This window comes from Staurois parvus, unplaced genomic scaffold, assembly GCF_062004578.1.
Source record: "Staurois parvus isolate SC_StPar_1 unplaced genomic scaffold, SC_StPar_1.0 ptg000420l, whole genome shotgun sequence".
In the NCBI taxonomy this organism is placed as follows: Eukaryota; Metazoa; Chordata; class Amphibia; order Anura; family Ranidae; genus Staurois; species Staurois parvus.
Window position 1 is genome coordinate 3,209,649 of NW_028318216.1, and position 253,895 is coordinate 3,463,543.

Below are 253,895 nucleotides of genomic sequence, written 5' to 3' on the forward strand. Positions count from 1 at the left end.
CTAGGAGTTTAGAGGTAAATGGCAGTAGGGAGATGGGTCTTAAGTTATTCAGGTCAGTGGGGTCCAGGGAGGGTTTCTTAAGTATGGGAGTGATGTGCGCGTGCTTTAGAGGGGAAGGTACCAGTGGAGAGGGAAAGATTGAAGATGTGAGTGAGGGAGCATAGGATGGAAGAGGAGGGTGACCGTAGGAGTTGTGAGGGGACAGGGTCCAGGGGGCAGGTGGTGAGGCGGGCTTCTGAGAAAACCTTAGTGACCTCTTCGGTAGTAGCGAGGTCAAGAGAGCGAAGTGTTGAGGGGGTTATTGTGTGAGGAATGCTAAGTGGGGTGGATGTCTGAGCAGTGGCGATGTCCCTACGAATTGCGTCGATCTTGTTTTTGAAGTGGTTAGCAATCTCGTGGGCGGTAAGTGAGGTACTGGGTGGAGGTGGAGAAAGTAGGGAGTTAAAAGTGGAGAAGAGCCAATGAGGACTGGAGGAGAAGGTATTAATGAGGGTAACAAAGTAGGCTTGTTTGGCAGCGTGAAAGGAGGAAGTATATGTTAAGAAGGCAGATTTATAGCAGGTGAACGCTTGTTGGGATTTGGTTTTACGCCATAGTCACTCCAGCGCACGACTATGTCGTTTGAGGTATCTAGTGTGGTCGGTCTGCCAGGGTTGTAGTGGTTGGGGCCTGATGCTTTGTGTTGTTGGGGGTGCGAGCGAGTCTAGAGCGGCTGAAAGCGAGTTGTTGTAGACAGTCGTCGCCCGGTCAGGGCAGGACAGGGGATTGATACTGTCGTAAAGTTGGTCAGTTGCAGAGTGGAAGGGAGCAGGGTTCAAGTTCCGGAGGTTTCTGCAGGTAATTGTTTGCCGTTTGGAGGGATAGGTGTTTGAGGACGCAGAAAGTGATGAGGTTGTGATCGGAGAGAGGAAAGGGGGTGTTTGTGAGGTTGCAGGGAGTGCAAAGATGAGAGAAGACAAGTTCTAGAGTGTTCCTGTCAGAGTGAGTGGAGGACTGTATGCACAGTGCTAGTGCAAAAGAAGAGGTTATGTGGAAGAGTTGGGATGTAGCCGGGTTATTGATGTTGATAGGGATGTTGAAGTCTCCAAGAATGATAGTGGGTAGCTCAGAGGAGAGAAAGAAGGGTAGCCAGGTGGCAAAGTCGTAAAGAAAGCGGGACACGGGTCCAGGAGGCCGATAGATCACTGCAATCCTCAGAGAGATTGGAGAGAATAGACGGATGCAGTGGGTCTCGAAAGAAGAGAAGGATAGAGAGGGAGGGTTAGGGAGGACTTGGAAGGTCCTCAGTGGTGACAGGAGCAAACCAACCCCACCTCCTTTCCGACCACTGGGTCTGGGTGAGTGGATCCAGATGAGACCTCCATAGGGGAGTGCTGCGGGGGAGGCAGAATCTGCTGCTTGGATCCAGGTTTCGGTGATCGCTAGGAGGTTATGGGAGTGGGAGACAAAGAGGTCATGGATGGAGGTGAGCTTGTTGCAGACCGAGCGGGCGTTCCAGAGTGCGCATGAAAATGGGAGGGTGGTTTTGGGGAACATGGGGACAGATATTAGATTGAGGGGGTTGCGGCAGTACACAGAAGAGAGAGGATGTCTTGTGTGTGGGCGAGGTAGTGGAGGATCAGGGTTCGGAGAGATATTCCCAGAGGTTAGGAGAAGAAGAAGGGTGAGAAAGGTGGCATGGGAGCGGGACGTACATGAGCGTGTATGTCTTCCGGTTCTGGTGTTCGGGTCAACAGGAGAGTGGAGTATCAGCAGGAGGTGATGAGAGCAGTAGTAGGGAGATGGAAGCAGTGAAGGTGAGATGTACAGTTGTTTGGGTGGAGCAGAGGGACAGAGAAAATAGATTTTGGGGACGCAGGAGAGGAATATGAAAAGGAGGAGTAGAGGAGGCACTTTCAAAGGTATACGGAGTGGGAGTCAGGTGTGGAGAAAAGTTTCCCAGGGTGCTTGATTTCAGATACTCCACTGCATACTGGACTATCACGGTGTTGTGTCTTCCTGCGGCTAGAGTTCTTGTGCTTAAGGGGAACTATGCCATCAGGTGTTGATTACTCCACACGGGAGATGTTTACTCCACAATCTGGTGTTATCTAGTACTTTGGGGGTAGCTACAGTTATAGTCACTTGCCTTGTGTTCCAGAGTTGGGAAGCAGCTTCTTGGCAGAGATACCGAGTCGGGGTATCAGGAGTCCATCACAGCATGTTTTGTGTGGCCTCTTCATGACATCAGGGACTGCACTTGATGCCCCTTGCATCAAGAAGGTTGACCATCACTGAGCTAAGAGACAATTTGACTTCACCCTGTAAAGGCAAAGGAAAGAATGACTTTATCATATTTTATGTATTGACAACTGATTTAGGGCTCTTTTAGAGGAGCGCTGAGACTCATTGTCTGTTCTGAGCCACTTCTTGCTGTATTAACCTCGGAGCTGTATGTGGGCAGCCCATAGAAGTGGTTGCAGATGTAGTGGGTGCATGGACACAGTCACATGTAAAAATTTGACATTCTGGCAGCAGTGGGTGCAGGAATTCCAACGCACAGTGCCTGTGACATGCAACTGTGTTCTTGCAGCAGCTACATCTGCAGGATGGGGAGGGGCTTGACGACGTCACAACGCTCTTGATACACCATTACAGTGTCATTGCAGATGAGTGGGACCAATCTTTGCTTGCTTGTATTCAGATATTATTGGATCTTTCTGCGCAATATATCTGGTGCAATATAGCACCTTTATTATGTGAGTGGCCACTTTTTATGTTTTAATAACATAGAGTTTTTAAAGGATAAAGAACTATTGTGTTTTATATTTTTTCACCATGTATGTTGAGTGCACATGTTATGAGTATGTGGAAGTGTGGGTCGATTTGAGGATTGTAGCTCACAGTTTTTGATATACACTGCTTGTGAGAGATTTTTCATTATAGTTGTGCTACATCTGCATCCACTTCTATGAGCTGCCTGCATGCAGCTCCATGGTGGATGCACACACAGCAAAAAGTGGCTCAGCAAGGAGGATGGGTCTCAGCACCCATCTGAATAACCACTAAGGGTGAGTTCACATAACTTCATACAATTAATGAAATAGGGGCTTTTGTTTAACGTTTCTTTTTCATTTTTATTCCCTCTGAGTTTAGTATGCAGCTCCAATAGCCATCCAAACTGTATTTTTTAATACATCAGTGCTATGAACCATAAAACTGACATGTTTTATGTAAACTGATGTAGTAATGTGGCATTTGACATATTTACAGTGAAGACATCAGAAAGTGGATTCCTTGGCCTATGAGGCCTCTTCTATTTCACACAGAGCAGCTCTTCAAACACTTTCACTGACAAGTGTTTCATTAAAAAAGGTTTGAAAGGTCAGGTCTGTGAAGGCATCCAGTAGAGAACCACAGCATCTTATCACATCAGCCTCGCTAGCAGCAGAATGATCTGTTGAATAAAAATGATCTGGACAAGCAACATAACATAATCATGCTTTTACAAAATGAAAAAGAATGGAAATGAGGAAGTTAGTCCATTTATTCTATTTGACAGAGTATTTCAAACATATAATAATAAACGTATGCTGAATTTACAAGGGCAGATGCATGAAGCCACAAAAAGGTTAAAGTAGTGTAGCACCCTCTGGTGTACATAGTTGTTTAGAGTAGTTAGGGACTTGCTAGAAGCCTGGGTTTAGTCAGAGGGTTACTTCAGGTCAGGGCTGGAGGGCTCTACAGGTCAGCCCTCTGGTACCTCCCCCTGCTCTAGAAACTTGGAGAAGTTTCTAGAAGTCAGTAGGCGAAGGTGAGGAGGGGCTAATCTGCATATTTATGGGAGTAGGCCTGGCAGCTCAGCCCATAAATACGGCAGAGCCTGGCCAGCAGGGGAGTCGGGTGAAAGATGGATCGCTGAGGCGTGCTGCTGTGTAGCCTAGGAGGGGGCCCTGGCGAAGGGGGGTTCTGCTTCCAGGATAGAGGATGGAAGCTGAAGGAAGGAAGAGGAGAAATGAAAGAAGGAGCTCCACTGCCCTGCAGTCCACTAGGGAAAGACAACCTGCAAAGCTTGGAAAGGAACCAGCCCAGCTACAAAGGCCTGAAAACAGTTCTATCCACAGCTGCAGGACAAGGGCAGTGTGAGTACCTCAACACCCCCAGAGCCTAGAAGGGAGAAGTATGCTGGATGCAAGTTCTTGGCAAGTCTTCAGGGGACAGTGCATCGCTCACCCAAACCCATGTCCTGGGATCAGATACTGTAGCCAGGTGGGCTGGTATTTTGTTCACTTAGGGGAGCTTCTGCAAATTGCTTACTTTCTAAAGACTGTCAGGGTTCCAGCTGGACCACTGTCATTCATCAGTAATTTTTGTAGCATTTTCTAGAGAAGGAAATTGTCCCCAATTATTATTCTGCAATCCAGTTGGGCATCCCATAACTCCCTAGCCCTATCCAATTTAAATTCCCTAATAAAACTAAAAAAAACAAGCCCATGGACTGTTTCTTGTGTCTGGATACAAGTGGAAAATTTGTGTTGCCTGGCTGTGCAGGAAGTAAAGGGGAACCTAAAGTCAGCAGCTCTCAAGAGGGTAGCGCTAGAGTAGTATTAAACCCTCAGTGTATTTAACTTATTGCATTGACCACAATAAAATCAGTACTGCTTCCCTGAACTTCTGGTCTTCACGGAAAAGAGATAAAGTGGTTGTATACCCTTACATCTACCCAGTAAAGTAACTGGCCTCAGGTGATATACAGAGATGAAACAAATCCTCCTACATAGGTTATACCTGTTTATTACAGCTGTATTTTTCCCTACATCAAACTGCAGAATTTACACAAGATCTCTCAGCTCTGAAAAGCAGGGGGCGGGGAGCTGAGGAAGAGGCAGCACACAGAAATGACACATAGTGCTCTGGATTAAGACGAGTACATTCTATAAAGGGATATGCTTTGTTTTTATTTCACGTCTAAGGTTTACAACCACTTTAACAGTGGATGGTGGAGTCTCCAGTCAGTCTGTTAGGTTGGAGAAGAATGGAGGAAGGAGGAGAAGCTGACTGGGTTTGGAGACACAACTCTTGTCCCTACATGCAAGGGTGGCTCCATAGGATGCTGCCACAGAAAGGAGTCACTTTGGAACAGGAAACCTGGGGCAGTGGTCATGACACCAGCTTAAACAGGAATTTAGGCAAGGATTAAAAAAAAAAGCCGCATGCTCAGTAAGTGAATTAGGATACATTCACACTGGCGATTTAGTGCCAGTGCAAATTGTCTTGGCAGGCATCTTCTGAATCTTGCTGTGACTGACTGGCTAGGTGCGCCACTGGCCCCTTTCACTATAATGACAGGTCGCCGGTGGCTGCAGCTATTCACTGCCAGTGAATCCAATCGCCAGTGTGAATGTAGCTTTAATCAGCTGCCAAAAATACCTAAAAAACAGAGAGTTTAATATCATGTTAAAGCTGCATAGGTCTGGAAATCCAAGTAATGATTTACAGTATATTTAATAACCACAGGTAGGAATATGCACACCAGAGACTGTTTTTTCTATCCTATCTCTTATTAAAAAAAAATAACACGTTTTTTCATTTATCAGGTAATAAATAATATGAGACAACAAATGAGAAAACACGGAATGTGTTGGGCACAAATAACACAGAAATCAGCAAAAGTAATTACTAAATGTGTACAGCCTGGCAAAAATCAATATAACATTTATATTTGACCGCTATGTGCAGCACTTACATCAAAGCCAAAACAGTACAGTCATTATCAATATAATCAACTACCAGAGTTTAACACATTTGTCCTAAACCAGAAACCAGGCCAAAGAGCTAAGACATACATCAACTCTGCATAATGCATAACACCAATATTACCAAAGCTGATATGATAGGTGTAGTCTAACAGATAGCATACTCTTTGGCTCTGGTTATACCAGCATTTCTCAACCTTTTTTCAGTTGCAGCACCCTTTCAAAGTATGCAGAATCCTGGGGCACCCCAGTCTAAAATATAAAACAGAGAAACCTGAGCCTGGGACGATGCATGCAACTACCTTGATGAAATGGACTTCACAGTAGTAGCCCCCTTCACATCAGAGTTCACCCTGCCACATCAGAGGTCCCCCATCACATCAAAGACCCCCATAACCTCAGAGACCCTCCATTCATATCAAAGACCCCCATCTTATTAAAGTTTTCCCTATCACATCAGAGTCCCCCAATTAGCCCCCCCAAGAGTCCAAACTTGGTCTTGTGCTTGCAGAACCGCAGGGGAAGTCAAATGCACCCTAGGGTGCTCTGGCACCCTACTTGAGAAACACTGGGTTATAATGCGTTGCTGCCTCCTTGAATTATGCAGAGATTACGGCAGTGGTCACTCCCTAGTTTTATTGATGGCAGCCATTTCTTGGGATTAGCTGTGTTAAAGTGGAACTCTAGTCAGCAAATTAAGTCCTGCTAGGTCACTTCGGGATGGCCCCTTTGCAGGTATAGCTATGTAAAACATTAAAAATAACATATTTTGGTAGCATAATTATTAATGTGGAATGTATGTTCCTTGCTAAAGAGCATTTTTTAAATCAAGTTGTTATGGGTTAAGTTCTGCTTTAATTAAGTTGCCCTAGGAGGAAATGTGAATGCCAAGCAGGTGAAGCACCAAAATCAAGTCAGTGTCAGATCTGTTGTCGAGAGTAGCACTGTTAAAGGTGACTGCTGAGCCTGTCCCTTTAGTGCAGATTCTGCCTATCTGGCTTAAACAGTTAAATTGATTTTAAACCCTACCCTCCTTTTTTTCCCTTTCTACTGTAGGTGTAATTATGTATATTGTATGCTGTTTGTCCAACTAGTATACATTTCATCTTCTTAAAATCCTTCCTTGGTCTCTGCCCTCATCTTCCTATTTGCGTGTGGCTCCCTTCTCTTGTGGGGCTCTATGGATTCACTCATTCATGTGCACTTATGACAAAGGCAAACAGAGCTGGCTTAACAGAGCACAGTTATGGCTTCATGCACATGCAGCCTGAGAGGGCTGGATGTGGCAATTGGTATAATGGAACACGTAATCCCAAGGAAGGGGAGGTTAAGGGGATATTAAAAAAAGTAAAGTTTCTGGACTTATATTTTTAACAGGTCTTACAGGATTATTGGCGTTCTGAGTGTGAGGTATGACAAAGAGGAGAACAGAAAACACATGTTGCTCACTTGCTTATTCCACGTTTAATGTAACAAACAGAAATGGATCACATTTTATAGATAACTACTTTTTATAGTGGCAGTGCAGGCCACATGGAAAAGCACATCAATTTGTGTTAGAGAGTTACCATTACTAACATATAGGATACTATAGCAAATGTCACAACAAACACAAAACTAAACAAAGATAGCATAAACCAAGTGTGACTACCCTGTATCAAGACAGGAACAAAAAACACATGTTGCCCACTTGCTCATTCCGAGTTTAGGTGTCTTTTTATCATGCAGCGGTAAATGACCGCTGCTCAGTTCTCTGGCATTCTTAGAGGAGACAGTTCTCCTCTGAATGCCTGTTCATGAAGCGGTGTAGATCGCTTCCCCTAATGAGGAAAGAAGCAATCTACAATTGCTTTAAATGCTAGAAAACTGTTGCTGTTACTGTAATCTCACGAGATTGCAGTAAGAGATCAGTCAAACACACAGTTTACTAAACAGCAGTAAATTACCTTCATACATTGGCCATTTCTGACAGATTCTCTGTGTGCTGAGATGATCAGCGGAGAACATGTTCTCCGCTGATCATCTCTGTTTCCTAAACCACTAATAATCTGAGATCAGCAACGATCCTTAGGATTGCCGCTGATCTCAGTTTCATAAAAGGACACCTTAATGTGAACTTGTTGGTTGTTAGTCTCCTGAAGTCACACTGCAAATTATTAGAGCTCCCTCTAGCTGCACCCTAGTAATAGGCTGGGAGATTTATTCATTTACTTGCTACACAAGCATTTAGTGTCAGCTGCTCTGCACCTGTATATGTATTACAAAATAAGGCTTTAATACTACTTTAAAGTGGTTGTAAACCCTTATAGATACTCACTAAAGTGATTGGCCTCAGGTAAAACAGAGAAAAACAAACCCCCCTATAAAACTTGTACTTGTCTATCTGTAGTCTTCTCTTCTCTACATCTGTTCAAAGTTCAGAATTTATAATGCTTGTCTGAGTTTAGAAAAAGGGGGGGGAGTTTAGAAAAAGGGGGGGTGAAATTACATACCACAGAGCTCAGTGAGGAGAGCTCTGAGAACTGATTGGAAGGAAGGAACACCCCCCCCCCTCCACAGCTGAGGCTGTCAATCTGCTGGAGGTCCCTCCCCATCACAATTTTTCTCTTGGTGTCAGGATAACTTGTTAGAAGTGATTTATGCTGATAGGAGAGGAATGAAGCAGCAGACAGAAATGACACTTAGTGCTCTGGATAGAGACAAGTACACACTATAGAGGGATATGCTTAGTTCATATTTCATGTCTGAGGTTTACAACCACTTAACAGTGACACTGTTTATAGTCAGGACTGCAAGTGTTTCCAACTGACAGAAATATTCCTAGGGGTTTATTCAGCCCTTTATATTACAGCAATGTGTGATGATGGCACCCCAAAATCCTAAGGAAATATGTTGCAGTGCAGTGTTTTGCATTGCAGTGCACCATGTAACACACTAACACATTATAGCGTGTTGGGTTTCCAAAAATGGTGCATGGTGAGCATTTACAAATACATTAATCCTACCAGTAGACTGTAATATTAATTTTTAATATCTAAACTTTAATTCGGTCTTTAGTAAGTTCTGATATATGCCTGGCAGAGAATACCCTCTTAATTGGATGTGAATGCGAGGTTTTGAAATTGAGTAGTCACAGATGTGAATTATTTGTGTCTGAGCTAAGGTAATCAGTAGAGGTTTAAATTCATGTTTTCTTTAAGCCTAGTCTATGTAACGTACACCTTATTTTGAGTTCTTATAATGAGTCTGAAAGTTTAAACTGTATTCATAAATCATGTATTCAGATAGTTGTATGTAACATAAGAACTTCAGAGACCTCTTTCATAGTCTGCATGTCAATCATGATAATGACTTGGTGGTTTGAATAAGTAACACATGTTTCAGTTAGGCTGGGAGTGACTAGGGGAGTGTTTAAGGAGCCCGCGAATTTGAAACAAAGGTTAATGGGAGGACTTAATTTCTCATGCATTTTAAGTATGTAGCTTTTCAAGGAATGAGGGTCAGTTAGCTCCTATCTACTCTACACTTCACTTCATTCAGACATACCTACACTTCAGACATTTACACAAAGGAGCACATGGCATGGTTGAACAAAGAACAGCAAGCTAGGCCAAAAACTTCTATCTAAGCTATTCAAAGGAACTACATTTTCTTCTAATATTCAAGGAACAAGCAACTTATATTCTTTTTTTTTATTTCATTTTAAGCTACATATATCTGAATTTACTGTTTTTTATTGACTTTGTATTTTTTGGTGTGTGATCAAATAAAGTCACACTGTTTATTCTGAACTGGCTTCCATAAGGATTTCTTCCCACAACCATCTACAAGAACCTAGAAATACTATTAGAGTTTTTTCATAACTCTGGAAATCTAACATAGACCCATTATTTTCTGCTTCCTTTAACGGGCCAAGCTGTCCAACAAAAGTGGCAGCTGATGCATTTGAAATGTTGGGATAACATACAGTTTAATTTACTAAACAATCTTAAAGCGAAGTGAAGCGAACTGAGATCAGCGGCGATCCTAAGGATCGTTGCTGATCTCAGATCATTAGTGGTTTAGGAAACAGAGATGATCAGTGGAGAACATGTTCTCCTCTGATTATCTCAGCATGCAGAGAATCTGTCAGAAACAGCCAGTGTATGAAGGAGCGATGTCAGCCTTTCACTGGCAATCTGTGTGGAAATTCTCCCTCCAGATTCTCCAGCCCAGAGGTGCTGAATCGGGGGAGCCACGAAACGAAGCAGTGGTGGTGTGAAGATGCAGAAATTGTGATCAGAGTTCTGGGGGTTCAAGAATTAGGGTTGATCTGAGGCCTGAAGGCACAGGAATTGTTGATGGAAAATGGGGTGTGAAGTTGCAGGAATTGGAGTAAGCTGAGGTGTGAAGGTGCAGAAATTGGTACTGATCTGAGGACTGGAGGTGCAGGAATTGGGGCTGATCTGAGGTGTGAAGGTGCAAGAGTTGGAGTGAGCTGAAGTGCGAAGGTTCAAGAATTGGGGTAATATGAACTGTAAGAGTGCAGGAATTGGAGCTGATCAGAGATGTAAAAATGCTGGTATTTGCATGATCTGAGGTGTGAAAATGCTGGTATTGGGACTAATATGAGGCCTGAAGGAACAGGAACTGGGACTCATCTTGGTTGTAAAAATGCAGGAATTGGGGTGAACTGAGGTCTGGGGATGCACAAATTTGGGTAACTTGAGGTGTGAAGGTGCAGATATTGGGACTGACCTGAGGTGTGAAGGTGCAGAAACTGACCTGAGGTGTGAAGGCACAGGAATTGGGGTAATCTAAGGTGTAAAGGTGCAAGGATTGGGGTGATCTGAGGTGTAAAGGTATAAGGCTTGGGGTGATCTGAGGTGTGAAGGTGCACAAACTGGAGCGATTTGAGGTGCAGGAATTGGGGTGATCTAAGGTATGAAGGTGTAGAAATTCTAATTAGAGTTCTGGGGGTTCAGGAATTGGGGCTGATTTGAGGCCTGGAGATGCAGGAATTGGAGCTGATCTGAGGTCTAGAGATGCAGGAATTGGAGCTGCTCTCAGGTCTGGAGATGCAGGAATTGGAGCTGGTCTGAGACCTGGAGATGTAGGAATTGGTGCTGATCTAAGGTGTAAAGGTGCAGGAATTGGGGTGACCTGAGGTGTGAAAGTGCAGGAATTGGAGCTAAAGTGTAAAGGTGAAGGTTGATCCGTGACCTGAAGAAACGGGTGATCTGAGGGGTGAAGGTGCAGGAATGAGGGCTGATTTAGGGCCTGAAAGTGCAGAGATTGGGTCTGATCTGAGAGAACTTTATTAGGGTGACCACTAACACCTCACACTTCATTTCCAACTGTATATTTTGAAGAAGTCCTCGGTTGACATATTAATTTCAACCTAAACATACCTGCCTCACAGCACCTGTTTTCTGGAAAAGGGGTAAGTTACCGTTTACCATCCTTGAAACGCAATGTTTTATTACTATTAATCAAATAGTTTACAGGTGGAGGCAAGCCTAGGACTTTGTAGACAATCTGAATGGTCTTGACAGTCCATGAAGACATGACCTTGGGTAGTACCATAAAGCCCTTCCTTGGACCTTGATGAAAAAAAAATCTCGTCATCTGTGCATTTCAGATATACTGAGAATGAATGAACCAGATCCAACTTCTTCCACTCATCCTCTGACCCATCTTCCAGGAAACGTGAAAGTATGGACTCCCAACTTATATGGGATGAAGTTGAAATTTTTTGGAAGAAATTTGGGTCCTGTCTCAGAATGACCCCGTCTTGGAGGATCCAGCAGTATGGCTCTCTAGCTAAAAAGGCATACATGTCAGATACTCTCCTTGTGGTAGCATCAAAAAATTTGTCCTCAGAGCCACATGGAATAAGGAACACAAAGTTATCAGGTAAAATGGCAGTGCCAGCACTCAAAGTGAAAAATTCCCACTAGTGATCTAATCTTCACTGCTGCCTTCAGAAAATGAGTGACCAAAGGGTTGAAGGCCCATCTTTTACTTGCCATGGCTGAGAGGACTGAAACTTGAATCTGAAACTAATTATAAACCAGGCCGCTTTTAAACTGTTATGCAGGAATTTAAGAACATTAAATACTGAGGGAGTTGAATTATAATTTTTGCCAGACAGAGCCCCAAAAGAAAGGTTTTCCATACCCGATGGAAGGTCAAAATAGTTGACTTTTTCCTAGCTTGCAACAAGGTGTCAACTACGCCCTTTGACAGCTCCAGATGTCTTAGAGTCCACCTCTGAACTTCCTAGCCATTAATTTCCAACTCGTGTGGTTCAAATGGAACACCCCATTCTGAACCAGGAGATCCAAACAAACTGGGAGTGGAATTGGTTGTTCTAGCCTTATCCTCTATACAAGAGGAAACCAAGGCCAGCTCGGCCAAAAGAACAGGGCTATTATTGCCCCCACTTCGCGTTGTATCTTCAGAAGAAACCTTAGAATTAGAGGGATTTGACCCTGACTCTGGCCACCTTAATGTTTCCCGTTCCTGGGAGGTATGAAGAATGGGTAAATTCCCTTCTGCTCAAAGGAAGATTTGACATCCTACTCTCAGGAGAGGCAAGCTTCTGATGCCCGCTTGACAGGACAAGTAAGCCACTGTAGTCCGATTTTCTGAAACCACTTTTCCGCGTAACAGATACTGGAACACTAGCAGAGTGAATCAGGAAGCTAACTCTAAGCAGATAAGAACTCTGTGTCTTCTAATGACCTTGAACCTGGTGACAAAAGCTGTGGGCTCCCCCAACTCACCAGCCTGGTTCTGGAAGTCTAGAGGGACACTGCCCTTCCAATTGAGCAAAACTGTCCACCAGGTTAATAAATGGGCTATCAGACCTGGTATGAGGATCTTCTGGTTCAAAACATGATGATCCCATTAGTGAAAGACACTGAAATGAATTTTCCTTTTTCAGCATCTGACCCAAGGAACAACTGGGATGGTGGATAACAGAAGGCCCAGGTACTGTATGCATTCTCTTCTCGATAAGCAAGGCTTGCTCATTACTTCCCTCGTCTGAGTCTGGATCTTTTGAACTTTCTTTTGGGGGAGAAAGATATAGCAGGAACTGTGTTGATTTCCGTTGACTCTTTTGATGGTTGATTATCGACCCAAAGCATTTGAGCGTGTTACAGGTTAGAGACATGTAATCCATATGAAGACTCCTTGACAGGGCCAGGAGAAGGATGTCATCGAGGTAATGAAATATCTGAAGACCCCTGAGTCTCAGAACAGCTATGATGGCCGACAGCAGCCTTGTGAAGGTTCTGGGAGCGGTGCAAAGGCTGAATGGCAAGAACAAACTGGAAAAGTGCCCCTTGTACACAAACCTGAGAAAGCAATAATGAGCCAGAACTATGAGGGCATGGAGATAGATGCCTGCCAAATCCACTGAGGAACACTTGTCTTCACCCCATTATTGTCTTGGTACAGGAAAATAGCTTAAGCTGTTAACAATTCCTTTATATATGCGTGCAACAATTCAGTTTATCTGGACACATTGATACCTGAATTCCCCTGCAGTAATACTGAGGGGCCTTTTTGCAAATTCTAGCAGATATCCACTTCGGATTATATCCAGAATTCAAGCATCCTCCACTTCTTCCACCCAGACCTCCCTGAATAGAGCCGATTTTGCTCCCACTTGAGAATGCTGGGTGGAGACTCCTTCCAAAGGCCTTGTCGGAAGACCTAATTGGCTGGCTTGATTTGGACTTGACTCCTTTGGAAATGCTGTATTGACATTCTTCCAATGTCTGAAAAAGGGCCCACCAGGCCTGTGCGCACTGGCTTCTTTGAAACGATTCTTAATTCTTAACTCATCTGAAAGAGCGAAAGGATTGATGTTGCCATCTCTTCTACTGCAGGATAAGACCTGACTTCCCACCGGATACCTGCTGAATGGCAGTTTTAAAGGTCTTGACAAAATGGGGCTTCCCATCAAACAGAATCGAGCCAAGGCTGTGTTTAGAGGCACTGTCAGCAGACCAATGGTTTAGCAATAAGGCTCTTTTGGTGTTACTGTGTGAGCCATTAACTTTGCTGTCATTCAGACTAGATCCACTGCCGCTTCAGCAATGAAGTCCACAGCTATCCTGAAGAATTGCACAGAACTCCATTTCTGCCACCCAAAGTTTGAGGGCCATAGGGGATGGTCCTGCCACACTGTACATCCTATTCAGATCTGTATCAATACTGCAGTCCATTAAATCCCTAAAAGACATCGAACCTTCAAGTGTAAGCGTTATGTGCCTGGCCAATTTCTGTAAAGAGGTAGCTACTTTGGGAACTATATTCCATAATTTGCCATTCCTTTGACATTTGTGTTCATGCTTTTGGGTGGATAACTCTTTTTGCTGCGTCTCTAATGTGCAATTTTACTTGCTGCGCGTCTGCAGCTTTGTTACATGCCCCCTAACTAAGATAGGTGGTGCACACCACTTTGCCCACCAATTTGCCTGGCAATGCCTCAGCTGAACAGCCCCAACAAGCCACCACTTCAGGGTGGGTTGGAGAAAAGACTCTGGAAGAGGTAGAAGACCTTTTACTGTGCTGGCCAGTGGATTTACTCTTCATGGAAGCGTTTCGGTGACTAGATTTTCCTCGTCCCATCTCTGTACAACTGCAATGGGCCACTGGCGATGGCATCCTAGAAAGACCACTTGGTGGATGTTTAATCCACCCTGGACTGTTCTGGTGAAGCAACTTGTCCTGGACAACAGGAGACAGGATTGCTTAGGACCGAGCTCTTGGGGGACGCTTTATTACGTGCTGGAGTCTTCTTTCTGCCAAAAAGGTATGCAGATAGCACTCTTAAAAAGTAGCAAAAAATAAATTAAATAAATAAATAAGAAATAAAGAAAAAAGAAAACAATACCTCTCCATTAGATCTGCAATGTATGAAGCTGCAGCTTTTAGCAACAGCCTAAGGGGGAATATAAACTACCTCACATCTCAGCGTCATAATACATGTGCATTCCTCCAAGGTAAACAGGAAAACAGCTGAGGCGACCTAGAGGGAGCAGAGCCAACAGAAAGACCCAGGCTGGAGCAATAGAGTGATTAGGTAAACAGGTGGAGCTGGTAGAAACACAGCAGCCTCTGCAGTAGCCACAGAGCTGCAACATGAGAGAGAGAGAGAGAGAGAGAGAGAGAGAGAGAGAGAGAGAGAGAGAGAGAGACAGCCTCTAGATAATGCAGTCGCTTCCTGTGCCACAGAGCATCCCAGCAGCTCCATGGCAACTCGGGAAGTTCAGCATCCACTATCTTAGCACGTGCACCACCTAGCCTGCTCTGTAGCCAGAACAAACACAGCCACCATGAATGTAGGGATTACCAGCCCCAGATGCCAGGCAGCCCACAAACCTGCTGAGATATGGACTACAAGTGTCAGCTAGCCCACAGACCTGATGAGATATTGACAAGTGTCAGCCAGCCCACAGACCTGCTGAGACCTTTAAATGGTCTCTCAGTCTGGTTCAGTAGAAATCACAATCATGGGAAAGACTGCTGACCTGACAGTTGTGCAGAAAACCAACATTGACACCCTCCATAAGGAGGGAAAGCCTCAAAAGGTAATTGCAAAAGAAGTTGGATGTTCCCAAAGTGCTGTATCAAAGCACATTAATAGAAAGTTATGTGGAAGGGAAAAGTGTGGAAGAAAAAGGTGCACAAGCAGCAGGGGTGACCGCAGCCTGGAGAGGATTGTCAGGAAAAGGCCATTCAAAAGTGTTGGGGACTTTCACAAGTCAGTGCTGGAGTGCTCCAGTGCTGGAGTCAGTGCATCAAGAGCCACCACACAGACGGATCCTGGACATGGGCTTCAAATGTCGTATTCCTCTTGTCAAGCCGTTCCTGAACAACAAACAACGACAGAAGCGTCTTACCGGGGCTACAGAAAAACAGACCTAGTCTGTTGCTCAGTGGTCCAAAGTCCTCTTTTCTGACGAGAGCAACTTTTGCATCTCATTTGGAAACCATGCCACTCCGCATTTAAAGTCGGGATCTTTCCCCAGCCTAGACTGGCTGAGTTTCATCAGTCGACAAATTAACTGCACTCCTGTAATCCACAGGAGAAGTACAGCCAAAAGTGCTTTGGCTGTACTTCTCCTTTAACGCTAAAGAGATTTGCAGTTATTACTATTGTACTTGATTATGAAGCAAAATAACAATACTTATAAAGCTTCTGGAAAAGTGAGTTCTAAGAAGAGTTCTCAGTTCCAACAACCTGATCTGGCCATCTAAAAATCCTCTTGCTGGCTGCAACAAGAGGAGTGAGATTACTTTCAGGAAATGGGAGGCTGGGAGGCTTTTATCACAGTGGTCCCCAAAAGACAGAAGATGTCAGTGGAACTGAGCTAAAAAACAGTACCCTGAAAGATGTACCGCCTGTCTGGAATTCCTTCTGCCAAATAGCAGTGCCTAGACACCCCTCTACCTACAGGATCAAAGCTTAGGGTGACCAGATGTCCTCTGGTTTTCAGGGACAGTCACTGATTTTAGGGGGCTGTAGATGGTAAAAAATGTCCCCAATTTTGTCCACAGTTATGGTTTCTTTCCAGGTTTAATAATGGCATCCCCATCCCTGGTGGCTGCAGTGTTAATCCATCTTGGCAACATTTATGTAACTAGCCTGGAGCAGGAGGAGGGAGGGGAAGGGTGTCTTCTGTCGGCTGTATCTGGGGTTATTGATGATATCACATGCCTATATTATGTGCTCTTCCAAGTCCCTCCTCTCTCGTCTTCTGCAGATTTCGTTGTAGTAGGTAAGGATATGAATCATTTGCTACCTTGCCCTTACTTGTGATGGTGATCTGCAGTGCACACCTTGACTCAGAGCAAAGTAGGCTCAGGTGTTATTAAACCATGCCCCTTTAGGCCTCTCCCATTGTTAGCACAATTTGGCCTTGCATGCCACTATTATACCCAACCCTTGCTCCGTCCCCCTCCCACCTCAAATAAAAGTGGACATGGTCACCTTTTCAAAGCTAAATATCTGCAGTGTGAGATCTAAGGCACTGCTAGTCTCAGGAGATTTGGAATACGATTTGGTGATGTCACTACTGTGCTGAGCACTGTTCTCCTTGCTGGAGGTTCTGACATGAGAAAACAAAGCCCTGTCTCTACCAAGATGGCTGCCTCTACACAGAAACAGTGCAGAACAAGGCATAATAAATCAGTAATGGAGACAGATCAGTTGGACGATGACCACAGGCAATATCAGTGACTAGTCATTTGCCATTTCTGTCTATGTTTGCACAGCTTCCAAAGTTCAGTTCCTCTTTTAGGCTCCTAGTGTAGTGTTTACTGCCCCCTCCCAAAAACGTGATCTGCAGTGGATTTTTTCCTCTCCCTGTACCCGCTGTCAGATTTTGAAAATGGCACAGCTGTCACAGGAATCTGAAAGAAACAACTACAAGTCTTGTCCACCACCGCGGCAGATAGACTTGTAGTTTGGATGAACTGCGAGCTCATTCACACTGCCTACAGCTCTGAAAAAGACAGGCCATACAGAGGTACAGACACAGAGCTGTGGCCAGTGTGTGCAGGAGCCTGACATTGCACCCCTAGTCTACTGATCATGGGTGCAATACTTTCCAGGCTCCTATGTTTAAAAAAAATATAAATGCACATTATTGTACCTGCAAAAATATATGTATTTATTATTTTTAATGAAAGGTAAAAAAAAATAGACTTTAGAAGCACAAGTAGTGTCAGAGCCACAAATTCAGAGACCAGAAAAGTTAGAGAATAGTCAGAAATCCGCCTACTTGTTCCGGGTCAGTGCCTCAAAATATTGAAGAAGGAGGATAATCATGACAAGTATACAGTATTTTCAGAAGAGGACAACATGAATTTGGGGGTTATTTACTAAAACTGCATAGTGCAAAATCTGGTGCAGCTCTGCAAACCAATCAGCATCCATCCAGGTTTTATTGTCAAAGCTTAATTGAACAAACTGAAGTTAGATGCCGATTGGATACCATGTACAGCTGCACCAGATTTTGAGTGTTCCAGTTTTAGTAGATCTCCCCCATTGTGTTTCTCCCATTACAAGTGTAATGTTTGAATCTCCCAGACTAAAAACAATTCTGTGTTGCATGCTGACATCTAGTGGACACCAGCAGGTACACCACCTGTAAACAAATAGGGATAGTATGATCATGTTATTTTTAAGACATTTGCTTGTATGATACCGACTATTATAGCAAGAACAAGGAGACAATAGCAAGATCACAAATGTAATCAATATTTTGGCAGGTGTTTATGCAAATTACTAATCCTTCCCAGATTACAGCTCCAGACTCCTCTGAGCCTCTGTTTGTCAACAGCAAACCCTTTTCAAGTATCCAATTGTGTTTGTATATCCATTTCTATAATATACCTGTAATGTGTGTACATCCATTGTCATCACCAATACTATGGTTTTCAACACAAATCACTCATGTTTGAAAATTAATAAATTATTGCATTAATATGTTCACATAAAAGTTATTATTTGTAAAACCTCTTAGACTGTTGAATTAACGTGGTATTAAACCTAAAAGCAAACATTTATTATGTTGTAGCTTAATAATTCTTAGATGTGATGGCTGCATTCATTTTCTTTTTTTAGGATTTATTTCTTCTATTTTCATTTGGTGATCTAGACAGCAAATCTGTTGTTTTTGCAAAAGAACAAGCTCTCCAGCAGACAGTATCAGTTACAGAGATGAGACAAACCATTTAACACTAAGGGTGCTTACAATGGTCAGCTTTCATATATTTTTGTAAAACCTTGATCCCAAAAGTCAAAAAAACCTCTTTGCTGTAACTAATTATAAAATGTGAACTGGATTTCAGCTTTAATTTGTTAGTGCATATAAATTTGTTAGTACATCTATCACTCTGCTACCCCCAGATTAACAATGCTGCTGTCTGCTGTGCCCCCTGTGCTCCTTCATCCAAAGTGGAAACACTAATACAGGAGGTGTGTTACTGACCTGATCCCCAGGTGAAAACCAAGGGGAAAAAAGCCTGAGAAAAGAAAACTAATGCAGCAGTCAACTGTCATTGTTCTTGTAATTCAGCTCCAGATCAGCGAGGGAGAGGCTGTAAACACACTGATTTCATTTTTAGGCCCTATTCACATCTAGTGTAGTGGGAGGTTTTGCCCATAGCGGTACCCCCATAGGAGCCTGCAGTTACAAAAGTCCCGTAGGTCTTCTTGTGGAATTACCCCACATCCAGGCATACAGTCACTTCTTTGGCTCAAAGAATAGTCTGGGGGAATACTTTTCTGAAGCTTTATTGTAGAACATGAACTTGGTTAGGAGTAGGATAACTGTGGGATACTCAAGTAACCTTTAATAGTAATTCGAGGACTCTAAACTTTCTTCTTTAGAGCTCTAAGCCAAGTCCTTGCACAAGTAAATGATGGACTGAGCTTTTTAGCAAATTGAGAATATTAATCTTCCTCTTCCTCTTAGAGATCTGAAGAAAGTGCTTTCATTAGAAATTAAATAGACTGAGCTCTTCAGGACACCAGACACAATGTCCCCTTGGAATACAGCTGACTCTATAGCACCAGAAGGGTGGCAACAGCACACAGTCTCTAGGATCTCTCACACCAGCGTGTACTCACTAATGTCCTTGGATGATTGGTTGCCTCCTTCTAATATCTTCCCGACATTTTCTCCTAGTGATACCAGACTAGATAGTCAGACAAAAGGCCCTTCAGTCAGCTTCAGCAACTTTCAGCAAAGTTGGCCTTCCCACCTTGCCCAGCTGGGATCTCAACAAACAGCAGACACGTGACATGCTTGCTAGGCTGTGATCTTCTCAGGGACAAGACACCTCTGTCCAAGGTCTCAGACTAATTATACACCTTCCCAGCAACCATCTGTGCAGTCTCCCACAGGGATTGGCTGAAAAAGTATAAATATTGCCAATTTTCCTTGTGGGCATATCAAAATTTGGCATGCAACTGTGCCTGTGCAGCCACTGCATCTGCATACAGGTCCAACACAGAAGATGGGTCTCAATGCCCCGTAGAATGAGCTCTAATTCTGCTAATCAATGCATATGAGCTATAATTTTCTATAGCAGAAAGCATAGGCTGACCTGCTTCAGAACATAGACAGCTTTTTCTTTTTTGCAACAGAGGTACATTAATGGTATATTGGTACATAGGGAAGCTGTACTTTCGAATAAAAGACATGAGATCTGCCTTTAACTGAAAAATGTAACTTTGTTTCTTTCAGCCTTTTCCAAATCCCCTTTTTTCTGGTTACTGTGATCTGCCTTCCTATTAGAAAGCTACAATCGTTCCCCATGGTCCCACTGAATGTAGAATTGTAGCCACCTTCTTTTGCTAACTCCAAAGATGGACTATGGGACTTCTAGTGAGCATAAAGCAGTGCACATGACCACAACTAACATGCACAGCTCTTTCCAAACAAGTGAGAGTGAAAAGGATAAATTCAGGAGCTCACAGAGGATGTTACAAGGAGGCAGAAAAAGATAGTAAGAAACAATTTAATGAAAAATAGATTACAGGGCTACTAAGTAGTGGATGAGTATGGATTATTCTTGGAGAATAAGGATATCGTTTAGTGTCACTTTAAGGGTGTATGTTTGAAAAGCCTAGTGACCATACATCATATTATAGCTAAGCATACAGAATTTGATGAAACATGATTGCATATTCTTTTGCTGGATTGATTTGAACTGGAACACTTGAGAGACAGCACATTTTGTTCAGACGGGCAGTGTACATGTATCAGCAGTATTACTAACAGTATTAATAGAAGATGAAAGAGGTCTAATATATTCTGCTCTGCCAGGCTTCTTGCTAATCTTCCTCCTGACTTCCACCCGCTGATAAAAGCATTTCCCAGTAACAGGGCTTATCAGAGGAAATGGGCCAAAGCAGCAGGACTTGTTTTAATGCAAATCTATAAATGAAAAATATTTGCAACTAGGTCATAAGTTGTCTTCTATGGAGCTGCCTTACCATCTACCGCTAGGTGGCTCACAATTACAATTGTTATCTTTCTTCATTTGCATGCCATGGAAAGTTTACTCGCTATCATTTCTTCAGAGCAGAGCTGCAAAGGAGACACTCGGCTGCTATTTATGACAACAGCCACATGGCATGACAATCTAAACAGGAACTCCGGTAGAAAAGAAAAACCTGTTTTCAAAACATGCGTAGCATTCAGTATGACTTTTTACCCTGAAGGGATAGGCTCTCTTTCTGAAGCTGCATTAATTTTGTTGAAAGTCTCAAGTTTGCCTCCTGACATACACTATATTGCCAAAAGTATTGGGACACCCCTCCAAATCATTGGATTCAGGTGTTCCAATCATCTCCATGGCCACAGGTGTATAAAATCAAGAACCCAGGCATGCAGACTAGTTCTACAAACATTTGTGAAAGGATGGGTCACTCTCAGGAGCTCAGTGAATTCAAGCATGGTACCTTGATAGGTTGCCACCTGTGCAGTAAGTCCATCTGTCAAATTTCCTTGCTGCTAAAAATTCCACAGTCAACTGTTGGTGGCATTATAACAAAGTGGAAGTAACTGGGAACAACAGCAAATCAGCCACGAAGTGGTAGGCCACATAAAATGACAGAGAGGAGTCAGTGCATGCTGAAGCGCAGAGTGATCAGAAGTCACCAACTGTCTGCAGACTCAATAGCTAAAGACCTCCAAACTTCGTGTGGCCTTCAGATTAGCACAACAACAATGTGTAGAGAGTTTTATGGAATGGGTTTCCATGGCCGAGCAGCTGCATCCAAGCCTTACATCACCAAGTGCAATGCAAAGGGTTGGATGTAGTGGTGTAAAGCACGCCACCACTGTACTCTAGAGCAGTGGAGATGTGTTCTTTGGAGTGATGAATCATGCTTCTCTGTCTGGAAATCCGATTGATGTGTCTAGGTTTGGCGACTGCCAGGAGAACTTGTACTTGCCTGACTGCATTGTGCCATGTGTAAACTCTGGTGGAAGGGAGATTATGGTGTGAGGTTGTTTTTCATGGGTTGGGCTTGGCCCCTTAGTTCCAGTGAAGGAAACTCTTAAGGCGTCAGCATACAAATACATTTTGGACAATTTCATGCTCCCAATTTTGTAGGAACAATTTGGGGATGGCCCCTTCCTGTGCCAGTATGACTGCGCACCAGTACACAAAGCAAGGTCCATAAAGACATGGATGAGCAGGTTTGGGATGGAGGAACTTGACTGGTCTGCACAGAGTCCTGACCTCAACCTGATAGAACACCTTTGGGATGAGTTAGAGTGGAGACTGAGAGTCAGACCTTCTTGTCTGCCATCAGTGCCTGACCTCACAAATGCACTTCTGGAAGAATGGTCAAACATTCCTATAGACACACTCCTAAACATTGTGGACAGCCTTCCCAGAAGAGTTAAAGCTGTCCTAGCTGCAAAGGGTGGGCCACCTTAATATTGAACCCTACGGGCTAAGACTGGGATGCCATTAAAATTCATGTGCGTGTAAAGGCAGGCATCCCAATATTTTTGGCAATATAGTGTATGTCTGATCTGTATATGGGCTTCAGGGCTGAAACACACCCTTGCAATGCATTGCGTTGGAATCTGTGAATTACTGAAATGTAGTGAACGCACATTACATGCTTTAGCAAGGTCTGTTGCCTCATAGTTTGAATGACACCCAACATATTGGGGCAATGCAACTCTGATGCATATGCTTTGCAGTGCACCACAAGGAACACTAACACACCACTATGCATTGTGGAATGCTACGTCAGAAAAGTATGTTCTTTTTTTGGCTTGTTTCTGAGTGTTGGAAGCACTTTCAAAATTAATTGGTTGAATAAACACAACAACGTCAACAGGTCACATGGCACATCTTGACTCCAAATGGAGAAGTGTGAATGGGCCCTTAAGGTTGCATAAATAGAGCCCCTTCTCTGCTGCATATGGTACAGATGGTATGTTTAGTCTTCAATATAAAGTAGAAAAAAAGTCCCACATCCAGTGCAGTCCTTTAAACACTTGTCTAGAAGCACCATTTATAAATGACAACTGGTAGATAGGGATTATAAACACAGTGGGAGTTATTTACTAAAACTGGAGAGTGCAAAATCTGGTGCAGCTCTGCAAAGAAACCAATCAGCTTCTAAGTTCAGCTTGCTCAATTACGCTTTGGCAATAAAACCTAGAACCTAGTAAATCACCTCACTGTGTTTAAAGGGTTAGTTCTTCTTTACCAAAAAACTGAAAAACTGCCTATGCAGATAAGGGGTGTCTGTAGATAAAAATAAACTGTGCAGCTCTGACTAAAGTTGAATAATGCTGTCAGCATGAAGAGAGGACTGCCGATAACCAGCATTTCCCATTTACATGCGATCAGCTGTGATTGGACACAGCTGATCACATGATAGAGCCTACGTCATCAGCTCTTTACTGCGATCGGTGATCTGCTGTGTCCCAGGGACACAGCACACCACTGATCACTGTGTGCCCCCAGGAGCGCGCATGCGCAGCTAGAGTGGGAGGACGTCATATAACGTCCTCCCAGAATGAGAGAACCGCCGCCCTCCTGTCATTTCCTTATATGGTGGGCAGGAGGCGGTTAAATAGAAGCAAAGCGAAGCATGCTAAAAGATTTCAAAAAGTGACACATCATGCCGTGATTTAAAGAGATTCAAGAACAGATGAGAAACAAAGTAATAGATACGTATCAGTCTAGAAAGGGTTAAAAACACATTTTTAAGGCTTTGGTACTCCAGCAAACCACGGTAAGAGCCATTATTCACAAATAGATAAAACTTGGAACAGTGGGGAGTCTTCATAGGAGTGGCCAGCCTACCAAAATTCCTCCAAGAGGACAATAACAACTCATCCAAATGCAACAATTTTACAGATGTAATGTTTATTTAATTCAGTAGTCACTAGCAAAACTAAAGCAACAAGTGGCCAAACTGGTAAAAGTGGTAGTTGTCACAGGGCAACTTTTCTTTAGGTTACAAGGCTGTCGGCACAATAGGGAAAAGGCCTCCTTAGCAGAGTGAATTGATAATGATGTGACCAGGGGCGGACTGACAACTCATGGGGCCCCTGGGCAATAGGGGATCGTGGGGCCCCTGTGTCCTTGCCCAAACTCAAAAAAGCCTATGAAAAAGGTACCAGGGGCATCTCATGGGGCCCCCTACTGACCCCGGGCCCTCGGGCGGTGCCCGAGATTCCAAATGGTCAGTCCGCCCCTGGATGTGACACAGTGGTGGTTCAGCCTGTGGACCAACTATCCTGCTATCAGTTCTGATGATAAGACTGTGCTAAGTGTAGTCAAACAATGGTGGCTAAAGGAACTAGGCAGTAACTTCTATTAACTATGTGCAATGTCCGCAACTGTGTGCAGGAAAATAGCAAATGTAGAGCAGGTGCCAGTGTTCCCTGTCCTTGATAATGCTTGGGACTCTCTCACCCGAAGGATGGCATTTGGAGAACTCTGGCGGTCTCTCTCTTTTGATAAGGCCTGCACACACTCTCACACGCAGCGTTCCATTTGGTCACCAACTAGCAGAATAACTTTCTCCACGATACGGGAAGGTCAGTGATCAGCGGACTCTCCTTGCCTTCCCTCTTTCTCCCTTTCCATGGCCTGGTCCAGTCCTTCCACAGTCAGTACACTCCTCTCTGCAGATCTCTCCCCTCTCACTTTCTGTCTCATCTCCCACTCTCTCAACCGCCCACATGCCAGTTCCTCTGGGGAATGTAGTTCTTTACTGCACTGTTCCTTAACAAAGTCCTGCGATTCAGCATATAAATTCTATGAGTCTGCTATACAAAGTGTGAATGCCACTGTCTTACAGGACACTGCCAGCTTGTGTTTGTTTTAACATTCTGCCTCTTGTTAGTAGGGTGTTACAGACTGTATACTGTTGATCATGCTTGTAGAAACCATCAGAAGACAACAGAATAATCATGTCAGGGTCCTTTGTATCTATCATAACATTTAGATTAGCAAAGCACACTTCTGATAAGCAATTATTCATACCCTTCCTTCATAAACACAAGTAGACATCAGGATCTGTCACAGTCTGCTGATATGAAATAATTTAGAAGTCAAATATTAAAGTAATAGCTCTATAATGAGGAAATGGTTCACAGGTCATTATGGACAAGTCAGAAAAATCGGCATGTCATAAAAAAATCAATTCTAAACATTGCAGATTCATATAGTCTGCTCAGAACTGTTGATATTCAGTAGCTGGCACCTGTGTAATCACTAATGCCCTGGTACTTAGCCTGCGGACTATGGGCTACATGGCACTTTTGTTGTTTGAAGCACAATTCTTGAGTCCCAGCAGTCAGTAGTGGGAGGAATTTGCAAAACAGTAATGTTTAGCAGTTTTCTTTAACATGTCCCAAGTCACTGATTGTCCCTACAGCATGATTTCACTCTCTAACCAATCCTATAGAGGAGTCTTTGACCATTTCCTCTAAAAAAGTCTTCTGTAGTTATTATATGCAGAAGAGACATTAGGAGCCACACTTGAGACCCCTATATTTTGTAAGGTGAAAGCTACTGCACTAATCTATCTCTTTCTCCCCAATCAAACAAAGCAGATCTAAGGTAAGGCTACATTGACACTGGCCATTAAAGCAGTTACAGAGGAAAAAATCTGATTCCTGCTGTGGCTCTGAGCAGGTAGATGCTGCCGCCGGCCCCGTTCACGATAATGACATGTAACAATCACCCCTGAAGGAGCTGCTGGTGATGGGTTCTCTGCTCTGCCACAACTCTTTAAACTGCTCGGTCATGTACTAAAGACCGTTTGCACATATGTATTTAATGGTTGGCAGGCTACCACTCTATGAATGCACATGAATATGGCCACAAACAGCTTGGCAGTAAATTATTTGAGTGTATTAAGGTAGTTTAATTCAATACAGTGCAAATCAACAAACAGGTAAATGCATAGACAAAATAGCATTAGATAATAGACAAACAGGCACAGCGAATCACTAACTTGCAGTTAAAGAAACTGTAGCACTGTTAACTTGAATTTTTACCAGGTTATTAGAGTCTCTAAGCAACATCAACCAGTTTAGAGGAATCAAAAAGAGTCCTGGTGTACATCGTGCGCATACCACCCCAGCAGTGAGCAGGTGTATGCGTTCCTAGAGTGGGGGTACCCCTGGAGGTGATGAAAGTACCTGTCATCTAGTAATTGATACTGCAAAGTGAAACAAAAAACAAGAAGCGCACCAACCTTGCGCATTACCTCAGTAACAGAATTTATTAATAGAAGATAGGTACTCACAAACAGCGAATAAAATCAGGCATGTAGTCCTCAAAGGGACTTCAAAGATAAGAAGCCAGCACAAATCCCATCATGGAGGTAGACACTCAGTATAACTGACGCGTTTCGAAGGCTATGCCTTCTTCCTCAGAGCGCAGGAGAAATCGCAGCTGATCTAGTAATTGATGTTGGCAGGCTAATTTTGGGGCCCTTCCTTAGGTGGTGTATTGTCTCTTTAGGATTGTTAATCAATTAATAAAGACTAAGCTGCTAAGTGAGAGCAGTCACTGTTTTGGCTAATGGTATGTGACAGGTGGTTAGGGCGTGTAGCTCAGCTAATCACTTCCTGGCAGGTGACTACTCTGGTCCCAACTATCATTTCCCAGATCCCCTTACAGGCTGCAGTCTCTCAGCTTGAACCCTTAAGATACAGCAATCCTCTCTTTTAACCCAATCTCTGAAGGCAGCTCCAGCAGGTCCGTCCCCTCTACCTGATGTGGGGGAACAGGCACAGGGACAGGTCTCTTTAGCTCCTCTTTAAAGGCTCTAGACCAGGGGTGTCAAACTGGCGGCCCTCCAACTGTTGCAAAACTACAAGTCCCATCATGCCTCTGCCTTTGGGAGTCATGCTTGTAACTGTCAATCTTACAATGCCTCATGGGACTTGTAGTTTGGCAACAGCTGGAGGGCCACCAGTTTGACACCTGTGCTCTAGACTATCAACTGTGGGACACAGACCTTGGCTGCAAATCTGTCTCTGTTGCTCTCTTCCCAGGACTGCCCTGATTGCTCCCTCTTTGCCTGGGAAAACAGTGAAACTCTCTTCCTCCAACAGCAAGGATTTGTGGGAAATGAAGTCCAGTAGTCACAAGTCTCCATTGACAAATATGGTGCAGCTCTCCTTTAGGAACAACTATTCCCAGTGTCCTTGGTGCCTGCATAGTAAGTGCTCTCTCATTCTCCCATTGGCTGTCTCTCTCCTACCCTTTAATTGGATCCGATCCACTCTTCAAGAAGTGAGGGGGAGAGAAAAGTGAGCTGGAAATCAGAGCCCCCTCCCACAAATACTGATGCTCCTCTCTGTCAGCATCACTTCCAGACAGGGAGAGCTAGCACACACTCGCAATGTTCAAAGTGGGATGCAGGCAGATGAGGAAAAATGTATTAAATATACCTACCTTACCCCTGGCATCCATTCCAAAGGTACCTTGGTGAGGGTGATGTCATCCTCCTTCCAGTGTGATCCCAAGGAATGCTGAGTATCCCAAATCTAATGAGAAGATGCTTCTACTCTGTACTTTCCTACACAGTCGATATAGGATACTCAACATTAGGTCTCTTGTAAACATATATAAGATTTCACTGATGCTCAGAATCTTGTTGACACAAAGATCCTGAGTAAAACGTTCAAGACCTTGTGTAAATGCATGTAAAGTCACATAAATGCACACATACATAAAATTCTTCTGCATCCACTTCTAGTTGCAAATGTTGCAATATATTTGTGTATATGTACATGTACATGTGTATAAATGCATATACATGCATTTGCGTATAAATTACTGTACTCAGATGTAAAATGTACTATTTTCATTTTACCTCTCTGTACTCATTGCTTTATTACTGATCATTATGCAGCTGTGTGCATCATTCCATGGGCAACAATGTACCTGTGTTCAGAGCAGTAAAAAAAAGTGGCATTTTTAATTCTGTATGCAAGGGGCCTTACCTGAGATCTCACCTTGGAAGGATGGTAACTTCAAGGTAAGTTTGTGTATTTACTCTTTTTCTCTTCAGCTTTTTTTTTTTTTTTTAATTTAGAGCTTACATTGCTGTTATCCATGAAAATATTCCTCTTTGGTAGTTTAAAACAGTGTTTCCAAAACAGAATGTCGGAATTTTTTTGATTGTGCGGGTGGGCCGCCAGCACCATAACAACCAATGATGCTCTATGGCCAGGATGCATGGCATAATTTTGTTGCTATGGTAATGGTGGCTGGCTTGCCCACACCATGGCAATGCATAATAATCCAAGGCAAGCGGAATGCAGGAGTACCCCCCAGCGGTCAAGAGAAGACAGGAATCTGCCTCCTCCAGACCTACTCCACCTCCCGCCCTCTGCCGCACTGTTGGAGCCAGCCAAAAGGTGGAGCTCTGATGTGAAGAGGATACTGTGTAATTGGGGGGCTGTGTAATGGGGGCTGTGTGACTGGGGGCTCTGTGATGGTGGACTGTGTGATTTGGGGGGGGCTCTGTGATGGGGAGTCTGTGTGCCTAGGAGGTTCTGTGATGGGGGAGCCCATAGAACCTGAGGGCTGTGTAATTGAGGGGCTCTGTGATGGGAGGATCTGTGTAATGGGGGTATGGTGTAACTGGGGTCTGTGATGGGGCAACTGTGTGATTATTAGGATCTGTGAAGAGAGAGCCTCTGACATAATGGGGGCCTATGATGTGATGGGGGGCCTCTGAGATATAGGGAGGAACCCCCCGATGGGTATTAATTTAATCTAGACAGTTGTATGCGTTGTCCCAAGCTCAGGTTATCCATTTCTAGGTAACATTTACATTTTAGACTGGGGTGCCTCAAGATTTTGCATACTATAAAAATGGCAACTGAAAAAAGGTTGAGAAATGCTGGTTTAAAAATGTACTACTCTATGTAGCTTGTTGCCCGACTGAATTTGCAGTTTAAGGGTCAGAGCCAACGGGCTTTGTTTGCTTCAAACCGGCTTTATATTCTTCTACAAGTCTATTGGAGAGGTCAACTTCACCAGTCAATGAATTCTAAATGATCTAGGAAGCATTTCAAACTGATGATATTGACACAAGACTAAAGTCCATTGACACAGTCCTTAAACCAGCTAAATCCATTTCTTACAAAAGAAATGCTGTGAAGAATTACTGTATATAGTTCATTTCCTTTAGAAAGCAACAACAACTCTCCCTGCCAGAAAAAAGGCCTTTCCCTGAAATGGACTCTTGCTCTGTGAAATCATTGTTATCTCTTCAGAAGTCCGAAACCTGCTGAATCAGAGCCATTATGAGGAGGCATGAGCTTTACAGAGACATCAGTCTGCCCCAGCAAGGGGCTTGTCAGACTTCTGCTGAGAGACTACTGCTTCCACACATATAGCACGATGTTGAACATCAAATGTTCAAATGGACTTTAAATTTAGCAAAGTAGATTGTCCTGATGCCATGATCTCAGCGCTGTATGATTCTGGTGTGGGAACTGCATGTTTTAAGCAGGGGCGGACTGACCATTTGGAAACTCAGGCACTGCCCGAGAGCCCGGGGTCAGTAGGTGGTCCCATGAGATGCCCCTGGTACCTTTTTCATAGGCTTTTTTGAGTTTGGGCAAGGACACAGGGGCCCCATGATCCCCTATTGCCTGGGGGCCCCATGAGTTGTCAGTCTGCCCCTGGTTATAAGTATAGTGTTACTTTTGCAATGTTTCCCTTAAAGTGACTATTCATTTTTGTTATTGTAATAAATATAGAGCTTTTTAAATGCGCCACTTGAGGAAACTCTGTATTTGACTCCATCTCATTTAACCTCCCTGCTTAACAATTGTTGAGGTAGGATATATTCCATGCACGTTGTGTATTGATTTCAATGATTCAGCTGACTCATAGACTGACATTGTGAACAGAAATAGTAAAGCACAAAGAAACAGTGTACCTAAAAGTAGAGCCCAATAATGTAATAAGCAAGCATAGCTGTACATAGGAACATTTTATTTTATTGAAAAGATTTTACATTAAAGTGATTGTAAGCCCTTTTTTTAATAACCAACATGTTATACTTACCTGTTCTGTGCAATGGGTTTGTACAGAGCAGCCCCAATCCTCCACTTCAGGGGTCCCATGCTGGTGCTTCTGGTACCTCCTCCCTACCGTGTGCCCACTATAGCAAATTGCTTGCTGTGGGGATACTCGTGCAAGCTCACTCCTGAGCCCCTCGCTGTGTGTCCAATAACACACAGAGTATGGCTCGGACCAACCCCACCCCCTCCAGGCTGTGAACCTATGAGAAGAGAGAATGCAGAGAGAGACACTGCTCTCAGGCACAGCGCTGGATTGAGACTGGATTTAGGTAAGTATAGAGGGGGGCTGGGGGGAGGAGCTGCACTCAGAAGGTCTTTTATCTTAAAGTGTTAATAAACCCACAACAGTAAAATCAGTCTTTATATGCAGTAAAGCATGCTTGTTATACTCACTGTATATCACTTCCAAATTTCTTCTCCCTCTCCCACTGTGACATCTCCCAGTTTCTTCTTTGGCTAACCTTCCTGCACTAAAGCCGGCCATAGACGGAGTGTTTTTCTTTCCTGCAACCTGTGTTGAAGGGGGAATTCCTCCTGTGGAGCCATTGTGTTCTCCCAGCGGGAGAACACAATGGCTAGCCATAATTGCATGTACAATCCTGCAGGCTGGTTGTACCCAAGTTAATCAATTGATCAAATTGGATACATTCAATACATGGTTCGAATCTTGGCTGGTCACTGCTGAACTGGCCAAGATTTGAACAGTCACTGGCCAGCTTTACATATCTCCCCTTTTGAAACCTTTAATTGAACATTACAATGCAATCCATTCACTGGAGACCACCAACACTAATGAGAATGCAGCCTATCTATTCAGTAGAGACCAATGACACCACTGAAAATAGAGCCTAACTATTCAGTAGAGACCAATAACACAACTGGGAATACAACCTATCCATGGACTTCGAGACCAGCAGCAACACAAAAAATGAAGTTTGTCCATTCATTATAGACAAGTGACACCAATGAGAATAACGTCCATGCAATAAGAATATAATTATCCATTAACTGGAGACCATAAACACCAATGAGAGTGAAGTCTGTAAATTCACCAGATACCAGCTATATTATCAACAAGTTAACTTGCTCGGTCACTACAGACTACCATCCAGCTTATCTATTCTGTATATTATTTTTGTTGTATTATGTTCAGTTTATTATTTGGAATTTTTTAAATTGTTGATTGAATAGTAAAACTGTGTACTATAATGTACACATAATTTTAACATCAACCCAAGGAAATAAAATGAGTATCCTCCCTGCCGTAAAATATGGGCCAACAAACAGCTAACACTTTAGTACCAGCATCTTACTTAAGGGTCCCTATAGTCTAGGACAGCAACCGAATATACTGACACAGTCCAACTGCCCTCAGCAACCACTGTTCACCAGCAGTAAACATATATGCTTTGCTCTTACACATTTATGTACATTTGTTTTGATTAGTCACTTGCTTATGGGTATTACTGCATTTTTTACTTTCAAATGTGGACGTTGTATATTTAATTACCTCCTGCTATAAATTTTCATTTGCAGTCTGCTGTTTATGTCTCAAGGGAGAAAGCCACTCCAGACAACTGATGAGATAAAATCTAAGCCACAAATTGGAGCCTTATAAGCAGAACTTGGGCTCTGGTACCAGTTGATCTAGGCAGTATTCCAGACATGCTGAAGTGATGAAGCCAGAAACAACTCAGTGATTAACATCGTCCATTGTGGTGTTGTACTTATCTTGATGGACATTAAATTAGTGTATTCATCACAGGGCATGCCCTTGGAGCTAGGACTATGAACACTACTGGTGGGAATAAAGGTACATTTAATAAGATTTTGAAGGCATACTCTTGGAGAATCACTAAAGTAACAAATCCTTTTATGGTAAACAAAGGCTTATCCTTCTGTCATTATCGGTTTCTATGCAGACATAAGACTTACATGAGGTGAAGCATGGTTACTTTTGTTCTTCAGTTTCTGGAGAGGAACGGTTAACATGGATATATATCTAGAGCGGGCCATAGATCATCGAATCTTGGCTGGTTCAGCAGGGACTGGCTGAGCTTCGATCCATGTATGGGTAGACAGGTTGTACCCAAGTCAATCCATTGATTGATTTGGGTACAGCCAGCCTGTCCAATTTTGTACATGTGATTATAGCTGGCAGCTATATCCACTAGCAGTAATCATTGTGTTCTGCTGGATGGGAAGGCTCCCCATCGTCAGAACACAGTAGCGCTGTGGGAAGGATTCCCCCACCAACACTCGCTGTGTTGATGGGGAAATCGAGCAATAGTTTTTTCCTTCCATGGTGGAAGGAAAAAAAATTGCATAATCTATGGCCTGCTTTAGGCTACGTTCACACTAGTCCATAAGCTGTGGGCTGGTTGCAGGTGTGGGAATTGATGCAATTTTCATGGGTGCAGGAACTGCACCGAAACCGCATGGTCAAAAAAATGCTGGGCCTGAGGCTTGGTTCACACCTATGTAGTTTGCTTTTGATCCATTTCTGCAGTGCTTTTAGCGGTGCATTTTGCAATTTTTTCAATTTTTTTATGCATTTTGCATTTTTTTGGCCAATTTGTTGCTGGGCAGAGTAAAAAATGCAAAACATGACAAAAGTGCACTACATGCTTTTCTGCAGTGTCTCCATTGAAGTCTAATGAACCAAAAAGCACCATTTTGCATTTTTTAAAAAAGTCCATGACCCTTTCACAAAACGCGACAACTGAAAAAAGCATCGATGTGAACATGTTCTGTAGGGAACCATGTTAAATGGCCTGTAGTGGCACCAAACAATTGCATAGGTGTGAACCAGGCCTTAGACTCCAGCGAACAATCACTTTTTTTCTTCCTTCTTTACATTGTTTCCTTTCTCGTGCCCCCTTGCATTTCTTCATTTTTTTCCTTCTTTCCCCCTCCCTTATACGCCTTTCTTCCCCTCATTGCTTTCATCCTTCATTTTTTTCAGCCATACTTCCTTTCTTCTTTCCCTTTTTTCTTTCATTCCTTTCTTCTTTCCTTCCTTTCTTCTGTAGCGCTACCCTCGTGAGAGCCGCTTGTATGATTGCCCACATTTCCCCTTACTCTGCCCTGCAGCCAGGCACATTTCTTCAGCCAAATACACACACACACTTCTGCTTACAATCAGGCTTACCTGTAGGCAGGGGCGGACTGACCATTTGGGCATTCGGGCACTACCCGAGGGCCCGGGGTCAGTAAAGGGCCCTATGAGATCCCCCTGGTACCTTTCATAGGCTTTTCTGGGTGTGCTTTGAGTGTAGGCAAGGACACAGGGGCCCCATGATCAACTATTGCCCGGGGGCCCCATGAGTTGTCAGTCCGCCCCTGCCTGTAGGTACAATGAGTATATCCTAAACATGAACCCTTTAGGAGATATTCACATAAGCAGTGTCAGAGAATGTTACCTGCACATATGCAGTGACACTCTGCATTCAGAATACACACTGTATTCACACTTAGCCTGCTCTCCTCTAATGATAAGACTTTTCCTGAACCCCCCCCCCCCCCATCTCCTCCGCACAGTCATTAGCTTGGAAGATCAGTGTGCTGCTCCTTCTCCTCCCTGAGCTCCTTATGCTGATGAGAACAGAGGGAATGTGATCACTTATAAAAAAAGGGGGGAAAAGGTATTTATAATTTTGTTTCTATGAATGAACATGTTTTACCTTTCATTTCTATTTTAAACAGAATGAGTTGTTTTTACTTTAACTTTCAACATCTCAGGTAATATAGTAATCGTGTTACTATAAAAAAAAAGCAGAGTGTAAGCTGGTACAGTATGCTTTGAAACACTAGAGGGCAGTAGGCTAACACAATTCAACAGGTTTGAGGCCATATGTACAAAACAGAGGCATATAATGGTTTTTGACTTGAGCAGATACATAAAACACCAAAATTAAATGTAAAATTTAACTTGCAGGTTGATGCTGTATGCAACACTTTCCTTTGCTCCATTTTTTTTATAAATGAAACCTTCTATCTATATGTGTGACTGAAGATTGGATCTTTGACACGAACTGTACTAATGTGCCATATTCCCAACAGGAGGCTAGATTACTACGCTTTAAAGCATAATGAGCTTTACATGTTCCATCTAGAAGATATATTACTCATAGTAATCAAAGAGAATGCAGACAACAATTTTTTACTGCAGAACAAAGAATCATGTATTTTACTGATCTCATCATTTTCCTTCAGTCCGCTTACAACACTGACATTATTTTATAAAGCAAACAAGCTGCTTCATTGAAAGCCATACAGGAGATCGCTGCTTGTCACCACAACCACCGCCGCCCCTCCCACACACCCCTAGTCCTGGCGCTGCTCGCCGCCTCCACCACTGCACAGAGCGGTTTTCTTTCTGCCCCCCTTCCCTCCCACCCACCTCCACTGTGTTCCCGGACTTCCCACCGCTGTGTTCTCCTCACTGCCCAGCCCACATTTCAAGGGCTGCAGCCAAGGATGGATGACAACTCTCCTCTGGGGGGTAGGGGTAGGTTCAGACCCCCTGATTCCCCTTATCTACGCCCCTGACTTTTATCACGGGTTCCCTAAAAAAAGAACATTTCAAGGGTTCCTCTGTATTAAAAAGGTTTAGATATGCAGCCTAAATGAATGGCAAAGGCAGAATACATTTTCATAAACCAACACATTGTACATTTTTACTGTATTTCCTGGAGAACAATCCCCAGTAGCAGACAGAAGCAATGTCCTGGGGTTTAAGAGAAACCCAATGAACCTAGATAAAATAAACAAAGCTCAGGCAGGCTACAGCCCAGCTGCAAATAATAAATTTAGACTAGGGACAATCTAGCTTAAAGCTGTATTAAACTCAAAACCAAAAATGTAATATATTTCAGCTTAAAGTGAAAAAGTATTCATGTACCTTGAAATTTTCCACATTTTGTCATCTTACAACCAAAAACGTAAATGTATTTAATTGGGATTTTATGTGATAGACCAACACAAAGTGGCACATAATTGTGAAGTGGAAGGAAAATGATAAATGGTTTTCAAAATGTTTTTAAAATAAATATCTGAAAAGTGTGGCGTGCATTTGTATTCAGCCCCCTTTACTCTGATACCCCTAACTAAAGTCTACCTGTGTGTAATTTAATCTCACTATAAATATGGCTGTTCTGTGAAGCCCTCAGAGGATTGTTAGAGAACATTAGTGAACGAACAGAATCATGGAGGTCAAGGTACGCACCCGAAAGGTCAGGGATAAAGTTGTGGAGAAGTTTAAAGCAGGGTTGGGTTATAAAAAATATCCTAAGCTTTGAACATCTTACAGAGCACTATTCAATCCATCATCCGAAAATGGAAAGAGTATAGCACAACTGCAAACCTACCAAGACATGGTCATCCACCTAAACTGACAGGCCAGGCAAGGACAGCATTAATCAGAGAAGCAGCCAGGAGGCCCATGGTAACTCTGGAGGAGCTGCAGAGATCCACAGCTCAGGTGGGAGAATCTGTCTACAGGACAACTATTAGTCGTGAACAGGGGCAGGCTGACCATTTGGAAACTCGGGCACTGCCTGAGGGCCCGGGGTCAGTAGGGGCCCCATGAGATGTCAGTCCGCCCCTGACTCGTGCACCCCACAAATCTGGCCTTTATAGTAGAGTGGCAAGAAGAAAGCAACTGTTGAAAGAAAGCCATACGAAGTCCCATTTTCCATTTGTGAGAATCCACGTGGGGGACACAGAAAACAGCAAGAGAAAAATAAAAGATTAAAACAGCTCAAATGCCTGTAGGAACAGGTTTTCTGAGCTCCAGTGTGCATGAGGCCAAGCTTGTGTACAAAAAAGTTCTATGTGAACATTTTTTTCTGCCAAGGGAACTGGAGCTTTTTAAGTCCAGTGTGCATGGTCCCCTAGAATGCCTACAGCCTGCATGAAGGAGCAGCAGAAACATCTTTAGACAGAAGCATTGTCGGTCTGGAGGTAAGTTAGTGTTAGACCCCTTTCACACTGATGGTTCGATTGGGTCTATCTGTCAGTTTGTCAGGCAGACGCGATCAGACCATCCATATCTCTCTACGGAGCAGTGGGTGTCAGCGGACATGTGTCCGCTGACACCCGCCGGCATCCGATCTGATCCTGTAAGCTAAAAATAGACGGATGGGATCCATTCACTCTGGTGGATCGGATGACTGTCGGATGGAAACAGACTTGCAGTCTGTTTCCATCCAAGCACCCCCCTATAAAACAGCGGGCTGTGTCTGTGTCCACTCTGCATCTGTGTAGCGGATGCAGACTTGTCATATGCTTGCTCAGCGGGGATCAGCAGAGAGATCCCCGCTACGTAAGTGTATCCGCTGATGGGTCTCCCCCATCTGAAAGGGGCCTTAGATGTATTAGCAGATTTGGATACACTAGCAAATTGAAGCCAAACTCAAATAACACTTTTTAATCAGTCACAGCAACAGGTTTGCTCTTTTTGGGATAAATATTTTACATAAATAAAAGCTGATCATTGTAAGCACCACGGTCAGTGGTAAATGGTTTGTCTTAGGCCTCTAATTGCTACATCTGCAGGACAGGTTGTCCTGATGAAAAACAACAGATTTACTGGCTGGATCACCAGGTGAAAATAAAAGAAAGCCTAAAAAGAAAACGAATGCAGCCACCACATTAAATGTTTGCTTTTGGGTTTAATACTGCTTTAAGACAGAGTACCTACACACAAACCAAACTTTAGTAAACTTTAAAAGAGAGAAAGTAGACTCTATTTTCGTTGCACACATATTTTAGTTATCATTGTAGTAGTTTTTAAGTGTTTGAGTTTCAAATATTTACTTACTTGCTCTTTCATATTATTTGTTTCTTGATTAGCAGCTAAAGAATGCAAATGTTCAATTTACACTCACATTGCCTTCTTTCTGAAGAACTGTTGAGATATTTTCCATCAGGCACATGGGAAGGACATTGTTTTCAATGAATTGGCCAACTCATAGACTTACATTGTTTGGGGGAGCAGGAAAGCAGTACCACCGTGTAGCACTGCAAAGTAGGCAACAGAACCTGAGTAGGAAATAAGTGAGTATGGATGTCACATGTACATTCATACAGTCATACATATTTACAAATGTTACAAAGAAACAAGGTTTTAAAAAAGTTACTGCACTGAAATCTTTATTACACCTATCTGATCCGTTTTCAAAGTCTTTCTAATGAATAAAACTTATGTGCGTCCCCGTTGGTAAGCACGAGAAATTGAGTTGGAGTTGTACAGGAAAAAGAGAGACAGTAGCGAGTGACATGCTAACCATTTTTCAGCATAGAAGAAGTTACAATATACAGAATTTTTTAATTTATGAACTACTAAGAAGATCCAAAATGAAACGTGACATACATTCAAGAGTATAACAGAGGCTAAGATGGCAGTTTCCTTGGGTGTAAAGGACAGGAGAGTTTAGTTCCACTTAAAGAATTGTACATTAAATTGGTTTACAGTTAAGTTTTCCTGTGTCAAGTATTAAAGTTTTCATTTCCATCAGGCAACGTCAAAAGTGAAACTGAGCAGAAATTATAAGTGGCTTAAAGGTTGACATGATATGTAAGATAGGAAAATAATGCAGATGGTGACAGGAGCCCAATCAAATTGTATTGTTCTGTTAGAAACAGAAATAAGAGCTCAGAGTGAGTTGCATGGGAAGGGCCAATAGTATACAGAGTATAGGGATTACTATCGGACAGCAGAAAATTAAGTGCAGACTAGGGGCGGACTGACCATTTGGAAACTCGGGCACTGCCTGAGGGCCCGAGGTCAGTAGAGGGCCCCATGAGATGCCCTTGGTACCTTTTTCATAGGCTTTTTTGAGTTTGGGCAAGGACACAGGGGCCCCATGATTCCCTATTGCCCAGGGCCTCATGAGTTGTCAGTCTGCCCCTGGTGCAGACACTTGTCTTATGAAGCTGAGGATGGAGTAAATAATGAAGAAAAGTGATAGTGAAGGTATTGGACAGCGCTGTGAGGGTTACAGATCAGTGCAGGAGAGAAAAATAGTAATGAGAATAAACTTTTATTAATTTGGAAACACATATAAGTAAAGACAGAGGGGGAGGGTAGAGGTATGTTAAAAATAATGGACAAGGTTGACACCTTTTCGTGCATGGAAAACCCTACAGGGTGGGAGGGGCCTATTTAAAGCAGTCACTAGTCAATAGGTGTTTAATGTTGTGCTACACTATTTGATTATTATTATTTCTCTGTGACCATCACTTGTTTATTATTGCTCTGTGTCTTTGACCAATTGCCCTCCAAAGGAATGACCAGGCCTCTTTTTGCTACTCGGCGCTGCAATAATTCAACTGATAATTGCGCGGTCATGCAATACTGTACCCAAATGAAATTTACGTCCATTTTTCACACAAAGAGAGCTTTCTTTCGGTGGTATTTGATCACCTGTGCGTTTTTTATTTTTTGCACTAAACAAAAAAAGACCAAAAATTTTGAAGATAAATGATATTTTTTACTTTCGGCTATAAAAGATATATAGTAAACTCAAAGTTAGTTATAAATTTAGACCAAAATGTATTCTGCTGCATGTTTTTGGTAAAAAAAATCCAAATAACTGTATATTGATTGCTTTGTGTGAAAGTTATAGCGTCTACAAACTATGGTATAGATACTGCAATTTACGGCATTTTTTTGCTATACAGCGCTGCACTAGTTTAACTGACAATTGCACAGTCATGCAATATGATACATAAATGAAATTTATGTCTTTTTTCACACAAATGGAGACTTCTTTTGGTGATATTTGATATTTTTATTTTTGGCGCTATAAACAAAAAAAGTTTTGTAAAAAAAAAAAAATTTTTATAAAAAAGCTATATTTTCTCATTTCTGCCATAAAAAATATCCCAAAAAAATAAAATTTCGTAATACATTTAGGCCAAAATGTTTTCTGCTTCATGTTTTTGGTGAATCTCAATAAGTGTATATTGATTGCTTTGTGTGAAAGTTATAGCATCTACAAACTATGGTATAGATAATGGAATTTACACAACTTTTACTTTCTGACTGCCCATCACATTTCTTGAGGTGCTAAAATACCAGGACAGTACAAACACCCCCAAATGACCCCTTTTCAGAAAGTAGACAACCTAAGCTATCTGCTGAGAGGCATATTGAGTCCATGAAAGATTTATTTTTTTTCCCATTTTCTGGAAAATGACAAAAACATTTTTTTTTTGTACACAAAGTTGTTGTTTAAATTATATATTTCTCACACAAGCCATGGGTATATGTGGAATTACACCCCAAAATACATTCTGCTACTTCTACAGAATATGGAGACACCACATGTGTGAGACTTTGTGGGAGCCTAGCCACATACAGGAGCCTGAAATCCAATGAATACTTTGAAAGCCTGAAGGTGCATAACTTCCTAATTTCACTTCCTCACTAGCTATCACAGTTTTGAAGGCCCTGAAATGCCAGGATAGTGCCAAACACCCCCCCCCCCCCCAAATGAGCCCTTTTTGGAAAATAGACACTCCAGGGAATTTAAAAAGAGGCATGGAGAGTATTTTTCAGATCTTATTTTTTCTCACAAGGTTTTGAAATATAAAAAAAGAAAAGGAAAAAATTTTTTTTTTCTTCATTTTCCAAAAACTTGTGGCAACAAAGGAGATCTGCAAAATACTCACCATGCTTGTTATCAAATTCCTTGGGGTGTCTACTTTCCAAAAAGGGGTCAATTGGGGAGTTTGGTGCTATCCTGGCTTTTCAATGCCTCCAAAACTGTGATAGGTAGTCAGGAAGTGTAATGAGGAAATAAAGCCCTTTAAAAGCCTAAAGGTGCTTATTGGATTTTGGGGTCCTGTACTTGGCTAGACTGCCAAAAGGTCTCTCACATGTGGTACCCGCATACTCGGGAGAAGTAGCAGAATGTATTTTTGGGGAGTAATTCCACATATAACCATGGCATGTGTGAGCAATAAATCCTCTAAGTGACAATTTTGTGTAAAAAAAAATGTTTTTCTTTGTTGTTATTTTCCAAAAACTTGCGGTAAAAAAATAAATTATTTTATTGATTCAACATGCCTCTCAGCAAATAGTTTGGGGTGTCTACTTTCCAAAAAGAGGTCATTTTGGGGGGCGGGGGCATTTTATCTCCAGCATTAGAAGTTTATGCCACACATCACTCACTCTTCTAACCACCTGAAGATCAAGCCTTTTCTGCTGACACTTTTTGTTCACATGAAAAAAATCTGTATTTTTTGCTAGGAAATTAATTTAAACCCCCCCCTCCCCCCCCCCCGCAAATGTAAAAAATAAAAAAAAATTCATATTGTCATATATTCTTTTTTGAAAAATCTGGGGATATCTCTTATGCCCTTACATTATCCCAATTTACAAATGGAGCTGATTATATCCTGCGAAACTGAAGTGATGAAATACTCGTAGCTTCCGGTTTCTTAGACTATAGAGATGATTGGTACCATTTCGGTCTCCAATCAGCTCTATGGTAAGCTGGCAGAAACACCAGCTGCATTCTCAGATTCCTCTGATGGTACGGGACTGCCCGAGAAGGCCGTGGAAGGCAGCGGGGGAGGGGGGGCATCATCTCCCGCTGCTTGTAAAAGCAATCCTGCAGCTAAGTAGCCACTAGGATTGCTTTTACATGAAAGCCAATCACCAGCCAAAAAAAACTATACCAGGATGATGCTTGCAGTTGTAGGCATCATCCTGGTATAACCATTCAAAGTCTAGTGATGTACTAGTTTGTTGCTGGTCTTTGTTGGGTATATATGCTATGTTCTTTTTTTTTTTTGTATGCAGCCTGTAGGCTGAATGAAAAAAAGGGAAGAAATCTCTGCCAGAAAAAGTGTATGGTATACCCACCATTAGAAAATACCACCCTGCATCCACCCACTTTTACTGGTGGGCACACATTAGGTCACATGGTGCTACATGTGGCAATTTCAAGATTGTACAAATGTCTAAATAGTGGCAAGCTTGAATAAAAATTGCCCACATATAAGTGGTACCCTATATGGAAAAAGGATAACACCAAGTCCCAAACTATGTTGCCACTGCTCCCCATGTAGTCTGGGCATCCAGGGGGCTCCACATGACTATCTTTTCCCTCATAAATCTGAAACTTATATGTATAGCCTGTTGCCCTCTCACAGGTGTTCTACATCTTGAACCCATATCTGGCACACTTGCTGGGGAGAAATTGTTTGAATGCAAGGCGGCCAGAAAAATTAATGAGGGACTCATCAACGCAGATGTTTTGCTGGGGAGTATAGACATCTGCAAATTTTTGGTTAAGGTGATTTACGAGGGGCCGAATACAACCGCTATTCATTTTTTTTAGTAATGCCCATGTTGAGGATTAGGCCCAAAGAAAATTTAAATTCGGAAACCCTATTGGGTTTCCATGTGAATGGTCTGGCAAGGTTTGAATTTGGGTTGACGGCGATAAATTGTTGTGCATGTAAATTGCTTTGATCCTCAATCAATGCATACAGATATTCTCTGAAAAACAGCTCCAAAAAAACAAGGGAAGTACTGTATTTGCCGGCGTATAAGACGACCCCCTACTTTTCCTGCTAAAATGTAGTGTTTGGGCTATACTCGCCGTATAAGACTACCCCTCTTCCAATGCAAAACAGTGGGAGGAATAGTGCCCCATCATCGGTGTCAGTGGGAAGAATAGTGCCCCATCATCGGTGTCAGTGGGAGGAATAGTGCCCCATCATCGGTGTCAATAGGAGGAATAGTGCCCCATCATCGGTGTCAGTGGGAGGAATAGTGCCCCATCATTGGTATTAGTGGCAGGAATAGTGCCCCATCATTGGCATTAGTGGCAGGAATAGTGCCCCATCATTAGTATCAGTGGGGGGAATAGGTGCCCCATCATTGGTATCAGTGGCAGGAATAGTGTCCCATCATTAGTATCAGTGGGGGGAATAGGTGCCCCATCATTGGTATCAGTGGCAGGAATAGTGCCCCATCATTGGTATCAGTGGGAGGAATAGTGCCCCATCATTGGTATCAGTGGCAGGAATAGTGCCCCATCATTAGTATCAGTGGGGGGAATAGTGCCCCATCATTGGTATCAGTGGGGGGAATAGTGCCCCATCATTGGTATCAGTGGGGGGAATAGTGCCCCATCATTAGTATCAGTGGGGGGAATAGTGCCCCATCATTAGTATCAGTGGCAGGAATAGTGCCCCATCATTGGTATCAGTGGGAGGAATAGTGCCCCATCATTAGTATCAGTGGCAGGAATAGTGCCCCATCATTAGTATCAGTGGGGGGAATAGTGCCCCATCATTGGTATCAGTGGGGGGAATAGTGCCCCATCATTGGTATCAGTGGCGGGAATAGTGCCCCATCATTAGTATCAGTGGGGGGAATAGTGCCCCATCATTAGTATTAGTGGCAGGAATAGTACCCCATCATTGGTGTCAGTGGCAGGAATGGTGCCTCATCATTGGTGTCAGTGGGAGGAATGGTGTCCCATCATTGGTGTCAGTGGGGGGTGGAATAGTGCCCCATCATTGGTGTCAGTGGGGGGTGGAATAGTGCCCCATCATTGGTGTCAGTGGGGGGTGGAATTGTGCCCCATCGTTGGTGTCAGTGGGGGGGAGGAATAGTGCCCCATCGTTGGTGTCAGTGGGGGGGAGGAATAGTGCCCCATCGTTGGTGTCAGTGGGAGGAATAGTGCCCCATCATTGGTGTCAGTGGGAGAAATAGTGCTCCATCATTGGTATCAGTGACATCAATGATGGGGCACTATTCCTCCCACTGACACCAATTACACTTGCTGACCCTGTTCTCATATGGTGCTGCTGCAGCCAGCATATGTGGTTGCAGTAGCACCTCTACACTGGACACTTACCTGCTGCTCCTGCACTCGATTTTCGCGGGGCCGCTCGGCTCCGCCCCCTCGCCGGTGATTGGCCGCCTGTGTGCCTTTCCTGAGCTACAGTTCTGGCGGCCAATCACCGGTGAGGAGGCGGAGCCGAGCAGCCGCCCGAACATCCAGTGGCCGAACTGAAGGAGCAGCCGCGCTTCCTGGACCGGATCGTCGTGGGATCGGAGCCAGGTAAGAAACAGCCCCTGCCCACCCCTGTACTTAGGGGGGGGGGGGGCGGCGGCACTGCGCCGCCCCCCTAAAAAGTGTCAGTATGCCGTATACCGGCGTATAAGATGACCCCCGACTTCAGAGAAGATTTTCAAGGGGTAAAAAGTCGTCTTATACGCCGGCAAATACGGTAGTTAAATTTGCTGTTTCCACCTGAATTCCGGGTTGGGCAGTGAATGGGGGAAGTATGGGTGCTGCAGAATTTGTGGGCTGCCAATTTGCAAGCACATCCGTAAGGGGCTCTATGGGTCTGCATGTGAATTCTTGGTGGTTGCAGGACAATACTTGTGCTCACCACCGCACCAGCTTGTACTGCACTTATGGGACTTGCCACGTCATCAAGTGATACTTGGTGAAATAACCAAGGATGTGAAAGACTAGGATGTACTATGCTGCTAGTGCTTGCCAGTTCACCAAAAAGTATATCGGCACTAGTACTGGCACTCTGCTGCATATGAGAGTCATCAAAATTTACCAGCAAGTACTAACAGAGATCAGGCCTGATTCTGTGAACACTGCGGTTTTGTGTGTAATATATCAAGTGACAGTAACCTACTGACACTGCACTTGCCTGGGGGAGAAGGGGGGGGAGGTAAGCATAGGGGCTAAACCCAGGTGCTGGCAGGTGCCAGGGCTGATCCTGCTAATGCTGCATTTTTGGGGACACTATACTGAATGCTGGTATAGTGCTGATCTGATCAAAGATATTGATCTGTTCAGACACTATACTAGCAATGGAGGTTTATTGTGTATAAGCGTGTTCCTGGAAATCAAGGGGTTAAATTTGATTACTGGTGTACTGACAGGCAATCTGATGCTATCTGGGAGGGGGGTGAAAACCATGGGAGCCCAAATCACGTATATACATATGATTTTGCGCACCCATGCCACCCTGTAGCAGTATTTCTGCTATAGGGCGGTAAGGAAGCGGTTACAGAAGCAGTTTGTGTTATGGCACTGCGTTACTTTAACTGACAATTGCGCGGTCATGCAACGCTGCACCAAAATGAAATTTACATCCTTTTTTCCTCACAAATTGAGCTTTCTTTTGGTGGTATTTGATCGTCTGTGCATTTTTTATTTTTTGCAGTATAAAAAAGAGGTTGGATCATTTTGAGAAAAAACTATATTTTGGACTTTTTGCTATACATGTCCAGTAAAAAAAATTTAAAATCAAATTTCGTCATAAATTTAGGCCAAAATGTATTCTGTGACATGTCTTTGCTAAAAAAAAAATTCCAGTACATGTAAATTAATTGGTTTACGTGAAAGTTATAGCGTTTACAAATGGAGGTATAGATAATGGATTTTTTTTTATACTAATAATCGGTAATCAGCAACTTATGGCGGCAATCAGCGACTTATAGCGGGACTGCGGCAGACATTCTGACACTGGGGGTGCAAGGATTCAACCTATGTCTGTAGCCCCCTTGTCCTCGTTATTTTCCCCACCAGGCCTGGGAGAAATAAAGCTCAGACACCGAAGTCCTACGGACACAGCGATCACGGAGATCGCCGGGTGTGCACCCCCGGGGGCACGCAGGAGGGCGTGTTCTGGGAGGATGTCATATGATGCCCTCCCAGAATATGCAGCTAAATCTCTGAAAGCTTAATGCATGACAAGAACAGTTATACAGAACTCAGCAGGTGTTGCTTAATCTCAGGATGACCAATGAAACATTCCATTCTTATCAGTATAGTTACATGAAGAACAGAAACTGCAAATAGTTGAGGGATACCATATAAGGTAGTTCCTTTTAGAGAAATGAAACTAGTCTAAGGAAATGAGAGAGAAGTTACAAAAACAAAACTAACTGTTCACACATCTAGAAATGGAGGCATTATACAAAATGGATGCCAGTTAATAAGACATATTTCCTTACAGGGGGGGAACTGACTTGGGGTCACTGACATCCCTAGTGACACCAATACAGTGATCAGTGCTAAAAAAAAAAGCACTGACACTGTATTAATGGCACTGGGGAGGAAGGGGTTAACGATGAGAGACAATCAAGGGGTTAACTGTGTGAGGGGAGTGTTTTACTAGGGATATGGGGGCGTGCTTCACTGTAAGCACACTGATCAGGACGGCTCTGTTCACCGAGAGTGTCCTATTCACAAGAAGCCACACCCCCTTGGCTTTAGGAAAAGGCCTCTTGAAGAGCGTAAGGAGCTTTTAAAGACATTCGGGGTATGTTTCAAGTGTTGTGCTTTTACCAAACATTTTGCTAAGGACTGTAATATGTCCATCAAGTGCATAGAGTGTGTCTCAGAAGAACATGTGCAATCCCTCCATCCACTTGAGTCCAGCTCTACACAACCTGTTAACTCTCCTCCCAGGTTAAGCCAAGGCGGGGAGAGTATAGATCAAGTGCCTGATTCCACCATAATTTCTTCATCCTGTACTGAAGTTTGTGGGGAAGACTGCTGTGATAAGTCATGTGCTAAGATATGCCTGGTGAACATATACCATGAAGATCAACCAGAAAAGACTCTAAAGGTGTATGCAATCTTAGATGATCAGAGCAATAGATCACTTGCTAGATCTGAACTGTTCAATCTATTTAAAATAAAGGGTGAAGTACCTTGGGTACTTGTAGTGGAACTACAAAGGTTTTTGGAAGAAGGGCTTGTGGACTCATGGTATCTCCTCTCAAAGGTAACCTGCAATTACTCCTACCTACACTTGTTGAGTGCAATCAGATACCTGCTAACAGGAAAGAGATCCCTACACCAGCTGCTGCCTTCCATCACCCTCACCTGAAGGTAATAGCAAGTGAGATACCAACGCTTGACAAAGATGCTCAGATCCTTCGTCTGTTAGGAAGAGACATTCTAAGGGTTCACAAGGTACACAGACAAGTCAGTGGAGCCCCAGATGCCCCATTTGCCCAGCACACAGATCTAGGTTGGGTCATCATAGGCAATGTCTGTATAGGCAAAATGAAGAGATCTACCAACATTTCATCATTAAAGACAAATATTCTGCCAAATGGGCGAAACACTTGCTTTGAGCCATGCCCACATCACTACTGGGTGAAAGAGAAGATAGCTAGCTGCAAATGGCAACATAGTGTCTCAGGTAACACAAGCCCTTTCTCTCCCCATGACGACGACCTCGGCTGTACAGTGTTTAATAAAACCAGTGAAGATGATATAATGGCTCCTTCAATGAAGACAAAGAATTTATCAGAGTAATGGACAATGATTTCTTTCAAGACAACTCCAATAACTGGGTAGCACCCCTACCTCTTCGTCTCCCAAGAGAGAGATTGCCCAACAACTTGCAGCAGGCCAGCAGTAGATTCTCCTCATTAAAGTGCAACTTAACCACTTGCCTACTGGGCACTTGAACCCTCTTCGTGCCCAGGCCAATTTTCAGCTTTCATCACTGTTCCACTTTGAATGACTATTGCACGGTCATGCAACACTGTACCCATATGAAATTTTTATAATTTTTTTTCACACAAACAGATCTTTCTTTTGGTGGTATTTAATCACCGCTGGGTATTTTATTTGCTATAAACAAAAAAGAGCAAAAAAAAGTTTTTCTTTGTTTCTATTATAAAATTTAGCAAACAGGTCATTTTTCTCCTTCACTGATGTGCGTTGATGAGACTGCACTGATAGGCAGTACTGATGGGCACTGATAGGCGGGCACTGATGAGATGGCATGGATAGGCAACACTGATAGGCAGCACTGATGATGCTGCACTGTTATGCAACAATGATGGGCACTGATAGGCAACACTGACTGACAGCACTGACTGGTGGCACTGCTGGGCACTGATGGGTGCCACTGCTGGGTAGCACTGATGGGGGGCACTGATGGGTGGCACTACTGGGCACAGGTAGGTGGCACTACTAGGCACTGATGGGCACAGGGGAGTGGCACTGCTGGGCACTGATGAGCACAGATGGGTGGCACTGCTGGGCACTTGTGGGCAGCACTGGTGGGTGGCACTGCTGGGTACTGATCATCTGATGATTGGTGCCGAATCGTCCTCTGACAATTGCCGGTTATCGGCAGTACTTTCCTCACATGGTAAAAGGCCGCTGTGATTGGCCTTTTACCACATCACGTGATCAGCTGTGTCCGTAGGACACAGCGATCACGGAGATCACCGGGTGTGCACCCCCGGGGGCACGCAGGAGGGCGTGTTCTGGGAGGATGTCATATGATGCCCTCCCAGAACTGGACAACCGTGCTGTAGTTGTCATTCGGCTATAACGTGGTTGGCAAGTGGTTAAGCAGGAAACCAGAGATGCAAAGGCACTTTTTGGACTTTATGCAAAATATATTTGATAGAGATCATGCAGAGCCTGCACCCCCCCCTAAAGGAAGGAGAAAAGTGCTGGTACCTTCCATCCTTTGGCCCACGCAAACCAGACCAAATCAGAGTTGTCTTTGATTCCAGCGCTCAGCATGAAGGTATTTCTCTTAACAACATGCTCCTTACTGGACCCAACTTGAACAAGTCTAATAGGAGTCCTGATCCGCTTCAGACAAGAGCCCATAGCAGTAATGGTCGACATTCAACAAATGTTTCACTGCTTCATTGTCAAAGAAGACAACAGAGACTACCTCAAGTTTCTATGGCACAAAGACAATGACATCAACAAAGAAATTATAGACTATCGAATGATGGTACATGTCTTCACTAACAGTCCTTCCCCTGCAGTGGCAAGTTACCTGCTAAGGAGAACGACTCAGGCTGGAGAAAAGGATTATAGATCTGATGTCTGCCAATTTGTTGAAAGAAACTTCTATGTTGATGATGCACTCAAATTCTTTCCATTTGCTAAAGAAGCAATCAATCTTCTCACCAGAACAAAGGAAATGCTGTCTGTAGCAAACCTTAGACTTCACAAAATTATATCTAACAGCCGAGAACTTATGAATGCCTTTCCCTCTGAGGACTATGCCACTAGTCTAAAAAAACCTTGATTTAGGTACAGATGTGCCTCCCATACAACAAAGTTTGGGTTTGCTGTGGAACATCAAACAAGACACATTCACCTTCCAAGTGTCAGCTTGTGACAAACCCTTCACTAAGAGAGGAGTCTTGTCAGTGGTGAACAGCATCTATGATCCACTGGGTTTCATTGCTCCAGTTACTATTCAAGATAAGATCCTGCTAAGACAGTTATCTACTGAGAACATAGACTGGGATACCCCTTTACCTAGTGAGAAACAACACAAGTGGGAAAGTTGGAGGTATTCTTTGAGGTCATTAGAAAAACTTCAGATTTCATGTTGCTATGTTCCAATTTCCATTTTAACTGCTGACCATAGAGAGATTCATATTTTCTCCGATACATCAGTTGAAGCTATTGCTGCAGTAGCCTATTTAAAGACCTCTGGAATTAATGGTGAATCACAGTGTAGTTTTGTTCTAGGCAAGGCAAAACTCACTCTCAAACCTGCACATACCATACCAAGACTTGAACTCTTTGCGGCTGTGCTAGTGGTAGAAATTGCCGAAGTCATACGAAGTGATATGGACACTAGAATTGATTATTTCACCTTTTATACAGACAGTAAGGTAGTACTTGATTATATATACAACCAAACAAAACAGGTTTACATGTATGTCAGCAACAGGTTAGAACGTGTAAAGAGGTTCTCTCTACCAAGTCAATGGCATTACGTTCCAACTGAACTCAACCCAGCTGACTGTGGGACCAGAGCCGTGTCATCAGCAGCTCTTCAGAACAGCTTATGGCTTTCGCCTCCCAGGTTTTTGTGTGAGAACTCCTACTCACTCCTTACTGACAACACCTATGGATTAGTAAGTCCTGAAGATGATAAGGAAATAAGAACTGTGAACATCTCACTCCACCCTTCTGTGAGTACAAAACAGAAACTGCAGTCACACCGTTTTGAGCGTTTTTCTACCTGGTCATCTGCTGTAAGAGCTATTACTCACCTAATTTACATTGCTCATTGCTTTGCAAAGAACTCTACATCAGAGTGTCATGGCTGGCACATTTGTTCTGGATGCCCCACAGCAGCAGATATTGCATGCGCAGAAGAGGTAATTATTATGTGCAACAAGAGGTGTATCAGGAGGAATTTGTGAGAATCAGAAATGGAACTGAATTGTCCTAAAACAGTTCACTCTTCAATCTAAACTCTGTAGTTGATGCCAATCTGCTACTGAGAGTTGGTGGTCGTATACAGAAATCTGACCTATGCAGCAAAGAACAAAATCCTATAATCATACCATGTCAACATCATGTTACTAGTCTTCTGGTTCGTCACCACCATGAACAGGTGCAACACCATCAGTTTACAGAATGTGCTATCAGATCAGCCGGCTTGTGGGTTGTTGGTATGAAAAGTTGCATCTCCTCCCTGCTCTTCAGGTGTGTCAAATGTCACAAGTTAAGAGGAAGACATCAACAGCAACAAATGGCAAGTCTCCCAGCTGATCTCCTAAGTACAGATCCACCCTTCACCTAAGTTGGAGTAGACATTTTTGGTCCATGGTCTGTCATCACTCAGAGAACTCATGGTGGAGCTGCCATTAGTAAAAGGTGGGCTGTATTGTTTACCTGTCTTAGCATCCGAGCGATACATATAGAAGTGATTGAGTCTATGGATTCTTCTTCCTTCATCTGTGCCCTACGAAGATTCTTCTCTGTTAGAGGACCAGTCAAGCAACTGAGATCCGACTGTGGTACCAACTTTGTTGGAGCATGTAAAGAGTTGCAATTAGACAATTTCCTGGCTAACAATGGATGTACTTGGTTGTTTAACCCTCCACGTTCTTCACACAGGGAGGATCCTGGGAATTAATGATTGGAGTAGCACAAAGAATTCTTGATTCCATGTTACAGAATCATAAGTTACCACTCACCCATGAGACTTTGTCTACCTTTCTTGCTGAAGTGTCTGCTATAGTGAGCGCAAGATCTTTAGTGCCAGTATCTTCAGATCCTGATGTGATCCTTACTCCAGCTTTGCTTCTTACTCAAAAGATTGGAACTGCTGCAGTATCTTCAAGTGAAATTGACTCCAAGAATATCTACAGGTGTCAATGGAAACAGGTGCAACATCTAGCCAATGTGTTTTGGCATTGTTGGAGGAAGGAGTATCTTCATCATCTTCAAGGTCGTCACAAGTGGCAAACATCTAAGCCTCATCCCAAGTTGGAGATCTCATTCTCCTAAAGGACATGGAAGTTTGTCGGAATGAATGGCCTATGGGTCTTATTACTAAAGGTATGCCCAGTGATGATGACAAGGTCCAGAAGGTAGAGGTCAAGGTAACCAAGGGAAGATCAACACGAACATTTGCTTGACCAATTACAGAGTTAGTACTCCTTTTGCCAGGTGACTGACTTATGCAACCACTCTGTCATGATATTGGCACAGCGGGGAGTACATTGCTGCTAACCATTGGTTTTTTACTTGGAACTTTGGTACTCTCTGAAGATGTCCCATGTTGGATAACTACATGTTCTGCCATGCAGTTGAACTTATGTTTATGTTTGCTTATTGCATGTTTCTTGTTACAGGTTCCAAGACATTCATCAGAATTGGACTTATTGAATATATATATTTTGAAGTTATGAAATGTAAAGATTTCAGATGGGGAGTGTTGCGTTACACTATTTGATTGTTATTATTTCTCTGTGACTATCACTTGTTTATTATTGCTCTGTGTCTTTAAGCTGTCTCCTCCAGTCTAAGCTGAGCTCTTTCTCTTACTGAACTTGTGTATACCCCTCCCCCCTGCCTCTCTCTGTAGTCATTCCATTGTATCCTGTTTACCTATATGCATCTTTCCATGAGGCTTACAACATTAACCTTTTTCTACCTATGATTATTCTCCATTAAATTGAACATTTGAATGGTTTTCCTCATCTGACTTCTTCAACATGTGAGTTTATTCATTGAGTTAAACTGTCTGACCCAATGCAAGAGATAGATTCAACTCCACATCATATAGCTGTATACATCCCTGGAGCTAAAGTTTGTGGTCTTTTAGTTGAGTCAGAACATTTAAACTTCCGTGATTTTGTTATAATGAGCATGGTAAAACAAGGCTAAATTTTCACTAATATTATGATAAGAAAAAGAATTTATCTGGAATGGAAACTAAAGCCTAGTACACACAATCAGAAGATCATACAAAAAATACCTCTTTTGAATTGATCGTACAATAATCTGATTGTTAGTACACAGCTTTCGTCAGAAATTATTTGAAGGAACAAGCACAAAAAATGTTCTCGTACGATACCAGATAGTAAGATTTTCGTTTAATTAGTACAGTTTTCATCCAAAAATACAATACAAATACATTACTTCCGAATTTGCTTTCTGTCGTACAAGAATTTTCATAACTTTAGTATCCTCTTCACTTTTGATATGAGACTAGCATGCAAAAAAAAAACCAGATGATCATTTGTCCAATATTCTCATTGTGTGTACGGGTTTAATTAACTCCCTGGTCTCATGTAAGAGTTCAAATGTTATTGTGCATTTTTTAAATCTTATTGCATCAAAATTATGTATTATGTATTTTGTTATTTTTTTGCACCTTTTTGTTGTGGTAGCACAAAAACAAATAAAGAAAAATAATTTTAAAAAAAGTGCAAGTTAAAGTGGTAGTAAACTCAGCCATTCAGTTCCTGAAATTCAATACAGCTAGTATACGAATGCTTTTTACACCTAAAATGCCACAGAGAGTGGATGAAGCAGGTATGGCATCCTCTGGAACAGACCGACGGCACACAGAGCATGCCGTGAATTCCTTCAAATGTGTGCATGAACAGGTAATGTCATGAAATTGCACCTGGCTCAATTCCTACAGAACGGCAAAGGTTAGAAAGAATGCAAACACAACACCATGTATATGGCTTATAAGTTATTTTAATGGAAGAAAATCATAGAGTTGAGTTTACTATCACTTTAAAGCAAAACTTTACTCCCTCAATCAATATTAACTATTTTTTTTATCCTTATGCTGCTAGCATTAGTAAATAGATAGGAAGTTATATTATATTAATTTAACACCCTCCAGGTTATCTAGATAGGCTGTTGGTTTTTTTCTTTTTTTAAGGCAAAGGCTGAGTAGCAGCCTGGGAAGTGTCAGCCTTTGAGTGAGGCAGGAGTTCACCTCAGGACAGGCTAGGAGACTCTATCAGGTCAGGGCTTCTGGAGCCCTCCCACTTCTCCAGAAACCTGAGAGCATGGAGCCTGGGAGGGGGCTTACCTACAGGCAGCTTGCTGGAAAAGATGACCTCCACTGTGCCACTGTCTCCTGGGGAGGACATCCTGAGCAGCAGGGAAAGGGCCAGCCCAGCGAAGGCCTGAAGGTAGCCACCAACCCACTAAGCTGTCAAGAAAGGATAGTGTGGGTTCTTACACCCTCTAAGGGGAGAGGGAAGTCAGGTGAAAAACCCAACTCACTTCTCACCTGGAACTGCTTGTGCTAAATTGGCACAGCCATGCAAAACAGTGTGCTTACAGTGAAGCACTGGGACACCGCACACAGTTTACCCTTTGATCACCCCTCATGTTAACCCCTTCCTGCCCAGTGCCATTAGTACAGTGTCAGTGCTTTTTTTTTTTAGCACTGATCACTGTATTGGTGTCACTGGGGATGTGAGTGACACCAAGTCAGTACCCCCCAATGTCAGAATGTCCGCTGCAGTCCCGCTATAAGTTGCTGATTGCCGCCGATACTAGTAATTACAAGTAAAAATTAAAAAATCTCAGTATATATACCGCCGTTTGTAAACGCTATAACTTTCATGTAAACCAATTAATTTACACATATTGGGATTTTTTTTAGCAAAGATATGTAGCAGCATACATTTTGGCCTAAATTTATGACGAAATTTGATTTTTTTTTTATTTTTTACTGGACAAAAAGTCAAAAATATTGTTTTTTTCTCAAAATGTTGGTCTTTTTTTATAGCGCAAAAAATAAAAAAACACACAGGCAATCAAATACCACCAAAAGAAAGCTCAATTCGTCGGAAAAAAAGGACGTAAATTTCATTTGCGTGCAGCATTGCATGACCGTGCAATTGTCAGTTAAAGTAACGCAGCTCTGTAACACAAAAAATGGCCTGGTCAGGAAGGGGGGTAAATCCTCTAGAGGGCAAGTGGTTAAAGAACACCAGCAGGATTCAGGGAAATTTCTTTCTACAGCCACATAATGTTATCTCATGTCTCATTTATCTTCGGTTTTTATTGGCCACTGAACATTTTACATAACCTATATATATACAAATGTTACAATTTGTTCTTTAAAAATTAGTAAATAGGTCATTTATCTTTTTGTCGCTTTAAGAGATATCTACATATACTGTTCTTCATCAATGTTCAGCAGCGTGAATGAAGAGGCACCAGACTTCCTGCAGGCAATGCAGCCTGTCATCAGTACAGACTACACAGATGGAAGAGGAAGGCGCAGGAAGACCCCATCAGAGGGTTTGTTGTCTGGAGCATGGGAGGATCATTCTCCATGCAGATGACACTCCGGGAAACCAAATTCTATAGAATTCTTACACTTCCTTAGTGTGAGGCCACTGTTGACTCTACATCCGGATCTTCACATATTCATATATCTACGGAATAAAACTATTAGCACACTGTTTTTGGTAGTAAAACCCAATGACTGGATAAAGTATAATCCAATTGGGTAATAAACAAAACAAAACATACGAACTAGTTAACAACAATAAAGCACACACAAGGATATATTATGACATTCAACTTGTGATTACACATCTACAAAAACATATTTCCATAACAGCAGTATTACAGGTTTATGAATCACTATGTGGCTGCAGACTCTTAACCAGTTTATTACAGCATTACAGCTACTGGGGTTTATATACTAAAGCTGGTTCACTCAGAATCTGGTGCAGGTGTGCATGGCAGCCTATCAGCTTCTAATCTCAGCTTGTTCATTTAAGGTGTTACTAAACCCATGACCCTGCAATCACTATATCTGGTCTCCCACAGTACACAGAACATGGAAATGCAATTATTTCATTAAATATAAACTGCTAAATACCTTTTCTCATCAGCAGTTAGAAAAGTCTTGTGACTTCTATCAGTGTCCAGCAGAGCACTGATTAAAGCTTGTAGGAGGAGTTTTCATTTTCCCCAGATTGTCCTATGAGGCTGCATAACCCCTGACCCTTTGTTTGGACAGTGCCGATTAGCCCGGTGCTGATCACAGGCACCTTCCCCCCCAAAAAAAACTCTCTAGCAATACACACCAAACTGAACATGTGCAGTTTGCCCCCAAGGCTCTGTTTTATCAGCAGATGGATTGGGGACAGTAGAAGGAGAGGATCAGAGAAGACAGGATCAAACATCCTTTTTACACAATGCAGAGGATTAACCTCTTAGGTTCTGCAGTGAGTATAAAAAGCATGCTTTACTGCATATACAGACTGATTTTACTGTTGTGGGTTTAGTAACACTTTAACACCTTCCCACCCGGCCTATAGCAGATTGACGGCCGGGTGGGACTCTCCTCTTTGAGACTGGGTATCATATGGTGTCCTGTCAGAAGGAGCCGCGGGGCCATGCAGAGGCGTGATCTGTCAGCGGTTGTGTCCATGGGACAAAGCCGATGACATATCATTACACCGGCCCGTTGCCAATGTCATGTGACCGCTGTGACCAATCATAGCAGATCACGTCAATTGTATACAATGGATGGCTTTCTGTCATGCCATCCATTGTATACAATTGTGTTGTTAGCTGTGATTGGTCAAATCAGTCACATGATACAGACAGGGCCAATCACAGCCCATCTGTATCATGTGATGAGCTTTGCCCAATCACAGCTAATCACAACAAAAGACTAAATCAAATCAGTTTCATTCAGTAACAATAATTGCAAATATCAATACATTGGTATTATCAATTAAAATGTGTAAAGAAAAAAATCCTGATCACTTTCCCAGAGTAGTTCTATGTTACTATGGTAACATTGTATTGCTTTGGTCACAGTGTGTTGAAAAAAAAAGTAAAAAAAGAAGAAAATAATGTAATAAAAAATAAAAAAATAAAAGAAAACTTTGAAAAAATAAAAATTACATTATTATTTTAATTTTTTTTACATACTGTCACTAGTCAGTTTACCTGACACTAAAAGATAAAAAAAAATGATCATCAGGATTGATCAGTTGTTATATATATATATATATATATATATATATATATATATATACCTTGGTTTGTGGACTCTAACTTTTCTACAGACTAAATAATATACACTAATTTGGGGTATTTTCACCAAAAAAATGTAGAAGAATACATTTTGACCTAAATTTATGAAGAAATTGTATTTATTTGCAAAATTTTATAACAGAAACAAAGAAAAATGCATTATTTTTTCAAAAGTTTGGGTTTTTTTATGTTTGTTTAGCAAAAATTTAAAAACTCAGTGGTGATTAAATACCACCAAAAGAAATCTCTATTTGTGTGAAAAAAATAATACTTTTTTTTATGGGCACAGTGTTGCATGACCGCATAATTCTCATTCAAAGTGCAACAACACTGAAAGCTAAAAATTGGCCTGGGCAGGAAGGGGATAAAAGTGCCTGGTATTGAAGTGGTTAAGCTTTAGCAATAAAACCTGTAAGCTGATTGTTTTTTTTGCAGAAGTGCACGAGATTCTGAGTGAACCAGCTTTAGTAAATAAATCCCACTTTCATTTGCTTATAGCCAAGCTTTATCTGGAAACCTATGCTAGTCATCCCATGACAATGATTTCTGTAGTGCAACATATATCTTTCCTGACTGCTGTTTAGTGATTGACTGTAATGCTTGCCTGTCATAAGCCTCTGATGTCTGTGAACTTACATATCCAATTAGAACTCCTCAGAGGAGGTCCATCATGAACACCACAATCTGTCAAGAACTGACTATACCTTGAAACAGATGTTAGTCATCCCATGGCAATGTTTTTTTTTTTGGGACGGGGGTGATACAGCATCACAGACATTTGTCATGTGTAATGGTGCGTATCTCTCCTGTTATGCCACCTTCATAGCGGTTGGATATTGCCCCAAACAGCTAGTGCTTCATACTACTCTTCTCCCGCAATATATCTCATTCTGTGACTGGAGTTGTGGATGAATGACAGGATCTCCACGGCCCATTCACAGCATGCCTGCCCACCTCCTTTTGCCCTCTCCACCATTCAAAGACTACTATTCTGCAACAATGCAATCACTATTTTCCTGGCATAAAAGACTGCTATATTTATATTTTGTTCTATTCAAAATTTTAATTTTGAAATTCGAATTTTGTAAAATGGCTATATTCTTTTTATTTTTTTCTAGTCTAATATAAATTTGAATTTCGATATTTGAATTTCAGAAGACAGCTATATTCTATTTTATTCTATTTGAATTTCAGAAGATGGGTATATTTATTCTCTTCTTTTATTTTCTATTCTGTTCACTATTCTTTTCTATTATCTTGCTATCTATTCTATTAGTTTCTATTCTTTTATATTCCATTCTATTTTGTTCCTTTCTGTTTTAATGTTTTTTATTTTTTTCTGTTCTTTTCTATTCTGTGCTGTTCTATTCTATTTTGTTTTATTCTATTCAATAAAGCATCCTAAGTAGGAATCTTTTTTTATTCCACTTTTATACTTTCTTGTGTTTATTGCAATATATTTCCATTTCAATTCACATTTATGTTTGAATTAGAATTAATTTTCAAATTCAGATAATTAGTTTAATTATATCTTATTATAGATTCATTGAAATTGATTACTATTGTGATTAAGAAATGTGGATACATCTGAATTTTCAAATAAAAATTTTGTCTAAATTTCTATTCATAACAAAACAAATTGCACATGTCTACCAGATAATCATAGTGACCATCCTTGGTGTTAAAGGCCATCTTCCATTCGTCTCCTTGGATGTACACCAGATTGTAGACTACTTTTAAGCAGTGTTATTTTAGAGACAAAAATATTTTCATCAATAGTTTTCATCATCTGTGTGTATTCAGTGATGAAGACTAAACAAAAATAAAATTCAGTTTCAATTCAGATGACTAAAATACAACTAAAACTAAAATGACATTTTAGTCAAAAGACTATAACTAAAATTAAATCAAAATTTGATGTCAAAATTGACAGTGGTCATAAAGCAATATTCTTGTTTGTTTACGAAACTTGGTTTTATTTACAAAGATGTTACTTGATACTTGTTTTCATTATTAACAGAGAACTGTTAAAGTTTTTATATTCAGGTAGTATGTGCAGTGGATAGAGTTTACAGTTTTTTGTTTTTTATTTCATATTTTAAAGTTTCACTTCTGTTTGTCAAAAAAAATATTTTTATATGTGTATGATACTGGAGAATCTAGTCAACTAAAATGTACTGGAGATTTTAGTTAACTAAAATAGGACTAAAACAATTCAGATGACTAAAATACGACTAAAACTAAAATGGCATCTTAGTCAAAAGACTATAACTAAAACTTGATGTCAAAATTAACACTGCTTTTAAGCCCAGTTTATATTTGAAAGTTTCACTTCTGTTTGTCTCAAAAACTATATTTTTGTATGTTTATGATACTGGAGAATCTAGTCGGTTAAAATGTACTGGAGATTTTAGTTAACTAAAATAGGACTAAAACTAAAACAATTCAGATGACTAAAATACGACTAAAACTAAAATGGCATTTTAGTAAAAAAAACTATGACTAAAACTTGATGTCAATATTACCACTGCCTTTAAGAATTTGGATCCCTCTATTTGACAGAATAACTTAGTGATGAGAGGAAGATGGTACTGATTGGGAACCATAATTTTATTTAGACCTCTGTAGCCCTTAGTTCCCCATCCTTATTCAAAACAAAGAAACATCCTGCGCCTGCGGGAAAAGTAGAGGGACGGATGAGCCCTTTGGTTAGACTCTTCTGGATATATTCTTGCACAGCATGGTTCTCTGACTCAGACAATGGAAATACTCTTGCTCGAGAAGGTGTAGTGTAGGTAAGAGTTTAAAAGGACAGTCATAACTGCAATGAGAATACAAAGTGGTAGCTGACCCTTAAGAAAATAAATCCAGAAAGTCCTTATAACAAGGCGGAATCTGTTCCACTTGACAGGCAGCAATATGAATAGGGTGCTGAATGCAGGTTTGTACACACTGACTGGACCAAGCTGAAATATCTCCTGTGCTTCAATCAATTACTGGATTGTAAACCTGAAGCTAGGGAAGGCCTAGAATCAAACATGTGGATGAAGAATTAATAACAAGTCAAGAAATCTTCTCCCAATACACAGCTCCCAATTGTAGTTGGCAAGGGTTAGTGGCTTGTAACACTTGGTCTTGTGAGAAAGGTTGATTATTAGAGATGAGCGAATCGAACATGACGAAGTGGAATTCGTTCCGAAGATTTGGAAAAATTCTATTCGCGACGAATCCGAAGATTAGCAAACTTCGGATGCACGAATCGAATTTTCCCAAAAATGGCGGCGACATGTGTGGCGACGGAGAAAATGGACAGAGAAGATGGGGCGGGGATCTCTGGGAAGGCGCGCAGACAAGACGCGCTGACCCATAATGCATTCATGACATGTGATCGCATTAGCCAATCAGCAGCCAGCCAGCACTGTGTAATGGTGGAGCTATAAATCGCGGCCATCTTAGAATTCTCCATTAGCCTCCGGTCATTCAAGAGAGACAGACCTGTGTGTATTAAGGGACAGAGTTAGGGCCACAGAGACTTTAGGGCCACAGAATCGTTACTCAGGGACACAGAATCGTTACTCAGGGACACAGAATCGTTACTTAGGGCCACAGCTATCAAAGAATCGAAAATTTAAAGTGACATACACCCTTTTTTTTTTGGTGGCTGTCGTGCACAGTTGGTGCTGCAGTTTGCCGATTGTGCTAAATAAACTGACTTTCTGCTTCACAACCACTATTGTACGTTCAAAGAGTTAGATCCATTTACACGCCGGGTGGCGGTAATATTTTTTGGGTGATTAGTGCATTCCAGTGACATAAACGTACAGTTTCCAGCCAACGGCAAGCTGCAATTGACCGATTGTGCTAAATAAACTGACTTTCTGCTTCACAACCACTATTGTACGTTCAAAGAGTTAAATCCATATACACGCCGGCTGGCGGTAATATTTTTTGGGTGATTAGTGCATTCCAGTGACATAAACGTACAGTTTCCAGCCAACGGCAAGCTGCAATTGACCGATTGTGCTAAATAAACTGACTTTCTGCTTCACAACCACTATTGTACGTTCAAAGAGTTAGATCCATTTACACGCCGGGTGGCGGTAATATTTTTTGGGTGATTAGTGCATTCCAGTGACATAAACGTACAGTTTCCAGCCAACGGCAAGCTGCAATTGACCGATTGTGCTAAATAAACTGACTTTCTGCTTCACAACCACTATTGTACGTTCAAAGAGTTAAATCCATTTACACGCCGGCTGGCGGTAATATTTTTTGGGTGATTAGTGCATTCCAGTGACATAAACGTACAGTTTCCAGCCAACGGCAAGCTGCAATTGACCGATTGTGCTAAATAAACTGACTTTCTGCTTCACAACCACTATTGTACGTTCAAAGAGTTAAATCCATTTACACGCCGGCTGGCGGTAATATTTTTTGGGTGATTAGTGCATTCCAGTGACAGAAACATACAGTTTCCAGCCAACGGCAAGCTGCAATTGACCGATTGTGTACAATAAACTGACTTTCTGCTTCACAACCACTATTGTACGTTCAAAGAGTTAAATCCATTTACACGCCGGGTGGCCGTAATATTTTTTGGGTGATTAGTGCATTCCAGTGACATAAACGTACAGTTTCCAGCCAACGGCAAGCTGCAATTGACCGATTGTGCTAATTAAACTGACTTTCTGCTTCACAACCACTATTGTACGTTCAAAGAGTTAAATCCATTTACACGCCGGCTGGCGGTAATATTTTTTGGGTGATTAGTGCATTCCAGTGACAGAAACGTACAGTTTCCAGCCAACGGCAAGCTGCAATTGACCGATTGTGTACAATAAACTGACTTTCTGCTTCACAACCACTATTGTACGTTCAAAGAGTTAGATCCATTTACACGCCGGGTGGCGGTAATATTTTTTGGGTGATTAGTGCATTCCAGTGACATAAACGTACAGTTTCCAGCCAACGGCAAGCTGCAATTGACCGATTGTGCTAATTAAACTGACTTTCTGCTTCACAACCACTATTGTACGTTCAAAGAGTTAAATCCATTTACACGCCGGCTGGCGGTAATATTTTTTGGGTGATTAGTGCATTCCAGTGACAGAAACGTACAGTTTCCAGCCAACGGCAAGCTGCAATTGACCGATTGTGCTAAATAAACTGACTTTCTGCTTCACAACCACTATTGTACGTTCAAAGAGTTAAATCCATTTACACGCCGGCTGGCGGTAATATTTTTTGGGTGATTAGTGCATTCCAGTGACAGAAACGTACAGTTTCCAGCCAACGGCAAGCTGCAATTGACCGATTGTGTACAATAAACTGACTTTCTGCTTCACAACCACTATTGTACGTTCAAAGAGTTAGATCCATTTACACGCCGGCTGGCGGTAATATTTTTTGGGTGATTAGTGCATTCCAGTGACATAAACGTACAGTTTCCAGCCAACGGCAAGCTGCAATTGACCGATTGTGCTAAATAAACTGACTTTCTGCTTCACAACCACTATTGTACGTTCAAAGAGTTAAATCCATTTACACGCCGGCTGGCGGTAATATTTTTTGGGTGATTAGTGCATTCCAGTGACAGAAACGTACAGTTTCCAGCCAACGGCAAGCTGCAATTGACCGATTGTGTACAATAAACTGACTTTCTGCTTCACAACCACTATTGTACGTTCAAAGAGTTAAATCCATTTACACGCCGGCTGGCGGTAATATTTTTTGGGTGATTAGTGCATTCCAGTGACATAAACGTACAGTTTACAGCCAACGGCAAGCTGCACCTCGGGAATTGCTTTGTATATCTGTCGCCTTAGAGGCCGCTGTCTGAACAGCTCATGAATTGCTTTCTATATGTGTCGCCTTTGAGGCCGCTGGCTGGACAGCTGATGAATTGATTTGTATATATGTACTTATTGTCCGCTGTCCGGACAGCTCATGAATTACTTTTTGTATATAGCCTTCCAAACCACTCTCAGAATAAGTCATGATATTCATGCTGTGTATAGCCTTATAGGCCAATGGTCAATCAAGTCATGATTGTTATAGTGTGTATAGCCTTATAGGCCGCTGTCTTTACAACTTTATAATTCCATGCAGTATATAGCCCTATCGGCCACTTTCTGGCATCCAGTTGCTGTAGCCCCCATCACCACACTGTGCCACGGGCCCCTGTACCGCCTTCTCATACTGCTGCCAGATCCATCCTCTGCCATGTGCGTATTTGTCGTCTGCTCACGCTGCTGGGTTCCAGTTTTAAACCTAGGCCTGTGTATGGCTTCCGAATACTGCTGCCTCCACCGCCACCCTGCGCCATGTGCCTCTGTCGTCTGCTCACGCTGCTGACGGCTTCCGCTTTTTAACCTAGGACTGTGTATGGCTTCCGAATACTGCTGCCTCCACCGCCACCCTGCGCCATGTGCCTCTGTCGTCTGCTCACGCTGCTGACGGCTTCCGCTTTTTAAACTAGTCCTGTGTATGTCTTCCGAATACTGCTGCCTCCACCGCCACCCTGCGCCATGTGCCACTTTCGGGTCTCCTCACACTGCTGCCAGGTCCATACTGATTCATGGCCCCCTGTACCGGCTCCTCATGAACGTGGTTCAGCGGGTTTGCATCACTTAACGGCAAATCGTTGACAAATGCTGGGACGTTCAGTGTTGTGCGCATTAAACCAGACACCAAAGGGCAGCACAGACCTGTTATTACTCGCTCAAGCATGGCTGAACAAAACCAGTCTCTACCACAAATTGGACCCAGACCTGCCCAGGGTCTCGTAACTAGATTGCACGGAGGAGTAGAGTCCGTTATCGGAATTAAATAGACAAAACGCCACACCAAAAAGAGTGGCCATTTCCAACACTTATTCCAGAAAGAGGAACAACCCGTTTCATATACGGCCCGTAGACGTTTCACGTCTGCCACATTCAGTCGATTTAAGACGCAAGCTCCACTTCCTGTGGTCTCTGACCGTCGATATACCTTTAAGTGTCAGCTTTGAAGCTATATTCCCTCCGGAGCACTGACACTGGTGCCCTTCCGTCAACATGCCTTTAAGTTTCAGTTTTCAACCATATTCCCCACAGAAGCCAAACTCTTGGGTATCCCAGAAGCTGCTCAGCGGGTCAGGGCAATAAAGCTCCCGGTTCGCAGGTTGTTCCGTCTTATGGATGGAAGTACGACGGTATATGATCTTCTTCGCACCCACGGCATCACCTCATAGAATCTCTGCATTGCATCTGCAATCACAACGCTGACTTCCCGGATCGCCACTCAGCCATTGGACTCTTGATAGTCGTCTCCCCACACTGCTGCTGGGGGGACTTTTTAACCTAGGCCTGTGTATGGCCTTCAATTGAAGCTGCTTCCGCTCCGCCACTCTGCCATTGGACTCTTGATAGTCGTCTCCCCACGCTGCTGCTGGGGGGACTTTTTAACATAGGCCTCTGTATGGCCTTTAATTGAAGCTGCTTACGCTCCGCCACTCTGCCATGGGCCTCTTGGGTATCCCAGAAGCTGCTCAGCGGGTCAGGGCAATAAAGCTCCTGGTTCGCAGGTTGTTCCGTCTTATGGATGGAAGTACGACGGTATATGATCTTCTTCGCACCCACGGCATTACTTCGTAGAATTTCTGCATTGCATCTGCAATCACAACGCTGACTTCCCGGATCGCCACTCAGCCATTGGACTCTTGATAGTCGTCTCCCCACACTGCTGCTGGGGGGACTTTTTAACCTAGGCCTGTGTATGGCCTTCAATTGAAGCTGCTTCCGCTCCGCCACTCTGCCATTGGACTCTTGATAGTCGTCTCCCCACGCTGCTGCTGGGGGGACTTTTTAACCTAGGCCTGTGTATGGCCTTCAATTGAAGCTGCTTCTACTCCGCCACTCTGCCATTGGACTCTTGATAGTCGTCTCCCCACACTGCTGCTGGGGGGACTTTTTAACATAGGCCTCTGTATGGCCTTCAATTTAAGCTGCTTACACTTCGCCACTCTGCCATGGGCCCCTGTACCGCCTCCTCTTGCTGCTGCCAGGTCCAGAGTGTGTCATGGGTCCCTGTACGGCCTCCCATTGCTGCTGACTTCATCGCCAGACTCTGCCATGTGCCACTTTCAGGTCTCCTTACACTGTTGGTGGGTTCCATTTTGTGATAGGGTGCTGTATGGCCTTCCATTGCTGCTGCCTCCACCGCCACCCTGCGCCATGTGCCTCTGTCGTCTGCTCACGCTGCTGACGGCTTCCGCTTTTTAACCGAGGCCTGTGTTTGGCTTCCGAATACTGCTGCATCCACCGCCACCCTGCGCCATGTGTCTCTGTCGTCTGCTCACGCTGCTGACGGCTTCCGCTTTTTAACCTAGACCTGTGTATGGCTTCAGAATAATGCTGCTTACACTGCTACCCTGCGCCATGTGCCTCTGTCGTCTGCTCACGCTGCTGCCAGGTCCATACTGATTCATGGCCCCCTGTACCGGCTCCTCATGAACGTGGTTCAGCGGGTTTGCATCACTTAACGGCAAATCGTTGACAAACGCTGGGACGTTCAGTGTTGTGCGCATTAAGCCAGACACCAAAGGGCAGCACAGACCTGTTATTACTCGCTCAAGCATGGCTGAACAAAACCAGTCTCTACCACATATTGGACCCAGACCTGCCCAGGGTCTCGTAAGTAGATTGCACGGAGGAGTAGAGTTTGTTATTGGAATTAACTGTGAGGGACTTTTAAAACTAGGCCTGTGTATGGCCTTCAATTGAAGCTGCTTCTGCTCCGCCACTCTGCCATTGGACTCTTGATAGTCGTCTCCCCACGCTGCTGCTGGGGGGACTTTTTAACATAGGCCTCTGTATGGCCTTCAATTTTAGCTGCTTACGCTCCGCCACTCTGCCATGGGCCCCTGTACCGCCTCCTCATGCTGCTGCCAGGCCCGTAATCTGCCATGGGCCCCCGTACCGACTCCTCATGCTGCTGCCAGGCCCGTAATCTGTCTTGGGCCCCTGTACCGCCTCCTCATGCTGTTGCCAGGTCAAGAGTGTGTCATGGGTCCCTGTACGGCCTCCCATTGCTGCTGTCTCCATCGCCACACTCTGCCATGTGCCACTTTCAGGTCTCCTCACACTGCTGGTGGGTTCCATTTTGTCATAGGGTGCTGTATGGCCTCCCATTGCTGCTGCCTCCACCGCCGTGGCTCCACACTCTGGTTTTGGCCCCGTGACTGCCCAAATGAGTGAAGTGTGCGGTGATTCTAAGATCGACGGCACTCATCTGCATGTCATACTGACTGACAATATTATTTCTCTTCCCCAGCAGACTCCAAGGGCATTTAAATTAAAGGTACAGTGTTCTGCACTAATATAAAGGCTCTCTGAAGCCTAGAAACACCCTTTTTATAAGTTAAATTCGCAGCGAATATATTCGGCTCGAAGCGAATTTATTCGGCGAATTCGGCGAATCAGCCGAACCGAATTTTTGAATAATTCGCTCATCTCTATTGATTATCCATGAAAATCAGGTGGATGGGGCAGTCTAGGGCATGAGCCTCCAGAAACAAGAGGGTAAGGAGTGCCTTATAAAGAAAATTTCCAGTAAAAGGGCTAGAAGCTCATGAGACCCAATCCCATAGTGGATTACAGCATGGATCATTAACCAAATGCCCTCCAGAAAATTTTACCCCTTTCATGACCAGGCCATTTTTTGCTATGCAGCACTGCGCTACTTTATTTATTTCAGGTACTTATATAGCACTGTCAATTTTACGCAGTGCTTTTTTTACATATATATTGTACATTCACATCAGTCCCTAACCCTCAAGGGGCATACAATCTAAGGTCCTTAACTCACATTCATACATACACATACTAGGGCCAATTCACCTACCAGCATGTCTTTGGTGTGTGGGAGGAAACCCACGCAGGCACAGAGAGAACATGCAAATTCCAGACCGCTTCTCTACGTACAGTGCCCAGTATTGTTTAGCAACACTGGGCACTGTTTTGTGATTTGCTGAGCTGATCAGAACATCCCAACTATCAACTATTTGCATTCCCAAGCCAATGGCCAATGCGCTCCCCCTCCCCTCATGTGTTAAGGCGTGTTGAAATCCAAACCCCCAAAATAATGTGGTGATTGAATTAGTTTTCACCATTTTTCAGGCTTTTTTTTACTTTTACCCCACCGGTAACCCGGGGAATAACACGCTCCTGTCCTTTGTGTCTACTTTTGCTGCTACATTGTATCTATGGAGGCAGCCAAAGTTTTCATACAGGCTAAACTTCAAGCAAGTCGACCTCTGTTTATCTCCATTCTTTTCAGCTCACGTAAAATGACAAGGACACAGCCACATCACGGCACCCTGATATTCTGTGGTCCTAACTCTACAATTTCAGTCCCCATAGTAGAGGCACATGCATTTAAAGGATAGACTCTGTGGCTCTGTGGTTTATGTATGTATTTGCAAATGTGTTCTAACTAAACCCCTGTTTTTAACGCATACTGTCAGACAGGTTAATTTGGTTGTTGGCAATCTGGCTGGCGAGTTGATTTTTGAACCTCCCTTTTTTTTATTTTTCCTTTATTACTGACATGTGTTGCCCGGTTCATGTAGTCCTTGCTTCATAAGCCAGTTATAGACCGGGGCAGGTGCCATGTCTTACTTTACTGTTGTTTTTAAGGTGAGTGAGTGCATTGATCGCCCTGGCTGCCATTGTGCTACATGCTGGGTGTTCTTTGCACTCCTGTACCTTTAAGAGGGGTGGGCTCCCTTTATGTGCACCTGTCCTTGGTCTATCCTTTAAATGCATGTGCCTCTACTATGGGGGCTCAAATTTGTAGAGTTAGGACCACAGAATATCAGGGTGCCGTGATGTGGCTCTGTGGCTTACGTATGTATTTGCAAATGTGTGCCAACTAAACCATTGTTTTTAACGCATACTGTTAGACAGGTTAATTTGGTTGTTGGCAAGCTGGCTGGCAAGTTGAATTTTGAACCCCCCTTATTTTATTTTTCCTTTATTACTGACAAGTAGTAGATTCAACATGACTGCAAGACACCTCAAACTGAAAGTGTCGGCCTGCCAAATCGCAAACAACATGGGATGGGACAGCTTACTCCCTAGCGAACGGCAAAAACTCACATCATTGCATGATCTACTGCTGCCTTTTGTGGAACATTCTAAAACCCTCCAGAGTGACACCATGTCCATGTCCCTGCCCTCTTTGATCTAATCAGCGTTTTGCTTCATTCATTCTTAGATCCAACTGATGAAATGTTCTTGTCACTTGCAGCAGCTGCTTGTTTTGTCAACCCTACTGTCTGTGAAACCCTTGTTAACGTGGCTTATAATAATATTCAGGAATTGCTTAAGAAGGCAGAGTATGCCAGTGCCATAAGAAAATCCACATTGCCCCACAAACAAGATGAGGATTTGTCTGACTGAAGATGCTCTGGAATTGGAAGAGGAGAATATTGAAAAATTGTAGGAAGTAGAAGAAGCATCATCTATATCAAAGCAGCCAGTCTTTGGGTTTCTTTCAAAATGCCACAGAAGATCCATGCAGAGGATCTCCCCAAACGTCATAGAACAGCATATCAGTCTGACTAGTAATCTGGGTGTGCACAATTCATTTTGCTATGGCCTCCTCCATGGGCTCATGGCTTGTTGTTCCTTAGAGTCCATTTTGTATTTTGAAGCACTTAAAAGAGCAGTGCAAACAGTTTCCTGTGGTGCACTGGCTTGACTTGGCCCATCACTGGAGATTTTCTGTATCTGTGGGTTGAATTAGAGGGGAAAAAAAATCAAGCTATTCTGATTTTCGTTTCTCTCTAACCTATCCACACAGTCAGCTCCAAGTTGTCTCTATAACAGGCATCACTAAATGGCGGGGTCCGGTTGCGGACGGAGTCACTGTCCCATGCAGTCCTGCCATTTAAGAGACTTTTCTTCCCCCAGCTGTCTCACGGCCATCCTCACAGAGCTGACAGCGGGAGGCAAGACAGTTCTGGATGGAGGGTGGGAGCTGCCCGAGGTTAACAAGCAGGTAATTGGTTGCTAGGATGAAGGGCAGTCCTAGCAATCAATCACTGTTTCTCAATCACTGTGTGTAAAGTAGGACAGTGGGGGGGGGGGTGAAGTTAAAGGGGCTAAGGACATTATTGTGAAGGGGGCCGAGGACAGTAATGTAGAGGCTAAGGACTGTGCTGTGTGGGGGCTGAGGACAGTAAAGTGGGGGGGCGCTGAGGACAGTAACATGGGGGGGCGCTGAAGACTGTAACATGCAGGGGCGCTGAGGACAGTAACATGTGGGGGCTGAGGACAGTAATGTGGGGGCTGAGGACAGTAACATGGGGGGGGGTCTGGAGACAGTAATGTGGGGGGATGATGTAAACAGGGGCAGAGTACTCTTCAGTGAAGGGGCAGAGGACAGTACTGTTGGGGGGTGTTTGATGTCAAGAAAGTGTGAGAACACTACTGTGAAAGGGGTGGGGGGGGTGATGTAAAGGTGGAGCTGAGGACACTCATCAAGAGGGATCTTGCTGTGAATGAGGAGGGGACTGTGATGTCCAGTGAAGATTGAGGACACTGATGTGAGAACAGGATCAGATCTGTACATGTGCATTTGGTGTACGCGTTGTGGGTAGGTCAGCACTACCTGCTAGAAACCTGAAGAAGTCCCTGACTCGTTTTTTCAAAATCGCACCACAGCAATACGTGGTTTGTCGCACACGAAAGTGCACCACAGGGGACCTCTGATGTATGCAAATTTTATTGCCCGGACCTTGGTAAATTTTCATTCCATACCCCTGCTCTATAATATGCTACATGTATACCCCTTCCCAGGGCCGGCCTTAGGCCTTTAGGCGCCCTGTGCGAAAATTATTGACAGTGCCGCTCACTGACCACATCCCTCTATATATATTTTGGAGAGGTACTTCTATTCCAGGAAAGTATAGCTAAAGGGATGTATCATGCAGACCCTGCAATTTTCCTCACTATATAGAGCCAGTCAGCCATGCAGATGCTGCTGCAGCAGCTGATAGATAATTATGAAATCACTCCCATAAAGATTCAGTGACTGCACAACATGGACAAACAGCTATTACTTCAGAGTAACAAAACAAATGAAACGCGACTGCAACAACGTTTGCTAAAAAAGTGCCTGCAATGTACATAGATAGGACTTTTCTCAACAAAAGTGGAGTTAAGTGTGCTTATTTTGTATGAATTTTGGGATGACTCATCCGCAAAAGTATTTTTACCAGCGATTGTTGCGCCACATGATTTGTCGCGCCACATGGTTTGCAAAGGATCTTGTTCTCCTTAGCATCAAATGTAAAATACTCCCATAGATCTTCTCTTTCTACCAGTCACAGACACTGACATTTCTGTACAGTTTGTGCAGCAGTGAGGATGGAAAGTAACCAGCAGTGACTCTGACTTACCTCAGTGAGGTCTGGACAGTGAGTAGGAGGCCTGCAATGCACAGTGGTCTGGCTGGTCTGAGGACGGAGGCCTGAGATGCACACGGTCTCTGGACGGTCTGAGGAGGCCTGTAATGCTGCACAGTCAGTGCTCTGGACTAGACAGTGGTCTGAGGAGGCCTGTAAATGCTACATAATGCTCTGGATGGTCTGAGGAGGCCTGTAATGCACAGTGAGTGCTCTGGACAGTCTGGGGAGGCCTATAAAGCTGCACAGTCAGTGCTCTGGAATGGACAGTGGTCTGAGGAGGCCTGAAATGCTGCATAATGCTCTGGATGGTCTGAGGAGGCCTGTAATGCTGCACAGTGCTCTGGATGGTGGTCTGAGGAGGCCTATAATACACAGTGCTCTGAGACTGGGGAGGCCTGTAATGCACAGTGCTCTGGACAGTGGTCTGAGGAGGCCTGCAATGCTGCACAGTGCTCTGGACATTGGTCTGAGGAGGCCTGTAATGCTGCACAGTGCTCTGGACGGTGGTCTGATGGGAGGCTTGTAATGCACAGTGCTCTGGATGGTGGTCTGAGGGGAGGCCTGTAATGCACAGTGCTCTGGACGGTGGTCTGAGGGGAGGCCTGTAATGCACAGTGCTCTGGACGGTGGTCTGAGGGGAGGCCTGTAATGCACAGTGCTCTGGACGGTGGTCTGATGGGAGGCCTGTAATGCACAGTGCTCTGGACAGTGGTCTCAGGAGGCCTGTAATGCTGCAGAGTGCTCTAGATGGCAGTCTGAGGAGGCCTGTAATGCTGCACAGTGCTCTGGACGGTGGTCTGAAGTGGCCTATAATGCAGTGCTCTGGGACTGAGGAGGCCTGTAATGCACAGTGCTCTGGGACTGAGGAGGCCTGTAATGCACAGTGCTCTGGGACTGAGGAGGCCTGTAATGCACAGTGCTCTGGACGGTCTTTGGTCTGAGGAGGCCTGTAATGCACAGTGCTCTGAACGGTCTTTGGTCTGAGGAGGCCTGTAATGCACAGTGCTCTGGACAGTCGTTGATCTGAGAAGGCCTATAATGCACAGTGCTCTGGGACTTAGGAGGCCTGTAATGCACAGTGCTCTGGGACTGAGGAGGCCTGTAATGCACAGTGCTCTGGGACTGAGGAGGCCTGTAATGCACAGTGCTCTGGGACTGAGGAGGCCTGTAATGCACAGTGCTCTGGGACTGAGGAAGCCTGTAATGCACAGTGCTCTGGACAGTGGTCTGAGGAGGCCTATAATGCTGCACAGTGCTCTGGACGGTGGACTGAGGAGGCCTGTAATGCTGCACAGTGCTGTGGAAAGTTGTCTGAGGGGAGACCTGTAATGCTGCACAGTGCTGTGGACAGTTGTCTGAGGGGAGGCCTGTAATGCTGCACAGTGCTGTGGACAGTTGTCTGAGGGGAGGCCTGTAATGCTGCACAGTGCTGTGGACAGTTGTCTGAGGGGAGGCCTGTAATGCTGCACAGTGCTGTGGACAGTTGTCTGAGGGGAGGCCTGTAATGTAAACACTTTACAGTGCTTTGGACGGTCATTGGTCTGAGGAGGCCAGTAATGCACAGTGCTCTTGACAGTCATTGGTCTCAGAAGGCCTGTAATGCACAGTGCTCTGGACAGTCGTTGGTCTGAGGAGGCCTGTAATGCAGGGTGCTGTGGATGGTTGTTGGTCTCAGGAGGCCTGTAATGCATGGTGCTCTGGATGGTCATTGGTCTGAGGAGGCCTATAATGCACGGTACTCTGAACGGTCATTGGTCTGAGGAGGCCTGTAATGCACGGTACTCTGAACGGTCGTTGGTCTGAGGAGGCCTGTAATTCATGGTGCTGTGGATGGTCATTGATCTGAGGAGGCCTGTTATGCACGGTCCTCTGAACGGTCGTTGGTCTGAGGAGGCCTGTAATGCACGGTGCTGTGGATGGTCATTGGTCTCAGGAGACCTGTAATGCACGGTGCTCTGGACGGTCATTGGTCTGAGGAGGCCTGTAATGCACGGTCCTCTGGACGGCCAGTCTTAGGAGGCCTGTAATGAACGGTGCTGTGGATGGTCGTTGGTCTCAGGATGCCTGTAATGCACAGTGCTCTGGATGGTCGTTGGTCTGAGGAGGCCTGTAATGCATGGTCCTCTGGACGGCTGGTCTTAGGTGGCCTGTAATGCATGTTGCTCTGGACGGTCATTGGTCTGAGGAGGCCTGTAATGCACGGTCCCCTAACGGCCGGTTTGAGGAGGCCTGTAATGCATGGTGCTCTGGACGATCATTGGTCTGAGGAGGCCTGTAATGCACGGTCCCCTAACGGCCGGTTTGAGGAGGCCTGTAATGCATGGTGCTCTGGACGATCATTGGTCTGAGGAGGCCTGTAATGCACAGTGGTCTGGATGGTCGTTGGTCTGAGGAGGCCTGTAATGCACAGTGCTCTGGACGGTCGTTGGTCTGAGGAGGCCTGTAATGCACGGTCCTCTGGACGGCCGGTCTCAGGAGGCCTGTAATGCATGGTGCTCTGGACGGTCATTGGTCTGAGGAGACCTGTAATGCACGGTCCTCTGGACGGTCGTTGGTCTGAGTAGGCCTGTAACGAACAGTGCTCTCGATGATAGTTGGTCCAAGGAGGCCTGTAATGCTGCACAGTTCTACACACGCTATGGTCGCTATTCGCTGCCTCACTTGCTGGGAGCAGAAGCACTCATGGGCACTACAGGCGGAGCTCCAAGGAAACCAGATGTTCACATGGGTCAGTGCCCCTCCCTCACATTTCCGTTCCATTTTCATTCATTGACAAAAATGGAATTGGATTTCATCACCATTTTCGTCAATTGATGATAAGGAGGGGTACTTTTCGTTTCTAGAAATGTCACTGATGAAAATTTTGATAAAAATGTTTTTGTCAACGAAATTAACACTGCTATGGATGTGACATGGTACAATGCTAGCAGAGATGGGTCTGGTCGGCCAGATGTGGTGATGACAGATGGGGAGGTCGGTGCTCTCACACACACTATGTAGGTCATGTCCAGGACTCAGGTGATCGCACACAGCGCTCCAGAATGACAGGCAGATGGCTCATCCAGGAGCGGGGCCCCCTGGGAGTTGTAGTCCGAGTCCCCGCCCGGCTCACAGAGCGGCGCTGTGTACGGACTACAACCCCCAGCATGCAGTGCGGCCCGGCCAGCCTGGGATGAATGGCAGTAGTGTGATCAGTGCGCCCTCCTCCCGGCCGTACACAGCGCTCAGTCCTGACAACACCGGAGCTCCGCACAGGACCGCACATCACCGGGACCTCCCATCTAGGGTGACACATCGTCATATCGGCCGATCTGCAGCCAGAGGCACCGGGAGGAGGAGGAGGGGGCCGGATTGGTGGAAATCGAAGTCATTTCCTGTGAAGGTTCATTTCCTGGTTAGGAGCCGGAGATCAGCTGCTGTGCTGTCCCTGTCCACGGCTCCCTCCCCGGGAACATCATCATCATCCTCCTCTATGGGGATCCCCGCCACCCCGGGAATGTCACCCCCACAACACCCCTCTAACTAGGATCCATGGACGGAACCCACTACACCCCGATCATGGCCGCCCGATCCCGGGCTGTGTAGGGCTGTCACCCAGACATCGCCTTCTCTTCACCGCCGGCGGCTCCCATCCCGGGATCGCGGATTGTTTGTTTATAGAGGGAGGGGGAGGAGGAGAGGGTGTATGATATAACCGGCCGGGACGGAGGAGAGGAGAGCTCGGCATCGGACTGACAGACATGAAGAAGTTCTTCGACTCCCGGCGGGAGCTCGGCGGATCGGGCTCCGGGGTCGGCGGAGGCTCGGTCAGTGGGCTGGGAACCGGATACATCGGACGGGTCTTCACCATCGGGAGGCACCAGGTCACCGTGGACGAGGTTCTGGCCGAAGGTACTCTCCTATCTATATACTGCTCCTCTACACCCTGTATACAGTACACCCCATATATATGTTATATCTATAGATCTGTACGCCACATAGATTCCTACCCACATAGATATACACACAGATGTATTTACCACAAGGCATTTGCCTAGGGCGGCATTTTTCAGGGGGGGCAGCACTGCCCCTCAGAAGACGGGACACATGCGGGACGGGGACCTGGTGGGTTCCGAGAGAGGCTGTGGGTTTCATGTTCATAGGGATGTCCAGAGCTGTGAAGGTATCTTTCTCTGTCTTGCTGTGGTGGATGGAGTATGGGGGGCAGTGGAGGGCTCTCTCTGGGGGCAGGGGTTTTGTTGGTCAATGTCAGGCTCTCTTTGCAGGGGAAAGGGGGCACTGATTTTTGTGTTGCCTAGGCTAGCACAAAACCTAAATACACTACTGGATATACATACCAGTTATATATATATACATACACACTCTATACACCATATATATATATATCCCTATAGATCGATACACTCCATATATACCTATAACTCTGTAGGTCAGTCCTATATAGAGTACCCCCAATATATACCTATAAATCTTTCTATATCTGTCCTATATAATTGTTCACCCCATATATACCTGTTGAGTTCTACATACCAGGTGTGCATGTATGTATATACAGTATCTCCCAGAAGTGAGTACACCCCTCGCATTTTTGTAAATATTTATCTTTTCATGTGGCAACACTGAAGAAATGACACTTTGCTACAATGTGACGTAGTGAGTGTACAGCTTGTATAACAGTGTAAATTTGCTGTCCCCTCAATATAACTCAACACACAGCCATTAATGTCTAAACCATTGGCAACAAAAAAAGTGAGTACACCCCTAAGTTAAAATGTCCAAATTGGCCCCAAAGTGTCAATATTATGTGTGGCCACCATTATTTTTCCAGCACTGCCTTAACCCTTGGGCATGGAGTTCACCGGAGCTTCACAGGTTGCCACTGGAGTCCTCTTCCACTCCTCCATGACAACATCACAGAGCTGGTGGATGTTAGAGACCTTGCGCTCCTACACCTTCCCTTTGAGGATGCCCCACAGATGCTCAATAGGGTTTAGGTCTGGAGACATGCTTGGCCAGTCCATCACCTTTACCCTCAGCTTCTTTAGCAAGGCAGTGGTTGTCTTGGAGGTGTGTTTGGGGTCGTTATGTTGTAATACTGCCCTGTGGCCCAGCCTCGAAGGGAGGGGATCATTCTCTGCTTCAGTATGTCACAGTACATGTTGGCATTCATGGTTCCCTCAATGAACTGTAGCACTCCAGTGCCGACAGCACTCATGCAGCCCCAGACCATGACACTCCCACCACCATGCTTGACTGTAGGCAAGACACACTTGTCTTTGTACTCCTCACCTGGTTGCTGCCACACATGCTGGACACCATCTGAACCAAATACGTTTCTCTTGGTGTCATCAGACCACAGGACATGGTTCCAGTAATCCATGTCCTTAGTCTGCTTGTTTTCAGCAAACTGTTTGCAGGCTTTCTTGTGCATCATCTTTAGAAGAGGCTTCCTTCTGGGAAGACAGCCATGTAGACCAATATGATGCAGTGTGCGGTGTATGATCTGAGCACTGACAGGCTGACTCCCCCCGGATATGACGCTGAGCACGTGCACTCAACTCCTTTAGTCGACCATGGTGAGGCCTGTTCTGAGTTGAACCTGTCCTGTTAAACCGCTGTATGGTCTTGGCCACCATGCTGCAGCCCAGTTTCAGAGTCTTGGCATTCTTCTTATAGTCTAGGCCATCTTTATGTAGAGCAACAATTCTTTTTTTTTTCAGATCCTCAGAGAGTTCTTTGCCATGAGGTGCCATGTTGAACATCCAGTGACTAGTATGAGAGCGATAACACCAAATTTAACACACCTGCTCCCCATTCACACCTGAGACTTTGTAACACAAATGAGTCACATGACACCAGGGAGGGAAAATGGCTAATTGGGTCCAATTTGGACATTTTCACTTTAGGGGTGTACTCACTTTTGTTGCCAGCAGTTTAGACATTAATGGCTGTGTGTTGAGTTATTTTGAGGGGACAGCAAATTTACACTGTTATACAAGCTGTACACTCATTACTTTACATTGTAGCAAAGTGTAATTTCTTCCGTGTTGCCACATGAAAAGATAGAATAAAATATTTACAAAAATGTGAGCGGTGTACTCACTTCTGGGAGATACAGTATGTGTATCTATCTATATATATATATATATATATATATATATATATATATTATAGAGAGAGAGAGAAAACACCCCAGGACCTATAGCTTTGTACACTGCATATATATCTATATATAACAGTCCTGTATACTGTACACCCCATATATAGCTACAAAGCTGTATATGCTCTACATCCCATGTATACTGGCCCTATGCATTTGTACACCCCATATATACCTATAGATTTGTATATACCTGTCCTATACATCTGTACACCCCATATACATCTATAGATTTGTATATACCAGGCCTATACATTTATAGATTTGTATATACCAGTTCTATACATCTGTATACCCCATATACATCTATAGCAGGGGTGGGCAACTGTGGCCCTCCAACTTTTGCGGAACTACAAGTCACACCATTCTTATGCCTCTGGGAGTCATGATTTAAACTGTCAGTCTTGCAGTGCTTCATGGGACATGTAATTTAACAGCAGATGGAGGGCCGCAGTTGCCCACCCCTGATCTATAGATTTGTATTTACCAGGCCTATACATCTATAGATTTGTATATACCAGTTCTATACACCCCATATCTACCTATAGATGAAAGTAAGTTGGTTATATTAGGCAGCAAGTAAACTTGTTGTCCCTGAAGTTGTGTTGAAAGCGGAGATAAATGGGAATCGCAGTTTGTTGTGTATGGGGCTGCGTAGCTGCAGACTGGTCAGGGTGCCCATGCTGAGCTGTATCCACAGCTAAAGGCACCTTTAATGGACATGGAAGCATCAGAAATGGAACACAGATCAGTGGGGGAGAAGGTGACCTGGTCTGGTGAATCACATTTTCTTTTATATCATGTGGATGGTCAGGTGTGTGCGCGTTTCTTGCCTGGAAATAAATGGCACCAAGAAGCACTGTGAGAAGAAGGCAAGTCAGCAGAAGCAGTGTGATGCTTTGGAAAATGTTCTGTTGGGAAACTTTGGGTCCTGCCATTCATGTGGATGTTACTTTGCTATGTACTACCTACCTAAACATTGTTGCTGACCTAGTATACCCCTTCATGAAAATGTTATTCCCTGATGGCAGTGGCCTATTTCAGAAGAATAATATCCCCCGCCACAGTGCAAAAATGGTTCAAGAAATGTTTCGAGGAACAAAATGGGTTTGATGTGTTGATTTGGCCTCCAAATTTTCCAGATACTATCCAACTGAGCATCTGTGGGATGTGCTGGAAAAACAAGTCCACCCCATGGAGGCCCTACCTCGCAACTTACAGGACTTAAGTTGAAGTCCAGTCAAAATCTAAGCTTAAACCTGTCTGTCTCCCCCCCCCCCCCATTCTAAGCCCTGTTTTAATTATTTAGTAGAGGGAAAGATGTTTTACCTATGCTATAGGAGCCCTAGTCCGGTCACATGATTGGCTCCAGCACCGGCTTTGGGGGAGAGGAGGCAATCTTTCCTCTTCCCTGAAACCAGCCAGTGGGGAGATCATGTGACTGGAATGGAGTGCCCTTAGCGATTAGTGTAAGCATCTTCCCTTTACAGGATAGTTAGAATAGGGTGAGAGCAGATTTAACCTTAGTGTTTGACTAGACTTCTGCTTTAAATGATCCGCTACTGAAGGCTTGGTGCCAGCTACCACAGCATACCTTCAGAGGTCTAGTGGACCTATTGAAATGTACGCATGATATATGTCGGTCCTATAGATCTGTACGTGGCTTAGTGGTTAGCACTTCTGTCTTGCAGTAATTGGGTCATGGGTTCGATTCCCAACCATGGCACCTCCTGCATGGAGTTTGCATGTTCTCCCTGTGTTCGCACAGGTTTCCTCCGGATACTCCGGTTTCCTCCCACACTCCAAAGACATGCTGGTAGGTTAATTGGCTCCTGTCGAAATTGTCCTAGTTTCATCTCTGGCCACGCGGGATCTCTTGCATGGTAGGGGTTGGGGAAAGACCTGGCAACCTACCCTGTAAAATAATTGCTAAGAGAATTGGAAAAAGCCACTTGCGAGTGATGGTCCATGCAATCGCCAAGGATCGGATACGTCTGAATGGATAGATGGATATATATGTACACTCATTATAGAGCAGTCCTGTGGATCTGTGCACTCCATACATGCTGGCCCTATGAAGGTCTGCTTTAAGGGCGAGACGGGGACATCTTACTCCACTGTCCTATCATAAAGCATGGACAGAATGTGGAAAACCTGCATGCATACAGTTTTCATTATTTTGTGTGTTTTTTTCTCCACCTTTCATTTTTTTCTCTTTTGTTCTCTTACCCTCTCTGGCTCCCACTTCTGTGCTCTTTCCTTCCTTTCTCTCTATTCCCTTTTTTTTTGTGCACTCTCCTTCTACACTTTTGTGCTTTTGGTCTTTCTATACTTTTTCACGGACTCGCTTTCTTTCCTACTCTTTTGTGCTCTGATTCTCTGTGTTCTCTTGTGCTCTCTCTCTGTGCTGTCTGCCTCTACTCTTCTTTCCTGCATGCTAGCTTGCTCTTCTTTTTGATGCACTCACTCTTCTGTGCACTCTGTTATTTTTTGTGCTCTCACTATTTTGTGGGCTCTCTATCTCTTCTCTTCTGTATATTTTACACTTATTTTTGTTTTCTCTACCCCTACTCCTCTTTTTTGCATACCCTTTCCCCCCTTTTCTATCTGCATTCTCATGCTCTCTCTCTACTATACTCATTTTGGTGCTCACATGGCGCTCCTCTTGGGCCCTTTGCTGGGCGCTCCTCTCGACCCTTACTCTCCTTCCTCTTACCTTGTCTCTTCCTCTCTCTTTCCTGTCATCTCAGTACCTTCTGAAATAGCCTGAAGAGCTAACTCTCAGATCTCCTGCTTTAGCTTCTTTGTCCGACCTGGTTACATATCATAGTCATTCTTACATGTTGTCATGTCGTTGTCCCCTGAGAAGTAGTCTTTCCTTTCCTTTCCCTTCCCTTCTCTAAATTTAAATCTGTGATAAATAATTAAAATGAGCTTACGCTATGGTTTTCTAAATAATGTATAATTTATGCTTAGTAATATCAATATATCAGTGAACTAGTCAACAAGTCATGTAGGACAGACTGATGGATTCCTAAGTTGTGAGTTATGGGATGCCTTGCTGTTAGGCAACTAGCTCTCAACATTTTGGTAGGTTGAACCTCCGGTGTGACATTATTGTTATATATATAATATATTGTTGTAAAGATGTGCAAAGAACAGTAATGCATATTAACCAATCGGACTTCATTTTACCGTGGTTTGAATATCAAAAAGATGTGTTACAAATTGCTTGCCAATTTCCCAGTCTTAATGTCATCACTGCACTTTGCATTGCTTATAGGAACAAAGGACTTAGTTGGATTTCAGCTATTTTATTTATTTATATATATATATATATATATATATATATATATATATATATATATATATATATATATATATATATATAAATATAAAATAGAGAAAGTCAGAGTATTAGTGCAAGTGCCTGATTGACTGACTGATTGGCTATTAGAAACCTCTCCGCTTTTCTTACTGTATATCTAAGACTAACACTTTTTTTGTATTGGATAGAGTGTAGAAAGAATTAGATCGTCCAACAGTTTTTATTGCATGTCCCCCAGTGAAGAGATCCACTCTGTATGTTCTGGTGACTTTTATTACTAAGACTGAAACTGTGGAGGGAAAGCCAAAAATTCGGGTTGTCACTCTAACAGGAATTGAGGGGAAATATTCCAAAGGGGACACTGTATAAGGTAGGAATTCTTGTGATCTCCTTTGTGTCTGTAAGAAAGGAAGTGAGAGTGAATCTTCGCAGTGGGACACAGACCGCAAAATAAAAAATGTCGGGGCTTTTATTCCTCCCTGTACATCCAGAACTAAGAGGAAAACTGTTTTGACGTTATATATACTTTTTAATTGTGTTTTTGTCCGATGTCTAACGTAGCTATTTTACTGGGCCTTATAGGTATTCTGTAAGATATTAGTTTGAAGCCAGTGAAGTGTTCATAGCAAGTTTTTGTAAGAGTCTTAAGACAATACCCGTCACTCTTCTGAGACAGAAGTTTAATTACTTCTACGTGGATTGTGCCAGCAAAACTCTACCACAAAGTGGTCAGAACAGAGTATTTATATCACACCGCATAGTATCAAACCGTTTCTAAAATAGTTTTAATGTTAAAGTCGATGAGGCATTTCATGCTGCCATATAAAAAGAATGGAGTTCTTTGAGGAAGAATTTTTATGGGCCAGCTCTAGGATTAGGGCTGGTTCACACTTTTCGTGTTTCAGAATGCACGCTTTTTATCTGGCGCCTCTTTTATACATTTTTGCGTGCTCTATTTTCTTTGAGGCGGTGCCCTCTCCCCTTCAGAATAAAGTACTAGTTTTATGTATTTTTCATGTAATTCCATTTCTCTCAGTTTTTTGTCAACATCTAAAAGATATGTTGCTTGCATGACTGGATGAAAATTCTTATGTGAATGGGGACGTTTAATTTATTGGGGGGAGGTCTCATGATGTAACCCTTTAAAGAGGATCTGAATTATGGAAGCTATTCTCATGAAAGGCAAGCTGAAGACAAAAAACCAGTCCAGCCTTTTTTCCCCTTTCTCATGCAAAGGAACCCCTTATTCATTTTTTTTTTTTCTAGCATGGGTTCCCCTAGACCTGAAAATTAATCAAGCCTTAGTGGGGAAAAAAAAATGCACCTTACTTTGGTGGTCAGTGGGAAGAAAGCCCCCCCATGCACACACTTTTACAGTGGTGATTATAATACCACCCTTATAGACCGCTAAAAAGAATTGGTGATATGATGCTGGCTCTGCCAAGTGGCTTTGTCCTCTGATCTTTGACATCACCATCAAATGTGGGGAGGTCAGTCAGCCAAAACTTTAAGTGGAGTGCCACCCAAAAGGGGAAGCTCTGCTTGTTTGCACGCTCCCCCCTCCACAACCACATTTGGCACTTCTTGAGGGTGTGGGGATACCTGGTTTTGACAGGTACCTGCTCCCAACTCCCTCCACCCACAACCCCCAAACCTCCCCCCCCCCTTCACAGGTCACAGAAGACTACGGGTGCAGCGCGACTCACACATGCGCATTAGAAAACTGGCTGTGACGTCACAATACTTCTCTTCTGGTTTTCCTTACTTGCAATGCCAGCATTGGGAACCCGGGAGGCTAGTGGAGAACTAGCCCAGGTGATGTCTGTGCTGGGCCCCCAGACAGGTTAATGTCCTTATATTTAAAAGTCAAAAGCTAGAGTATTTGTAGCTACTGACTTTTAATTTTTTGGGGGAAGCCTGAAACTCCTCTCTAACCGCCTCCCACCCGCTGTATTGGGAAATGGACAGCAGGAGCTCTCTTGTTCTGGGAGGACATCATACGATGTCCTTCCACTCTAGGCACACATGTGTGCCCCCATGATTGGTGGTGCTTTGTGTCCCTCGGACACAGTGGATCACCGATCATGGTAAAGAGCGTAGGCTCTGTACCATGTAATCAGCTGTGTCCAATCACAGCTGATCACATGTAAACAGGAAATACCGGTTATCGGCAGTCCTCACTCTGACAGGAGAGCCAATAAGTGGCAACCCTCAGAGGGCACATCTACACTGAAAATCAGGGCACTGATCATCGGTGCCCTGATCATCAGTGCTGCCTTTCAGTGCCCATCAGTGATGTCTGTCATTGCCCATCAGTACCTCCTCATCAGTGCAGTCTATTAATACCCATCATTGCTGCCCATCAGTCCCACATATCCGTGCCCATCAGTGATGCCTGTCAGTGCAGTCTCATCAATAAAGGAGAAAAAGTACTTATTTACAAAATTTTATAACAAAAACTAAGAAACTGCTTAGCAAATAGAAAACCCAGTGGTGATTAAATAACCTCAAAAGAAAGCTCTGTATGTCTCAAAAAGATGATACAAATTTTGTTTGGGTACAGTGTTGCATAATTGCGCAATTGTCATTCAAAGTGCGACAGCACTGAAAGCTGAAAATTGCCCTGGGCAGGAAGGGGATCAAAGTGTCCATTAGGCAAGTAATTAAGGAAACTCTGGCAACTTCTGGAGGAATCTTAGTTGAGAATGACTGCACTAGTCACTGGTATTGCCTTCACGCTCCCTGCAATTGATCTTGACCCCATGTTTTGCTTTGGATCTCTGTGTGGAGCCCTCATGGTAGGAGCAAAGCTTTGCTTTCTTAGGTCAGAGTTGTGTCTCCAATGACTAGTTGGAGAATACTTGAGAAGTAGTGGGAGAACTGGAGAAAGTTCAGATGAATGAAAATGCGGGGAAATGTTTGCAGTGTGTATTCCTCTCCAGCAAGCAGCACAGTAATGATATTGCCAATTTCATTTCAAACCTCATAAGACCAGACATGGGTGCTTTAGTTCTTACATTGCAGATATTAGGAGTGGCTAGGCACCGTCACATACCTGGAAGTGCACTGCTATTTTATGGAAGAATTTCCAGACATAAAGTGATCCTTTCTGCTTAGCCACTGTTGATTTTTTTACATGTTCCTCTTTTCTTTTGAGTTAAGGTCCATGATTTATTTCTGGACAGGAGAACAGTAGGTAAGTATAATATCTTGAATGTGTACCTGTGAGCTGTATTTCCAAAATATAAGTCTCTGATAAGAGTAATACAGGAACACATCAGTACCGCTGGCTCAACATTTTAATTCCATGCGCTCTCCATTTCCTGTTCCTGGGTTTTTTTTTTTTTTACTGGAATTAGTCTTGGCCATAGAAGTCTATGAGCCTGCAGCAACTTATTAATTCAGAAAATTGCAGGGACAAGAAGTACAAAGTGCCTGGACCAGAACATTGAGCAAAAATAGGCACTGCTGCTTTCTGACAGTTTAAGGCAAGCTGGGTTTGGGAAAGAACAGCACAGAGGTAAAAGTAATATTATATTAAACTTTACTTCTGCTGTTCTTTCTGTAGATAATTCCTGGAGTTCTTCATTAGGTTCGGTTCACATCAGGCCACACATTAAACGCTGTATAGCTTGCACTGTGGTATGCTTAGTATAGGGGTAATAAAATGCATTTTTACAATGCGTCATGCTGTTTACTTTTTTTTAATTCAAAATTATAAAAATACACTTCATTAAACATTAACTCTCTGTACTGCAGAGCAGTGGTCTCCAAAATGAGGCCTGGGGTCCGGATGCAGTCCTTTGCTTGCTTTTATCTGGCCCTTGGAGCAATATTTCATCCTCTGACAACAGCGACGAGGCATAATTCCCCCCAGTGACACCAGCACTGGTATAATTTCATCCCCCCACTCCCTCGGGACACCAATGATGGGGCATAATCACCCCCCACGTCACCCACGACAGGGCACAGTTTTCCCCACCCAGCTACACCAACGTCGACAGAAGGGCATTAAACTGGCCCTTTGTTTAGAAAGTTTGGGAACCTTTGCTGCAGAGCATTGTGCCGAAGTATGATGCATTTAGTAAAAATGCAAAATGTATGGCCTACTGTAAACATTGGTCCTAAATATCAGTTATGACACCTGTTTACCTGACTCTGTGGAAAGCACCCAAAATGTGTCCTTGAGCTATGGTTCTTATCAAGTGCCTATGTACCTTACCATTCAGTTAGGACTTTGTGGATCAGACCGGTGACCTTTGTTATTGAATTGATAGGCAACATTCTCAATATCCATTCAGCCTGCTAAATGGGTCCATTTTCCCTGTGTAGTTACATGTTCTAATATAAATCACGTTGCATGAACATTTTGGAGAGTATTGGATTAGAACAGCCATCTCAAACAGTGTTTCTCCAGAGGATGCAAAGCGTGGCTAGTTGACGTCCTATCTGATGGTGCCTTCACCAACTATCTTTTTAACTGTATATAAGAGGTAGCATTCTTTCCACTGATCACCAGTGTGAGGGGCATTCTTTCTATTGGCCACTGAAGAATTAATTTTTACCAAGGGTTTCCCAGAACCTTAAAATTATATGAAAGGGTTCCACTGGTGTAAAAAATTTGAGAGGCTGGATGGGAACATGGTCAGGCAGTAGTGGTTGGATTTCTTAGTGATAGATTTTAGTAGACTGTTGCAGCATTTTAGGCACTGGTCAACCCAGAAAAACAGGACTTTTATTAGTGAAGTAGGTTACAATTGTAATATATCCAGACAGCTCAGGCCTGTTCATGAGGTAAACTATCACCATTCCTTGTTTACAGGCCTGAACTGTCTAAAGTCTGCAACTGTATTCTGCTCAGTTAGGAAGTAAGGAGTGGTAGAGGAGTTAAAATTCTGTGGAGATGTACGTATCCTGCACTGTAAGGTCCACACTCATCCCCAAACAGCATCCAGCATGCAGGCGTCCTCTATTTCCAAAATCCACATTATAAAAAAAACCTGTGGGATCGTTGGTAATTCTGAGAAAAAAGCTCATGCACATGGGCTTTTGTTTGCCTCAGTCGCTTTGCTTCCCCATACATGTCACCTTGAATACAGAAGCAGCTCAAAGCAACCCAGTGGTAAATTGAACAACTCAGAAGTGATTCAAAACAAGTCAGAAGGACCTGAATGGATACTGTGTTTATTATCTTGTAAGGGTGACTGAAATGGGGGCCGATGACTGAATAGACAACTGACAGAACTGCCTGTCCTGGCTTCAGTCACGTTCCACTGAACCCCCTACTGCAGGCTTCCCTCCCAGTCAGCTGGATGGTGTGGCACATGCATGATGAGGGGCTTGTTTCCTTTTCTGTGGAAAGCAGAGGAATGATCCTTGATGGGTCATGCAGAGTTTACAGCACTTCTGAAGAGCTTTGCTTGTCATAATGGCTTTTTCCATAGCTTGAAAGTGCTTTCATCTATGTAATACAAATGCAGATAGATATAACTAAAGTACCATTTCATCCAATTTATGTCTTGGGTACAAAATCGGTGTAAATTTTGTCAAGCTAAATCTTGTTTATTATATTTTGGATGGCGGCAAAAGTGATTAAAACTCCTATGAAGATTTTGCTCTCAGTGTCTGGTTGGGGGGACTTCCCTTCACTTCCTGTTCTGGAGACACGGGAGTCAAAGTGAGAGGAAATCCTCTTTTTAGGTAGTTGTTTTTTGTCAGTAAGAAAGATGTACCCATTGAAAAATCTCCACTTACTTCTTACAGTCATAACTGTAGAAATGTTTGATTTCTTCTCACTTTCCTTCTCTGTGACAACAGTCACCAGGACAAATGGAGAGAGCAAGGGCTTGTTTACACCATGCATTGCATCTCATCACAGTGGCTGGTTTGCGGTACCTTGGGGCCGAGACCAGTTGACCCCCGGTTCACATATATGCGGTCTGCGTTTTGCGTGGGCACGAGAGCCCATTCATTTGAATGGACTCCCGTACCCGTGACACGCAGGGAAGAAGTCCCTGTACTTCTTTGGAGAACGCAGCCGGCTTTGGAACTTCGGTTCCCAGTACGGTTGCGTTTTCCAGTGCGGGCGGCGTGCTATTAGAACTAATGGCACCTGCTCGCGGGTCCGCATTCCTCTGTGCAGGTGGTGCGGCTGCACGGATTTTCGTGCGGATCCACAGCGGCACCACCCGCACAGATGTGAACCTAGGGTCATTGATGATGTACCTAGCTAGGCGCATCACACTGTTTACTTTTTATTTAAGTAACTTTTATTGAATTGTTACACAGATATCTCATTAACTTCAATTGCTGGCTGCACAGTGTGAGGCAGTAGATTGTCTGTCTTCCACTGCACTGAAAAAAAGTACTGCATGCAACGCTGTGGTGTGAATGGGGCACATAGGAGGCAGGACGTTTTGCCTTGTCCATGCGGTGGAATTGTGCTGAAATAGCCGGCTAACGCAGTCCCACCACATGTGAAGCTAGCCTGAATCATTGCAATAGTTATACAGACAGGACTTTTGCTGTCCCTTGTCTTAGCCAAAAAAAGAGGTTCAGCTTTAGATACTCTAAATTGTGGTGCTCAACCTACGACTTGTGGGCCACACGCAGCCCTTGAGCATGCAGCATTTATGACTAGGAATGACATTTTGTAAAAGATCCTTAACGTCAGTGATCTCTCGCAGTCTGATGTAACATGTCCCTGGCCTCTGACCATCTCTTGTAGTATATGAAAGAGAAGCAAAACCAGCGCTCCGGTCCATACACATCCTAAGAACACGGTACCAGTCACTCGCTGAGGTGCAGCCCTCTAAAGATCAGGGAATATTGATAATACTGGAAAAAAGCAAAAAAGGACACACTCTCCTCGTGCATTACCGTGAAACCAAAAGTCATAAATAAAAACAAGGAACCAATATGACAGTCCCAGCAAATGGTGGTTTTGCGACAGTGTGCTAACGCGTTTCGGGAGACCTGCTCCCTTCCTCAGATCTGAAACTAGACATGTTTGAAGCCTATATAGGAGAGCAAGACCACCATTTGCTGGGACTGTCACATTGGTTCCTTGCTTTTATTTATGACTCTTGGTTTGTAAGTATACACTTTTGTCATTTTCATTAAACTTTTTTTTTTATCACGGTAATGCACGAGGAGCGTTCGCCCTTTTTTGCAGTATCTCTTGTAGTATGTCTGCTGTCTCTGACAGTCTTCTGTAGCATTACAGGTGCTGAATAATATGTGTAACCCCTTGGTTATGTCTGGGGCCTTGCTTGAGGCCCCCTAAAGCTCCTGAGATAACCACAGCAACACTTGCATGGAGAGGGTGGGACAGCACTATGTGGTAGTTGGGATCTTCTGCTTTGTACTGTACAGTGACCTGGCTTAAAGTAGAATTCCAGCCTAAATCTAACTAGTCTTCAACATGTCCCCTCCGGTCTGGAATTATACTTTAAGAAAAGGAAGAGCAGAGCCCACATGCTACTCATCATTGTCCAACCGCTGACATGGGTGGTATGTAGACCAGATTGTATTGTCCAATTGCAGTGTAGTCTGCAGAGATGTCCAGTGTCTGTCTGAATCACACTACTGGGTAAAAAGCATTCTAAATCTATTGGTTGATAAAACAGTCCACATATTTTTATTTCAATAATGGATTTAGCAGTTTGGCGTTTACGTAGGCATATTAAATAAGACTTAATACTTGCATTTGTCAAGCTGCATATGTGCTTCAAAAAGCACAGGAAGGGGGACTTGGTTGTCAGAAGTCAACTAAAATTAGCTAATCCTTTAGCCACTTTAAAGGGGGCAGATGGCTGCCTGTGGGAATGCTTGGCTTCCTCAATGCCATAGCTTGATGGAAAGGCTTAGATTCTTACGTTACCCAGTGTTTAGTCTTTCTTATTCTGTATAGCCGCTGTAATAATAATAACACTTATGACTCCTATTAATTAGAATCATAATAACGTTTAATTTAGACTTTTATACTTCATTTATGCATTGCATTCTGCCTTGCTAAAGAGCTAGGCGTAAGTATTTTGGTGATTGAATGTGTTACCTGTCTTGTTCCTTATTCTTGCGTACTCTTATGTTCTGGAGGTAAACTCTTTTCCAAAGCTTTTGATTGTTGCCATGGAAGGCCCAAGTATTAAGCTCGTAATCGGCACAGAACACAATGCTCGCATGTTTAAAAAAAAAAAACAAAAAGAAAATTTTAATGTGGCTTAGTTTGCCTACTTTTCAGAAGTCTGAACTTCACCAGTTGCAGAATACTAGATTATATCCTGGTAGTCCTTTTACAGTGCCCTTGTCAGGTACATATTGGAAGCAGTGTTAGTAACAGTTACCCCCGGTTCACATCTATGCGAGTGGTGCCGCTGTGGATCCGCACGAAAATCCGTGCAGCCGCACCACTCACACAGAGAATTGCGGACCCACACACCCCCCGCACTGGGAAGCGCAACCGTACTGGAAACCAAGGTTCCCGTGCGGGCTGCTTTTCCAAAGTAGTGCAGGGACTTCTCTCCTGGTGTGTCACAGGCACGAGAGTCCATTCAAATGAATGGGCTCTTGTGCCCATGCAAAACTCGGCCCGCACGGCCGCATAGTTGTGAACCTAGGGTTAAAGAGATGTACTCATAGGCCCCATTCACACAGAGCGTTTGCCCAGCTCTCCTGAACGGCTTTCTTCCTGACAGCAGCGTTTTGGCAGAAAAAATGCTTGACGCATGCAGGAGCATCAAGAGCTTGGGCCGTAAAGTATAACTAAAGGCAAAACATTTCCTTTCCTTTTTGTTTGCAGTGGAGATGGATTATATACACCTATTAGGTTTTTATTGTTGTTTGAGTAACTGGTAGTGAGATTCACCCTCTCAAATTGTCCTGTCTGCCATTATTGAAAGCGAAAGAAAATCCCAAATTTTGGGCTGTCCCCAGAAAAGTAATAGAGGGAAAATCTTCCAATGGGGGCACTTGTTTTTATTGACCTAGGGGTCCCCAAGGAATTCCCATAATTTGCAGGGATTTCCTCTCACTTCTTCCTTTTTGGTTATGGGACAGGAATTGAAGATAAATCTCCCCAATGAGACACAGATGGCAGCTGCACACAGAAGGTTTATTTAACCTTCATGCATATAATGCATGAAGCTATAAAACCGTGAGCTTTTAGGACCACTTAGTATATCTAGACCCTTACAGTGAATTTCTCTTATTTGGTCTGTTAAATGTACAATTGAAAGTGTTTTGGTAAATCTGTTCAATAAGTGCAAAAATACCCGTTGATGTTACCAGAAATTCGATAATTTCCTGTGGTATTTCAATGTGTCCTCACAATTCTTGTCATTTTACTTCAGATCAATTCTCCCCTATGTTGTGGAGGTGTAGAGAAGGGGAGTAGTTCAACAAAATAACGATGGGCAGGGCTGACACCATATCTTGCAATTTCAGTCCTGATGTCCGCAGTCTATGTTGTTGGTCTTAAACAGGAAATTAGGAGCTGAGGGCACTACTGTCAAGTCATCAGGTAGTTTGCTGTACTTTTTTCTTTGAGGATAAAACATGGTAAACTGTGCATGTATTGCAAAGATACACTGCATGCTTTTTGAACATGTCTATATTCCCATCCAGAAGAGTGAGTACAAGGATGCATTATTACCTATTCCCAGAAAGAGCTGAAAGCAAAAACACAAACCTCAAATTAAAAATTCTTTTTAAAAAATTCATTGTTAATACCTACATATCAGCTTTTAAAATAAAGTTTTAGTGTACCCAGAAGTAAATCCAGCATCAGTCATGGAGTACAATGGCGTATGCATCAATCAAGTCATCCAGTGTGGTAATCTATGCCAGTCACAATGGCCTTTCACTCGCCAAACTGTATATGCTGCTCTTCTGGTAAAAGGCAGATTCCTGACTATAGTAAATTAAAGGTACTGCTGGGAATCCTGGGCAATGCCAGGTTGGTCAGTGACGTTGCCCTGCATTTCTGGAGGTATTACTGCAGCCTGGAATCTAACATTTAGTGGCAGAAGTGCAGAGTGCGCAGCCCAGCCAAATTCCATCATCATTGACTTCAGTTGTGTTCAGATTTTGGGTTTTTGGCCTATTCTGTTGAACTGTTGATAAATTGACAAAGACCTGTTCGAGCAATCCTATTTACAGGCCATGATCCGAAAATGACTTGTGTATTAGGCCTTTGAAAAACAAGTGACTTCATCTAGGTATGTTGGCAAAAGAAGAGTAGGAAAAGCAATCAGCAGTAAACATACTGTATCAGAGGTGTGGATGGAATATTTAAAGAGCTTTCGTGTCTTGCAGAAGTTTAAAAAAAAAAAAAGAGGAAAAACACACATAGAATGACGTTTTTATTTAGTAACATAGTGACAAACAGCTGTGTGTGTCATTTCTTTGAAGCATGTAGTCTTTAAAATGCCAGTAACCTGTAGGGCCCATTCACAGCTATGCATTGCAGTAACGTATGGTAAAACGTTTGTTACTGCAAAGCACATTCCGTGGTGTGGTACGGTGCTTATCATTTTGAAGAACTGAACACTCTGGCGTTGTAGATGAGAACGAACATTAAAAGTAAAAAGGGTGCCGCGCCCTTATATTATACCCATGAATAAATAAGTAAAATCAATTTTTAGAATATTACCGGTAATTCAGTAATTAAATAATTGCCCTTAATTTATCAAAATATAAAATGTGCAACTCATATATATATATATATATATATATATATATATATATATATATATATATATATATATATATATATATATATATATATATATATTTATATATATATTTATATTTTACATCAATTGTAGGGAAAAAAAAATCCACATTATATGAATTATATAATTATATGAATAATTATATGAAAAATTGATCGTTCATAAATGTCCAATATAGTTGAAGATCCAATCACAAGTTAGATCCCATCAGAGTGGGACTATTCACTGCAAATTAACTGTTCACATAATTCCAGATAAAAATGCTCAAACTAAAATTAGTTACTTGGTATGTTCTTCTATAAGTAGCAAACTGAATGGTTCTCCTCTTTGCTCCTACTATTCTGCTGTAAATGGATCCTGGGTAAGATCTTCCCTCCAACAGTTGTTATATGCTTTCTCCCTGTTACTCAGCGTATTGCCAGAGGAAAAAGAGAAAGGAATAGTGCCTTATCCTTGGTGAGCATAAGAATTTATTGGTGCCAATTTTGCATTTACAGATTTAAAAACATCAAACTGCTTTTAGTGTATAATGTGTCCAGCCTGAACGGCGTGTGGACACACACTTCCTGTACTCGCCATGCATAGGAGTCCGGGTACGTGGTGACGTCATTGCTCCTCCCCAACGCGTTGCGCCACAGGGTCACGTGGCTTCGTCCGGGGGATGTGATTCAACGCACATGCCACTGCAGGTCATAACAATACATATGTGCAGTGGTGGATCATGAAAACATCATGTCCATTTCTGTCCCCAAATACGTGTCTGTGGCTTCCCTGGTTTGGTGGTTGTGGCTGGCTGTGCCACTGAATGGACCTGCTGATAACCTGTTAAGGATTTCTTGTTTTGTAATCATATAGTGCTCCTATGGGTTCCCTGTGGTTTCTGGGCTCTCATTTTCCACTGGGTCACTCCATGCTGATACCACGTGGTTTTAGCTTCTTTCACACAGGCTATTTGTGATCATATGATTTTGGTGTAACATCCAAGAAGTAACCCCTGAGGAGGAGCAAGTCTCAAAACGTGTCCGGCTTTGGGCTCACGTGATTCTAGGTTAACGGCTTCAAAATTACCACCTGGGTTGGAGGCAAACACAACCCATGATGAGGGTTATGCACACCACCGTTCTAAATAGGTTTTTAGAGATGTAGAATGGATAAAATCAGACATGTTTTTAGCACTTTATGAATAAAGAATATTTTATGTATATTTGTGTAGTTCAGTTGGTACTTTAACCTCCCTGGAGGTATTCCCGAGTGTAGCTCGGGGTAAAGTTTCAGCACCACAAGCGGTAACCCCGAGCTACACTCGGGAATACCCTGCAGCGTTGCTCCGGGATCTATTCTTCACTTTCCTTGTCCTGCGCTCCCGCAATGTCCCTCCTGCAGTGTCGCTGGCATCTGTTATCTGGGTTCCGTTCCCTGCGACGTCAGGACGTACGGGGACGGAACTGACGGGAAATGTGAAAATTGTAGAAGTGACATTCACTAAAATCACATAGTAAAACGTTACTGTATCAAAGCATTTTACATACATTTTGTCCCTAGTACTTTGTCCTCTGCCCTGCCTGCATTTTTACTGTTCTTTCTGCCTGGAAACTGAGAAAAGTCCATGGCGTCCAAAAAGTGTCCCTTTTAGGTCAAAAGCAGTTTTAGACCAGCTAGAGAACAGCGATAGTAAATTAGAACCACTTGCAGAATTGAGTGATAATGATTTGTGGGGAAATTCCTCATCAGACACTGAAAACGATTTTGCGACTTTGCTCAGTGATGTGCGAACTTGGCACTATACTTCAAATTTCAGTGTTTTTGGCCCTAAGAAGTAGCTTGAATAATTACTTTTTGTCTTGAACCTTCTGAAAAAGATAGCAGCATTCTTCTGGCACGATGGTACATAGGCACTCCGGTTTTGTATGCTAACAGTTGTATATCTGTATTGTGAGCTTATCTACAGCCTCTGAACAATAGTTGCTTGAGAATTGCTTTTTTTTTTTTTTTTTTTAAGTTCAAAAAACACTGATAATGGTGTTTTTTTTTTTTATGGTAGCGTTTAGGAGTATTAGAATTTTATTAGTGTTTTTACAGTACATCTAGAAAAAAAAAAGAAAAACATAGAAAAAAGCTGTTCGTAGCATTTTAGGAGCGTTATGCATTTTTTTGGTTTTTTTTCTACTGGAAAAACGCTCCAAAAAACTCAACAAAAACAAATTTTTTTTCTGCTCCTAGAAGCTGAAGCTCAAAAAACGGTAATAGCCTAAAGTAGTGGGCATGGACACGTAGGATAACACTACTTAGCTTCTAGGAGCTTAAAAAACGCTAGTGTGCATGGAACCTTGGGCTAAAGCCTTGCTGGAGAGGAACTTGTAGAACCCGTGGATCTCCTAGCTCATTCATTCTGTGGATGTGAACTTTCTCCACCTCTCTTGCTACATTATTGAGCATTACCCCACCAGTCATCAGATCACCAATCGTCAGAGGCCAGCTTGATGCAGAAACCTCATATATTACAAGACATTGTAAGTCAGTAATATGGAAAATATTAACAGAGAGCCTATAGGCAATACTAGTTGTGATGTATTACACACTTAGCCTCATGCTGCACAGAGGTTTTCCAGCTTGCAGGACAACAGTCTGAGCACTAGCAGACTGAGCGTGGATGGCACTGGGGCAGGTTACCTCTGCAGTTAACTCTAAACACAAACAGATGCCACTCCCACATGTTTTAATTGAAACAGCCATCATTCACAGCATTTGCTGCTGCAATTCTGACTTTTAAGAAATGTCTGTGACACTTGCTGTCACGCCCACACAGGAATGTTACAGAGTTTTAAAATATGATTGCTCACTCAATGGCAAGGATTCTTTAATTTCTTATTTAGAGCACTCAGATTCCATTTATGATATAAAATATTGTTTTAAAGAAAAGGCAAATGGTGCAAAAAAAAAAAACAGATTTCCATACAAACAATTGGCAACAGTAAAATAAATGGGATCAAAAGTAAGATTGCTTTAAGCAAAGTTCATCTGGTCTCTAGTTGTATGCCGAGTAAATCCAATCTGAAATTTCCAAGTAACTGGCTCTCACTTTTTACGGTTCCTCCTTGATTTGATAGAGATGAGAACTGCAAATTGCAGAGATCTTTTCATGTCCCTAAAGCAGGCTGTTCAGAATTACCATAACCAATCATAGGGCCTGAGGGGTGTGCTGAAGGGGTGCTTAATAAGCTTCAGCAGACACTCCCTCAATCCCAATAATTGTCAGATTATACAATTTTAAACAGAATGAAGTTATGATTTGTTAGAGACCAAATATTATGTATATTGGATGTCTATCGGTTTAGCAGATGTAAAGTGGTGGTGGGGACGTGGGGTTTGGACCCACAGTAAGGATGTGTTTTTTAGGAGCCTTTCCAGACTCTCTAAGCACTCTTTCTGCTTTGTGTTAGTGTGTCCGAAGCTGGCCATGTACTGTAAGATCCCATTCACACGGCTGATTTGTTGTGATAGCCGAATTCCTGCAGCAGCAATCCACTCAGCCCATTTAAACCAATGACAGGCTGACGGAGGCTGATCCTGTTCGCATGCAGTCTCGCTACTGTTTGGGACAGATGTCTGAGCCTGGAGCCTCTGGGTTTTTTTTTTTTTTTTTTTTTTGGCACTTTGAAAAAAATGTTACTGAGCAAGAGCCTAGGCAGTTGTGATATAAGAACTGTATATTACTTTGTGTTTCACCTAATTTGTGAACCAGTTTGTTCCTTAATCACCAACCAGATGACACAGATTGTGCTTATTGGTGCAGATTACTGTAAGAGGACAGGACTCTACAGGACACAGTGACCTGTCCACTCGTGATTGTGGAAGACTACATGTGATGGGGTGAGACATCACTTAGGTATGAGAAACTGGTGTTGCTTCTAGTTCCTAGTAATTTGATTCTGCATTCTCGCCAGAATTTATTTTAGAAAACAAAATTGGCTGCAGTCATATTAGATGACCAAAAATAATCTTTGTCCCAAATGCTCAGACTCCCCCCTACCGTCCATGGCTTTAGTGATGTCTTGCTTTTAAAATACTATTTTGAAGAATGTTTAACAAAATAAGTTTGATTTTGTTATAGGTATGTTTCAGGAGTTCATACTAACGCCAGTATGTGGCTAAATTAGCTGTCCTGGCGCATGATGTTACACCCAGCGGAAATTTAATGCTCTGTAATGACCTCAACTGTTCAGTGCTCCTACTTTCTGAAAGCTGGAATTTACATAGGCAGTGCAGGAGGGGGACTCAGCATTACGTTGTGAACTTAATTTGTAACTGAACATTTCATTTGGCAAAATCCATGTCCTGAAGCTTTTAAAAGCTCTATATACACAATGTATAATGAGAACCAGATCCACATGTTAGAGACTTGGATGCCCTATGTCCTTACATGCATGATTCTTACATCTCCAGCACCAGTTATCCAAGTTCCCTCATCTATTTAATGGAAATGTTTACTCATAATCTTCTAGACATAGAACTAATTTTTTCCCAATATTTAAAGTATAACTAAAGGCAAAACTTTTTTTTTTTTTTTTTCTGATAGTGATTAGAACCCCTGTCGGTTTTTATTGCTGTCTGTGCCCCTGTTAAGGAGATTCACACTCTCTATTTGTCCTGTATACCGTTATCATTGAAAGTAATGTAATTGCATTCTGTCAGCTGGAAAACTTTTCAGTTATAGTCTGCAGCACTGATCGAGTGGGAAAAATCTCACAGGGCTGTTGTACAGAAGTTGATCGGTAGATTATCTTCTGTACAACCTCCATGCGCATACATGGATCAAAATTCGACCGGTCCCTGCTTAACCGGCTGGATTTCAATCCATGTATGGCCAGTTTAAGGTTCCCAAGGCCTACTCCATAGAAGCCATTGGTTTTGATGGCCAATAAGCCTGAAACAGCTGTAAGCAGTTTGGAATAATGGGTCTATAGTATTAGACCCCATGCACTATCCTAAATCGGGGAATATACCTTTAATTTTTGGATGTGTGATAGAATGACACATGAATACCTTTTTTCCTTTTTTTTGTTTTAAGAAGGCTCTACTGTGCTTCACAATATCTAAAGCTGAACTCTGGTGAAAGTAAATGTTCTCCCTTGCAGTGGGGCTACCCCTCACTGCAAGGGTTAAATGCTCATTTAGGTCTAGTGGCTGGGAAAAGCATTTGTTTTGTTTTGTTTTTTTTTGTTACTTTCCTGATCCTCTGCTCCCACAGGCTCCTCCATGATGCTACACTGGTTCCCTTAGCCCAGGGGTGTCAAACTGGTGGCCCTCCAGCTGTTGCAAACTACAAGTCCCATGAGGCATTGCCATGCTGAGTTACAAGCATGACTCCCAAAGGCAGAGGCATGATGGAACTTGTAGTTTCGCAACAGCTAGTGGGCCAACAGTTTGACACCCCCGCGTGCGACTTAGATAAACCTTAACATGTATCCCATTAAATCCACTGCATCAATACTGTATCTACTAGGTATTGAATTCATTTGGTCAGCATGAAAGCCACATGACCCTCATTTTCAGAAGGAAGGGCCATCACTAACCAGCCCCTCTTTTTCTCTCAGCATAGATTTCCTTACTGTATAATGTATGCTCTCAACGCAGATTTATTTTAAGATGGGTGCCAGGTTTTATTGGAGACATTGTCACAGTTGACATTTGCCGACATTTCAGATGAGCAGGCTAAAAGATTCTGTGGGAGCTTTTTGTTTTTTTGTTTTTTTTCACTGTATAGTAGCTAAGAATGGCAAGGACTCTCATTGTTTAAAGGAAATCCTATACTGGGAGGCTGCCATGCTGACCACCTACTGAGCATACTAGTGGCCACTGACCTCTGTACCCAAGAGTCACTAACCTGGAACCAGAATGTAACTAGCACAGTTAGAGGAATATCAGAACTCCTGATCTGTGTGTTTGTTCAGAGTCCGTTAGAAAATAATGATGCCCTTGGATTATTCAAGTACCTAGCATTTTCAAAAGTCGCATTCAGCAGGCATCCTTCATGTCTTTATTACAGGTTTCATTTACAGACTTGGTTAAATTCTCTGAGCTATAAGGATAAGCGTTAGCAATCACCACTGTTTTAGCAGTGATTGCCAATAAAGTCCAAAAATAGCAAAGTTTATGGTGAATAGCACATGTATTATAGCCTAGTAAATTGAGCCTGTGGGTCTTTATTTAAGGAGATAAATAGCAGAGTGCATAATGCTCTATCGACCAGTTAGAAATCTTTTCTTAGTTTGCCAATGCTAACTGCAAAAAGATGAGCCCTGATTAATTTCTATTGATTACTGCTTACCATTGCCATCTTCACTGTTTTTTAGTGAGAACTCTGGTCTTGTTGAACTCAGTCTAAACATTGCATCTGTTCTCCTTTACAGTGGGAGAATAAGACATATATAAATTTTGTCCCCTAAATCTTGGCAAAATACATGTGTGTTTTTTCCCATCTGATACTGCATACTGGAAGCATCACCAGTGTAATTTTAGGCTTTCTGCATGTGATCGATTCCCCATTACCTACTTGTTATGCCTCATTCCACGTTGCTTTACTTGGTTGAGGTGGCCATCTTGAATAAGGTGTTGCTTAGCTTCATTGTGTCAGAGCTGCCTCCTGGATGACTGGTGGAGGAAATATTAGGCAGCAGCAGGAGAGGTTTAGAAAGCATAGACTCCCAGAATGAATAAAGCTGAAGCAGGGAGGTGCTTGCACTGCAGGTCCTCATATCCAGCTTTCTCTCATGTAAGAACAGTGATGAGTACTGGTGACCTCTTCAAATCGCAATAGCAGTTGGGGGCAAAAATTCCTTAGATGATCTCACACTGCAGGTCTACAGCTATGATGCTCAATGCACAAAAAGTGCACTGCTTTTTCCAGGAGGAACTCTGGATGAAAGGTAGATTTTTCCGGGTACCGCTTCTCATTTTTAAATGTCTATAAAATATGAAACATTCACCATTTGCATTCTTGTCTTCCCTAATATAAACAGTGATTTTAAAGCCTTCCAATGGAGTTACATGCGGCCATTTTGGAGACCATGTATAGTATTCCCTTCAGACACGTTCTTGGAATAGAAAGAAGTAAGCCGGTGCTGCAGAAACTGTCAGCTGGAAACTGGAATCATAAGCTGAAGCACCGAGTACACTGAGGATCATTGAAATAAGGTCAAAGCGTTTATTCAGTGTTCACATCACGGTGGAAAGTGCAACATTCTGGGGCCACACAGGACCCCTTCATTAGGCATGTGATGTATTTGACATGTGATGCATGCTAGTTTCAGTCTCCAGCATGTATCGCATGGCTGATGAAGGGGTCCTATATGGCTCTATAATGTTGTACTTGACACCGTGATGTGATCACCAAATAAACAACTTTATTTCTGAATTTAATTCTATTCTTTATTTCAGGGATCCTTAGTGTGGTGGTGACATATATTTTGGCATTTTAGAGACAAAGAACCTTTGATGGAATGCTACTGATTTCTGTGCAGTGGAGATTAAGTTCTTCATTTGATTCTGTAGACACACACACTTTTCTTATTTTATTTTGATAGGCCCAGTTTTCCAGTTCTCTCATGTCTTTCTCCCTCATATGTGTGGTTTACCTTACTCATGCTTCTCCATTTCTCCTCTCACTCCCTCTCGTCTCAACATGCTGGCTCAGCGTGTTTGTGTGGCTGGCGCTGGTCTACAAAGCTTCATTATAAAATGCCCATGGGATATCCAGGCCTTTTCCACTTCTCTTTCAGCTATTGCTGTATTCTAGAATACAGCAGAGTCATAGTCCTGAAAGCCATGATTAACCTCTTCCTAACCACAGGGGCCTGAGAAGTCAACTAATAAATTGGATAAGAAATTTAGGAACAGTAATGGACACCAGTGCTTAGATAACTGTAGTAATGAAGTAACACACCGCAATTATTCTGATGCTATCATATTTCATGGACGGCTTAGGACAGAACAGGATCTGGTGGTTACTATGGGTTACACTGTACAGTGTTCAAGTAGGTGAGAGACTGGAAAATTCTGCCAATGTTAGGTGCAAAGGAGCTTCATTATCATGCATTAAAAACTAATACATGAAAAGGTGTTTTAGTCTAAGAGCTGTGCTTAACCCTATCAGTACAATTTATCAGTTGTAACAGATCATCTGCCTCTCTCGTTGGACCAGGTGGAACAGGAACCCCCAGTAAAAGCTTCAGTTAAAATGTAATAATTGATTTTATTATAAAATTATGAAATCTGTTTTTGAGTTTGTCCGATTTTTATGGCATATAGTGCCGTATATGTTTGCCCTATTTTTATGGCATATAGTTACATATATGTTGGAAGTCAAAAGAAGTGGCCAGTGTAGGTTGATCCAGGTTTCCTTTCACAGACCAAAGGCTCCTTTTCACGTGGGACTCAGGGGCGGACTGACAACTCATGGGGCCCCCGGGCAATAGGGGATCATGGGGCCTCTGTGTCCTTGCCCACACTCAAAGCACACCCAAAAAAGCCTATAAAAAAGGTACCAGGGGCATTTCATGGGGCCCCCTACTGACCCCGGGCAGTGCTCGAGTGGTCAGTCCGCCCCTGGTGGGACTCCAAGGTGTTCCAGTGTCAGTAATATTATTTGAGCATGCCATCAGTTGTTGGGGCCTGCTCTTATATGGGTGTACCATGCACCTCTTGGTGTGCAGTCTGGCTACCAAAAGACTCCTTTTCATGTGGGATTCCAAAGTGTGCCCATGTTGGTAATGTTATTTGAGCATGCCAGCAGTTGTTGGGACTTTTTCTCGTATGGGTGTATCATGCACCTCCTAGTGTACAATCTGGCTACCAAAGCTGTCTTCCTAATGAAAGATGGTTGTTCAAACTTGCACATTTTCTCTTGGGTGAAGTGCATGCTTTGTACCTAAGGAAAGGGGATTGGAAGCCATTAACAGCCAACCCAGGTTTCCAATCCAAATCCAACCACTTTCTTGATAGGCTTCTTTTAACCTGATCAGGCTGGATTAAAGTCTTCTCATGTTTGCATGCATCTTTGGAAGGTTGATCAATTTGTGTATGTGCACTGAAAAGTCTTTGTAGACTTTCTTCCCCCATATTGCAACCTGTGTATATTTATGCACACAAAGCTGCTGTGCAGGTGGTCTACATTGTTACCTTTTTATGATCAGACAAGGCTTCTGCTCAGTTGGACTACCTAAGTGACATATAGTCATGGCTTGATTGGACTATTACTGAGTAGAGCAATGGTCTCCAAACTGCGGCCTATGTGTCAAATGCTGTCCTTTTGAATGCCTTTATCTGGCCCTTAGGGCACTGTTCCTACCACTAATAAGAGGCTCAGTTACTCCCACTGATATAAGACACTGTTTCTTGCAGTTTCTTCCTCCAAGTAATACCAGTGATGGAGCACTGTTGCTCTTCCTACTGACCACCAAGCCTGAGATATTGTCTACTCCCACTGGCCGCAGCCCGGCCCACCTAAAGTCTCAAGAACAGTAATCTTGTCCTTTGTTTATATAGTTTAGAGATTCCTGAGCTAGAATGTGCAAGCAGCAGGCGGACTTTAATTGATTACTGCTCATCAGTGTATACTTATCTTTCCTTTGCTCCCCTGCCTCTCTTTTCAGCCCTGGTAGCTGAAGCATATGTCCTGTACTCTCCTGTCCCCACGTATGGAGTAACATGGCTAATCCGTTCTGCCCCACAGAAAGTCCATAGCTCTGTACAAGCTGTGTTGCCATGAACCATTAAGCAGAACTTGCCTTTGCTCCCTTCAGCTGAATGGAACAATAGGAGAGCAAATGGAAGGTAAATTTGTGAAACAAGGGAAGGCTAAACTTCATGGGCAAAGCACAGGTTTGTTTTAAGATGTCATAGCTGGCTTATCACATGTTTTAGATCCGTAAGAACTGTAAATAAACTGTTTTTTGATCATATGTTTTTTAAGCATGAGAAGTAAACTATAGCAGTCACAATGTAAACATGAAATTGATTATCTTTATTTGGACATGTGATTTATCTACATTGCGCCATGTTTTCCTACAGTTTAATGACAGACTTCATCCTTCAGGTATTAGCACAGACAAACATTTATGAATATTACATTTTAAATCCCTCTAGAACATTTTACCTTATATGCCACAATTAATAAGGTCTCAACTAATTTTAAGTGGAACTGCAGACAAAGCACTTGTTTATAGTGACTGGCCTGAAAACGTTATGTGCAATCCTTTGCCAAAAATATTCGGAGGGTGGCTGGTGATGCTCATAGTGTTGTTTTTTATTATGCTGGAAACTGACTGACAACCCCATCCCAATACAGCATTCTGCAGCTCAGACTGATACACTCCCCTTCCTCTTTCTTCAGTCTTTCATTAAAAGCCTTGTGCTCTTTTTACTGAATACAAAGCATTTTGTGAATGCGAGAGAGGAAAAGAGGGGCAAGTAAACCATATGATCTCCTCTCATCCATTTTTTGGACCATTCACAAAAAGAAGGTACAGGGCAGAACAGCTTGTCTGAAAAAAATATATATGCGTATTATCTGACCTCCTTCGGGCTGGGTGTTAGACGTGCACCCCCAGTGGCCCCTCTAGCTGCTGATGCTAAAGGGAGAGTGCACTGTTTGAATGAGCCAGAGAGGCCGCTGGGGGCACACTTCTAATGTCTGACCCATTCTGCCATGGAGGGGTACAGCTACTAAGAAATTCTTTTGAACAGGATGTGCATAGCCTATATGAATGAAGGAGGACTAAAGCACCTGTTTTTCCCAAAAATCCTCTGCTATTTAAACGCTTTAGTTATTTCAGGGTACTTATGTAGCACCGTCAATTTACGCAGCGCTTAACATATACAGTGAGGAACAGAAGTATTTGAACACCCTGCGATTTTGCAAGTTCTCCCACTTAGAAATCATGGAGGGGTCTGAAATTCACATTGTAGGTGCATTCCCACTCTGAGAGACAGAATTTAAAAAAAAATTCAGGAAATCACATTGTATGATTTTTAAAGAATTTATTTGTCTTGCACTGCTGAACATAATTATTTGAACACCTGAGAAAATCATTGTTAATATTTGGTACAGAAGCCTTTGTTTGCAATTACAGAGGTCAAACGTTTCCTGTAGTTCTTGACCAGGTTTGCACACACTGCAACAGAGATTTTGGCCCATTCCTCCACACAGATCTCCTCTAGATCTGTCAGGTTTTGGGGCTGTCGCTGAGCAACACGGAGTTTCAGCTCCCTCCAAAGATGTTCTATTGGATTTAGGTCTGGAGACTGGCTAGGCCACTCCAGAACCTTGATATGCTTCTTACGGAGCCACTCCTTGGTTATCCTGGCTGTGTGCTTCGGGTGGTCATGTTGGAAGACCCAGCCACGACCCATCTTCAATGCTCTGACTGAGGGAAGGAGGTTGTTGCTCAAAATCTCACAATAAATGGCCCCATTCATCCTCTCCTCAATACAGTGCAGTCGTCCTGTCCCCTTCGCAGAAAAGCACCCTCAAAGCATGATGTTACCACCCCCATGCTTCACAGTAGGGATGGTGTTCTGTGGATGCAACTCATCCTTCTTTTTCCTCCAAACACAACGAGTGAAGTTTAGACCAAAAAGTTCTACTTTGGTCTCATCTGACCACATGACTTTCTCCCATGCCTCCTCTGGATCATCCAGATGTTCATTGGCAAACTTCAGACGGGCCTGGACATGTGATGACTTGAGCAGTGCAATGCATGATTTGAAACCATGATGGCGTAGTGTTCTACCAACAGTGACCTTTGAAACTGTGGTCCCAGCTCTCTTCATGTCATTGACCAGCTCCTCCCTTGTAGTTCTGGGCTGATTCCTCAGTGATACCCCACGAGGTGAGATCTTGCATGGAGCCCCAGTCCGAGAGAGACTGACAGTTGTCTTTAGCCTCTTCCATTTTCTAACAATTGCTCCAACAGTTGATCTATTTTCACCAAGCTGCTTGGCAATTGTCCCGTAGCCCTTTCCAGCCTTGTGGAGGTCCACAATTTTGTCTCTGGTGTCTTTTGACAGTTCTTTGGTCTTGCCCATGGTAGTAGTTGGCGTCTGACTGACTGTGGGGTAGACAGGTGTCTTTAAAGAGCTCAGACAGGTGCTACTAAGTTAGATTAATGAGTGGAGTAGAGGTGGACTTTTTAAAGGCACAGTAACAGGTCTTTGAGAGCCAGAATTCTTGCTGTTTCTTAGGTGTTCAAATACTTATGTTCAGCAGTGCAAGACAAATAAATTCTTTAAAAATCATACAATGTGATTTCCTGAATTTTTTTTTTTAATTCTGTCTCTCAGAGTGGGAATGCACCTACAATGTGAATTTCAGACCCCTCCATGATTTCTAAGTGGGAGAACTTGCAAAATGGCAGGGTGTTCATATACTTCTGTTCCTCACTGTATATATTGTACATTCACATCAGTCCCTAACCCTCAAGAGGTGTACAATCTAAGGTCCCTAACTTACATTCATACATGCACATACTAGGGCCAATTCAGACAGGAGCCAATTAACCTACCAGCATGTCTTTGGAGTGTGGGAGGAAACTGGAGTACCCAGAGGAAACCCGCACAGGGAGAATATGCAAACTCTAGGAAAGTGGTGCCATGGCTGGGATTCGAACCAACGACCCTAGCGCTGCCAGGCGGAAGTGCTAACCATGTAGCCACTGTGCTGCCCCAAGCTTAAATGCAAGTAGTTTATGTAGCTGAATTTCACGTGGTATCTGCTGTGCTGTGCCGAAGAGCTCAGAGAGTGGGAGTAAAAAGCAGCACTAGGAGCCAGTCAGGTGTGCTGCAGTGAAAGAAGCACACTTATAGGAGGAGAGAGCAGAATGACAACAAATTTTCTTATCAGTGTACTGCTTCTCCTTTCACTGTCTAGCCATGGGATAGTGGTGGGGAGAAGATCTGTGTGTGACAGGGCAGCTGCAAAAGATCGGTCTTCTCCTCTACCAGGCAGGACTGTGCTGCATGAACCTCAGAACTGTATGGACTTTGGCAGATAAAACCGCTGTCATTTATAGGTATTTCATGTGTATTTTTAGCTTTTTGCTTGGAGTTCAGGTTTACACTTAGATTTTTGTTAACACAAAACCTTATGCTGGCTTATGAAGGGAGTTCGGTTTAAATAAGGGCTTGTCCTGTATGGTAAAGGAGCAGAAACAACCCATCAGTATGCTGGCATTGACATTCTGCAGAATTTGGACCCAACTGAAAGAAATTCTAATTGCCTGCTCTATTGCACTGCAGTTTGCACACTACACTTTGCCTTTTAAATTGTTGAAATTACATTAAGGCAAGTGCTTGACATTAATATGTTTTATTATAGTTTTTAATAGGAATAAGTAGAAAAATGAATTGCTTTATTCATACTGAAAGGGATAGTGTCACGGCTCTGTCTTTAAAAGCATAGGTTTTTAATACAAAGCAGTTTCTCCCATAAAGGCCTCTGGCGCATTATCGTGCCGCGTAGGTCAAGGCTGTAGTAAAATTGCTAATAAATGTCATTCAGTATAGTAGTTTCAAGCTGATCGGTTATGTCTGGGTTACTATTTCACTGTGTATGTATACTGTACAGATCTTCTACTTCTTGACTTTAAAGCAAGGTCACCCACACAAGGGCATAAAAGTCATCCCATTCAGCCTTACTGGTGCCAAAAGAACTACAGACGTTGTCCAAGGAATAAAGGATGATGGCACACGAGTGTGTGTTTCTTGCACCATTTTTTTAAAGTGAGCTTCCAAATGCAAAACCGGATGACAAAATAAACTCTCCAGCGCTCCAGGGATCAATTGCCAAAGGAAAGCCAAGGGAACCAGGACCAAAATCACCTATGGATAGCTTTCAGAGATGCTGCCCTCCTCAGATAGGAAATCGACAACTGAAAAAAGAGCAAACAGGAGGCGCACACCCCTAGTGCATTATCCAAGGTTTATTAAAGGTAAAGAGGGATGAAAACATACAAACATGGCATAAATATAAAGCTTGGTAGAACGGTAGAGATGGCCATAACAATGGCGGCTTGTCCGACTGTCAGTGTGGTCGGCTAGCTGATGCGTTTCGGGGACGAGTCCCTTTCCTCAGAGCTGGCCAACCACACTGACAGTCGGACATGCCGCCATTGTTATGGACATCTCTACCGTTTTACAAAGCTTTACATTTATGCCATGTTTGTGAGTATGTTTTCATCCCTTTTTACACTAGGGGTGCGTGCCTCCTGTTTGCTCTTTTTTCCAAATACAAACCTAAAGCTCTATTAACCCCTTGGCGCCGACGCCTCCCGGCCCTTTAAGGGTTTCAGAAGTCAGGAGGCAGGGCAGGGTTTAGGGTCATGTGACACGCCGTAATGGCGGTCACATGATCGGGAAAGGTCCCGATTGAAAGAGGAGCTCGGGACTTTTTCGTGAGTACCGGACATATGTGCTGGGTGCGCGCAGGGCGCTCGCTCTCAGCACATATATATATATTTTTTAATAGAACGCAAATGTGCAGCCGCTCTGTGTTTAGGCCCAGACGCCGGGAGGCCGCACATTTGCGTTTGGCCGGCGCCAAGAGGTTAATCAACCTTGACTATTCTTAATCCTTATGCTGCTAAGCATTAGTAAATGGACAGGAAAGTAAATCATATTGTTTTAAACTTTTTATTTTAAATTTCTTCTGTTACTTCCCGGTTTTCAGGCTGAGACAAATGTCATACATCCCAACAGTCTTCAGAAGGGGAGAAGACAAGTACACCCACCTGCCTGCATGCCTGAGCTAAGGGCAGATTGATTCCAGGAAGTAAATGCTACATGAATCCTCTGCTCTTTCTCAAGATGGCTGCAGATAGAATTAGGGGTGTCTTTCAAAATGATAGCTCAACAAAATTAAGCATGGAGACATAGACTGATGGGCGAGTTTGCTTTGAATATTAAAAATGAATTAAAGTGCTTTTAAAGGCTCAAGGTTTTTTACCTTCATGCATTCTATGCATAAAGGTAAAAAAAGTGTGTGTAGCAGCCCCCTCTAACACCTGAGCCCCCTATTGATCCAGCTATGTCCACTAGAGCCTCGGTGCTCCAGGGACTCTCACTCCTGATTGGCTCCCTCTGCTGTCAATCATAGCCAGTGAGCCAATCAGGTGGGGCGCAAGCTGCAGCTCTGCGTGTGAATGGACATGCATAGCGGTGACTCGGGCAAACTGCTTGTTGTGGGGGGCACCCGACGGGAGGGAGGAGCCAGGAGTGCCGGCGGGGGACCCAAGGAGAAGCAGATCTGGGCTGCTCTGTGCAAAACCATTGTACAGAGCCTGTAAGTATGACATGTTTGTTATTAAAGAAAAAATAGAAGACTTTAGTATCATTTTAAATGGTGATTTTGTTGTGTGTTGCTCACATGCATTCTAGCTCCACTATCAGAATTAAAATATATAAGCTGCCATTTATTATGTGTTTTGGAAGGTGCATGCTTTAGACTGTCATACATGTCCTCCTTTCCCTTTGGTGGGTGACTGACCTGGAATGAGCATGTACAGATCGGGTCAGGTCTATGAGACTCTAAACAACAGATAAGGTGACTGCCCTAAATATGCACCTGAAAATAATATAAAAAAAGATGCTTCCATATTTTTGTTCTGCTAGGTTCCCCTAAAGAGACATTCTGACTTTCAGGGTTCCTTAAAACCCCCAAAATTCTTCTTGCTGTTGCTCCCATCACTTCTTCTGTCTGCGGCACGAAGCTGGTGCTGATTTACATACACTATACAATCCAAAAGGATCTGCCTGATTGAAACAAACTGAATGGAATGTTTTGATCTGTCCTTGTATTTCAGCATTTTGGTTTATTTAAAGGATATTGTAAAGACAATCTGATTGTATAGTGTATGGTCTGCTTTAGTGTTGGCTGCTGTTGGACACAAAAGGAAGCAGGGGTTGAGATACGGTGTGATCGCCCACCTACACTTAGAAATGTCCTGCTTAGGGCTGTAGCCATGCTGTGAGCTCGATGCCGTACAACAAAAATTAAACATCCTATTGCATTTGGCAGGTGGTACTGTCACTGGGTGCCAGCCTCTCAAATGTATGCAGTGGGTTGGCTTTTTGCGGGTTAAAGAATGTGGTGAGAAGGCAATACGGCTACGTTCTGCCTGTCCAACATCCTCTGAAAAGTGATCTTCTGTGAAAGTATAGCTGCATATATAAACAAGCCCATAAGCACTGGATATTGTCTCTGGCTGCGACAGAGGCAGAACGGTGAGGGATTTCTGGCAAGGTGACCTTCTGGGGTTTGGGGAATGGAAAGGGGTGTTCTAAAGACAATGTTACTTTCCATTGTATAGGAAGGTGGCAGTCTTTCTGGTGCATGCTGAAGGGAGTGTGATATTCTACTACTAGGCCTTGATCACATGGGGCGTACATAACAGTATGATCGCAGAGGAATGCACAAAACACCTGTGCATCAGGCAGTCCTATAGCTGTCAACTGGGACACAGCAGCTGCATGGACACAGCTATTGCTCCCAATACCACATCCACATTGGGAGCAGCCGCTGTGTCCATGCAGCTTCTGCATCCCAATTGATATCAATGGGACTGCCTGCATAGAGATACATGGAACGCCCGTGCATCCTCATGCAGGTAAACATGGCCCTTCACAGCCGTATGGCCATGTACACCCTGGGTGAACAAGGCCTTAACTGCCATTTTCTGCTAAAGATGACTCAATTACAGCAGAACTGTATACAAGGTATCCGCTGTTCATAGGATAGGTTTGCTATCCTCTGAATTCTCTTTAAACATCCTCTGATAATCTCCTCAAACTGTTTCACCTTCCTCCGTGAATGTTAATTAAAGCTGCCGCTGGATAAATCAGGTTGTAACTGCTGTTTAATGACTGTACGTATATTATAAATATGGGTATTTGATATATGCTGTATATATAAAATAATATACGACATTAATAGCTCTCCCATACATACTGTGTGAAAAGATTCCCTTCCTGTCCTCCCTGTAGTGCTAGGGATGCTTCTTCACTTGTTTCCATGGTAATAAGATAATGGATGGATTTGGGCCTATGTATTGGAACACCGATAGATGTGAAAAGAATAATCTTTTCCAAATAAGGCCTAAGCATTGATTGTTATTACAGTCTCCCTGCTTTTTAAAAAATATTTTATTTTAATTGGTGTTTTACTTAAAGCATACATAAATGACATAAAGGTATATATTTACCTTTTTTCAGGCCGGTTGCGTGATCCCCCATCTCTGGCTCCCTTGTGTCAATGAGCGGCGGCTGCAGGGGAGAAGAGGGATCATCGACAATGGCAGGGCTATTGAAGCCTGTGGATGATGTCACCACTCCCGAAATTCCTAGCCATCGTTGAGCACCTTCTGACACAGAGGAGCTGGAGCTGTGGGATAACATAACCGGAGTAAGTGAACTGAAAAAAAAAAATCTAAGTGTACAGTGTCACGATCACGGCGTCCGACCCCAGACCTTCTCACCAAACTCGTGACCGAAGGACTAGCCAATCTAAAACCGCGATGTGACGTGCGTAACAATGCCACCCCCAGCTGCACCCTGCACAATGATTTTCCAGCTAACGGACCACAATCGATGTACCGGCAGCCTGGGCGATTGTTACTGGGTCAGGTTAATTACGCAATTAACCCTTCACACTGCCACCACCTCCTTTTTGTACAGAGAAAGAGGAAACTCGACGTTATCAGCTATAACACTGTAATGATTGAAATAATCGACTGCATAACACGGTCATAACACAGGCCTGTTATACAGAGGGTTAAACAAACAGTAGCATTCTCTTTAGAGGCAGGGATTCATAAATTGCAATACAGAGCTATAGAAACAGTTCAACACTTTCAGAAGGAAAGATTTGTTACTAAAAGGTCAAACGGGTGCAATAAAAATATTTACAGAAAAAAGATGTAACTGATATATATATATATATATATATGTACATACACAAAGAACCATAGCACAGCAAAGAGATATTAGAGAGAGGTGAAAGGGTTAAAGTACTTGCCAAAGTCCTGGGTTAGCAGATCCAAGTTTCAGAGCAGAAGAGTGCTTTGATCTCCCTATGTTACGATGGTCAATGGGAGAATTCTTCAACTTCCACTCTTAGGCCTGACAGCCTATTTTGTAGTCCCCAGCAGGGGGTGGCTCTGCAGTCAAGGACCAATCTCCGCTTAGGGCGTGGAGAGATGGGTGGATGCCTCAACTAGAGCAACAATCTCCCATAACTCATATTTGGCCTATAATTTTTCATCTCCACAAGTGACACTCCACCCGCGGGTATTATGCAGAGAAGTCTGAGGATTGATTAGATATGAATTATGAAAGTGTACACTGAATGGTTCGCGAGATCTATTTTTCTGCTTTCCTGTGTGTCCGAGACAAGGCGAGTGACCCACCAAAATGTTCGGCTCCTCTTAGCCCATCTGCTGATATGCTCGGTTTTTATGTAAGTCTCTCATATTCCAAGATATGAGACATAGGGGAAAAATGGTTTTAACAGAGGTTATCTGATTATGTCACCCACGCTGAGTTAGGTTTTATTAGGTTGGAATCTCTCTCAACTCAGGAGAAAGCTTGCCTTATCTCTACCGAGGTGTGAAATGGGACAGCTCGCCCAGACAGCTAGGCACCTAGCTCAGAGATGCCTTGGCCTGCCAGTGACACACACACACCAAATGTCTCCTCTCAGAGGGGGAGGGAGTGAGGGGAGAAAATTGGATACTCTTAACAAAATGGCGGACTGCGTCAGTCTCTGTTGCGCACAATTGCGACATAAAGATCTTTTTGACATGTGGTAGGCAGCATGGGTAGAGGGAGAGGGGAAGGAAAGCTTATAAAGTGCTACTAAACCCACAACCGTAAAATCTGTCTGTATATGCACTGTGGAACCTAAGGGGTTAATCCTCCACATCGGCTGTGTTGATTCTGTCTTCTCTGATCCTCCCATTCTTCCATTCTTCCCAATCCATCTGCTGATAGAGCATGTGCAGAGTGACTCCTAGGGATTTGTTCTTTTTGGTGTGTATGGCTAGAGTTTTTTTTTTTTTTTTTTTTGGCACTGTGCTGATCACATGCACCCTCCCAATCAGCACTGTCCATACAGAGGGTCAGGTGTTATGTAGCTGCATAAGAGAGTCAGAGCAGAATGAAAACTCCTACAAGCTTTACCCAGTGCGCAGCGGGACACTGATAGAAGTGACAAGACTGCTCTAACTGCTGATGAGAAAAGATATTTAGCAGTTTTATATTTAGTAAAATAATTGCATTTCCATGTTTTGTGTACTGTGGGAGACCAGATATAGTGAATGCAGGGTCCTGGGTGTAGTAACACTTTAAGAATAGTTTTTGTTGTTAGGCAGGAATTCCAGAAGAGATGGGGTTATATACTTGCCACAATGCTTTACATGGCAAAAATCATACACCCTATCAAGTATGGTAGCAGCATCGCTAAGTAAATGGGCCTGTGCCACAATCACCTGCGTTGTACACCGTATTGGTATGGGTGTTTAGGGGTTAGACAATGCAGTGAGGAACATATCACTTCACCACCTGTCAAACACCCCCTGCAAAGCGATCCAATGCAGTTTGCCCTTCAAATGGCAGAGCCCATTTTTTTACAACAAAGTTTTCCAACATTCCCGTTCAACAGAAGTCAATGTAACAATCAGCTTTTGTTGGATGGGTATGGCCATACATGGATCAAAATTAAGCCTGCTGAACTAACTGAATCTCAATTCATCTATGGGTCATCTTAAGGTCCTGCCTGATGTAGGGTTGATAGCTCATTATTGGATGTGAGGATGCTGAAGGACAGCCCACTCCCTGAGATTAAGGGGAGCACCATTTGCCAGGGGAGCGCAGGATCAGTAAGTAAAATTGCTTTTAGTAAAGCAGAACTAAAGTCCCCTTTCACAAATTGGGAGCAGACAGGATCTTTATTGCAGAAGAGACATGCAATGCCTCTTCTGCAATAAAAGGAAACCTGCTTACCTGTCTGCCCACAGTCAACTTTGGAATGAACATTTCGGCACAGTGCCTGTGTAGTGGGATGACTGCAATCACATGTGTGAAGTCAATGAAGACTGCCACAGCCTGGTACTCAGAAGAAGCCACGTAGGAGATGCCAGCAAGGAATTCCGAAGCATTGAAGGATAAGTAAATATCGTGGAGTTTAGCTATGCTTTAAAGCAAAATAGGCTGTTCACTTTGCAAGGGAATCCTTTTTTTTTTTTTCTTTTTTTTGTCTTTTTTTTTTTTTGTCTGTCTCCTTCTTTTTGTCTCCTTTTTTCCGTCTTTTTTTTTCATCTTTGTGCGCGATTGGCTATTTTTTTTGCAAATCACATTTACTAAGTTAGGAGAAAATTCCCTTGAAAAGTACAAAGCCTGAATGCCTTTAGTAAATTAACCCTGTTGACTTTACTACTTCCAAAATCCGTGACCAAACATAAGTTGCATTGCTGGCTTCACAGGTCATTGTTTCAAACTATTGAAGCCAGCAGCCTACGTTTTTATAGCCGCACAGGTTTCCTTTTAACTGTCCAGCTCCTCTACCTAGAAGTTCTCCAGGAGAGGGTGTGGTTTTTCTGATCTCTGGATTGGTTTCTTCGCTGAAATGCAGTTAAAACTAGGCCTGGACTGTTTGCTCAGCCATTTCCTGACAGAATTATGAAACGTATTAAAGAAAAAAAAATTCTGCATCCATTGGCGCTCCATATGTAAAGGCTTCAGGCAACTTAAATCAAACGAGCCATATTAATTTTTTGCTAGCTTCTATTTTTAAGCAGTAATTATCCACATGGATAGTTTTAATATAATTAACCCATGTAAATTACAGCATGCTTTAATAACCGATTGTTCTAACCTGATGTGCTGTCTAGTAAAGTTTTAGTACATACGGTGTTACTGCTCATCAGCAAAATACTTTGACTGCTGTATTGAACAGTTTTATGGACTCTGAAAGTCCATACTGGCAGTTTGCATAAAAATTGAAGTTCTTATGTTGCTGTCTAGTATACAGATGTGCTAAACCTCACCCACCTGCCCAAATTATAGTCCCTTGTCTGGGTAAGCTGAAGTAAGGTTCACAATTTATATAATGATATTTCACATTGCAAAGTGACCAGGACATCAGCAGCCTAGTTTTGTTGCTGGTGGCTCTGAATCAAGAGGTTGGAGACTCTTTCTTTGCCAAGGGTCACTTTTAGGCTTCCGGTGTGTTCCGTAACTATGCAAACAAAGGGCAACCACCCCAACCTATAACTGGTCTTTGCAGCAAGAAGCACACGGAAGGGCAGCACACATCAAAAACAAACAAACAATTCCCAGCTCACTTATCAGCCAGCTTGCAACAAAACTGAATTGACCTTGTCTAAGTTCATATTAAAAACAAGTTAGACTGGGTCATTTCGCTTTTGTTGCAGGCTAGATGGGGATTTTTGTTTGTTTTTTTGATGGGCGGTGTGTTCTGAGCCTGAAGCTGTTGAGCTAACCTTGAAAGATCACCATTTCTATTTGCTTTCCTAGTTACAAGTCTTAGTTGCCCATCATCTAAGCCCTAATGATTGCTGCTGTTAGGGAACTTAACTGCCTAGTGTGCTGCCACCTGGGAGATCCTGTTAGCCTTCAGGCCCTTTGTTGAGTTGCCAGTATGGAGGTCTTGGGGTAGATGCATCTCTCCATTGGAGACAACTTATTTCAGATCCACAAGTCATATTGAATAAAGGATAAGATCACCTTTGGTAACAAATTAGGGTGTAACATGTAGCAAGTTACCAAGGAGCACCTGTCTGCACCCCTCCAATCACCCCATCTTCAGCTTTCTACCATACTGTCAAGCCATCATATGATGGCATCGTAACCAATCAAATGTGCATCATCATTGCAACTGAAGATCAAATAGAAGCTAAGATTGCAGCTTCTTTGGCTGTAAAGTATAAGTGGGTTTAAGAATTCAGCTAATTTTGTAAAAGGTTTTGAATTAGGCCTTGAATTATATTTTTAATTTACAGTTTACAATTTTTTTTCACAGTGCCAGGAGCATAACCTTTGTCACAGAATGCTTTGTATTAAATGAATTCATTCACCAGATACAAGGCCTTCTGTAAATGAACAGTAGAAGGGGTGGGATGGGCAGGGCTGCTTTGTTCGATAACACAGCATCTCCTCGTCGTCCTGTTGGAGTCCTGGGACTGTAGTGATAGCTGCACTCCCAGAGCTCTGTAAAGCTGGCCATAGATGGATATAGATGAATATAGATATATAACATTTTTTCCAGCTGACTGATCAAAAAAAAAAAATGGATTCCTTCATTCACACATTTGGTGGTGGATGAAAGAATCCTCCCTGCTGCACTGGTGTATTCTGACTGAGGGGTAGGTATAGACATATTTTCTTTTACAGGGTAGATCGAATAGTCTGAGCTAGTATACCTACGGCACAAATAACATTGCAGGGCCATAGATCGGAACCATTTCCTATCCATTCTGGCACTTGAAAGGGGTGCCCCTTTTCGCCCCTCTTATTTGTAATTGCTATAGAGTCCTTGGCAGTCGCCAACCACCAGGAACCTGATATCCTTGGGTTAGAGAGAAGGGGCCGAAGCCACAAATGTGCATTATTTGTCGATTACCTCTTGTTGTTTATCACCTCCCCACACACATCACTGCCGAATTTGCTTACCCTTCTAGATCGTTTTGGGAACATTTCAGGCCCAGGGGTTAATCAAGATAAGTCTGAGACTAACTCAAACTTAGCTGACTCAATTTTACATAGCATTCAGACACAGTATCCACTTCAATGGCAGCCATCATTGCTTTTGTATTTAGGTATACAATTGACTCCTATTATCTCCTTAGTCTACAAGGCAAGCTACCCAGCCCTGTTTAGGAAATTACTGGAGGACGTGGAAACATGGTCAGATGAGAGCTTGTCATGATAGAACAGTCTAGGTAAAACCATCATCTTGACGGAAGCAATCCTCTCTATTACTTTAGAACACTAGCCATCCTGGTCCCAATGGCAACAATCCAGCAGTCTCAAACAAAAAGTTTCCCTTACATCTGGAGCCCTAAGGGCAACAGGCTGGCCCGAGCAACGATGTACTCCCCAAAGGAGGTGGGCAGACTGGGCTTTCCAGATTTTTGAAAATATTATGTTACAGTACAACTCTCGCAGTTATTTCAACTTCACCTTCGGGGATACCAGCCTGAATGGGTGTCCATCGAAGCCCAATCCTGCTCCCCGCTGCCCATGGATCTGGTGTTATGGTTTTTGTTGCACCATCGTAAAGCTTTTTTTATGCCCTACCCTCTCCCACTCCCTCAGTCTGTGGGACCTGAACTGCAAACAATGGCCCTTGCATTCTCCACACATGCCAGCAGCCCCCCTTAACCCCTTGATGCCGAGCACACGCAAATATGCGGCCTCTCGACGTCTGGGCCTTGCCGCCGAGCGGCCGCATATTTGTGTACAATTAGAAGATACATATGTGCTGAGAGCGCGCGCCCTGCGCGCTCCCAGTACATATATCCGTGACTCACAGGTCCCGATCTCCCCTTTCGACCTTTTCCGATTATGTGAATCACGGAGGTCACATGACCCTAAAACCCTGCCCACCTCCTGGCTTCTAAAACTCTTAAAGGGCCGATAGGCTCCAGCACAAAGTGGTTAATAATCCTCTCTTCCCGCCTGAACTGAATTCCACTAACTTTAGTTGGTGGGTCAATAAAGGTCTTGATAGAATAGGAGATTTAATTTGCCACAAGGGGATCCGCCTGCTCTCGTATTTCCTGGAGATGCATCCTTCGGAGAATTTCCATTTGCAGCAAATCTACCATTTCTTGCTTTCTTTACAGAAGAACAGTCCTGATCTAACTGTACGCATGTTTGAAAATAGAGATGCAGTCCTCATTTGAGTTCCCTTCATACATCTATTTCACCACCCCATCAGACAAGTCGCCTGGGAAAGAGACCTGGATGTGTCTATTGATGAGGAGGATTGGCGGTCTTGAAACTCTCGTGTTCACAGAGGTATATTAAATGTTGTTCAAAAAAAGGGGGTTTGTGAAAAGAGATTCACAGAAAAGCGGCTACATTATGAACAGACCGTGACACTCAGAAAATTTTCCAAAAATTATGCTTTATTACACAGATATAAATATGACATATGGGCGTTCGCCCTGGTTTACCATCACCTCAGTATGAGACAATAACACACAGACCTAAAACCATATAAAATGACATCAAGACCGGTCTAAATGTATGTGCAACAGAAAAAGTGACTGCAAGAGTCTAATATCTCTGTAGTACAAACACATAGGTAAACACTTCCCTAAAGAGGTGTATCCAAAAATTATACCATAGGTATACCATAATATTAAATAATGAATTTACACCAATATCATAATGGTGAATCCCGAACAGGGAATCCAAAAATTATACTATGGATATACGTATATCACATGTATGAAATGCGGTAAGCACAATAAGCGCAAAGAGGGGAACAGTAAGCCTCAGGCCTGTTTGGAAAAAGACATAAATGTCACATATATGATGCAATACATTCCTGTGCCGGCACACGTGGTTGGGGCCCGTTCATCTGTTATGTGAACAGCTGTATCATAAAACTCTTGAATGGAAATAAGCCCCATTTATTCCCATGATGGGAGAAAAGGTGCAGACTGCAGCACTCTGCTTGAAATGGTGTCTTCACCACTGTATGTGGACTACACACCACCCTTTGTAGGAAAAACAAAACATATCCCAAGGAATCTTCTGCCTGTTGAGCTATATGCGGTATGTCCTGTATCCTATACAAAGCACCATAATGTCCCCATCCTGTAGTGAAACAAATAATGTGGGAAGTCACTGACAGAGCTTGCACTCAATAAGATATGTAGGTCATATTGATCACAGAGGACCGTATATCTAATGTCCTGTAACAATCCACTCACCACCTGTGCCGTGGATTGTCTTCGTCTGACGAAGCTGAGTGAGATACGCCCATCGGCGAAACGCGTTGACGTCATACGTCAGATACGTCACTTCCGGTCATGCGCACTAGGTGGAACGCACGCTGACCCATAAGGAGGAAGCCATCTTCACATGCCATGAGGCAAGCGTGAGCAGTACAGGCGCTGAGAGGGGGCTGGAACCCGCGGTATATCGGCGGATGTCAGCGGTGGTTCCTGGGCCTCTGTGGCCGTGTTTGGCAATATCCATGAAGGACTTTCCTTTCATTCCCTTTATCCACGGCACAGGTGGTGAGTGGATTGTTACAGGACATTAGATATACGGTCCTCTGTGATCAATATGACCTACATATCTTATTGAGTGCAAGCTCTGTCAGTGACTTCCCACATTATTTGTTTCACTACAGGATGGGGACATTATGGTGCTTTGTATAGGATACAGGACATACCGCATATAGCTCAACAGGCAGAAGATTCCTTGGGATATGTTTTGTTTTTCCTACAAAGGGTGGTGTGTAGTCCACATACAGTGGTGAAGACACCATTTCAAGCAGAGTGCTGCAGTCTGCACCTTTTCTCCCATCATGGGAATAAATGGGGCTTATTTCCATTCAAGAGTTTTATGATACAGCTGTTCACATAACAGATGAACGGGCCCCAACCACGTGTGCCGGCACAGGAATGTATTGCATCATATATGTGACATTTATGTCTTTTTCCAAACAGGCCTGAGGCTTACTGTTCCCCTCTTTGCGCTTATTGTGCTTACCGCATTTCATACATGTGATATACGTATATCCATAGTATAATTTTTGGATTCCCTGTTCGGGATTCACCATTATGATATTGGTGTAAATTCATTATTTAATATTATGGTATACCTATGGTATAATTTTTGGATACACCTCTTTAGGGAAGTGTTTACCTATGTGTTTGTACTACAGAGATATTAGACTCTTGCAGTCACTTTTTCTGTTGCACATACATTTAGACCGGTCTTGATGTCATTTTATATGGTTTTAGGTCTGTGTGTTATTGTCTCATACTGAGGTGATGGTAAACCAGGGCGAACGCCCATATGTCATATTTATATCTGTGTAATAAAGCATAATTTTTGGAAAATTTTCTGAGTGTCACGGTCTGTTCATAATGTAGCCGCTTTTCTGTGAATCTCTTTTCACAAACCCCCTTTTTTTGAATGCCTTTTTTGGCTACTGAATGGAAACCAAATATTGGGTGACACGATAACTTAATTAACAACCTCTTAATAACTATCTATAATGTATATTAAATGTTGCCCTGTTAGAAATGGCATATAAAGTGTATGCGAGATTGTATCGGGTTCCAGACTGCCTCTCCCGTATGTTCCCAGGAGTGTCGACCTTATGTTTTAGGGGCTGTGGCCAGAGAGGCACAGTCTTACTTATATGGTGGACCTGCCCCAAAGTCCGCCGCTATTGGATGAGGATACATTCCCTCATATTCTTGGTCACTATGGCCAACATAACCAAAGATGCTTGTATCGCTTTGTTAAAAAAGCCCCTTGACAATGTCCCCAGACGCACTCAAACCCTTATTTACTTTATGTTCTCGGCGGCAAAAATCACCATCGCCACTGCTTGGAAAAGCCCAGTCATTGATATCGCATTGATGAAGCGTAAGCTCATTTGGATTATGCTTAACGAAAATCTGGCTATCCATATGTGCCTTTCCTTCTATGTATGAATCTCAATATTTTTGTGGATGATACAATCAAAGCATCTATACACTTCTATCTTGTTCCTAATTTTTATTTTTTTTTGTAAAGAAAAAATTTGCAGTAAAAATGATTGAAACAGAATAGGGATGGGAGCAGGTTTAGACTTGGTTAGAATTTGACTGGAATTCTGCTTTAACGCATTTCCCACCCCCAACACTTACCTAAGTCCTGTATCAGTCCTGCTCTGTGCCCATCTGCAGTTCTTCTCCCCTCTTCCTTTTCTCACAGCAGAAGGAACCTGGTGCTGTCAAATGCAGAGAGCATGGGTGGTGCTGAGCCGTGCTGTGTGTCTCTATGGACGCTCGCAGCCCTGCTAGGGAGTGAGTCTGAACATATGTCCCTATAGCAAGCAGCTTGCTATGGTGGCAGACACAGAAGAGGAGCCAAGATCACTAGCAGGGGTCTGAGAAGAGTAGGTTCAGAGTAATACCATTGCACAGAGCAGGTGAGTATAACATGTTTATTTTGATTTAAAAAAAAAAAAAAAAAAAGTGCCTTTAGAAACACTTTAAACTCCAGAGTTGGAGCATCCATTAAAGTGATTGCAAACATTCAAATTTGGTGTAAGAAAAAATAACAAACATGTTATACTCTGCTGTTCTGCAATGATTTTGCCAAGAGCAGTCGTGATCCTTCTCTTTTCAGGCCCCCTGCTGACTCGACTGACTACCCTGCTGAGTGTCCCTATAACAAGCCGCTTGCTACGGGGGCACTTGTGCCTGTTTACTCCTGAGCCAGTTTTGTGTGTACATAGACATACCTTCTGACTTTAGAACCACTTTCAGGAAGCCTGTAGAGTTGCAACCTGATCATTTTGGAACACCCTCAGCAAACATCACCGGACCGATTTTCTGAACACTCAGGATTAGATTAGATAAAATTCAATTTTCAGAGATAAGTTTTACTTAGTTTGCTCTGAAACAAAACCCAACAGAGATATGGGCAGTACTGGCTGCAGGATGAAACATTCATTGTTAGACTTTATGGTGTTTCAAGAGAACGGATGTATTAAAGCTATCAGACATCATCAAGAAGTAAGAACGTGGGTATAACGAGTTCGAGTTCTGATTTTTGCTGGCACTTTAATTGATCAGATTGATCTCCAGAGTCTGGTCACAGGCTTCTAGTGGAGGAGATGTGCCTGTTAAAGGGTGGAAACCAGCAACTGTTCTATGTAACAAAAACCCTTTGAATGTTGCAATGTTTTCTTGAGGCAGTTTGTCCCCGAAAAGACTTGATTTTGCGTTCTTCAAGTGTTTTTTTTTTCTTTTAGAAAGAAATGGTATCTTTTTGAAGTGCTCACTTAACCTTGGTCTTGGGCCCAGATCACTGCTTTCACAATCAGGATAACCATCAGTTCCTGGCTGTTCTCACAGAACAAGTTTGGTGATCTTTATTGAAACTGATTCCTTTCTGAACATGCCATTCCAGTATCTGTGTTTGTACATACCTTGTAATGATTGAGTACACTCTACAGATAACAGGCTTATAGGTCCACCCTTATGGTTGATAGAGGATGCTGCCTATTTCCTATGTTAATGATGAGGTGTATTTCTACCTACCTTTCTACCATGCCTTCTTCAATAGCTTGTACATACCCCTACTAAAATTAAACACTAGTTTTTTACTGCTGCCAAACTATAAAACACTCCCTGGTACTGTCCATACCTGAAAATAAGTTAATAAGTTTTTTTTTTTTTTTTTTTTTGTTTTTTTTTTTCTTTAATTCTAGATGCTGTAAGTGAGAAATATATAACTTGTATAACTATCCCCAAAAGGAATTGGTAATTTATTTTGCTAGCGTTTTATGTCAGATTTGCAGTATAATTATGATAACTGTGTATTAGAACCCCAGCTGCTTTCTTACTGCCCCCTTTAAAGGTAGAATTTTTTTTATAAATAACAAACTTATTATACTTACCTGCTCTCTGCAATGGTTTTGCACAGAGCAGGTAAGTATGACAAGTTTGTTATTTATAAAAAAAATCCCCCTCCTCGCTGGCTGTAATTGACCACTATGGGAGCCAGTGGCTCCCGTTGTCTCTCAGCTAATGAGGAGGCAGAGACTTGGGAGAGCAGCCACTCTCATCCACATCACTGGATCGCGATCAGGCTCAGGTAGGTATTAGGGGGGCTGTGGGGGGAGCTGCATATTGAATTTTTTTTTTTACCTTCCTTCATAGAATGTATGAAGGTGTAAAACCTTCAGCCTTTACAACCACTTTATGCTTCAAAGCCAGCTGGATGGGGTGTACACATGCTGTGGCATTGGAACAATTATCCCCCCCATTGCGTTTGATGGGCAGTACTGCTTCCAAACATGACCATTTGAAGTGAATGGGGCTGTGGTGCAACTTTAAGTCAAACTCTAGGCTCTCAGTTGCAGCATGCCATTCCCATTGAAGAAGGCCGTTTGACTGTAAAAAAAGATTAAAAAAAAAGCAGGTAGTGGTAATTATCACCTCCTGTGCCTGCACTGCTCTGTGAACAGCTATCTACCACAGTTGCTTTTTACAGACCGACGCACGTGTAAACCAGCTCTAATGGAGTTGATTTAAAGGAAATAGACTGTTCATATTGCAAGGGAATTTTTAGTTTTCAAGGGCATTTTCCCTTAGCTTAGTGATTGAGGTGATGCTCTATTGACTTCCATCATCATGTGCCAGCTTTCTTCAGTGGATTGTCACTATGCTAGGGAAAATTTCCCTTGTAAAGTGAAACTTACCTTGAGTAGTGAACAGCCTATTTGCCCCTAGTAAATCACCCCTTAGGAGTTCTAATCTTTGGCCTTTACCACCAAACCTCTCCCTGAGTGACTCTGTTTAACCTCTTGCCGACCACATAACGCGTATGTGTGGCAGCAAGGGGATTGGAGCTTAATGCCCACATATGCATTCATGGAGGCTGAGGTTTCTTTGCTGAGAGCGTGCTTGCTGTACATTTGCAGCACTGTGACCGAGCTGTTATTCAGAGCTCCTGGTTTTGATCAAGAGTCAACTAGACAGGCTGCCAATCATGTGACCACTGTGGCAGACAATCATAGTGGTCACATGATCGGGAGGTCAATCCCACAAAAGAGACAAAGCTAATACACCAGAGTAAGGCCTTTTTCAGACCGGTGTTATGTCTTTTCATTATCATGACCTGTGATTGTACAGAAAAGACAGCAGTACTTCCTTATTGGTTGGCGGATGTAAGTGCTTGGCTACATCCATCCACCTCCAGGTCCGTTCAGGACAGATGAGCAGAATGGAAAACATTTACTTTGCGATCAGTCTTTACGTACCAGAGGTGGTCAGATATAGGTGGATGCAAGTGTGATTATATCCACCCACCCATAGGGATTACATTGATCTGTTTTTTTCATGGAGAAAATTTCAGAATGGACATGGATGGCACAAATGTTGACATTTTGTACTGTTCTGATCCGACTTAGCTGGTGATCATTTTAGGATTTAGGACTGCGTGGACACCTCCCATGTGAAAGGGGCCTGAAATAACTAAAAAAGTGGTGGTTTTCTGGAATCCCCCTATTTATTATACAATTATGTACTATTTGTCTGTTCCTATAATTAATTAGTAAATATACAAGCTTTGACAATATTGAAGGACGTAATATACTGCAATATTAGCTATAATAATAAACACAATGCTCAAAGAAGCAAAGTCTTATTTATTTACAAAGAAAGTAAAATGCTAACAGAGAAAACTAAACCAATATTATAGAGTATATAGGAATAATCGCTTTGAGGACAAACTTACGTAACATATTATTTTTTCTAAGTATCTTTTTGCCGGCTCCCATGTATGAAAAATGGTCAAAGAAAGAGACAGAGCCTGGCCAAAACTGTCTTTAAAAGCCCTCTCAAGCACCACTCACACACACCCCCTTGACCCACCTGGTGTAGTTCTCCATCCAATGAGCAAACGTCCATAACTCATAAGGGGCTGTCCTCCCTATTCATTAGGAAGTGTAGAATTACCCCAGCCATCCTCCCGGAAGTATGTCGTCTCCACCAGGGGGTACTGCTGTATTGCCAACAACACTCATACCCAGGTCAATCACATCTGGCTTCTTCCTTCTGGCTAGAAGCCATGTAATCTGTCCTTTTATTACTCATGTCACCAGGGAGTCTAGGCTGAGGCTCTCTTCTCTCCATACCCCACCACTAGGGGGTATGTGTGAACTCCCAGAACAAGGATTTTGGTATGCAGCCTTTTGTTACACACATCCTGTTGTAAATACTTGCTTTTCTTGATACTCCAAGATAACATTCAATAGGCCAAATAGTTCTGTGACAACAGGCAGTAAGAATCCATAAATGTCTGATGTAGAAAAATGTTGCCTTCCAACAGGGCCTAAGGATATTTACTTTCAAAATATGACCGTTATTTTCAGCTGGGCACGTACAATTACATGGCTAAAAATCCTTATCCTTGTGGTAGAGCTTTGTGAATTAAGCCTAAGGGCTCATGTACACTGCAGCTGATAAACTCACGTTTAGGAGCTGTTCAGCGTTTTTTTTCAGCAGCCCCTGAACTCACCCTAATGTTTTCCTATGTGTCCATGTACACATATTCATTTACAGTTGTTTTTTTGAATGCAGAAAACTTGCATTCAGCAGTCAATTTTATCAGCATTTCAAACGTTAAACGTGGCAAATCACGTTTATAAGCATTTGCGTATGCATATTTTTTTTAACTCTTCCAGTTCCCGATGCTGTCCAGAGCCTTTTTTCATTATGAAAAATGCATTAAAAGCATTTTTAAGGTACTTAGATGGACAAAACACTGAACACAGGATGTTCCTATCAAGCTTGTCACACATTGTAATGACCATTCATACCTCAGACCTCTCCCACCCTTGGAAACAAAAGATATGTTAATGACCATTCACACCTCAAATTCCTCATGAAGACCCCCTGCCAGGAGGCCTTAATGACTCACTCCACCTGACACCTTCCCACCTTTGGAAACAAAAGAAATGTTAATGAGCAACTCACACCTAAGCTAATTTCAACACATACTGCTGTCTCTGCTTCTACTCTTTGTATTTCTCTGAAACAGTCTGAAATCGTTAAACATTTACCACTTTTCAGTGCATTCTGGGCATTTGGGAGGTTCTCCTGTGCTTATCTTTAAAAAACGCATATAAATGCAAACGCACTAACACGCATAAACGCGTTATGCAAACAAGGCTAAACGGACGTTTTTTAACCTACATTTCCAGCAGGTTTCATCATTCAGAAGTGTCCCGTGTACTGTGAAACTGTATCTTGGATTGTAGAAACACTAAGGGGTCATTCGTGTTCTGCAAGGGCACATTGAAATCAATTGTATCATGTGCAGATTTTTTCTGTGCAGGAATCTGCAACGTTTATAAAACTCATTGGAGCCCACATGAAAACTGATATAAACTGAGGTCTCTGCAAGTGATATCTGCATATCCTTTTCCTTAGGTTTTCTGCAGTTATGGTGTGAACAAGGCCTAAAACTAAAAACATATACTAAACCTGGAGAGTAGAAAACCTGGTGCAACTCTGTATAGAAACCAATCAGCTTGCAGGTTTTATTGCCAAAGCCTAATTGAATAAGCTGAAGTTAGATGCTGATTGGCTACCATGCACAGTTGCACCCAACTCTCCAGTTTTAGTAAATCAAACCCTATGGGTGGGTCTACTAAACAGATGATCAGTTTCAGCTCTTTATTGTTAACACGATCTTGCTAATTCTTGACCTCGCAGAATAGAAACTGGATAACAGTTATGCATTCTGGACTCAATACAATAATTCATACTTGAGAAGCCTAACATTTTTGCCTGATTTTCTGTCTGTGTTAATTTGTGAACTAATATGAAATCCTCCAAGTACAGGAATTCTTTTCCAGGGCAGATTCAACTACAAACTAGCAGATGCCATTTGGCAGTTTGCTTGACCTAGAAATTTCCTAGGCACCTGACATTCAAATATATCACAAGACCAGATTTACAAGTGCAGACAGCACCCTATTTATGTTTAATCTAAACCACACCTGATTGTCATCCCACGGATTTACTCATATGACTGATATCCTGTGTACCAGATTTTATTATGTGTTCACATTTTATTTGATCCTTTATGTCGTCATTAGACCGGATGTCGTGTTCTGCTAGCATCTTCTGTGGCTCTGTCACACGGAGGTATGCTGTGTGTGTCAGGACTGCGTAGTCTCTCATTTAATTTCTATCTCGGCAGACCCTGCTAATAAATGAGGCCAAAGTTAATGCCTATGATGTGTTGAATGCCTCACGCTGCAGCAAAGATCACTGTTTGGAATGAGCCATGACAAAACCACTTTTGTGCGTTTTTGCTCTGCTGACCATTGTTAGTATTAGTATGCATTGGGGCACAGAGGAACCACTGTTTGCTTTGCAGCACTTATGCCATGGTTTTGCTACAGCACATCCAGTCCCGCACTGCCAGCCTCTGATATCCTCTGGGAGGGGCGGGGAGTGGGCGGTCAGTGTTCTCTTTTGGGTTGTACCCCATGATGACATGCATGCGCTGCCTAGGAGTACCAGGAGGCTGTGAGTACAGCACACATCACTCTCTTGCCTTGGCTGGAAATAAGGAATATGCAAGTAGTGGTCTCCCAAAAAAAAAATATCCCCCCCCCAAAAAAAAAAAATCTGTTAGTTGGAAGTGGGGATTGGAGGAAAATTATAAAATTGAGGGCTGTAACGAACGTAATGCAAAAGTGGGCAAAGAATAGAGACGTCATTTAAATATCACTTGTTGATAGAGTAACTCTTCCTCTATAGTAACTCTTCTTTTTCATTGCAGGTAAAAAATATATTTCAAGCAGAAACAACATGCCATCATTGAGTTCTTGACAAAGGAAGGGTACAGGCTGTCTAAAATCCACAGAAGGATACAGAATGTTTACGGAGCTGACAAACAACAGTCACTGATGACAAGACGTTGCTCTTGTCAATGGTATCATCTCTAGAAATATTTTGTGGATGGCGGATGCACCCCTTGTTCATCAAGAACTCAGTGATGGCATGTTGCTTCTGCTTGGAATCCAATCTTTACCTCCAAAGAAAAAGAAAAGTTACCATAGAGTAAGAGTAAGTTACCAACTTGTGAAATTTGAACGGCCTATGTAAGTTAGTACACATTTCCATCCTCTCCTCGCTGTACCGCTCTATAGCAGTATTTATGCTATATGGCAGTCGGGAAGCGGTTAAAGTGGAACTAAACCCTCCCACTCTTTACAGCCAAGGAAACTGCTTCTGTTTGATCTGCAACTGCCATGGTGCTGCACATGTGATCAGTTATGACACCAGCCATCTGATGGTTTGACAGTTTGGTTGAGGACACAAACAAATGTGACAGTTGGCAATCCTGACATTCTAGGAAAGTAACAGTTTTTTTAAACCATTAAATTGATGGGTTTAGTTCTGCTCTATGATTTATTGCTGTACAGGGGCTCCTGGCTTCAGCAAAATGGCAGCCTCCAGCAAGAAGAAACCGGAGCAAAGCTGGAAGCAATGTAGAGCACACATTAATTTTGGTAGCATGATTCTTAATATGGAATGTACAGTGTGTTCCTTGCTAAAGAACATTATTTTGTTATGGGTAAAGTTCCACTTTGAAGAATATTTTTGGCTTTAATGTTTGGGGTTTATACACTATATTTCCTAAAGTATTGGGATGCCTACCTTAACATGCACATGAAATTAAATGGAATCCCAGTCTTAGTCCGTAGAGTTCAATATTGAGTTGGCCCACCCTTTGCAGCTATAACAGCTTCAACTCTTCTGGAAAGGCTGTCCACAAGGTTTAGGAGTGTGTCTATGGGAATGTTTAACCATTCTTCCAGAAGCACATTTGTGAGGTCAGGCAACAATGTCGGACGAGAAGGCCTGGCTCGCAGTATCCGCTCTAAATCATCCCAAAGGTGTTCTGTCGGGTTGAGGTCAGGACTCTGTGCAGGCCAGTCAAGTTCCTCCACCCCAAACTCGTTCCTCCATGTCTTTATGGATCTTGCTTTGTGCAAGGTTCATGTTGGAACAGGAAGGGGCCATCCCCAAACTGTTCCCACAAAGTTGGGAGCTTGATATTGTCCAAAATGTCTTGGTATGCTGACGCCTTAAGAGTTCCCGTCACTGAAACTAAGGGTCCAAGCCCAACCCCTGGAGAACAACCCCCACACCATAATCCCCCCTACATCAAACTTTACACTTGGCACAATGCAGTCAGACAAGTACCATTCTCCTGGCAACCGCCAAACCCAGACAGAGAAGCATGATCCGTCCCTCCAGAGAACACTTCTCCACTGCTCTAGAGCCCAGTGGCTGCGTGCTTTACACCACTGCATACGATATTTTGTATTGCACTTGGTGATGTATCCTCATCCATCTGTTTTTAGTGGACAGGATTGGATCAGATGCAGGTGGGTGTAAACTGACACATCGAGTCTGCTTGAAAAACTGACAGGAAGACCCGATCGGTCCGTTCGTGTGAAAGGGGCCTAAGCCTTCAATAGTAACCTCCATGTTTCCTTTAATCAGGCCTTTGATGGATCGAAATTCAGCTGGTTCAGCAGGGACTGGCTGAATTGTGAGCCATGTTTGGCTGCTGTCACTTGACAGAAGTTGGAAATTCTTTTTCCATTGCCAGTGGGCTGTTTCTGTAGATTACTGTATGTACAAATGTCAAATACCATGTCTCAGCGGCAGGGCTTGACAACTTTGCTTTGAATCTAGGAGCCAACTAAAAAAGTTAGGAGCCAGTTTTTTGTATTTTTTTTAGTGTGGGTTGTCAGCACCCAGGACTTCACGCGATACGATTTGCCGCACAACAATCACGGCAAAACTACACCATGTTTTAGGCACCATTGAAAATTATGGCACCTGAACCTGTGTTTTGTGATCAGTTATTCTGCCACAATCCCAAAAAGCCCAGGTGTGAATGGAGCCGCCCTGGTTCACGCATACATGATTTTGCATGTGTTTTAAAACTCAGATTTGCATGACAGACTACATAATGTGTTACTATTGAGTTGGTTCACACAGTTGCGATCCACACACATTGTATTTTCAGTGCCAGTGGTGAAAGTGGTCATTTTTTGTGTGAAATGTGTCCAGAATTAATGATACTTTACACACATGTTGCAGAGAGCATCCCATTCCAAATCGTTAGGTTTTTTTAACTGCTAGATATCGTTGTGTTTTCTTTTTTTTCCCGTCTGTCCATAATGAGTAAGCGTCGCCATAATTGTCGGTTCACTAGTAACACAAACATGTCCTCTGAGTCACGCTGTGTCACTTCTACCCTGCAAAATGCAGATTCTGCAGCTCACAGCAGATTTTTATGGCAAGAGTTTCCACTTATATATGATTGTTTACAAGTACATAACAGCTAGTCCGATTTCAGTCCTTGGTTTACAGTGCTGCCTACAAAATAAAAAAAAAAAAAAGAAAAAAAAACGCATCTCGAGGGCTCATCATGGGAAATACCTCTACTTCTTCAGGCCTATAGTATGTGATATATTGGAAACTGCAATGTGTAGCAACTGATTTCAGTTCACCATTTAAAGATCTTACTGCAGTGGAATGAAATTGTTGACTTTTATGGGCACCTGTACTTTGCAAATCATTGTCTCTTTTTTTTTCACTGAGCATATTCTATTCATATCATCACTTTTGTCGGATGCGTTGTATTGCAATTTTGAAGGTTCCTTACCACATGACTTGAATAGGACCACTATGGACAATGCATGCAAAATGCTACGTATAGGACTTTTCCCCAATATGCTACAAGACAATCGGCAAGCTTTATGGCAAGTAGTACAAACTCCCAAAGCCAGACTGTGCCACATCACTCATTACCAGATCCTCTCCTACTCTAGCGCTTTTCTCTCTCCAATAGATTATTAGGCTACGTTCACACTAACTTTGTTAGCAGGCGTCGGGCGTTTGGGAAGCGTTTTTAATGCTTCTCAAACGCCTATGAAAATTCTGCACATGGCAGCACACAGTGCTGTTCACACTGAAGGGTAGCATCGTGGCAAAACTGACGCCTCATGTCTAGTTAGGAGTTGAAGCCTCCCATTCAAGTCTATGGTGCCCTTCCTCAAACGCCTGGCAGGCGAGCAATTTGCGGAGCGTTAATACCATTTACCTTCATTATAGGCATTTGTGGTGCAGTTTTAACGCTTGGCAAACGCCTCAAAACCATGCATAGGGCATTTGGGGAGCATTTGAGGAGCATTAAAAATGCTTCCCAAACACCTGTCTACCGCCTGTTAAACGCTATAGGGGCGTTTGACAAGAGTTAAAAATAAGTCAAGTGTGAACGAGCCCTTAAGCTCACCATATGTGGTTTTAATTTCTGCCAATTCAGTAGAAAATTTGAGCTGTGGGTGGCCTTGTTAGCACAACCTAGCTTGACAAAACTTGATAAAAAAAAAAAAATCAAAAGACCTAGGTGGAAAATTAATGGTCGAATATCAGATGCAGTTACTGTTTGGGTATTCAAGCAGCCGCCTAATGTGGGTAGAGGGATCTTTTGATTGATCAAATGTGTAACTAGTAGCTTCACACTTGCAAATGGGTCCATTTGTGATTAGATGTGGGAGACCCAGCAGAGGTTCCATGTGCTTACCTGCAGACAGGAAGGCCCATTTAAAGCAAAGGGTGGCTGACAGATTTGTGGCCAGTCACAGGTAGTCTCTTCAGCAGCGTACGGTCAAAAACAGCTGCGGGAACTCTCTGCCTCCCATTGCTTTTAATTGGGCTTCCCATCTGCAGCTAAAAGCAGGGAATCCCCTCTCCGTCATTAACATCTAATTGCAAATGGACTACTTGCAAGTGTGAATGAGGCCTTAGTTCTAAAGGTGGTGTACTGGTGCAATGTTAGGGGTTGTATTCAACGATCAGCTAAAACCACCAAAACAGTCTTGCCCCATTGAAGCATGAATACCACTAGACCTCTGAAGGTATGTCATGGTATTTGGCACTGAGCCATCAATAGCAGATGCTTTTATATCTTGTAAGTTGCGGGGTCGGGCTTCCATGGATCAGACTTGTTTTTACAGAAAATTCAACAGATGCTTGGAGGATTGAGATCTGGAGGCCGAGTCAACACCTCAAACATGTGTTCTTCACACCATTCTTGAACCATTTTTGCAGTGTGGAAAGGCACATTATCCTGCTAAAAAGAGGCAGCTGCCATCAGGGAATACTGTTTCCACCATGTTTAGGTAGGTAGTACAAGTCAAGTAACAGCCTCATAAATTGTAGGATCCAAGGTTTCCCAGCAGAACATTGCCCAAAGCATCACACTGCTGCTGCCGGCTTGCCTTCTTCCCATACTGCATCCTCGCACTCTCTCTGAGTAAATGATATGCACACACTTGGCTATCCACAAGATGTAAAAGAAAATGTGATTTATCAGACCAGGCCACCTTCTTCCATTGCTCCATGACCCGGTTCTGATGCTCAAATGCTCATTGTAGTCCCTTTTGGCTGTGGATACAGCTCAGCATGGGCATCCTGACCGGTCTGCTGCTACGCAACCCCATACACAACAAACTGCGATGCCCGTTTTTTTTCTGCTTTCAATAGAACAGCTTCATGGACAACATGTTCACTTGCTGCCCCACTGACTTTCAGATGCCATTCTAACGAGACATTCATTGTTCCTCACTTAACCTGCCAATTTACAATGCATCCTCATTTCTCAGTATAGCTCCCCTTTTTTAATAGAATATTGTTCTGATTTTCAAATATACACAAGACTGACAGAAACACTTCCCACCCCACTAACAACAACATTCCTAAAGTGCTCGTAAAGGCGTAAGGTTTTTTTTTTTTTTGTTCATGAATTTCCTGCAGTAAAGTATAAAACCTTCTCTGTGCAGCAGCCCTCCCTAAAACTTACCTGAGCCTCATTGCAATTCAGCAATGTGCATGAGAGCCTCGGCTCTCCAGGGACTCTTCCTTCTCATTGGCTGAGACAGCAGTGGGAGTCATTGGCGGGGGTGGAGGGAGCGGAGCATAGCTGCAGCTCTGTGTATGAATGGACATGCATAGCAGTGGCTTGGATGCTTGCTGTGGGGCACTAGGCAGGAGGGAGGGGCCAGAAGCGTCGGTGGGGGACCTGAGGAGAGGAGGATCAGGGCTGCTCTGTGCAGAACTACTTATGATAATCTGAAGGAAAAAAGCTCTCGATCTTATAGCAGCCAGTTAGGTTGCCCCTTTCACATTCCAGTATTGCACTGGGAGAGTAAAATAGAATCGATCCAATGCCCCTTCTCAGACACGTTTATATGTATGGTCCATTTATTATAATTTTTCCTTTTGTAGCAAGGACTTACAACCAAATATGTTGAGTCTGGATATCTGTGATGTGCTGAGATACCATGCTGTGGGTTTGTCATGGTGGGATATGTAGTCAATGTAGATTCCTATGAAGCAGTGTATGTCCAGCTTAGTCATAAGTAAAACTGGTATTTATACACTCTCCGGCCACTTTATTAGGTACACCTTGCTAGTACTGGGTTGGACCCCCTTTTGCCTTCAGAAGTGCCTTAATTCATTGTGACATAGATTCAACAAGGTGTTGGAAACATTCCTCTGAGGATTTTGGTCCATATTGACGTGATAGCATCACGCAGTTGCTGCAGATTTGTCAGCTGCACATCCATGATGTGAATCTCCCATTCCACCACATCAAAAAGGTGCTCTATGGACTTGAGATCTGGTGACTGTGGAGGCCATTGGAGTACAGTGAACTCATTGTCATGCTCAAGAAACTAGTTTGAGATGATTTGAGGTTTGTGACATGGTGCATTATCCTGCTGGAAGTAGCATTAGAAGATGCCAAGAAAATATCCCCCACACCATTACACCACCACCAGCCTAAACCATTGACATAAGGCAGAATGGATCCATGTTTTCATGTTGTTTATGCCAAATTCTGATTCTACCATCTGAATGGCACAGCTAAAATTAAGACTCAGGCCAGGCAATGTTCTTCCAATCTTCTATTGTCCAATTTTGGTGCACCTGTGTGAATTGTAGTCTTCATTTCCTGTTAGCTGACAGGAGTGGCACTCGGCGTGGTCTTCTGCTGCTGTAGCCTGTTTGCTTCAAGATTCAACTGGTTGTGCGTTCAGAGATGGTATTCTGCATACCTTGGTTATAACAAGTGGTTATTTGGGTTACTGTTGTTCTATCATCTTTACCCAGTCTGCCCATTCTCCTGTGACATTAACAAGGATTTTCATCCACACAACTGCCGCTCACTGGATATTTTCTCTTTTTCGGACTATTCTCTGTAAACCCCGGAGACAGTTGTGCTTGAAAATCCCAGTAGATCAGCAGTTCTTGAAATTCTCCCAATAGCCCATCTGGCACCAACAACCATTCCGCGTTCAAAGTCATGTAAAACCCCCTTTTTCTCATTCTGTTGCTCGGTTTTAACTTCAAGTCGTCTTCACCACGTCTAGATGCCTAAATGCATTGAGTTGCTGCCATGTGATTGGCTGATTAGCAGTTTGTGTTACCAAGCAATTGAACAGGTGAACCTAATAGAGGCCGGTGAGTGTATAATATTAAGCATTTTTAATAATACTTTTATAATAATAATCATTATTAATATGCTTCTGCTGCATATCAGTGTTACACATTTTCATCTGTTTTTTTAATCTTTTTGTCCACACCCTATCAAGATGTATTCTTGGTTTTAAAAATAACTTTTGGAGCGTAGTGAATCTAAACAACATCGTTCCCACTTCCCCCATCCATTCCAGAATGAAATCAGCCCCAGGTGATAGAGAAACATTGCAGGCCTCTAATAAATGCAATGGCCTGAGGAAGGCTGCATAGAAGCTTCATTAACGTATCCTGTACATTGCAGATTGCAGGGTTGTGTTATTGTGACATTGTCTCGGACTGACTTTTGCTTTTCATCTGCAGGCGGTTTTGCCCTGGTCTTCCTGGTTCGCACCAGCAATGGGATGCGGCGTGCTCTGAAACGCATGTATGTGAATAATGAACATGACCTCCAGGTTTGCAAGCGGGAGATACAAATCATGGTAATTACCTTTCTTGATGCCCTAGAACATCTCTGGTACTATACAACCCATCTATGATGTGTAACCCTGTCATCGCTGCAGTTACTGATCCAGCTAACCGTCTGACTCCATGCAAAAGGCGTAACATTGCTTTCTAAATACAGGGATGCATTGTGATGATAAGCTATGCATGTCACAACTCTGAGCAGTGGAGACTAAGACATCATTGGAAAATGTAAATTCAGAGGTCACCTCCAGTGCAAACCACATGTTCCAGAGATCATTAGATATAAAGATATAGGTATCTGAAGCTACATGCAGACCATGATTTCCTCTATGAGAAATCAAGAGTCAAGCTTCACCCCCCCCCCCCCCCCCTCAATATATCAGTGACTCTGCCCATCACATTATTGGACTAGATAGGAGAGGTTGGTGTAGGGCGGGGATCAGAAATCCGTAGATCACAGCCTAGTGACTGGTAGATTGCAGTATGGGCTTGATGACCTGCCATTCGAGGGCATTGAACAGAGTGCAGTGCAGAGTGACTGCTTGTAAAGTTGGCGCTGTAGTAGGGAGCAAGAGCGAGATAAGCTGATGCCTCCTCTCTAGTTCTGGTTAAGAAATGTTTTTACCACCCCAGCTGCACACCCTTTAGCTGCAGTCACCAGGGGTGTACATATGCCGCAGCAGGAGTTATATGCCCTGTCATGGCTGTTGGGTGTAGCACCTGCCAAGCATGACCCATTCAAGTGAATGAGGCTGCTGTGCAAGTGCCCTTGTGCAGTACAGCAAACAAAGGATTGAAGCAGGCAGCATTGTGTTGCTTTCTCACCAGCTGGTTTATCTCCTTGGACCCCACAGTAGCATGAAATTATGGTGCGCTTGCAGAGTGACCCCATTAATTGAATGGGTTGCGATTGGCAGGTGGTAGCACCCACCAAAGGCAACAGGGGGCTTAATTCCTGCTGCCGCATATGTACACCGTTTGGCTGCTGCCGCAGCAGCTAATTGTGGGGGGGGTAGGGAATGGGGCTGGTAAAGCAACTAATCAACCACAAATGCAACTAAAGGCTTATTCACAAGTGCAGCAGGCACTGCTGCTCCTTTTGAAAAGCGATCTCCGTTTGTTTGGCAGATGGTGAGGGGGCGATATGTTGCCTCCTCACCACCTGATTTAAACACATGATTGTCGTGCACTTGATTGAGACACAATAGTACAGCAATTAGACGTTTAAATCAGGTGTGAGGATGCGACACTGTGCTTGGTGATCTTTGACTTCTCCCATGTTGTTCAGGTAGATCTCCACCTATTTAAGATTAACTAGGGATTGGTGTAGGGGATTTGCTATATTTTCACTGGAAAAAGTTGACTGTTGTATAATCATTTCGCCTGCCTATATCTACCACTCAATCTACTGATTTTAGACATGTTTCTCCATTCAGATGCCTTGTTTAAATGTTGGTGATTTTTTTTTTTGTACAGACCTGTTTAGTTTCAGGTTTTCACTACCTGCAGCCCTAGTGCTTTCCCCAGCTTCCACAAAGACAGATGGCGGCCAAAGAATAACAAGAAATTACAGGGCCATGCTGCCCATGAAGGGCACACCATCCAAAACAAAGACCTTCACCATGCTTTCATGTACACCTGTCAAAGGAATATGGCACTGGCAAATGCTGGCCTCCTTCTCAATTTGCCAATTGACTAGCACTGTTTGTCTTCAGATCCATAACAAGCAGGAAGTATTCAAGTAGAAGTATTGCAGGCCATAGACGGGTCGAAAACCGGTCATTTAAAAAAAAAAAAAAAAAAAACAGTAAAAAAAATCGGCCGATTTTCGTCCCGTCTACGCTGGCATTTAATCATTTCTGTCCCTGCAGAGAGCTCTGCTATTATATTTGACATGAAAAGTATTGCCGTTGCAACAATGTATCCATTTCGGATACAGATGGTTTTATTCGGATACAAATAGATACATTGTTGCAACCGCAATACTTTTTCATGTGAAATATAATAGCGGACTGGAATTCTTTTTCCTCTTCTTTTTCCTCTTCTTTTTCCTCTTCTTCTTCTTTTTCCTCTTCTTCTTCTTTTTCCTCTTCTTCTTCTTTTTCCTCTTCTTCTTCTTTTTCCTCTGCTTCTTCTTTTTCCTCTTCTTCTTCTTTTTCCTCTTCTTCTTCTTTTTCCTCTTCTTCTTCTTTTTCCTCTTCTTCTTCTTTTTCCTCTTCTTCTTCTTTTTCCTCTTCTTATTTTTCTTCTTATTTTTCCTCCTCCCTCCTCTTCCTCTTCCTCCTCTCATGCGCAGAGTTTTTTTTTTTATCAGTAAAAAGATCGTCTGATTTGCCCATCATTGCCGGGAAAATCGGCCGATCGGCAAAATAGCACGATTTTTTTTTCAACTTCACCAATCGAAAAAAAGTGCCAACATCCTGAAAAATGGCCGACCAATTAACACACGAACTGCGAAAATCAGCCAATTTTTTTTTTTTTCCTGGCCAAAAAATCGGCCGATTTTCGACCCGTCTATGGCCTGCATTAGACAGTCAAGCAAGTAGCAGTAGCATTTTCATAAGTGATCACACAATATGAGTTGATGTTGTATATTGCTCCTCTAAAGCTGACCATAGAGGATTTTTTTTTCTTCTTTTGATCAGCCAATGAACTGTTTGAAAAAAAAATGTTCCCGTCCACAAAACTCAGGTAGATGGAGGAATCCTTCCCGCTGTTTTATTGAATTCTGACAGCAGGGACTCCTCCAGTATCAGGTTACACTGATCAGCACTGCAGCCCCTGGTCAAACGAAAGATTTCCAAAAGTCCCATTTGACAGAGATTGATCGTTCGATTGATTGTTGAACAGGAACGGGCATAGATGGATCGAAGTTTGGCTGGTCACCGCTGAACTGGCTGAATTTCAATCCATCTATGGCCAGCTTAACTAAGGAAAGAACTGCCGTGCAATGGTTAAAAATTAATAGATATTTTGGCTGGCTCGCATTTAGGTAACTAATTAATGTATTTTTTTTTCCAGTTCCTACAGGTATACATAGGCTGTGCAAAGATTTTAACATTGCTTCTGTTAATGGCATAGTTCATAGGTAACTAAGAAATATTCGTGAAGACTATGCTGCATCAGTCAGCAATCTCTTAAAAGATCAGGAAAAAGCTTTAGCGTTCAAGTCATGTTTATCTAAGAAAAGAGCTGTTTCCCTTTACTGCGCATACTGTATTATAACAGAAAATATATGTGCATTTTGAAGAAATCATGACCAGTAAGTAAGCACAGAGGTCATTTGGAAGGGGACGTTATTGGATTAATGAAAGGCTGTCCATTGAACAGTCAACTTTATTTTGATACTTGCCTAGGTTTTAATGAAAATGTTCTCAGTTCATAAATTGCTGTATTGTGTTTTTCTTGCAGAGGGATCTCTCTGGGCACAAGAACATCGTCGGGTACATAGATTCCAGTATTAATTCTGTGAGCAGTGGAGATGTTTGGGAGGTGCTTATACTTATGGATTACTGTAGAGGTGAGATTTAAATATTTGTTTTCATCTAGCTAATTTAAAATAGTTGTAAAACCTTAAAGACTAAGTTCACCTTTAAGGGAAAAGTAAGTAGTTTTTATTTTTTCAGAAAATTTGCATTTATTATTTTTCCCTGCAAAGCATTGCACCCGTGATCAGTGGATCGCAGCACATGCGTAGTCCATCGAGAACTACAAGTGGTCTGCCGCGGTGGAAGATGGTACTTGTAGTTTTTCCATTCACAGAGATCTGTGAATGGAAAAACTACGAGTGTTGGAACATATTACACCCTAAATATATGTGTAACATATAACATGTTCCAAAGGTAAACTCATCCTTTAAAGCAGATGTTAAGGCTAGAGAAAACCTGCCTTTTAAATGCTGCCACCCTTACTGTCCTGCCATCGCTCTGCATACAGTTAAGCACAAATTGTGATTTTTTTTTTTTTTTTTTTAATTTAGCTTAACAAAGCACCAGCCCTTCTGCGTGATGTATGGCTGGTAGGAGGAGACTCCATCCCCCTCTTAACACCTAGAGCATCGTACGCCTGTTCGTGATTTCTGTGTCCTCTAGGGAATTACGCCATGTTGTTGGGCCTGCACATCACACATAGCAACAATGGCTTTGAGGGCATGTAACCACATAAAAATTCAAGGAAAAAAAGGTATTTAAGTTTTGACTTCTGCTTGTTTTTATGCAGAGTAATGGGAGCAGTGGGTACAGCAGAATTTACCGGAGAGGTGTTTTAGAGCCTAAACTGAGCCTTTTACTCAGCAAATATCAATTCTATTCTATGGAGGATACAGTGTGTAAAACAAGACTAATCGCTTCATTATAACATTTTTAATAAGCATTTTCAAAACCGTGACCTTGGTTTCACCCAAGTCTGCTGACCTGAAACAGAAAGGCCCTATTCCAGTTGTATATGGAATCTGGAGGGGGAGTGAAAAATATCACAGCCAGGAGGGTGATTGTGATTTTCTTGCTGCATGACGTTTGAGCTAAGGCTTGGCCATAAACAGTTCGTTTTTATTTCGTTCAGCCAGTGGACTGAACAAAAAAGATCTAACAGATTCTTCCACCCACACAAGCAAGGTGTATGGGAAAACTCTCTCCTTCCTACCTGTGTCAGAAATATATTGATCGGTAGCTGCAGCCACTGATCGTTGGAAAACTTCCCAACATGTCCCTTTTCATAGAAGTTGATTAATTAACTTCTAATAAGTGGGGAAGGCCACACACTGAGGGCTGTTGGCTTTGCTGGACCAGCCAAACTTCAATCAGTGTATCGTCAACTTAACCCCTCCGAGGGCAAATGCTGTGGGGCATATTTATAAAGCAGTAAATGTGACTTCCAGTGAACATTGACTGGTGGTTAATCAGTTACTCTCATTAAACGCATCACCCTGGAAGATTTACCTGCAGAGATTTTTTTGGTGGATTTCAGATTCACTGCTTTACATGCCCTTGTGTAATAAATAATAAAATGGGGAAGGAAGATTTAAAATGCAATCTGCTGTGTGAATTTGCTCATTGCAGGCCAATTTTATAAGCTCAGTAGACTTCTAGTCTATTGACCTGACTTATAGGGAAGCATTGAGAGAGGGAAGCATCAAATAAGCCATTCTGTGCATTTTTTTTTTCCAAGGTTAATGTGAAGGTTTGGCAAAAAAAAGGTTTTATCTAAATGACTGTATATAGGACAAGGAAACATCACTTTGAAGGAAAGAAGATCTTACTATGTAGGAAGCGGTTCTCTACTTTGTGAGTGGTTAAGCTCTGGAATGCCCTTCCGCATAAGATAGTAATAGGAAAATCAATAATGAAATTTAATATGGTTTAGGTAATTTTCTTAAAGCTAATGGTATCCAAATCATCATTGCTAACTAAAGATGGCTTTTTTTTTCCTGAAAGCCAGCTCAGCCACAGTAGCTCAGGAATGTTTGTTTTGTAATTTACTGGACCAAACCACTGGTGTTTGTCAGCGGCTGACATTGATGAACAAATGTGTTTTTTTTTTTTTTTTTAATTTTAATTACTATATAAACATGCCCTGCCTGTCAAAAAATGACAGTTCAGCCAGTCTTTTGTGATCTTGGCATGAGTTGCCAAGACCTATTTAGTTTACAAGTATATTTGTGATACTGATCTCTGCTATAACCATATACTTTATATTCTAAACTATATGAGTTAAAGCCTACAGATTTGATTAACATTTACCTGAGGGACACTAATAAAGACATAATGTTGTCTCTTTAACTTTGAGTGGGACTGGTGGTAGGGATGGGTATTTCCTTAGCTTGTTATTAAGATATTTTCTATAGGGAATTTATATAGATTTATGAAAGATGTTTTTTTTCTGGGGCCATGGGAGAAATAGATTTTACCAAATGTGCAGATTTTTTTTTTTATTGTGGCTTTAGTTTGGTAAACATACAATGTTTATCTAGAGCATATTTTAGCATAACCGAATTCTGCATCACCATACCCCCCTCCCCGGAGGTGCTTTAGCAGTGTTGAAAGAAACTGGGTCCATGTGGTTCTCACACCAGCTCCTAGCTCACTACAGGACACATTAGTACGGTAGGTGTAAGTGTATCAAAGCTCTGGGGGGTGGGGGATGAGCAGAATCTGAGATGTCAGATTCTGCAGGATTTTCAGCAGGTTCTAAGACTTGACTACAGCAGAGATCGGCAGTGTGTGGGCAGCAGGAAAGGTGAGTGTTCCATGTCGTCTTTGCTGGGAGACATTTATTTGGAAGATTGGACTATAGCAGTAGAGTCACTTTTTTTTTTTTTTTTTTAAGGAATACATGAATAAATAAATTATATCTTCTATATGCATGGAGTTGCGCTTTAAAGGTGCATATATATGTGTGTGTGTGTATGTATGTATGTATATGTTTGTATGAGAAATGTTTTTGTGTTTTCTGTAATTGTGGCCCCCTCCTATCTTTTGTATTTCCTCTGCCAGTAGGGGGTGGAGGCTTGGGCCTGACATATCCGTTATGTCTATTCAGAGGTCTGCCTTTCTGCTCTTAAAACTGTTAACTGGAAAGACAAAACCGGTCTTTACAAGTGCGCTCTCCCGTATGTATATGCAGCATTACAATGTAATATTTCCATCATTTTTAATTTGGGGAGAAGGCATATTTCCTCTTTTGAAGGAGAAATACTTTGAGAAACATTTATTAGTGCATCTGTATCTCAAATCAACTGATGTGCTTTTTGCATGTGTTAGTATTAAGGTTTTTTTTTTTGTGACCAATTCAACATTTGTAGTTTTGTGTGATTGTTCAGCCAAATAGCGACTGTTTACCTCTTTTCTCTGTTGTGTTGCAACTGCAAGCACCTATTTAGTGTAATGAATTGTGGTTGTACAATTCTTATACACAATTCTAAAGGCCTGTTCATACACATTATGGCAGGGATGTTCGATTCCTATTGCCCGACGCCCGGGACATGTAGTTCCAAGCTCCGGGCAAGTTGTTTTTTTTTTTTTTTTTTGTTCTCTACCCTTTAGCCCTGTTGTGATCAAGCAGCGGGCTCACCTGTCAGGTGGAAGCATTCGGGTGGCAGCGCTGCTTCCACACAGTGCCAGCCTCTCACACATCTACTCTCCTACTCTTCTTATCTTGACCCGAAAGTGACGTTATGATGCCACTTCCAGGTCCCCATTGAGAGATTCCCGGCCATGGAAGTCGGGAGAGAATGTAATGTGGTGCGATGTGCACCACATTACATCCAGTGAAACACAGGGTAGACATACAGGGTCTTTTAGACCCTGGATGCCTCAATAAAGAGAGCCTGTCACCAAAAAAACATCACATAGGGGATGTAATGAAAAAAAGAAAAGTGAAAAAAAAACCATTTTTTTCTTTCTGTAAAAAATTAAGGTTACACCGAAGCACATACCAAACCCCCCCCCCCCCCCCCCCAAAAAAAATAAAATTGAGGCCCCCCCCACATATACGCACGTACAAAGGTAAAAGCACACGCTGGGGCGCCTACACATGAAAACGTCAATTTCACATATCGCTGTGCACGCCAGAATGAGAGCAACAATTCTAGCACCAGACCTCCTCTGTAACGCTAAACTGATGACCTATAAGGAGCTTTAAAAGTGTAGACCTATAGAAAATATAGGGTACTGAAGTTCGTTGCCATTTCACGAGCGCTCACAAATTTAAGTTTTGGTAAGTTGGATATCTATTTACTCGGTGCAAGTTCATCTTTTATATTTTACAAAACAAAGGGTAATTTATAGTTTTTTTGTGCCCTAAAATTAACTTACTTGTATTGTATTTTTTACTGAAATTTTGTGTTAATATCTTGCGACATAAAAAAGTGGAACTACCACTATTTTATTCTCTAGGGTCTCTGCTTTCAGAAAATATATCATGTTCGGGGTTTTTATGTACTCTTCAGGCCTAAATTTATTTTTTAAACTTGTGCAAAAAATGCTAAAACGGCTTGGGCAGCGAAAGAGATAAAGGATAAGCCCTGACCCACCCTTTCCTGAGGGGCAACCAATGGGTGCTCATTACACTGCAAGGTATCTCCCCTCCCTGCTAGTCCCCGGGTGCGGTGCTGGAGAGAGGCAGGGAGGGAAGGAGGAGATAAACAGCGCAATGTTAAAAATTTTAAACATTTAAGTTGCCATAAAGCCCCTTTTGTTTTTAAAAGCCCCAGACATTCCTAATATCACCTCCGATTTAAATAAAGTTTTGGTTAAAAAAAAAGTATTTTTTATCTTGACAAATAGATTGTCATGAGGGACAAGTAGTTTGGGGCACCGATTTAGTCCCTGGATAAGTAGTTTTTTTTCTTTCTTTTTTTTTAAATTTCCACACCCCTGATATTGTGCACATAACCTGTGCATTGTGCAATTGCTCTGTGATCTTTTGCTACAATGCAGCATAGTGCTTGCTTTTTTTTTTTTTCTTAACCGTGTTTAATTTTGTTCTAGTTAAAAGCTGGACTATACTCCCACTCCAGTGATGCAGCGTCCTGGAGCTCCTTGCTGGCTGCTGACATCTTCAGCTGGTCATCTTTCAGGGTTTGATCTTTGGCTTTTTTGATTGGCCATGCTGAGATTACGTCACTTTTGCACATACCCTAAAGTTCCTCATGTTGAAATTGTACACTGACCTGCTGAGCTCAGTGTACAGCGCAAACAGGCAGGTAAGCATTTTAATGCCGAAGAGGGGAATTTACTAAGCCTGGAGCAGCCAGGATCTGGACAGTTGCAATGGTAAGCAATCAGCTTCAAGCTTTTAATTTCAAAGCTTAAAGTGGAACTCTCAAGGCTGGAAATGCACACATTTGAATTGCAGAAAGTGACACAGATTTTGAGACTGAGGGGGAGAGTTTCCAATAAGGAAGTGACTTCTTTGTGCTTCAACAAAATGGCTGCCTCCAGCAAGAAGAAACAGGAACAAAACTAAAGGCCATTTACAGCACACACTAATTTTAATCCACATTATTTTAATCCACACTATTCATGTGTAATGCATGTTCTTTTTCTTAAAAAAAAAAAATTGGGTCCCCTTTAGGTCTAACCACTTCAATACCACTTTTTCACCCTTCCTGCCCAGGCCAATTTTCAGGTTTCAGCGCTCTCACACTTTGAATGACAATGGCACAGTCATGCAACACTGTACGCAAACAACAAAAAAAGGCGAAAAAAGTTCAAAAAAAACCCCCCCCACGTTTTTCTTTGTTTCTGTTATAAAAGTTTGCAAACAAATAATTGTTCTTCATACATTTAGGCCAAGATGTATTCTGCTACATTTCTTTGGTGAAAATAACCCAAATATAGTGTTTATTATTTAGTTTGTAGGAAAGTTATAGAGTTCACAAACTATGGGATATATCTGAATATTGATCAATTCTGAAGTACTGTCAGCCAATCTAGTTTCTTGAGGCCCAAAAATGTCAGAACAGTACAGATATCCCCCAAATGACCGCTTATTGCAAAGTAGACAGTCCAACATATTTCATAAGAGGCATGGCAAGTTTTTTGAAGTTGTAATTTTTTTGTCATAATTTTTCGTAAAATGAAGAAATTAAAAAGAAAAGTTCACAATCTTTTTTTTTTCATACTGTCACCAGTGCATTACAGTGTCATATAACTGGTGTGGTGGTGATCAGGTACACTCACTGGTGACACTATGGTATTACATTTTTCTCTTTTTTTTTTTTTCTTCTTTCATATTGCACTATGACCAAGGTAGTATAATGTTCCTATAGTAACATCGTACTACTTTGGGGAAGTGATTAGTATTTTTTTTTTTGTTACACAATTTGATTATAGCAAGGAATTTATTTGCTATAAGCAAGCATTTAACTGAATGAAATCGATTAATTCAGTTTTATTGTTGTAATTAACTGTTATTTGCCAAGGCTAATCACATGACACAGATGTGCTGTGATTGGCCCAGCCTGTGCATGTGATCGCTGTGACCATTCACAGCTAGACACACTTGTAAACAATGGATGGCATGAAAGGAAGCCATCCATTGTATACAACTGTCATGTGACTTGCTGTGATTGTTTACAGCAGGTCACATGGTACTGGCAACGGGGCCGGTACACAGATCTGTCATCGGCTGTGTCCGAGGTACACGGCCGGTGACAGATCTCGCGGCAGCACAGCCCTGCGGGCATGCGCAATGCCCGATCCAGGAAGGACACCATATATCGTCCTCCCGGAGGGACGAAGTGTTCACCCGGCCGCCATTTGGCCATAGGCCGGGCGGCAACTGGTTAAGTCATAAAGTACTAGTATGCACCGCATACTAGCACATTATGGCAAACTTACCTGCACTCGAGCACTCCAGCGCAGCACTGTCATGGCTCTTCCATTTTCACCTGGTCTTCCTTTCGGGTTCGTGGGCTCTGGCTATATAATTGCCCGGGGCCACAGTTACCTCACTCCTGCGCATGCACGCTGGCCAAAGCATGGGGCTCTGCATTTTACCACACACTGTATGTAGAGCGTCACTGCGCCTGTATCTTGTATGGGTGACTATTGCTGTTAATATCTTCTAAACGGTATGTGTTTAGGACATATTCATTGTACCTACAAGCCTGAAGGTAAGCTCACCTGTAGGTACATGGTAAAAAAATGTTTTCTACCACTTTGTCAGACTTTTAAGGGTAACATTCCACTGAAACAAGCTGAAATTACATCTGTGTTGCTACGCAGAGCTGCTCCAGTGTTAGTAAATCCCCCCTTTAGCATGTCTATTCTCTGTTAAGAAGACTGCCTGTTGGCAATTTTCTTTCTTTTTTTTTTTTTCAAGTTTCACTTTTAACTGTATACACAGCAGTGCGTTGACGCATGTTATGAGTTGTTGGAAGCCATGCTACAATTTTATGCAACAGACTTCAGTGCACTTATATGGTGTGAACAGGGCACATAGACAACACTTCTTTTCTCTTTGTCTTTGTGTGTGATTTGATGATTATTTTTACGGACAAATACATGGAGACAATTTGTTATAAGCCTGAAAATACCATTTGTATTAAGTTGCTGTTAATGTACAAATAATGGAAAAAGGATTATGGATTAAGGAGTCTTCCACATTTAATAAGAAATGAAGAAAACCTAGATGTAATCAATTTGAAATAACTTTGTTAGGTTTGTTACCAAATGTGGAAATCCATTAATTTCCCATACTTTAATCCTGCCTGAAACAGCCTGTGTTTTGTTTACAGGTGAAACTCGAAAAATTTGAATATCGTGCAAAAGTTCATTTATTTCAGTAATGCAACTTAAAAGGTGAAACTAATATATGAGACTCATTACATGCAAAGCAAGATAGTTCAAACTGTGATTTGTCATAATTGTGATGATTATGGCTTACAGGTCATGAAAACCCCAAATCCACAATCTCAGAAAATTAGAATATTACATGCAATCAATAAAACAAGGATTGTACATAGAACAATATCGGACCTCTGAAAAGTATAAGCATGCATATGTACTCAGTACTTGGCTTGGGCCCCTTTTGCAGCAATTACTGCCTCAATGCGGCGTGGCATGGAAGCTATCAGCCTGTGGCACTGCTGAGGTGTTATGGAAGACCAGGATGCTTCAATAGCGGCCTTCAGCTCTTCTGCATTGTTCAGTCTCATGTCTCTCATCTTTCTCTTGGCAATGCCCCATAGATTCTCTATGGGGTTCAGGTCAGGCGAGTTTGCTGGCCAATCAAGCACAGTAATCCCACGGTCATTGAACCAGGTTTTGGTGCTTTTGACAGTGTGGGCAGGTGCCAAGTCCTGCTGGATAATGAAGTCAGCATCCCCATAAAGCTCGTCTACGGAAGGAAGCATGAAGTGCTCCAAAATCTCCTGGTAGATGGGTATGTTGACCCTGGACTTAATGAAGCACAGTGGACCAACACCAGCAGATGATATGGCTCCCCAAATCAACACGGACTGTGGAAACTTCACACTGGACTTCAAGCATCTTGTAGTGTGTGCCTCTCCATTCTTCCTCCATACTCTGGGTCCTTGGTTTCCAAATGAGATGCAAAAGTTGCTCTCATCAGAAAAGAGGACTTTGGACCACTGAGCAACAGAGCAGGTCTGTTTTTCTTTAGCCCAGGTAAGACGCTTCTGATGTTTTTTATTGTTCAGGAGCAGCTTGACAAGAGGAATATGACATTTGAAGCCCAAGCCCAGGATCCGTCTGTGTGTGGTGGCTCTTGATGCACTGTCTCCAGCCTCAGTCCACTCCTTGTGAAAGTCCCCAACACTTTTGATTGGCCTTTTCCTGACAATCCTCTCCAGGCTGCGGTCATCCTTGCTGCTTGTGCACCTTTTTCTTCCACACTTTTCCCTTCCACATAACTTTCTATTAATGTGCTTTGATACAGCACTTTGGGAACATCCAACTTCTTTTGCAATTACCTTTTGAGGCTTTCCCTCCTTATGGAGGGTGTCAATGATGGTTTTCTGCACAACTGTCAGGTCAGCAGTCTTTCCCATGATTGTGATTCCTACTGAACCAGACTGAGAGACCATTTAAAGGCTCAGGAACCCTTTGCAGGTGTTATGGCTTAATTAGCGGATTAGAGTGGGACACTTTGAGCCTAGAATATTGCACCTTTTCACAATATTCTAATTTTCTGAGATTGTGGATTTGGGGTTTTCATGAGCTGTAAGCCATAATCATCTCAATTATGACAAATCACGGCTTGACCTATCTTGCTTTGCATGTAATGAGTCTATCTCATATATTAGTTTCACCTTTTAAGTTGCATTACTGAAATAAATGAACTTTTGCACGATTTTCTAATTTTTCTAGTTTCACCTGTATGTGGGTCGGGTGGTATGGGGAGCCACCGTATTGGTAGATGCTTCTACCACATGGATGTTGGGATCCAATTACACATATTTATTATTTTTAGTTTTTTTGTTTGTAATTTGTCTACATATTATTAAAAATTATATATATATATATTTTATATATATATGTATATATATATATATACTTAATTAGTTCTAATGTAGCTATACAAGCTTTAATTTTAGTATCTGATCTAAATGTGATCGAATCAGAAACCAATCGAATAGCCATAACTTCTCTTCTAATCAATTTACACTCCGTTTAGATATGAGCAATTATTATTTTCATTTATTATTACAGATACTTATATAGTTCCATCAGTTTACGCAGTTCTTTACATAAAGTATATGCTATACAGTCACATCAGTTGCTGGCCTCAAGGAGCTTACAATCTAAGATCCCTAATTCACATTCACACATACTAGGGCAATTCAAACACGAGCCCACACAGGCACAGAGAGAACATGCAAGCCCAAGGCAGATGGTGCAGTGGTTGGGATTTGAACCGACAACCCTAGTGCTGCTGGACAGACGTGCTATCCATTTAGCTATCGTTTTGCATCAGGCCACAGCACTGCGTGGATTCGGTCATAAATCAGATTGTATTTTGATTTGATTGGATTATGAGATTGCTTGGTGGAAACAGAGATACAATTGATAATTTAGGATCAAATCCTCCAGCTATCAGTTGAACGCCTTTTCCCTGTGTGTGGCATATTGTCTGTTTTTTGTCTTGCCGACTATCAATGATTATTTTTTTTTTCTATTTTAAAAAAATGATTGGAAAAAAAGTTTATCGTTTATTGACGTGTGTATGGCCATGATTAGTGGTTTCCTGGTGTAGAAAAAAAGTGAGGCTTCTGTATGTTTTATGTAAAATTTTCCCCCAGATGAACTCATCCAATTCTATCTTCATATGAGTTATGTACTTTGTCTCATTTATGATGTGTGCCATTAAGCACATTGTGTGTATAATTAGAGGCATGTATATATAAAGCAGTGAATGTGAAGTTCTCCAGATGTTCACTACTGGTGAACCATTCACTGTCATATAAAGCACCAGGAAGCTCACATGCAGTGAATGATTGGTGAATGTTACATTTACTGTTTTGGGATTATGCCCCTTGTAGAGCGGGTACTGCTTTACAGAATGATACAGTTCACCAAGAGATTACCAGCAGTTTTTTTTTTCTGCAGGGGGGCAAGTTGTAAATCTGATGAACCAGCGTCTGCAGACTGGGTTTACTGAGGCCGAGGTCTTACAGATCTTCTGTGACACATGTGAAGCAGTGGCTCGCCTCCACCAGTGCAAGACTGCCATCATTCACCGAGATCTCAAGGTAACGAGGATCTTGCCTCTTGCATCTTATATTAATAAGCTTGGTTATGTTTCTGTGGGAAAAAAACAGTTCTAGCTGCTGTTTTATTTGGATTGTTTGCCTATTTCTGAATTGCTTCGACTGTTATAAAGATGCTGTGACTGTCTCCTGGGCTTATTATTATCAGTTTAACAAATGGAAAATAAAGATAAATGGACTATCATCCAATGAATTGGCAAAAGAACATTAAGAATGCTAGAAGGCATAGTCCCTCTGCAAAAATGTAATAACTGCACTAGTTAAAAATTACATATATATATATAATTTTTTTGTTTTGTCTCGTTTTGAAGCCTGCAATGCACAGGCTCATGCCTTGTTTACATCCAAGCCACAGGTCTGTATGGAGGTGCAGGACTTATGTTGTGGGACTGAAAGAAGTGGACATGGACTACAAGTGTGGTGATGTCCCTGTTCTCATGCTGGTGCTCTGTACGTTCATCTGTTGATAATCTAGCCATTTGTAGATCCCTCTGAATATATCTGTGAATGGAGCCACTCATATTTGGTCTAATCATAAGCAACAAAAGCTTGCTTCAAGGCTAAGTACCCAGCAATTCAGATAAGTGGGTGGGGTGGTAGTGGGGGAGGGGTTGGAGAATGTGACTTTGTCCACCCTAAATATTGTTGGAAGATGAAACTTGGTCCCAAAGGTGGACTAGGTCTTTAAGCAATTTGGTTATATGCTGCCGCCCAAAAGGAGGTTGAAGTATACCTGTGTCCTGCAATGGGCTTCAAGAGAGGTTTTATGGTAAGAACAAAGATCTTATTTACTTATTCCTCCATTGAAGCACACAGGAATGTTAGCAATTCTCCATCCTCCTGTAGGCAGCTGGATAACCAGACTGTTTAAGAATTCCTGTGTTCGTTACTGGGCTTCATAAAAAATATTTTATGGTAGGTACAAAAATCATATTTAAAAAAATAAAAAATAACTTTGCTGATTTAAGTGGTATGTATAGCCAAAACGTTTTCCAGTTTTGGACAGAGTAGGGAAGAGTTAAAACTTATGACAGGTTATATTTTTGCTCTCTCTATACTGTTGGGGAACTTTTTCTTCACTTAGTGCCTATTCACATCGTAACACGGTGTGGGAAACCTGTGTTGCGTGTGCGTTTCCTGCACCATGTTCAAAACGCACTAGATGTGTGATCTGCTGCCAGTGTCAATATATTCTGGATGACATCCAAAACACCGTTTGCAAATGCAGTACCATGCAATCCAGATGTAGTGCGTTTTTAAAAGTAGTGCATGTACTACTTTTGGTGCGATCCAATGCAGAATCGCAGGAGGAAAGCAAAGGTTTCCTTAATGCATCAGCAGCGCATACTCGCCTTTCCTTTGCTGTCCTGGTCTAATGAGCTGCCAGGACCAGGAAAAGCTACCCTGTGTAAGCAAAATTGTTCTGTGTTGGTTTACACAGGGCTAGGAATCATGTCACATTACTGGTGCTTTGTGATTGGGCCAGATGGAGTCTACCACATACTTCTCCATTCCCAGAAGTACTGGGTGTTCTTATGTCTTGCAGCTGAATGGATTAGCAGGGATTGAAGGAAAGGTGAGTATGTGCTTCTGGGAAGAGGGAATTGATACAGACTTGTTGATATGCCCTGCATTTGCAAAGCAGGCTTAGAGTGTTACTAAACCCACAGCAGCAAAATCAGTGTGTATATGTAGTAATGCATGCTTGTTATACTCACTGTTCAACTTAAGGGGTTTAGCCTCTGCATTCTATAAAAAGGATGTTTGATTCTGTCTTCTCTGATCCTCCCCTTCCTCCACGTTCCCCATTTCTTCTCCTGATGGAACACAGCCTCTTTTATCTGTCTTGGGAGGGTGCATGTGGTCAGCACTGGGCCAATCGGCACTGTCCAGACAGAGGGTCAGGGGTTATGCAATCTCATAGGGCAGTGAGAGGAGAATGAAAACCTCTACAAGCTTTAACCAGTGCTCAGCTGGACACTGATGGAAGTCACAAGACTGCTCTTGTGAAATAAAGGTGTTTAGCAGTTTATATTTACTAAAATAATGGCTTTTTCAAGTTCTGTGTACTGTGGGAAACCAGATAGGGTGAATTCAGGGTCCTGGGTTTAGTAACATTTTTAACTTTAATCATTTTATTTTCTTTAATGGGAAGTAATTGTTTACTAGCTACCAATTTTTATACTCTATCTTCGATTTACGGCTTTTTAGTTCATACTATTAAAACACTGGAGAAAAACCAGAGGAGTGTATTGGTGAAATGCAGTGAAGCAAAGAATGATCTTGCCAGTCTTGTAGTAGGCCGCTGGTGTCTATCCTTCTCCAATGCCAGTCTCTTTCAGTTCATGAGTACTTCTAGTAGTCACATATCTGCTGTCTTAATTCCATTTATTTACTGCTTCCAGAGCTCTGAGTGCTGTCATCTCTGGAAGAGATTAACAGGTCACATCTGTGGTGGATTAATACATTAATCCTTTGCTCTCTGTGAGTGCTACTGGCTGGGATTGGCTTCCTGCTTGTTTGAAATGTAATGGTAGAACAAATTCTGACACTGTTCAAACTGCTTCCTGACTCGGTCAATATGAAGCGTTTATCAGGCGTGAAATCCCTCTTATCAATGACACAAGTGAGCTGCGACTGCTTAATAAGGCAGTTTGAAAGGATAAAATCGTGAGAGCTGCCATTGCTGACAAGTAAGTGTATGTTCCAAAGCAGTCATCTTTTTTTCCTACTTTGCTGATTCACTAGCCTGGAACAAGCATGTATAAAGGTTGTTGAGATGGCCGACATCCAAATACTTGTGTTGGGTCAATGATCAAGAGTTATTAATATTAGAGAGACAACTTGGTGACACCTTTTACAGAAGCAGAATTGCAAAATTTATGTTTATCATCTGGTGTTTCTGCCTGAGCCATCGATAGGTTGCTTCTTTGCCATTCTGTCCCTGACAGTTGATGCTAAGAAAAAAAAAATTAGCTATATATTTTAAGTAAAAAGGACAGGAAAATGAGAATTTGAAAGAGCTTTTTTAAATACATAGAAACAATAAATGTATAACTAGTGAGGGCCACAGATAGCCCTAAAAATAAATGAACTTGCATGAGTCATTATAGAAAAAGTGGTCTGGCTGGGAGTGATAGAAGTCTACTGATTTTGTCTCCAAATTCCAAATATTTTTCATGGCAAAGAAATTTCTTTTGACTTTTTTGGGGAGTGCTAGGTTATGGGATTTTAGTTTGCTTTTCCATAGATGACCATTAAAAGGTGAGGGAGCATTATTGTTTGTGGTCTCTGCATTCAAGCAATGTTTTTTGATATCTACTGATAACTCTGGGTTTATTAATGATTTCTACGGCATTTGTAAAGGTGCTTCACAATGTAGCCTTGTATACATTCTAGGTAGTAGAAACAGCAACCTGAGGGCATTTAGTTCCCAAAAATTTTGCCGGGTTGAAAATACAATGATAAACTGCAAGATTCATAAGCCATAATGATATCAACCTCCACATTTTGTCACCAGGATCCTGGTGGATCATTGGATTGAGTTCTAGTGGAATTTGGTCTAAGATGTTGTGAGGCAAATATACAGTAGGTTGCACCTGTAGCCGTATGTCTGATGAGACAAGGGACAAATCCAGTTTGCTCTAAAGTTATATCTGAAAATCCAGCCCCTTAGGAGGACTGAGTGTTGTGCTACACCCCCCCCCCCCTTTCACCAGTAGCAAAAATAAAAATAGCGAGAGTGACAGAACTCACTCGCTTTGACTATAATAACTCCCTCCTCATTGGCCTACCTCATCTCAGGCTATCCCATCTTCAGTCTATCATGAATGCTGTTGCCAGACTTATCCACCTTACTAACCGTTCCATATCTGCCACCCCTCTCTACCAATTTCTCCACTAGCTTCCCATTGCCCAATGGATAAAATTCAAAATATTAACAATAATATATAAAGCCATTTATACAGTTGCAAGAAAAAGTATGTGAACCCCTTGGGATTATGTGGAGTTTTGCATGAATTGGGCATAAAATGTGCTCTGAACGTCATCTAAGTCACAACAATAGAAGAACACAGTCTGCTGAACATAATACTACACAAACATTAGATGTTGCCATGGTTTAATTGCACATAACATGTAAACATTCACAGTGCAGGGAGGAAAAAGTATGTGAGGCCCTAGCTTAATGACTTCTCCCAGAGCTAATTGGAGCCAGGAGTGAGCCCACCTTGACTCCAATCAGTGTGATGATATTGGATGTGTTGCTGACAGCTGTCCTGCCCTTAAAAAACACACACCTGTTTTGGATTTACTGGTTTCAAGAAGCACTGTCTGATGTGAACCATGCCTCACAGAAAAGAGCTCTCAGAAGACCTACGATCAAGAATTGTTGACTTGCATGAAGCTGGAAAGGGTTACAAAAGTATCTCCAAAAGCCTTGATGTTCATGTGTTCACGGTAAGACAGACTGTCTACAAATGGAGAAAGTTTAGCACTGTTGCTACTCTCCCTAGGCGCGGTCGTCCTGTAAAAATGACTGCAAGAACACAGCGTAGAATGCTGCATGAGGTAAAGAAGAATCCCAGAGTGTCCGCTAAAGACCTACAGAAATCTCTGGCACATGCTAACATTTTTGTTGACACATCTACAATAAGGAAAACATTAAACAAGAATGGAGTACATGGGAGGACACCACGGAGGAAGCCATTGCTGTCCAAAAAGAATATTGCAGCACGTTTGAAGTTTTCAAAAGAGCACCTGGATGTTCCACAGCACTACTGGCAAAATATACTGTGGACAGATGAAACCAAGATTGAGTTGTTTGAGAAGAACACACAACACTATGTGTGGAGAAAAAAATGCACAGCACACCAACATCAAAACCTCATCCCCACTGTAAAACACGGCGGAGGGAGCATCATGGTTTGGGGCTGCTTTGTTGTCATTGATGGGAAAATTAATTCCAGAGTTTATCAAGACATTTTGCAGGAAAACGTATGACCATCTGTCTGCCAACTGAAGCTCCACAGAGGATGGGTGATGCAACAGGACAATGACCCAAAGCATACAAGTAATTCAACAAAACAATGGCTGCAACAGCACAGAATACGCCTCCTGGAGTGGCCCAGTCAGAGTCCTGACCTCAACCCGATTGAAATGCTGTGGCATGACCTTAAGAGAGCGATTTTGCTACACTGAAACAGTTTTATGAAGTGGAGTGGTCCAAAATTACTCCAGATCGTTGTGCAGGTCTGATCTGCAACTACAGGAGACATTTGGTTGAGGTTTTTGCTGCCAAAGGGGGGTCAACCAGTTATTAAGTCCAAAGGTTCACATACTTTTTCCTTCCTGCACTGTGAATGTTTACATGTTGCCATGGTTTAATTGCACATAACATCTAATGTTTGTGTAGTATTATGTTCAGCAGACTGTGTTCTTCTATTGTTGTGACTTAGATGACGTTCAGAGCACATTTTATGCCCAATTCATGCAAAACTCCACGTAATCCCAAGGGGTTCACATACTTTTTCTTGCAACTCTAACTCTGCCCCAAATTACATCACCAATCTTGTCTCCAAATATTACCCAAACCGTACTCTCCGCTCTCTAGCTCCTTATCTCCTTCTCTCATACTCATCTCCAGGACTTCTCCAGAGCTTTCCCCATCCTCTGGAACTCTCTACCCCAATTTATCAGACTATTGCCTACTCTGCTCACTTTTTAGGTGATCTCTGAAAACCTATCTCTTCTATCTCTGAAAGCCTATCCTGCCCTCAGCTAATGATGGAATCTTTTATTCCTCCGACTAGTCCATCTCCCACAGTTACTACCTTTTGTACCACTAGCCCCTCCCTCTTATATTGTAAACTCCAAGGAGCAGGGCCCTCCTAACCCTCTTGTATTGAACTATATTGTTGCTGTATTGTCTCCCTTTTATATTGTAAAGCGCTGAGCAAACTGTAGTCACTATATAAATCTTGTATAATAATAATAATAATAGCATGAGGTGCCATACAGACTAATCTGGTTATCTCAGTCAAAAAGAAATAACGGACATCAAGCTTGAAGAACTTTGCAATGAGTTTAAAGTGACTGCATGCTTGTCTTTGGAGTAGAGAAAGTTCTGGTGTAGACAATCTGCTGGAATATGGGAGCCAGGAGTGGAACTTGTCCAGTTGTATAAGATAGTGTGCAAGCTTAGCATGACTTAGAGGTCACGATAAAGCAGGATTAATGACACATAGGGCAATCAGTATCTGCTAATTATCGAAACTGGAGATTGCTTGGAGCATAAATGTCAGTAAAAAAGTATGTTGGGTGAACTTGGTGAGTAGCAGGGACTTGGGTAATTGAAATGGAAATCATGCAAGTTCTTACTGGGTATATTTGTATTTGGTGCATGATCTGCGTGATGGAGAGCACCCTGTACCATCCAGCCAGTAACCAGCCTCAGTAGCCATATTGTAGTGGTCTGTTTTCCTATTGGCCACTATTTTAGCAGGAAATATCATGCTGTATTTTGATCACACTTTTTTTTTTTTTATTTAAATGTTAACAATCATTTTGCTTTTGAATAGCCACAGAGAAATCTGGTGTCCCCTCTAAGGCAGAAAGTGGTCAGAAGGTGTGTGGACCCATCATATCTTTTTGCAGTTCTTTCAAGAAGTTCTCTACATCCCAGCCCTTCAAACCTTTAGGGAAACCTAAGAGGTGCACATTGTTTGCCAGTCCTCTGTATCCCCTATGTTGGCACTATAATACTAAAGGTCTTTTTTTTTTTTTTTTTTAACATCTAGAGTGTTCAACAGGTAGAAGGTTAGAAAGATCTTCCAAATCCCCCATGCACTGCTTCATGTTGTGTTGAGGTAAGGGTATATCCACCCTAATAGCATCAATGTGAGAGGGTAGAGTAGTTTTGTCATTTTGATTTACCTCCATTATTTATGTTGGGTAAGGTTCTGCTTCCAAAGCTGCATTCTCAGTGTGTTGCACAAGATCCTCCTGCCTGTCTCCATCAAGTGTGGGGCATTAGGGTAATAGTGTATGCACTTCCAGAAAACACTGCCATCTTTGCACTGGATCCCTGGCAAACGTTGCTAATCAAGATGCATTGGCAACATTGGAGCTCCAGAGATGTGCTGCTCACATTGTGGAAGCAGGGCATGCCCCTCAATGTCGCAGTCAGGTGATTATGTACAAGGTGGCATTTTCCAAAATGTATCACGTAACATCAACAATGCAATAGGTAGGCAGAATTAGTGGAGTGTCGTGATTCAGAAGTGAAGCTCTTCTTCCTTTTTTTTTTTTTCTTTTATCTCTGCAACAAGATCATGATGTATTATCATTGATTGATTGCCTTATAAATGTAACTGTGTTGATACTTGGTTTGTGCACTCAGTATCTTTGTATCTTTCAGCTGGAGTGACATTCACTGGTGTAAGGTAGGTTGTAATTATGGTAATTCTGCTGCTGGCAAAGTGTTGCTGGTGTCGGACTCTCCTGTTTGACATGGCCCTTACTGAGTGAGGATTAGTGCGACAGCCCTGCGACTTGTCGCCAACAGCTGCTACTGACAGATTCCCTGTATAGAGCAGTGGTAATGGGTAAGGTGCAGGAGCCTATAGTGGTAAGTTAATTTTTTAGCTTAACCCCTTCACGCCTAAGGGTAAAACAAATCTAAATGCCTAAGCACAATTCTGCAACGTTGACATGTTAGTAAAACCGTACATATCGTCACAACTACTTTGTATATCCAGGTGGATTATACCTTGTTTTTTTCAGGACAAATTGGGCTTTCATTTGGTGGTAAATGGTCATGGATAGCTCCTAATTTTTTTTTATTATTAAAGGAAAACTGGGCCAAAATAGTAAAAAAAATCATTTTTTTATATTTAACTGTGTGTTTCTTGTTACGACCATAACCTACCACCAAAGAACAACCCAAAATACATTCTCCAGTTCTTGACGATCGCAGCGATACCATATATGTGTATGTTATTTGTTGTTTGTACCCGTAGTACAGCCCAGAAACAACAGTGCGCATTTTGTTTTTGTCTTTTTTTTTTATTTTTTTTTTTTACATAAAACACACTGTCACTGACATTGACATTAACACTAACTGACACTGATACCAATTTTTTTTTTAAATCCTGACCTTTGACCCTGACCTTTGCCCTTGACCCTGACCTTTGACCCTGACCTTGACCCAAACACTAACCCTGGTACTGAACTAGATCAAACCTTGATCTAGGTATTTTTCTTTATCTTTTTTTTTTTTTTTTTTTCTACAAACTTTTTTTTTCTCTCTCTATGTCAGGAGTTCGAGAGATACAATGTATCTCTCTTCTCCATTCATAGAGAGAGAGAAAACAAGGGGGCCGGGCTGCACAGTGATTGATCACTGTGATAGCCAATCAGAGGCTATCACAGCGATCACGTGACCCGGAATCGGGAGTCCCGGGTCCCGATCGTTAGAACGGGACCCGGGGCTCTCAGTGACACCGCGGTCTTGGTGCTGGGAGCGCGCCGAGCGGTGCGCTCCCAGCACAAAGACAGGTACGCAAATATGCGGCCCCACGGAAAAAAGCCCAGGTCCGTGAGGCCGCATATTTGTGTTACGTCGGCGTCAAGGGGTTAAGTAGCTGGTATGGTACATTTGCGTGAGAAAACTACCTATGTCCCTCCAATTGTCCCCATCCCTAAATTTATCATCCAGTCCTTTATGTACTCCCTAAAACCTAATATTCTGAATTCACCCTTAAAACATAAGATTAACACCATAATTAGCCCCTAACTGATCTTGAACACTTAGTGTTACTAAACCCACAACCGTAAAATCAGTCTGTATATGCAGCAAAGCATGCTTGTTATACTCACTGTAAAACCTAAGGGTTAATCCTCTACATTGTGTAAAAAGGCCGTTTTGATACGGTCTTCTCTGCTCCTCCTCTTCTTCAAATGTCCACGTCTTATCTCCTGATAAGACAGACTGAACCCGTAGCCATTTTGCACATGCTCAGTTTAGTGTGTATTGCTAGAAAGGTTTTCTTTTCTTGGAAGAATGCATGTGATCAGCACAAGGCCAATCAGCACTGTCCAGACAGAGATCAGGGGCTTTGCATCCTCTTAGAGCAGAAAGAAAACTCTTACAAGCTTTAACCAGTGCTATGCTGAACACTGATAGAAGTCACAAGACTGATCTCACTGCTGATAAGGGTATTTAGCAGTTTATATTTACTAAAATAATTGCATTTCCTTATAGTGTGTACTGTGGGAGACCAGATATAGTGATTGCAGGGTCCTGGGTTTAGTAACAGCAGCACTCAGACTGGGAAATAAAGAAGCAGTAATATGTGGTCAAGGAGTGAGCAGATTGGTTGGTTTCAGTCTATTGCTGCTCCTTCATCGTCCATTTATTATACTGGGAGTGAGTAGGTGACACCATTGTATTCCTTTAAAGTGGTTCTAAAGTCCAAAAGTTTGTGTTTTTTTTTTTCCCTTAAAGCTGAATTCAAGGAATTAAGCCACTTTGGTAAATGTGTAAGCATAGTATATGAGTAAAGTCAAACGAGGTGCATGTCACCTTGTGGCCTTAGCTCTTTAATATAGATTTGACAGTTTTAGGGCACTTCAAGGAGCATTTCTTCCCACCCTCCCCTCTGCTACCCATTTACACAATCATTTGTATTTTGTGAATGAGTTCACAAAATACAAAGGCTTCTCTGAATGGGCAGCAGAGGGAAAAGGGCAGGGCACAGAAGCAGACCAGAAGGTCCAGTATTAGCGCTCCAGAACCATGAGCAGTATAGCGATAGCCATCTTTTTGTCGCTCCATAAAACTGTCAGATGTAAATGGAAAAAAATAAGTCCCTGAGGTGGCATGCATCTCTTTGGACTCAAGTCATAGTATGCCTGCACATATATCCAAGTGTCTGAATTCCTGGAGTTCAGCTTTAATGCATTCTCCACATTAAGGTTAAAAACTCCCCACTACCTGTTTTACCCACCCCCATCCCTAAACACTTACCTGGTCCGTGTCACGGCTCAAACGCTATCTCTGGCTCCAGCACCACTTCTTTCTTTCACAGAATTATCTGAGCGCAGCAGAGCCATAGGCTCCTGCTGCTATCAGTCAAAGTCCTGTGAGGAAGGGATGGGGGTAGTGCTTACTGGCACTGTGAGTGTCTATGGATGTACACAACCCTGGTCGGAAGTGCATACACATGAGTGCATCCTTGGCACCTGACTTGCTAAGAAGACACCTGGAGAAGTTGACAAGAGAACAACACCGGTGCCAGAAAATAAAGTAAAAGATGTTGTGCAAAAGTAGGTAAGTATTCAATTATTTTTAGAAAAAAAAAAATTATATTCTTTAGTATCACTTTACTTCTGACAGCAAACATATTGTCACCCTTCTGGCTTTTAAGTCTGGCAGAGGTATATTTAACCAAAAAAAAAAGCTGGATCAGAGTGCAATTTTTTTTGGCAGATAAGACCGCTCACATTTGTTAATTTCAGCTGTATATTTAGCGGTTTCCTTGGAGTTCAATTTTAGCATAATCCTTAAACTTAATCCCCTAACTCCAGAGCTGACACTTAAGCAACACCTGAACACAAATTTAACAGCTGACATTAAAAGAGAAGTGTTTTTTTCCCCTAAATTTATACTTACCTAGGTGGATGCAACATCTGTCTCCTGCCAGCTCTAAGGGTGAGAACTCAGAATGATCGCCAGGTTTTACTGTCTGCTCTGCCCCCTCACTGGAGTGGTGGGCTGTGGGGAGGGTGCGACTGGCTCAGGCTGTCATTGGCTTGCTGAAAGGCTGAGCCAGGTGGTGCTCCAGACTCTGGGGTGGATCCCGACTTTAAAATCAGGATCTTTCACCAGCCTGGACCGCCTGAGTGACATCAGCTTCGGCCCGCTGTTCGCTGAAAATGGGTCACTACAGTGCAGAATGCACTGCACTCCTGTGCGTGAGTGTTCACAGGAGAAGTACAGCCAAAAGAGCTGTACTTCTCCTTTAAAGCTCAGGTCAATCTAATACTTTATACTGTATCTTGCTTTGGATAGAACAGGTAAAGATTAGAGCCTTTGTCAGCTTTTTATTACTGTCTGAAAACAAATTTTTTTATAGGAATTTGGATTCCACCAATGTAGAGTTGGATTTCTGTCAATGCTTTTTATTGCTGCCTGTGCTTTTCCTTCCTAGTTACAACAATCATTTCTTATAGGAGAGTCACTCAAAACGGGAAGTATGGTAAAATCTTCCCAAGTAGGACCCCAGACAAAAAATAGTCTAGTAAATGTATATTATATAGGGAGCGCTTGTTGGAGCCCAACCTCTGTAGCTGTAAGATAAAGGTGCCAGATGGATATCAGGGATGGATGGATGGGAGCAGTAACACTGAGGCAGCTATTCTTAGAGTGGAAGCAAGGCTCTAATGCAGTAACAAGAAAAAGAGAGGAAGGCGCCTCTAAGTGCAGTATTGACAATTTATTTTGTAAACAATGGATAAATTGCACGTACAAGATAAACTGTTAAAAAGACTCATCATGTGGTAATTAGATCCAGGTGGGACATCCAGCCGTCCAGCAGCAAACTATGTCTATAGGATCAAACCTGAAGAAGGAGCCTATTGAGCATGCTCCGAAATGCAATACCGCCCCCTTCACCTGCTACATCTGACTCTGCTCTCCAAGCTTCATTTTTGATGCACAGGCACATCCTGGACTCTACTTCCTGATCCTATAGACATAGTTTGCTGCTGGACGGCTGGATGTCCCACCTGGATCTAATTACCACACAATGAGTCTTTTTAACGGTTTATCTTGTAAGTGCAATTTATCCATTGTTTACTGAATAAATTGTTAATACTGCACTTAGAGGCGCCTTCCTCTTTTTCTTTAAAAATAGTCTAGTGAAGGATATTCTTTGTAGATAATGAAGGTAAAAAACAATTATCAAAGCACTTACTTTTTAATGTTTGCTTAAACATCTTATAGTGAAACAAATTAATTGGGTAAAATAAATGAACAGGCATCTATTGCTGTCTGGGAAGTACATATTTTGCAGAGTGGATTTCCTGCTGTATACAGCCTTTCCCAGGATCCAGAACGCAGACATTTTGTAGGTAGTCTATAATATTTGCATCCCGTAACATGCTTAAAGTGGCTGTAAACCCTTACATATGCCCACTGAAGGGACAAGTCTCTGGTGATATGCTGAGATTAAACAAATCTTCCTACATAAGCTGCACCTGTTTATCTGCAGTCCTTTCTTCCCTGCAGCCTTCTAAAACACACAGATCAAAGTCTTTTTTTAAACTTCAGAAGGCTGGGACAGGGATCTGACATCACACTGCAATGCATTAGAGTAGAGCTCATTGTAATCTGCAAACTGAGTGGTGAGATTGCAAGGGAAAATGTCACCAGCACACTGATGATCACCAATATGGGTCCAAACGTTTTAATGACGATCACATAGTTACAGCAAGGCAACGAGACTCCGAAACGTTGCCTTGCTGTAACTATATGATTGTTCATTAAAACATTTGGACCCATATTGGTGATCCTCTGTGTGCTGATGACCTTTTCCCCTCGCTGATGCTGTTCAGTTACAGCCGTCTATCTCTGCAGCACCCACTTATACACACAGCCATTTTTAACACAGGAACGTGTGCGTTTGGATTGTAAACTTGCTGAGTTGAGAGATTGGGCACACCCCCTTCTACAGAGTCCCACACTGAAACATGCATAGCTGAGGCTGCCAATAACCTGCTGTGTGTTTGGGGGGGTGGGGGGGATGCGAACTGTCTCCAGAATTGCTTGGTGGCAAAAGTGAATAATGCAAATGGCAGAGGGAGGAGAGATCAGGTAGGAACCACACTAGATGGTTTGGATTGAGGTTAGTACACACTATAGAGGGATATGCATTGTTCATTTTTCACAGAGGTATAAACCACTTTAATTTTTGATTGTGAAAGGGTTATGTAAATTAAAGAGTAGAAATCCAGAATGATTCACTTTTTTTCCATGCCAGGTAAGAGAGCGGTCAGGGCTATATAGACCCTACTGAAAAAATAGATTGTGTGTTACACTTTTGCTTCATTTACATTGGCATTCTATAAAAGAGTGCTGTAGGTTATGCATTTGGTGTATTGCTCTGTGGTCCCCATGCTGCTTTTAATTTTTTCTTTCATGTTCCTATGCTAAGTGTGACGTTTGCCGTCACCAGTGTGGTTTAATAAGTGCTTGTTTTTGGCAGCCAAGTGTTGCCTAATTATAAACGTGCACGACACATCTCCTAACAGACATAAACAAATCAATAATTAGAGCTACCTAGGGAGATGGTGCATAGAACATTCTGTAAGGAAAAAGGACACTGGAGGGCACCAAGACTGTCAATTGCTTCTTGGTTCCAAAGTTCCCTTCATGTGGATGTTTAATCAATTGGTAATTAAATTTTTGTGGCTCCAAAGTGAGAAATATTTATTTTATAAATAGCGATTTAGCCAAGCTAGAAGACTCATTAATGATGACAGCTATAATTCCTCTAGATACATGTTAGCCTGTTAAATATTCAGTAAAGCTAATAAAGGGGTCAATTCTAATCGCACAGGTGGCCCATTATCCTTAAACATACCGACATTTTTTTATTTTCTTTTGCTGCTCTTTTCTTTGACTCAGCAACAGTTATACTACTAGACCCTAGGGTTCCTTCAGAATTGGCTAGGGGTTCCTTGAGCTGACCTCCCATGTGCATAGTTCCAGGTTCAGCACCACTTGGCAGAGCCAGAGCCATGGCTGTAAGGGTGAATTATGATCTTCAGTGTAAGGAGCATTCTCCCTGACCACCACCAATGGAATGGGAAAATTGTTCCAAGGGTTCCTTTTTGGGTAAAAAGGTTGAGAAAGGCTATTTTAGATATTAGTTTGGTAAATGGGGACTTCACCCTTGAAGCTGAACTCCAAACAGATATAAAAACACCAGTTAATTTCCATCAGTGTAAAGCAGATCATAGATAGATCAAAATTAATCTGGTTTAGCAGTGACCTGCTAAATTTTTATCCATGTGTGGCCACTGCAGTTGAACAAAGGTTGATATACCAATCGACTTCTGTTCAACTGCCCTGTCAGATAAATGCCGCTTGATGAGTGGCTGCAGTGCTGATCTGTGGTTTCTGACAGTGGGGGAGTCTCCGCATACAATGGCGAAGCAGGTAGGATTTCACCCATCCACATTGATTGTGTGGATGGGGGAATCTGTTCAGTTTTTTTTTGTTCAGCCAGTGGGCTGAATAAAAAAAAAACAAAAAAAAAAAAAACAACTATGTGTGGCCTGCTTTAAGTATCTGGATTAGTCTTGATATAAATCTTCTGTTGAGTACAGCAGTCTTACAACAGGAGAGGAAGGGCTAATAATTCAGGCTAGTTCATCCCTGCTGTAATATACATACAAACATGTTGATAGGAGAGAGCAGACTGATAGGTGACTGAGTCATAAAACTGGCAGAACAGAATTGGTTTGTCTGGTAAAGCAATTCACGTATACTGTACAGTATGTTTTTCAACAGTTTTTAGCTGCTTGCCTGGAGTCATTCTGTGAACAAAATGTGTCTCTTCTCCAGTCAGGGAGAGAAGATCACAAGTCCCCACATACCTGTAAGTATAGGGTGTTTCTTAAGGCTCTGGCAGATGAACAGAGTATGGGAAGGGCGAACAACTCTGAGGTGGGGGTTTAAAATAATTTTTTCTCAAACCCTTCAAAAAGAAATACTCATTGATATTCTAATCTTTGCTTGGTAACAAAGAAAATATAAAACTATGCCAATCATGCCAGCCATTATTCTTAGCATTGGTAATAAATGCTATCTGTGATGTCAAAGTACTGGTGAATGTAGTAATACACACTGACGGCTAGCAACAATGAACTACTTCGAGCACCCAATAAGTTCATTGAGAACTAAAAGCTGTAAATGAATGACAAGGCCGGGTGGGCAGAACCCCGCATGGTCACATTTTTTAAAAATTGTGACAGCAAGTGCGGGGAGAAAATCTCCCACTCCATGTCACTCCCTCTCACAATGGGGGGTCCAGGGGCTGCTGCATCTGTAACATGTTACACCCTGAATATGTGTGTAACATGGTACAATAGGTGAGTTTATCCTTTAATGCTTTTTAGAATTATGGGAGTTGAGGCTATTGGTGGGGTTGAATTTTCCAGCCAGTCATCAACTGTTCCTTTTATATAATAGCAGCTCCAGGGGTGTCTTGTCCAAACATTGTATGATGCCAATGTTGTCTTTCATGTAGTTTTTCTCTTGGTTTACTGTTCAGTCTGAGTGGACAGATAGCAGTACAAAACTTTATCTGAAAGTGGCACTGTAGGGCAAATTCGATCTTGAATGCCCTAAAATAGCTGGGAAGGTGTAGTTCACATTATCAGTTCTGCAAGCAATTTCACCGAGTACTAATTGTGTACATGTAATTTCAATTCTGGGCTTATTACCAAAGTGATGTCGTATAGGTATACTTGAATAGTAGTACAGTGCTTCAGGGAATTGTATTGGATCTTGTGGTCATGTAGTTGAATATCCTACATCACCCTCAGTAATAGACCTTGCTTCTGTAACAAAGCTTTATTTTTCATGAATTTACAAAGCTATAGCCATTGTATATTCAATGTAGGAAAAATAGTATGTGAAATTGAAAGTAGGGGGTCATATAAATAAAGTAGACAATCTCATTTTGCAACTATTGAAGATTCTTGGACAACCCAAGAAGCACCAAAGGTCCATCAGAGCTTCCTTGTATAGAGGAGTTGTATGGAGCTGCTCTGTTACCATGCTACGCTAATTTTTTTGGTTATCTCTACATCAGAAGCTGCCATCTGTAGTTAGTTTGAAAGCAAAAACAAAACCTGTAATTGGCCGACAGAGCTGAAACTTGACACCAAATTAGTTTACTTGCTTCCTGATTATATAGATGTCATCTTCTAGAAATGGAGGTTGTGGTGAAATGCAAAGATCTGTTTTGGCCTTTTGAACTATTCCAAATGTTCCAGCAGAGTGCCTGCTCTGTACCTAATGCAGGGTGCAAGAGGCAGTGTACACCGATTTGCATCTACTGAAATGAGTCTACTGCGTTACGTAATGGCAAAATACACTAAGCTCACCTTTGTTACTAATGGCAGATGATGGCAATTCAAATAATTTAATGTCTTCAATGAATACATCTGTGAATGTTCTAATTTATCCAGGTCAAAGCATTCATGTAACTTTCAACTGGACTTGTCTGTAGTGTTTGAAATGTTTCATGATTCATCCATCTACCTTCTTCATCATTAATGAATGTCAGGAACCAACCAACCCCAGCATTCAGTGAATACTCACTACAAGACAAGCCTAAAGAACCCCACCTTCCAAGAGCTGCCGCCCTCCCTCCTGGCCCTTAGAATCCTTAAACACAAGTGGTCTAATACAATCTGTCTGTCAGGAATTCAGTTGGATCTGATTGGAAGCTTAGTGTTAGTCTATTGAGCAAGTGGATGTAAATGAACTTGTATCCCTTTTATATCCAATTATCCCTAAGTCCATCTAGGCTGGAAAAAATATGGAAAAGAATTGCTTCCTTTTTGATTTTCGAACCTAAACATGATGGATTAGAAGTCAGTTTACATCCACCCATAGATCTGACGTGGGAAAAAAATGGAATGGACATGGATATCCCAAAAGTAACATTCTTTATTGGGATGCTCAGACCCCCAAGATGAACATGCAGGTCCTACACACAAAACACACTCCGAAGGAAATGTATAGCAGAGTGCGAGCTTGCTGTATAGTGTTAAATTATGGAGAAAGTGTTTCTTACTGCTGACCACTATAACCCCCCCCCCCCCCCCCAAAAAAAAATCTTATAAAATTTGTATGGGGAACCCCTGTCTCTAGTTAAACAGTTCCAATTTCAGTGATTTCATTCTTGGAAAGTTGGGGGGATGGAGAGGTCTTCTGACGAGCTGTGTGTGTGTGTGTGTGTGTGTGTGTGTGTGTGTGTGTGTGTATATATATATATATATATATATATATATATATATATATATATATATATATATATATATATATATAAAAATTAAACAAACACTTTTGAACCAGGGTATAACATCAAGTCATTTAAACTCCTGGGATAGTGATCTGGTCAGTTAAGTAGCAAAGGGGGTTGTTAATCAGTTTCAGCTGCTTTGGCGTTAAGGAAATGAACAGGTGCACTAGATGGGCAACAATGAGATGACCCCCAAAACAGTCATGGTTTTACAGGTGGAGGCCACTGACTTTTTTGTGTTTACTGATCTTTTCTGACTGTTTTTCACTAGTTTTGTATTTTGGCTAGGGTCAGTGTCACTACTGGTTGCATGAGGCGATACCTAGACCCTACAGAGGTGGCACAGGCTGTCCAACTGCTCCAGGATGGTGCATCAATACGTGCCATTGCCAGAAGGTTTGCTGTGTCTCCCAGCACAGTTTCAAGAGCATGGAGGAGATTCCAGGAGACAGGCAGTTACTCTAGGAGAGCTGGACAGGGCCAGAGTTGGTCCTTAACCCATCAGCAGGACCGGTATCTACTCCTTTGTGCAACAAGGAACAGGATGAGCACTGGCAGAGCCCTACAAAATGACCTCCAGAAGGCCACGGGTGTGAAGGTCTCTGACCAAACAATCAGAAACTGACTTCATAAGGGTGGCCTGAGGGCCCAGCATCCTCTAGTGGGCCCTGTGCTCACTGCCAGACACCGTAGAGCTTGATTGGCATTTGCCATTGAACACCAGAATTGGCAGGTCTGCCACTGGCACCCTGTGCTTTTCACAGATGAGAGCAGGTTCACCCTGAGCACATGTAACAGACATGAAAGGGTCTGGAGAAGCCGTGGAGAACATTATGCTGCCTGTAACATCGTTCAGCATGACCGTTTTGGTGGTAGGTCAGTGATGGTCTGGGGAGGCATATGCATGGAGGGATGCACAGACCTCTACAGGCTAGACAATGGCACCCTGATTAACACTAGGTATCAGGATGAAATCCTTGGACCCATTGTCGGACCCTACACTGGTGCAGTGGGTCCTGGGCTCCTCCTGGTGCATGACAATGCCTGGCCTCATGTGGCGAAAGTATGCATGCAGTTCCTGGAGGATGAAGAAATTGATACCATTGAATGCCCCCCATGTTTGCCTGACCTAAATCCAATAGAACACCTCTGGGATATCATGTTTCGGTCCATGTGACACCACCAGATTGCACCTCAGTCTGTCCAGGAGCTCAGATATGCCCTGGTCCAGATCTGGGAGGAAATACCCCAGGACACCATCTGTCGTTTCATTAGGAGCATGCCCCGACATCGGGCATACATACAAGCACATGGGGGCCATACAGACTACTGAGTACCATTTTGAGTTGCTGCAATGAAATTTCAGCACAATGGACTAGCCTGCTGAATCATTTTTTCACTTAGATTTTTGGGGTGTCTTTGCATTCAGTCCTCTGTAGGTTGCTGATTTTCATTTCCATCAAACGATGGGGCATCCTTACATTCCTAACACATTATCTAGTCCATATCAGTATAGAGATCCAGCATGATATTTTTCCCATGTGGATTTTTTTTCTTAATGATTTTTATTAAGTTTTAAATTACTTTGTGCAGACCTGGGGGCTTAGTCCTAAATGAGGTGACCTTCCATTTTCAAGGTCTACTTAATCTTGGCTTCACTTTTGTCATTGTTGGAAAATTTCTGCCTTGCCTCTTCTCTTGAGAAGGCTCCCTTGGGTTATTAGCCTAGATTATTTTGTGTAGGTGTTTATGCTTTCAATGTTCAACTTCTTCTAGATTTTCCTAAAGAAATTCATCTTTGTAGTACACCTTAATAGAAAGAAGCCCGAGGTTGGTAATATTCTATAGACGAAGTGTCTGCTACTAAGTAATTTTTACAAAAGTACAAAGAGTCTGTTAAGGCTTTTATCAATGTAATGGTTATAGGAATCTCACATTAATTGCATGAGATGCAGTGAACAATTAGCTGTTGGGTTAAATGAGGTGATGATATGGGTAAAGTAGCTGGTAAACGTTTTATAATTATGTTGAATGGAAGCTACATGGGGAGAAAACAGCAGGGTCAGTACCTGTATTTATAGAGGCAATGAAAAGCCACTCATTGGAAGGATGTTTAAATAAAAGGAAATCAGGCAAGTCACTGAAATCAGACTATTTACACAGCGGAAAAGACTGCAGTCAAAGGCGCCTGGGAAAAAAAAAGAAACCAAATATAAAGTTGAGGTCTCTAGCTGAACGCAATAGGCTTTGAAACAACTGGGGTTAACAAGTTACAAGTTGTGTATATTCCAAGCAGGAGCTTCCACACAGGATACAAATGTTTTGATCATAGGCCATTCTTTTTAACACAGCAGGATTATTGTCTCTGATCTCCTTTTGATTGGTAGCTTTGGAGGAAATAGCAGGGGACCTGTCCTGTTTGATGAGTCGCAGGTTTGTGTATGACTTATGAGCGTTCCTGCAGGGACACTGCTGTCTCAGATGACAGCAACACTGGTGACAAGTCCTATTCTCCACTTTTTGTTCCACAACAAACAGTCCATCCTGGGAGAAGTGGTATGATTGAAGAATGGTATACGTAGCACAGCCCTCAATGATGAGTATGTCCTACAACAGTTTAAAAAATAAATAAATAAACCACCTATGCTTTGTTTTTTATATCAGATATATAATCCAACAGAAAGTGTAAAAAACTGATATATTAATGAATCTCTTTACTGGAGCACACCTATAATGTTTTTGAGATCTTAAGTATTACAGACCTCTGATTTCCTGGGGATGGTTGCATGTAGCATGTCCTAGTTCTTCCTATAGCACATCGCAGGCAAGAAGAATTGGTTACAGCAGTCATTTTGATATGGTATACAGTATGGAATTGATTTACTAAAACTGGAGAATGCAAAATCTGGCGCAGCTCTGCTTACAAACCAATCGGCTTCCAGTTTTTTGGGGTTTTTTTGCCATAACTTAATTGAAGAAGCTGAAATTAGAAGCTGATTGGCTGCCATGCACAGCTGCACCAGATTTTGCACTCGCCAGTTTCAGTAAATCGTGTCAGTAGCATGTCCAGTGCTGTTCAAATCTAAGGTTCATGGTAACCAGTGCTAGTAAAAATTACAGCTGATGGCTTAACTTTTACAGCCTGCATGACCCTGATTAAAGGGGAACTCTGCTCCAGAAGCCCTACCCAGAAAAAGGTAAATAGAGGGCAAAGGACCTGTCATTAGTATTGCCCGTGCTGTTCCTGCAGCTGATCTTTTTCCCATTACCAACTTACCATGCCTTGTTCTGCACTGTGTCTGTGTGAATACGGCCAGCTTCGCAGAGGCAGGGCTTTGATTGTGCATGTCAGTGCTTCCTGAGACTGGCAGTCAGAGGCAAGAGATCCTTAGATCCCACACTGCAGATACACAGGAATCCGTTGACACAACTGGGCCCCTTCACATTCCAGTAAGTACACTATTTTCCAGGGGGAATTCCAGACAAAAAGGTACTTTTTTTTTTTTTCTGGTTACCTCTTGTGCACAATTAACACTCCTAGATGTATAACATCATAAATCTTTTTACTTTTTTTAGTTTTGCTCCACCTTAAAATGTTTAACTTCAAGAAACGTCTATCCCTTATCTGCACATTCCAGGTCAGGTTTCATCCGGCCATTTCAATAGGCATTTTTTCATATATATTCTATTTTATTTGGCTTTTCATAGTACTGCGCTATTTTATTTGCTTTGCACAGTAGATGAAAACAGACTTTATCATTATTCTCAACCTTACATTCCTGCCATGTGTGGGCCATGCCAAGACTTCCACACACCCAGTCCAGTCTGACACAACCTTTGACCCAACTAAGAATGAAATAACAATATGCGGCGTTGATCTGATCACTGGCATGCTTACAGGCTGCTCCCTGCCTATCCCTATTGTTTTAGTCATCTTATGTTTCCTTTTAAATTGGCCTGTTTTATTAGCTAGTGTGAATTCTGGGGGAAAAATTTGCCTGGTCCACATTGACAGTAATGATGTATAATGGTTAATGTTGTTGGACAACCTCCTGGTTTAAGGTACTAATAAAAATTGGGCGTTTTGTTATGATCTAATCGCATACTCATGAATGCACATTGTGTAATAGTTTGCTTCTGTATGTGTCTCCAGAACCTCAAAGGTTCTATCTGATGGAAGACACCCAAAGATTTACAACCTGCCAGTTACGCTTTTGCCTAAAGATGTCTGCCATGCCTTATAAACTGCCCAGCTTTCATCTAGTCCTGCTAATACTGGACTTGCTGGATTGCAGGAGTTTGAGGCCAAAATGTTTGTGATCCTTGCCATTTTATCATTGGTTAACAAATAAATTACATTATAGGAATGTATTCCCAGTCTGTGGTCATGATACAGCAAGGCTCTGGAGACAAACACCATTTCTAAAGGGTAAAATCAAAATGTCATGGTCAGCACAGACAACTCCGCCCAGGATTCTTCCTCTAACATGCTTTGCCCCTTGCTGGGGCACAATTGTAGGCTTTGATTTTACTTGCTGACAATGTTTGTGTCCTGAAAACTACTGCAGTCGCCACATCTTAGGACCGGTAAGATGCAATATATGCCTTTTTCTTTTTTTTTTTTTTTTCCATTTTAGATCTCCTTTAACGTCTGGAATAAATGTATAGCAGTAGCATTGATCAGTTCTGCAATCTGTGTTGGTTATGGTACCGCACACAGCAAATGAACAGTCCCTCACTGAACCATCCTATGCATTGTGACGCTGCTCAGTGCACTTTTGATTCTTTGACTATGCTTCCTTTTTGCCTCCCTTCTCTTAGCTGAATTTCTGATAAATCATCAGCCCAGTATGCCTGACTGTTTTGCACTGACTATTATTGCTCTATGGCAAAACAGATGTAGGGCAACGTGGTCGTTGATTTACCAAGCTTAATGAGGTAATGCTCTGCTGGCTTCCATCATCCAATCATGTGCAAGCCAAAATATTTTTTTTTCCCTTGCACATGATCTGGGTTCCTTTTGCAAAGTGAACTTTCACCACAGTTGCTAAGGTAAGGAACAATTTACTTGCAAAGTGCAAATTCCCTTGCCTATTTGCCCTTGGTAAATCAACCCAATGGATTAGAATGTTTGGCGAAGTGTAAATGTTGAATAAAAGATAAGTATAGCCAAAGCTTTTTTTTGTCATACTCGTCTTCTGGGTGACAGTAGTACACTTTCTTTTGCATTCCTGTGACCTAGAACCTGCAAACAGAGGGCTAAAGCCCGCTGTCGGCTGATGTCACAGAGGTGTTCTGGGCTCTGGAAGGATCCGGACAATGTTGAGATCCACCCAGATGCCTGATCAGCAGCTGACAACCTGAGCCAGCTGACCTCTTCCCCTTCTTCTGTCCAGGAATCCAGTGAGCGCTGGAGGGCAAAGCCTAGGTCCTCATGCACACTGGAAGTTTTGATACTGGTACCATTAGCTGTGTAAAGTCATGTTAAAAACGTGAAACAAATAGTGCAGCGCTCATAGGAATAATCTATATAATAAATAACTAATATAAGGTGTAATTCATAACAGTTAATAATAATAGTTATGAATTACACCTTATATTCGTTATTTATTATATAGATTTTTCCTATGAGCGCTGCACTATTTGTTTAATGTTTGACACTGTTTAGGTATCAGTTTTTCTGAGTGTTGTCAGCTTCAGGTTAGGCACACTTCCATTCATAGCGCAGGAGGACCTTGATCCTATGTTAAAAACGTGAGGTTTTTTTAGCATTTTTGCATTAGCGTTTAGCAGTGTTTTGCTGGGTTTTCCCGCGTTTGCATTTTTATTTACCTAAAAAAAATGTTTTTGTTAAAAAAAAAAAAAAAAAAAGTCCAAAAACGCCGGTTTGCAGCGGTTTACTGTGTTTTTCAGCATTAGAGCGTTTTACAGCTAAAAAACTCCTCTACAAACCCACTAGTCCTGGAGGGTTTTTCCAGCCAAAAAACGTTCTAGCCAAAAAAACGTTGATTACAGTCTGTGTACATGGACACATAGGATAACATGCTGGGGGGTTTACTAGCTGTATAAAAAACCGTCAAAAGCCAAAAACAGCAACTGTAAAAACGTAAAGTGTGCCTGAGGACTAAAGCAGTGACTGAGAACTAAGCGATTAACGGTGATGTGATCGCTCAGTTCTCAGGCTTCGAGCCAGGGGAGGGCAGTTGCAGCATCACACTAATGCCGCAGTAGTGTGGCGAGTATGTATGTTTATTTTTTTAGATTCCCATACGTCTCCTTTACATTATAAGCCTGGTAATACAGGATTACAGTCATACAGTTGCTTCTGTAAATGAACCAGAAATTCGTTTTCAGCAGCTAGAAGAGTCTATAAAACATAAATAGTTGCCATGGCATCCTGTATAGCTTTGTTCTTTGCCTTGTTACTCAGTAAAGTGGATCATGCACAGATGGTGATTGTTGTTTTATCAGAAAGTTTTAACCATTGTCATGATGCAAGCTCTTCATATATTGGTCGTAGGAGACCTGTTATGTATTTTTCTGCTGATTGAGCAATGTTTAGCCAGCACTGTACTATTAGGAAATTCTGCGATCTACACGCAAAACTGCAAGTACTTGAATTATGACACAAGGCACCAACATATATCTTGGAAGTGTTGTTGAGGCCATAGATGAGTCCACGAGACCCCCAACTCAACATCTTACCGCAAAACTTAAGCAGGCATTATGCTGTTTGGGTCCTAGAAAGCAGTAATGGGCAGTTTTGACTGTGTTAAGTGCTTGCTATCAACACATACACCGATCAGCCATAACTTTGACACTGACAGGTTAAGTGAATAACATTGATTATCTCAGCATCTGAAAGTCAGTGGTATATATTCTGCAGCGAGTAAACATGCTGTCCCTGAAGCTAATGTGTTGAAAGCAGGAAAAATGGACATCGCAGTTTGTTGTGTATCAGACTGTGTGTGTCTGTAGACCAGTCATGGTGCTCATGCTGAGCCATGTCCACAGCCAAAAGGGCCTACAATGGGCATGTGAGCGTCAGAACTGGACTGGAGCTGGAAGAGTGTGGATTCTTTGTGGATGGCCAGGCGCTTATGCATTGCTTACCTGGGGAAGAGATGGCACCAGTATGCAGTATGGGAAGGATGCAAGCTGGCAGAAGGCAGTGTCATGCTTTGGGAAATGTTCTGCTAGGAAATGTTGGGTCCTGCCATTCATGTGGATGTTTTTGACACGTACCACCTACCTAAACATTGTTGCTGACCAAGAACACCCCTTCATGAAAAACTATATTCCCTAATGGCAGTGGTCTCTTTCAGCAAAATAACATGACCTTCTACACTGCAAAAATCATTCAAGAATGGTTTGAGGAAAACAACAAGGAGTTTAAAGTTTTAACTTGGCCTCCAAATACTGCGGATCTTAGTCCAATCGAACATCCATGGAATGTACTGGAAAAATTCCAATCCATGGAGGCCCCACCTCACAGCTTACAAGGACCTAAATGATCTTCTACTGACAGCTTGGTATCAGATACCAAAGCATACCTCCAGAGGCCTAGTTGCATCCATGGCTTGATGGGTCAGGGCTGTTTTGATGGCGAAAGGGGGACCTACTCAATATTGGGGGGGGGGGGGGGTCACAAAAGGTTTATGGCTGATTGGTCTATATGTTCTAGCTTAGTTTCTATCCCAGAGATGATTATTTTGTATTCTTCCAGTTTCAGCCCAGTCTTGGCATTGTACTGTTAAGGGCACAGGGGTTCCAGCAGTGTGACAACTGAAGCAATGATAAACAGATTTCTTACTTTGCATCATTCTTGGTGAATAACTGCATTATTACTAATATTCTTAGAACATTGTTGGAATGAGTAGCATAGCTAGCATGCCAAAAACATTTTTCTGTTACCTGAATATTCATAAGGTACATACACATTTTTTTTTTTTATTTAAATTCATAGCATTGTTAAGTGTGTGAGCTGCATAACCCAGATAGTTTTATATATTACTTCTCTCCTTCTGAATTGCTAGTCTTTATATTCTTTTGTATTCAGCAATATATTGTTCCTCAAAAAATGGCAAACGTCCAAACAATTGATGTGAGAACACCAAGAGTTAGAAGTGCTTTTTAGGCACGATAATTAGCTATGGATCTTTACACTCAGTCTGATGATGTTTTCTTGGACAAGACTTGAAGTTCCGGTTGGTTCAGGATGCTCTACCACTTTATTTAGTTGCTGTGAGCCACATCTTCATTTCTTCTGCTCCAGATATCAAAGACCTGTCTTTCTTTTTATTACCTATAATTTGCTTTAGTTTACTCTTAAGCAATCAGAACTTGACCTGTTCCATCAGCAGAATTTACCAAGTGCTGTGTAACATGAGGGTCTACCATATAGGATACAGTTTGAATAGTTTGCATTGGTACGCCATAACTCGGCATAGCAAATTTGGGTTGACAGTGAAAATTGTGTGGCTGACTTTGCTGTCCTACTTTAACTAGTCTTCCCATAGCCATTTATTGAGCGAAAGAACTTTTAGTTTATGAAAAAATACAAATTTATGTGAAAATTGTTCATGTATTCTTCAGGATTATTTTGTTTGCACATGTTTAGATGGATGACTGACCTTAGATGTAGAAGAGCCTGAGTTACCTCTGTGTTCTCTATGTGGCCGATACATGATAATACAGTGAGGGAGAATAGAGAAAGTATATTCTAAGTAAAGACGTAGGTAATTCCATTTTGGTGGAAGGAAATAAAATTGCTTGATTCCCTTCCGCAATACTATTGTGTTCTGCCAGAATGTTACCTGGCAGAACACAATGATTACTGCTAGCAGCTATAGTCAACAGCTGTAATTGCATGTAAAAAAATCAGACAGGCCGGTTGTATCCAAGTTGATTGATGGATCGACTTGGGTACAACAAGCCTTGCCCCTAGATGGATCAAATTTCGGCCCATCCCTTCTGAACCGGTTAAGATTCGATCCATCTGTGCCCAGCTTAAGTCTACTAGACTAATTCCGTAAAGCAGTGCAAAGAGCATGGATGATGAGCATATGTAGCAACCAAGCAGATTTTTTTTGCATTAGATAAGTGAAGTAAGATTTCTCATAGGTTGCTGCACTTTCCACATATTCAGTGCTTTTGGAGATGTATTATTGAAAGTTCACAGGTTTCTGATATTCATTGAGGACTACGTTTTTATGTTTTTGATTTGTGTTTGCAGGTTGAAAATATCCTACTTCATGACCGTGGTCACTACGTCCTGTGCGACTTTGGAAGTGCAACAAATAAATGTCAAAACCCCCAGACTGAAGGTGTCACTGCTGTGGAGGATGAAATCAAAAAGTATGTTCAAGATGACTGCATTTATTCAAATAGATTTATGTAATAACATAGGCCTTGCAACTTGGGCACTCACTAAATACAATTTCTGACAGTTGGCACTATTTAAATGTCTGGTAACATTTCAGTCATGTGAGAACTTTGCAATTCACCTTTATTGGCACCCAATGGCTGCTGTAGCTATGCTGCAGTTCTGCTTATATCAGAAATGACATGAGAATCTGGTGACATTTAATGCATATACTGATGTTTCTTGTAAAATCATTTGCCCTTTTCATCTGGTATGAATTGTCAGGCAGAGAGAGCAATATATATTTTGGCAGGTATATGAACATGGGGGTAGATTTACGAAAATTGTTGCATTCAGAATCTGGATTAGCTGTGCACGGTAGCCAATCCGCTTCTAACTTCTGCTTGTTCAATTAATCTTTGACAATAAAACCTGGAAGCTGATTGGTTTCTATGCCGAGCTGTACCAAATTTTGCACTCTGCAGTTTTAGTAAATAACCCTCAAGGTATTTGTTCGCTACATGTTCGCAATCAGCCATGTGCTGTGGTCCATGCCAACATTTTAACTTTTTCCATTGTGTAGATCTATACTAGTCAGAATCTTAATATTACTTCTTAGGTCTACAATGTCATAGACACCTTATGGGGGCTGCAAGTACCTGCACGTGTCTTCTAATCTGTTATCTCTGTGGATAAGGGAGACCTTTGATCAGATTCTTCTTATTCTCTTCAGGTTAAGGCTATGTCCCACCGCTTTGATGCTAAGCTTCACCACCTAGTCATTACACTGTCAAATGTCAGTGCCTCTGTTGGCTCCTGAGGTTCTAGAATTGGACTGTTGAATAACAGGCAAGGGGCTGAATCTTGACTTGGGAGATCGGTGAAGAGCATGTTTATACAGCCTAGGCCATGGATCTGGGGTTCCCCAAACACAAGCAACTGATTTGGAGACAAGAGAAGGCACTTGCTTTAGCAGTATTGCTTTATACAGTGGATACAAAAAGTCTACACCCCTGTTAAAATGTCAGATTGCTGTAATGTAAAAAAATGAGACAAAGATAAATCAATTCAGAACTTTTTCCACCTTTAACCTCCCTGGCGGTATTCCCGAGTGTAGCTCGGGGTTAATTATCAGTGCCAAAAGCGGTAACCCCGAGCTACACTCAGGATTACCCTGCAGCGTTGCTCTGGGATTCCCTCGATCACTTACCTTGTCCTGCGCTTCCGTGATGTGTTCCCTGCAGCGTCCCCGGCCTTCTCCTCCGGCTGATGCTGGAACCGGCGGGAAATTTAAAGATTTTAAAAAGTGACATTCACTAATGCACTAAAATCACATAGTAAAACATTACTGTTTTCAAAGCATTTTACATACATTTTGTCCCTACTGCTTTGTCCTGTGCCCTGCCTGCATTTTTACCGTTCTTTCTACCCGGAAACTGAGAAATGTCCATGGCGTCCAAAAAGCGTCCCTTTAGGTCAAAAGCAGTTTTAGACCAGCTAGAGAACAGCGATAGTAAATCAGAACAACTTGCAGAATTGAGTGATGATTCGTGGGGAAATTGGTCATCAGACACTGAAAATGATTTTGCGACTAAGCTCAATGATGTGCGAACTTGGCGCTATGCTTCAGATTTCAGTGTTTTTGGTTTGATTTTATTGAATTTTATTTATTATTATTATATTATTTTTTATGATTATTTATTATATTATAATTTATGATTTCGTGTTTAAAATTTTATCATACCCGGGATGTTTTCTAGACTCTTGTTCGGGCAGATTTCAGTTATTCCTAAAAATTACAGGCCTACAATAAAAAAAACAACATATTTTCATGCAAAAAAAGTACCGCTTTCAGCACAGAAATACTGACATAATCAAACCGCTAGGGAGGTTAATGTAACCTATATACTGTACAACTCAGTTGAACAACAAACTGAAATCTTTTAGGGGGGGAAGTAAACAAACTAAAGTAATGTGGTTGCATAAGTGTGCACACCCTCTAACAACTGGGGATGTAGCTGTGTTCAGAATTAAGCAATCACATTGAAAATCATGGTAAATAGGAGTCAGTGCACACCTGCCATCATTTAAAGTGTCTTTGATTAAACCTAACACTTTAACAGGGGTGTGTAGACTTTTTATATCCTCTGTACACTGTGTTGATTGGGCAGGTTCACATTACAGACAACTGAGATCCTACAACTAACACTGCAGCATACTATCAGTATCAGTATGGTAGAGGTGCCTGCGCTGAATAGATGTGTTAAAACCAAAAACATATTGTGCTGTGTGGACAAATTGTTGCACAGTTAGAATGTCACAGTCTTCCTTTATTGCTGGACATCTTAAAGCTCCATCTTTTTGTTACTCTTTTTTTTAAGTTCGTTTTGGACAGTGGGGAAGGAAAATAATTTTTGTTTGGTTCTACTGTGTGTTTAATACTATTAGAGAGCTTTACCCGGCTTCCTCTCTGACAAGAAAATGAGGGTAACTCATAGCATGTGCTGTAACCTCATACCTTTTTTATCCCTCTCAAATGGGGAAGGAATAGAACTTTATCAGGTTACTATTACAGTTGGTGTATTCCATTCCTAGTAATGCCATATTTCTCATTTTTTTGTCCTGCTGTCACATGTTGTCACAAGGTCTATTCTCATGCACAGCCTTTGAAGCACCTTTTATAGAGGTTGACTGTCTGCATATGTTTTTTTTTTTCCTAGAATTTATTACATTTCTTCAACATGGAAATACAACGGGTAACGATATGTAAGGCAGCAACCAGTCAAATTTAATTTAGTGCAGTCAGCTCAGGTGTTATTTCTGATTCGTTGCTGTGGGTTATTGCTCATTGCACATCAGTACATTGTTTGTTTGTTTTTTTTTAAATGTACCATTTTTTAGTATGTGGTTTGTGGTGGGTTCTGTAGTGGTCAGCAGCCTAGTCCTAGATACGTGGTTTAGACTGTAGTTATTCCCAGCAATGAGGTAGCATCCTTTCTCATCGCTTTTCAACATTGGTGAACTCTTAAAATAACTTTCCAGGCATTGCTAATTACTATATTTACACCTCCTAGAACACTAGTATGTGGGGAATCTTCCCAAGGAGACAACATGTGTGAGGAGCATTCCCCCCCCCATACAAATGGCTAATAAGGTCATTGTTGTTAGCTGTTACTTATCCCCTAACAACCTCTGAAGGCACCTTTGAGCCATTTCAGGGTGATGCTTTTTTTGCTGCACTTTTAGCTGTCTAAAAGCAGAAAACAACACAATATAAATCTCCTTTTATGTCCTGTGTAACTCTTCACATTACCCTAGGTTTACATCTGTGCGGGTGGTGCTGCTGCGGATCCGCATGAAAATCTGTGCAGCTGCACCACCCGCACAGAGAAATGCAGACCCGCGGGCGGGTGCCATTAGTTCTAATGGCACGCCACCCGCACTGGGAAATGCAACCGTATTGGGAACCAAGGTTCCCGTGCGGGCTGCGTTTTCCAAAGAAGTGCAGTGTCTTCTTCCCTGTGTGTCACTAGCACAGGAGTCCATTCAAATAGATGTGAACCGGGGGTCAGTGTGGTGCGTTGTGAAAGGTCTTGCATGCTGCAAAATTGGTGCCCTGTATAAAAAGCACACCAAAATGTATCCTCCTATTGAAATAAATGGAAAACCTTTCAAAAATGAACCACAGTTGCTTTTTTGGTGTGCTTTTTGAGTCACATGTCCATTTATCAGTAAAGTAACTAGAAAACACATCAAAAACGTGATATGAATTTTTGCTAGCATTGCACCCAAACCAGTATTGTTGCCGATACTAAGCATTTGTAGGAATACTTGTGCAAATGCTCTGATTCTAAAACGGATACTTTCAAGTCTGCCGACTGTAACTGCTGTATTTATGGAGAGAGACGTAGGAGGGCGCCTTTTGGATGTCTGACATCACACACCTCAATCAGGGTGTGGCAGTGTGAGACCTGACATCCGGACCACAGAAGCTCTGGCAAGTGCTCCACCACTACACCTCCAGGGCAGAGGCAGGTGAGCTGGGTGTTGTGTAAAAAAAAAAAAATAAATGCATCCAAGGACAATGATTAATTTTGTTTGCTGGCCTACCACTACACCACCAGGGCAGAGGCACAGCAAATAAGTGTAGTGAAATCAGTTAAAAAAAAGTTTTAAATTTAATTTGTAAATAAATACATAAATTCAGAGATGCTATGCATGGATACCTTTCATATCTTGCTGTTAGGATAAATGTAGAGTTGAGCAGATAGTTTAATAAATCCAAATCACTTTCACTTCTGCAAAACGCATTAGAGGTGTGGTTTGGAAAGCTCATTTTAAAGCTTCGAAAATGATTTATTATGCAGTCCCTAAACACAATTCCTCAATGTTGGTTTTTACTAAATGCATTTCCATGTGAGCCATTTTTCCTGAGAATGATATCCTGCTGGGTGTTGTGCTAAAATGTGTGGGGTAGGTCAGCATTGTTCACTCTTGTGGAACCAGTGAGACATTTTATTTGGCAGCTACTATTCTTATGGAGTTTTCTATTTTGATTTGCAGTTAGTGCTGTAGTGGAGGAAGCTATACTACGTATCTGTCCATGTGCAGATGATGGCCATTTACGGTCAATGGTGGTGTGACAGCAGCTGTATCATATGATATGAGTGATGCTTAAAGCAGAAATCTGGGCAATTTTTTTTTTTTGGTACCATGCAGTGGGGTTGTGCCCGCACTGCGATGGGCCATCTGCTTGTTTTTGTCTAGGGGTCATAAGAGTGAAGATATACTTACCGGATCCACTGATTCTTGGAGTGCAAGACCGGTCCCTGCCACTTCTCCCCCCCACTTGCACACTAGCGGTCTTGTGAATGGACTGTTTCTGAGATCATCACGCCCATGGGCGTGAGAACGTCAGGAATAGTCCACCTCTGGACGTGGGGGACCGTGGTTTCCAGAGGATTGGAGGACGGGGTAAGTATAGCTTTTCCACTAAACCCCTGCCAAAACAGGCAGTTTTCCCATGCAGTGCGGGCACAGCCCCACTGCATGGGAAAGTAACAATTTTACATGGAGTTCTGCGTTAAAACTAGCATTGCTCTAGCTGTTTTACCATTCAGCAAGAGGTAAATTCCTCAGAGGTTGAGTATTAAAACCAGCAGAACCTTTTATAAAGCAGCAGTTGTACCAACGGAAATGTGTTTTCTTCCTGACAGCAATCAAGTGTTTCCCAAATGTGGTTTTTGCCATGTCTGAGTGTGACTTGGAAACTTGGCAGGATAAATTTATATCCTCTTCAGTTATATCTTTCAGCAGTGCCTCTCTCCTCTTCCATGTATATCCTCTTGTTTTCCATGATTGCCCGCAGTTGACTGCCACACCACCCTATGAATGTATCTGTTTTATTACACTACTACTCTCAAAATGGCCAATTCTTGGCCCTGCTGTGTTGATCCATGGCATCAGTGGTATATACACCCCACAGTGGTGATTTTGGAAAAAAACTGGTACAGGGCCAGTGTCAGCAGGTTTCAATGGGCAAATGCAGAATACTTTTGACATCAGTCCTAGACACTTTTAAGAACATTCAGAATTCATTGCAGATGTAGTTAATTTGCAGATGACCTGCTTCAGCTAAATTGTATAGTGAGAGAAGCCATTTGTAAGCAACCAAAAGCTCATCAACAGACCTAAATTAAAAAAAAAAAAAAAAAAAAATGTTGCTAAAAAATATTTTTACACACATTTATGATGATATATAGGGGTAGTTACTGTGAAACACCATCTCCAGCTATTTTTTTTTCTTTCAATATGTTTTTTTTTTTTTTTTTTCTTAGTACATAAAAACAGGTACGTTGTTCCTCGAAAAAAGACTGAACACAAGAAAAAGCCATAAGGCTCAACATGACATATATACATGGAAAGTTGTTTTCCGGATAGCAGCATACAATACAGCAACCTGATACCGTATACTTTATAATCTCAATGAATCAATAAGGGTGAACTGCGCAGTGCATTAATGAGCAGGTTACAAAGAACGTGCAGTCTATGCCCAAGAAAGCTCCAGTGCTCAACAGTCAGCTGCTCATTATCCAATCTATTAAATATAAAAACAAAAAACATAGATGGTAATTGGAGAAAAGATAGGAAGAAGAAAGAGAAAAGAATATACCTAGGGCACTCGACAGATTGATGAAGTGGTTGCCTGAGATGGAGTAATTGACATGTTCACATAGCTAGCCTATATTTTTGTTGCTTTTCATTGGCAATGCTCGCAGTTTTCTCATGGATCATAATCCGGGAAATCTTATGCTTTGTTTCAAAGAGACTGAGGGTTTTTTCCATGCTTCTGCGATTGTGATTTTGGCAGCCAATATAACAAAAAAAGCACAGTCGTTGGGAAGTACAAGAAATTCCCAGTGGGGGTTCATTCGGTAATGCTATTTGAGGTTGTTGAAAGATAGAGACCAGTCACTCGGTGGAGCAAGGAAAAAACCCTATTCCAGAATTCCTTGATCTTTGCACACTTCTACCGTAGGTGAAGGATAGTGCCCTGCAGGGAGCATCCTCTGAAACAATCTGGTGATGGATTTGGGTACATCATAGCAAAACAAGAAGGGACCAAATACCATGCAGTTAAAGCCTTAAAGTGACACTAAAGCATTTGTTTTTTTGTTCTGAAAGAGCAAACATGTTTATACTTACCTGCTCTGTGCAGTAGTTTTCAACAGAACAGCCCGATTCTCTTTTTTTTTTGGGTCCCCACCGGGGCTCCTGGCTCCTCCCCATTCTGCAGTGCACTCAGGGAAAGCCGCTCGCCCTGGGGGCACCGCTGCATGCTAGTCCCTGAGCTGCTGCTCTATGCGTCCGTAAGACTGATTGGCCCTGCCCCTGCTTTCTCCTCATTGGCTCACTGGCTGTAATTAACCATTGACTCCCGCTGCTGTCTCAGCCAATGTGGAGGAAGAGTCCCCAGACAGCAGAGGCTGTTGAGAGCGTCTCTGGATCGGAGGGGTATCAGGTAAGGACTGGGGGTCTTGTGGACTGCTGTTCTAAAAGGCTCAAGGTAAAAACCTTGAGCCTTTTAGAACCACTTTAGGATTTGGCTTCTATCAAAAAAATGTTTACATCCTTCAATTTCTTTTTTTTTTGTTTTTTTTTGTTTTTTTTTGTTTTTTGTTTTTTGTTTTTTGTTTTTTTATGCTGACTGTATTATGCTACCAAAGTAAATGTGTGTAGGCTACTTTATGGTAACAATCTCCTTTGTTTCAGGTATACCACACTTTCCTATCGTGCCCCTGAGATGGTGAATCTTTACAGTGGCAAAGTCATCACTGCCAAGGCGGATATCTGGGTTTGTAAACACTACATGCTTTCTGAGTTGCTACTGGTTTTACAATGGCAGTGGTTTTTAATAATAAGATTTTCCAGTGCAGGTTTTATAAAAAAATTTTTTTATATATTTTGTATTTGTTTAGCACATTTTATTGCTTACTCTTTGTCTTAAAGTGGTAGTAAACTCTCGCAAAAAAAAAAAAAAATCCCCTACAAGGCAATGCAATAACGTTTTCGTATGCATCACATTCTAGTACATCGTGATAACCCCCCCCTAAAATGAATCCCTCCAGCGTCACGCTGTTACTGCTGACAGGGTTTCCGTTGCCTGAGTCGCAATAACATTACTCCTGCGCTTGGGCGTGGAAGTTACGGCTATGGCCTGGAGCTCTGAAGTGATGGTATGAGTATGCCATCCCTTCAGATCACATGCGTTGGTGACCTCACTGGCGACCACAACAGTGAATATCTCCTAAACGGTGCACATTCAGGAGAGATTCACTGTACCCGACAGGTAAGCATTATTATAGGCATACCTGTAGATACAATTGAAAACAATTATGTTTATTGCCACTTTAAAGAAGTCCCTTTTAGCTGTATAAACCTCTGAAAAATCGGAGGAGGAAATAACAGGTGCTGTCAGTCAAATCTTTGTTTTCAGTTATCCCCATTGGCTGTATTAAAAAAAAAATAGCTAATGCAGTAACCAGTCTAAATTAAACTTGCACTGGTCTAACTGCAGCAGAATGAATACTGATTGGTTCCTGCAGGTTTCTGCCCTTACGAGTAATAAATGATTATTGAATGATGTCTGTAATATTATCAGAAATACAGATTCTGTTTTTTGTCTCATCTTGTAACTCTCCTGTCTCTGCTAGGCCCTGGGATGTCTACTTTACAAGCTGTGTTTCTTTACCCTTCCATTTGGTGAGAGTCAGGTGTCAATCTGTGATGGGAATTTCACAATTCCAGACAACTCCCGGTACTCCCATGATATGCATTGCCTCATCCGTAAGTCTTTTCTATGCAAGGTTCACGATTTTACTCTTCACTGGTGCAGCTTATAATTAGTGGGGTTCAGGTAATGGTAGAGTTATAGTTTACAACAGAATGATTAGAATTATGGAATGTTTGTTTTCCAACTCATTAAAAAAAATTACAGAAAGGGTGGGGGATTATCATTTTACAGATTTTGAAAGCCTATTCTGTATGTATGCCGTGGTTCATTAAGATTTCTCTTGGATACCACACTGGCTGGCTCCTTTGTTACCTCTCTTATATGTTCATTGCTATCAGCATGTTTGCCTTGAGGGGAAATGATAGGAAACCATTCAAACAGTGCCTTAAGCCATCCATAGATGGATCGAGTCTTGGCCGGTTCAGCAGGGATTGGCCAAGATTCGATCCATGTATGGGCAGGCTGGTTGTACTGAAGTCAATCCATCGATTGACTTCAGTACAGGGTCATATTTTTTGCATGAGATTACTACTGGTAGCTATATCTGCTAGCACTAACCATTGTGTTCTGCCAGCAGGGAAGGCTCCCCACTGGCAGAGCACAATCTCGCCGCTGGAGTATTCCCCATCAACACTGATTTTCTTTCCTGCAACCTGTGGTTGTGTTAAAGAATATTGACTGACTTATGGCCTGCTTTAAGAGCAATAGGCCCCCAATAAAAGTTCACCAAGTGTCATGAGAAGAGCCCAAAGTCCTGCTTTGGTATGAAATGTTTTATCTGTTTCCTGTTTCTGTGTTTTTCTTTTCTTTCAGGGTACATGCTTGAGCCAGATCCAGACAAGAGGCCGGACATCTTCCTAGTATCCTATTTTGCCTTTAAGCTAGCAAAGAAGGAATGCCCTGTGCCCAATGTGCATGTAAGTGCCTTTGCTGAGGTTGCTTAGTACACCTCTTTCTAAACTGCTAATATTCCCACTGTTTGAAGATCATTATATCACCAAAAAAGTATGTAAGTGATTTTCTAGTTGCATTGCTCTGACAGCTTTAGCTATTCTGTATTTGGTTACCCTAACAGGATCATTGCTTTTCTGCATGTCAAAACATGTCAATGTTTTTAGGGTACTGTATGATATGAGCATACGCATTGAGTGCTTGGGGTAGCACTAAAGAACAGCATTTAAAACTTGAGTGGTCTTAATTTTACTTTGTATTGTTATACCTGGATAGTTCTGGGTGAACCCAGAAGTGAAATAGGTAAAGTTGAGCAGTTATGAGACTCTCCACAACAGCGGTGTCAAACTTAATTTCATTGTGGGCCACATCAGCATTATGGTTTCCCTCAAAGGACCAGTTGTGTCTGTAAGACTAGGTGTCCGGTGCACCCCCCCTTCATCAGATGTCTAGAGCCTGCCCCATCATCAGAAGTCAAGAGTCCTCCACCCTTCCTTAAATCACAATTCCCCCCCTTACCTTGTGCTGCTTTTGGGAAGAACCTGGGGTGTTACTGAGGAGGACCAGAGGTGGGCCAGAGTCAGCTTCTGGAGTCTGCTGAATTCTGAGATGAGGGGCGCAGGATCTGTAGGAGGACTCCTGACATCCTCTCTGCTGCAGACTACTGAGACAAGGAATAAATGAGCCTTTCCATTGCTGCACAGAGAAATGCAGGATCTGGCATAGGAGTTCTGTCCTCTCTGCGGAGGGGTGGAAACGAGGAGGGTTCCGCAGCTGCAGGATGGGTGTGAGGGACGTAGGAAATGGCCTGGTGAGCTGGATTCGGCCAGTGGGCTTTGTGTTTGAAACGTGCTCCACAACAAAAATAAGCTGCTTTTTCTGCAGGCTCTTGGTTAGTGGAGTGCTCAGAACAATTGGTTCTACAAATAGCCCAGAATTTGTTCTGCCTTTTAACACTTCATAGTAATTTTATCTATAGTGATAGTATAAGGGTCGGTGACAGAAGTTTGTGTACATGTAAAGAAGCAAGCATGCATATGTCCATATTTAAGTAGAAGGCCAATACATTGCCGTGTGTGTGTGTGTGTGTGTGTGTGTGTGTGTGTGTGTGTGTGTGTGTGTGTGTGTGTGTGTGTGTGTGTGTGTGTGTGTGTGTGTGTGTAAGACTACTGAATATCCACTAAAATATTATAAATGATTCCATCCCGAAGAAATGGCTGGATCATTGTAATCGGTTACATAAAGCAACAACATGCAGGCGTTAATAAAAACTCTTTGAAAAAAGAGAGGATAAGTCGACCTTTGATTTTTCTCTTGTTCTAATTGCTTAGGATTCTGCTATCCCTGCAAAACTCCCTGAACCAGTGAAAGCGGGAGAAGCTGCTGCTAAGAAAACCCAGCCGAAGGCCCGGTAGGTGCCACTCTGGCACGGACCTTCCAGTCCATGCTCTGTTTGCTTTTATGTAGACAGCTTGTTTTGAATTGGGCTTGTTTACTTTTCGTAATATTATTATGAAAATTGCACGGTTTGTGCACAGAATTAGTTTTTTTTTTTTTTAAATTTGTGATTGTTCATGACAACTTTCCACTGTTCTAATTTACAGGCTCACTGATCCGGTTCCAACAACTGAAACCTCCATTGCACCTCGCCAGAGGCCCAAAGCTGGTCAGACTCAACCGAACCCGGGGATACTTCCAATTCAGCCGGCTCTGACACCAAGGAAAAGGCCTACTGTTCAGCCTGCTGCTGCCACCCCTGGTATGTTTGTTTGTCATGACAGTTCTTTTCTTTCTGAAGTTGAAGTCGAAATATTTCTGAATTTTGTCATACTGATTTTGTTTTAGGTCCAGCAGGAAGCATTCAGCCCACAGCCCCTCCTGCAGTTCAGCCTGCTGTAAAACCAGTGGCTCAGCCCCAACAGCAGGTGAAGCCTGCTCAGCCTTCCCCACAGCCTAATGCCACAGTGACCACCACAGCCCAAACTGCAGCAGCTCTGCAGACCCCAGCAGCACAGGCGGCTCAGCCTGCACCTCTTCCACAGCAACAACAACAGCAGCAGCAAATGTATCTAAAGCAGCAGCAACTTCTTCAACAACAACAGGCAGCAGCACTATATCAGCAACAGGTGCTGCAGGCGCAGCAGGTGAACATTTTATATTTGTGTACATGCAAAACACCTTTATTACTTACATATTAAAGTGTTAGTCCACCAAGCAGTAATATTTTAGTTATGGCTGGACACTGGATAGCTGAGATATGTCAACTATTTTATATGGGGGACTCCAGCAATAAGACTGTACCATGAATATTTCTGGCTGTCAGCATATCTTTTAGCAGTTTTTTCAAGCAGTTTTGAGTGTTTTTTGGAGCTGCACGTTTTTGCAGATTTTGTCAGGTGTTTTTCTTTTTCAGGTGTTTTTCAACTAAAAGGTGCGGAGTGCTGCTGAAAAAAAAGCTGCTGTGACCAAACGCTCAAAAAAGCTCTGGTCGCATTTCAATTAAAGTCTATGGGGGCAAAAACGCTCAATTCTCCCTAAAAAGTAGCTCGCACTTTTATGAGCAACAGGTATTTTTGCTACAAGAGACAGGATGCTCAGATGTGAACAAGGTCTATTGAAAACAATAGGTTTTGCTTTTTGAGCTACAAATTACGCAAGTGTGAATGGGGCCTTGTGCGGACTTCAGAGCATTATGAACTTACTCAGGCTCCATTCACATATAGGCATTTTGAATTGCCGTAATTTCAAAACACGCTGTTAAAATGTTCAGAACTTTTGGGCGATACGTGTCGCACGATTTGGTTTTGCAGTTTTTTTGCAATTGCAGCGCGCTTTGTCACACGACAGTCATGGCAGAATCTCCCCATATAATTAGGTGCCATTGAAATGAATGGCACCTTAATACGCTGATGTGGGATTTGACATTTTAACAGTGCTTTTTGAAGTTGCGGACAAAATTGCAGCACTTTTGCCTGCGATTCAAAATGCCTATATGTGAATTGTGCTTCCATCTACTGTAGCTTCAATGTATACAGATCTATTGTTTACAATGCCAGCAAACTTACCTACTGGCTGTCACACCTTAGATAGTTTTATTTACTGTCCTAAGAGGACTTGAGCGTAGCAGGTGTCATCACCTTGTAGGAGCAGTTATGAATTACTTGGGCAGCAGTAATTGTTTGCTTACTCAATGAGAGACTGGATGGTGGCGTCTATCTTATGAGAAAAGTGTAGGTGCACGACTTTAATGCAAAGAAGGCATGGTTAAAATGTTTCTTAGAATTCTATTCAAAAAAAGTTAAGTATTAAAACAAATGTGTATGGATTTTTGTAGTTGCTTATCATGTGATTCAGATCTCGCTTTTATTTTATCCCACAGATACAAGCCATGCAGCAGCAGCAGATGATCCAGGCCTACTACCTTCAGCAGCAGCAGCTGATGGCCCAGCAGGCTGCGATGCAACAGAAAGCTGCTCAGCAAGCTGTAATGCAGACCCCCTTACCTGCTCAGCAAGCTGTAATGCAGACCCCCTTACCTGCTCAGCAAGCTGTAATGCAGACCCCCTTACCTGCTCAGCAGGCTGTAATGCAGACCCCCTTACCTGCTCAGCAGGCTGTAATGCAGACCCCCTTACCTGCTCAGCCTCAACCGGTGCCAGCCACTGTGCAGGTGCCTGCTGCCCAGGACCAAGGGGTGAGTGATGTTGACGGAGTGGTAATATGTTTATTAATTTAAATGTCTTTATTCTTACTGCTGAAGAAAGCGGAGTGTAAAGCACATCTACTGCTAATCAGTATTCTATAATCATTTTCACTTCTGTGGTTTAGCAGTTCCTGATTGCAGGCTTTGCCACATGGCAGCTCAGTTATCCCACTGTTATGAATTGTTCAGACTTGTTTGGTAAGTCATCTTTGAACAAAGATGGTAGACTTAATTCTCAAGCCAAATTAAGCTCTTAGGTTAGACACCGTGGTTATTTACAGTCCTCAGATCATTGTATTGCTTAGAGCTGTGCAAGTTAACATCCTGTAGCATGACATTGGATGTTCTTAACTGTGAATTGGCTGCTGACATGGATAGTCATAGAAATGAATAAGCATTTGTGGCAGTCAGTCGTCTAGCAGTCAGTCCACCTCATAACAGTTGGTTTTAGGTAAGCACTTTACTTGGCTATTAGCTGTTCCTAGGAAGGTATTGAATTGGGTGCTATCAATTATTGAATGGTCATTCTTTTTTATTCCCACAATATTAGAAAGTAATATAATAACGAGAACAAGAATGATCTAACTTGCTTTGGCAGTCATTTGCATTGCTTATTGTGTTAAATTGCTAATAATGGATCTCTATCTTTGTGAAAGAGTAGTTGATACTTGGCACAAACTTGCAGTCGAGGTAATGAGTTGAATTTAATCATGCTTGGGACAAACATACTGTAGACCTATACGTGGACAGAAAAGTTTAAAAAAGCAAAGCAATAAAAATGGGAAACTCGATGGACCACTTGGTCGTTTTCTGCCATCACACCTCTATTCTTCTTTGTTAATATTTTTGCTCTTGATAGTAAAAAAAAAATTTTCCTGTGCATTGCAGATCCAAGCTCCTGTAAGGACTACCCAGAAATCGCAGCCAGCGACAACACAGCCCAGTGCAGGGCCTAAATTAGGGTCCCTTACTCCTCCTTCCTCTCCGAAGACCCAGCGTGGAGGACACAGGAGGATACTGAGTGATGTTACACACAGTGCTGTCTTTGGTGTTCCTGCTAGCAAATCCACTCAGCTTCTCCAGGCTGCAGCTGCTGAAGCCAATCTCAATAAGTCAAAGTGAGAAATAATTTTCTATACATTGTGTGTCTGCGGTCATACTTATTCTTTTTTTTTTTTTTTTTTTTTTTTTTTTTTTTAATTCTCTGTATTTGTTTTTTGAAGTAAAAGTTGCAAAACAAAGCTTATTGGCCATACTCAGGCTTATACAATTACATAGAAAAGAAAAACCAAAAATAAGGTGCTGAAGCACTAAAACGAAGTGCCTAGCAGGTATACATACTAGGTACAGCTCTTAAATATCTATAATGTAAAAGAAAAAAAAAAAAACTGTTGGCAGGCATACTACACTAAGTAGGTGCTACTTCAAAGAATGACTTGAGAGAAATCATGGGTCACCTGAAGGAGTTGTTGTGGATGAATCCACCCTTATATCCCAGATTTTGGAAACATTTTTTAGGACAACCCCTGGATTTATAAGTATGTTTGTAAAATGGTACAGCTGAGTTGACCTGTTTTTTTCCAAAAGTCTAGTGTGGGCACTGTTGGAGACTTTCGTTTAAGCAAAATAGCTTTGCGAGCATAGAATAACAATATACTTATGAATGTTCTCATTGCTGTAGATGTGGCCAATAAGTGAACCAAACTCAAAATGCAGACATCCACTGTTAATGGTGCAGATATCGATGAACAGTTACGTATACACTCAGTAACAATCTTTAAAAAGACTGAACCACTGGGCACAGCTAAATAGCATGTATAAACGTAGGCTGGGAGATTGGGTAAATCCTATGCAATCTTCAAGTGGTGATATAGACTCTATGGAGTGTGGGGTCATACCTTGACATTCATATGCTTTTAGCCTGGTTCAGAATGATGTGAAAAATTAAACATTTAACAGATATTACTCTGCCGTAAAAATACATACTTTTTCGCATTATACACCATTGGCATGAGACACCAGGCAAACAGCTTTATACACACTTTAATTGCATATATGTTCACTATTTTACCTGCCAAAGCAATGTTAAATATGGCCAGCCAGTTTAGTAACATACACCCACACCCACCGCTTCTGGTCATTATGATCCCTCTGCTAATTCCTGGTTTAAAAGTGATGGTACCAGTTTGTTAGACAGTGATGCAGGAGGCAGCAATTACATCAGAAGATGAATGACCTAAAGACCAAATGTACTTCATTTTTTTTTAAAATAACAAACATGTCTATACTTACCTGCTGTGTGCATTGGTTTTGCACAGAGCAGCCGGGATTCTCCTCTTCTCGGGCCCTCCACCAACGCTCCTGGTCCCTTCCTCCTGTCGGGTGCCCCCACAGCAAGCAGCTCGACTCTGCCCCCTCTCTCTTCTTATTAGCTCTCAGTCTGTGATTGACAGCAGTGGGAGCCAATGGCTGTCTCAGCCAATGAGGAGAGAGAATCCCGGGATAGCCGAGTCTCCAGTGCACATTGCTGGATCAACAGGGGGCTTAGGTGAGTATTGGGGGGGGGCTGCTGAACAGAGGTTTTATACCTTCATGCATAGAATACATGTAGGTAAAAATCTTGGGCCTTTAGAACCAGAGCTTCTGAAATTAGGGAAGTATACTCTGGTGTTAGCTTCTGCAACCCAAATTTTTCCCCATGGGGAAGCTGAGCAGTGGGTAAAGCAAAGGCTGTCAACCTGTCCACTCTAAGACATTAGGTCTGTGATATTGACGTTGGGGTATCTCTTAATTGGCTCTGTGCGATTGAAATCTACAGATTGTTCCTAGGTACTTATTCTGTATTGGCTGATTTTAAATACAAATCCATTCTGTTACACGGGGAAGCTTTATATTTATCCTAGACTTTAGGGATATTCAAATAGTCCGTTGAATCACCCATCTGATGTTCCCTTTTCTTACGTCAAACCTTGAAAGAAAAGATTAGTACCAAAAAATTATTTTCCTGACCAACTCGAGATTTTCAGGCATAATGGATGCCAAGTGCTGTCCTCACATGCAAGATCTTTGTTGTAGCTGCTAAGATAATCCTGTTTGGTAGGAACCCTAATATTGCTGCAGTCAGGCCCATCATCACACACTGTTGGCTGCATTCCTGTCTTTTTAGGGATACATTATATTTCAGGTTAATTTTTAAAGTTTTCTTTATTAGTTTACTTGTGTAGAAATAATTAGCCTGCACTCTGTTTTTTTTTCCCCCCACGTCTAGGTCGGCTACAACAACCCCCTCTGGCTCACCAAGGACTTCTCAGCAGAATGTCCACAATCCCCCGGAGCCTTCTGGCTGGAACCCTTTTGATGATGATAACTTCTCAAAACTTACTGCTGAAGAACTTTTAAACAAGGACTTTGCTAAACTGGGAGAGAGTAAGAGAGTCTACTGTTGGTGTTTATTTCTGTGATATGGAGGTCTGCGTCTGAATGGGATGTACAATGCTACCATAATTTTCCTACGACACTCCACCTCCCATTCATGCATACCATCTTATATCCTATATCTTGTGAGGTCAGAAATTTTCTTTCTGTCTTGTGTTTTCTTTCTTTTAGATTTCATTTAGATTACAGCTCCCAGTAGCAGTTGTACAGGGTTTATATACTTGTATCAAGCAGTAACTCCTCTTTAAAACATCCCACACTGACCTTTGCAGGTGCATGTTTTTCACTCTGACAGCCCAGCACACCCTTCTCCCTGTCCCAGAGCTTCTGCTCTTACTTAACAGTAAAGATTAGATATTTACCAAGTCACTGCTGAGCGAAGGCAGCCAAAGTGAGTTGAGTGGCTCAGAGAGTAACTTGAACAACTTCAGGGCTATTGCTGTGAACTTGTTTCACAATGGATGCAGCTACAGAGATCAGTGAGGCTTTAAAAAACACTGTCCACTTGCCCATGCAGGCAAAGTAACCGTATCACTGGAAAAGGCATACCTTACCCTCCTTATAATCCCCTTTCCTGTGCTCCCCTGCAGCTCCTTATTCTCTGCAGCCAATGCAAGATGGGCTCTGTTGGGCCCTGGGGGAGAGGATGTCATCACTGCTCTGGCCACATGACTGTACTCAGGCCTAGCAATTGACTGCTAGGCCCAGGCATCTTCACAAGGGAGCAGGTCATATTCTACCCTATACCCAAACGTGCAGAGTGTTCTCACCAGATAAGACCTGCAAAAGAGAACAGTTACAGTGAGTATATGGAGGTGGGGCCAGAGACCATGTCACTTTACCCTGCATTGGTAAGATAATGGTGTCTCTTTAAAGCCATTTTATTGCTTGTTAAATATATGTCCATAACTTGACCATTGCTTAACATCCAGGCAGGAATACTGTAGTGTCTTCTCCCACAGTACTGTGTTTATCTCAGATACCTCCTTTGCACCTGAATATATATTGGCATTGATATTGAGAGCTATATTCTCCAGATCAGCTTGTAATTTATGTGTATTGTCCTTTCAGGGAAACAGAACAGCTTCTAAGGCTTTTTGAGTCTTTGGTGCCTCTAGTGCATTGTTATTCCTTTCTTTTGGTGCTGCCTCTCATTTCCTTCTCTCTTCTTGTCAGGTAAACCACCAGAGCAACTGAGCAGTTCAACGGAGGACCTCCTGTCAGGCTTTCCAGCCCCCCCTGCTGTGTCTCAAGCGGATACCTTTGGTCCTTCTCTGTTTTCCAGTGGAACAGGTGATACATTAATCTCCAGTTATAAATGGTGATTTATACATTTCACTAAAAGCAACCCTCAATCAGTCTGGCCTTTTTGTCTGATTTGTACCCTGCAGCTGGTTTTATTGGGAACCTATCACAATAAAAATACTGGCGCTGCTATTGCTGGGATGATCTGCGATGACCAGATTTCTTATGACCGCTAACCCTCTGACACTCCAGCTGAGATATCAGACTCCATATCAAAATCAAACCTTCCATATTTAAGCTTGCAAAATCAGAAAACAAAGACTATTTAGATGTCTGTATAAACTTGGTTGTGACTGGTTCTCAAGGCTTTAATTAAATAAAGTATATTAAGAGGAACCTGTCAACAAACCTGTCTCAGAAATACAGTCAGTTCTCCAATGGACGTGCCTATTTTTTGAGCTGTTTAGTTCCAGGTTCATTATGTCACTGGCTTTGAAGTATGTTGGGAATCATTGTCCTGTTACTACTGTAGTATCCAACTTAAAGTGCACCTAAATGGTGACCCCCCCTTCCCAACACACACACTGCTTCTACCTACATTTTGTTTTGCTCCCATACCTTTCTATTTACACAGTCTAAAAGTGCCAATGTGTTGTGATTGGAGCTTACACAGGGCTAAGGACTCTCCCCCCACTCCCTTGTGACAATGCTAGTGTCTAGGGATTGGCTGCTTAGGCACCCAGTGCTGCTTTATGGGGAGAATGACATACATGAAAGTATTATACATTGCTGTAGGCAATCGAACAGAGAGGAAGCAGAATGAAGAGAAAGTAAATATACATGGGTGGTGAGAGTCCTTTAAAGTGATAAATAATATACTTAATTTTTCAGCAGTTCGTGTGTTGAAAAGCCACTACTTTGGTTCTCCCCAGCTACTGCATGTATTCCATACTTCAGGGTGTGTACAATGCCCGCCGCTACCCTGCTGCATGATGTGGTTTCTCCCGCCAGCTTGTGCGTCACTACACGAAACCACAGTGTGCAGCGGGAGTAGCACATATTTGGCCCCTTCAGAATGTTGGATGCCTGCATTAACCTGGGACCAGAGATGCGACTGCTTTTCAACACATGGACAGCTATAGAAAGGCAAGTGTGTTGCCTCTTCTATTACAGGCTGCCCTGTGGGTAGAAGTGACCATGTGATCACTTTATAGGGAACTTGTTGCTTTGCCCTGCATTGCAAAGAACAAGTTTTATTTTAAGAGTAGTTAAATGGAATGTAATTCTGAGACGTGTTTGTTCACTGGTGACAGATTCCTTTGGAAAAAAAAATGACTAAGCTTATTTGAGAGAGTTATAATTTTGGCTGTAGACAGTGCTGAAGAAGATGATTATTATATGCAGAAATAAGCAAGAAGCATAATTATTGGAATGTAATACCTACAACTGAAATCTTAATTGGACTTATACTAACTATAAAATTGGTTACTTCTTAAAATCTGGAGTGTTGTAAGAAAAGGCCCACTGTGCCAATTAATTAAGCCTCTGCATGTTGCCTGTACATTAAATGGTAATGTGAGGGACCTTGGAGGCTCTGTATGCGTCTGCCACTTCTCAACTATCTGTCTCACTTGCCTTTCTCTTTTCTGTTTTTCTACTCTGCTTCTTCCATGTGTTTTCCAGCTGCGGATAAACCTGTAGATGTTCAGGGTCAGGATCCCAGCCCTCCATTGCACAAAACGCCTGACCCATTCTTACCTCTCCCTCTGTCTGATGCTCCAGGTAAAACACAGTGATCAGGAAACCATCACTCAGCAGGATATCTGATGCTGCTTATAAGGATTTGTTTACTTCGCTCATACTTTTCCATTGCGTCTCTTCAGTGTTAGTTGCAAAGCCACAAATGTGCATCTCATTTTTAATTTGTAATATGGCTTTGATTTTATTTTTGTCTAGTGAGCATAAAATCACATCTGGTAGTTAAAGAAAGCCTCATGATGGTATAGGAAAAGTCTTAGGAAGCAATCTATGGAAACTATGACATAGCAAAGGGACCTCCCCATTCAGGTTTTTAGCTGTTACATCTAACATGGAAGTGAAGTCTGGGTTCTGTGGGTAACAGCTCACGTTTCCTTTGATCTACTTATTATAAACCATCCCTGTAGTTTTCAGTCCATTGTATATACAACACCAAAGTGACAAATGAAGGAATTATTGTGGCTCTGTGTTACTGTGATACCTGCCACCCTATAAAGATTAAAGTGTGTTGACCTTTTATAAATAGGACAGGGATGGTTTTTGACTTTTTTTTTTAAATGTTACCCAACAAGTTGTTTGTGCCAAAAGAGTATGCTCATGGTGACAGCTGTCATTGCAGTGCTCTGAAGTGGATGCCATAATAACCAACACTAAAGCTGGCCACTCTCATTGTCTTCATAGATCTTTATACCTAGAATTACAGGGTGGAAGGGACAGCTTGATTGCTTGTAAATGAAGTGGATTGTTTGGATGGGTCCTTCATTTACATAGCTATTGGTAAATCTAAAGTAGTTTGTACAAATCTGTATAATCAGAAGGCCAGCTTTAGAGTATATTCAGACCTTTCTGCTGCATTACCAGATGCATGTTAACATGCATTGTCATAAGGCAGTCCATCCATTTTGAATTGTATAATCAGAAGGCCAGCTTTCATGTATATGCAGACAATTCTGCTACAATACCAGATGCATGTCAACATGTGTTGTGATAAGGCAGTCCATGCATTTTAAATTGTATAATCAGTTTGGCAGCTTTAGAGTATATTCAGATATTTGTGCTGCATTGCCAGATGCATGTTGATATGGCAGTCCATTCATTTTGAATGGACTGCCCAAGAATGATATTGCAAGTTTTAGTGCACACTTTTTTTTTTTTTTTCTGTGGTTTTTAAATTGCAGAGAACCACAACGCACAGATCAGTTGCATCTTTGCATTGTGGTGGGATGTCATTTAGAATGTATGGCATCGTGTTTTCAGACCTGCACTGTAGTATTATGTGTAAAGGCATGCCTTTTTATCATAGTGCTCATTTCTGAATATGGCTTTGGGGTTTTGTATGTTAAGGCGTCCCTGCTTATGATATTCTAGTTAAAGCAAGGCAGGCCATAGATTATGTGATTTTCTTTCCTGCAACCATGTGTTGCAGGAAAGACAATTGTTTGATTTCCCCATTTACACAGTCAGTGTTGATGGGGAGATCTCTCCCGTGGAACTATGGTGTTCTCCCCGGGGAGCACGGGAAACTGTCCCTGCAGGGAAAACATAATGATTTTTGCTAGCGCTTATAGCCGCTGACAATCGCATATTTAAAATCTGACATGCTGATTGTACCCAATTTGATTGAAAGATTGACTTGGATACAATCACCCTGTGCATAGTTGAATCCAATCTCAGCCAGTTCAGCAGGTACCGGCCGAGATTCAATCCATCTATGGCCTGCTTAACTTTACACATTGGAAATGCTTGTTTGCTTAATGGTAGAAAGTTAGGTGGTTGTACTTTAATACATACATAGCATCTGCACCTTTTTATTCTAAGTCACAATACTATCTGCAGACTGTAGAGATCCAAAAATCCAATGCTATCCAAAGCTTTCCTGATCAAGTTACATTTCATTGGTTTTTCAAATGTAGTCCGTAGACATTTCCACATACCATTCTAGTCTGTCAATGAACAAATGAAAATTCACAACTAGTCTGATTGCCCATTTGTCCAGTCATGGTCAGTCTTTGGAATGGTTATTCAAGGCAAGGTCTAGGTATCTTAAAGTAAAGAGGTTAATTTGGCGTGCTCTTTCTTGTCCTAATATTATTATTATTATTATTATTATTATTATACAGTATTTATAAAGCGCCAATAGTTCTCTCAGCGCTGTACATTACAAAGCGGGACAGAACATGTGACAGAACAATACCAATACAATGCAAAACATGAGGGGATTGAGAGCCCTGCTCTTTGGAGCTTACAATCTAATATGAACATTGTTTTGGTGAATATCTGTTTAGATATTTTAGTTCTCATAGCACACCAATATATATCTGCATGGGCAGTCTGTGATTTCAGATTTCTTCAGCAGACATTTTTCAGATATATATGCAGTAAAACAGATTTTAAACTAACAACTGCCACTTTCCTGTAGCAGTTATGGAGGGTGTCTACAAATTACTGTGCCGTCTCAAAAACGCCAGAGTTCGACTTTGTAATTTAACGAACATGGTCAGATGTGCCCCCTCTTCTACTCTGCAATATGTCTGAGTGTGATGACCCTTGTGCTGAGGGTTGTGGCTGCTCTTAGTTCTGTCAGCAATATGGTACTGCAGAGTGAAGGTTGGAGGCAGCATTAACATTTTATTTTATATGTTTCATTATTTTGCATTGTAATTGGTATTTAAGGACATACCAGTAAATGTCTCATGTGGTGTGCATTACAGAAATCAGTAGAGCAATTAAACTGACATTTTATTTTAAGGCATTTTGTAGCAAAAAGCCTTTACAAAGCAGAAAGCACATGTGAAAGTACAAGACTGTAAAAGTGTGAGACTTTGGTTGTGCTTTAATTGGTTTTCATAAGCCAGAAACTGCTGAACTCTGCATGTAGTCACAAAGTCTCCCATTTATCAAAGTGTCAAGAGCAATAACTACCTGGGCTGCCATGTATTATCCAATCAAGTTCAAACCTGCCTTGGAAAATAGAGGAAACCAAAAGTTTTAATCCTTAATTGTTACAGTACTGACTTTTACTATTGTAGATAATTAAGGTTCATTAGTTTGTATTTTTTGTAGTGTTTGAAATCCAAAACTATTGAAGAATGCTCTGGGCCTACTTAAGAACTTTCTGTAATTTCTCACAGTAACCAGTTGGACAAAGGGCTCATTCACATCATTGCAGTGCATTAGCAAGCACACTTTAATCGCTTTCCCGCCACCCTAAAACAGAAATACTGCTACAGGGCGGCAAGGGTGCTCAAAATCACGTGTATATACTTGATTTTGGATTTCTGGGTAGGGGGCGTGCGTGCCCTACCCACACCGCCATTAGTGGCCTCACCTGTTGTTCACTGGGTCACGGCCAGTGATTCCCAGCTGGCACTCGGCGATTGCCGTGTATCACAGACGGGGGAGAGACCTGTATGTAAACAATACAAATCTCTCCCCTGTCATTTCCTGCACATTGTTTTGTATTGCTCTGCACAATACAAAGCAATGTGGTTACATAGTAAAGCACACAGTAAAATGGCACACAGTTAACCCTTTGATTGCCCCAGATGTTATCCCCTTTCTGCCCAGTGTCATTAGTACAGTGTCAGTGCTTTTTATTTGTCACTGGGAATGTCAGTGCCTGTTACCCCTCCCAGTGTCAGAATGCCTGCCGTAGTCCAGCTATAAGTCGCTGATCACTGCCATTACTAGTATAAAAGAAAAAAAAATTCCAGTATCTATACCGCCATTTGTAGACGCTATAACTTTCACGCAAACCAATTAATTTACACGTATTGGGATTTGTTTTTAGCAGACATGTAGCAGAATACATTTTGGACTAAATTTGATTTTTTTTTTATTTTTTACTGGACATGTTTAATAGCACAAAGTCCAAAATATTTTTTTTTTTCTCAAAGTTTTCAGACTTTTTAAAATAAATTTTATAGCGTAAAAAATAAAAACCCCAGAGACAATCAAATACCAGAGAGAGAGAGGGCTCTATTTGTGAGGGGAAAATTACATAAACTTCACTTAGGTGCAGCGTTGCATGACTGCGCAGTTAAAGTAACGCAGCGCCGTATCGCAAAAAATGGCCTGGTCAGGAAGGGGGGTAAATCCTTTGGAGGGCAAGTGGTTAAGGTATGTTGCTTTACGGCAGGCCATTTGTTTAAATTGACTACCCAACACAATCAAATTTTATCAAGAAAGGTACACGTATCATTTTTGATAGTGTATCCTTGTGTTGGAGTGCTGTAATGATTGCATTACCCCAGTGCAGTAATGTGAATGGGTACTTAAACTTGCTAAGGACTACTGAACCTAACTGGGTGATGTAGGTCTGTACAGAATGTTTAACCAAAATACAGTTTGACAAATGGAGCTTAGTGCACTATATCCTGGCTATGTACACAATCCCTTTTGCCTCTTAATGCGTGTTATCTCCTAAGCTTTGCTGCCTACTTATGAATGTTCTTTTGTATCCTCCCACCCTTCTCTCATTTTCTTTTTACCTGACCCAGAAAAATTGATTGAGGGTCTCAAATCTCCAGAGCCCCAGCTTCTGCTTCCTCACCTTGTACAACTGGCAGATCCCTTTGGGAGCACCTCCGAGGCTGTGAATGGTAAATACTGAGAAATGGGGTTCTTAGACTAGACAGTTCATGATTGCCATTAAAGTATGCCTCTTTACCATGGACAACAGAAAGCCTTGTGTTTCCTTGACATACCTAAGGCTTTTGCAAAACTCAAGCCAGAAAAAGTAATTTGCTCTTAGTGAGAGCCTTTCAGATCTCTAAATGCTTAAAGTTGGCAGGTCCTTGCAATAGAGAAAAGTGTATGCTCACATCTCCGGCATCCTATTTCTTCTACGTCTCTGTTTCAGAGCTTCAGCCTTGCAAAGCCTCATAGCATTCAACACGCAGGAATGTCAGATGCCTGTGTTCCCTGTCATGTGCTGGTTCCTCCCATTGAGCCCTACCTCTCTGCAGGACTGTACAGTAGTGTTTAGGGTCGATGGAAGCACTCTTCTGTGGCATATGGGGTCAATGGAAGCACTCTGCAGTGATGTATAGGGCTGATTTGAAAGAAGCAGCATAAAGTGTTGAATCTCAAAGAGGTTTTCTGAGGTAGCATTGTCTTCTACTGCAGGGGATGTGCTAGTTTAGAACATTTAGAGGCCTGATAGGGTCTCTTTTAATGTATCCCAGCGCTATCCAAAAAAGAGAAATGTGTAGGCTGCCATTGTTGACCAACTTCTAAAACTGCTAGTTGCCTGCCTGTCATGTTGACTCTGTGGCCTCATTATTTTACGCATAGTCTACTAGTTCTGACTGCATTGTCGTTGTTCCTGTTGAATTCTTGTTTTTGACAGCCAGGCAACTGGGGCATTATGGGGTTTATTTACTAAGGCAAATAGACTGCATGTTGCAGTGTGCAGTTGCACTCTGCAAGTGCCCTGGCTTCAAAGCTTAGTAAGTGAGGGAAAACGCTGCTGACTTCCATCATCCAATCGTGTGCAAGCAAAATGCAGTTTTTATTATTTTCCTTCCACATGATTGGATATTCTTTGCAAAGTGAAGCTTTACCTCATTTCCTAAGCTCTGGAGCAACTGCACTTGGAGAGTGCAACAGCACTTGCAAATTGCGCAGTCAGTTTCCCTTTAATACATCAAACCCTATGTGAAAGAGCTATTAAAAAGGTTTATGGCTTATTCATACTTATGCATGTTTTACCACGTGTTTATTGCAACACACAGCAGGCTAGTACTATGGTGTGTTGCATTGCATTTGCATTTATTTTCAGTGTCACCCAATGCGCTAATACAGTTGCGGGCACCATATTCACATTGCAAGGCAGCACAGCACATATGGTTTGCATTGTGGTGTACTGCATTCACTGAAAATATAGGTCATGTCCATTGTGGTGCATTGGAAGCCCATTTGAGTGCATTTGCTGTCTTAATGCAGTGCACATTAGTGCATGACATAACACATTTTAACAGAACGTTAAGATGTAAATGGGTCCTGAAAGCTATTTAATGTCTACACATAAACTATTCTGTCTTCACTCCCATGTAGGCAAAAGTTTGTAGCAGAATGACAGTTGATAGTATTTTCTTTAGGATTACAGGACAGGACATTCAGTTGTGTGTTTGAAAATCTTTCCTCTTACCACCTTAAAGTGGGACTTTGGGCTACGGCATTAAAATCGATGGACAGGCGAGATTTTTAATGTAGAAGAAACATGCTTTGTCTCTTCTGCATTAAAGCTAATTACCTGCCTGTCTGTCCCTGCACAGTGAGCTGTACAAATTCAGCAATCTGTCTGAACTCCCTCGCACGTGAGAAAGCCTCATCGCTGAAGTTGAGGTGAGTATTGTTCCACTTTAAACAAAAATATAATAATGCCATTATAATTTGCATTCATATAATCTGTAATGTTTACACCTTCATCTATGAATGTTATAAAAACCTCTTTTATGTAAGTCAGCTTGCAATGTATGTGTCATGACCCTTTAAAGCTATGGTGAAAATTTTGGCAACCTGGATAGGGGGTAGTGTTTTAATGCTGGTATTTTCTATAAAATTAAAATAAAGCCCTGGGAGAGCAGGATCACATATACATAATAATTTAAATCAAGAACGTAAAATGTCATGTGTAACTATAGGACATAATTATAAAAATATCAGGTAGAGAGAGACCAGTCCTCTCTCTGTGGGCTGAATTCACAAAAAGTTATTTTTCTCTTTACAATTTTGAGTTATTTTATCTGAGATTTTAAAGTATTTTACTCAGAAAACCATTCAGTTTTTTTCCTCATGGAATGGACACAGTGGAGAAGGATCAGAAACCCTGTAAATGTTTAGTGCTAACAAATAGGTAAGATGGTTTAAACCGTAGAAATAAGACAACTCACTCAGTGAGGTCCGTGCAGCATATGTATTAATACAAAAGAGAAAAAAAGGTGACTGGAATACTAGTCAAAGGGAAGCTGCTTGCGTAGGAGACAAGTGTTGTATCAAAAACATCTTTGTTAAATTAAGTAAATACAAATTATCTTTAAATGTCGAAAATTGAATGAAAAGAGTATAAACAAATGATATACGTATTCAGTTAGGTCCATATATATTTGGACATAGGCACAATTTTTAGTTTTTTCAGGTATTTACCAAAACATATTCAAGCTATATTTATATAATGGATATGGGCTGAAAGTACGCACTGTCGGGTTTAATTTGAGGGTATGTAAATCCAAAATGGAGGAAGGGCTTAGGTATTACAGCTCTTAAGAGTAGCCATCCCCCTTTTTTCAAGGGACCAAAAGTAATTGGACAATTGAATCAAAAGCTGTTTCATGGCCAGGTGTGGGCTACTCCTTTGTTATTTCTTCAACAATTAAGCAGGTAAAGGGTCTGGAGTTGATTCTAAGTGTGATATTTGCATTTGGAATCTATTGCTGTAAACCTACATCATGCGTTCAAAGGAGCGGTCCATGCAAGTGAAACAGGCCATTGTAAGGCTTCAAAAATGAAACAAATCCATCAGAGAGATAGCAGCAACATTAGGAGTGGCCAAATCAACAGTTTGGTACATTCTGAGGAAAGAACACCACTCTGGTGAGCTCAGCAACATAAAAAGGCATGGATGCCCACAGAAGACAACAGTGGTGGATGACCGCAGGATTCTCTCTGTGGTAAAGAAAAACCCATTCACAACATCCAGACAAGTGAAGGACACTCTCCAGGAGGTGGGCGTATCATTGTCAAAGTCTACAATTGAGAAGACTTCCAGAGAGCAAATACAGAGGGTTCACCAAACCATTCATAAGTTTGAATAATAGAAAAGCCAGATTAGACTTTGCCAAAAAAAAAACAACTAAAAAAGCCAGACCAGTTCTGGAAAGGCATTTTTTGGACAGATAAAACGAAGATTAATATGCACCAGAATGACAGGAAGAAAAAAGTGTGGAGAGGGCTTGGAACAGCTCATGATCCAAAGCACACAACATCATCTGTAAAACATGGTGGAGTCAGTGTGATGGCATGGGCATGCATGGCTCCGAGTGGCACTGGATCATTGTTGTTTATTGATGACGTGACAGAAGATAGAAGCAGCCGGATGAATTCTGCAGAGTTTAGAGATATAGTGTCAGCCCAGATTCAGCTAAATGCAGCAAAGTTGATTGGATGGCGCTTCACAGTACAGATGGACAATGATCCAAAACATACTGCAAAAGCAACCCAGGAGCTTTTGAAGGAAAAGAAGTGGAGTATTCTGCAATGGTCGAGTCAGTCAACTGATCTCAACCGAATTGAGCATGCATTTCACATGCTGAAGGCAAAACTAAAGGCAGAAAGACCCACAAAGAACAACTGAAGACAGCTGCAGTTAGAGCCTGGCAAAGCATCAGAAAGGAGGAAACCCAGTCTTTGGTAATGTCCATGGGTTCTGGACTTCAGGCAGTCATTGCCAGTAAAGGATTCTCAACAAAATATTAAAAATGAACATTTTATGTATGATTATATTCATTTGTCCAATTACATTTGAGCCCCTGAAAATGGAGGGACTGTGTATAAAAATGATTGCAGTTCCTAAAATTTGTACTTTATATTTATGTTCAACCCCTTGAATTAAATCTGAAAGTCTGAACTTCAAATTCATTTGGATTGTTTCGTTTTAATTTATTCTGGTGGCATACAGAGCCAAAAGTAGGAAAATTGTGCCTGTGTCCAAATATATATAGACCTAACTGTATAAATACCCTTCTTCCACCAATAAAAGAAAAAAAAATACAACTTTGTCATTGGAGTAATTTCCCTTTACTTCCTGTCCCATAGCCAAAACAGGAAGTGACAGGAAATCCCTGCAAATTAAAAGAATCCATTGAGGACCCTCAGGTCATCAAAAGAAGTTGTCCCCATTGGAAGATTTCTCCTCTCATACTTTACTGGGGACAGCCCAAAATTTGGAGTTTTCTTTCACTTTTAATAATAATGGTTAATGGGACAAATAGAGAGAGTTTATCTCCCTAACGGGGACACAGACAGCAATAAAAACCTGACGGGTCTAATTCCTCTCCACTGTATCCAAAACTAAAAAAAAGAAGTTTTGCGTTTAGTTTTTCTTTAAGTAAATCAACTCCAGTGATTCTGTGTTTTTCATATTTCTATGTAGTTTCTATGCATTACTGTTGAGAAATTGATCCAAAAAGATAGAGACTCCTCCAACTTGGCTGTTATATTTTTACATTCCTAAATACCTCGGGGTCAGTTCATTAAAGGTTGCCGCATGCCACGTGACTAATTTTTCAGCAATATTGCATGAGATAATATGAGTCATTTGATCAAAGAAAATATTGAATGTGAGGTAAATACCGCACATTTGTAAAAATAGTGAAATACCGCAAAAAAAAACATGAGATATATCATAATAAGTCAATTCACTAAAAAAACAGACATTTGTTATTTATCAACAGGTGTTTGCTGGCAATATTTTAAACATGTACAAAATAACAATTGGAGGAACTCTGCACTGGCCAGAAAGTGAAAAGTATACAATGTATCAGTGTAAAAATGTTCTCTGAGCTCAAGAATGAAAATAAATTGTAACATTTCATCAGAGTGCGATCATTTTATGAAGGAAAGCACATTACAATGTTTTCCTAGTTTAACAGTATTGCTGTTTATTCTGGTGAAATGCAAGCCTGCAAAAAAAAAAAATTGTGAAAAAACAACACCAAAAATAACTCAACATTTAAGGGCTAAATATTGCAAATCATAAATATTTAATGCATACGGTAAATAAGGCATATTTTTTTGTGAATTTACTGATTTTAAATAAAAATACCTCAAAGTGTTAGTGAATTGACATTTTCAGCATCTCATGAGATAATTGGAAAACCATGTGTCATGTGATTCAATTATCTCATGAGATATTCTTTAGTGAATTGAGCTCTGTATCCTTTAATCCAATTAAGTTATGTTATTATCGTAACTTGCAACTGTCAAATGTTTCTTTTTTTTTATTTTATATAATAGCACGTGAAGGTTTACTCTCCTAAATAGTTAACCTGTACAGCCAGACCAATAAGTTTTAAACTGAAATGCTGCATGCTTACATCTTTGTGACCAGGGTCTTTCTGGTTTTATACAAAAGGGATAAAAGGTGTATGGTGTGGCAGTCCATGTATGTTTGATGAGTTCCAAATAGGCAGGGATAAGTCCAGTAGGCACTAAGGGCAAGCTGCGTAGGAGCGAAGCATAACTCTGCAGAAGGGAAACAAAGAAACACAGCGCCTCTAAGTGTGTACTGTGAAGGTATTTAATAGAAAGATAAGTAGTAACCCCACATCTTAGAATTTAAAAACAGGCTCATGGGTAGGGGGGTGAGACGTCTGTAGCCAGATGTTGTTGTGTGTCTGGTCCAGAGAGGAAATCGATTGAGTCCGTCAGCAGGTGGTACTGTGCATGTGCAACATGGATGGTAAGCCTGGTGGAATCTCCAAGGTGTCTGCCAGCAGATGGTGCTGTGCATATGCAGCATGGATGGTGGAGCCTGGCAGAGTCTCCAAGATGTCCGAGATCAGCACATGTAGCGTCTGACGTAATCAAAATGCGACGTGTTTCTCAGCATGTGCAGGACGAGATGAGTCCAGGCACGCTTTTTCATCAGGCAGCTTGACTCAATCATTCTCCTCTCTGGATCAGACACACAACATCTGGCTACAGACGTCTCACCCTCTTACCCATGAGCCTGTTTTTAAATTCTAAGATGTGAGTTACTACTTATCTTTCTATTATATACCTTCACAGTGCACACTTAGAGGCGCTGCGTTTCTTTGTTTTTCTTTCTGGTTTTATGATTATTTAGAATTACGTTTAGAGAGAACCTGTCCTAAGATCTCATGAATAAGCGACTATCAAGCCTTGTAAAAGTTAAAGCTTTATAGAGCCTTCGAAGCCCTTGCTAAGGAATACTGCACTTTAAATTTTCCCCTTCCACGTGGTGGCCAAGTCATTAAGAAAATTGTGGCATGTGCCAATGATGTGAAGAATGTCAGGCAGATGTTTTCCTGCCTATTACTTTTAGTAAAACATCTGCCCATCTGTGGTATCACTAAATGTTCTGTTGACTCTGGGCTTTTCAATCTTTGACGGTTTCTTTTGTTCTATTTCCCTTCTCTATCATTTCCATTCTTTTTCTGCACTACGCTGGTATTCTGCTGCAATCTTTCTTTGATGTACCAGGAAAAGCTGAACCGGTGGTGGAGAGCCTCATTCCAGGGCTTGAGCCTCCTATGCCCCAGCGCCTCTCATCCCAGGCTGACTCCATTGCTTCAAATCGTACAGGTTGGTGGTGGGCTTCTTAACAATGATCTGTACTCAGCGCATAGATACTGGATTTCTTTGTGTTTTGGGTCCCAATAATTAGAGGCAAATATCTCAAAAGTAGAGCAAAGTGAAATTATACTGGTTGCTTGTAACAATGAGCCAGATAATTTCTTCTGTTCTTTACCAACTGTGTAAAAATTATGTGGGCACCTCTCCAATGTGTTGACTGCAGGGGTTTACACTGACGGGGACTGTTTTCCCTGGTTCACATCTAGGGGTGGTTGCAGGATTTGCAGAGATACCCGCAAACGTCCGCGATGAAAACGGGTGCAGTAACCGCAGGGACATCACATGGTCAAAAGAACTATGCAATTTCCATGCGGGTGTTTTAAAAAAGGTGCATGCACATTTTTCTGTGGGAAACACAGGCACATATTCAAATGAATAGGCTGTCGTGCCCGATCAAACGCAGCACACACACAGACACACACATGAACCAGGACATTGCGTACAACTGTGTATTTCTAGCCTTGTGGCAACATTTGAAGATGGCCCTTTTCTGTTCCATGATGACTTATCCCGTGCACAAAGTAACATAAAGATTTGGCCTGCACAAAGCCCTGACATCAACCCTATTAAACAGCTTTCAGAAGGATTAGAACACCAGTGGCAAGGATGGTCTTCTCATCCAAAATAAATATCTGGCCTTGAATGCTCCTTTGGCTGAATGGGCACAAATTCCCAGACACACTTCAAAATCTTCTGGAGAGCCTTTCCAGAAGGAGTAGCTGTCTCCAAATGAAGCGCAATTGGAAGTCCAACAAGCTCATATATGTATGATGGTCAGGGGTCCACAAAATATTGGAGATACATTATAACAGCTTGAAGCTGGCTGATTTGTGGCAGCAGCTCCGTTTCCTTTTGGCCTTTTTTCTTTTTGCTTATATAAATGAGTGCTGTTGACATCCTTGTAATAAATCCTCGCCCTGTAGCTCATCCAAGAATGCCATATTTTTAAGCATTCAGGCTACGGAAATGTTGAGAATAATCTATGAACTTTAAAGGATATGTGCATCACTTAACTGCTTTTACGGTAGTAATGTGCTATCCATGACAAGAGAAAGGGAGTGAAGGAAGTAAGAAGTCAAATTGACTTTAGCTGGCTATACACGGCTCAGATTTTGGCTGAATTCTGTGAATAGGATGAAATTTAATGTTGGTGACCTTGCCAACACAACCTGGCTTGACAAGACTTCGACTGTAAAATTGAAGGGCCAGATAGATAAGTTACCCAAATAGTTACCGCATCCCATCAGATGTGATCACATTTTGGGTATTCTCACCGTCATGAGTGTCTGCTTTCAGGATAAGAGGAGTTCTTAAGGCGCATCTGCCTTGGAGACCAATGGAGGGAGACAGTGGGGATAGGCACTAGGAGTAGAAGACTTTGGGCAGGACAGAAGTAAACAAAAAGGCACTGGGCCACTGTGGAACGCACGCCGTCCGTGTGGAATGCACGTCCTGGAAGTGACATCAATGGTGGGCGGTGGCGCATTTTGGAGAATGCGCAGTTGCTCCTTCATCAAGACAATCTTGATGAAGGAGCAACTGAGCATGCTCTAAAAAGCATGGGACGTGCATTCCACATGGATGGCATGCAATCCACGGCGGCCTAGGAAGAGCGGTGGCCATCTTGGAATTGCACCTGAGCTGGATGGCACAGTGAGCTCCAGGACACAGTCACAGGAGCCATGCATTGACGTTTTCATATGCCTGAGCCTTAACACCCTTTGTAAGTGGTTTTAACCATTTTCACCAATAAACATGTGGATGTACTGCACTTAGAAGCACCTTCTTGTTCTCTTCTGTCCAGCTTTCAGGATAAAACAACTTGCAGTGGAAGAGTCTTCCATCCACTCTGTTTAGCATAAATGGAGGAATCCATGGGAAATATGTGTATGGCCAGCTTTATTGTTCAATGTATTTGATATCCTACAACAACCAGTCAGCTTCAAATCTAAAGCCATTAGTAGATGGCTGAAGGAGCCCTGGTCAAAGAACCAGCTTAAACAATCCTAAAAATAAGCTTCCCGAAAATCTGGAATTGTATGTCCAGAAATAGGTAGCATGGATTTACATCTTCAACCGTGTTCGAGATGAATGGTGATAAATTGGGCAATCCACCTTATGTTAAAGAAAACCTGTCTTAGAAGACATAAATAAATTACTATTGGTGACTTCCTATGGAAAATTCTAGTTGTCAGGCTGCAATAGAACATGAAGGCAACTGCAACTAAACTGCTGCTCAAATCTGTATTTAGTGACGATCTAAGGGCGTACAGAAGAAGCAACGGATTTTTTAACGAGAAACCAATAAGAGGCTTCCTGTCTTCTTCCATAAATAGCTATTGATTTAAGTATCAGTGGTTCAGCAGTTTCAAGTTCAGTGTGGTGAATGCAGACAAGCTGGATCTGCACCCACTATGCTTTGAGCTGTTGGCGGACTTCCTTACCTGGAAGAGTGGATGGGTCCCCACTGGGGCAGGAGTAAACGTGTCTTATTAGTGATCACTGAGGTGTTATCTGTGACCACTGGATTAAAGGTAAATGGAGCTTTATTGTGAAAACTTCATAGGCCCCACTTGGGAGTTTTGGTACAAAGGTTGCATATATCTAAGTAGGTTAGTACTTATAGGGATAGCCTTCTTTAGCTGACAATTCCTTCTCTGAGCTCTGTTTCCGGCACCCCAGAAGTTAGTAATTCATTAAACAAATGCAATATTCTTCTGTACTAACGTACTGCCGTCTTTTTATTGCTGCATTTTGGGATCTCCAGACTCTCTCACTGGGGAGGACTCTCTTCTTGACTACTCTATTTTATCTAACCCTGCGGCTGACCTTCTTGATGAGTTTGCCCCTGTAACTCTTTCTGCTCCAACATCTGCAGGTAACACTCAGGATTATTTAAAATGTCCCTGTGCGAAGCCCTTGTATTTCTTGCATTTCATTCTGCAAGTTATCTGTGTGTATGATGGTATAGCTGTGTGCTTTAATCATGCTGTTTCCATGTCATGCAACCTGTTCAATGAGTCAAACTCTCAACACACTTGTAATGCTAAAATATTTCTGAGATTTCTATCTGTGACTTAAGTATGCCAAAACCTGATGACTTATTTGAACAAGAAAATCCATTTAATTAGAATGGCATCAAATCTGCGGTGTAGGATATGTAGAATCTTTACTGTTGTACTGGGACCAACCTTTGTATATGATAGGAGACAATGATAATATGCAAACTGTATTCATCTGCAGCATCAAGTCATGTATAAGGATTTTATAGCCAGGTAGATTACACCATCACCAGCTACAATAGTTATGTGACTGTAGGGTACTGCATTTAATATATAATTGAATTTCAGCATCTGGCAGGAGACTCATTGTGAAGGTCTAAATGTATAGTTTGACTATACTGCTGCGAGAGATACTCTAGAACAGGGTGAAGGCTCTGTGTTTAAGGAAGCTTTTCTGTAAGGTTTATTTCTTGGTGGCCTTGTCGCCAGACTATTCATTTCCCATAAGATTTTATTTGCATGTAACGTAACTTATTTTATGCTTTTTTATTTACCTGTAAAATCCCCCACCTTCAATGTGAGCTGCCATCTTGGATGTGATGTCGGCAGCCACAGCAGACTTTTAGCTGTTATCCAAGTGACATGGTATTCTCCTTCACTCCTCCCCTTGGCACTATTTTGTGAGGAGAGGTCTACTTTGATTGCTATCGTATTTTTAACAAGGATTTTTACATGTAGATTCTTTATTTTTTATTTTTTTAACTAATAAATTTTAATAACTTTTTTGCCTGTTATTGAGGTTTAAAGTGGTGCTAAAGGCAGGAGTTTTTTTTTATCTTAATACATTCTATGCATTAAAGTAAAAACCTACTTTGTTCAGCTTAAATGATAAGTTCACCTTTTAGTAAAAAATAATAAATGAACATTTTTTTGCAGGTGCATTTATTATATTTGTCTTCAGGAACCTGTAAGCCATTGCACCAGTGATCAGCAGATTGCTGGTGCCGTGCAGATCTCCTGCAGATCTGTCAGAATATCTGCTTGCTCGTAGGTGATGTGCAAGCAAGCAAATATACTAACAGGAAGAATCAACTAACTACCACAGCGTTCCACAGCGCCATGGTAGCTCATTGAGAACTAAAAGCTGACAGCCGCTAAAGTTGCCGGGACTTGTAGTCTCTAATTCACAGAATGCTGTGAATGAGTGACGTGGCTGGGCGGCTGTCAAAGTGGGGATTGGGGGGCTGGTCAGATCGTAACATGTTACAGGTTAGAGCCTGAATATCGATGTAACATGTTATGAAAGGTGAACTTATCTTTTAATCCCCTCTCCCCCCCATGGTTACCTATGCCCAAACTTAGCCCAACTCTATGCCTGAGAGCACCGGCTGTCTCCACTCTCTCCTTTTTTACTGGACATGGAGGCAATCTACTGCTATCAATCACAGCCTGGGAGGGGCCAAGCTATGCTGTGTGTGTCAATAGCCACACAGAGCTTGGTTTAGGATTGAGCCTACATGATTACCTTATTAGAAAGCGGTTTGCTATGGGGGCACTCAAAAGGGGGGAGGAGTCAGGAGCGCCGGTGGGGCACCCCATAAGAGGATCGGTACTGATTTGTGCAAAACCATTGCACAGAGCAGGTAAGTATGACATGTTTGTTATTTAAAAGAGAAATATGGCTTAAAAAAATAAGATCACTCAGTTCTTCCCTCTGCTCTGAGCAAAGAGCCTTGACTGTTGGTCACTGGCTGTCTGCTTTCCCCCTTTAGGGCTCACTGGAGCACTGGGCTGTGGAGTGGGCAAGAGGGGCTGGCTCAGGCTTTCAGCAGATCGCTGAGAGCCTGAACCTGGTGCCAGTTTAGGGTTCTGGGTGGGTCCCAACCATATGGTTTTGATCTTTTCACAGCCTGGACCAGCAAACTGCTCTCCTGTGATCCATAGGAGAAGTATAGCCAAATAAAAAAAAGCTTTGGCTATACTTTAAAAAAAAATCTCCTTTACAATCACTTTAAAGAAGCATTCTAACACAGATTTTCTGTTCCCAGAGTCACAGCTGTACATACTCTGATATTTGCATTTATGCTGATGTATGTATCCTGTTGTAGCAATAAATAAAGGAAATGTTCACCTTTAAAAAAAAAATAAAAAAAAAAAAAGCACTTTTTAAATGTGCATTTATTATTTATTTTTTTTTCTTAGAAGCCTGGAAAGCATTGCACATTGTCAGGCTCCTACGGACTGTCAGTATAGCTGTCTGACCATACCTCCGATACGGGCAAGCAGTTACTTCAGTCCTGGAGGAGACTGAGATCTACAAGCCCTTCAGCCACAAAGGCTGTCAGTACTTGTAGTACATTGATTCACAGAACTCTAAATTAACAATGTGGCTGTGTGGGCGGAGCCCCAAGTGGCCACCGCTTCTTAAATTGTAACAACTGGTGGGGGAGAAATCCCTGGCCTGCTGTCTGAGAGTGGAGGGATCAGGGGGTAGAGCTGCAATCTAAAAACAGGTGGAACATGTAACATGTTCTCGAAGGTGAACTTATCCTTTAAACCAGAAATCTATGATATAGTGCAGTAATGGTGATCCATGCTGGGAAACACCTTCAGTCAGTAGGGATTGCAAGTGGTAAAATACCAACAATGCCAAAAACAAAAACATGTAGAATGCAGATTTTTCTTCATTTTTCTCAAATGAAGATGTGGCACATTGCATTTTACACGAGACATGTATCCTGTGAACAAGTCATCTGCTGTTCATTATTATTCATCTCATTGTAATTCTTTGTTAACCAATTCTTCACATCGAATCATCAGTGGTACCACTAATGATGCACATTGGTTACCGGTTATCTTAAAGGTGTGGCCTATTATCGAACAAACATGTCTTCTTTCAAAAATTCTGGCACATCTCAGAGTGGGACTAGAAACCACTGCTCAAACTTGGTCAGAGTTTGCTCAATCCCATGCGCCTTTTGCTGTGTTCTAGTATTGTCTGAGCTGGTAATGTTCCAGTGTATACATTTGAACTTGTGTATATGTAGATTAGTGTTGTACAGTTGATTGTGTACTATGTATGTGTGCGTGTGCAAAATATTGGAAGTAGTTGTCGTCTTCTTCTTACTCTTCATTTCACTTCATGCTTACCTTATGTTTTATACATTGCTTTAACAATACTTTCCACAAGGACTTGCCATAAAGCATATTTCCTTCCAAGTAGTTAAACCTCAATTTGGAAAAGCATAAACACATATACAATAAAAGAAAATGCACACGTGGTGTTAATGTGTGCAGTTATGTGATCTTAATACTGTAAAGTGTGTCAGTTGCAGAGCATGATGGTGCAAGGACTCTGCTGATTGGCAAGAAACCAAATGGTGCTAGAACACATGAAGAACTCATAACCTACGTGTTGCTAACCCTATGTTACCACTTTTTTGTAACACGTTATATTCATCCATAAATGTATATAATCTAATCGGCTGATCTGCTGGCCATTACATATTAGTTAAATAAAGTGTAACCCTATCCAAAAGAGCAGATGTCCTTTTGGAGTGGATGCTGGGTGACTAAATCACCCGCTGGTTCTTTATATTTCCGGGAGGCTCCACTGGCAAGATCTCCTCATTGGACTTCTAGCTGCACTACCTTCTACCATAAAGTCTATCCAGTTGCATTCTATATAAGTAAGTAAAAAAATGCAGCAAGAAGACGAGGATCCCATTTTCATGACCACAGTAGGTAGAAGAACCTGGAACATTTTTTCCAGTGATTTGGTTTCTGGATTCTTTGAGAAAAATGAGGCCTGTAGATGATTCCAATCTCTTGCCACAAACTGATATAACAGTTTTGGACTGGCTTTAACAGTAGTTTTCTGTCTAGATGTCCTTTAGCTTATGGCAGTTGTTTTTATGCAGAGCATTATCTGCCACTAATAAATGACAGTCAGTACCTGGTTTACCCATTTAGCATGTCTGTGTTGTCCACTGTACACATACACCCTGTGTGTCCCCATAGTCCACTCCCTTGCTTGGCTGTTTGTATAAATTTGCTAACTGGCTTCTCTCTTTCGCTGTCTGAGCTTCCCGCTTCTTTCTTTCTCCTTCGCACGCTGCAGACGATACTAACCTCCTAACTGGCTTTGATATCCCGGATGATACAGAAAAAACAGCTGATGATGAGTTTGATCCTATTCCTGTACTGGTATCCAAAAATTCCCAAGGTAAGAAACGGGAAGACATTAGTGGGTATTAAAGGACAATCTTAAAGGTATAAAATAAATCATTTGCTTGTAATCTTACAATGATTTGCTTTTTCTGGCATCTCAGGGGTTAAACTGTGCTTTAGCAGGCCAGTTCTTCTGCATCTCTTTGTGCAGTTGCCTAGTCATCAATTACTGTTGCCTGCAGATTTTCTGTAGGTATTAACCTATGTTCTACCATTAGTTTCTCATGATCTCATAGTATCTTATTCCTCTAATGTTATACTGTTATCACTAGGTCCTAGGAAGAATGTTTGGTATCGTCAGCTCAATGTTTGTTTTTGTGGTAGAGTGGGAAAGAGATGGGATTTAAAATTCGATTTATGAAGGCTGTTTCCTCGTAGACAAAATTTCTCCTGTTTTGTCTGACTCCTGTCAACTGGACAGCAAGTGAGGAAAAATCCCTGTTCTAAGTCAGGGGTAGGCAACCTTGGCATTCCAGCTGTTCTGAAACTATAGAACTCATCCATCTGCCTTTAGAAGTCATGCCGATGTTGCCTACCTCTATTTTAAGCCTTCCACACTCTACTAGAAAATGTTTTAATACTGTCTGTGTCCCCATTGGGTGAATTCCCCTCACTTTCTTTTCTAATATCCCTCCAATAGACAAAAAAAAAAAAAATTGACAGAAATTGGGCTTTAATTTAATCTGACAGTCATGTCCCCATAATGTGATGTTGAAAGCTCCAGACCAGACATTTCTTGCGGTCTTTCAGGCTATGCCTGAAAAATATCTTATGTTCAGGAAAGGAAAAAATTATTTTTTTTCTTTTTTGAATATGGATAGCACAAGGATGTCATGTCACCTTTTTTAAAGAGAAGAGTTGGTTCACATTAGGCTGAGTATAGTTTAACTCCTGCATGCCAGATTGCATACCGATGCATGATTTATAAGCATTGAAATTTAAAGGTTGAGTACAGCTAAAAACCAATATTTTTGTAGTAAGTAGATGGTCGTGTTTTACAACATGCAGCAGTTGCTTGTTTCTCTCTAGGTCTCCAGTGGCAAGATTTCTTACCTTATCTAATTTCGCCAACCAAATTAGTAATTTCCCCCTACCTAAGTCTCCATTATGTCCTAAAGGGAAAGCTGAAATGGCTGGAGATGTGGCTGGAGCCAAAAGAAATATTGATGACTATAGATTATAAATGGTGATAATGAGCAAGTCAAATCCAGGGTGCTAGGATTAAAGCCAACCATAGATGGTTCAAATCTTGACCAGTTCAGCAAGGACCGTACGAGATTCGAACAATTTATGGGCAGGCTGATGGTACCTAATTCAGTTGTTGTACAACTTGGGTACTACCAGCATGTCGGATTTTTCATGCAATTCTTGCCAGGGGCTATAGCTGCTATCATTAATCACTGTGTTCGCCTGGCAAGGATAGTCCCCCGCCAGGAGAACACAATTGCTCCGCGGGACGAATTACCTTATCCAACACTGTGTTGATGGGAGAATTGAGCTATTTTCTTTCCTGCAACCCGTGGTTGCAGGAAAGAAAATTGCATAGTCTATGGCCAGCTCTTAAGATTACAGCCATACTCCCGCAAAAGTAAATCATGATTGGCCTTCCGAGGATGTAATTTTCCTGATCTGCAAAAAATTGATTTGTCTCTATCTCTAATGGGAAGGTACATGGGGAGTCCCATCTTAAACCGTAGCAACTGATGTGTGTTGTAGTGAATTGGCATATGCCAGTAGACGGTTTTGGCTGAACTTGGCCTTTAAGTACAAATGGCAAATGGTTACACAATGCTTCTCTCACAGATCCCATGCTTCCTGCCTTTTGCACCTTCTGCTCTGTCTCTGTTTTCAACAACATACTGAATTGCTGTCTTTCCCCCACTTTCCAGGTCCTCACTCTAATAACAGCAGTGGGAACTCAGAGTCCAGCCTACCAAACATGTCCAGGTCTCTACTACTGGTGGATCAACTCATAGACTTGTAAAGTGCACACACTCTAGCAAAATCCTCCCCCTGTCCCAACAGAGGAGTAACCCTACAGATATATATATAAATATATAGATAGATAGAGATATATGTACATCTCTTTATTTTTATTTTCAACGTTCTGTGAACATCAGTGTAGTATGGATCTACTAAGGAGCCTCTGGCTGATTGTGAACACATATCCTTGGCACCTTTCTCATCTTGTACAAACTGCTTTCTCCTTTACGGATAGAAAGACCTGTGTTGTGAAAGGACTGTGTAGAGTAAGAGACTGTGTGACTGCTGGGGAGATAAAGGAATCCCAAAGTGCTTACAGTGTGGAAGTAATGCTCTGTGTCCATGTGTATTGCTGTACAAAAGCTGTAAAGTCAGTGGATAACAGCTGAATTACCCAGTCTCAGCAGAGGTACAGTCTTCATGATGTCAAGATTGTTGGCTGCAAAGCCTTAAAGGGACTCTTGCCTCATTTTTAATTGTCCTCTTTTATTTGTTGAACAATGAATCGTGTATAATCACTTTTTTCCAAAATAGCTCTAGTATTCATAATGGGTAAACCAGATTGTATAGCTCATTGTAATATCCCTTGGTTCCTTTCCTGTTTGTTGCAATCATTTTTATTACCCCTTTTGAATTATTATTTTGTGCATCTTTCTCTTACATATCTGATAAAAGAAAAATGTGTTTGGGAGTAGAGGCTTAAGTCTTCTGTGGGGTCTAACAAGGTGAGACCCTCATTTTTGACAAGATGATTTCTAATTTGACATTGTTGTAGGCATTAGTCTACAAAAAGACACCCCACCAACTCCAGATCTGCAGATTGTGTGTTAACTGTGGAATTCATAAAGAGTGTTGTAGATCCTCTTTAGAAACATGTCTTGTGGTAGTGCAACAAGCACTGAAATTTGCAACAGATTCATGTACATGTCTGTTAAAGTACAACGCAGCTCTACTAGAAGTGTCAAAGGCATCTCTTCTGCAAAGTGGCAGAATTATACAGGCAGAGAAGCTATTTGAAGAGGTTGGTGGAGTAATGGGAAATGTATCAAATATCCGTTTCAGGGGATCGTAGACACATTTTGGCAAATAATTGTCTCAGTTGCAACACAGTTACACATACAACACAGTCAACAATTTACTCAAACATGGAAAAGGTCCTTTGAACTTCCACTCATCACCAATTTGACGGTATTTCTTTATGAATTTGTCTCATAAATAGCACTATACAGTAAACATATTGCAAAAAAGAGCTACTTGAATTTGTTTCATGCTTTGCTACCATCATTGAAAATGTCTCATCTTTCCATGAATTTGGCGAAAGGCTTCTGACTACATATACTCCGTCAGAAATGTGTCACAAATTCCTTATTGAATCACTCCAAATATAGGAGATTCTGGAGGCACCCGGTGGGGTTAAGCAAAGTAGAACCCTCATTCCTGCCATTTTGCTGACAAGATGATCTCTAATTGTTTGACATTGTTGTTGTTATGAGGCTATAAAAAGCTGTCCACCAACTCAAGATCTGTGGATTGTATGTAAATTACACTGTTACACTTGCATACTGTGTTATATGCCCTTAACCCAATGTATCCCAGTCCAGTTCTCAGGGAAATCTTCATAGATTTTTGTAGGCCCAATAAGTAGCAATAGGTACACAGACCTGGGGACTTTAATGTTTGTGAATGTTCAATATTTCTGAGTAAATGTGACCTAAATATGATCTGTTTTCAGAAACGAAAAGTTATTCACCAATGGGGTCAACAACCTAATGCTTGTTCATTTACTGTATGTATTGAGAAAAATGATCCAGTTACTTGTACATATTTGCGTTTGCCAAAAATAGGTGAACCTGCTTTCAGAAGACAGTAGAGTGGTGGTGATTTAGACATTGTAGCTATAGGATTCACATGACCCAAGTAGGATTTTTGAAAGTGCATTGTTGCTTTATAACATATGAGTAATTAAATGCTGTTTTGTGTTATCAATACATTTTGGTTCATGTGTTTTAATTAGCCTTGCTCATGGTGTGATCTTTGTTGGTCCACCACTCCTGGAGAGGGAGAACAGTGGCGTTTAATTGCTATTTGTAGGCAATCTGTGTTAAGCCAACCGTACATGGATCGACATTCGGGCAGTTCAGCAGGGATGGGCACTTGTGTACAGTCAGCCTGTTGGGATTCTTCCCAAACAATTTGTACCTCTGGCTATAACTGGCAACACTGATCATTGTATTCTGACAGCGGGGAAGGTTTCCCCCTGTTAGAATACAATACCACAGCGGGAATAGATTCCCCCATCTACTTTGAATGTGTTGATGGAGGAATCTGATAAGTTTTTTTTGTTCAACGTGCTGGTTGACCCCCTAAAAAATGATCAACGTATGGGCTGCCTTACAGTGGACTGGGGGGGAGTTTACACTCTTTGGAAATAATTTATTTTCAGACTTTAAGCTTCAATAATTTTGTTTCAGAGGTCCTTAGAAATCTCCTTTTTTGAGCCATGACAAGTCAGTGGCATTAAAGTTAGACGTGGATGGTGAGGACCCAATTTTATGTTATGTAAATAAGGCCAGGCCTTCCACGCTCACTCCTGATAATCATCCCATTGGTTGAAAAGCATACTTTTTGTTTCCCTGTAAATTAATTGAAACTCCTGGAGATCCACATATCTTTTGGAACAAAATTTTTTAGCTATGGATTTTTTTCCTCCGTGAATAAATGAGCGAGTATAATGCTTTTGTTTTTTATTTGGGTTTTTATTATTGTTTTAGGACTTGCATGAGAAAAATCAAATTTTAGGTTGTAATTACACACAAATATTGATCATTCGGAAGGGTTCACAAACTTCAAAGCAATATTGTATGGAGCACAGAGGTGCAACACTATTGCATTAATCTCTACGCAATCCACAGATCAGGTGTTACTGAACTCATTTTGTAAAGGTTTTAAAAATGGAGAAAGGGTAAAGAGAAAAGCTTCAACATCCTCCAATTTTTACCCCAAAGGGAAATTTTTCATGAGAAAATTGGAAGCTGCCATTGATGTTATTTTCATTTGAAAATGCTAGCTAACTTGTCAAGCTGACAATTTGAGTTCATTGATGTCCCTGACCTGGAGCAAGCATGCAAAAAAAAAAGATTTTGCTTCTCCAGCTCTGAATACTGGTTGCAGGTAATTGACTAAAATCATTGAAGCCAACGTGTCAGAATAACCTTTTCAAAAGGCAGTCAGCAGTGGCCGTTCCCCATATCTTTCGAAGTACAAGTTTACTTAAAACCAGCAACATACAGTGCCTTGAAAAAGTATTCATACCCCTTGACATTTTCCACATTTTGTCTTGTTACAACCAAAAACGTAAATTTATTTTATTGGGATTTTGTGAACAGCAATGTTAAAGTCTTGCCACAGATTCTCAATTGGATTTAGGTCTGGACTTTGACAGGATCGTTGTCCTGCTGGAAGGTGAACCTCTGCCCCAGTCTCAAGTCTTTTGCAGACTAACAGGTTTTCTTCTAAGATCACCCTGAATTTGGCTCCATACATCTTCCCATCAACACTGACCAGCTTCCCTGTCCCTGCTGAAGAAAAGCATCCCCACAACATGATGCTGCCACCTCCATGTTTCACGGTGGGGATGGTGTGTTCAGGGTGATGTGCAGTATTAGTTTTTCGCCACACATTACGTTTTGCTTTTAGGCCAAAAAGTTCCATTTTGGTCTCATCTAACAAGAGCACCTTCTTCCACATGTTTGCTGTGTCCCCCACATGGCTTCTCGCAAACTGCAAACGTGACTTCTTCTGGCTTTCTTTCAACAATGGCTTTCTTCTTGCCACTCTTCCATAAAGGCCAGATTTGTGGAGTGCACGACTAATAGTTGTCCTGTGGACAGATTCTCCCACCTGAGCTGTGGATCTCTGCAGCTCCTCCAGAGTTATCATGGGCCTCTTGGCTGCTTGGCGGCCTGTCCGTTTAGGTGGATGGCCATATCTTGTTAGGTTTGCAGTTGTGCCATACTCTTTCCATTTTCGGATGATGGATTGAACAGTGCTCTGTGAGATGTTCAAAGCTTGGGATATTTTTCTATAACTTAACCCTGCCTTAAACTTCTCCACAACTTTATCCCCAACCTGTCTGGTGCATTCCTTGACTTTCATGATGCTGTTTGTTCACGAATGTTCTCTAACAATCCTCTGTGGGCTTCACAGAACAGCCGTAGTTATACTGAGATTAAATTATACACAGGTGGACTCTTATTTACTAACTAGGTGACATCTGAAGGCAATTCCACTAGATTTTAGTTAGGGGTATCAGAGTAAAGGGGGCTGAATACAAATGGACGCTACACTTTTTCAAATTTTGATTTGTAAAAAAATATTGAAAACCATTTATCATTTTCCTTCCATTTCACAATTATGTTCCACTTTGTGTTGGTCTATCACATAAAATACCAATAAACTAAATTTACATTTTGGTTGTAACATGACAAAATGTAGAAAATTTCAAGGGGTATGAATACTTTTTCAAGGCACTGTACAGTCAGATTTTCCTAGATATGATTGGTCAACAAAATTTACCAAAAGCTTTGCAGTGCTAGAGCCTGCCTAAATAATCAATTGTATAATCAAATGTATATCCATCTACTGAACATGAGGCTAACCATACAGTTGTTGATATATATTTGCTGATCTAACAGATAAAATCTGACCAAACCCTGTGTGGACGGCTCTTAAACTGTTCAGATATTTTTTGTAGAATATGCTTGTTTGGTTTACACTGTTAAGTGAAAATGTCATTGTTAAATCATTGCATATTGTGGTCTTAAAAAATGACAACTGTATGTTTTCATGAATAATCTGTAGATGTTGACATGTTGATTAATGACAGTCAACAGGAAATAAGTAATTAAAAAAGGGATGGGTTCTGAGTCCTATTTTTAAAACTCTGAGGAAATAGAATTAGGACAATTAGTTAAATACGACTGGTGGTTCCTATTGCTGGTTGGATAATAAGCCTGATTGGCCGCTCTTGGGGAAACCTACATTTCCCTTAGCTGCTACTTCTTTTTTTGCGTGTAGTCAATTTGAACTGGATAAACTATATACATTGTAAAGCTGAGTGTCTTGGGAGACATTAGGTTGAAGGGTTATTTGTTATTGTCATGTTCTGTGTCTGGGACCGTACCTGCTTGGTGATAACTGGGTTCTAAACTGTATGAAATATACAAAGTTCAATACAGGGGATCTTTTCAAAGAATGAAAACAGGTGGCTTCTGCGATGTTAATAGATTAGCACCCTGTGCCATATTGCTCAGTTTGTTCAGGCGCAGTAAATGGGAAATCAAGTTATAAGTCAGCTGTAACTTGCAGTTGAGGAGCCACCTTGATGGCCTTGATGAACATAAATTAAACAAAATGTAACTTGCTAGGAAAGAAATATAGGAATCAATATATTCATAATCAACTGCAGCTTAATCAGTAGGAAACTTGCATTTCCTCTACTGCACAATAATATGTACAGCCCATTGGGAAAGGGGAACATTTTTAGGGCTAGAAAATGTAAATGGTTGCATAGCAAGGTCTTTTAATTTTGTTAGGTGCCTCATTTAGACAAATGTTTTGTTTTTGTGTGTCTGAAAAATGATTTTTGCTTAATAGACAATATATTGTCTTAAAAAAGATCAGCAGGCCACAGCCATTAAGAATATATACTGTCAGCTTCTGCAGTTGGGTATTATACATGTCAGAGGGCATCTCATCAAATACGGTTAGGCCAGCAAAGTTAGACAAAAATCTTGGAAGTGGCATGGAATGCATTTTTAAGCAGAAACTTGTATAAACCGCACCTAGAGCCTAAAATGCAGTTATGGGGTTAGTTGTACAGTGTGTCCCAAAGACTGCATGTGCAAAATAGTCTTTTTGAGACTCAGGTTGCACACATAAAAATTGACAAAATAAGCAACATAAAGGGCAAAGTTTTGGTAGTTACTGATAGTTGAACCACCAGCTGGTTCGATGATTCAAGAATGTTTCACATTTACTGCTGAATTTGAAATGTACTCCTTTACTTTATGAAGGATACATCAAGAGGTGTGAGACACCGTCACTTTGGTTCATACCAGCTGAATATGTTCATTTATAACATTTAGCTATTGGTGGGCATTGGTAGGTTCAATCACACTTAGAATAATCGGTATATACACCAGTCAGCCCCATCTTTATGACCACCCACTTAATATTGAGTAGGTCCCCTTTTGCGACCAAAACAGCCCTGGCCTGTCAATGCATGGATTCCAAAGCAACAACCACATGAATGGCAGAACCCAAGGTTTCCCAGCAGAACATTAGCTAAAGCATCACAGTGCCTCCACCGGCTTGCCTTCTTCCCATACTAAATCCTGGTGCCATCTTTTCCCCAGGTAAGCGACCCACACACACCCAAACATTCACACGATGTAGAAGGAAAGCTAATTCATCAGACCAGGCTGCCTTCTATCATTGCTCTGTGGTCCAGTTCTGATACTCACATGCCCATTGCAGGTGCCTTTGGTTGTGGACATGGGTCAGCATTGGCAGCTACGCAGTCCCAAATGTATCAAACTGTAATGCACTGTGTGTTCCGACACCTTTCTATCTGAACCAGCATTTTTCAGCCGTTTAAGCTACAGTGGCTCTCCTATAGGATCAGACTACAAGGACCAGCCTTTGCTCCTGATGTGCACTAGTGAACCTTGGCTGCCCATAACCCTGTTGCCGATTCACTGTTTTTCTTTTTTGCTTGGACCACTTTTGGTAGGTTCTGACCACTGCAGACCGGGAACATCCCACAAGTGCTGTATTTTTGGAGATACTCTGACCCAGTTGTCTAGCTATTCTTACACTTGCCAGTTTTTCTGCTTTCAACCCATCAGCTTCAGGGACAACATGTTCACTTGCTGCCTAATATATCCCACCCACTTTCTAGTTCCATTTTAACAAGATAATCAATGTTATTTACTTTACCTTTCAGCGGTCATAAAGTGGTATAAATTATAAAATGCAGTATGCAATATCCTGCCAAACTGAATGTTTGCAGCAGAAATTATTATTCCAGCAGCCAAACATGTATGGAACCAGCAGAGAATTAATTTCCTCTGGCACTCCTAATGATGTCAGAAATCAATGGCAGCATACTGATGTAATATCTAACCTGGCACAGTCCCCTTCCTGCCATCTTTCTCGCAGAGTACACTGATCGCCACACATGATACTGTTAAGAGCACCAGAGAATTCCCGGTGCAAACGGGCACATATGTGAAATTATCCTTTTTAAGAGACTGTTTTATGCTTAAAATCATGTTAAAGCAGAGATTTCCATGAAAAATCCATAATAATTAACAGATATCTGTGCAAATCCTGTTTGAGTTCCATTTACATACGATGTATGTAATTCTAATGAAAAACTACATATGGAGGTAAATGGAGATTATATTTTCAGTGGAATTGTTTGGGAATTGTCAAAGTTTTCTATTCAGATTGGACTTGTGTGTAATACTGGCTGGCGTCTTAAGACTCCTCCTGTATGATAACCTGCTAGAGTACAAGTAAGGAATGGCTGAAAACTGTGTATTGGCCACAGAAAGTGAAATATGGGCTATACGTGAACAATTGGCTTTGGAAAGCAACTCTTTACACAACAGTAAAGATTGGAAAAAACATAATGGCCTCTGGTAAATGTTGGCATTTCAAAATATATTTAAGTGGGGAATATAAATTCAAAGTGAACACATATTATATATACAAGTTAAAACTGTCCAGGCTACAGATGCATTGTAAATATATCTGAATATAAATGTGCTGTAAAGAAGCATTTTAAAGGGCCTATAAACTTGATATGTAAAATGAACTAAAGCCATTCATAAACACACATGCTTCGTGATATACAAATTACTGTTTTCTGACTAAGCTTGAGATATGCAAGATGTTTTGTACCCTATAAAACCCATGTATTCAGTTGTGTAAAATGATGACAGCTAAAAGAGAACATGCAGGTTTTCATGTTAGCACTAACTCTAAACAAGGACTCTGTCATTATGTAGATTTACCTTGCGATGTGCCTAGTGAGTAGCTTAAGGCAAGCCATAGATTATACAATTTTTTTTCTTTCCAGCAACTGCGGAGCTATTTTGTTCTCCCGGCGGTTAGCTGTCCCTGCTGCTAGAACAGCCTTTTTCAACCATGGTGCCTAGGCACCCTGGGGTGCCTTCTGGGTTCTTCAGGGGTGCCTTGGTAGAATGCCTAAAAACTACACAAAAATTGTGTACATGCCAGTGGGTGGATTAAGTCTGCTTTTTTGTTACATAAAGCCATGGGTTTTATTTGTGCAGCATTACAACCTTGAACACTGTGCTGGCCAGCCACCAGCATCCTTGCAACCACTGATATCATTGGTTGATAAGAACATCAGGCACCTGCACAGCATCCTTATTTACACCCCAACCTCCCCTCCCGTCAGCATTGGGGTCACGTTGGCTCTGTAGGGGAGAGAAAATGAGGAGGAAAAAATGTTGGCATACTAATCAGTACCAGTCTGCATAAGCATATTTGCTTTGAAAGAAAAAAAATCACCTCTAATGGTGTCTTGTGTGTGGATGCTGCTGTATTATGTAAAACTGATAGGTTTTTTTTTTTTTAATTTTAGAATGAGGTGCCTCGAGAGCATTCATAATTTTAAAGGGTGCCTTGACTGTTTAAAAGGCTGAGGAAAAACTGCACTAGAACACAATGGTTACTGCTAGCATCTATAGCTGCTCGCAATAATCACATGTTAAAAATCCAACGTGCTGGTTGCACCCAGGTCAATAAATGGACCCACTTGGGTACAATCAGCTTGCCCTTCGATACAAATTATAGATCAAATTTCGGCCGGTCGGTGCTGAACCGGCCAAGATGCGATCCATCTATGTCCAGCTTATGTTGTACTGTATTTCCACTTTTGCAACCTAAGTGGGACAACACCTACTTTGTATATGTTACATATTTCCATTCACATACCATAACTTTAATCTTCACATCTTTTCAGAGCAGCAAAGGCTGCTCAGACCCATTTGCTCCTAAAATAACTAAAAAGGAAAATGTATCTTTAATTATTTTAAGGTATGCTCCGTGAACAGAAACACCTAAGTTGGGGTTTCTCAAATTTGATTGCAAAGGGGTGGAAATGCATCATATTGTACATGGCTGATCATGAACCTACTGCTGGGGAAATTTAGGGCTCATCTAAAATGTTGTGTTTTTTTTTTTTGTTGTTTTTTTTTTTATACAGTTGGGGAATGATTATGCCTTCTTTTTCCCCACTTTGAAAATCTTCTCACTTCCTGTCTATTTAATGGATATCCGAAAGAATGTAAGGTGAACTCTTCCAAATGGGGACACCAGAGCTTCTAGTCCTTCAACACCATTAAAACAACATTTTTGGCTGTAGTTGCTCTTTAGTTAATGGAAAGATTTACATTTTAATATGCAAGGGAGGTGAACCAGGGTACAGAGGAAAAGTAGATCTCTGCGTCCTTCTTTGGGATTACTGGATAGGTATTGTAGCTATGCTGCAGTTACTTGTGGCCCAAATAAGTTCTCTAGACATAACTAGGAAATTCCCAAAACATAATAGCACATAGAAATAGTCATGTACCCTCTAGTAGACTGTCCATAGGCATAAGCATAGAAATTGGACCATTAACAACATTTGCACAGTTTGCATGCTGTACTTGGGGCTGGAGGAGACAACAGCATAGACCCCCTGTCCTGCTTCACCCAAAATGTTTTGGGTAGATTTACTCTTTAAGCGATCTAAGTTTTTTGTGTGTAGATGCCCTTTATTCTGCAAAATAAAGTTATGAATACTTTTTCTGAAAGGATGTCTCTGGCTTTTACAATTTATCTAGTAACATCGCAGAACCATTTTAAAATATCAAAGATTCCACCATATATCCCCCTGATCCTTGTTGGTGGACCGCTCTGCTCTGCATGGAGGATACTTGTGTGGCCTGAATTTCCTTCATTTTATTTTTTACTATGAAAAGTATTTAAATATATGTGTGTGTGTGCGTGCGCGTGTCTTGCAATATCAGTGTATTCTCTGTTTGTGCAGATGTCCTTGAGAGAGTTTCAACTTTATCTGTATATGCTACACCAAGGTTGGTGTGATCTGTCTCTCTCTGTATGTCTACTGGAATCGCTCTCTCTGCCATGTACTGGTTTTTGCTGTCTGTAAATAGTCCTCCAAGCCTTCAACATTTGTGGGGTCCTCCTCTGTATTACAAATTTCTACCTGTGTCCAATACACCAATCTTTATTCTTCTGTATTGTATGAAAAAAAAAAGTGTTCTCCTGGAGAACATTTATCATTACCTTAGGAAAAATCCTCTAGTGAAGTGGTTGGTAGAATTTTGACTTGTGTATATATAAATATATAAATATATTTGTTATTTTAGTTCATGCTCCTAATCCTCCAGTTTAAGTCCCTCCAGTTCTCTCCCAAGTTTTCCAAGAAGGGGAAAAAGTAGAGAGAAAATGTCCATATGGCGTTTACAACCTGCACATTTCCTGATTGTATAATAGAATTCAATCTATTTCTGTGAATTAAAGTATTTTAAAGAATGGTTTCTTGACTCCGGTTTCTCTTGTTCATGTTCACGTGAAAGTCTCTTAATGGAAAACTTCAATTTTGCTTTAACAATGATGTAACCTACGTAATTGCAGCCATTGTGTAATTTAGTAAAACTACCTTTTCATTTCGGTCTACAGCCAACAATAATTTTCTTTATGTCGAAAGAAGGAAAAAAAACTAACTTCTGTTCCTTGAAACCATGGCAATATTAATTTTTAAATTCAGGATGCCTGTGCCTGCAATTGCCTCATGGTCTCTTCCAAATATCTACACAAAGCTCACTGTATAGGCAGGAATTTACCTTCCACAGCACTGGTCTTATGTTTACAGCACTGAAAAATATATCTTTGCATTATTAACTATGTCATAAAGAATGTTTGAGATTGTTACTATACCACGAAGATTAATGATAGTTAACGTGGAACTAAACCCACTGAGGTAACTGTTTTCCAAAATAATTACATTCAATGCATGCCTTGAATGATAACTGTATTAGTTGCTAGTGTGCTTATATCATCTCTCAACCAAACTGTCAATCCATCAAATGGCAGGGTTATAGCTGAATCCAAAGAACAAAAGGTATACCACCCGGGCAAACAATCCAGATCAATCCACAACAGGTGCAGGCTCTGGCTCGCCACCACACACGATGCAATAGGAAGAAGGGTCAGCCGCACGTCGGAGGATAGATGAATATAGTGTGTATTTATTGATCCATAGGACACACAAAACACCAGGACATGAATACAGGACTTAACGCGTTGCACACGATCTTGTGCTTAATCTTAAGCATGAGATCGTGTGAAACGCGTTAAGTCCTGTATTCATGTCCTGGTGTTTTGTGTGTCCTATGGATCAATAAATACACACTATATTCATCTATCCTCCGGTGTGCGGCTGACCCTTCTTCCTATTGCAGGGTTATAGCTGGCCATGGTGCTGCACATGTGACAACTGCAGATCAAACAAAGGCCATGATGGGCAGCTTCCTTGGTTGTAGAATTGGAGCAAGTGTTAGCATGACTTATCTTGCTGTTTAGTAATAAATTGGTGGGGTGCCAAATAATTCAAAGAATATATTTTCATAGTCATCATCCCATATTCATAGAGTCATGTATGAAAATATTACCAAGAAGGGGACTTAAAATATGCACACAATTATGTAGAAGAAAAAAAAAAAAACCTTATTCCAAATGCTAGTAAAAAGTCAAACATATGACCAACATAGAAAAGAGGAAAATGTAACTATATAACAAGAACTCTGTGAGTCACAAAGATACGGGCCAATTCCATCGATGTCACAAATTCTTAGATGAGTTGCAGGTCTGTGTTTCTTGGGATGCCCTGCTTCATTAAGACCACATATTGTAATATGAGCATTACTGCATACCCACATGTTGTGAGCATTGTGGACGCTGAGTGACCATATGATACAGAATCTTTTCATAATTGACATCATTCCCATTTAGTTACCTCTTCAGCCTCTCTCCATCATAGTGTGCTTCCACCGGCCACTTTATTAGGTACACTTGTTTAATTGCTTGGTAACACAAATTGCTAATCAGACAATCACATGGCAGCAACTCAATACATTTAGGCATCTAGACGTGGTTAAGACAACTTGCTGAAAATCAAATCAAGCATCAGAATGGTGAAGGAAGGGGATTTAAGTGACTTTGAACGTAGCATGGTAGTTGGTGACAGACGGGCTGGTCTGAGTATTTAAAAAAACTAATCTACTTGAATTTTCACACACAACCATCTCTAGGGTTTACAGAGAATGGTCCAAAAAAGAAAATATATCCAGTGATTGGCAATTGTGTGGATGTAAATGCCTTGTTGATGTCAGAGGGGAATGGGCAGACTGGTTTGAGATGATAGAAAGGGAACAGTAACTCAAATCACCACTCGTTACAACCAAGGTATGCAAAAGACCATCTCTGAATGCACAACATGTCAAACCTTGAAGCAGATGGGCTACAGTAGCAGAAGATGATTGGGAAATTGCAAATGACATATTTCCTTATTAATGTTGGCCTCACAGAAGGTGCCACTCCTGTCAGCTAAGAACAGGAATCGGAGGCTACAATTTGCACAGGCTCACCAAAATTGGACAATAGAAGATTGGAAAAGCGTTGCCTGGTCTGATGAGTCTTGTTTTCAGCTGTGACAGGGTCGGCATTTGGTGTAAACTACATGAAAACATGGATTCATTCTGCCTTGTATCAATGGTTCAGGCTGGTGGTGGTGTAATGATGTGGAAGATATTTTCTTGGCACACTTTTGGGCCCCTTTTGTACCAAATGTGCATAGTTTCAATACCACGGCCTACCTAAGTATTGTTACTGACCATGTCCATCCCTTTATGACTAGTGTACCCATCTTCTAATGGCTACTTCCAGCAGGATAATGCACCATGCCACAAAGCACAAATCATCTCAAACTGGTTTCTTGAACATGACAGTGAGTTCACTGTACTCCAATGGCCTCCACAGTCACCAGATCTCAATCCAATAGAGTACCTTTTGGGATGTGGTGGAACAGGAAATTTGCATCATGTATGTGCAGCTGACAAATCTGCAGCAACTTCGTGATGCTATCATGTCAATATGGACCAAAATCTCAGGAATGTTTCCAACACCTTGTTGAATCTATGCCACAAGGAATTATTATTATTACTCCTGCCAATTAATGCATTATTTTGGGTTGTGTGAATGATGACAATACTTTAGGCTTCATGCGCACTAGTGTTTTTTTTTAAGCTTATAGAAGCTATTATCAGCATATTTTTTTTATGCCCCTAGAAGCTGAATAGTGTTGTCCTATGTGTGTATGCACATAGCGTTTTTTGAGCTTAAAAAAACCCGCTAGTGTGCATGGAGGCTAAACATGTAAGAATGGTCTATTATTATCCTGCTTCAGACCCTTGTTTCCTTTTCCTCTGATCTAAGCTATAACTACTGTTTCTCATCTTCTGATTGCCAAATTTCTATCCTGCAATACTTACGTGCAAGGTAAGAAGTGATGTATGTAATAAGATATGTGTTATCCATAGTAACTAATCAGTCTCTTCTAATTACTAGGCCATGAAATATGATGGAGAAGCTGACTGATTGTGTGCGCTTATTACGTTATTTTAAGCTGAACCTTGGAATAAGCAAATATTGTCTAAATACAAAATAAACTTTTAAAGTATGTCCAGTCAAAAAAAATTTTTGTTCTGTGCAGCTCCAAACTAGTTATAGAACACTGTGATATCAGGAGTCATGTGGAAGCTTTCAAAGTGTGACTGTCAAAAAGAGTTAGTCTGTTGGTTGCTTTGGACGTATATGCTTAGATTTCTCAGAGGTTTGAGCTGCAGTTTGGGTTTTAAGGCATATGAGTGGACAACCCAGCTTAGGGTTAATAGAAAATATGTAGACTGCCATAACTAACTTCTCCAAAAAAAAAAAACAAGATTCTCCAGTGGCATCTAGATTTTTAAAAGCCCAATTCCAAGGCATTTATTTTTAAGTCTCAAAGCAGTAGTAGCCCACTTCACACTTAAGTGTTGCACTCTGGTCCCAGCCATATATTATCTTCCATGTTCAATAATGCTCAGCATCTTTCAGCCCACTTCCTGTGAGCCCAGGGCATCAAGGACACACCCCTGAGGGAAACACATTAACCTGCCCTAGGCATAGGAGAACGATGCAGCACCCAGGTTATAATTTTCAGCCCATGTTTTCATTTAATTATTGGTTAAATATGTATGTAATGTCAGCCTAGAATTAAAACATGTTTTTTGTGAAGGTGTCACTGAGAAATATTTATACAAGCGTACCTCGGTTTACGAATTTAATGCGTTCTGCGGTACTTTACGTATTGCAAAAAAAACGTAAACCGAAATGCGGTTTCCTATAGAATGCATTAAAAACCAATTAATCCGTTCCGGAGGTCAGAAAAAAGTAAAAAAAAAAGTCTTATCTGTTCAAAACTCTTTATAAAGTGCACTTTAAAGGCATAAATACTGTACAGGGACATGATTAAAAAAAATCGTAAATGCATTGAAAACAAATTAATCCATTCATATTGCGAAACAAATTCGTAAACCAAGCCGTTATTTTCAAAGGATTTTCATTCGTAAACCAAAAATTACGTTAACCGAGGCGTTCGTAAACCGAGGTACGCCTGTACTGTGATTTGGGGATAGCAAAAATCACTGACATGAAAGCTGTGGTAACCCTGCTATATTGTGGCTTGTTTTGAAAATTATGCTAGTAAATATACTTAACATTTTAGTTAAACTAATGTTGTATTTTGCCACAATAAGCAAACTGCTTAAAAACTATTGGTAAAGTAGTGCAAAGAGAAATATGGAAAGTAAAACTGAGGAAGTCATAGAGACTTAAGTTTTTTCATTTAGTAGTAGGAATAAGGAAGAGGGGGTCTTTTTGGTTGGTAGTTCATTTGCACATTATCTGTGATGTTTTTGGCTTTTTATATCTTAAATTATCATAGAGAATTAAATTCTTTTTTCTTTACTCTAGGTTTGCTTCAAGGTTCACATGCTTTCCCACTGGGGAATGATGGAGCTCCTAAAGGGCCTGGTGGCGGAGCTGCCCCTCTATCTACTGATAACACTGGCATTTTAGTGTTGAAGGCGGAGTGTCCATCAAAAGGTCCATCCAGTTGCAGTTCTTTTCATAGTAGTGAAGGGGAGGGTACAGACCATGAAACTGACCTATTGGATTGCAGCGGATCAAGACCACTTTTAATGGAATCAGATGAAGAAGAAGGTTCTAAAAAGACAAAGGAAACCACATATGTAAAACCCCCAGAAGAGATAATTTCTAACCAGATGCCCCATGTATTTAAACTTCCAGACCGAATGAACCAGGTCTCTGTAGCAGGCTTTAATGAAGAAGTAGATGTATTTGCCACAGCTCCATTCAGGAATTCCAGGATGTCACAGGATGATTCTGATATATTCACTAATGCTCCATTTGTGGCCAAGCCCAATGCTGCTGTTTTGAGTCAGGCAGAGGAGCCTGATGTTTTCCTTAGAGCTCCTTTTACAAGGAAAATAAGCATTGAAGAGACAGATCCTACTGCCATATCGCAAGCTCATGCATCTCTCAAAGGGCTTGACATGGCATCAGTGGCTAATTCCACATTCCGAAATACTGACTTGATGTTGGGAGGCACTACCATGAAGACTTCATACACTACTGGAAACCTGTATGCACATTCCAGCAGAAGCATTGAGTCATCAGAGGCCTCTCTTTACCTGAACACTTCCAAGGACCCACACGGTGCAGAGAATCACAGAATTCCCAGCCAAGAGGCAGCCCAGGAGATAGTGTTTGGTACTGTGGTTACAAAGCCATTCCGCCCTCAGTCTTTGTCCAAATATTCCCGTCACTACAACCCTCAAGAATTGCAGCCTGTTGAAGCACAGCCCATTGCTGCTTATAAAGTTGTATCTCATGTTGCAAAAGCCTCTGTGGCTGGATCAGTTCCCCTCAACCCAGTGACTTACAGAACTTCAGACATCTCAAGTACAGATCCATTTGGCTCGGCTCCCTTTCCTGCCAAAGGTGGAAGACAAAATCCGTAGAATATGATCTATATAGTTCATGATTTGTCTCTTAGAATTCCCCAAACATTTATGCCTGGTATTGCAATGCACTTCCTATTAATGCATTAATCCTTTCTTTGTTACTTCACATTCTTATTTCTTTCTTCAAAGAAGAAACCTTACTGTAGAGTATCAGTTACATCTATAGCTTTCCATATACCAGTAGAATTTCATTAGAAAATGTTTGTTTTCTGAACCCTAGTTCAATTTTCTAACCGTAAGCATGGTCAAATCAAAGGGGTGGGAAATCCTAACTGTGAATATGGCTTTCGTTTGAGGAAAAATTGTAAATATTGTAATTTACATGTTCTAGGCACAAAAGAAACCTGTTTAATATGTCTGAGATTCCATTTATGTAGCAGGCTGAAATTTTAAGGAAATCTACTCCGTAATGGCTCAACGATGGCTAGATCAAATGCTCTAACAAATAATTTTTCTGAATTTCCATGGAAATGTTGAAACAAAATTCTACTGGTGTGTGGCCGACTTAAGACAATTACAAGAATGAGCCCTAATGTTACTAAAACTTACACTATCTGTGGTTTCTTCTGAATTGGTAACCTCAAATTGGCTGCATGCCAGCTACTATGTCCTGGATGTATTTACAGATTTTTGGTAGCAAAAGGAAACCCACTAGATTGCAACTGAAATTAAAAAATGTCCTAAATTTTATTTAAATGAGGTCAGTATGTACTGTGAAAATATTCAAGTAGTTCTAACACCAACTGCATCCCCTTTTAGTCTTTACCTACTTTTGGTGCAGTTAGCCTTCTGATTACTATGCACAGTTTGGGCTGCTGTCTTTCAAATTATTTCAGTGTTGTGTAGAAAAGTGGCTGTTCTCAACCATGAGACCAACATGCTGCTTCGTGACCAGCCAAGAGTTTATACATCCAGACTCCTACTTCTAGTTTTCAAACTTTCTCTCTTCCTTCTTTCGCTGTTACCTAGCACAGCTGAGGCTACCATAAAAAGCATTGTAAGGTCTGGGGCAGACTGTCACTTTGGCTGATGGTACAGAGGTGGGCTTTTCCCCCGAAGTAGGATGGATTCTGAGAGTTGGACCATGGTGTCCTCAAGAGCTAAATGGGAGCCTTGGCTGTGACAGATTTCAGACAGGTTCTTTATAATTGACAGTTGTAATGGGTTAATGCATTAATGACCTTTTGAATTCTTTTTTTTTTTTTTTTTCTATTATTAAAATTTGCGTTTTAGTTCAGTTTGTTCTGAAACATTAGAAATTGAGGTGCCTTATTTATAGAGATGAACAATCTTGTCCTGCCGTGCATTGCTTGGTATTAAACTCTTAAGTTCCTATACAAATCGCTAAAAAAAACAAATTCTTTAATATTTGTAGGTTATAATGGACCCAGTATACCAGCTTCAGCAAACGTGAGGACTGATCTTTCATCTCAGCCTTAGCTTTTTTTTTTTTTTCCTTTTTTTTTTAATTAATTTTTAGTATATACTTTTAATTCTTTATTTTTTCCTTTGGTTTCAAAGTATTCTCCCTAATACATTCTAAGCACACGAAGAAAAAGGCCACCAGTATCTTCTAAATGTTGTACATCAATCTCCCTGTAGATTTTAGAACACCATTTCATTCATTTACATAAGCAATGGATATTGTGAAAATGAAAACGTTGGACTCTGCTTAAAACAAATCTGTTTTTCAGAGGTTGGAGCTATTTTTCTTAACCCCATGGTTCCTTACAGCTCTCCGCCAAGCCTACCCCCATCCTTGACATGCCTATGACAGACTGAACCTGGCTTTTTAGTAATTCTTCTGGAATCTGCTGAAGAAAAATGTTCATATATTCCTATGGTTATTCCATTAGAAGGCAATTGATACAACTTTTATATGCCCACTAGTAGATTTTGTCTTGGAATATACAAAACAGTGATCCTAAGCTTATATTGTCCTATCCATGCAGGTGGAGGGATAAGATTTTCAGTTCTATAAAAATCCAGGCAGAAGAATCTGAGCTCTTCATTAGAGCTCCTTTTATCAAGGAAAATAAGTGTTTAAGAGCCATATCCTGCTGCCACATCTCAAGGGCATTCATATATTAAAGGCCTTCACATGGTATTATGGACCAAACCCTAGCCCACACCTACTTAAAGGAGAAAAAAAAATTGCCCAGATAAGGTATAGAAATATGGGGCTTATGTAAATATAAAAAAAACTTTAAAAATTATCTCTGTCACCCAAGGAACCAGATTTTTTTTCCAAGAAATGAGACAGCTGGGATTTAGTTGTTACATGCAAAAGTCCCTTTCAGGAATTTTTTTAAATACATGAATACCTTTTTTCTGTCATTAATCAGGCTTCTTTTTACTATTAGCTTGGAAAATCATGGTGACAGCTACAGGAAAAGCGCACACTTTTTCTTTTAAGCGGTTTTTTTTTTGGTGCAAATGTCCTTTTGTTCTTGAGCTATCGTGAACGATCATGGCATGTCATTGTGAACATCCCAAATTTGTATAGTTGTCCTTAATGAGTTTAGTTTGCCTTTTATTAAAGTGGAACTTTAGTTGGAAAATTAGGGCCTGCTAGATCACTTCAGGCTGGCCCCTTTTGCAGGTATACGTATGTAAAACGTTAAAAAGATAAGTGCTTATACTGTTTAAAATCCAGAATACTGTCTCACCCTTCTTTGCACATGCTCAGTTGCTCTGTATTTTTTTGGCACTGTGCTGAAAATGTAGAGGGCAATCTGCTGAAAGCCTAAATATTTTTTGGTGCTCAGGGGCTCTGGGTTTCAGCAAAATGGCAGCCTCCAGCATGAAGAAACTGGGACAGTGCTGCAGGCAATTTAAAGCACACATAAATTTGGTGGTGTAATTATTAATGTGGAATGTACAGTATGTTCTTTGCTAAACATCATCATTTTTTTAATCACGTTATAGGTAAACTTCCACTTTAACAAAGGTGACCTGCAATTAATCATAACATCCAACTCAAATATCGTTTCACTGTTCAGCCTGCTGTAAATGGATGAAAGGTGAAATCAGATTTCGCTTTTATGGGTTACTGGTTTTGCATATTATCAGCGCTTTTGCAGTGCTGTATTAGCCTGACAGTCAGTGTAGGAGATTTAGTTATCTGTATGGCACTGCCATATAACTTCTGTCACTTTATCATGAGAAAAGTATGGGGGCTGCCATTGCTGACCTCGCTTTGAAGAATGCCAGTTCCTTTTATCTTCAGTACTTTCTGCGTCTCTGACCCGGAACATAGAAAAAGTATAAGGAATTCTGATGCTCATTTACAGCATGTCTTTGAGTCAAAAGTCATAGACAGCTAGGCAAGTAGAATTTTCAAACAAAGCCCAGAAATGGCAGCCCCCATAATTTTCTGAAGGTAACTTTTGAGCCAGAGTAGATCACTAATGTGGGGTAAAGGAGCCAAGCCTTATTATTATTATTAATTATTATTATTTTTATATGTCTCCTTGTGACTCTGAGGTCTTCTTCACGCAGTTATCCCTCCCCTCAAGCTATGATAACATTTAAAAATAAAGCGCTTGTTCTGATGTGTGGCAGTCCTTGCCGCCCCTCTGAAAAGCAGTGGATCATGTGTTAACCCACCATGCTGCAACCATGTGTATTGAGTGTGGTCGCATGACAGTTGTGGTTAGGCCTCATTCATTTTGTCATGTTGGCCGGTGGTGCTGTCTGTTGAACGTGACCTAAAATTTACAATTTTTTTTTGCATGTGTCAAGCCCTGAGCGGCTTCATCTCCTTGTTCAGGTGGGTGGTCAGGGTTGCGTAAAACCCTTTACCGCTCCCCGGTTGCACCTCTGAATTTGTTTTTTAATATCCACACTAAATCTGTCATACACAAACGAGACTAAGGTGCAGTTTATTTCAGGCACAATGTATAGAACAGCACGTTAATGTGGTTTCCTTTTCTGCCTGTTCCATCTTTCATTAGTAATGTATACAGACATATGAAAAGGCACTTGTCCTGAAACTGGTTGGTCTATAAAGCTTTTAATACCGCTTCATAGGCAATAGATTACCCAAATTATAACAAACATTAGCCTGCGTGTCGTGGCTACCCACAAATCATGAGAGAGAACCCACTGGCATACCAGTCTCAGTTCTTATGAGATCAGAATGCAACAATTAGTCAGGGCTACTCTGCTGCTGTATTTTAATAGAAACCTGCAGTAAGGTTCACAACGGGGTTGCCATTGCTCACATCCTTCCAATAATACTAGCTGCATGGCTGGCTCTGTATTCAATATACTGACATTGAACAAGTAGGCAGATTAAAAATTACAAGGCAAGTCAAAAATCCTGATCTACATACTTGTTTTAGGCCATCTTTCTCAAACTTCTTACAATAGAGGAACCTTTACAATTCTTATCAAGTCTCATGCTTGTGGAACCCTTGCTAAAAACTAATTCATTGGTGGTCAGTGTAAAAAATGTCCCCCTTACAGATAGCTGGAAAAAATTATCGGTGGCTGTCAAGTGGCGTTGGCCCTGGAACTATGCCAGCATCATCAAATGGAAGGGCAATCAGCCACAGCTCAAAGAACCCCTAACAATTTCTGGAGGAACCCTGGTTGAAAATGGCTGTTCTTGACTACTGCCTTGGACTAATGTAAGTGAGTGGGATCCAAGTGGAAGCTGGAAATCACTGTAATAGGCACCTCTACTGCAGTGATCTCTACTAGCTACCAGGTCTTGTGCCAAGCAGCTGCCAGGCTGTATTCTGGACACAGGAGGTCACCTACTCGGTATGGGCGCCATTCAGGGAACATTTCTATTTTCTCAAAGAATGCAGTGTGTCTTGATTGGACAAGGTGGAAATTGTGAGGTCACTGCCCCACCTCTAAAGGCACAGAACCTGGAAGCTAGTAGAGATCATTGTAGTAGTGGTGCCTACTACAGTGACTTCAGGCTTCCTTGGAGACCCTACGGACATGACACATATTTACTTACATTAGTGCAAGCTAGAACAATGGAACTATAACATTTTCCATACCTGAAATTTGGCTTTAAAGTATTAAATCAGCATGACAGTCCAGCAACTAGCATTTTCAGGTAAGCAATGGCAACTTCCATTTTCTCAATCAGTGATGAGCTCAGGTGTGTTTGGACACAAATCGGAACCCAGCTGAGCTATCCTGCTGGGAAGCTGTCAAAGCTGACATCCAATCAGAAGGCGGATGCAGCATTCCCCACACATGTACACGCCCCTTGCATGCGTGCAGCTATAGGGCAGGGAATGCCTCTGCCGCTTATGATTGTCTGCTTTGACAGCTTTCTGGTGGGATAGCTCAGACAGGTTCAGACTTGTGCCTGAAAATGCCTGAGCTCCTCCCTTCTCTTAATTTGTTTCCCTTTAGCAATATTGAGTGAAATCATGTACCACATTAACGTTGGTCTTCCAAATATCTCTAAAAGGGCTAAGCAGTTATACCAGCCCAGGCACCCAATTTACAATGGCTCCTCCATCAATATCTGATGTTTGCAGCCAAAAAAGTCTCTTAAAACAGAAAAAAACATCATCCCTTGACAGACTTCTGTATAACTTTTTTTAAGCATTGGCTGATTCATCTGCCTATCAACAGTCTCATTTGCATGGATATGTATATTTTTTTTCATCAATCTATAACTTATAGCTATTTCAGAATACAAACAATTATTCTGACAATCAGCCCGTTATTTCTTTGCTGTTACATGCTGCTTGTTCCGCTCTTTAATCACTCCACATCACTACTCTAAGTGAAGCTAAATCTTGTTTTTTATGAGCATTTTCCTCTACTTTGCAGAGCTGCTTCCTCTATTGATGATTCTTAACATCATAAGAATCAACAATAAGGAGCTCTGCACAATTGTACTGTAAGATGTAACTGAGAACAGAGAATAATCTAAAATGAACTGTATTTGTTGGATCAGTGAAATCACTGTTTTTTATACATTGATTGGCTGCTTTCTTAACATTTTTGGAGAAGCTCCTAAAACGGCTGGCCACACTGTGGGGTTTATTTACTAAAGCTGGAGAGTGCAAAATCAGGATCACTTCTACATAGAAACCAATCTGCTTCCAGGTTTTATTTCCAAAGCTCAACCACTTTCCCGCCACCCTATAACAGAAATACTGCTACAGGGCGGCAGAGGTGCACAAAATCACGCGTGTGTGTTTATATGTGTGTGCTTTTGCATTTCTGGGTATGGGGTGCACCGCCATTTGCAGTCTTGGCTGTCAGTAACTGGGTCCCAGCCTTTAATTGCTTGCTGGCACCCGGTGATCGCCGAGTATTACCGACGGGAGAGAACTGAATGTAAACAATACAGTTCACTCCCCTGTCAGCTCCAGCACACTGCTTTGTATGGCTCTGCATAGCAGAGCCATACAAACAGTGTGCTTACAGTGGAAAGCACAGACACAGCCCCATAGTAAAACACACAGCACGCAGTTAACCCTGTGATCACCGCACATTAACCCTTTCCTGCCCAGTGCCATTAGTATAGTGTCAGTGCTTTTTATTAGCACTGATCACTGTATTAGTGTCATTGGGGATGTCAGTGACACCAAGTCAGTTCCCCCTAGTGTCAGTCCTGCTATAAGTCGCTGATCGCCGCCACTACTAGTAAACAAAAAAAAAAAATTCCAGTATAAATACCGCCATTTGTAAACGCTATAACTTTCACATAAACCAATTAATTTACACATATTGGGATTTTTTTTTTTTATAGCAAAGACGTAGCAGAGTACATTTTTCCCTAAATTTATGACAAGTTAGATTTTTTTACCATTTCATTTAATTGGACATGTTTAACCCCTTGATGCCGAGCGGCCGCATATTTGTGTGCAATTAAAAAATGCATATGTGCCGAGAGCGTGCGCCCTACGCGCTCCCAGCACATATGTCCGCTACTCCTGAAAAGGTCCCGATCTCCCCTTTCGATCGGGACCTTTTCCGATCATGTGACAGCGAATCACGACAGTCACATGACCCTAAAACCCTGCCCTGCCTCCTGGCTTCTGAAACTCTTAAAGGCCCAGGAGGCGCCGGCGCCAAGAGGTTAATAGCAAAAAATCAAAAATATTGTTTTTTTTTCCTCTCAAAGCTGTTGGTCTTATTTTGTTTAAAGCACAAAAAATTCAAACCGCAGACAAGATCAAATACCACTGAAAGAAAGCTCTATTTGTGGGGGAAAAAATGACATAAATTTAATTTGGGTGCAGCGTTGCTTGACCGCATAATTGTCAGTTAAAGTAACTCAGCCTCGTAATGCAAAAAATGGCCTGGTCGGGGGGGGGGGGGGGGGGTAAATCCTCCGGAGTGCAAGTGGTTAATTGAACACGCTGAGGTTAGAAACTGATTGGTTTCTATGCAGAAGTGATCCTGATTTTGCCCACTCCAGCTTTAGTAAATAAACCACTGTGTGTGCCATGGCAGGTACACTTTATATGCACAGTTAGTTACTTTTGTACAATTAAATTGCAACACAGCCTACATGCAATGATATCATGGTGGAAAATCAGTGTTCAAATCCTGGACTGTTATATAAGCCAATGTAATAAGGTATTACATGTACTTTGATTAGCTTGTACTGTAAATTCAGGTGTTATTTATTAGTCATGGGCCTCACTTCACACAGGGAGTCTTGGCTAAACGTGCCCAAAAGAACTGTCCCTGTTGCCAACCAGCATCCCCCTTCTTTCGTGTATTTCAAACACAAGAGATTGTGTTTAATTCATGGGATAACGCTGTGGGGCTTTTTGTCACTTTTAGTCAAGCAGCTGCAGTTGTGTAATGTTCTGTTCCTTGGCTTTTGTATTTGGAAAGATTAACTGTGTCTCTGTAGCTGTTACATAACTAGAAAGATCAGTGTACTCACATTAAGGAAAACTTGTGGCAAGAGAAATACTCTGCCCTGGCTGTCATTGCTGATCTATTGTAAAAATGCTAGTGGCCTGGCTGTCCTTAAAGTGGTAGTAAACGCGTTTTTTTAAAAAAATTTGTCCTACAGAAAAGCTTATAATAAAACTTACCTGTAGGTAAAATGAATATCTCCTAAACATGCACAGTGTAGGAGATATTGTCTCATTCCTAAAGTCGGCGCATACCCGTGCCGTCCCTTCAGAGCTGTGAGCCGTGGTCTGTGACGTCATCGTGGCCCAACCTGTCAGACAGCCGGAGAACACAAACCCGGAAGAAGGACCGGGTGAAGATGGAATCCTGTGCAGCAGTGACAGCGCACAGCTGGAGGGCTTTGTTTTAGAGTAAGTTTACATAATGTGCTAGTATCTGATGCATACTAGCACAGTATGACATTGAATTTCAGGGGACTTTTTTGCTTTAACTTTAGTCTCAGATCTGACACCAGGACTGCCGCGCAGGCAGTAATGTCAAAACTGATTAGCATGTTGATCCAGAAAATGCTGAAGCTAGAGAATGTGTGTGTCATCCAGGCAACTGGCATTTTCTGAAGAAAAGTACAGTAATGGCATCCTCCTTATGTCTGTTAACACGTGTATCATTTAAAGGTTATGTATAGCTCAACCTTTCTTCTTTGGAAAAGCATTGAAGAATTAGTGACTTTTTACTGCTCTCTCTGTCCCTTCTGGGAAGATATATACTTTCTATTTATGGTGGTGACCATGAGCAGATGGGGACACTTGTTGTGAGAAATGTTTAGAAGAGGAATTCCTCTCACTTCTGTTGTGTCTCCAAGACAGGAATAGAGGGGACATCTCCCCAATGGGACATTGTCAGCAAATAATAACTGGCAGGGGTCTGTTGTAAGAGATTATGGAGTCCACATAATGCTTCTTTTGAGAATGCTTGTTCCTAGCTGTCCTGCTGATGCTTTGGCTTCAATGCTGCTGACCCAGAACAGGAATCGGAGATAAAGAATTCTTGCAATCATTTAAAGAAGTATGGCCAATACTTTTATTGGCTATACTTCTCTCTTAGATCACAGGAGTGCAGTTTGTTCTGTGAACTGTTTTCAGTGGGCTGAAGCCCGCTGTCGGCTGACATCACTCAGCTGGTCCAGGCTCTGGAAAGAACTTGACTTTATAGTTGATATTCACTCAGATGCCTGGAGTAGCAGCTGGCTCAGCCTCAGCGTGCTGCTAAGAGCCTGATCTGTCTACTCCTCCCTTGCACAGCTCAGTGCTCCAGTGAGTGCTGGAGGGGCAGAGCAGAGAGCCGGAGGCTGACAGCCATCAACAGTCTATGATTACTCAGTTCTCAGCCTTAGAAGCGGGGGGGGGGGCGGGGAGACAGATGCAGCATTGCATTTATGCTGCATCCACGTGTGTGTGTGTATGTGTGTATGTATGTATGTGTGTATATATATATATATATATATATATATATATATATATATATATATATATATATTGTGAACGAGATCTCCAAGTTGCAAAAAGTCTTTCTTTACTTCAGGTGTATCTTCATCATGTAGCTCCAATTTTTATATATATATATATATATATATATATATATATATATATATAAAAATAAACCCTATACTTCCCTTCTAAGCTATGTAGGTTCTGAGTCTGTGGTTTAAAAGTACTTGAAGCAGAAATAAATTCCAAGATGCCTACCTCTGCTTCAATGGTCCTATGCCTGCAAGTTCCTTTGCCAGCATCTTCTCCCTGGTGTCTTCTGAGTGTCAGTCTTTGGCAACGTTGATTGGCCAGTGTGGGATGACATCACTCTCATGCATGTGCAGGATTGCAGTCATCCTGGCACCCAGGCGCTGTGCCAGAATGCAAAGTGACCTACACACTTGCAGCTCAGTGTTCGTTCTACAGAAGACTGTGAGCAGCAGGCAGGTTTATTTTATTGCAGAAGAGACATTACAAGTCTTTCACAATAAAGAGTCTGCTGTCTGTTTTTTTTTCTTTTTCGACTTTAGTTTTTCTTTAAGTTAGACAGCCAGGCAACTACCATTTTCAAAAAAATGCCGGCAAAGGCAGCACCCTTACTCCTCATGACAGTCACTTTAACCATTGCTTACTCTATCCAAGACTTGTGAGAGAAAACAATGTGAGAGAAAAGGTCAGCAATATGTTGGCCATTGCTAACCCTTTCTGTGAAAATACTAGTTACTTGGCTGTCCTTTTGGATCCAGTGACTTCAGTATTTTCATCAATGACCAGGAGCTGATATACATGCTAGGGTCCTGACTTTTTTAAATGCTTATTTCAGGTCGAGTACTGAGACCAGAGACATTCAGGCAACCAGTAATGGCATTGCCTCTATTTCTAAGTATGGGCTTCCTTTAAATTTAGGAGCTACAGTCTGTTTCTGCTTACAGTATGTGTTCACAGAGATACGCTCCAGCCAGGGCCTTCATCTGTCTTGATGTATTGAATTTAAGTGCTGCTCCCCTACATTACATAAGGGGCACAATGACTTTGTGGTATAAATAAATTCTCATTCCCATCACTAGAATTTCTCTTCTGCTTATTTAGTCTTCGATAATACATGCTGTGTGTTTTTCTGACGTGATATGAATAATTTCACAGTTAAAGTATAACACAAGCTGCAAAGTGATTCTTTTATTAAAATTTTTATTCCAGCTGTAAATATCTAGCTTTATAAAGGAAGCAACACCTTACACAACACTATGTACATAAAGGGAGTCCTAACTACCACCCTTTCTTTGAAAACATGTACAATTCATGGTGTTGTCATGCCATGGACACACAAAGAATTTAGAATTTTTGCTCCTGTGTGCGCCACTCGTTTTCTCAGCATGGCATACCTCAATAGACAGGAATTTGGAAAGAAAGTAAATCTTCTGTAATGCAATGCAAGTAGCTGTAATGTGCAAATTGTGTTGCCAGTCTGTAGTAAAGGGGGTAAGCGCAAACATAAATATTAAGAAATGTATAAAGTGCATCCTGAAAGTATTCACAGCGCTTATCTTTTGCCACATTTTGTTATGTTATAGCCATATTCTAAAATGGAATAAATTAATTTTTTTCCTAAAAATTCTACAACCAATACCCCATAATGACAACGTGAAAGGAGTTTGTTTTGAAATCTTTGCAATGTATTAAAAAAAAAAACACATATACACAAGTATTCACAGCCTTTGCCATGACACTCCAACTTGAGCTCTGGTTTATCCTGTTCCCACAGATCATCCTTGAGATGTTTCCACAACCTACTTAGACTCCACCTGTGGGAAATTCAGTTGATTGAACATGACTAGGAAAGGCATGAACCTGTCTGTAATGCTACCACCTCCCCCTCACTCCCCCTCTCTGTTGGGGTCCCTCAAGGCTCCGTCCTCGGGCCCCTTCTCTTCTCCATCTACACCTCCTCCCTTGGCCAACTCATACACTCTCATGGCTTCAACTGCCACCTATATGCCGCCGACACACAAATCTATCTCTCAACCCCACACCTCACCACCTCAGTCTCCGCCCGAATCACACACCTACTGAGTGACATATCAGACTGGATGTCGCTCCACTTCCTTAAACTGAACCTCTCCAAAACCGAGTTTCTTGTCATCCCCCCCAGCCCGGACACAACCCCCCATTGACTTCTCCATCACATCCAACAACGCCACCATCAAACCCGCCCCGCAGGCCAGATTACTTGGTGTCATTCTGGACTCCAACCTATCCTTCCAGCCCCAAGTCCAATCTTTAACAAGTTCGTGCAGACTCCACCTCCGCAACATCACCAAAATACGCACGTTCCTAACCCCAGAAACCACTAAACAGCTCATCCACTCCCTCATCATATCACGACTTGATTACTGCAACTCCCTCCTTACTGGCCTGCCTCGCCGCTGGCTATCCCCGCTTCAGTCGATCCTGATTACGGCAGCCAGACTCATTCACTTTTCCAACCGCTCCATTTCCGCCACCCCCCTCTGCCAATCCCTCCATTGGCTTCCGATTGCGCAACGGATCAAATTCAAAATCCTAACACTGACGTACAAAGCCGTCCACCATACTGCCCCGAACTACATCACTGACCTAATATCCAAGTACCACCCAGCACGCACACTCCGCTCCTCACAAGACCTCCTTCTCTCTAGTTCCCTGGTCTCCTCCTCCCATGCCCACCTCCAGGACTTCTCCAGGGTGTCACCCATCCTCTGGAACTCCCTGCCCCAACCCATCAGATTATCACCTACTCTACTGTCCTTTAGGCGCACCCTGAAAACCCACCTCTTCAGGGTAGCCTACCCCACCCCCTGCTAACTTGCCAACCTCCTCCACTCTTCCTACCACCCCATCCCCCACAGCTATCTCCTCCTGTGCCACCATCCCCTCCCTCCTAGATTGTAAGCTCGAAAGAGCAGGGCCCTCGATCCTCTCATGTTTTGCATTGTATTGTTATTGTTCTGTCACATGTTCTGTCCCCCTTTGTAATGTACAGCGCTGAGCGAACTATTGGCGCTTTATAAATACTGTATAATAATAATATAAGGTGTCACAGTTAACAGTGCATGTCAGAGCACAAACCAAGCCATGATATCCAAGGAATTGTCCGTAGACCTCCGAGACAGCGATGTATCAAGGCACAGATCTGTGGAAGGGAACAGAAACATTTCTGCAGCATTGAAGGTCCCAATAAGCACAGTGGCCTCCATCATCTGTAAATGGAAGAAGTTTAGAATGACCAGGAATCTTCCTAGAGAAGGCCGCCTGGCTAAAATGAGCGATCGAGGGAGAAAGACCTTAGCCAGGGAGGTAACCAAGCACCCGATGGTCACTCTGAAAGAGCTCCAGCATTTCTCTGTGGAGAGTGGAGAACCTTCCAGAAGAACAACCATCTCTGCAGCACTCCACCAATCAGGCCTGTATGGTAGAGTGGCCAGACGGAAGCCACTCATCAGTAAAAGCCAAATGGCAGCCCGCCTGGAGTTTGCCAAAAGGCACCTGAGGGACTCTCTCAGACCATGAGAAACAAAACTCTCTGGTCTGATGAAACAAAGATTGAACTCTTTGGCCTGAATGGCAAGCATCATGTCTGGAGGAAACAAGGCACCCTCACCACCTGACCAATACCATCCCTATAGTGAAGCATGGTGGTGGCAGCATCAAGCTGTGGGGATGTTTTTCAGTGGCAGGAACTGGAAGACTAGTCAGGATCAAAGGAAAGATGAATACAGCAATGTACAGAGCCATCCTTAATGAAAACCTGTTCCAGAGAATGCTGGACCTTAGACTGGGGCAATGGTTCATATTTCAACAGGACAACAACCCTAAGCACATAGCCCACATAACAGAGGGGTGGCTATGGGCCAACTCTGTGAATGTCCTGGAGTGACCCAGCCAGAGCCCAGATTTGAACCCAACTGAGCATCTCTGGCGAAATCTGAAAATGGCTGTGCACCGACGCTCCCCATCCAACACGATGGAGCTTGAGAGGTACTGCAAAGAAGAATGGGAGAAATTGCCCACAAATAGGTGTGCCAAGCTTGTAGTATTAAACTCAAAACGACTTGAGGCTATTATTGGTGCTAAAGGTGCTTCAACAAAGCATTAAGCAAAGGCTCTGAATACTTATGTACATGTCTTTTTTTTTTTCTTTTTTTTTTTAATTTGCAAAGATTTCAAAATAAACTTCTTTCGCATTGTCATTATGGGGTATTGTTTGTAGAATGTTGAGGGAAAAAATGAATTTAATTCATTTTGGAATAAGGCTGTAACATAACAAAATTGGCAAAATTTAAGCGCTGTGAATACTTTCTGATATGAGTGAACGCTCCTACAGAAAAGCTGCTGTCACCAAAAAAAGTGTGACACACCAACCTTGGAAAATAATAAGCAAAAAGACTTGTGCAGTGCTAAGGTTAAATTAACACACACAAAAAATACATAAAATAAGTGCAAACCAATCCATATATCAATCAATATATCAAATGGACCATTCCAGAAAATTGTGATGATTAAATTAATGCAAACGTCCAATCATTAAAGTGTGTATCAAATAATGAATAGTGTCCCCATGGTGCAAAGAGAAAGATGGCCAAATTCTTCTTCCCAGCACCACCAGCAATGTGCACTCCTCCACCTGTATGCACTCAACAGAGGGTTAAATAGTAACTGCATACATCTTAGCCACCCTGATCATTCCTGCGTCTCAATTCCTGGTCATCAATTCTAAAGTCCTAAATGGACTTCAAACAAATATGTTTAGGTTGTCACAAACTTGAAGGAAGTTATCTACTCCTGTTCTGGAGTCAGAGGTTCACCTCCAAAACATAGTCACAGACTACTTATACCTGGTGATAGAAGGCTCTTGGGTTTCCAAGCTTCAGCCTAGGATGTAAAGGCAAACTAAAAAGTCAAAATATAAATAAATAGCCCATTAAAAGGCATATAAAAATAAAAGCAATATTCAGCTTCAATTTAGAAATGTTCTGGCACTAGAAGTCCGCCAGCATTATTCCAACGCACCTTGCCTGAGCCGAGGTCATTCTGGACCAACCTGCAGCCTGTTAAGGAAGGAGAAGGAGCACAGTCATCTCACAACTCTGCTTTTCTTATTGGCATACTTATTGTTGACATCGGCTCTCTGTGCTACTTCATCTCACACTCCAGCCCTGCTGTATAGGGACTGCAAGAGGCTGACACCAGCTCAAATTCAGGTACTTGCATTGCTTGCCAAAACGTTTTTGCTATCCGTGTACCACTGGGGAAATTTTCACTCATTTCCTGTCCCAGAAATGCGATAGAAAGTTAGAGGAAATCCCCAAAGTGAGTGTAATTCCTCTTTTTGACAGTAGTCCCTGGAACAGGCATCCCCATTGAAAGATTTGCTCACCTCTTGTTCTGTGGACAACTCTAAAATTTTGGATTTGCCTTTTTGAGCAGCGCTAATAGAGGGTTGAATCTCCCCAACAGGAACACAAATAATAAAAAGTTGATAGAAGGTCTGAGCCTTCCCTGCTGTATCTAAAACAAAAAATAGTGCTTTGAAGAAGTACTGTATAACCATAATCCCCAAAGTGTTGTGGAAACCCCAGGGGACTAATGCTGGACATACTAGTAGATTGTCAGACGTGAATATTCATATGAAAATTCTTTGTACATTCAATAAATGGACAAATTTAATTTGAAAATTCCACTTGCTTTTAACATTCAGTTTTAAAAGTAATCTAATTTCTGAACGAAAACTATATATACTGTTTGAAAATTGGTTAGATGGAGAAAAGTTTTCCATTCTGCGCCTTCAAATTTTCCAGTCACTGGTCGAAAATGAACATCGATTTGACCCCACAAACTATTAAATGTTAAATACTAACATATTTAAACAAAAATCTGTGTATGGCCAGTATAAGTCTTGGTCCCATTCTGTTCTGAGTTAAGATGGGTACACACTATAAGAAACTTGGAAGAAAGATTCCCTTCAAGAAATGATTGGTTGATTATCTGATCGTTTAGTATATTGCTTTAGACAGATTCTGACTATTCGGACAAAAAAAAGGTCCAAGCTAGAAAATTTTTAACATCTGTGAACACGTCTGATTTTCTCAGTGACACCAAGAATGGGGCCCAATGGCAGCAACAATGGGTCACAATTCCTCCCAATGATGGGGCACAGTTCCTCCCACTGTCTCCAATGATGGGGTGCTATTCCTTCCGCTAAACAAACAAGAGATCCCTGTGCTCAAATCCATACAGCTAGTGCATGCATTTATCCATCAGGTGCTAAAGGGGTGTAACCACATTAACTCTAGAAATTCTGAAGGACCCTCTGCACACTGGTATATACCCTTTCAAGCAAACTATGCAACAAATAGGGATATTTGGTTCACACATATTGCAATACATGTTTAAGCTGGCCAACTGCGTCAAAGTAATCCCTCTATGGCCAGTCCTACTCTGCCCTGCCTACACAAGTGCTACTGTGGACACAATGCTAACATAGGGGAAAAGACACAATGGGGAGGACTGGCCATAGAGGGTATATACCAGTGTGCAGAGGGTCCTTCAGAATTTCTAGAGTTAATGTGGTTACACCCCTTTAGCACCTGATGGATAAATGCATGCACTAGCTGTATGGATTTGAGCACAGGGATCTCTTGTTTGTTGTATTGTTGGGTCAGTAGCCAGACCTGAACCTTGTAGCTCTCCCCATTGTGTCTTTTCCCCTATGTTAGCATTGTGTCCACAGTAGCACTTGTGTAGGCAGGGCAGAGTAGGACTGGCCATAGAGGGATTACTTTGACGCAGTTGACCAGCTTAAACATGTATTGCAATATGTGTGAACCAAATATCCCTATTTGTTGCATAGTTTGCTTGAAAGGGTATATACCAGTGTGCAGAGGGTCCTTCAGAATTTCTATTCCTTCCGCTGACACCAGAGATGGGGCATTGTCTTTTCCCACTGACATCAGGACCTTTTCTACTTCCAATAGCAAAAGTCTGAAGGACAGTAAACTGGCCCTTTCTTTAGAAAGTTTGGAGAACCCTGATCTAGAGCACATGCAGGGCTGCCGCCAGCAGGGAACAGAAGTGCACCTCGGTCTCTGGGACTCCGCCTTCTGCCATGTTGCTGGAGTAAAGTAGGGCGCTGATGTATAAGGGAGACTAATTGGAAGGGGCTTCTAAAGTTCTTTTCATCAAATCGTTGTGCGCATTGTCCCAGATTTAGGTTTTTGACATTTTAGAGTGGAATACCTTGATGCAGCTCTAAAGAATGCTGTACTGCTCTGTCTCAGCTGGTCCTGGCTGCCCTTGACTACCCCATTTAGTTGATGTCACAATGGGGACATAAAATAGGCCCCATAAATTGGGCTTAAGTCTGGGGTGGAGCTGACAGCCAGCAAAAACAGAAAAAAAGTGCTTTTATTGCAGTATGGCTACGGATCAGCTCAAGAGCAAATGCCCCATGCACTTGGTCCCCTGGGGTGTTTTGCAAACATTTAAGAAATATGGAGATATTTTAAGCACTTCCCGTCCGGCCCATGTATATAAACGGCCGGAAGGGGGCAGTGCAGGACCGGGTTGCCGTTCATAAATGGTGCCTGCCATTTTGGACTGTGCGTGCTCCCTGGGATTGCGTGGCACTGCGATCTGGTGCCCGCTGGGTCCGAACACCGACCGCTATATGGGACCTCTGTGTGAGGTCCCGATCATATGATCACTGATTGGCCAATCAGTGATCACATAAATAGTAATAAGCAAGATGTCACTTCTGACATCATTGCCTACTACGTGTGAAATCTGTGAATGATCACATGGTACAAGGCTATTCATGACAGCCTTGTACCATGTGACAAGCTCTGACCAATCACAGCTCACACAGTATTTTTCAATGGCTGCAAGAATACAGCCAGAGAGAAGGAGAAATGATTGCTTTTACAGCCTTTATGGGTGTAAAAGCAATCAGTGTAAAAAAAAAAATCTTCATCACCCCCCACAAGTAGTACAGTGTCACTATGGTGACACTGTACTGCTAGGGTGACAGCATGTTAAAAAATCCTAAGTAATAATATAAAAATTTAAAAAAATGTTTTTAAAAATTATAATTTTTGGTTATAAACTAATTTGGATTATTTTTTTTTTTTACTAAAAAGATAACTGAACACATTTTGGCCAAGATTTATGAAGAAAGACTATTTATTTGCAACATTTTATAAGAATGCAGCCAGAGACAAGGAGAAATGATTGCTTTACAGCCTTTATGGGTGTAAAAGCAATCTGTATAAAACCCCCCCCCCCCCCCCCCCCCCCCCCACAAGTAGTACAGTGTCACCATGGTGACACTGTACTGCTAGGGTGACAGGATGTAAAAAAATAAAATGTAAAAAAAGATGTTAAAAAATTATAATTTTTGGTTATAAACTAATCTGGGTTTTTTTTTTTTACTAAAAAGATAACAGAATAAATTTTGGCCAAGATTTATGATGAAATATTATTTATTTGCAAAATTTTATAAAAAAAACACTTTTTTCAAAATGTTTGGACTTTTTCATTTATATAGCAAAAAAATAAAAATCCCAGTGGTGAATAAATACCACCAAAATAAAGTTTTATCTGTCTCAAAAAAATGCTAAAAAATTCATATAGGTACAGTATTGCATGACCGCGCAATTGTCATGACAGCGCTGAAAGTTGGCCTGTACAGGAAGGGGGTAAAAGTGTCTGGACATGAAGTGGTTAAGTGATAAAGAAGTATGTTCAACACTGGACATTTTGCTGCCTTCTGCCACCTTCATCTGGACTGTGAAGAGAAGTACTGGCTTCATGATGCTGTTTGTTTATTAATGCTCTCTAACAAACCTCTGAGGGCTTAAATTAAATTACACACAGGTAAACTCTATTTACTAATTAGGCGGCTTCTGATTGCAATTAGTTCCACTAGATTTTAGTTTGGGGTCTTAGGCTGGCCATACACTATACAATTTTCTGCCCAATTTCCTTTAGATTTACCTTCAACTATGTAGTGCAAGGGCCTGCCTAACTGGATACAATCGAAAGTGTTGTTAGGTTTGACCTCCTATTATATGGGTTTTGGTAAATCTATTGGACAGAAAATTGTAAGAAAATTGTATAATGTATGGCCAGCCTTAGAGTAAAGGGGGCTGAATACAAATGCACGCCACATTTTTCAGATATTTATTTGTGAATAATGTTGAAACCCATTTATCATTTTCCTTCCACTTCACAATTATGTGCCACTTTGTGTTGGTGCATCCCAATAAAATGCATTTACGTTTTTGGTTGTAACATGACACAATGTGGAAAATTTCAAGGGGCATGAATACTTTTTCAAGGCCCTGTATTCTGCAGTTTACTAATGCCTAGATGTGGTAGCTGCATTAGTTTTCTATTTTCAGGCTATTTTCCTCTTTGCTTTCACCTGGCAATCCTACCAGTAAAACACTTCCTGACCTAGGGTAACAGTCACTGAAAGTGAGAATAAACTGACATTTTTCATAAAATAAATACATTGATTAAATATAAGTAGAATGTATGTACCTTCTATCTCTTTCTTTTGTTTCATCTGTCAAATGCAAGCTTTTTTCTGCCATCCTCACACTTCCTGTTTTAGGGTGGCTGCGTTAGATGCCCATGCCCCCCTTGTGCATGTGAATGTAGCCACCGTTTTCTACCTGCCTCCGAGATGGACTACACATCGACCTGCAGACACATTCAGCACAATGGGAATTGTATTCTTCATAGAGCGAAGCATGTGAACAGAAAAACCAAACTGTGGCCCGGAGGCCAGATGTGGCCCTTTGCTTGCTTTTATCTGGCCCTTGAGGCACTATTTCATCTGCTACCAACAATTGGGTATAATTCCCCTCACACCAATGAAGGGGGCACAACTCCTTCCATTGACACAGATGATGAGGCACAATTCCTCCCAGTGACAAAATTGATAGGGTCCAATGACATCAATGATGGGGCAGAGTTCCTCCCACTGACACAAATGATAGGGTCTAATGACATCAATGATGGGGCAGAATTCCTCCCACTTACACAAATGATAGGGTCCAATGACATCAATGATGGGGCAGAATTCCTCCCACTGACACAAATGATAGGGTCCAATGACATCAATGATGGGGCAGAATTCCTCCCACTTACACAAATGATAGGGTCCAATGACATCAATGATGGGGCAGAATTCCTCCCACTTACACAAATGATAGGGTTCAATGACATCAATGATGGGGCAGAATTCCTCCCACTGACACAAATGATAGGGTCCAATGACATCAATGATGGGGCAGAATTCCTCCCACTTACACAAATGATAGGGTCCAATGACATCAATGATGGGGCAGAATTCCTCCCACTGACACAAATGATAGGGTCCAATGACATCAATGAGGGGGTAGAATTCCTCCCACTGACACAAATGATAGGGTCCAATGACATCAATGATGGGGCAGAATTCCTTCCAGTTACACAAATGATAGGGTTCAATGACATCAATGATGGGGCAGAGTTCCTCCCACTGATACCAAACAATGAGGCCTTATTTTTTTCTTTCCACTGTCCTTGAGACCTTTTCTACTCCTACTGGCCGCAGTCCAGCCCTCGTAAAGTCTGAAGGACAGTAAACTGGTCCTTTGTTTAGAAAGTTTGGCGACCCCTGCTAATAACAATGTGGGGCATCAAGGAGTGTGGACAAAAAGATGCCTGAAAACAATGGTAAGAGTCTTATTAAACAAACAAAAAACAGAGCATGATATAAGTGATGTAAAAAAAAAAATAGTTGTATTTTTGAAGGAGCAAGGACAGAAGTGTGTTAGGATCTTCTCTAGAACATATAGGGTAGGTGTTCTGTAGTCCACAAAGGAGAACTGTGCACATAAAATTACACTGGCTTTCTGGCAGTCTCAGTGGGTATGTTTCTGTAGTTGCAAAAAGTTTCTTAGATGAATAAAAAAAACCAAAGCAGCCACCACATCTAAGGACTGCTTTGTATGACAATTTATTTTGTGGGTTTAAATAGACTTTAATATTATTGATGCCATACAAAGCAAACACACTGTCAAGACACAAAGGGGCCTGTGTGACTAAGATATAAGATTAGTCTTACAGGCTTTAGTTGTTCTAGAGAAGAGGACACCAAAGATATACTCATGTGACCTGCACAAGATCGATCATGCCCCTGTGGTCCAATGGTCTTCTAAATGGACTGTTCCTGACATCAGCACAATCTATAGGTATGAACAGTCCACTTCTGGACCGTGGGGGAGCACGGTTTTCTGTAGAATCAGCGGGTCAGGGGAGTATGAGCTTAGTTCTCACTCCTAGAAAAAACAAGCAGCTGATCCAGGCAGTGGAGGCAAAGCCCCACTGCATGGTGAAAAAAAAAATTGACTGGAGTTCTGCTTTAAAGGGTAAGTACATCTTTTCAGGCAGAATTTTCTTTTTTGCAATAAGTAGCAGCATTTTCTAATGCCTTTTCTGCCCCAGCCATCTCAATGTGCTTATCTCTCACATGCCTAGTCCATGGCAGCTTTAATCTTCATCTATCTGTTTACAACTTTAAAAAATGCATTCTGAGCCCTGACTTCCTGTAGCATCATGTGATCATCTGGAAAACCTCATATTTCATCATGCACTGCGCTACTGCATCACGGAATAGGGTCTTTTTCAGCTCTGAGGAAGGGAGTTCGACTCCAGAAACACGTTAGCATACCCTGTCGTAGGACCACTATTTTCTGGGACTGTCACATTGGGTTCCTTGTCTGTTTACATGACCCTTGGTTTGTGAGTATATTTTTGTCATTTTTAATCAATCCTTTTTTATCACGTTAGTGCACACGGTAGTGTGTTTTCTTCTACTAGTATCAATATTCCCCGATCTTTAGAGGGCCGCACCTCAGCGAGTGACAGAAACTGTGTTCCTGTGATGCATGAAGACCTGAGCGCTGGTTTCCATTCTTCTTGACGGAATAGGGTGTGTTTTACCACTCTGAACCACACCTACCTCATTACGGCACCACCTCTTATTTTTTTTTTTTTTTATATTTCCACCCACTTTCCTACTTCTTCCATTAAGGTGGTTATGCACTGTACAATGTGATTGTACAACCTCCTTTAGATCTGCCATCAGCTATATAGTGCAAGGGCTGACCTGATTTGATACAAATTGAATGAATTGCTCAGGTGGGTCAGCCAATTCCATAGTTCTGGTAAACCTAAAGAGATTTTACAATAAGATTGCATAGTGTATGGCCAGCTTTATAGAAGTACATAGGAAGGAGTGAATGTAGACCCCAGCTGTAATTGTTATTGTGTAAACACAGCAATTTCATTTTCAGACCCCATTCACATTCAGTGTAGTAAAAGCGCAAGTTTTTTGGCACATTTTGCTGAGTTTGTTGCACATTTTTGGTGTGCAAAACAACAAATAATGGCACCGAAAGCACGACTAGTTTATTTTAGGAGGGTGGCCATACACTATACAATCTGATTGCACAATATCTGTACAATATCCTTTAGATGTAACAAAACTATATAAAAGGAGGCCACACCTATATATCCAGCCACTCTGTATCCAATCAATCTGTATGCACTACATAGTTGATGATAGATCTAAAAGAGATTGTATGGGGAGCTTTACAGACTTCCAAGGACACAATTCTGTTTTCAATACCACAGCTCTGCTCCACATAGGCTGTTATGATCACTCACCTCTTCCAAAGGAAAGATCTATGCAAGACGAAGGTAAGGTACAAAACAATCAGTAGAGGAAAACACTGGCTGTGTATTCAGGGAGAACAATGCTTACTGACATTTCCTGCATTGGAGAAGCATGTAAGTACAGTGGTGGGCAAGAGCAATCTCCTGGAGAGGGAGGGCAGCTGCTGGGTGTGTGTTAAAGTGTTACTAAACCCAGGACCCTGCATTCACTATATCTGGTCTCCCACAGTACACAGAACATGGAAATGCAATTATTTTAGAAAATATAAAATGCTAAATACCTTTTCTCATCAACACAGCAGTCTTGTGATTTCTATCAGTGTTCAGCTGAGCACTTGTTAAAGCTTGTAGGAGGAGTTTTCATTCTCCTCTAGGAGATTACAGAACCCCTGACCTCTGGACAGTGCTGATTGGCCCTGTGCTGATCACATGCACTCTCCCAAGAAAAACTCTCTAGCAATACACACCAAACTGAGCATGTGCAGAGTGACTCCAAACCTCTGTTCTATCAGGAGATATTTAGGGGACACAAGAAGGAGGAGAGGATCAGAGAAGAGAGGCTCAAACATCCTTTGTACACAATGTGGAGAATTAACTCCTTAGGTTCCACAGTGAGTATAACAAGCATGCTTTACTGCATATACAGACTGATTTTACTGTTGTGGGTTTAGTAACACTTTAAAGAGGCCAGCTGGTGAACTACTTCCCGACTCTCAGTTTTCATATCCCAAATACCAGGATGTAAAACAGGAGTTTTCTATAAAACAAACTGGAGGCTGAGGTGAGGGCTGTCCTATTATTATTATTATAGAGGATTTATACAGCGCCGACAGTTTGTGCAGCACTTTATAAAATGAAGGTAGACATTACAGTTACAATACAATTTGATACAAGAGGAATCAGAGGGCCCTGCTCATTAGAGCTTACAATCCTAGAATATAAAAAAAAGCTTTATCTTTTCTGTAACAGAGGTGTGTCAATGGTATATTGGGACATAGGGAAGATGGAATTTAGGGGGAAAAAAAAGTGAACTTCGCTTTTAAAACTACTTGGCTAAGACTTCGGCTGCTATGCTATCCATACGAATAAATATTATGCATTTATAGAGATCTTGCATAGATCTGTGGATTACATCCACTTTACTTGGTTAATACTTGGCCGGCCTCACATGGGTTGAAATTTGACCGATTTTTCATCCGAAAATCGGACCTAAGAATAATCGGCCGATTTTCACTCTGTTAGTGGGTCAATTGCACCAGCCAATTTTCGTGGTTCCTCCCCGTTTCGGTGATCGGGCATGTTGGAAAATTTGTGAAAAACAACCGATTTTCGACTCAATGATGGTCAAATCGTATGATCATTTTTCCGAAAAGAATATGCGCTTGAGCCGTAACCTGGAAGGAACAGAAGTTTCGCCTGTTATATGGGGAGAACTTTATGACTTGGTCAGCCGATTTTCAAAATCATTGATGGCGCCATCGGATTGCGAACGTTTTTGATTTTCAGATGCAATCGTTCGGAATTTGAACCATGTTTGGCCTGCATAAGGGTAAGAGCCTATCAGATTTCATCTAACGCTAACCATACACTGATCGGCTGGTTCAGTAGCTGTCAAATTCCAATCAGTGTGTGGCCATTCCGTTTGACAGAAGCTAATCGTTTGATTGACTTCCTGTCAAAGGGACATGCTGGAAAACATTGGTCAAGCAGCAATTGCAGCCGCTGATCAATGTATTTTTACAGTGGCAGGTCCTGTTGACAAAATACAATGTCCTGGTGGGGAAGGGATTCCTCCATTTACCTCACTTGTGTGGATGGAGGAATCTGTTTAGTGCGCTGAAAAAAAAAACTAACAGTACAGGGCCAGTGATATGCTGCGGGGACCATAACATTGTTAGCGGCACCCCAAACATACATCACAAACAGTGCATTTGCGGGCACCAGATTACAGGTATGGTATCGCAGGACCATGCGATTTGGTGGCACACATTTTGTAACCACTTGCCTACCAGGCACTTTTACCCCCTTTCTGCCCAAGCCAATTTTCAGCTTTCAGCGCTGTTGCACTTTGAATGAGGAGGCACTGATGAGGCTGCACTGATATGCGGCAATGATGGGCACTGACTGGCAGCACTGCTGGGAACAGATGGGCAGCACTGTTGAGCACTGATAATCAGGGCACTGACAATCAGCGCCCTGATTAACAGCGCAGGGGTCTCCTTTGACAGTTGCCAGTTATCGGCAGTACTTTCCTCACGCTGTCACAGCCGATAACTGGTAAGTGTATTTACATGGACACAGCTGATCACGTGGCAAAAGACCGCTGTAATTGGCCTTTTTACCATGTCATGTGATCAGCTGTGTCCAAAAAATACAGCGATCACAGACAACACCGGGTGGGCGCTGCTGGGGGTGTGTTCTGGGAGGACGTCATATAATGCCCTCCCAGAACTGGATGACCACGCTGTAGCCATCATTCAGCTATAGTGCGGTAAGGAAGTGGTTAAAAAATAATGCATGCACTACTTTTTGTGTGATTCCAGCCCATGAAAATAGCAGAGCAGGGAAAAACACTACACAGTGAGGAACAGAAGTATTTGAACACCCTGCGATTTTGCAAGTTCTCCCACTTAGAAATCATGGAGAGGTCTGAAATTCACATTGTAGGTGCATTCCCACTCAGAGACAGAATTAAAAAAAAAAATCAGGAAATCACATTGTATGATTTTTAAAGAATGTATTTGTCTTGCACTGCTGAACATAAGTATTTGAACACCTGAGAAAATCAGTGTTAATATTTGGTACAGAAGCCTTTGTTTGCAATTACAGAGGTCAAACGTTTCCTGTAGTTCTTGACCAGGTTTGCACACACTGCAACAGGGATTTTGGCCCACTCCTCCACACAGATCTCCTCTAGATCTGTCAGATTTCGGGGCTGTCGCTGAGCAACACGGAGTTTCAGCTCCCTCCAAAGATGTTCTATTGGATTTAGGTCTGGAGACTGGCTAGGCCAGTTCAGAACCTTGATTTGCTTCTTATGGAGCCACTCCTTGGTTATCCTGGCTGTGTGCTTCAGGTTGTTGTCATGTTGGAAGACCCAGCCACGACCCATCTTCAATGCTCTGACTGAGGGAAGGAGGTTGTTGCTCAAAATCTCACAATAAATGGCCCCATTCATCCTCTCCTTAATACAGTGCAGTCGTCCTATCCCCTTCGCAGAAAAGCACCCCCAAAGCATGAGTAGGGATGGTGTTCTTGGGATGCAACTCATCCTTTTTTTTCCTCCAAACACGACGAGTGAGGTTTAGACCAAAAAGTTCTACTTTGGTCTCATCTGACCACATGACTTTCTCCCGTGCCTCCTCTGGATCATCCAGATGGTCATTGGCAAACTTCAGACGGGCCTGGACATGTGATGACTTGAGCAGGGGAACCTTCCGTGCAATGCATGATTTGAAACCATGACGGCGTAGTGTTCTACCGACAGTGACCTTTGAAACTGTAGTCCCAGCTCTCTTCATGTCATTGACCAGCTCCTCCCTTGTAGTTCTGGGCTGATTCCTCACCTTTCTTATCATCAGTGATACCCCACGAGGTGAGATCTTGCATGGAGCCCCAGTCCGAGGGAGACTGACAGTCGTCTTTAGCCTCTTCCATTTTCTAACAATTGCTCCAACAGTTGATCTATTTTCACCAAGCTGCTTGGCAATTGCCCCGTAGCCCTTTCCAGTCTTGTGGAGGTCCACATTTTGTCTCTGGTGTCTTTTGACAGCTCTATGGTCTTGCCCATAGTAGTAGTTGGCATCTGACTGACTGTGGGGTGGACAGGTGTCTTTAAAGAGCTCAGACAGGTGCTACTAAGTTAGATTAATGAGTGGAGTAGAGCTGGACTTTTTAAAGGCACAGTAACAGGTCTTTGAGAGCCAAAATTCTTGCTGTTTCTTAGGTGTTCAAATACTTATGTTCAGCAGTGCAAGACAAATAAATTCTATAAAAATCATACAATGCGATTTCCTGAATTGTTTTTTTAATTCTGTCTCTCAGAGTGGGAATGCACCTACAATGTGAATTTCAGACCCCTCCATGATTTCTAAGTGGGAGAACTTGCAAAATCGCAGGGTGTTCAAATACTTCTGTTCCTCACTGTATTGCTGCACAATTCTGGTGAGAACTGACCCTAAACAAAGACTATAGCCAAACAGCATTTCAAATCACACTTTTTTTTTCTTTTTAAAGTTTCTAGTCTTTGGGATCTAAAGAATGTGTCTCCCCTTTCCCCCTTTAGTCATAATACTGGTTACATCATTTACAAGTGACTTGTCGCACAGTATAGAAGATAAGGTTGTCTGAATCTAGGTTGGCTTTAACCCTTCTCTCACCCCATGGTTGTATGAGTTAACGTACTATTAAACCCTCAGTGGGTTTTTAAATTTTCAATAGCATAAGGGAGGGTTATAACCCCTGTCAGGTTTTTTTTTCCTGCCATCTGTGTCCCAATGGGGAGATTTCCCTTCACTTCCTGTCCCATAGCCAAAACAGGAAGTGAGAGGAAATGCCTGCAAATTAAGGGTATTCCTAGCGGACCCCCAGGTCACCAGAACTAGTGTCCCCATTGGAAGATGTCCCTTCTATTAATGGGAACAACCTAAAATTTGGGATTTTCTTTTACTTTCAATGAAAATGGTAACAGGACAAGTAGAGAGGGTGAATCATGGTAACGGGGGCACAGACCACAATAGAAACTGAGGTTCTAATCCCTCTCCATTCTATCCAAAATTAAATAAAAAGTTTTGTCTTTAGTTCTACAAGTGAGAGGAAATCCTTCTAAACTGAGCGAATCCTTTATTGTCATCATAGTCCCCATTGGAAGATTTCCCATCTATTCTTCTTCTGGGGAAAACCCTAAATTTGGGATTTACTTTTGCTTTTGGTGTTAACCTTAAACTAGACACATAAGAGCAGCACAGTGGCTAAATAGTTAGCACTTCCACCTGGCAGTACTAGGGTCGTTGGTTTGAATCCCAGCCACGGCACCTCCAGCCTGGAGTTTGCATGTTCAACCTGTGCCTGCACGGGTTTCCTCTGGGTACTCCGGTTTCCTCCC

The 253,895-nt window shown here is 41.9% G+C and overlaps 1 protein-coding gene across 8 annotated transcripts; it reads left to right on the plus strand.

Moving 5' to 3' along the window:
- Window positions 1-71,791: 71,791 nt before the first annotated feature.
- AAK1 (AP2 associated kinase 1) lies at window positions 71,792-232,330 on the plus strand. 8 transcript variants are annotated; one of them, XM_089687204.1, is made up of 21 exons: window positions 71,792-72,529; window positions 129,614-129,732; window positions 133,130-133,238; window positions 143,791-143,933; window positions 170,286-170,407; window positions 177,687-177,768; window positions 178,628-178,760; window positions 179,521-179,624; window positions 180,990-181,069; window positions 181,263-181,417; window positions 181,504-181,802; window positions 183,038-183,352; window positions 184,250-184,479; window positions 186,630-186,787; window positions 187,973-188,089; window positions 189,725-189,823; window positions 194,299-194,400; window positions 201,026-201,127; window positions 203,946-204,056; window positions 208,301-208,405; window positions 225,568-232,330. In XM_089687204.1, the coding sequence occupies exons 1-21, from the start codon at window positions 72,379-72,381 to the stop codon at window positions 226,635-226,637; spliced, it is 3,906 nt and encodes a 1,301-aa protein (XP_089543330.1). In that variant the 5' UTR covers window positions 71,792-72,378; the 3' UTR covers window positions 226,638-232,330. The 8 variants fall into 8 exon arrangements, with proteins under 8 accessions (XP_089543330.1, XP_089543322.1, XP_089543325.1 ...); XM_089687202.1 differs by lacking the exon at window positions 225,568-232,330 and adding an exon at window positions 210,300-212,381 and having other exon boundaries at window positions 71,795-72,529; XM_089687203.1 differs by lacking the exons at window positions 203,946-204,056; window positions 225,568-232,330 and adding an exon at window positions 210,300-212,381 and having other exon boundaries at window positions 71,795-72,529.
- Window positions 232,331-253,895: the final 21,565 nt, after the last annotated feature.

Bases quoted from the DNA above. Each gene is read 5' to 3' on its own strand.
- AAK1 (XM_089687204.1), top strand. From the start codon at position 72,379: ATGAAGAAGTTCTTCGACTCCCGGCGGGAGCTCGGCGGATCGGGCTCC. The intron at 186,788-187,972 runs GTAAGAGAGTCT...TCTTCTTGTCAG, and splicing joins CTTTGCTAAACTGGGAGAGA to GTAAACCACCAGAGCAACTG. The intron at 201,128-203,945 runs GTTGGTGGTGGG...TGGGATCTCCAG, and splicing joins CATTGCTTCAAATCGTACAG to ACTCTCTCACTGGGGAGGAC.